At 37.1% G+C, this 253,103-nt stretch overlaps 2 protein-coding genes and 1 long non-coding RNA gene across 5 annotated transcripts; all 3 read right to left on the reverse strand.

Moving 5' to 3' along the window:
- Positions 1-9,917: 9,917 nt before the first annotated feature.
- Positions 9,918-229,606, reverse strand: LOC134795648 (uncharacterized). Of its 3 annotated transcripts, none has more exons than XM_063767555.1 (3): positions 20,037-20,188; positions 15,183-19,533; positions 9,918-11,404 (listed from the first exon to the last, which is right to left on the reverse strand). In XM_063767555.1, exons 1-3 carry the CDS (start codon positions 20,097-20,099, stop codon positions 11,394-11,396), a joined length of 4,425 nt encoding a protein of 1,474 aa, XP_063623625.1. In that variant the 5' UTR covers positions 20,100-20,188; the 3' UTR covers positions 9,918-11,393. The 3 variants fall into 3 exon arrangements, with proteins under 3 accessions (XP_063623625.1, XP_063623624.1, XP_063623623.1); XM_063767554.1 differs by lacking the exons at positions 9,918-11,404; positions 20,037-20,188 and adding exons at positions 13,317-13,963; positions 229,312-229,606; XM_063767553.1 differs by lacking the exon at positions 9,918-11,404 and adding an exon at positions 13,317-13,963.
- On the reverse strand, positions 62,525-64,791 carry LOC134795872 (zinc finger BED domain-containing protein 4-like). Its single transcript, XM_063767803.1, has one exon. It carries the CDS (start codon positions 64,457-64,459, stop codon positions 62,525-62,527), a length of 1,935 nt encoding a protein of 644 aa, XP_063623873.1. The 5' UTR covers positions 64,460-64,791.
- Positions 84,007-191,377, reverse strand: LOC134795747 (uncharacterized). Its single transcript, XR_010144847.1, has 2 exons — positions 191,279-191,377; positions 84,007-84,213 (listed from the first exon to the last, which is right to left on the reverse strand). It is a non-coding gene; the product is annotated as an uncharacterized LOC134795747 (long non-coding RNA).
- Positions 229,607-253,103: the final 23,497 nt, after the last annotated feature.

The following is a 253,103-nucleotide window of genomic DNA, read 5'->3' on the forward strand; positions in this document are numbered from 1 at the left end:
ATAAATTGTAGAACTGACCCCTAAATAAATTAGAAGATATTTCATTTCAAGTTTCACTATTCAATATGCAGTAACAATAATATAAAGTAGTTCTAAGTGCCGGAGTGAAGTCAACAATATATCACTTTTGGCTGAATTAATCATTCAGCCAAAAGTGATATATTGTTGAAAAAAAAAACCATAATCCATAAACTTGTCAAACGTACAAATAATTCCTAGAATTCAACCAATCAAAATCATTTCCCTCCGACACTGAGACCAGTCATTTAGCAATCTCGTGTAAAAAAAAACGGAATTCCGTGGAAAAAGTAGTATTTTTCATGAAAATTGTCAAAGAACTCTTCACTTCACAGTAACCTAGTATTACCTATGGGTTTTGTGACAATATACAATGTCTTTTTAATTACACGTCGATGGCAAACAGGAGTACAGTCCGCCCAAAGGTAAACACCTATTGTAGAGCATAGACGCCTGGCAACGTCAACAAGAACGACATCTCTTGTCCGCTCCTCTGGATTATGACCAATGCTATTGGTTCATTCCTCTCAACTCCGCTCGTCTCCAAAAAGTCAATAAAAAGGCTGCCTTACAGTGGTGTTGACAATTGTCGCGCATGCCAGCGTGGTGAAACCAGGGCCAATCCGATCCAACCGAACTTCCGTAAAATTTAGAGCATAATTACAAACTGGAGGCGAAACCATAATGGTATAGACTAATTCTAGCGGTTCGTTAGCCAATTATCACGTGTCTCAAGACCGACGTTTAGAAACTGGTAAACAACGGAAAAGGCAATTATTGCCCAGCGAACAAGTATGAGTACACGGTCTGTTGGCTATTGCGAACGTTGCACTGACCGAAGCTAAGAACCATCGAACACGGCTGTGCAGTCGTGTAACAGTAGCGATGCACTCGAATAGATGTTATACAAATCTTGATGGCTAAGCATATTCTGAGGGGTGAATATGTAAGTCCTACTGTACAACTTTTACTGTGGAACCAACCACTACATCGCGAAAAAAGTCTGCTGTTCCATAGAAAACATAGACATATTACTTATTCGCCGAATGTATGAGACAGCAGATTTTATATTCCCGATGTCGGAGTTGGTTCCATAGTAAAATTTGTTCAGTATGACCTACATATTCACCACCCCTCAAACTATGGTCAGACATAATAAAATCACCCAGTAGGTACATGAAAAAAAGATGGCCCTCAATGGCCGGGGTAGGGATCAACATCTGCAGTCGCAGCAGACGCCAATAGAATATCAAAGACAGTTGTTCCCTAGTTGCGCCTGTCGTCGCGGACTGAGCATCGTCCACGATACGAACAAGATTTTTTAGATCCACCCTGATCATAGCGATTTGGATACAAGACCATGCGGAATTCATCTTTTCTTTATCCATTGTCACCCGGTAGTCGATCCGTCTGGAGTCTGGACCACCTGACGAAATATTTATCATCATGATCATATCAGCCTTTTATCGCCCACTGCTAAGCATAGGCCTCTCTTCGAGTACGCCACTTATTCCGGTCCCGAGCCAATTTCATCCAGAAGTGACCCGCAATCTTCCGAATGTCGTCCACCCAACCAGCCAACGGACGCTAGGCACTCCTTTCGTCTGTAAGCTGTATTTATACATATATGAAATTTTTCTGCCAATGATTTCATATTTGTGTCAAATGAGCAAAAGTAGCGATCGAAATGCACCACTAGCGTACGAAACGCTTATGAACGTGGCTGTGTGCGGTTGCTTACGTATATAGCTATAATCTGTAACATCAGTAACATGGCTGTCTCAATCATTAGGGGAATGTTACGGTGTTCGGTTTTATTATAGACAGCTGGTTGTAAACAAATTAAGCACCTGACTGGAGGGTGATTTCTCTTAAGCAATAGAGTTCAAAATCGATCAAAAAGTGCGAGTTCTCAACAAATGGGCCAATCGGTCTGGATTGGCTTGCGGTTTTGGAAGCTTCTGGAATGAAAAGCTGCTTTCGATGAAGACATGCGTCGCAAATAAACAGATGTATGTTAACCGACTTTAAAAAGAAGGGGGTTATAAATTCATCAGATTCATCCCCAAGTAATTCGTAAAAAATATTACTGAATTAGCCTTGTTATTCTCGTGTTGTATTTATTGAGTGAACTCAATGCTTCCTTTTTTCAGACGCCTCTAGACTCCAAAGCAATGCTTATTATTCAAATGATGAGCTATCTAGATAGCTCGTTCGCTAGATAGATGTCGCTAGTGACATGTTGATCGTACGATAACACAAACCAAAATGGAACGTATTAATATTTTGCACGCCGCTCTGTGTACGTTAGATTAGAAGTTTAGAACGCTTTCGTATATGAAGCGAAACTCTAGACCACTCTCTGTGTGAGCGGGCAATGCAAAAACGACATCCCAGTCATGTTATAAAAAACCAAACCACTTAAATAGAGGTTTATCAGTTTTCTAAAAATCGAAATAACGCTAATTTCCACGGAACGTTCGCTTATCAGTAACCCCGTTTCTACTTATGTAGGTATCCATTTGCGATGATTGACATTATCTGCGGGCAATATAGTGTTTGGCGATAAAACTTTGGTTAACAATATTTTTAGCCGGCCATCCAAAGGAGGATGCATGATGTAAGGTTTCGGGAGTGTCTAGATGTTTTAATTTTTTTTAGTATTTAGCTATATCATGAGGCATGGATGTTTAAAGGGGCCCACAGATTACCAGTTCGCCGGACGATATAGCCTGTCAGTTAAACGCAAAATTTGACAGCTCCGAACAACTGACAGGCTGATATCGGCCGGCGAACTGGTAATCTGTGGGCCCCTTTAAACATTTTAACAGCATGGTCAGTGGCCTGACAGACCAGAGTATTTGCAATGACAAAGTGTGGAAATGTCATCAAAAATGTCAAATTTCTATGAAAATGTGACGTAGACAATGACACTCCCTCACTGTTCAAGCCGTTCAAATGTAGCTTAAACGGACTCTCCTTTTTCCGATAACAATCTTCTTGAAATTCAATACTTTTCTTGAAATAAAAATAAAATCAATAGGTGGACGTGTATAAATACATTTGGAGACATTGCAACTAAACTTGATTTTGTACATATTGGAAACGACGACATTGGAACGCAAGACAGCGACATTGCTCAGCCGGCGTATTATGGATAGCTTTATCCATCTTTATCCACGTGATAAAATAACTGTCACTTTTTGACACCGTGGGATAGAAAGTGACGGACACCGTTTTATTACGCTGTCACGTATAAACCGGTCATATCCGTACAGAACTGAATCATCGCCAACTATGTTGAGCCAAAGTAATATGATGCAAATATTATTTTTACATAAGCTGATATGAAAAAACCTATTTACTCAACAGACCGGAATAGAAGGCGAAAATCAAAGGAAACAACGTAAGAAAAAACTAAAAGAAATCGATAATTTGACACCGGAAAGCATTGTTTCTGTATCGTGAACAGCGGCATATAATTTTAGCGTTACCGGTTTACTTTCCAAATACCTTTGTAAGATATTTAAAAGTAAAATATTGTTTCTTTTATACATAAATATGAGGAACGTACAACGTAATAAAAGATTTAAGATTGCCTGTAGAAAATAAATTTTCTTTTAAACTTTTAATTTACATTAAGCAATAAAAGAGGTGCACAAGCTGCAAGTAACGGTATTATTGCACGTGACCTTGCACTTTTGTCGCAAGATGCCGCTTTAGCACGAAGGTTTCTTGGTTTATACAGGAATTCAGTTGATTAAGATAGATCGATAAGAGAGTCGACTTAGATATGGAAATACAGTGGAACCTCGATAAGGCGAAATCCTCGTTAACACGAAATAAAATGCCATTCCCTTCCCTTCAAAGCCTAAAACAACCAAACCAACGATTCCCTTCACGGTTATACAGTACAATGTTTACCTCTATAACTCGAAAAATGAAATTTGACCTCTACAACTCTAAAAAATAGGCGTACTATTTTATCACATTTTTTATCTCGAAGTTATTTACTAACTACACTCTGTAACTCGAAAAAGACAATAACTGTACTTTATGCGTTTGTATAAATTACCTCTCTCACAAATTTTAATGCGTTTTGCCTCAAAATTTCAGGCCCTTTGTAAACAAACCGCCATGATGCATCAATGTCATATTATCTGCGACAACTTGTCAAAAAAATACTGTTTAAGGCACAATATGTTTAAGTTACTCTATGATTTACGATAGGTACTATTGCTGCACTAGTGCTGCACTCTGGCGGCAGAACATTGCAGTAATACCCCCTATTACATTCGTGGAAAACTGGCAGGTAAAAAAATAACCCAAATAAACAAAAGCGCGTGCCCAAACGAGGAAAAACCCAATGAAAAATAAATAGAGGATAGATTAAATGACAACATTAGGGACTGGGACTGCAAAAACACGTAAGTAGGTTCAGTCGCCATCAGATAGATAGATATACCGGAGCGGCCGAGGTGCTCAAAAATATCTGAACACGCACTCTAACGTCTTGGTAATAGAGGCGTGTTCAGACATTTGTGAACGCCTTACCCGCTACGATATATCTGAAGTTGATTGTACTTTAATTTTAAATCCAGCCAAATTGCTTTGCTCACCTTTAGAATGAAACGTAAACAATCGAAGAACAAATTAGGTTTTTTTTAAAGTAAGTACATTTATTTTGTATGTAATCTTATGACGGTTTATTGGATCCAAAGATAAAGAGATAAAAATTATAATCATAATCCTATGATGAGTAAAGTAGGTTGTTTTATATAATACGTTGTGTAGATACAAACGGCAGCATTCGTAATTGTACATCGGTGGACCTTATTAACAAAGGCATAGGTCCACCGATTACAGTTAACAGTGTGTGCGATGGTACAGAAATCTTCCCTGTAACTTTTTTTATCTAAGTATTGTATTGTACGCATATAGCAATTGCGATGCATGAACCAGTAGGTATGTTAGACAAGCCGGAATTCCTCCTTCAAGCCTAAGCCTTTAAGAAAAACCGGAGGGAATCGCGTTCTATCGCCCTGCCGCTGGTGCATAGGTTATTAGGTACTTTTATAACCCTATCAGCTTCTCAGACCATTCGATCTATTAATGAACCGGTTTCTACTGAACTGAGACGGACTGTGATATGATTTGACCTTGACATTTGAAACAACAATATGTAATTTGAGAGCAGTAATGGTCAAATGGATAAAGCCCAGGGGATCAGTATCAGAGAAGAAGAATATCCAAATAATTGTATGACGGGGTTTTAATGAACACCCGTCTTAGTAAAAAGTATTAACTTTTGATAAATAGAGGAGAGGAGGGGGTAGAGGTAGAAGGACACGATATAGGGGGAGGTTTGTTCGTCTTAGGCCCACTTGCACCATTCCACTAACCCGGGGTTAACCGGTTAAACCTGGAGTTCCCATGGTTACCAGTACAAGTTGACACTAGGTTAACGGATTAACCGCTTAACCCCGGGTTAGTGGGTTGGTGCAAGTGGGCCTTAAAGAGGTACTTAAAAATAATGAAAAATCGTATTAGAGTGTGTGTAAATTTCGTGTTAACGATTTCTCCTTATCGTGATCCGAGTTATCGTGGTTCCACTGTATTAATTACTTTTATCTCTATTTTTCGATGACTTTCTCTTCTATTTCAGGCAAGTCACAAGTGCCCTACCTAAAATTTTATCGCTATCGTCGGATTAGCTTATCGTATATCGCTGTACAACGTAACTGCATAGTGCATGAAAGTGTAGGTAACGAGGTCTAAAGGTCAAGACTTTAGCGGGCCAAGGTCGATTGTAGAGGAAGTTTGGTTGGTAATAATGGACCTAATGTTGCGTATGACTTGATTTTATTCAAGAAACAGTTGGTCGTCCCTGACGAAAATAATGTAGTGGTCCCTTGTCACTGAAAGGTTAAGAACCACTGGCTTATATCAACTCTAGTAAATACCTTTTAGGAAGTCTTAACAATACCTATCCTAAAACCGTCTAATGTCCTAAAGTGTAATAACAAAACAACTGCAGTCTATATCAATCAATCAATCAATCAAGGTTGATTATGATTACTTACCTCACTCAAAAGTATTTATAGGTATTGAATAAAGATAAGTATATGACATAGTCAATGTCATATCATGAGTATTCATGAGTCATGAGTAGATTCGGACTTGAAGTAAAATAAAAATAACAACATCTACACTGACACTGGCTATCCAACAAGCACGAAGGATTCCGTACCATTATGCAAAAAACGGCAAAAAAATCACGTTTCTTGTATGGGAGCCCCAGTCAAATATTTATTTTATTCTGTTTTTAGTATTTGTTGATAGCAGCAATACATCATCTGTAAAAATTTCAACTGCTATCACGGTTCATGAGATACAGCCTGGTGACAGACAGACGGACAGATAGACAGACAGACAGACAAGTCTTAGTAATAGGGTTTTTACCCTTTGGGTACGGAATCCTAATTAGCCTTTATCTTATCAGCTGTACTAGTCACAAAATTAGTAAATAACCTATCTCACTCAAATACATGTTACAACATGAAATAAGTCTGACATCACTGTTATGTCTTGGAAAAATACTTTAAGGGGGGCGTGAAGCCAGGAAATTAGAAGGGAACAAAAGATACAGCGTGCCGCGCGAGACTTGCGACGGAAGATATGGCTATTCCGCGGGTTTTGACAACCTCAATAACTCTGAAAATATACTTCTGTTTAAAATTTCGCTCGTCAGATCCCTCAGCTATATCACTAGCTATTTTATACTAAAGTTATACCGCTGTAGTATGCATGGTAATAATATATGTGCAATAGAAATTGCATGAATATCAGACATATTTTCTCTCGAGCCAACTTTAACCTAGTAAGGTTTTTTGATGGAGTTTGCCCTTGCAAATATAATCTATTGTCCGTGTGAATTTTTTCATGGCATTTGCCTTTATTTTGTTTTTAGTATTTGTTGTTATAGCAGCAACAGACATACATCACCTGTGAAAATTTCAACTACATAAACATGTAACAATTCAATATAAAAACTACAATTTTGTGTTAGCCCACACAAAACAACAAAACAAAACACAATTTACAAAACTCTAGCCCCCTGAGGGTTTTAAAAAGGTTTCCCGTTCCTTTGTATTTTGACTCTTTATTTTGATAAATCAAAATTGCATTTGTCTTACCATGTTTTGATTTGTAGAATAAAGATAAAAAAAAAACCCACAAACAAACTTAAGAAGGATGTAAACAGAAAACATAAATTGACCGCTGACTTCCAAATTGATGCATATGATTTACCGGTCCGTCACATTCAAATCAAACAATTACCGAGTGACAGTCCAGGAAGACATATGAGTTATATATAGAAGGGGTCAGAGGATAGAGGAAGCGGTCAAGATTCATTTCCTTGGTCTGTGTCCATGACCTAAAAGAGTTGTTTTGTACTTTTTGTAGCAAATGTCGGCTTGTCTACTCGTTTACTATCACATAAAAAGAATTAGAAATTTTTTAGTGTGGATCAATGAAGGAGTATAGGCAAAGGCAGAAATGGATAAGCAGGCCAAGTTTTTATAATTATTACTCCTCTCTTGTGCTCTTTAAGTATTTTCTTTACCCTCATAGCAACTTTTGCTGCTGACTATTACAGTTTTTTGTATGACATATGGGGCAAACGAGGAGACAAATCGCCTGAAAGTAAGATTACATTAAAAGGAGTTAAAAAAATATCTTGTTACAGTTGTTTTTAGGGTTTCGTACCCAAAGGGTAAAAACGGGACCCTATTAGAAGACTCCACTGTCCGTCTGTCTGTCACCAGGCTGTATCTCATGAACCGTGATATCTAGACAGTTGAAATTTTCACAGATGCTGTATTTCTGTTACCGCTATAACAACAAATACTAAAAAGTACAGAACCCTCGGTGGGCGAGTCCTACTCGCACTTGTCCGATTTTTTTATATTAAGCACAACAGTCATGCAAGTTAGTAGCCACTAAACATTTTCAAGACAAACAGAATTTTTTTTTTTTAATATACCTACTAATCTCGTTAGAGTTTATTTTATGGTTATATGAGTTTAATATATCATTAACTTTCCATGTTTATTATACATTGCAAATCCATTGTTGTTTTGAAGCATTAGAAGATCAGTAAACATCAAGGAATCATTGAAAATGCATCTATTCAATAGTCCAGTTTATCAACCGGCGAACAAAAATATATTTCACAGGAAGATGAGTCAGTAATGGACAAAACTGATAAAGATTCAGTATCACACAGTCAACAGATTTATCTCGTGAAATTGATACGAAAATGGTACATACAGCGATTCTAGTAAAGCACGCACTACGAGATAAGCTTGCTTAGTAAAGCGCCCATCATAATTATATTCTAGAATTTTTATTGCAAATCATAAATAAATAAACCGTTACCTTTTTAAAATCACGGTCGAAGCAGGTCAACTCGAACAAAGTAGGCTGATGTTTTAAATGCTATGCAACAAACGCACGCTGATACAATAGAGTAACATTGGTAAAAACACTAAACACTAAAAATCCCACAACAACGAGGTATCACAAGCCCAAAAATATGAACTAATTCAAAAATAATCAACAATTCGTTTGCAAAATATTCACAACACGCTCGATTCTTACAAATCTTACTATATGACAGTTATTTTGGTGTTGCCATACCTGCAAAGAGGCAGGTTTGTGTTGCTATAAAAATAAATATTTGAATAAATTAATTTGCGGAACATTTATATATTAAATTACTGAGTTGTAACACTTAAAAAGGTTAATTTATCTATTGAATTTATAATTTATTGATTAATTTTATTATTAATTATCATAACAAGCATGGTTTTCGACATTTTATATGCATTTTATTGATTCATACCGTTAGCGCCATCTATTGGATTCTAAGAGGTTTAATTGGCAACCATATAAACATCAAAGATTGTGCTTTTTACAACAATGAAACTAATATCGGCGGCAATTAATAGGTGGCGCGCAAGCCAAAATTTTCATGTGATACTATCAATAGCTCCTAGATGGCGTGCTTATCATCTTGTAATTTCTTTAGGACCTAATTTGTTACTTTTTCTTATAACTTTTATTGTATATCTATCATGAACTATTGAATACTGCCAAATTAATACACATTCTTTAAATGTTTATTTTTCGTAAAGGACTTGTTGTTGTTGCTGTTCGTCCTAGAGCACCCCGGAGGTGCATAACTGCATACACAAGATCCTTCCGAGCCTTTCTACCTTGAACAACGTAAGGGTAGTATTCCAACTGTCCAATTTCTTTGTCCAATGTCAGTGCGTCTCACTCTCTCATTAAAGCAAAATTTGAGATGCAATACACATTGGACAAACAAATTGGACAGGTGGAATACCACCCAAACGGACTTGTTTCTTTTTATTATAAGTGTAGGTATTATTAAATTTATGATCCCTAGTTATGTAATGTGTTCCCTAATAAATATGTATAACATGAAAATTATCAATTCACTTATACCTATCTATAATTAGAAGAATAAAACGACGTTGGTTTGTGAAAATATATCAATCCATTATTACGATATGAGATTACTGAGTTAAGTAATATAATTATAGTTCTTGTGTCAGTACTCAGTATCTTATTGTTTATGAGTACGGTGAATACCTACTACTAACTAATTTCTAGAGATAGAGATTAACCTCCCGAGTCCCAGAGGCCCTTAAAAAGGCTTTATTCCAAAATGATTATTATTAACTTATATTAGTATTTAATATAAGTTAAAAATAATCATAATCATTTATAAGACTAAGTTCCAAATTCAAAAACAAAACTTAAGCTTCTGGGACTTAGGAGGATTGGAAAATCGGAATAAAACAACTCAATAATAAAACTGAAACTTTTATTCAACTTATAACTCTCTCATATAAATAACGCTCTTCTTAAAAATAACTGGAAGCCTCTACATACAAAGATAGATTAAAATGTCACTTAATAGGATAGATTACAGAAATAATTACAAAACATCGACATTATGGTATGTATTTAAAGAGACAAATATATAATAAATACTGTCAATGTCCATACTCCATACTAGTAGTATGTTACTCTTAATCCCATAGATGGCGTTGCTCAACCAGTCCAAGGTCTCAGAACGTTTTGATCCTCTATTAAATTGACTGAGTGCGTAAATTATTTAAATAAATGGCGTAATCGAAAATCAAAGTATGTAGGTACAATATAATAATAGTTATTTGTTTTACAAGGGGGCAAAGTTGTTGTTTAACCGCTCGTTCTAATATTGATACCCGAGCAAGCGAAAGATTCCAAAATTAAACTCGCTACGCTCGTGGTTCGAAAATGGAATCTTGAGCGTTGCGATGGTTTCAAAGCATGAGGGTTAAATAAAATTTCCCCCGAATGAAACACAAAATCTTTCACCACGCCAACCCGAAGAAAATATTAACTGTAAGATATCAAACAAAACAAACCAAATCAAATCCAAATTAATGTTATTAAATATTTATCATTCAAAATCATCATTTAAAAGTCAATTCAATCAGCAAACATAAGAAAACAACTCAAAATTTGCATATGATTACCTTGCCTCACATGTGAATAACATGCAACTTTGCTATCGGTTTTTGAACAATCAGGATAGCCTTTACCAGTAGGTGTGGTGAAATATATTGTATTAGACTAACACATCGTTAATGTGATAGTATTTTTTACGGAGACTAGAAGTATTTATTATTTATTTACCTCTAGTTATAATCATAACTGTTATACCGAAGTTCTAGTCGGACTGGTGGCGAGATCTCCGTACCTATTTATCACGAGAAATTTATGCAGTAACATTTAAACTAGAATAATTTAATTAATAATAAAATGTGGGGAAATCGTTTAAAAATGGCAGGTAAGTAGGTACCAATGCTTAGGGCATAAAGTCATAGTTACTTACGTAGGAATCAGTAGGTTACAGGTACATCTTCCATTTGAAAGGGACAATTCTCAAATAATTTTACGTTAGGTCAAAAAGGGTAGGTACAATAAATACAATAAAAAAAATCATTTCAAAATTAAGTGTATAACTTTAGCATCTTCAGACTGTCAAGTTACATCAAATACATCCATATAATACACATTTTTTCTTCTTTGCAATATAAGCAGCGATATCTCTTAATAGGTATTCGTAAATCTGTACAACATAAGCTTCAATACAATACAAAATGTTAAGGTAACAAACGATTAAAATTAAACTTTACATTTTGGTACGGAATCTCGTGTGTCTTACAAACTATATGTGCCAAAGGAGTCTATATTATCTTATACGTAAGCAGTTGGCAGAGTTCTCGCAGGCATCAGTTTTCACCTAGAAATAGACCATAAAGTTATAGAAAACTCGCTACTTTTAACGTCAACACTTACATCCCAGTTCGGATTATATCGTAGGCAAGCAGGTACCGTAAAACCAAGTAAAACACACACATTGGCCTTTGTACATAACTTTGCCCACCGCGTCAGAGTTCAGTACAAGCGAAATATCTTAAAAGTAGTGACAGATACACTTTCTGACGTATCTGTAAAAACTTTAAATTTATTTCGCTTTTACTGAATTGTGACGCGGTGGGCAAAGTTATGTTGAAAGGGCAATATTATAGTGTTTTACGGTATACAAAGTAACTATAATAAATACGACTGTTAATCTCCTGCCTCATCATTGATCTGGCTCTAAAGCTCTGAGGGCCTTCCGCGAAAATCGATAAATTTTGTTATCTGCCTCTCTTGCTCTTGCGTATTCGAGCGATACAGAGGCAGGGAATTTCGATTTACGTTTTTAGCGGTAGGGCCTCTGACATTCCTAAGTCGCGCTATCAATGACAATGAAGACATATTTACTCCTCTCCATATATGGGGAAATACCAGCCAGTCTTCATAGTTACTTGTCTCTGTCGTAGCCAACATTTTGAAATGGGAACCATTAGTTGTACGTTGTACTACGTTGTGATTGTGCACAAAATAAGTAGGTACCTTAATTTTATTGTGTTGTATCAGTTTAGACTGGGATTGAAGTTCTATTTTTCTTGACACCAGAAGTAAAGATTTAGGTACAGTCAGCTCAAAAATATCTGTACAAACTTCTTTCATTATGTAAATCAGATTTATCGTTGAACAGGTTGATACATCGTAAAAAAAATTCCTAAACGAAAGTGGCCAAGAGTCCCATCTTTTTGAATGTTATTATGTTATTTTTAGTGACGTGCGCTGATTATAGGAAAGTTAACCCTTTGAACGGCACGCCTATCGTCATAGTCACAGCGCGTCATCGTGAACCTCGTCAGAAATAGGGTTACCTACCAGACGTCAGGAATTTTCCGGACATGTTAGGAATTTTGGCCGTTTGTCATCAGGAATGCGGCCGGAATACAAAAATGTAATTTTAGTGAATTAACAGACTTTTTCTATTATGTAGGTACTTAATAAGGTACATTATTCAAATTTAGTTACATAAATCCAAAACAAATCAAATTTAAACAATGTATAAAGCATACATAGATATTGCTTACGGCAATATCACCCCGGCCCCCTCCCGTCGCCGATATGATCGTTAAAAAAATCGCAAATCTGGAATTTTGTCCGGAAATTCCAAATTTGGATGTCGGAATGCACGAAGGTCGGCGCGCGTCAGTTGACATTATTTGCGGTCAAAGGGTTAAGGGGCCCACTGATTAACAGTCCGCCGGACGGTATCGGCCTGTCAGTTAGAACAAAGTTTAGAAAGTTCCGAACAACTGACAGGCCGATACCGTCCGGCGGACTGTTAATCAGTGGGCCTCTTTAAACTAGAATTGCTTTTATTCTCCGTTTGCTGAACTCTTGACCACTGTCGATCAATTTAAATAATTACATAAATTACATTTACCTCAAAAATCCATGCAAAATACATGCTCTAAAACACTAAAAGCCAAAATCGATATTAAAACTAACCTAGTTTTGATTAAGGATTTATCTTGATATTAGGCAGTTAAGTAAAACTATAATTAACACATAGAATTCACTGATACATTCATTAATAATAAGTAAAAGACATCACAGCTAAAATACTAAGTAGCTATAGCTAGAAGAAATAACATAGGTGAACTGAACCAAATAATATATTATGTTATGTTTGATGAATAAATAATGTTTAAAAATTAAAAAGAAAATCACGCAATTCGATTCTTGATTCTATTTGATTTTGTAATTAAAATGATTATAGTATCATCATTTTTTTTGTTACTTATATGTAAATTGATGTATTAAATGAATAAAATATTTTGCTTAGCGTTATATTATATTTTAAAGCATTGGTTGGTTAAATGCGTCTAATGATTTTCTATAATATTTGCGTGATGTTCGTATTCATAATTATTGTGTTGTTTTTTGATTACAGCTCTATATCTTAATCTAAAGCATTTCATAACTGTTAGATATATGTTTCGGGGATATTGCAAAATAGCTTTTAAAGTAGCCAACGTATATTTTTTTACAAACATTTCTGACCGCAGCTGCACTACTGGTATACTGAACGCGTCGGTGTTATTGTCAATTTCCATAGCAAAATGAACAGTTGTGCAGCTATCGTTGGAAATTGAATGTCACCTTTATCGTGAACCTTATCGGTTGATATTAGTATGTAGCCGCGCGCGTCAATTGACGTCTTTGGCGGTCAAAAGGTTAAAATGTCTTAAAAGGCCTGGTTAAAAGGGTTAAAAGGTTTACAGTATCCCCCAACACTAAATAATTAGCATAGCGATGATAGTGACGACGGCGAGCAGCAAGCCCAGCAGCGTCAGCCAGTCCAGCTCGGCCAGGTGCTGGGATATCATCAGCGTGTAGGTACAAGCTAACATCAAAGTGCCATCGTGCCAATCGCGCTTCTGCGCGTCGCCTGCCAAAACAGAGGGGCTTAGAAAAATCAAAATTGGTGCGGGATAGGGCTTAACACCCCACACTAGCGTCTTTTAGCGTCGGCGTCTATGGAAAATGGCGTCGCTGGGCAGTTGCGCCAACGTTGCGAAAAGGCTCTAGAGCAGCAGCCATAGAGTTAACTAGGGGCATATTTTCACTTAAAAGTGTAGGTATTTATCATTTACTTTTTTTCAAAAATCCATCAACTTTTGGGTTATTTCTACTCAGAATCAAAAGGACTATCGATTTAAAAGTAAAAAATGTGTCCCAAAAAAATTACAGTTTTGTAAGGCATTTTCAAATAAGTACATTTTGTATGGACCGTTACAAAACTGACACCCAAAATTTGTATGAAAAACTGAGGACACTTTTTTTCTTGGTCTCATTCAATGGTACTCGTGAATTCAATGGTACTCGTGATTCTGAGTCTTAATAACCCAAAAGTTGATGGTTTTTCGAAAAAAAGTAAATGGTACCATTTTTTCTGAAAACCCCCGTAGACGTCGGCGCTTGGGAGACGCTAGTGTGGGGTCTCTCTTTGTATATAGGTACAGCGCGTTTTGTTAACGCGACTCGACGCACGGTTCATCCTCAACTGCGCATCATACGGCGTATCGATACAAATGCGCGTCGACGGTGCGTTAAAAAAACGCGGTGTGCATTCACGTATAGGACCATACTTTTGCAAGAACCAATACTTTTGACTTTGACTTTAAGCAAACCCAATGTTTTAGGTGTTGGGATACTTTTTGATACTTATAGATAAATGTATGTCACACTCGATGAACCGTAAAACACTCAATTACTTAATTAGGTATATTATAGTCCAAAAACTCTCAACTATGGTGCAAAATTAATTTGAGAAACTTTAGTTTTAGTTTAGGTGGGACTATTATTTGAATGTAGTTCTATGGCTAAATATTTGTTTAAATGGAATAAAAACCCAGACAAAACCGAATAGAGCATTGGTACCTAATCATACTTAATTACGACTTGAACTTCCGTTATTTCATTGTAGTGGTTGGTTTAGTTTAGTGTGACCTACACGCTTATCATCAAAATATCATGCCTAATTTATTTAGCGGTTTTGTTATTCCGCTGGTATGATTGGTGCTTGCGAAAGTTACATCTAATGTGAGACACAAAAAGCGATGGTTAAAATGAAAACCAAACACCATGCATGATAATGGGCCACATACCTCGTGATTCGCTTTGTGAATTGTTTTGCCTCTTTGCTCGCCACGGTACTACGTTAGTTGGCAGGTCTTGGCTTGCTGGCTCGTCTATCCGATCTACGGACAACCGCCCTAGTTGCTGATTCATAGTCTGAACTAGTTTTGGTGAGCTTAGCTCATCTCTCACTTTCTCAGGTTCTTTCTGGTCAACACTATGCAGTTTTAGATTGCCATCTAAATTGAATATTGTCGCCAACTCTTCGGATGAATTGTATTCAGCAGAATCGGCGGCATCTTTCTTTACTTCTAAATCGTCTTCGTAAATTGATAAATTAACAGATGCTCTATTAGGTATTGGTTTTGGCACTTCTTGAGTCACTTGGCTCAATTGCTTACTAGCCTCAGTTATACCCGTTACTTTAGGTTTATTGCTATCGTCATCTTTTGGTAATTTAGGAACAAATAACTTGTCATTAACTTGCGATATTCCAGCAATCAAATCAGAAATGCCGTCTTTCAATTCCTTGAAGGCATTTATTTCATTTATTTCTTGTAATTTTTCATCTGAATTCAAGAAAGGATTGGTCGATCTCATTTTATGTGGAGATAATTTTCGCTCATTATTATAATCAAAATCGTTCTGATTCTTTAATTCAACTTTAATAGAGTCATTCTGCACTGTTAATGGAAACACATCTGGTACCAGCTTTTTCTCTGGAGTCATAACTGTGGTTTCTTGGGCTTTTATTGGCTCTTCGGTTTTATCGATATAACTCGAAAGTCTTAAACTTTCGTCATCAAAATTCAACTCTTTCTCATGGCTATGCTTAAGCTGATCTTCTACTCTGTGTAACTGATCTGATATTGCAAGAAGGCTGTCTTCAGTTTTTTGGCCTTTAGTTTGGTCGGTATCAGACTTCACAAGCCTGTTAGTGGGTTCACTCACAACCTCAGAGTGTACGTTGACTAATTTTATTTCTGGTTGAGAATTATCATAAGAGTCACTGGTTAGGCCGTTCAAGAAATGTGACCTACTGTCTGATATCCTGGTATTTATATCTGGCCTTTTCTCCGTGTTATTATTTCTATTTTTATCTAGTTCAGCTAAAGCTACACCTAACTTATTACTAGTGTCCATTGCTTCTTGAGCGAGCATAGTGAGGACCTGCTGAAATTCGTCTTTAGACGACCGCTTAGAAGCTTGTGGTGATCGATTTGATGGGGATGAACTTTTGGACTTATCACAAGATGCAGGTTTGGGAAGGTATTTATCGTCACTATGAATGCATGAATCGTCTTTTGCGAAATGATGATTTTGCGAGTGCGAGTTATTGACGAAGAGACCAACAGTATTATGCCTTTGCTTTACCTTATTTCGAGGATAGTGCTCTGGCTCGTTGTCGTTGTTTTCGAAAGTGTCCCGCAAGCGCCTCATGACATCACTGTTGCTATGAGTTTTTTGCAACGTTGCCACTTTGCTCATATTAAGAGCGTCGTCGATTTCTTTTTGAATCATAGTAAAAATGTTAGCTGAAAGAGACCTAACTGCTCGTTTCTTTTTAAGATTAGCTGCAGATTCTTTAGTGTAAGGATACTCGTTGTAACTGTGATTGTTATTTATGTGACCATAATCCTCTCCGTTAAACAACGATGAATGTCTAGCATCTTTCCTTAAACTTCTGTATGCTAAATCATCTGACACAAGATCCGGTGATCTCCTAGGAATAAATCGCGAGCGTCCCTTACTTTCAGGTGTCGCGTGTAGATAGTCACTTTGAGGAGCAGGAGACACTGGTCCTAGAGGAATACCAAAAGGTGGTTGGGGTTCAAGGGTTTTCAAACGGTTGTTAGTTTGTTTTATATTTCTGTAAACAACATCGTCATGGACAATATCTGGTTCGTCCCGCCCCGAATATCTTTCGTCATCTGAAGCATAAGGTACGTACACCGGTGAAGCAAGCATGTAACTGATCTGTGCTTGTGCATCCTTCAAATTTGGTTTTTCTTTTGAGAAAGAATTCATTCTACGGAATGCCATATCGTCTTGTAATTTATCGGGCAGTGTTGATCTCCTTGATATCCGCCGAAGCGGCGTTGATGGTTGACTTCTCAACTGAACCTCGTCATCGTTTCCATTCCAATCATTGAAGTGATCATTGTATTTCGGAGTCATTGACTCTCGTCTTTCAGCCCTGTCTAGCAGGTCTTCGTCTCCTAATCCTAAGCTATTGTAAATTGCCTCAAGTTCGTTGAGAGCGTCATCGAGGTTCGTTGATTTGCGACGTTCTGAGCTCTTATCCTCGTCTGAAGGTATTTGATAGCTGTTAGTCACAAAGGTGTCCGATTTATGACGAACGTGTGTTTTAGAGGTCGGGGAAGTGACCGCTTTAGGCGGTTCAACGGTGACCGACCTCTTATACTCGGTCGTTGCTTTCCACATTTTGGAACCATCTATAACATCTCGTGACTGATCAACGCTTGTTGCCCTATTCTTATTTTGCATGTCAATATTCTCTGTACGACTCGGTATACTATTACTTCCCTCTGAATAATGGTGCATTCTAGGTGTATTCCTGACATGCTCACTGTTGCTTCTAGAGTTGGCATAGATGTTCTGTTGTTTTTTCTGCCTTTCGGCATCGTCTAATTTCTTCCAAAATTCAGAAGCGTTTCTCGGTCTACGATAAACACTCTCAGCGACATTAACTGATGTTTGTGAATCACTAAGGTATTGATTTTCGTAGCCGTTTTGACTAGTTTTTATGCTTATAGGTCTACGAGATCTGGGACTGTGGTCAGCATAGTAGAGGAAATCATTTCTGGATTGGACTGGTTCGGGTTTAATTACATTGGGTTGTTCGATTTTATTTCTCCATGGTGGTGTAAAGGCGTAAATTCCATAGTGATTAGGTTCCGCGGAAACTGATGCTGGCCTTCTGGGCTGCTCAGTTTTCTGATACAGATGTTGTAAGTATTCGTTGTTTTGTATAGCAAGGTGATCTTCAGAGTTCGATATCGGTCGACGTAGTCCATTAGGCCCATGATTAATTGTCCTCTCTTGACTCCGTCTCATTACTCGTTCGAAGTCGTTGTTAGGTACGCCGTGCGTAATGTTTTGGTTGCTGCCCATCCTATCGGATACTACTGAATTGTTTTCATAGTACATCGATATAGGGGTTGCGACTTTTCTATGCATATCTCGAGGAGGTGGCACTGGTGGGGCTCGTTCCTCTCTTTTAATATTTGTAACATTTCCTAGAGGAAACTTGACGTACAAGACTTTATCTGCTTTTTCATCAGGGCGTGGCACAGATTTTTCCTTGTTATTGTTAGCGTAAAGCGGTTCTTTGACAAAGTTACCTTGAAACGGTATGGAATAGTTAATATGTTCGTTGTTAATTTTGGCATTAAAATTAATAGATGAAGGGTAACTTTGAGTTGATGGAAATGAAGATATCGACTCGGATTTGATTGGTCGGCGGGTTAAATCGTTGCCAAGTTCAGGTTTTTGTTGATTCTGTTCTCGTTTGCAAGTGCCGTAGCCACTGCTTTGGCTTGTGGGGGTTCGTGTAAGCATTTCCACTTCAGCTTTAGTATATCCCTGCTGCAGTAGTTCAGCTTCCTTGTTGAGCTGGTTCTCTTCGTCTCTCGAGAGTCTTTTGATGTAGCGTTCGTTTCGAGCGCTTCGTGACCTCTTACTCAGCGAACTGTCACGAGAACGCATCAATGAGTCGTCGCTCCTGAATCGGACCATTGAAGATGAATTCGACGACTTCAAGGATTCTTCGTCGCTGCTCGATTCCCCTCTCATGCTGTTCCGCAACGCTTCAACTCGGGCTTTTAGACGGCCTTTCCTCGTCTTTCTCATCGTAGGTTCTAGACTGACTCTTCCGGACCTGGTAGAAACGTCATCCCTTAAGCTCAGCGACTCCTTTGACGCTTGAACTTCTCTGGTTTTAGGCCTGTAGTTTATAAAGCCAGCGGATGGGTCGGAAAGCACTCCATCGTCAGTGAAATCACGACCGCTAGGTTTAGCTAAGCTCTGGGCCCGCCTGGTTTCCCTTATAACTATATGGTCGAAGTTGTTGACTGCAGGTGTCCTTTTCTTCTTTTTATTAGATTTCTTCTTAGACGTGGAGCGTAAACTGCCGCCCTCTTCGCTTTCTGATGAAGATCCGCTTTCCTCATCCTTCTTTTTTCGCCTAAAGAGCTTCCCGATGGACCACTTCTTGTCTTTCTTGCGTTCTGGGTCAGGCGGTTGCGGAGCTCTGATGACTTGGTTCTGTGGGGCGCCATGGTCGCCGTTGTAGGGGCGGTAGGCCGCCGTGGAAGCCCCCGAGATGTCTCGGTGCGGCACCGGAGGTGAGTTGACTGCCTAAAAACAAAAAGCAAACGATAAATAAAATGGAATAAAATGAAATAGGTATCTAAAAAGTTAGGTTAAATAAATGTTCAACAAATTCATGGCGATAAAATTGTCTTATGGAAATAACACATAATTTACATAACCAACGACAGTTGTTACGAACTACGAACGAAAAACTCGCCTTGCTGTCTAGAAGATAAATTAGTCAAGGGCAATGTGTTGGCTGCTATTCAATTTTAAGAATTTTATGAATAGTTTCTTTGTTTCTGACGCGGCGTAAATGGAATTTAATAATTATGATTTATGCATACTTCCTAAAATGCGATATCATTAGTGTATCGGTAGATATCTGAGGTTAAAAGTTCAAAGTCAGATTCAGATCCATTTGTTTACGTCTCTTTGGCAGCCAACTAATAAAATGGGCACGGTGACTGACCAGTTAACATAAATCAAGATTTTTGTTTAGTTTTAGGTACATGTAGTTAGACTTATAATGTTACCAAAGAACTCACAGGCAGGAATGATCTGAAAAAGTTGTTATTCGGTCGTTCTGCTACTTCAATCATGGCCACCATAATTCGCACATAACACTGTATTCAAAATTAATGCATTCCCAACCCCCACATTAAAAAACTTTAAATCAAGAATCAAAATCACGTTTAATACACAATTTTATTTTACCATTATCTTAAATCAAATTGGCGACACATAGGTATCAATCCGCTGTTAAATTTAACACTATCACGTCACATTTAACACACTGATTAACCTCAGTAGGTTCGATAACTAGTCCCTATTCCAAAATACTACACTCTATTTGTTAGAAAAACAAACGCGTAAGTATTTTTAGACATTTTCCGCGCGCCGCGTGCGCGTGCGTCTCGGTCCGCTCGGCCCGTCGACTCGTGAAATCTCGACATTATTTCAGTCTCACATTCTGTACACAACTTATACCAGAATAAAACAACCTTTATATCTATGGAATAGGGGTTATAATGCGTAAATCGGTGGATTAAGGTGCGTGAAATCCATGTTATCCTATATTCCGTAGCTATAATAACACAGACGGCTCCATTGGGCATCGGCTCCACAATCTTAATTATTTATAAACTCACGAGCGGTTATTTATTTTTATTTTGTATGCAATTCTCAGTTGGGAACGCATGGAATCCACAGCTGAACTAATTTATAGATGTTGGTAATGTTTGGTGAAATAAGAGGGTGATTTATTCAGTGTGTTTAGTTTTTAATAGATAAGTAAATCGTAAACGAGGTTTTATGTGCATTGACAGATGAATGAAGAGTAAGTAGCTGTTTGTCCATTGGTGACAGGACTTGGCAGCTTGACTTGAGTCAGTAATTAGGGAACATTGACATTTTATTATTACTTTGTTATTTATATCCCGTTTATTTTTGTTTCGACAGTAACAAATTCAATATAAAGATAACTAAGTAGAGTCTGTTCGGAAAGAGAAGAGTCGTGGAATGTATTGGGCCCCATACATTCCACGACTCTTCTCTTTCCGCACAGACTGTACATTATGAGCAGTGATCGTACATTTTCCAGCATTTTTGGTGCAGCAGAGTGGTGTTAACGGAATTGGTATAGATAATTTCAACTGAAATGGTAAATTAAGGTTAATATTAACTTAGTTAACGCTAATTAATCATTAGGGTTGAAATGATTTATACCAATTCCGTTAACACCACTCCGCTGCACCAAATCGATACGCGTGGTGTTAACGGAATTGGTATAGATAATTTCAACTGAAATGGTAAATTAAGGGTAATATCAACGTAATAAACGCTAATTAATCATTAGGGTTGAAATTATTTATACCAATTCCGTTAACAACACTTCGTGCACCAAAAACGCTGGAAAATGTACGATCACTGATTATGAGACATTCCAAATTTTAGGAACAACGTTAACCTGTGCATTTAATTAATTATCTATAGAATCTGCGACATGGTTTTCGGCGGATTATGTTCACAACTGTAGATCTTATTTACCTATAGGTACAAACGGATCAAAACAGGACGTTCCAACTGCAAGTTTTTAACCCATCCATGCTGGATTGCAGTCTATCTTATTTAGGACTTAATAACGTTTCATTTTTTTTTCTCTAGGACGGTGGTGAACAAGCATACAGCTCATCTGATAGCAGTTCCAGTTACTGTAGCCTATAGATTTAAAACTCCAGGGGTTTTAATGCGCGTTTTCACCCTATACATACTCGTAAAACTTCTAAGCTCCATTCTTCAGCCCCATCTTTAAATCAATGTATTGTCGTAAAATAAATGTATTTTCTTCCCCACTCTAATCTCCTAATGAATCGTTAGTATCTCCCTCTAACTATAACAGCTAATGTGCCACTTCGGGTAATGGCGATGCACGTTAATGCGAGAAAGCTTTTACAGGAGCACTGCATTTGCCGGCTGTATCGGACAGATCACTCGCGCTAGATGGCAAATATACAAATAAATAAATATATATTATGGGACAATCTTACACAAATCGATAGGTCACCCACACCCACCCACAGTAGGTACAGTCAGCAGCAGAAGTTGCTACGCGGGCGAGGTGTTCAAAATGATCTTGACGCGACTTTATTGTTAAGAGAATAAGAGCGTATCAAGGTAATTTTGAACACCTCGCCCGTTTAGCAACTTCTGCTGCTGACTGTACCTAAGCTCAATAAGGTTTATGCTGTGTACTTAATACATAGAAAAGATCCATAACATAACTCATAAATAGAAAATAGGTAAATTAATCCTCCTATAAAAATAGATAGTTATTATAATATTTTCCAAACACGATGGGTGTCATCTCCGTACAATTTATAACCTTTAAAACGCCAAATCTCGCAAAATTGTACTGGGATCTGTCTTGTACCCTTCCTGTTTGTAAAATACTATAATTTAGCATAGGTATTCATTTCTCCACTGTCTAAAGGTTGTCTGGAAGAGATCGCTCTTTGGCGGTTGTTCCTTTATTTATATAATTCATATTTAGGTTGTGCAATAAAGAAATAAGTAGTATTGTAGGTAGGTTGTCGGTTTTTAACAAGAAAATCGGTTTTAGGATATTCATCAAAATTTATTCATTTACTACTTAAGTTCAGTTATTTTTTGAAGTACTCAATCCTATGAAGCGGGTCTGTAGGTAGTCTATGATCGAAGGTCAATCTTCCCTTGACGTATCAAGGAAATGCTCTAGACATTTTCTAAGCCAATCTAAGAATTCTCGTATAAAGTGCATTTCGAATTTCGTTTCCATCTTAGAAAATTCAGATCGAAAACACGATTCCTGGTTTCGAGTACGCATTGCATCACGTCACGTTCAATATCGCTATTTATTTGATAGTGAATTGGACAAAAAAGCTTACGGACCACCTGATGGTAAGCGGTTATCATAGCTAATGGACACTGGTGTTAAATGCGCGTTGCAGATTGTGGTTGTATAAAATATATAGACTCCTTTTTTTTGCTTGTTTCCGTATAATATTAATAAATACATACCATAAACAAGCGTTACTTATAAGAAAGTTTTTGCTTCAATAAAATACTAAACCAAAATACATACCTCCAGTTTTCATAAGACACGAACAAGTTGGGGAACGATTCAAAAGTTTCAGGCTTTAAACTAGTGCTTTTCAGCTGCTTTCCCGCTGTTAGGAAACCCTGCCAGTACCTAAAGGCATAATGGCGCAAAACTGCATTCATAAAAGTGAAACAAGAGTAAATTCCGGGAGTAGCGACGTGACGAAATCGCGGAGTTAGCCACGCCTGCTGCTGTTGACATCCGAACGTCACCTTTATGAAGCTCTCATCGTACCACCAATATTAATAGATAATCATATCAATCGAATGAAACCATTAGCTTCTCCAACACACTGTAGCCCTTAAGCTAAGTACATTAGATGTCCGTCCCTACAGACTCGAGAAAACGGAGTATCAAAGGCTATTCCGAATATAACTCGAGATGAGTCAAGTGCACGTGTCGATTTTGAAACTATTTTAGGGTTCCTTTGTACAGGCGAACCTATTTGTAAGTCTACTGAAATAAATACCGATAAATTAGTCCGAGAGATGTCTAGTTATTATTAGGCGTGTGTAGGTGAAGTAACAATGTAGTTTTGCCATTAATAATAGAATTTATATACTTAGTTATGACAGCTATACTTTTACAGCTGAAAAAAAAATCGGCTACTATAATACCAACAATTGACGCATTGCCTGATACACGACTTTTAGTGGTAAGGGGTCATCCATTAATTACGTCACACGAATTTCTAGGTTTTTTGACCCCTCCCCCCCCCCCCTTGTCACATTTGGTCACATTTGGCAAACCCCTCCCCCCTAGTGTGACGTCACATTTTTTCTACGAAATCGCCAAATCGAATTAAGTAAGTACCTAAGTATTATTAATATTTTATCAAAATATTTTTGACGATATAAATATTAGTAATTTTATAACCCAAAACTGCTTAGGAAAGAAAATTATAAGAATAAAAACGATTATCGTTTTAAAAACTTGTTATTTAAATGTACAGCGAATGAAATAATTAAAAAAAAAAACTCGGTTACTGATGAAGTTAAAGTGACGTCACAAAGTTTGTGTCTCCCCCCTCCCCCATGTCACAATATGTCACATTTTCTTGACCCCCTCCCACCCCCTAAACGTGTGACGTAATTAATGGATGACCCCTAACTGCACTCCAAAATCCAGATAAATAAATTAAACACTGGGACTAAATGATTTTTTCACTTTGAGTGCAAAATTTAGGTACTTTGCTCTTTAGCTAAGATTGTGGTATTTAGGTATTTAGCCATTAGGTTAAATTCTAACTAAAATTAAAGTGGTAAAAGGATAATATTATATTAATAAATGTGTACCTACCTACCAAAAGCGCGCGCCTAGAATAGATTCATTTTTAACATCAACAACGTCATTTTAGTCACCCAAATTAAAACTTAAATACCAAAATAACAGTCACCAATATTTACAGTTTTAAATCGAGTATTCCGTGCCAGATAATAGTTAGTCAGATTTTCTTGAACCGCGAGGACTCTTGGCGTGGGGCCAATTCAGCTATTAGTAATGTGTCGACGCAATACAGTAAGTAATTACTGGGTTTTAGTGTAATCTTTCCTTGTTAAAGTGGAAACACTGATGGATAACTTCTTATAATGTTACGAACCAGAGAGAAAAGTATATTTTTAAACTTTACATTGTATAATAAAATTAATAAATCTTAGCAAGCAAGGTGTAAAGTGTCATTCTATGGAACTTGCTAACTATGTAAACAAAAGTCACTAGTAATTTGACATTCAGAGACAATTTTAATATGGCGGTTTGTTTACATAGTTAGCAAGTTCCATAGAATGACACTTTACACTAAGATTTATACCAAATTACTATAACATATTTTTAGATTTGATGTTGCTGAAATGACAGTAACTCGTAAAAAAATAGCGCTACGCTCGTAGCGCTACACCTTGTAGCCACAATGTATCAGCGTCATCCGTAGAGGATTGTAAACAAAATCATTTATACAAAAAAAAAACTAAATCTAAAAAATAAAAAACTTAAATGTAATCATGGTATAACTAGTTCTGGATGCGTATTCTGATTGTAATTACAGGGTATGAATTTGATCTGGGTTTGATATGGATATGATCTGTGAATAGTGAGATTGCGTCAACCAGAAACGTCACTATTGACACTGGCAGATCATATTCATAGCAAATCCAGATCAAATTCATAACCCGCTATTAAAATCAGAATACGCCTCGTGATCTCCATTTTGTGGTCACTTGTTATCGTCCCGTGCGGATATGATATATGATGGTCGTTCTTGTCTACGTGACAGCGTGATAAAACGGTGTCCGTCACTTTCTATCCCACGGTGTTAAAAAGTGACAGTTATTTAATGTGGATAAAGATGGATAAAGCTATCCATAATACGCCGGCAGGATAGTCAGTTTGCCCGTTTTGAATAAAACAGGCGGCGATTGGCCCGTCGATTTTCCTGATCGCCTCATATAACATATTCAATTCCCCGTCGCTAACTGTAAAAATGACCCGTATATTGCTCTCAACGATTATACGGAACCTAGTCCACTTTTTAACCTTCTGTGCCACTTAAAAGTTGGTACTAACGACGGGAGATACGGCCGAGTGGCAGGGTTCACGACTAATATACTCGGCTCGTTTTTCATCTATTTTCATCCGTGATTGAACGCCGTACCAGAGCAAATGTAAAAAGAGTAGTTAATCTTCTAACAAAGCTTCGTGTGCGCAGGTGTAAAAAGCAAGTGACGATCATCACGAGGCAGCTGTCCGAATCGCGGCGAAAAACAAAAAGCAATAAACGAATAAATAGTCGAGATGTGCGGTAAGAGAAGAGTCGTAGAATATATGGGGCTCAATATAAGGACGACTCTTCTCTTTCCGAAAAGACTCTACAAGATAGTTTTCTTTGTGGGTAAAATGTTCTCACCGGCAATCAACGGGCCGTCAGTCGGACATCTGCCCTTGTTAGAAACGAGCAGACGATGCGAGATAGATTACTAGCTCACATTTATAGACGGGTCTATCGCGAATTTAATTTATTACCTTCATTTACCGACGTTTCGACACAGGCTTCACTCGGTGGAGTTAGCCGCAGCGCGAAAGTTTTTACAGTAGATTACTGACATTTCCCCTACACTCTGCCAGTATTCTTTAATGAGATGTGGATGCTGTGGTGTGATTTATATTTATGTGCCGTGATAGCGTTGTTTATTGGGTGAAGGGAGTTCAGGTTAACTGCTTATGAATATGATTTAAGGACTTGAGAACAATGATTGGCTATTAACAGGTGCAGACTATTATGCTAGACCGGGCCGTGCCCGGGCCGACGCATCCCACATGTCATCATTCTATGACGGCTGATCGGTGATCACGTGGTGCATTCCATAGAAAACGAAGCTCCAGAAGCTCCGGCTCGGCCCCGGGCCGGTCTAGCGTGAGTCAACTTTTACTTATAAGGGCCCAACACCAACTTTTGAGCGTCGGTGTTTAGTCAGGGCTATGGAAAATGGCGTCGTTGTGCAGTTGCGCCATTGACTGAGCGCCGACGCTCGGGAGACGCTATAGTGGGGTGGGGATCCCTTTGTTTCCCATAAACTTATTGTTTCGAATTTCGATAGTCAGAAATTGATATCCATATAATTTATGGACATATACATCAATAGTCATAATTTTTGTTAAGTATAACGTTTCATAGTTCTAATGTTAAACATCTATAATAGTAAACGCTATAATCACAAAAGTTATAAAATTGTTGAGTATAACATTCAAAGGTATATCAATAATTTATATTCAGAAATATTTTAAGGCATATTTTTTATCGGACTAATGGTCGTTAATCGTATCGTTTTAATGTCATCTCTTTGTTTCCCATAAACTTACTGTTTCGAATTTCGATAGTCATAAAATGATATCCTCTAATATTCTAATATTTAGGATATTAGAGGATATAATATTAAACATTATGACTTTCAATAATTATGTCAAACAAAGGGCCATTTTTAATGACATCCTTCATATAAAGAAAAATGAAAGCTGTTTCCTCAGGTAGGTTCGTTAGTTACCTTGTGTCCCTCAGAGCGGAAATAGGAGCCCCGCGAAGCGGGGCTCCGTCGACTCATTGGCGGGACGAAATGACTTAATAAGCTACATGAAAAATAAGAAATGGCGGGAAATCAGTAAACCAAACAATAAAACATCGGATTCCTCAGGTAGGTTCGTTAGTTACCTTGTGTCCCTCAGAGCGGAAATAGGAGCCCCGCGAAGCGGGGCTCCGTCGACTCGTTGGCGGGATGAAATGGCTTAATAAACTACATGAAAAATAAGAAATGGAGGGGAAATCAGTAAGCCAAATTTAAAAAAATCCCCAGGTACGTAGACAAGCATGCAATTTGTTTTGTTTAATTTTATAACTATTGACAATATGACTAATAAAAATTGTGATGGAAAACGTTATGGTCTAAAAAAAATCGGAACTTAAAATTTAGAGAATGCAATAGAGCCCCTACTTATCATTATAACCTGCAATAAAAGACCTTATAACGATTATTGTAACCAAGTTTATTGCCTTCAATATTATGTAATGGTATACCTTCTGGACTTTGAATATTATGAGTAACAAATTTTATGACTAACAATAATAGTGACCTGCAAAAATCGGAACTGCAATTTATATTGTTAAAATTTATGACTATTGACAATATGACTAATAAAAATTATGATGGAAAACGTTATGGATTGAATAAATCGGAACAAAAAAATTATGGGAACCAATAGAGACCCAGTGGGGTGGCCCTTAAGGTACATTTCATCTCCGATTCTGGGACCTAAAAGAGATCAAGATGAAAGTTGGAGGCGTAGGAGATGGACTGCGATCGAGTTTACGCAATCGCTAACGTAAACGTAAAGTGTCAACTCATGGTATGGCCACTGAAGTAAGATTTCAAATGTGCCAGCCGAAATTAAATTTCATTCCGTCGACTTTATTACCCAACTCCTGATACTTCGCGACATCCGCGAAACGTACTTCATCATAATGGCCGATAAAATACTTAAACGGTTATTTCATTCACGAGCTAACTTCTAAAGTACCTAAATTACTGTTATGAGTAAATATATTTTCGTTTTATTGCGAGCGAGCTCGAATATAATTAAAGCCTGATGACCAGGAATATATGATCGCGCGCCATGTTGCGGAATTTCACTTGAACTAATTTTTCCATACTATACTGAACTGCCACGCTATACATGAGAATAACAGCGCCCTCTTGACAATGATCATACTGATCATTACTGTTCAGGCTTTAAAAAAATCAGCCAAGTGCGAGTTGGACTCGCGCACGAAGGGTTCCATCCCATTACGTAAATAACTGCAAAAAAATTACGTTTGTTGTAGCGCCAACAGAAATACATCATCTGTGAAAATTTCAACTGCCTAGCATCACGGTTCATGAGGTACAGCCTGGTGACAAACAGACAGACTGACAGCGGAATCTTAGTAATAGGCTCCCGTTTTTACAATTAAAAAAAAAAATTAGATGCGTAAAATAGGGCGATACAGAATCATTTAAACTAACGTCCGAAAACGGGAGTCTTCCATTTTAATGTTAAAAAAAAATAGTTGATAAGTTAATCGCATAAATATATAGTTTGATAAGGCCTTCGTGCCTATCTCTTTAATACACATAATGAACTACTTTGTGATTTGAGCAAAATTAAGAATTGTTGATGCTCCCTCTAATAGCAAGACTTAATTTTTTTTATGTATTATTTATTTATTCATACATTATTGCACAATTAGGGAATTATTATAAATCTAATCCTAAATTAGCCTGGGGCATTGTTCCCAGGACTTAAGAATTGTTGTACCTGTTTACAGTAAACAACGACCCGAAGTGACCTTAATTATGTCTAACTAATTATCATCATCATCATCATCATCATCATCATATAAGCCAGAGGACGTCCACTGCTGGACATAGGCCTCCCCCAAAGAGTGCCACAATGACCGGTCTTACGCCTCAAACTTTAACTGCTGTGTTTGTGTAGTAAACATCAGTAACTATTATGAAAACGAAATTCCTACCACACACACACACACACACACACAGATACTTTTCATTCCCGGAAGCTTTTTACTCATTAATGTCTATTTAAATAACAATTAATCTTGTAAACCACGGAATTCCAAGTAAAGCCGATTAACCAACTTATACAATATTCACGTATATTCTTTTGACAGATAACGAATGAGGTTACGTCAGGGCACACTTAAACTATTTAATTAAAGCTGAAAAATGGTGGGGTTCCGTCATGATATACATATTATCAACAGTATTGAGACTAAATTCCGTAGTTGTGCAGAAAACGGCCAACTAAATTTTTTTATCAATGCAGATGCAGAAAGCGACCAAAGCTACTGAGTTAGGGTGTAAGTCACTTTGACAAAAATAAAAAGTTGGTCGCTTTCTATAGAACTACGGTAAGCATTGCGTGTGTATTCTGTGTACCTATAGAATTCGAGCTTAGGTATGTTCATTTTCTACGACACGAGAGTAAAACACGAAAGCCAGATCGAATGATACCTGTAATATTTACTTGATAATAAACGATAACGAAGTAAATTAACGCGCTACAAAGTAGACTAAACAAAAAAGAAATATAAATTAGGTCTATTATTAGTTTTTGAATGTTGTTAAATATTAATGCTCAAGTATTACTTTTTTTATACCACGTCGGTGGCTAACAAGCATACGCCCCGCCGCAGTCACAGTAGCCTATGGACGCCTGCAACTCCAGACTAAACTATGAATAATATAAACTATGATTTTCCTTTGTTTACAATGTCTTCCGTCCAATCAACATAGTTATCTTGCAATAGAGAGACTATTAAAATTAGGTACATTTAAACAAGATTATTTTCATAGTTGATTAATTATTACATTATTTTAATTGTGTACGGGTACATCAAATAGTTTACAGTTCAGATTCAGATGTTTATTACTTCTATCGAGTTAGAATACTGCCGATCATTTTATGATCGTGGTTACATTGAACGTTTGGGGTAAAAATAGCACATCCGTTTTACTTCGGCGGGGTAATTCGGGCGGGGTGACCATTCGTCAAGGAGTAATTGGGATATCCGGTAGACTAGACGCACCCATTTTTGGAAATATAGGTTAAACCGGGTGGGTGTAATAAGCAGACGTTAGTCGTAAATATTTATACAAAGCAGGCTTCTTTAGCTTAAAGCATAAGTATACATATACACTTACACAGTTTAAAAAACCGGGCAAGTGCGAGTCGGACTCGCGCACGAAGGGTTCCGTACCATAATGCAAAAAAAAACAAAAAAAAGCAAAAAAAAAACGGTCACCCATCCAAATACTGACCACTCCCGACGTTGCTTAACTTTGGTCAAAAATCACGTTTGTTGTATGGGAGCCCCATTTAAATCTTTATTTTATTCTGTTTTTAGTATTTGTTGTTATAGCGGCAACAGAAATACATCATCTGTGAAAATTCCAACTGTCTAGCTATCACGGTTCGTGAGATACAGCCTGGTGACAGACGGACGGACGGACGGACGGACGGACGGACGGACGGACGGACGGACGGACGGACAGCGAAGTCTTAGTAATAGGGTCCCGTTTTACCCTTTGGGTACGGAACCCTAAAAAATACATGTATACTAGAAACTTTCTGCATATTATAGTTATAGACAGTATAATTATGTACGAGTATACACTAATGAACTGCAAGCCAACAACAGATTTTTTTAAAACCTTACGTTACGAGTTATAGAGAAAAAAATGCTAGCTAGCTAATAAATACAGAACTTGTTTTTTCTCTTAAAAAATGAACTTTTTTGACTTTTTTGTCATAAAATATGTGCCAAAACCAAGTAGGTGCAACAAGCAATAAGTATTACGTTTTATCTATAATACCTAACCTAACTAAACGGCCAACGCATCTGGCTCGCCATGACGCCCGTGACGTGAGTCTGCGGCTGGATGCAGTGACGGCAGAAATAGACCGCCAGAGCGTGCACTAGACTAAATGGTCGAATAATCGTGGCTGGGTTACTGATCTAATTACTGTACTGTTTAGTGAAGCCTGACCAATAATATATGATCATTGTCAAGAGGGCGCAGTTATTCTCATGTAAAGGGTGACAGTAGTAGTAGTAGTAGTAATCACTTTATTGTACACAACACAGGTTTACAAAAATAAATTACAGTAATGGAAGTACAAAGGCGAGGCGACAGTTCAGTATAGTATGAAAAAAATCGTTCCAGTGAAATTCCGCAACATGGCGCGTGATCATATATTCCTGGTCATCACGCTTTACTTTCATATTGTATGGTTATTTTATGTCTATTTGTATTTTTCTTACATTTTTATGTTTATCTACTTTAATTGTGTGAAGGAAAACATAGCCTGACAAAAAACTTTGTCAGTAGAAAAAAAAGCAAAATTCAAATTTTATATGGGACCATAACTCTTCGCACCAATTCTTTTAAAATTGCCTCTTTTCTACTGACGGAAATAGCTTGACAGACTATAGAACCTATATACAACTCGCCATATTACTCAATGTTACAATTTAATTCAATCTTGAAACACTATCCCACGAGCAACATTCAAAATATGATGTTTCCGGCGCACATGTACAATATCCTTGCATTAGACATTAGACACTAAAACATGCATACATTATTGTTTAAACATGTGCACAACTTCCTGCAATTAGGGATGAATGTTGTGTATCAATAAAGCTAAACGGCGGGAAATGGTCTTTGCCTAGTGGTGAGGCTTTCTCAGGCCATTAAAAATATGGTTAAATAAGTTTTCATTATTTATTTTCTACATCCATTTGTACCTAGTTGCAATTATAATAGCCAGGTGAATCAAAATCAACACCAATAAGGTAAACGTACTAGTGCTCGACATGCTAATGCCCAATAGATGACTCCTTGCTGTCACCTCTATTGACAATGACTTAAGTCTCAAGATGACATGTACTAGGACCGCGTCGGCACCAGTACGTTTACCTTATAAAAACCACAACCAAACCAAACCAGAAACCACAAAGGCAAACGCTATTGCTTAAAATGATAAAATGACACCTAGAATAATAACTAAAATGGGCTTAAATACATGCAGAAATATAAAAACTGCACGACTGATAAAAACATAATCAGAACTATTCCCGTACTCGGATAAAAGTACATACAATACACAGAGAATTGCAACTAAATCGAAACACAAATTAAACACATCGAGAAAAACGAAAGCAAATTGACAAATTCAAACAATACACGGCAAATTGATTTTAGTGCGGAATACGAAACAAGCGAACATCGGGCCGTATAACGAATTGCAGCTTCAAAAGAACCAAACTGAATTTTGCTACGAGCATGGTATAATAATATACTCCGCCTGGTACTCCATTCCGAGATTCGCGTATGACCTAACTGACACGCGCCTACGTCATCATGCTGTTTACAGGTTCTCAAACTTTGAAATGTGGGAGAATTTTAACCAACGGTGAAAATTATTTTAACGGCATTAATTTTAAGTTATTCATGTAGAAACATAGTAAAATAAAACAAATCTAATGTATTAAATTAAACTTTATTTATCTATACAAGACAAACGTTTAGAAAACTAATTCACAGTTACACATTAATTACCAAGCTTACGACGTGAAAAGTTTGGAAAACACTGCGACTGCTGACACTGAGCGAGAAGGAAATAACAATTAACACGCGTTCGACAAGGATGACGGTCAGGGCATGAAGGTATCTAGATCCGAATTGTCAAATGTCCACAGCGCTATCCTGTGTTGCCAGTAGTATAAACAGAATTACCCGAAAGTCTGAAATTTCTTTCGTGAATCGGAAGATATTGCTAACGAGTAATTAAAAATGACGTGTTATTGTAAAATTTAAGCTAAAATACATATAAATGAAAATTATAAAGAAATATTTTAACTTATTAACCATAGGTATAATGTACCCATGTAACATGTTATGTTGAAATAAAGTGGCAATGTTATTGTGACGTAATCGCGTGTCACTCTGGGAATGGAAGACCATGTTTTATTAGACCATGGCTACGAGTGGTGTCGGTAATGGAAATGGAAATGTGGAAATAAACGTTTACTTTATTACCTCGTGTTTTTATACTCGTCTATTGTTGTTTTTGTTGGTATGTACATGAGGTCTCTGCGATAGGCATGCGTTTTACTGTCTTTCTTTTTCTTTCTATTTTAAGTCACAAATACATATATCATTTTTTAATTTTGTTAAAAGTATGGTTACATCGACAAATGATTTTAGGAAAAGTTACGTATATGTATAATAGAATTTCCGATTTCCTATATTAAAAATAAAAAATAATTTTGTATATAAACATATTTAAAAGCGCTCAAATATGTTGATATCATAAATGTCATAACTGACTAGGAAACCAGTTATTTTAACGTAATGCTTTTTTAACATTTTGCGACGAACATTGGTATCGGTAGTGACGCAGGGCCGTCACAGTCGCAGCGTGCACTGATGGGGCTGACACCGGATCCGTCAATGTGACGGACCGAACCGTGCATCTACGGTGACAGCTCTATGGCTACCGTATATTTCTCTCTCACTTGACATAACAAGATCAATTGGCACAAATATATTGATCTTATTAACTGATTTGGAAAAACTTCATTTCCCAAAAGCTTTACATTTTTCAATTAACATTGGTATCGGTAGTGACGCAGGGCCGTCACAGTCGCAGCGTACGGCACTCCGCCAATGTGACGTATTGGACGGTGCATCTATGATGACAGTATATTTCTCTCTCACTTGATATATAACAAGATTGCATTGGATTGGACATAAATTCTCGATTCTTACAATCGAAATTGAAGGAATTCTAACTTTGAAATGTAATATTGATTTCCTCATCGTATGTTGGTAAATTTAGATATATATAATTAGGTATATATTTCGCCGTCTAGAGAGTGGCCACGCACACAACAATATGTCGTGTATATTCAGTTAGTGTCATTTTAGAATTCTCATCAATCTCATTTCCGTACTTTTTACGTACTTTTATTTAGCCTCGTATATTTGTATAAATATATAGGTATAGCACATACCTAATCTTGTAACTTAACATTTAACCACTTTATTCCGTGTCTGATTGAGTTCTCACTGAGCATAAACGTGAGCGAGATGCATGTGCGTGCTCGGGACCGCGAGTAGAGTATAATTTATTTGAATCTTAATTTGTTATAAGTAGTTATAGATAATTTGTACCATTTGTACTTATAATTTTATGTGCAATAAAGTTTTAAATAAATAAATAACCTTTCTTGTACTTATTCCTCTGAGCTGCGGTGACTTAAAGCACTGATTTCAATAATAAAAGAATCTACCAAGACCGTTGAAAAAATTTACGTCTCTATGATTATTACGATATATTAGAAGAAAGAAGAAGAAAATAAATTTATTCAGGACGCTTACAGTATTGCTTAAAATTAATACGACACTTTTATAAGTAAAAACATAAACGTCACTGAATAGGTCTCCCCTCAGCTTCAGGTATCTTGACGCTGGTCTTCCGTGGAGACCTGTCCAAGCGATCGCGTCAGCACGTAAACTTAACTAATATTGGTTAAACTAAATTGAGATCAGAACAAAAATCACAAATAATATTAGCACTATAAAGCTTCATTGTCTCCCGACTAAGAATGTTGTCAACATTGTCGCACTAATGTAAGTACGTCATCCGGTGCATTACGACACATTGTCGTACTAGGACTGCAAAGAGCGTCGTGGGAACTTTGCTGGGATGGAACTAACAGACGGTATCTAAGGTATACTCTTTGCTTGCACTACTTGTAATATACCGGGTGTTTCCTGTAACACGAGCAAATAATTAAAACATATATTGTACTCCTCAAACGATATAACTTTAGATTAACAACATGATTAAATTATGAAATCTTTTGATTTTCTCTTTTTCATACAAATTAATAAATTAAATATTATTTTCAATGTACGCTGTAATCAGTATCTTTGACGTTGCCTGTCACCCTTGAAACATAACAAAATTTGCAAAACATTGCGTCTTAGAATAAACTTTAAAGTGTAATAAAAATCAAAACACAAGTTATTTATAAAAGTCGCTGAAAAAATGCTAGTCAGTTTGAGGAGTACAGCCTACAGCCAATACTTTAATTTATTGCTCCTGTTATATGCAACACCCTGTATAAGGGAATGTTAGGACCATCTCATTCATAAGTATTAATAATTAAAATACTTTGTAAATTATTAGCCAGTACAATGGTCCATAACTTTCAAAGACATAATTATTCGCCGATGGTCAATCACGAATGTTATTCTTAGTTCAGTGAATAAGTAAATACTTGAACGTCCACAGGAAATCAAAGAACCATTCTCCAGCGACGACATTCCCTTATGAATTATCCTTTTTATTTTACTACATTTCTCACAACATGGGAACCAGGAAGCCAGGACCATTAACAGTGACGTCACAATCATGGCGGCTTCATTCGTCACCTCCGTTGTGAGATTCCTTTTCCGTTTAGACGTATTCATTGCTTTTTATTACGTCATCCAAACGTTTTTAGCAGTGGCGTGCAATCTATCCGTGGGCGAAAACCACATCTTCGAGGCCCTGTTCAAAGTGTTTCACGAGGTAATAAAAAGGTTGCCTTTGTGAGGCCGTGGGCGAAGGCCCCATTCGCCCACGCCTAGCTACGCCACTGGTTTTTAGCCCCGAAGGAACAGATACGGTATAGAGAAAGCCCGGAAGACTTGCCCATGGGAGACTTGAACCAAGGTGCAAGGTTGCAAGTTCCGGACTCAGAACCTGGGCGGCGGCGCGGCATTTTGCTCCCGGCCGGCCGCAGAGTACCCCAGGACGCAGAGGCCTCCGTCCACTCCAGCCCCAGCGGGTCACGGCACCTTCCCACTGTTCCCCATCAACCCGGAGCGGTCCAGCGACGCGACCAGCTAGCGCGACAGGGGAGTACCGTCCATGCCACGGAACCAGACGGCCATATTTTTTTTTTTTTTTTTTTTTTAAATCGTAACGGACCTTACCACGGCCCTCGCTCGGCAAAGTTGGATAGTTTTTTTAATAATAAAGTATTTATTTGTAAGCAACTGGGTGTTTTCCTTGATCACCCAGCCCTAACCGCTTCAGGTGGTTCAAATCCTACCTTACAAATCGTGAACAATATGTACACATAGACTACTATAATCACGAAGCCCGAGAAGTGACTGAAGTTGCCTCACAAAAACGCCGTACCACTTGTTCTTTGCCACAGGGAAGTATTTTAGCATGTACCCTATTTCTGACATATATAAACGATCTGCCGAAAATCCTAGATCCCAATGTGACCTGTGTAATGTTTGCCGACGACGTCTCCCTTTTATTCAGCGCTACAAATACCACAGAATGTAACTCCCAACTTATTTCTATCTTCAACACAGTTAGAACATGGTTAGAATGCCACAACCTTGAAGTAAACATAAAGAAAACGAAAATTATACAATTTAAACCCAAGCAGAAAAAACCTTTAGAGATGAACCTGCACATAAATAGCGCCCAGATAGAGGAAGTCACAGAATTTAAACTACTAGGAGTTTTCATTGATTCCGGAGTAGACTGGAAGGCCCACGTACAAGGCGCGAAGACAAAACTAACAAAGTTTATCTACGCGCTTAACGTGATAAAGTTAAATGCAGATTTTGAGTCTGCACTATCCGTCTACTACGCGTACATATATTCTAGTCTCCGATATGGTGTGGTCTTAGTGGGAGCCAGCACTGACGCTCACGAACTCTTTGTCCTGCAGAAAAAATGTGTACGAATCCTGGCAAATATACGGATCCCAAACAGTTGCCGTCCTTTTTTCAAACAATATGAGCTACTTACACTTCCGGGAATATACATAATGGAGGCCGCTATCTTTGCTAGGAAAAACCCCGATCTATTTGAAGCTAAATTGGATACATACAAAACTAGAAGCCAGTATAGAAACAAATTAAAAACACCAAGCTCTAAATTAGCCATCTATAGAAACGGGCCCCATTTCGTATGTATCCAAGTAGTAAACAAAATACCCGATGAGATCAAATTGGAACCAAATGACAAACTGTTTCACAAAAAACTAAAAACCTTCCTAATACAAAAATGCTATTACTCAGTGGATAACTTTTTAAATGATGAAAGCTAGCCGCACTACTTATACCAAAAATTGTAATCAAACTATCATTGACATTCAACTTAATACGAAATTCGCTCTGACTAATTATTAATTATACATTAATTCAAAATATTAGACATAATAATAGCATGCATGGCCTGTAATGTACTTTAGTATTAAGCTAGATATAAGAAAATTTGTGTGCCCTGACAGGGTGTCATGGAAGCTTCCTGTATAACTGTAATAACATCCCATGTACATGACTATACAAATAAACATCTTATCTTATCTTATCTTATCTTATCTTATCTTATCTTATCTTATCTTATCTTACCATTTTATAAAAGATCTGAAGGAGTGGAAGTCTAGGGGAGCCTTTGCCCAGTAGCGGGACAGTTAACACAAAAAAGTTAAGGTAATGAGTTCATGGCTCTTTGTCGATGACGCTCAATAGTTCTAATGATTCTGAAAAAATACAATACTGCCTGGGTTTAGATACAGGTTCTGCATGTCCTTATATAGGTACTTACACTGCCAAAATATGTGTTAAAATTTATGTTTTTTAAAAAGTGATAATATAATGAACAGATCGTTGCTTGTTGATTTGCCCTTTTTAGGTTTGTTAATCTAAAAATGTAAAAACTTCAGACAAACAACAACAACCTATATCGTTAAAATGTAAAAAAAGGCATGGAAAAGTAGGACACGTAGAGAACAAAGGACAGGAACGAGTTTTGTTTCGTGTGCACATAAGAGATGAGAATTGGTTTCCGTTCATTACATGAGTTCAAATAAAGTAATGGAAATTGACAATTACTGCACTAAGAGACACCTTTTTAGAGACACTTAAGCGTAAGAGCCCTTCAACATGCACACTAGCGCCACTGCCAAATAATCGTGATTATTTAAATTTAACGATAGGTATTTAAAAAAGGAGGCCGTATATTTTGTATTTAAGTACCTACCTTTTGAATACATCAAACTACTTTTTATGTTGCTGGATTCGTCGATCTATGAACTCAAAACAAAAACGGCCGTTTTAACTTTGGACGCATAGATTGACGAATCCAACAACATACACGTTGATGGGCTCTTAGAATCCAAGATCCAAGGACTAAAGATTTGATTGAAAGAGATCCCTTATAGGGTAACGGTATGGAGGCGTATACTGATTGTATTTTGGATATTAAATGTGAAATTGACGAATTGGGAAACTGACCGGCGGTACGCTAATTTGACAATTAGGTACACATAGAACAACCTAGACCCACAGTTAAGCTAAATAAGGCTTGTGTTGTGTACATACGTATATACATACGGTTTTCCAGGGTGGAGACTTATTTAACAAAATAAACAAAAACTCCCCTATCGGATTGTGTAATATTATTCAATTGAACATTGTTAAATGAACAAGCAAAGTCAAGTTCGATATACCTTATTGCCTTTTCATAAAATATTCATTCCTCATTCCTTTCATTTCATAAACACACCAAAAAAAAAAGTTTTTTGGCAACGCTAAACGCTATCGTTCTGTAACGGGAAATCTAAAAATACATTAATTGAAGTTATTTAAAATAGAACTGTCGTCGTTCTTTGTCTACTGATTTAAAAACAAAGAACGTGACGTACTAACAGCTTCACTTTTAATTAGCCTTTTATGGACCTTATGACTTTGAAATAAGGTACACAAATTATCAGTTAAGAGTGTGAATAATATGGAAACAAAGAAAATTACAAAAGGGACAGCCGGGAATCGAACCTGGATTCCTGGAAGACGGCGACATTGACGCGCTTGGCACTTGGCAGTTGGCACTCGGTCTGTTACCGCAAGGGAACAAAGTTATTGCACTCTGATGCACACTAAGTGCTGTTCAGTGCTTTTTTCACGTTGAATTACTACTTTGCAGAGATTTAGTGTTACCTAACTCATTTTTTTTTATTGTAATTTTTTTTCAAATTCAAGGAAATAAGAAGTTTAAAAACATGTTCACAAGCAGGCTAAAAAGGGACAGGTACAGGTTTTTTTTAATGTCATTTTATTGTATTTGTAAAGTGTATCATTCTCTCAGCATAAAGGATGACTCACTTAGACCGGGCCGTGTCCGGGCCGGAGCCAGCGCTCAGTTTTCTATGACATGTCAGGTGATCACGTGATGCTTTCCATAGAAAACGATGCGCCGGAAACTCCGGCCCGGACACGGCCCGGTCTAACGTGAGTCATCCTTAAGGCGATATGATTCGACTCATCAACGAATCTGAGGGGGTGAGGTGCGCGGCGAACCGTGAAGCCCCGCCCGCGCGTCCCGCGACCCGCTCGCCGAGATCGTGAGCGCGCGCCGCGCACGGTAAACATAGCAGACGGGTCACAGTATAATGATCTTATGATGGCAGTATTTTAACTAGACCGGGAAATGGTCACGTTTTAGAGTTTTTATTGTACATGTACGTATGTATTTTTTGCATTACGTATTTCTGATCATTTCATGTAGAATTATTATTTTTATATAGACATGTGTACTTATTATTGATCAGTAAAGAACGTTTTAATGTCATGGCAGCGTGTTCGAGTTAAAGTACCTAAAGGAAAGTAACAATTTTAAAGGAGACGGTCAATTAAGGGTTCTATTTATAAAGGTTATTAACCTTAATCAATAATTTTACTTTACAGATTCCTTTAACTCAATAACGCTGCCGTGAAATTAAAACGTTGTTACTGATCAGTAGTACTTATTTATAAGCTCTAGAAACAAAAAAAAACAGTTTCAAAGTAAATTTCTGATAACTTTTTGTCAGTGCAAGCCTTATGGTTACTTCTTGGCAACATTTTACATGAAAATGTTTTTGGTGGGTCTCATTATCACAATTTCCAATACTTTTGTTGCCTAACTTAATAAATTATTGTTTACAATACCTATAGACTTTATACCTACTTTAATGATCACACAATTTTAACGAAACAATGTTTTCAAGAAAATAATTCAATTAAGTGCGAGTCAAACTCGCGCACCGATGGTACCTACATTTTATTAAGTACATTATATATATATTTTTTTAATTAAGTTGTAACTGACTCATCATCATCATCTCAGCCATAAGACGTCCACTGCTGAACATAGGCCTTCCCCTTGGACCTCCATTCCGGTCGGAAGCGACCCGCATCCAGCGTCTTCCGACGGCCTTAACAAGGTCGTCTGTCCATCTTGTGGGTGGACGTCCTACGCTGCGCTTGCTAGTCCGTGGTCTCCACTCGACCACTTTTCGACACCATCGGCCATCTTCTCTGCGCGCAATGTGGCCTGCCCATATATATATATATATATATATATATATATATATAACATTTTTACTGTTGTAACTATTAACCTAACCCACTTTTCTGGTAGCAGTCCGTTTCTGTAGGGTTCGCAGTTCTAACCTAACCTAACCCACTTTTCTGGTAGCAGTCCGTTCCTGTGAGGGTCGCAGTTCTAACCTATCCTAACCCACTTTTCTGGTAGCAGTCCGTTTCTGTGAGGGTCGCATTTCTAACCTAACCTAACCCACTTTTCTGGTAGCAGTCTGTTCCTGTGAGGCTCGCAGTTCTAACCTAACCTAACCCACATTGTTGGTAGCAGTCCATTCCTGCTGTTGTTATTGTTGTGTAGTAGTTTGTTTTCCAAAGGGAGAAATAAATAAAGTTGTACTTTTGATAGAAAGAAAAGATCCGCATGCGAGAACTTCATTCCCGCAGCTCGGCCTTCGGCCTCGCGTGCTTGGGAAATCGTAACTTTTCCTATTGGGTCGTGTTTCAGCTCCAACTTCCTCCTCACGTGTGACGCTTCGGGCCTTCGGCCCAACGCGGAGCTCGGCCTTCGGCCTTCGCGAGCCTTGACGCTTCGCCGTCGGGCCTTCGGCCCGCCGGCTCCGCTTATCAAGAAAGTTGACTTTGTAGGACGTTTGGAGGAACTGCATTCACGCAGCTCGGCCTTCGGCCTCGCGTTTTGGGAGTCGGGGTGGAGGCTCCGGGCCTTCGGCTATCCACTGGAGTCGACCTTTGGCCTCCCTGCCTGAAGCTCGCCCTTCGGGCTCGCTTAACACAGTTTTTGTATAGGATTTTGCTTTGTTCGTCATTCCCGCAGCTCGGCCTTCGGCCTCGCCCAAAATTACTGGGGGGGAGGATGCTTGGACATTCGAGATAAAGCTCCGGGCCTAACGGCCCTCCGCGGGGTCGGCCTTCGGCCTCCCAGCCTGAAGCTCGCCCTTCGGGCTCGCCTAACCTACTTGGAAATTTGAATTTGGCCCGTGTCCGCCGCCATTTTGGATTTTTCCAAAAAATTTTTTCACATGGTAATTTTGGGCCCCCAAGCTCGCCGCATGTCAAATCTCAGCGCGCTCGGACCAACTTGAAAAAAATTAAAAAAAAAGTCGGCCTGTTTGAAAATTTTTAAATGCAGTTTGTTTTGTCTTGGAGCCCTCTATGACATTTGGTCGAGCACCCCCCACCCATCTCGCACCGTTTAAAAGTTGCCATACAAAATTAATGACCATTATTTCCGCCATCTTAGATTTTTTCCAAAAATTTTTTTTTTCATAGGAATCTAGAGGCCTCTATCTTTCGCCATGCCAAATCTCAGCGCGCTCGGAGCAACTTGAAAAAAATAAAAAATAAAGTCGGCCATTTTGAAAATTTTTAAATGCAGTTTGTTTTGTCTTGGGGCCCTCTATGACATTTGGTCGAGCACCCCCCACCCATCTCGCACCGTAATATGAATACTTTTTGAGATATTGGGGAAATTAAAGATCTCTACTTTTCCCCCCTTTTTTTGCTTATAACTTTTGATATTTTGTGTGTGCTACTACACGCTTCGAATGCATTTTTCTAGGCATTATGACGAATCTAATGAGGTATCACACGTATTTTTAGGAGTATTTTCTCTATTTTTCACCGTGTTCAGTTTCTCGAACAAGACTAATACAACCAAGCGCAAGATGAACTGCCTGTAGGCACCTTGAACTCTCAATTATATTTAATTCATGTCGACCGTGGTCAAATATTAAAATTAGTGATATGTATTTAGTTCTTAAATAATTGTATTGCGATATGCCTATTAGGGTAATTTTTTCAATTATTTCAATTTGACATTTTATATTTATTTAAATTTATGATTATGATGATAAATTTGCACGCTTGACGGGCGTGGCGCGTTGCATGCGATCCAAAGCCGGGCGCCTTCGGCACCCTCATACTAAAAGCGTAACACTATACATATATTGTAACATCCCCATACTGTATCAATCCAAATAAATAATTTCTGATTTTCAAAGGAGTCAAAGAGCACGAAGGAATATAATCATTTTGCAGATCGGACGTAGGTGTATCAGTAAAGGTGAAATACTGTAAATATATCATACTTACATACTCACAATTATATTATCTAGGAATATAATATTATTTACCTACATTGAAATTGGTTGCTGACCTAGTGAAAATACTGAAATATTTTAACTGTTGATGTAGGAAAGCTAGGCGCACAGAACACCGCCTCTAGAAACCTAATATTGGCCATTTTGTTCCCGACGCAAATCACCAAACTGTGAGGTGCGGGAGGGGTGCTCACGGCGTTGCGATTGGTCGTTTCAAACATGGCGCGCTGACACGTGCAAGCGTAGGGATGGGACATGTTCATTACAGGTAGTGGGTACTGCTACCAGTGATACCGAAATTTATTGTGGTAAAATTGTTACCAATTTAGTATACTTAGAGTAAACTTACTTAATAATTATATATTTCATTAAGTAATTTAACAATGTACCTGAAATTTTTACTTAACATATTAGGGCATTTCTGCTTAAAGTACCTAGAACATGAATTTTAAAGTTTAGAATTTTTATATTATTTCCACTCAGAATCGCAATCTCTTTTGATACGAGAAAAAAGTGTCGCCGAAATCTCATACAATTATTTTCTTTTGTCCGTTTTATTAAGGTCATAGAAGGTTGTATTGAAAACATATTCAAATGGACCAATAACATATGCCTATTACAAATCAACTCCGAGTTCTCTCGCACTTATTTGAAGTTAGTTAGTCCATCTCGAGACATGAGACCTAACTGCTCACCTACAGGATTCTAAAAAACCCATACAACATATGTCTATCACAAACCAACACCGAGTTCCCTTGCACTTCTTTGAAGTTAATCATCAGGTCCATCTCGTGATATGAGACCTAACTGCTCACCTAGAGGATTCTAAAAAACTCATACAACATATGTCTATCACAAACCAACACCGAGTTCCCTCGCACTTCTTTGGAGTTCATCATCAGGTCCATCTCGTGACATGAGAGCTAACTGCTCACCTAGAGGATTCTAAAAAACCCATACAACATATGTCTATCACAAACCAACACCGAGTGCCCTCGCACTTCTTTGAAGTTCATCATCAGGTCCATCTCGTGACATGCGGCCTAACTGCTCCGCTGGCCTAGAGGATTCTAAAAAACTTACACAACATATTACCTATATATTATGTCTAAAATGGTACAATACGGTATGACGAAGCTCGAAGTTTCCGCAACTGAAAAACCATCATCGTCACATCACTAGTCGAAAGGGAAAGGGATAGCGCATTGCATTTTCAAGTTGACGAAAAGGGACGGACATACTTGGCCTCTGCTTACTGACCAGTATAAAATGAACCCCGCGGACAAGAAACATTATTCAATGAAATAATGAATTTGACTTTCCTGTGGGATGTTATTCCATCTGTTTCGTAAGTAGATGCCTTAGATGACTTGCCACACCATTTTACGCTGCAATATCCCATGATTTCCCAATGAATTCAATAGTTCACGATTTATTTTCTTAGACTCGTGCACACTGCTAACAGGTCGTTACGTTGGGCGCAACTGATCGGAGCGGCGCGCGAACAATCTTATATTTGACCTATACACCATACGGGCGGTGACCGCGAGTCGTCCTATAAGCTCGGTCTATATGGGTTGGTCTGTGGCTAGGCGCTTTCAAGCACCTCGTAAAGTATTAGATGCTTCTGTTATCAGAAAGTGTGTTTTTATAGCACTTAGTGACTTTTTCTTACGTTTCATATGCCTTGTTTCCCATTGTTTGTAAATGATAAAATCACGTGACCGCGCGGAACATACTGACGCAGGTCCGTCCTCTACAAGCGCTGCCGCGCGACTGAAGAGGGCGTAAGTGCGTTCGCGAGTGATGGCGGTTGCGGATTTAGTAGGTATTGAAACAGAAATTATTTTAATGATGTTACCGAGACAAAGTGATCCAAATCATCTAGATTATCTTATTACCTATACATTTATGTAAAAAACAAGTCAAAAAAGTTTGTATTGTAGCTCTGAGATTGATTTATTGTTAAAAAAAGGCGTAACTTTGGAATTTTTTTCTATCGAGCAAAGTTTATCTAATCATGTTTTTGAGATCCAAAACATATCTGCCAGATCCTTAAGTATAAGATATATTTTTTTCACAATTTTAAAACATTGTTTCTTATATTTCCGATGGATTCAAAAAACTGGTTCGCTTAGCTCGTACGGGAAAAGCACGCCTTAACAGATAAATTTTACGGGTTTTTAAGATTAATTCACTTGAATATTATATCAGTTGCAAAATATCAATAGGCTTAACATTTCCAATTCACAGTACAGTGCCCTGCTACCTAAAAATAATTAAAGATACTATTCCAAAACGATTTATTGTACCAACGCTAATATTTACTCTCAGTCCACAACTTCTGTCACTAAAAAGTCTTTCTCACCCTACAATTCATAGGTTTATACTACATTTATGGACCGAGGATCTAGTATCACACAATTTAATTTCTTGAAATCGATAAACACCAACGGGAAAGGTCGCCCCGATCCGTTGCGCCCACACCGAGCCCGGTTAATTCCGGAGAGTGGACCCAACTTAAACATACAATATAATTGAGTAGGCACACTTTATAACAAAATGTTTCAGGGCTCGCTTTGATTTTCCGCTGTAGGATAATCGGACGTAGTTTGGGAAAGAGATATGAATCCGCAAAAATCTGACAGTAAACTAACATTTTCTGTCATAAAGATTAATTTAAGGGTCAAAAATGTTCCGGGAAACCGGCGTCTCATCTTAACGGCGGACATAAAAAAAGTTAACGATTTGGATAGATTTTTCGAATTTTTTCATTAAGTAAGTATTTATATAACTTAAGTAGAAGGGTATGCCTATTAGGATAAAGTAAGAGAATTAGGCTTCAAAGTCCGTTAATTAATGAAAAAAGTTTTTGACCCTCCACTTCCCTCCCTTCCCTTCCGTCCCTTTTGATCCTATACAATTCCGATATCAACATCATATCAGCTCAAAGGTAGGTACTTAAATGTCAATTTTTTGAGGACGAATCCTTTTAGCTAAAATACGTCGTTGTACGAGGCGTGAAACCAAGTACAATCTAGCGGCTCGATTCGGAAAATGAATTAGACTTCAACTAGTTACGATACGGATAATTTAAAGATATTTGTAAGATAGATATGTCAAATTTGGTCCTCTTGAACGATTTCGACAAGTTATGACTTAGATATCCAAGTCACATCTAGTCGATATCTACTGTAGATCTAGTTGATCTCTAAATCGTCTCAAGATCTTGTGATTATCTCGAAATCGGAATAGGCCTGTAGGTCTCTCGTCCTTTTATTACTACATACAAAATAAAGAATACACGCTAGCAGAAATAAGGTACTTTAACCTGTATTATACTTAGGCCTTTCTATGTTATCTCGGTAATAGTGCGGAGCATTCCTGGGCCAAATAGATCCCAGGTCCCATTTCGAGGATAGCGGGAATAGCCGGGATTTTTGTTTACGCATTCCCGGCGCGCGGCAGAAATAAAGGTGGGATGATTATTTTCAACTCGATGACGGCTTGCGACAGTTTAGTGATGACACCAGTGTCGATAATTTACGGGTTACATTTAGAGTCAATTTGCAACGATTTGGACAAACTGAGGGTCATTATAAACGTCATTTTCTCATAGAAATGTGACATTGCCGTACTTTGACATTGCGAAGTTGCAAAACCACGCAGAGTTAGCTTGGTCCGACTATACCCACTTCTGTAGATTTGTAGAACTTCCGTGTGGCGCTTACAATACATTTACAATGTAGTTTAATGTTTCTTACAATTTTTATACAATATTTAAGCACAACTTCAGTACTGACTTTTTTTTTCTTAAAATTTTATTTAAACCTAAGGGTAACCTAATGCTTGGGTATAGATTAAATTGTTAACATCATTTATTATGCTTAGCGCCACTTGCACCATCCCACCAACCCGGGGTTAACCGGTTAAACCTGGAGTTACCATGGTTAACGGTTTAACGCCCTAAGGCCGGGATAGTGGGATCGTGCAAGTGGCGCTTAGACTCATATACAGACAGTGGCGGATTTGCCGTAAGGGCCTACTGGCCCGGACCCGGGACCTAGGACGGCAAAAAATTAGGGGCGGCAAATTGTGACAAAAAGTTTCGCTGATGATAACAAGACATAACTTAAAATGTAGTCAGTATGATGGGTGCTGCGAAAGGGGCGGCTATATGGGCTGGGGCCCAGGGCGGCAAAGACTGCAAATCCGCCACTGTATAGAGATAACATGGTTTACGCTCAAGTGTAACTTTCGTAATATCAACTGTGGGCGTGTGGTCACTAATAAAGCAATAAAACAAAGCCAGGCACGTTCCTATGAAAGTTCCTGCTTCCACCTACATTTTAAATCTATTTCGGTCTCGTGTCTTGGACGTGGGTATGCGTCGTGACCCACTGCACTACGGAGCGCATACTTGAGCTCGCCTAACGAAAGGAAAACTCCATTTATTATTTAGCCAGGCATTCCTAGAAGTAGGTTAACCTAATTTGCTAGCAAAAGGTAGGTCTCGGGAATTGAATGCGTGGGGAGAACCTAATTGGTTGTTTTACTGTTGACCGTCGGCAAGTTATGTGTAAAAGGTTGGCTTTCAGTGTTTCATTATAAGACAACTAATGAACGGCCGGTACATGTGTTGTATAATGATGAGGTTAAGCAAACGTAATAATATACAAGTACGTAATGAATGAAATATATTTGAATTTTTCTTTTCAATTTAAAATGTACCTAAGTAATTGTTTTGAATTCTTTTTATTGTAGACCTCAAAAATTGACAGTTTCATAAAAAAAAAACAATGAACAATTTACTTAATAGGTAGTCAAAACATAATCCTTACATCATTCTTGTCTTTACCTCTTTGTAAAAACAACACTTGAATTACATATTTTAGCTATTAGTGGCACTTAGTCCAAGAAGCGCTGGCTGGACGTCGTGACAGCCGACATGGAAGAGAACAATCTCTCACCTGGAGATGCCGAAGACCGCGCAAAGTGGAGAAGATTGAGCAGGAAAGCGGACCCTGGCGCTAGGCCGGGAAAACGCTAGGTTGAAGAAGAAGAAAACAGGATATTTTGTAACCTATAGTACCTAAACAAACAAAGTATAACTCTACTCTTCTATCCTAGGACACATGTTGCGACAAATGCCGCGGAGTTGAAGAAGCTAGGTTAATTGAAGAAGAAAAAGAAGAAGAATAGTGGCACTTGTAAATTTTATCGATAATTCCATAAATGTTTTCCCATCACTACCATGATGGATGGAACCCCGTCACTAATGAGTATTACTCGCGTGTCACGTGCCCGGGGCTCCATAACATGTAGAAAAATATCAAAGAAAATGATGCAAAGGAAAACGGAAGAGTATTTCGACGCGCCCGTAATTGTCCCTAAAGGATGACTCACGCTAGACCGGGCCGGGGCCGGGAAATTTCTATGGAAAGCACCACGTGATCACCGATCAGCCGTCAGAAAATGATATGTCGGACGCCTCGCCCCGGGCCCGGCCCGGTCTAGCGTGAGTCAGCCTTAATGAGAAGATAAAGGTTTCTTGTTTACGGATCGTATGCGGGAAAGAAAGAAAATTATAACAAGATTTAATCGGATATTTAGTAAAAAAAAGCTTCTGCAGTAATGAACATGCCAAATTATATTGGCATAGTTCCAAGTCTTTTTAAGCAGGTATTGTTATGACGAGTATAAATGCCAAATTTGCTTGTAAACGTAAAATCACCTTTTTCTTTTGGTCGAGTGAATAGGCTACTTCAGTCAACCTCAGTATTTTTTGTACCGAGATTAACTGAAATAGCAAGACACGTTCGTACGTTTCCGTAAAAATACGATGGAAAATAATTACGCACTACTTACTACATACCTACATTTGTTATCTTAAAGTCAATACCTCAATCTCTCCAGTTATCCACTAAGGGGCTGTCCATAAATTACGTCATCGATTTTTGACGATTTTTGACCTCCCCCCCCACCCCCTAAAATCATCCAGAAATCATGCTTCGAATGACCCCGTTCCCTCCTACGACATGCTACCATCATCCGATGTCCAGACCCCCCCCCCCCCTAATTTGAAAGACGTAATTTATGAATAGCCCCTAAGTCCAGTAGTTATAGTGAATAATATTTACTAGGATTATTCGTACAGTAACAAACTGTATATCCCAACCTAAAATACGAAAGTTTTTATGAATAGAGGGATTATTCCCAAAAACGCCTAAATAACCCACGCATGGACTGTACAATAAAAGTATTAAAACTTTATAAAGTTAAAAAACATAAGAACGCCTCTGGTTCATGTGACTTTTTGAAATAGGAACGTTGGAATAAAACGGCCGTTGTCCCACAAACCGTACGTTTAACGTTCTACGTTTAAATTTTGATCGCCCACGCCCGACCTAGAACGTCGATATTCGACGTGTGACAGGAATAAACAAAGAGGGCAATGCCTTGGTATTAATATCGTTTTTATGGGTGCTTTCTCCCATTCAGTTGTAGGTGAAATTGAAATGCTGAAGAAAATATACAATAGATTTAGGTAGATGTTCTAGCCGAGAGGTCGCCAAACTACGGGTCTCAAGAGTAAACTTAAGCCCCAATTCGACCGAGAGCTTCGCAAGGTTCGAAATACTGTTCCAAAACTAGGACTATTAGATATGGATTTAAATATATATATATGCATGCATAATACCTAAATACCTAAGAACCAAACAAGAATATTACCCGATTTGAATTATTGTAAATTAAATTAAAATATGTATGACATTGCAATGCCCTGCCAGGGCCCATATGACTCTGAATGTACCTAGTTTTTAAAGATCTGTATAGTTAAAATTTTTTGAACTGATCTTGTTCACTTAACTGTACTAACAATGGCATTGTTCTATTACAATCCTATTATCTGCTTTTGTTCTTGTAGGCGCCAACCAATTTACTTACAAAATAAGTTAGAAGTACAATGCATGTATATTGAATTCTAAACCTTATTTCTTGTTGAATGGGGTTAAAATGGTCTAAAAAGATAATATCATATTCAATCTTTTGGAAAGTCACATGCACCTTAGCCACGACAGGGACGTATTCGGTGTTAAATAAAATACGTAGAAAGATAAAAATGTTTATTTATTATACATATTAGTTAACAAAAATAATCACATTTAATCAAAATCAACAAGTTCTTATACAAATATATATCAATCTTCAATCTGCAAAATATTTTACATACTACTAGAGCCAAAAAAAGATACATAAGTGTATATATAAAAAAATAATCCCATGTATCCAAAACCAACAGATTCTTATATAAAAACATGCCTATAATCTTAAAACTATAAAATATTTTACATACGTGATATACATATTAAATAAAATATGCAGAAAGATAAAAAAAGTATAATTATTATACATATTAGTTAACAAAAATAATCAAATATAAGCAAAATCAACAAATTCTTATACAAATATATGTAAATCTACAATCTGCAAAATGTTTTACATACTACTATAGCCAAAAAAAGTTACATAAGTGTATATATAAAAAATAATCTCATGTATCCAAAATCAACAGATTCTTATACAAAAATATGCCTATAATCTTAATAAGTACTACAAAATATTTAACATGCGACTAGAACCACAAAATAGTATAAATAATGAGATGTTATGTGTATGTGTACCTATAAAAAAATCACATGCAAAATCTACATATTCTTATAAAAATAATATATAATCTCTAATATATAATCTAAATATCTGTTTATCATTCGGATTCGGTTCCATCAGACTCTTCAGTCACGTTTATAATTAATGGAGGGTGACTATAATTGCGTTTCATTTTTTTTTCTAAATTGACAACATGCCTACAACAATTCCTCCAATGGGAGTTTGTCGCGTTTATCACATTTCGGATAAGATTTAATACCCCTTCACTAAATTTTATTTAATATGTATATCACGTATGTAAAATATTTTATAGTTTTAAGATTATAGGCATGTTTTTATATAAGAATCTGTTGGTTTTGGATACATGGGATTATTTTTTTATATATACACTTATGTATCTTTTTTTGGCTCTAGTAGTATGTAAAATATTTTGCAGATTGAAGATTGATATATATTTGTATAAGAACTTGTTGATTTTGATTAAATGTGATTATTTTTGTTAACTAATATGTATAATAAATAAACATTTTTATCTTTCTACGTATTTTATTTAACACCGAATACGTCCCTGTCGTGGCTAAGGTGCATGTGACTTTCCAAAAGATTGAATATGATATTATCTTTTTAGACCATTTTAACCCCATTCAACAAGAAATAAGGTTTAGAATTCAATATACATGCATTGTACTTCTAACTTATTTTGTAAGTAAATTGGTTGGCGCCTACAAGAACAAAAGCAGATAATAGGATTGTAATAGAACAATGCCATTGTTAGTACAGGTAAGTGAACAAGATCAGTTCAAAAAATTTTAACTATACTACACTATGGTTGCAATAAATAAATGACTAAATGACTAAACTATCTACATACATACAGTATTTACCTATATGGCAACCTATATAAGTTATTTGTATGTCTTTCCCATCACGGAACAATGGTGTTCCGGACCTTTGGGAGGCGTGCGCGGAGCCGAAGCCAACACGTAGAGGCCCTTTTGACACTTTAATGAAATGTAAGGGGTACACCGAGCGGATGCTGCCCTTACCCGTGTCATGGGACGCACGCAGAGGCAGCACCCGCCAGGGTGTAAGGGCTATTGAGAGTTGATGGAATCTAAAATGAACTAGGTTATTGGGTGAAAGCGATGGACTAAGTACTGAGCTATGGGGTAAAAAACCGGACGCCTGCCTAATAAAACGGTATGCAATTTTATTTCCGGCAGACGGTGACTCGCCCTCACAAGATGGGCCCCCACAAAAAGCGACATCTAGGATGGCTCAAGGGCAACACCGGTGTGAGCGGCTCAGGGGTGTCGAGAGGTGTGCGCCGCTTTCTACCCAGTGGCTGTTAACAGCCACTGTGCCAACTCGCGTCTTATGCATATTTCACTTCCACCCCTGGAGCTTATAACTCTAACGACTCCACTCTGGCCGGCCGGCTAAGGCAAGCCAGAGGCAGAGAATCCTGTCCCACCCACCCTCCTTGCGGGTAACAGAACTCCCCAGGAGCACTCGGGTACGTGAGGTCGCTAATCCCCAACAGCTCGCCACAAACTGCCCTGCGTTGACTGATTGCACTGGTAAAACCAGCGGGCGATGGGGTCGTCTAAGTTATTTTATTATTAGTTACTAAGGTACTACTTAATCTTCGTATCTCTCTCATTTCAACCACGTACGTAAACGGATCATTAGCTAATCCCTATAGATAGCGAATCCAAGATACGGAACTAACTACCGAACGGATTTAGACAACTAAATTACTTCCAAACCAAAACGACAAATATGAACTAATAAATAAACCACTTACGACGTTTAGAATTAGCCGATTGAAGTTCGGACTTTCACTGATCAGCTTTGATTAAAGCTTCAAAGAAATAGGGTCATTGCGCTAGTTTTCGTCCACTTGACGAAATTTGAATATAAACCTTCATTGCTGCACTTTGGACTTATTGCAATCCTTAATGTCTAAACAATACCTACATCTACATCTATCTACATAAAAATGGTATTTCGCAAGTAAAAAATTAAAAATGAAATATATTATTTGCTAATCCGTCAAGTGGACGAAAACTAGCGCAATGACCCTATAGGATAAGTTTCAATGTGTGTACGTTACTAAATATCTCGATATTTAGTTAAAGAACGTAACGATTGAGATGGTGGATTGTGATGAATTGGTGGAGTAACCAATTTAGAGACTACTAGTGAAATATGATATTATGAATTATGATGGATCGTTTAAGTGATCGGTTTTAATTACTGGATAGTATTTGGAAATGGTAAGCAATTAATGTACCTATGCATAGTTTCATACATACCGAAGATTAGTTTATGAGTAAATTGGGTTTAGAACGTAATCATTGCACTAAGTGTGGTTTTCCTGAACTATATCCGTATTTTTGTGAGAGTTACTTGTACTTTATTAAATTTAAGCGCATTGCGTATGTTACTTGTACTATGGACTATATAGTGAAAATTATGCACAATTCAATGTTTATTGTTTTTCTTTTACATTCATGAGAGGTCTCTTTAACTAGTGGACAAAACGAAGGATACCTAATATTTGTAAATCAGTTCACGAAAACAGCTAAAACTATTTTTACAGTACATATGGTCCATTTTCCCGCACCAGTGCGTAAAATAGCACTTTTCGTGCGTATGTCAAAAGTTTAAAGGGCCATATATAACTGTAAAACGTTGTACGATACACGTGCGAATAGGTAATTCGCAACTCGTGTCGATTTAAAACATTCCCTTCGGTCGTGTTTTCGCCACTCGTTTCGAATTTCCTCTTTTCCGCACTTGTATCGTAAATAACTATTACAGTATACATATGGTGCTACTTTACCGCCCTAGTGCTGTAACTACCACTATACGTGCGTATGTCGAAAAATTTAAGGGCCATATATTATGTAGGTACCTAGACCTACTGTAAAATGTTGTACAATACACGTGCGAAAAGGTAATTCTTACTTTTCGCACTTGTATCGTAATGTAATAATTAAATAAGGCTTTTAAAACCGTTTATTTAAATACAAAATTATACCACTCGGGAAAAAGTCTTCATTTGCTCTGCAGTTAGCTCGTTAAGTGTTTTCATGCACGATGTCTCTATTCCCCTAATGATTCCGGAACATCAAAGCGGCCCGTATATTACGCGTAATTGACTAACAGTGCATAAACGTGATGCTTTTTACAAGAAACGTCACTTTAAGGGGATGCATGGCAGCTTTAACGTAATTATGGAGTCATTTTATTACTCAGGTTTACGCATACCTCGTATGTTTAACGAAAAAATGTTTTTGTTTTGTACAAAATAAAATATTGGCACATGATGAGGTATGCCAAAATGCCAAAATGGCATACCTCATCATATAGGTAGATAATTTATTCAGAGTTGATTCAGAGACCATAATTTTATATCCGCAACGCAGGCTTCGTCAGGTAAATACAAACTCACGATCAGGTACTGGGGGCCGAAATACGAAATGCGTAAATTGCGGGGGATCTTTCTCTTTAACTCCAATGAGGGCGTAATTAGCGTAACAGAGAACAATTTGCGAACTTCGATTTTCGATTCGATTTCGATCTTCGATTTTTATAGCCCATCAGGCTTCGTCACAAAACAATACAGCGGTAGACATTACACAAAACACACAAAAAGTATACATTAAAAATAAAATAATTATTTTTATAGTAATAAACTGAAAAAGATGTCATATACTAAAGAAAAAGTGACCTATCCCTGCAATGGCGGAGGCCGACCAACCAGTCTTCAGTTTACACGGCTAACGCCCAGAACCTATAGGTTTAAAAATAAAGAATTGGCGAACTTTAGCTATATCAACATTATCATTATCAACTTAAGGTAAATCTGTTAACAAAAAGTCACTTGAAGCCAGTGGTCAATTCTAAACCGCAAGAAAAATTACTATAATTGAAGCGACTTTCATTTTCCACAAAACACTCGAATGGAAATCTCGTCGCGTGTCCGCTCTCATCCAGAGATAACCTTCGCAACATTCAAAATGGCGTATGTGTCCTTACAAATGTAGAAAACACACAGCAATTTAAATCTTATGCACTGGGCATACGTTCTAAATTTTACTGATTAGATTTGCTGTGTTTAAGTTTGAATGACGTTTTCGATTGGACTGTCCCATTATGCGGCGACAGCTGCTAATATAATGTGGCTAAAACACGAAACACTCTTGACATAAATTACTATGATTACGGTAGAGACTAATAAAAATAATGAGTACAAAGTCAACTCATAATGTCGGTGAATAGCGTCAGATATTAAGTCATCTCCCGCTTGGCGGGGAACAGAACCCTATGGAGGAACCTGGTCTTCAACAGAAGGATATGATGTCACGATACTCAGTATTGAGGGGCCGACTGAAAAAGAATATTAAGTCCTCAGTTACATTAGAGTCAAACCAATCTGCCTCAAATAGAGTTTTTTTTTTTATGAAAGGTTACGTGGACGTTTCTCTTCATAAGGCGATGTCAATCCACGAGACGAGGACCAATCTATTTTTCGGGATATAAAACCCAGAGGCAATTTATTTTGAAATTAGAAGTTACTAGGGAATGCAATCTCGATCTCGCAATTTCGAGAATCGCGAGATCCCGCACGAATTTTCGAGATTCAATCTCGTTGACAGGAAATCTCGATTTTTGTAATCTTGGTCGAGATCTCGATTAATATTTTCGAGATCTCGAACGAGATTGAAAGGTTGATTCGTATGAATTACTTTGTTTTAAGTAATCTTTTTGACGTTAGATTCATGTTGTTACGGCAGTGCTATTATGTACGGCCGGCTTTAGCTGACGATAAAAGCACTGTGGCGCGTTCTGTGCGGAATGTCAAATTAAAGCTATATATTTCATGTTTTTTTTTTATAAAAGTTTATTTTTTATTCAATGCTGATTTAATTTGTTCTTTTTATTTTCAAAATATAACATGACGTACCCTAAATCGAGTGGAGACCACGGACTAGCAAGCGCAGCGTAGGACGTCCACTCACAAGATGGACGTCACGAGTGTCACGACATTGTTAAGGTCGCCGGAGCACGCTGGATGCGGGTCGCTTCCAACCGGTACGAATAGAGGTCCAAGGGGGAGGCCTATGTTCAGCAGTGGACGTCTTATAGCTGAGATGATGATGATGATGATGATGATGTACCCGTACGTAGTATGTACAGAATCCGTAGAGATTTTTGATCAAAATAACACATTTTTAGTTACGAACTGACGTATTTCATTTTTCTGGAAGTGAATTTGTAAAAGGTTACATTGTTTGTGTTGTGTTATTCTTATATTCTTAGCTTAGTTATAGTACTTGTAGTATATACCTAATAATAGCCTGCCTACACTATCGCATTGTGAAACTGTTATGATAGCTGTAAGATTTATTAATTAAATAAATTAAAAAATTAAATTAAATTAAAAAAAAATTGTCAAATCTCGATCTCGTCGAGATTAATCTTGATCTCGAAAGTCTGACGGTCGAGATCTCGAAACACCCAATCTTGATTCAGAATTTATATACGTGCGAGATCTCGAATCGCCAATCTTGGTGCGAGATTGCATTCCCTAGAATTTACCTATCAGTTCTTTACCAGCATCAATAGTCAGTCACTAACGTAGTAATGTCAAAAAGTAAAATCTATGTTTCACAATACACGATTAATGTCAAATATGGAGCTTTCATTCTATAGTACCTAAACTGTCAATATTTTGTACAAGCATATTGTAATGAATGAATTCGGTGCACCCGGCCCGAAGACAGATTGTAGGCGCAAAAGTAGAATCACAAACGAACCTTTACCCATCTCCCGAGCTACCTTTATCAGGTTGAAATTTTAATTTGGCGAAGAAAACAAATTCAAATCAGCGCAGTGAGCAGACAAAGGGCCCATTCCCGGCGCCATCTCATTACTAACTCATTGCCGGCCGGCGATGATGCGAGTACGAGTATTTTACTTTAGGGATACGCACTTGGTGTCTAAGTTGCCGTAAAAAATAGCAGTTATACTTTTTTATGTAATTTTTGGTCCCTATTTAAAATATATTTCGAACTCCTTGACCTGATTTAGGGATCGTAATCGTAGGGGAAGTATCGGATACCTAATGAGATCAAAATCATAATATTCATAATTATTTTTATATGCTTTGAAAAACGGTACCTAATGATTTACCTAATAGTTATGTTCTTTTTCTGAGCTTTCTAGACTATGTTTCAACATTCTGCTCGTATATAATGTTCTAAATCTTCTTTTTCTTCTTCCTAGCCTTATCCCATTTACTTGGGATCGACTCTCCTTATATGGCGTCGCCAGGAGCGTCTGTCCTGGGTCGTCTCTGGTGGTATTCTGTTTTTCTTTGAGGTTCTTTTATACAAGACCTAGCCATTTTTTCTTGGGTCTCCCGCGACCCCTAGGCTTGTCACTTATCTCTAGCACCTTTCTCGTCATGTGGTCTGGTCTGGTGGGCGCCTCATGACGTGACCATACCATCAGAGTCGAATTCAGTGAGTTTTTCTTCGATTGGCCTTACTCTGAAATTGCCTCTAACGTGGATATTTATATTGTTTTCTTAATGAGAGCAATATTCGTACAGTCAAAAATCCTTGTTTTGTATTGCGATTTCTTTTATAAGGCACCTTAACACCTAATCCTAATCTGTATTACACAGTGTAAACGCAATTAATGTGCATAATAAAGCGTAAACGGACGCTAATTAATCTATGCTTTCTAATTAACAATAAACCCGTCACCTCAATCTAACACGCATGACTAGTTCGAGTACTTAGTTCGAGCAGCGAAAGTTTGGGCGCAAAACCTGCTCGCTCAACAAATATCGTTTCATTTTGTAGAGAGAATAAAAACAAGACAGATACTACAATTTAGAGAGAAGAGAACTTTATACATAGAAACAACAATGAAAAAACAAAAATCATAAATTTACAGAGTACAAAAAAACCATTGGAGAGTTCAAAAGGTTAAATAAAATTGCACGATAAATTTTTAAACAGAGTAGTGAATGAGCTCCATTATCCATTACTTCTGCGGTCGGCAACCTGCGGCCCGCAGGCCGCATGCGGCTCGCGAATCTGTCACTTGCGGCCCGAGAGGTTCCTTGGCTATTTTGTATGTAATAGTGACAAACGACAATGTCTCATAAAGTCATAAATATTAACAAAGTACGGCCCACGTCACCTCCGTTAACTACTATGTGGCCCTTGGCTGCTAAAAGGTTGCCGACCGCTGCATTACTTAATGAAATGAAGTCTGTAGCCATTTCCTAATTTCCCAATGAAGACTTTAATTGAAAATAATAATAAAAACGGGTCAATTTTTGAAGAGGCTGTTTTTTCGACATTTGTATGGCAATTTTTTATTTTTGGAAAATCTGATTTATAATCATCGTTTTAGAAAGAGTTTTTAACACCAAAAAATATACTGTACGAGGCACCACTCTACTTTTTATAGTTAGCTAGATATGGACGTTTAAATATCGACATTTGTATGGCACTATTTAGCCATTTGTAAGGCGCTTTTGACATGTATATGTTTGTATGGCAGTATCAACATTTTTATGGTACTATTTATTGTTTTTGTGGCATTTGTAAGACCCTGACAACATTTGTATGGCACATTTTCGACATTTGTATGGCAGTACATATATCGACATTTGTATACCACAATCGACATTTATACGGTCAAAATAGCCGTACAAATGTTTTCATACAAATGTTGCCAATAATATTTTTTTGCGAAATTTCCTACACAATATAACCGAACCGGAATTAAAGGTAAAAACAATGAAATTATATCGCGGTAGACCCGTTTGTGTAATTAAATATGTGTACAAAACGCGAGAGTTTAAAGTGTTATACAATATAACCGATTCACTTATTTATTTTACGATATATTTTAACACTGTATTTGTAACTATTATTGTAAACTACACATTTTTATTTCGACTGTATACCAACATATTAAGCGTCCATACAAATGTCGTTGTAGTTGTACCAAAATATATCGAAAGAGATTCTTGACCGTTTTTATATAAATAAATCTGCTTCCACGTCCACATTCGATGTTGATCGATGCCCAACTAACCGCACTACTGCGTCATAAATTTAATTTAACTTATTCTGCCGAACTTATTTAGAAAGTTGTAAAGAACAGGTGCTTGTCAAAGTGGATATAAAGAATGCATTTAATTCAGTAAACCGCAACGCCTTACTGACTGAAATACAGAAGAATATCCCTGGGCTCTACCCTTATCTTTGGCAATGCTACAGACATCCTTCCAACCTCATGTACACACACCACCAAATCCCCTCCTCGGTCGGCTGTCAACAAGGTGATCCACTCGGGCCAGCCATCTTTAGCTTAGCAATACACCCAATTATTTCGGCTCTAAATTCTAAATTCAACATCTGGTATCTCGATGACGGTACCATAGGCGGTGATGCGAACTCTGTCCTCGCTGATCTTCGCTTTTTAGTTACCAAATTCAGCGAAATCGGCCTGGAGCTCAATATGAGCAAATGTGAACTTTTTGTAAGCCCAGATGTCCAAAATGATACACAAATTATAAACGACTTTAGAAATAACTGCCCTGGCATAAAATTACTCACCAAAAGCTCGCTTCATCTCCTTGGAGCCCCAGTGTTTGAAGAATCAATTCCAGAATACATTGATACCCAAATTCATCGTTTTTCTGAAATTTCGGACCGCCTTCTACAAATTAATTCACACATGGCTTTTTTTATAATTCGGTTTTGTCTTTTCGTTCCTAAATTTACGTACGTAATGCGATGCAGCCCTCTTTTCAAATATCCACAATTATGTCAAAAGGTCGATGAAATTATACACATCGAAATACAAAAAATCATCAATATTAATATTGACAATAGGCAATTTATCCACGCCACATTGCCTATACGGTTTGGTGGCCTAGGTATAAGGCAGATATCTAGTGTCGCACTGCCCGCTTTTCTGTCTTCCGTGCATGGTACACTATCCCTCGTAGGTAAAATACTCACACCGTCACTGCGTGACTTCGAGGTAGTGTACCTGTCGGAAGCAGAAAATGCGTGGCGTCTAGCTTGCCCGAACAAAGACATGCCGGCCGAAAAATCAACCCAACGATTTTGGGACGAACCGCTCTGCCATCAAGTACAAAACTGGCTGCTAAATTCAGCACAATCCAACACAGAAAAAGCCCGCCTTCTTGCCTCATCCCAACATGAATCCGGCTTTTGGCTACACGCCTTCCCCTCCATTAATTGCGCAACTTTACTGGACAACAATTCTTTCAGACTGGCTGTCGGCCTCCGCCTAGGCGCCGAAATAGTTGTCCCCCACAGCTGTCCCTGCGGAACAGAAGTTGACAGTCTGGGCTCCCACGGCCTCTCCTGCCGAAGGAGTGCCGGCCGCCTGTCCCGCCACGCCAGCCTCAACGATGTCATCCGTCGGGCCTTTGTCAGCGTGGGCGTGCCGGCCGCGTTGGAACCAGCCGGTCTGGCGCGCGACGATGGCAAGAGGCCCGATGGAATAACCCTCATCCCCTGGCAGATGGGACGGCCGCTCATCTGGGATGCCACATGTGTAGACACCCTAGCGCCGTCCCATCTAGTCGCCACGTCTCAGAGAGCTGGCGACGCGGCGGCAGCGGCTGAAACCCTAAAACGCCGCAAATATGCTGGTCTTACAAACAACCACATATTTGCGGCGTTCGCGGTAGAGACCCTGGGGCCGTGGTGTCGTGACGCTCACAATCTTTTTAAGGGCCTAAAAAAAAGACTATTGGAAACCACGGGTGACCCTAGGGCTGGCTCATTCCTAGGCCAAAGAATAGGCATAGCTATTCAGCGTGGGAATGTAGCCAGCCTTATGGGCACCCTTCCGCAGGGGACAGATCTGGGGGACCTAAGGTAGGTGGGTAAGTTTTATTTATTTATTTTATTAGTTTTATATAGTTTTAATTTATTTAGTTTATACATAATTTTAATAATAGTTTGTATAAGTTTTGTTATTGAATAAATTTAACTATTATTCAATAGACAAAGAAAATTTTGGGGGGTATCTTTAAGTCATAACAAAACAAGTGCCGCGCGGGACAACGATAAAAAGGCTTCCCTTGTTTCATTAAATAACGCATTAAATTATCTTAATTATTAAATCCATTCTCTAGAAAATGCTCTTTATAAAAATATAAAGTTATTCATAATACGTTGCCTACATCCAAAGTTATGATTTTTTTATTGGCTGTGTGCCGCCACTGGGACACGCAAAAAACGGCAAATTTTGCCGTTTTTGGAACTTCAAATGCGATTTTGTCAGAAACAAATAATATTTAAGGTACAGTTGTACATTATATTTAAAGTTTACAATACATTGGATGAAAATATATACATACCCAGTCTTTTAGTCCTATGGACTTCGAGTTATAGCCGTGGGACAGCAAAAAATGCCTATTTGAAAATTGACCCAAGCATATATTATTCTATATTCCAACTAAATACTTAACGGCGCGATTCGGGAATTCACTAGATATGTGTGCTTTCATCTTTACTACATGTCACAAATATGCGCCTCATGCGCACTCTCGTTTTCTCCATATTTCTCTATGCAGCGGAAACTTGGACCCTAAAAGCTCGCACAAGGGCAAGAATAGACGCGTTCGAAATGTGATGCTGGCGCAAAATGTTGGGCATCTCATGGACAGCGCATCGCACCAACGTGTCTATTCTGAACGAGCTCAACATAAAAACCCGTCTATCTACTATCTGTCTCAGGAGAATCCTCGGGTTCTTTGGGCACTTGGCCCGGCGGGAACCCGACAGTCTAGAGAAGTTGATGATCGGTGGCCAGGTTGAGGGCAGAAGAGGCAGAGGCAGAATACCCACACGCTGGTTTGATGCCATTGAGGCAGTCACACGCGTCAAGTTCCAGGGCTCTATGCGGAAGGCAGAAGATCGGCCAGGTTGGAGAGCAATCCAAGAAAACGCAACTTATGGCGGTCACGACCCTCAGTCATGAGGTTACGACGAAGAAGAACATGTCACATACAGCCTGTAACTATCGGCGCGATTCGGGAAATGAATTAGAGATTCACTAGATATGAAATAGTAAAGATATGTGACGTTCAACGGCAAAAGGTACCTTTGGCGGCCTCTATAAAATAGGAGCGGCGTTAATAATAGCGTAAGCGCCAACCGCCATAAGGTACCTTTTGCCGTGGAACGTCACATATCTTTAAAGATGAAAGCACACAGTAACGGCAGTATTTATATTCACTCCACCTAGTATTTAATACCTGTTCCTGCCAAAATAAGATTCGGCGTTATCTCCTTAAATTAAATTACCCTCAAGATTTACAGCAGGCGTTAAATATAATTAGGTAACAAATTTTAGGGAATAGAGTGGTAACATTGCTATGCTTTTATCTTTTTCACTTTCCTTTTGTAAAGTAGGTACCTAAGTTGTACCAACATGTTGACGTGTAGGCCATGTTATATACATTTCTTTTTAACAAACTAACTTTTATCAAAATATAATATTCCCTACATTTCAGGGGCTAAAAATACATATCTACTATTTTTTTACCTATTTTTCTTGTATTCTCGCAGGATATTCAGTAATGTTACTTACCTGTAACAAAAAGATGATAGTTAGCATAATGTATGCAAAATATGAATAACGCAAATAAATAAAGTAACAGGGGTATTGTTGACGAAATATGCACCAATAAGTAAGGTCCGACCGAGAACACTTTTTTTGTCTCGGCCGAGACCGAGACCGAGACCGAGACAAAATGAAATTCTCGGCCGAGACCGAGACCGAGACCGAGAATTTGAGAAAAGAAAGAAAAAATACGTATTTTGCAAAAAAAAACTGTATTTTCATTAATACTGACTAAAAACATACAAAACTCTTCTCGGGCCCACTTGCGCTAACCAGGGTTAAAAAATTAAACAGCTAACTTAGGATTCATCACGCCATGTACGAAACTGAAAAGTAAATGCGAGGTTTACCATTTATTTTTTTTACTCTGGTTGGTGCAAGTGGGTCTGATAAAAGACGACGAAAAGACATTAATAATCAAAATTAAATAGTTCTATATTATAGCACAAAAACAATAACTTTTCAGCGTTGTGGCCAGTTAAATTGTGACGCCGCTCGTCGTACAATTGACCAGCCCTGCTAAAAAGCTGTTCGCTAGCCACACTTGTTGGTGGAGCCGACAAAAATTTTTTTGCTGCAGGGCGCAGGAGTTGGTAAGGCGATGAATGCCAGTATTCGTAGATATTTGCATTCCTATGCAGCCTTGGCTCTCTCAGATAATTGTCAAGTGACGATTCAAGTGAGTTGTCCGTCATTGGGTCGTCATCAGACTCGATGGAGTCGTGAGCTGCCCACAAACTTGTCTCATTGACGGATCTAACTGAAGTTGACGCTCCACCCTGACGCTCTCCAAGTCCTGCCGGTGTACCTAATTGTAAAACTTCAAAAATTTTAGTCTTGGCTCCGTTTACCTCGTTTTCGGTCAAATATTTTGTTTTGAATCGGGGATCCAACAATGTTGCACAAATTAAGGGGCTCGATGTTCGTATGAATGAAAAGCGATGATTGAGTGAGCACAACAACTTGCTTTTCATCTCAGCAGCAGCACAATTTTGAAGAGCATCACTTTCATTGTTTTCTATATCTGCTGACATTGCAGTATCTGCCGACGCTACAAACTGACTTTGCCCGCTAGTTGACGCAAGTTTTCCACTTAACATGGCTACTAAAGGTATCACCAAGGAGACACATGATGCATCTGACGACATGTCTAATGTGGCCTCATAAAAACATTCCAATACACTGACAGCATCTTGCATCGTCGTCCATTCTTCGTTATTAATTTCATTGATTGAGCCCCTTTCGACACGGTATAGATTAATCGCATTTTTTTGCTCAATCAACCGTGACAACATTAAGTACGTGCTGTTCCAACGTGTTTCCACGTCTTGGAATAGGGTGTGTTCTGGTAAATTTAAAGTTTTTTGGAAAGTATTTAAATACCTCCGTGCCTGCTCACTTCTATGAAAGTGTCCGACTACTTTACGACACTTTTTTAGTATTGTTATTATGTTTGGCACCGATAAAATTGCGTCATGAATCACCAGTTGTAGTGTATGAGACACACAGCCCAACGAATCGTACTCCGCAACCCTTGTAGCACGGGCCATGTTCCCAGCATTATCGCGAAGAGCAAGGTGGATTTTAGAGCCTATATTATAATCTTCGACTACTTCTTTCAGTTTCTCGGAGATATAGTCGCCCGTGTGGTCATTTTCTAAAACTGATGCACCCAAGATTACTTTTGGTCGTTGTTCATTGTGCACAAAATGGGCCGTAAAACTCAGAAGTGAACAAGTTTTAGTAGGATTTGACCAAATGTCTGTAGTAAAACTTATCCACTCGGCCTCACATAGCAAATTGACTACTTTAGTTTTAACTTTTTCAAAAGTTTCCGGCATTAGTTGGGTGCGAAAAAATTTTTCAGATTTCAATTTATATTTTTTTGGTCCTGCAGGGTCCGCAAAATTTAAGCGCTTAAATCCTTTTCCTGACACAGTGTTATAAGGCTGCATGTCAACTAATATATAATCCATGATAGCCTTATCTATGCGTTTTGTTATGTCATGGTCATGGGGCCATTGGGCTTTTGGCGGATTCGCCAGCAATTGCTGCATCGTAGGTTGAGTCTTCTTGTCTGTTTCAAGAAGTACAGGGCCCGCTGATTTTAAATTATTTTGCTTTTCAGCTGCTTGGTTTTTCAGGTCATCTATTTGTATTAAAAAATGTTCGTTTTCTGTCAAATGATATTTCGATAAATGTAGTTTTAACCCTTTAATAGTTTGAAGCTTAGGTTGCAAACTTCCCAGAGACACTGTTTTCCTGCAGAGCTTGCATTCTGCCTTAGATGGTTGTGAATTTTTTTTTTCAAAATACTCCCAAATAGGGTTTATTACTTTAGGCATTGCAAATGCAAAATGTACCTGTAACAAGGTAGTAGGTATCTTTTGAAAAATAAAATTTTCATTTTAAATATCAAACATTAAACAAAAGGAAATCAAATCAAATCAACGAAGTAAAAAGTAAGTCAACTAAGTAATTTTCTGATGTTCTTGCCTTTTTAACAATTCATATCAAATAAAATAACAACAATTTCTAGATCCAAAGCAACACGAACTTTGTTGAACGAACACGAACCCACGAAAACAGTATTTAGTTTTCATATTTAAATTAATTTCCAAATAGTCTCCACCATTACTACTATTACTAATATCGCTACTGCCATTTGAATATGATTTTTAACTAGTAGGCATAAAGTTCAAATATATCATTTACTTTCATTCATTTAATATTAGTACCCAACCCACCTATCGTTAAATAAAAAGCTTTAAAAGTCGTCGCAAAATCTATCGTAATAACCTAAAACACAAAATAATGTTTAGTTTACGTACTTACCTACGGTTTAAAGTTCACTCGTACACAACACAACACACAACAATGTTAGCAAATAACTCTTAATTTTTTAAGCACTGTGCCTAATGTGCCTTTATGTATCTCATTTAATGTTATTCTTTTAGTAGTACACCAAAACATAAACAAACACAACAGTGGTTACTTGATAATCCTGCAATACCGCCAATGGCGCCAATTCACCTACTTAATTGGTTTAGATGTTAAATTAAACACCAATAGAAATCAAGTGAACTGACACGAAGTGTCGCAGAAACCCACCAGGCAGCCAATGAGATCGTACGACAAGCTCGCCACCCGCGCGCGAAAGTTTAAATTCGCAAATCGGAACGGTTTCACAGTCTCGGCCGTGGCCGAGAATCTCGGCCTTATTTGGCCGAGAACCGAGACCGAGATCTCGGCCCGAACTTCGGCTGAGACTGCCGAGACCGAGACCGAGACCGAGATCTCGGTCGGACCTTACCAATAAGACATTTTTTTTTTTTTTTTTAATAAAATAAAATAAATAAAATAAAATTCATTTATTTCGAGTAACGAGGACTCATAATCACAATAATATACAATTACATTAAAATTACATTAAACAAAATAAATAACATTAACATACACTATATATTCTAAATACTACTCACAGCACAACAAAAATTATTTTAAAACTTTGTTAGGAAAACTTACAGCAGCTTTATTACCTAACTTGTTACTCTAGCTGCTAGAGTAACAAGTTAGGTAATAACATAGAAACAGTAAGCTAATTACAAGTTTCCACAGGTAGACTTTTCTTTGTCATCAGAGATAATCAGTCAAATGTTCAAAATTTAATCCGCTAAATAATCTATCTCTAGAATTGATTTTGAATTGATTTGACCCAGTCCAAAACATTTTCTAGAAATAAATAGTCGTTTATTAATTACCACATTTTACTAACTCAAACAAGCCTGGACATCATAATATTCATAATAAGAGAAGTGACAGCTTGTTTGTCAGTTCCCGGCCTGAATTGAAACGTTGCAACCAATTTAGTTGCCGTAACGCAATCCAATGCAAATTGGGAACAATCTGCGCGGACGCCTCGTGTGATTAAAGAGGTCAATGCCCTTTGAAGAACTGAATCTTTGATTGATATCTTGATATGTTTTATGTTGTTATTCGCAGCGCTTCAGAGCCTTCACATTTTCGAATGGCAGATGCATGTCACTGTCAATTTCTTTGAAAATAGGGAATATTACGCAAAACTCTGCGTTAGAGGCGCTACTACCACTATCCATCACAATCTGGGGGTCTTCGTTATCTAACCTCTTTATCACTCTTGCATATTCGAGCGATAAAGAGACAGATAACTAAATTTCGATTTTCGCGTTTCCCGGTAGGCCCTTGGTAACAGTGTAACAAACCGCCTTGATGCGTCAATGTCATATTTTATTGTCTGTGAAAACTTCTCAAAAATCAGTTTAAGGCACAGTATGTATAAGTTACTCCATGCCTTACTAGCTAGCTTTGTGCTGCACTCTGGCGGCAGAACATTGCAGTAATACCCCCTATTGCGTTTATGTTATTACCGCATTACGTTTAATTTTATCTTAATAGGTACGACCTTAAGGGCTGATTTAGACGGCGCGCGTACTCGCACGCGATTTTAGTTACATTGCGGACTGTTGGTTACGTCCAATTCAACCGAACGATCAAAACCCGCAATGGTATGAAACTCGCATGCGAGTTCTCGCATCGTCTAAATCAGCCCTATGTCTCTCGCCCAAGTATCTCACAGGCAAGTAAAGTCAAAATTAGATGATTTTGGCATCTATTTTAAGTTCGTATCAGCCCTCCATAGTACCTAGGTACTGGAATAGTTAGATTATGGTTATTGGTGTCATGTAGCGATAAGGGAACGACTATGAAAGCACGCAGTTAACGTAAAGCGGTGAGACACCCTTAAGTTGGCTGCGTATAGTATGGGTATGATATGACGGAGTAATAGTACTTACACCACTTACGTACCTACTTACGTAAAATGTGCTTAACTTTGTCAGATAGTTATCTGAGATAAGTTCGTTTGTATCCAACTATCTATTAAAACGACCCAGATTGAAAAAAGCATAATTTTTTTAGTTACTATTATTAGATTATAGCGTTGTATTTTTCAGTACTGTACAGTCTGTCTGTGTGTTCGTGTGTTTGTTCGCGATAAACTCAAAAACTACTGAACGGATTTTCATGCGGTTTCCACCTATCAATATATAGAGTGATTCTTAAGAAAGGTTTAGGTGTATAATTTGTTAACCCGTGCGAAGTAGGGGCGGGTCGCTAGTATATTATATTCATGTAGCCGATGACACGTTGAGCGTGTAATATGTACTTACCTACAATGCGTAGATAAGGCTACGCCAGCGACGGAAGGTATCGTCCGGCGGCTGACGGCCACTGCTATGAATAGTGCTTTCAATAGCGGCTTAAATATTTATAGAAAACATGGGTAGAATATGTTTAATACCCACGTAAAGTATGTTAGCATCTTTAGAGTTCCTTTTTCAGTTCAAACGGTGCTCAAAGTGAAATGGAACAAGTTTTGCGGAGTTTCCCGGCGGCGATCAAAGTATAAATGACACTGACACTGTAGGTGCTTTTCTATGACATGACAGGCGATCACTTGATGCTTTCCATAGCAAACGATGCGCCGAAAGCTCCGGCCTGGACACGGCCCGGTCTAACGAGCCGCGCTCTATTTTTTACCGCTACTATTTATTATTTGTGAATTAGTAGCTTTTCTGAATATTACGTGTAGGTACCACGTAACACTAACATACCATTGTAAGTGTTTAACCAACTAATTATCTAATACAATAGTTATCTTACGTAACAACGTAAGTTACAATACTTGCTTAATCCAAAGCGAGCGTGAGAAAAACAAGTCACCAGTATCATTCCCAACTCTTACCTACTTACTTCAGGCGAGTCGATCGAACATGCATCCCTACTTACCCCCTTATTCATAAACGCGCTACAAACCTCAATTAGCTAATAATCGTTTGTCTTTATCTGTCATTTTGACTTATGTATTTGTAAGAAACGGATAAAACATAAGTAATTTAACTAAATCAGAACCGGCATCATGGTCGCATTTTTATCACGTGTCATGCCATGCGTCACTTTCGCACTGACAGGCATGGTGACAAATCATAAAGAGCCGACCATCATAGCCCTGCAGGCCCGTAAAGTTTTATGAATAAGGGGGTTAGGCATTTTATAATCATGCATCATTCGTTATTATCTTAAGCTGAGGGCCTACGAAGAAAATTGAAATGAAATAACGAAAATACCTCTCTATCGTTCGTATGTGCATATCAGAACTTCTATTTTAGATGTTCGCGGTAGGGCGGGACATAACTGACATAAGCCCCTACGACCAAAGTGGCTATTGACAAAGCTTTGCCATTACGCTACAAGCACAAACTTCATACCTGTTAAGAATGCAGGGATCAAAATTAAATAGTCACGGCTTTGTAACTTTGTTGTGAATAGACACGACAGGAAAGTCCCGCTCGAGTTTCTATCACAAAGTTGCGAGACCCGGCTGTTGTTACAAAACAAGACGCAACTTTATGCGGAAACATACATATTTAAAACTGCACGTGAGAACACGAGGAGATAAGGAGGAATACAGGAGGTGGTGTGTAATTTCCGTGGAGTATGGCGTCAAATCCGGGGGTAAGTTGGTGGAGCCTTGCGCAGCATGGTTCCATTTTTATCGCCTGTCACTATGCCCGTCATTTTCGTACCTATACATACTTGTTAGAATGTGACAGCCATGGTGACAAGCGATAAAAATGCGACCCTGTTGGCTTATGTTTTCTCTTATGTACGTGCAATGTTGCTCCGGCTGCAACATGTTATATCAACTAATGGCAACTATTTATTAGACTTAAAGAACGTAGCATACATTTATAAATGATTAATTTAGATGTCTAGTACAGCGAGCTGCAAATGTGCATAGAGTTAGGCCAAGATAAGTCTGCAACGATTTTGATAGCACACGCAGTGCAAGTGTTATTTTAAACGTCAAACTTCTATGAAATTATGTCGTATAAATAATAGTTGCACTGCGTATGCTATCAAAATTATTGCAGACTTTTCTTGGTCTAACTCTATCCATTTTATGAATGGAATTCATTTATAAAGTGAGTAAGCACTATTGCTGACGCACTAGGTACACGACGACAGCACAGTTTCCATACAAATTGCAACCGTCTCGACGGTGATTAACATTAATAATCACAACCTCACATAAAAACTAACAGGCCTATTCGGATTTCGAGATAATCACAAGATCTTGAGACGATTTAGAGATCAACTAGATCTACATTAGATATCGACTAGATGTGACTTGGATATCTAAGTCGTAACTTGTCGAAATCGTTCAAGAGGACCTCCAGAATCGCGGAAACGTCAAATTTGACATATCTATCTTACAAATATCTTTAAATTATCCGTATCGTAACTTGTTGAAGTCTAGTAGAAATCTAATTCATTTTCCGAATCGAGCCGTAAGCCGATAGGTAAATGCCCCTATATGGCAGCGAAACATGTGATCGCCAATTACAGATTATAAAAATATGTAAGTATGTAAAAAATGATCGTGACTCCATAACGCACGATCTTACCTTATACGGTTCAATCGAACATGTTCATACAATCAATACGCATGTGTGGTAATGAATGCGCGACGTATGTATAATTCAGCGCACGCTTGATAGAGAATCGTATTGGAACTATCACAATCTCAACTTTATGTTATACCTTTAAACGAGCAATTCTTGTTCAATTATTTATTTATATACATATATATATTTCGGGGATCTCGAAACTCGGCTCTAACGATTTCGATGCAATTTGCTATTTGGAGGTTTTCGGGGGCAAAAACTCGAACTAGCTAGGTCTTATCTCTGGGAAAACGCGCATTTTTCAGTTTTTATATGTTTCCCAAATATTTTGATATTAATATGACACACTCGTTCGTTTTTATGGTATTAGTGCGCGCGAGTCGCTGCGAGTAATGTCAACATTAATATTTAATCAAGTTGAGATTTTAAAATTTCGAACGCGGTTCAAGACGCGTGCGGGTACGCAATGCGTTTATATGGGCACGTTATGAGCGTGAGTCGGGGTCCCTTTGTTTGACATAAAGTTTTAAGTCATAATGTATTGTTTGTGATATCATCATTAGTTCTAAAACTGAAACCGTTAACTTTTCAGGATTTTTTTAAGTTTATCCTATAGATAGGTTAGGTTAGCTTTGTTTTATGGAAATCCTGAAAAGTTACGAGTTTCTGATCCAAACAAATTATGACTAACGAAAATACGGACAAACAATACATTATGACTTAAAACTTTTTGGGAAACAATAGAGACCCGCGTGAGTCATTTATAAAGAAATCACAATATTAAATATCTATAAACGCTTCTATTCTTTCGACTACAAAGTGTTTGGTCTTCATTACTGGGTGTATTTGTACCTTCACCTTTCAAGAGTGCTATTTATAATTATTTTTTTCATATGGTGGAAAAAATTGCTGGCTATGGATGAGGTCTTGGTGGCTCAGATGACAGAACGCTGGAGTATTGATCTAGAGGCCGTGAGTTCAAGTCTTTAGCAGACGTTTCTGCTTGTTAAAAATTACATTATTCTTATTAATGTTAAATGCTAAAAAGCCCCGCTTCTTTGCGTTTAATAATACCAGCCTTCAAATATACCTATTCCACAATCATAACACTAAGTAGTATTCGTTCAATATAAAATAATCATTGAAAAAAAAATCTTCGTTTTAACAATCGTCACAACTCGAAACACTAGGGATTCGATCCACATCAGGTTCCATTGTTCACATAAAGAATGGCTCGAATACGAACTGGAAATTTAATTAGTACTGGCTTTCAAATAAAATCCTAAAAACCTAGTCTAGAAATATAGGACAGAAGCTTTGAAGATAATACAGAAGTTAATTTAGCATTCAGTTTCATATAACCAAAGAGAATTTGGAATAGAGTAATATTGTCAAAGTGAATTATGTAGTCAGTACGTTTACTACCATCTTTCGACACACATGGAACGAATAAGGATCAAAGTCAAATGGCGTGCTAAAAGCGTTAATAATCATCCGTAATCATGATTTTTCTTATAATTTATCATTTAATTCTTTGCTATTCTTATTCAAAAAACCGAACATGAAGAATAATTTCATTTTGTCTGTCCTAAAATTATGAGACGTATTTTTAAGTCAGTACAATTAAGAAAAAAAAGATAAATAATAACAGAGATAAACACTCAAAAAGTGTTAACGACAGTGTCGTGATCAATTTACGAAGCCTTTCAGAATCACGACAACGTTTCGTGATTAGGACTGAATGAGCAATTTATTTCGTCGTAAAAAATAAACTAAAGAAAATATACTATATACCTACGCCTTAGTTAATTATTCTGTAGGTCTGCCTTGAAACAATATCACTTAATCCCAGGGTAGTTTTACGAGTACATAATGGCATCTTAAACGTAAGCGGCCGTAACTTTCTGGTCACTCCTTAATAAACTCCGAGGACTGTGCCTTAATCTTGGTGCGGAAAAAGGATGACAAGCGTGAAGCCATACATTTGAGTCTAGTGAAAACATTTACCCAGTATTTTAAGTTAAAATAACGCGCATTTTCCCAATCATAGTTATCTAGATGAATCGTATTCGCTCCTTGCATGACTGTGGCGCCGGCGCCGCCCTACTGGGTGTGAGACATATTACATATTTGACAGCTGGCAGCTGTCAAATAGTAAGTATGAAGATGTCGTCCCACGAAAGTTCATATTTTATTTTTATTTTATTTTAAATAATAAAGCTAAACTAAAAAAAAAACTTAACATCAATTTAACAACTGACTTGGGCTACAGACGCGTTTTAACATACTTTCAACCGTTGATAATATTCTAAATTTAATCAAAATGCCTCGTTCAAGCCACGTTTAAACTTAGGAGTAGGTACCTATTGAGTCAAGCAACTGTATTAACCTAACCGCGACAAAAACACACACTACCTCTAAACCCTACTCACATATTCCCTTCTAAAAGATTTTATGTAGCCTTCAGTTGTAAAACATATAAGCTTTTATATATTAAACTAGGCAACATTACCACGCTGAAAAAGTCGTATGTTTATACAAATCTCAAAGTGACTTAAAACCTTTTGGGTAAGAATGACAGTATAATAGGGCTCGGAAAAACGCCACCGGCTCTATCACAATTTCCCGCTAATCCAATTACGACATCGGCCCACATGTGAGACAATAGCACGTGGTGTAACATAGTTGGTGCATTTACCCATAGAAAAATAGAATAGAAACATTTTCATTTTCATTTATTTCATAGAGGCTATTAAGAATCATAAGATTAAGCTTTCTTAAACTTTAAGTCATGTCATAACTAGAGATGCACCGGATATTAGGCTACTATCCGGTATCCGGCCTATCCGGCCATTATTTTAATATCCGGCCGCATACCGGATAGTGACCTACTATCCGGCCGGATAGTAATATTGCTTGATTTCGGAGTAAACAATTTGGATTTAAGAAACAGTCACGGTCATAATCGTACTCGTTTATTATTTAAAAACAATTTAAACTTTCAACTGACTTGCACGCGCACTCATTTCGAACCTAGAAATGAGTCCGCGCGAACGTTCACTAGGAAACAGATCAAACCTGCACAATGCGCACCTGAAAAACCGAAATGAAGGTATAGTTGCGCCGGCGAATATTCAGCGGCCGGATACCGGATATTCGGCCGATGGTCAAACAACTATCCGCTGCATCTCTAGTCATAACTATGATAATACATATATATGTAGTAATAAACATTAACATGTGCTTAATAAATTTAAATAAATGTATTTCTGTTGCCGCTATAACAACAAATACTAATCACAAAATAAAATATATATTTAAGTGGGGCTCCCATACAACAAACGTGATTATTTTGGCATTTTTTGCGTAATGGTACCTTCGTGCGCGAGTCCGTCTCGCACTTGGCCGGTTTTTATTATTAAAATTAATTTTAATTTTATTATAAATCTTGATCTCATTGTCAAAATATTGTGTTAATGATTAATTTTAATGTACTTACTAACATCTAGCTGTAATGTATTATGGTACTAACAATATTGTATGGAATTTTTATATTCTGAAATAAAGATTTTTATTTTTTATTTTTTTTTATTTAATATTAAACGTCACCTTTCATATTGAACACACTGGTCGCCCACATACCCTATGCCCTATTGGCACGTACAGTGTACACATAAAGTATTGCACGTCACCGTGACTCACATGACTCACATCTGTCGCACTTTGGGATGCCATTGTATGCAAATGGCCGCGAATTCAAATTCAGGCTGACAAAACTATAATGAGATTTTAATTGAGCTACACAATGTGTGTCCTAATAAAATATAGTTGGCTGTTAACTATTTCATATTCATTGTAGCAATCGAATTATAGTCGTCTGGTACCGAACTTATTGATTTTACTATGGGACTAGGTTGATTTGTCAAAGATTAACTATCAATAATTTATTTATCGCTATAGGAAGTAGCGGGTGCCTATTGACAATTAACCTAAAATCTGTCTAGTTTTTAGTTCAGTTATCAAAGGGAATATGAAAACTTTATCTAGTTTTCACATTTTATACGTGGGCCGTACTGAAAGTTTCTGGATTCTGATAAATGAGACGACTTATTTTTTCTAAGTGGCCAGTTCCAGGAATTTTCAGCATGCCCTAAGTATTAAAATCAAAATTTAGTTCTACAGACTAAGTTGGTGACGGGGACGCCTTATCAATACCTAAGTTATGTAACGTTGACACACTTGTACAAGTTTATGTTTTATTGAGTATTTCTACTAAATTAAAAACTGGCCCCGTCCCATCTTCATGGCACCTCCGTCTCACCGGGTGCAGCTGCGGATGCGGCTGAGCGAAGAAAAAGAGCTAAGTACAGCCGCATCGGCCAAGAATATAGCTTTACCCCTTTTGGTGTGGAAACACTCGGCCTATGGAGTCCCAGTGCCCTGAAATTTTTCGGAGCGATATCAAAGAGGCTGGTGGATGTGACTGGGGACCGTAGGGCTGGCAGCTTCCTCGCACAGCGCATAAGCATTGCAATTCAGCGTGGTAATGCTGCCAGCGTCTACGGGACCTTGCCGAGGGGTGATTTTTTATTGTAGTTTAGGTTTAGGGATGTTTTATTTTTATTAATTTAGAATAGTTAGATACTTTTAGTTTATAAGTTTTTATACAATATTTATATTTATTTGTTTAATGGTTCAATATCTAATAAATTATAGTTACCGTAGAGTTTCCTATCTTCACCTGGATTTTGACACTTTTCCCAAAAAATCTCTCAAATTTGAAAGCATTTTAATCCGTTAAGACGAAAAACTGTTTTTTAGTACTCCCAACTATCAGTATATACCACTAAAACTTAGAATTTCATTGGTTAAGTTGGTAATAAATGGCCCCAAAGGCAATAGGCGATGTTTGGGTATTTTCCCCAATCTTCGCCTATGGCATGCCTTGCCGCTAATACTTACTTTTCTGTGACGTACACATGTTAAGTCGTATCTCCTTGGAATGTGCTAATATACTATGAACCTTAACTCCACCAGACTAGGCATATTTTAAAAAAACGGGGTAGTAGGCGAAGTTTGGTAACAGTCTGAAGTTGTTTTCATACATTTTCTATAATGAAGCTAGGGCTGCCAAAAATTAACCAACATGCCAAATAAAGGGGAGTAATGGTTTATAAGTAAAAATATATATATTTTTAATAAAATTGTGTAATTGTTGCAAAATTGTTGTTATTGTCGTAATTGACAGCAAATCAACCTTATTTACTCAAAGTGAGACATAAAAATACCTATTTGGTACCTACTCAACATCGGTAAGAGTAGAAATAAACATTTGCATATAGCGTAAACTAAAATAACCAAACATAAGATAATATTTAAATTTGGAAACAAGTAATGTCATCCACCAATGAATGTGGTACAAAAAAATTGTCAACCCTAGGGATAGGCGAAATTTGGCAACAAGATGGACGCAAAGTACCCTCACCAATGTTCTATCCAATTGTGACTTCTAAACGTAAGCTAGCCATTAAATAATAGTTTCATATGAAAAAGAAATAGTTATAGGATATAATCATGTAAAAAGGTTATCATTACCGGGTCCAAATCACCGTTTAAAACTGAAGTTAAAACACTGGTTCAAAAAAACGTGTGCTCGGTGTCACGAAAAAACCTCACTAATGGTCAACTGTGTGAAGTTAGCCGCAGATTGTTCGAAGAATGTTGACACCCGTAAAAAATACTTTATATTTAGCAGTTTTATATAAGGCTTACATTAGAAACATTTTGTTAATGGCAACTTATGTCAAACTAGGCGAAAATAGGTAGCGCAGGCAAAGATACGAAACTACGGTACTTAAAAAAAAAAAAAAACTAGACATTGAATAAGGCATATGATGTTTATACACCTAGGATTACATTTTAATATTTACAAAATAGGTACGTGTTAAATTAAAATTGTACAGTTGACTCCATGACGACAATTCTGACATAGTAACGTGAACAAATGTTCTTGTTTATATGTCTGGACTTCCAAGTGGGCGTGAAGGTCAACAGTTTCTTAGAATTTTAATTAGTGTTTCCCACGTGGATCTTAAACAATCGGTTTAGGTAGTGACGAGGATGGGAACTGCAAACAGAGGAACCCAACTAAATCCTCCTGAACTGCCTGATCTACGCTTTGACAAACAAACAAACAAACAAACAAAATTTACTTTATTCATGTAGGCCTAGCAACAAGCTCTTATGAATCGTAATTAATCTTAATCTAATTATCAGAGCAATTTATTGATGTTAATATTATTCCATAATAAAATTGGATTATTATACATATCAAATTTAACACTAAAAATTTCACAAAAGGATCGTCAAACATTAAAAAGATTGTATAAAAAAATACTAGTCTAGAATTTCTAGAATAAAATCTAAATGTCAAAAAAAAAAGCATAAGTGACAAAAGAAGTAGATAGTATTACATCGGAATATCCATTTCCTCATCAATAATCAAATATACCTAATAAATAAATCATCATTTCGAATAACAATTAATCCCACGTTGTAATATCATTCATGTAGTCTTGTGTGGTATAATAAGCTTTAGAAATAAGTTTACGCTTTACATAATTCTTAAATTTATTAATAGATAATTCAGTAATATGGTTTGGAAGTTTATTATAAAATCTTACACAATTACCCATGAATGATTTTTTAATTTTATGGAGCCGAGTGAAGGGCACTGCGAGCTTATGTTTATTTCTAGTATTAATATTATGAATTTCACAATTTTTCCTAAAATTTACAATATTTTTATGTACATACAGAATATTCTCATAAATGTATTGACAGTGCACTGTCATTATGTCAATTTCCTTAAATTTATCTCTAAGTGAGTCTCTATGGTTCATTTTGTATATTGCTCGAATAGCCCTCTTCTGCAGAACAAAAATGGTATTTATCTCTGAAGCACCGCCCCACAGTAAAATACCATATGCCATAATGGAAGTAACTAAAATATACTAATCGAGCTGTTTTCACATCAGTTAACTGACGGATTTTGCTCACTGCAAAAGCTGCAGAGCTCAATCTATTCGAAAGAGTAGCAATATGGGGACCCCACTGGAGTTTAGAATCTAAAGTTATACCAAGAAAAACTGTACTATCAACTAATTCCAATTCCTCATCCTTCACAATGACACTTGTTTGCACATGCCTTACGTTACTACTAGTGACAAACTTAATACATTTAGTCTTTTTCTCATTTAACAGTAAATTATTAACATTGAACCAATTTACTACTTTTGAAATAGCATTGTTTACATCATTGTAAGCTTGTTGCTGTCGTTTGACTTTGAAAATAAGTGAGGTGTCGTCTGCAAACAATACTATATCATGGTGGGTCTTAATAAGGAATGGCAAGTCATTTATGTAGATAAGGAACAGGAAAGGCCCCAATATTGACCCCTGTGGAACACCCATAGAGACCAATGACCCAGGTGATCGCTGTCCATTCACATCGACCCTTTGTATTCTACCATTTAAGTAGGACTTAAGTAAATTCAGTGCCGATCCTCTAACTCCGTAATAATGAAGTTTCCTGATTAATGTTTCATGACAAACACAGTCGAAGGCCTTAGATAAATCACAGAAGACACCTAAAGCATCTCGTGACTCCTCCCAGGCATCGAAAATATGCTTAATTAGCTCAACACCAGCATCGGTTGTTGAGCGACCCCGTGTAAAACCAAACTGCTTATTATGCATCAAATTATTAACGTTAAAATGTCGTACTAATTGAGAAAGAACTAATTTTTCAAAAATCTTGCTAAATGTTGGTAGCACAGATATCGGTCTAAAGTTAGTGGGGTCAGAGCTGCTACCAGATTTAAATAAAGGAATTACTTTACTATGTTTCATTAGATCAGGAAACTCGCCGCAATCAACACTGTTGTTAAATATAACTACCAAGTCAGGCGCTACAATTTCTACTAAGGATTTGACAGCATGGACAGAGACTCCCCAGAGGTCATTAGTTTTTTTGACATTAATTGATTTAAACGCCTTTATTACATCTGAGGTACAAACATGTTCAAAATGAAGGTCTCCACAACACTCTGGAGCGTTATGTTTTAATAATGTAACAGCAGATGAGGGTGATGAATTTAAATCCTTAGTTGTGGATACTGGTACCTCGGTGAAAAATTTTTCAAATTCTGTAGCTACTTCTAAATTGGAATCTATAATTTTGTTATCAATGTTTAGTTTAAGTTCTTTAATTGTATGTGTCGAGCGACCAGTCTCCACATTTATAACTTTCCAGGTTGCTTTAACAATGTCGGAACTACTTTTTATTTTCTGACTTAGATAATTTCGCTTAGCTATATGACAATCTACTTTAAACTTCTTCGAATACTCCTTCACATGTTCTTTAAATTCATCACTCTGATTAAACCGCCGTTCCTCATATAAGGCATACAGTTCACGTCTTCTTTGATGTAAGTCCGCAGTAGCCCACTCACTAAAAACTGATGCACCACTAACTACGACCGATTTTGAGGTGAATATCGCATTATAATGATATTTGCTGATTTAATGAGATATTTCTCATTTCATTCTGGTTTTTTCGTACCTAAGGTACTGTACATATCAATATTTTATTTGTCTGTCAGTTCAGAATGAAGAATTGAGACATAACAGTTTTGAATGATTCACGGTTAGTTACTAGACTAAAGGATGACTCACGTTACACCGGGCCGTGTCCGGGCCGGAGCTTCCGGCGCTTACTTTTCGACTTTACAAGTGATCACGTGATGCTTTCCATAGAAAACGATGTGCCGGAAGCTCCGGCCCGGACACGGCCCGGTCTAACGTAAGTCATCCCATATCCGTGATTACCTTGTTCACGGGTAACGTTACCCGTGAACAAGATGCATGGAACTGCGTCGGAATATCGGGAGCTCGAAAACAATACAAAAGGTAATCACGGTTCATATTCCGGTCGATATAAGTCTAAAGAATTGAGAAAATTTCATAATAATATTACAAGTCACAAGCCAATCTTCCAACAAAAAACCGAAATACCAATTTATGTCAGTAGTACACCAAGTATTGTGAAAATGAACCTTACATATGTTACAGGTAAATATTTAAAATTTTCAGTCGAAAATGTGAGTTTTTAATAAATTTAATTGAATGTGCTTAGAATAGGTACTAACTAGGTGTTTCTAATTATTTTTAAATTAACCGTTTTTTTTAAAACCGGTGCCCGATAAGTGAAAACCAATTCTACGCAACTGTTCGTCTGTAATGCGTTTTAAATGGTTTTGCGAGGGCCGAATAAGTTTGTTATAATGTCAAAAATATTTGGGTTTGGAAAAATATTAGGGTAACTAGGTCACTAGAGATATATACCCCATTGGGAGACTTAGAAAGACACCCACAAATGTTAATGGATATTTATTAGTTCTCAATCTTAGTAGGATTCTAGGGTGTAATTAGGTACCTTACGAACTCAAGCGCATGGGAAACAGGTCAGTGTGGTGTGTAGCTGTATGGAAATTACCTAACATTTATTGAATTCAGGCTTATTAATGGACTTATACACGGTGAAATTTATTCGGTGGCCACGAACCCATTTTTCTAATTCAGTAATCCATCACATCACATTTATGTAGATTATAACAATAACACAACTAACTTATTCTTTATAATACCCAATTTTTAGTGTTCTGTGCAAAACTTTGTTCACGGAACACTTATGGGATCACTTCGGTCTTGCAAATCAGTAAAAAGCGTTTTTTTAAATTTATTGTCACCAAGGGTTTAAAACCTCTTTCCAAAGTAACAGTTATAAAAAACTAAAGACTTGTTAAATTCATAATTATTTACATAAGCGATGGCACTTGACGTAGATACACCTATAAACCTTCAATAAACGTAGGGTGTCCATATGTCCATGTTATAAATTTTAACGATATCATATCATTAACTGTTAAAAATAAAAATAAGATAGAAAAAGGATATTGCATAAGATTTCGCCTATTTGAATTCCGTATGTTGCTCTTAGTACCTAAGGTCCGTTACATGATAAAATGAAGCTACTTTTTACTACAAAAGCGCCTGTGCCTCGCTTCCCAAACTGTACCATAACGCACGTAGCAGGGATCACTTATGAAATTCCTCCCAGATTGCCTGCTGCGAACCGAGCTGGAAAAGTTAAACGCTGGATAAATCGCCTATTGGGCTGGAAATACTTGAACAGTTTGTTATTAGGCGTTTTAAAACGTAATTTTGGATGTTTGCGGAACTTATCGGACTCAGATGACAGCTATGTGTAGATATTGTAGATGCACTTCGAAGACATTCGTTCGTAGCTGACATACCTGTAACAAAAAACATAAATATTTAATAACATGTACGTTTTGTAAAGTAGAATAATTACATTACGGAATGCATTGTTTTAAGTAGCGAGCGAATTAAAACTACCTATGAACATTTAACAATAACTCAGGCAGTTATAGCAGTCAACTAAGGTAAACGTACTGGTGCTCGAGGCGGTCCCGCGGTAAGCAAGGTGTCATCGATTGGGCATTAGCATGTCGAGCACTAGTACGTTTACCTTATGTACTAATAGAATAATAATAATAGAAGAGGTTTTTATTAATAATAATATATAAAATATATTTTTGCAGCTGATTTGTAAACAAACGCGAAATTCCTCTGAATCTAAAAGGAAACAAACCGCCAAGTTGTATGACCGTAAAGAACCGCTGAGTTAGGTTACAAGGACAAACGCAACTTCTCTCAAGACAAAAAGTCATAAGTGCCAAAGAAACCCATACGTATATACGACCCTCTGACTTAAACAGGTAAAAGCTGTTCCAAGCCAAATCGTCGTAAGTCACAAAGAAAAACATGGAGAAAAGGCGTTTTGGAATATGGTGGTAGCAGATGTGCTTTACTATTGCTTTATTGCCCACTGCATACACTTTGAGATTTATTGGAACATACCTACCTACTGCCATTTCGTTCGATATGAAATAATGTTTAATCCCCTAGGGATCGGTTCTGTGACCTATTTATTTTTCAAACATTTATTGACTATACCGGGTTCCTTTATTTTCATCCAATGTTATTATGTTTTCCAATATTCTATTGGCTAATTTAGTTTTTCATTTTAATGTTATGATCGGACGTAATCGGTGCATCAGGGTAACTTCGAAACGGGGTAGTTTAAAAAAAACAAATATCTCTTAATTTAGAAGCACTTCATATACTGGCAACACTTTTGCTAATGTAATGCTTGCCAATGCCAAGACATCTCGTTTACTATTGTTAAAACAGAAATGGCTCCTAAGTAGTTTAGAAGCGTTTCTAAATAATCCCGCGTTCAAAGTTACCCCAATCCACCTTACGATCTCAAGTAGGTTTGTATTTGTAGCTACAAAATGATTTTACATTCCTTTGTCTTGTGTAATAAGCATAATATGTGACGTTCCACGGAAAAAGGTACCTTATGGCAGTCGGCGCTTACGTCACGTAGCACGGCATTAGTATTAGAGCGTCATTAATAATAGCGTAAGTGCCAAAACCGCCATAAGGTACCTTTACCCGTGGAACGTCACATATACGAAAATCATTAACCTTAATTGACCAAATAAATAACCTTCATTCATTTCTGAAAGACGCAATACCGTATACAACGTACTCGATAATAGGGAGACCGAGGGGTTTTGAAACAGGAGGTGAGTTGAAACAACGTTAATTTCGCGGAAGCTCAACAGCGCTGTTTATCGGCGTTCCGCCGCCCGCGACCCCTCAGTGTGCCAGCTCGACAACCGCGGTTATAGATTCCGCGAAATTAACGTTGTTTCAACTCACCTCCTGTTTCAAAACCCCTCGGTCTCCCTAAAAAAGTCGGAAAACATGTAAAAGCAAAATAGGAAGGCGTAAAATTTTATACCCTTGTATCGAGACGTCTCAAATGCGCTCGTTGTATGACTACGGCAGGGTTGCCACCTGCGGACAAACCCTGCCGACATGTGATACCGGCGAAATAAGATGCCAGTTTACGGTTTTCCGGTTGTTTTCTTGGGAACTTAGTTGTGCATATGTTGAATGGTGGTTAAAATACGAAGCACACTACCTATCCTTTAATTTAGCTATTTCATTGTTGTACTCAAATCACCAAAATGAATGGTGGAATCAGTTGGGGATCAATCACAAAAATACCTAATGACGATTAGTGTTGAGAAACATATACAGATATAGGTATTTCAATTAATTATATGCGTATACAGAATGGGCCCAAATCCGATTAACCAATTAACTTTAACCATTGATTTTCATGCCTCAATGAGCTAAATAATATTTATTGTTATGTAGGCTGCTAAAAATAAAGGATTCACAAAGTATCGCCAGGATAGCATTATAGTAATAAAATCTTTATGGCTCTTTCATTTTAATCTTACGCTCATCAGTCCATTGCGTGAAGTCAAGAATGAATAAAATGTAATAACAAAACTTCAGTGAGACACAGACATATTAAATATATTAAGAACAAAGAAGAATAAAGTTATATCTTATTCATGGTCTTGAATCCCAGTGGCCGGGTGCCAACCCTAAGTACTATGGCATTTGGAAGGAATTCCCTTTTTATACCAGAACAATTTGTAAGTTCGGGACGTGTTTCACGTTTATTAGCCTCTCTCGTCCTTCTTTATTTTATTATCAGGTTTTGCTAAATTATTATGAATACGGAGTTTCCATTTACTTACAAGATTTCGTTTCTACTCTATTTGTAAATTTTGTGGGAAAGTTTGATTATTTTCTGATATAACTCTCGAAGTTCTAGTTCTAATGGTCTTCGTGTTACGCAAAAAACGTCCGAGCAGAAAATTATACATTATGTCTTATAATGGCGTATGTAGTAGTTGCTTATTTTTAACAAGAAAAATATAAAATAATAAATATTAAAAAATACCTACATTAGGTAAGTACTTGCATGTAATTTATAATGGGAACATACAACCCAGCTGCGTCCGACCCGTATTCCCTCCAGTTTAGCTCAGGGCTCATTATGCTTAATTCCGCTTTAAAAAACGTCATTAGCGCGTCTGTCCCATAAATTTGCAAGAGCCGGGTAATTAAGTTACAGTGCGTCGTGCAAAACAACTGGATTAAGATTATTAAGAAAACTGCCTGAGGCCCTGAAGTTAACCAGGATTTTGTTGTTATTTTGAAAGAATAATTTTATAATAAGGATCATGTTTCTTAATGAGTTTTTTCTAGTACTTAATGTAAATAGACATTAGGAAAAATGTGTCTTTTAATTGAAAAACATGTTTTAAAAATAAGTCACGGCTAATATGTAACAATTATGAATATACTAATACGATCATTAATATTCTTCTGCTTTCATAAGTAATAGTTACTGATTTTTGAAAAGCATTTTTCAATTAAAAATGTCATGTCAAGATCGCTTAACTTCTTTCTAATCCTAAAAAAACGAACTATAAAAAATGTCTCATAACATAATTTCATTATTAAATTATGTAAATTATGATTAATGTAATGAACAGTTATTGTACGTCCTTACATAGATTAGATTACATTAGCTTAGATTCATTTATTTCTTATTGAAAATGTACATTAAATTTTACATGTCAAAATAAAATGCATTCACAAAAAGATCGTCACAACACAATATCAATAATAATAATTAATAGAAGAAACATACGTAATTATAAAAATGTTTCTATAGGTAGTTTTATAAATGTGTCACGAAAAAGTTTCTAAGTAGGTACATGTGACCCATATATGTTTATGCCATCGGGGCAGAAATAAATCCAACAAACAAAAAACTCATTTAAATCAGTCCAGCCATTTTTGAGTAATAAATGTTATAAGTAACTTTGTATTATATATTTTGCATACCTATGCACATATGCATGTTTGTAAAACAAACATAAAAAAAACCGGTCAAGTGCGAGTCGGATTCGCGTTCCAAGGGTTCCGTACATTACTCAATTTTTAACAATGTATTTATTATATGTGAAACGCGAGTGAATTGCCTTTAAAAAACCCGTAGGGGTCGGATCATAAACTAAGTAATTAGTCCGACTCACGCTTGACTACATATTTCTAATAGGTTTTTCTGTGATTTATAGGTAAAGACCTATTTTATGTATTATTTTCAAAATTTTAGACCCAGTAGTTTTAGAGATAAAGGGGGGGAATCGTCATTTTTTGCCTATTTTCTTGAATTACTTCTAAACTGTTTATTCTAAATTTATAAAAATAATATTTGAAATTCTCTTATTGAGCTCTTTTATTTGATATGTAACACGATATAGTTTGAAAAACTTTATTTTTTAATTTTCTCATTTACCCCCCAAAAGTGGTCCCCATGTTTAAAATTCATTTGTTTACGTTACATGTCCGTCTTTGGGTCACAAACTTACATATGTGTACCAAATTTCAACTTAATTGGTCCAGTAGTTTCGGAGAAAATAGGCTGTGACAGACGGACAGACAGACAGACGCACGAGTGATCCTATAAGGGTTCCGTTTTTTCCTTTTGAGGTACGGAACCCTAAAAACTAACCGATAATGCTCACTTGGTCAGTGGACACTTAGCAAAGTCACAGACAGAGGGACATGGGAAAACTAGGGCTATGTTGAGTACGGAACCTTAAAAACGGGTAGGTTTCATAAACTTTAGTGCGAGTTTGGCTGCCGGCATAGCCGGTATTAACTTGTAAAGTCGAGTTCAACAGTAATTAGCAAACTATCCAGAGTTCTTTGAAATGAAAAACAGGAAGCAGAGTTAAAGTTCAGTTAGCTAGATTTATAAAGTTTGGAATATTCGTAGGGACTTTCTTAGTACTGTCGAATAGTTAGTTCTTTTTTAACCCAGAATAGCGCTATAAATTTTCTTTTATTTATCACAAACTATATACCATACCTTATGACTTATTGACTTTGGTTGGTTTTAGACTTTTTCGTCTAACCTCACCTGATGAAATAGGCTACTGGCCTAAAATGAAGGTTACTAATGCAGTAATAATATTAGCCTATTTACTCTATTTAAAAAAATGTCTTAATATCTCTTATTAAGTTATTAGTTACCAAAGCGGAGATAATTTTCGGTACAAAAGTATCCCAATACTCAAATAAGGTATAAATTATGTGTTAAAACTGAAGTATTTCCGAAATATACCTTATCCCTTGAGGTGGCAGTAACCGGCTCCCGGACAATTTATGTCATTTAAATTTGAAATTTCATTAAATTACAATTGAAATTCCAACATAAATTCCAAAACTCTTTAATAACATTCGAATAGAAGACCTTAATATTCTTACTATGTGTACTTCATTTTATTAGCGAGAGCAATATATCAATTATGACACAGACAGAAATCATGCTTTAGATAAATCCTGATTTGCCCACCTAGTAAAGTAATGATGTATTTCCATTATCTGTTCAATTTCTGCTATAAAATTATACAACAAAACCACGTATCCCATATCAGATCGTAACCTACTCGTATTTGTCTATAACTTCTCTCATCAAGACATAAAACTTCATCGATAATTTCAATACAGTAAGCAAGTCGTTAAAGTATTGCTCTTTACAATTTCCAAGTTAGCGAAGTTAGACAAAGCTTCTCGAAATCTGAAGAAGTTAATTAAGCCATAATTAATTAGTACAGCCTTCTCTTGTTAAATTTTTGGAAATAAAATCCAATTTATGTCAGAATACACTTAGTGCTTTGTAAAAAATAAATAATGGCTACCATATTTTTTGTTGACACATAAAAGAAGTGGGAGTTATGATTAAGTGTTTATTATTGTTTTTTTCAAAGCTTTGTGAATTAATCATTTGTTGGTAAGTATAGCGATTTCTAAGATCAAGTTTGCCATACATTTACTAAGGCGTACTTAAATGTAAAAACGGACAGACTATAACTAGTTTAGGTTTAGACGACGGATCACTTAAAACTTACGTTATTTTGATATTCGAAATATTGAAATCACAAATCGATTGGCTAATTTAGTCTCAAAATTATCTTGGTTTTGTACTAAAACTACAGATCGGGCGGAAGAATGTTGGCAATAGTGAGAACTGTCCCTTATGTTTCTGAATGTAAAAACAAGGATTATTTTTTTCAACACATATATGTCATCTATTTAGTTCCCTTTGAGACAAGATTATTAGGGTCGGCTTGATGTGATCGTCGCACATATTGAAGAAGATTAACTTTAAATTGTGCCAAGTATCCTATTCATAAGCACAAGGGGCTCCCATACAGAAAACGTGTTTTTTTTGCCGTTCTTTGCGTAATGGTACGAAACCCTTCGCGCGTGAGTCCGACACACAAACCTATACGCTCACACACGTTGCACGGGCCCATAAAAACAACGGCTCGATAATGCAGCCGCATTAGCACTAATGGGCTTATGCTGTCCCTTCCTTCCGTCCCTGTTCATGAGGCTCATGACATGAGCCGGACATTCGCCTCACCGACTACTTCATAACTACCTACACTACGGTTACCATCAGTTTGTCACTGACATAAACGCCGTCGAGAACGTAATTTACTTTCTATACGTCCCGTTTGCACTAATATGCGAGTGCGAGCGAGATGTATAGAAAGTAAATTACGTTCTCGACGGCGTTTATGTCAGTGAAAAACTGATGGTAACCGTACTGGCGGCCATCGAATCGCTTTGTGTCAATTGTGTCTCTCTATCAGTCTTTGGAGCGGGGCCACACTGGCGATTTGCGAGCAAGTTGAAAGCGAGGCGAGCGCGTAGCGAGTTCGCCGCGAGCACGCAACGAGTTCGCCGCGAGCACGAAACGAGTTCGCCGCGAGCGCGCAACGATTTCGTTCGCTATGGAGCGTTAGCGATTGGCATGTTATCTACGGGGCCTGGGGGCCTAACCAAAATGGCAATGGTAGAAAACGCCAATCGAAACTTAAATAATGTATGGAAATAGCGACACTAGTACTAATATACGAGTAGGTATTAGGTAAAGGTAAGTAACGCGCTCGAAACAGGTCAAACAGGTAAAGACAATGCAATCCACTGAAGTAATGGTTCCATTAGCACTATCTGTTCTGTACATCTATCTCAACCAGGAAATGAACTGTAGGAACTAGAGATGGGTCGCGGGTATTTACCCAATTTACCCACCCAGGTAAATACCCATCTACCCGGTATTTACCCGTATCTACCCATATGGACGGGTAGATTCATTTCTTGTTGCACATGTCGATTTGTGTTAAAGTGGAGATATAAACCGAGTTAATGGCTGTAATTATTGTGTGTCATTTAAAATGAAATGGTTTAGTTGCAGTTGCAGTTGTAACTAAGGAATTTTTAGTACAATTTTGATAAATATTAAAAAAAGGCCGTCATAAGAGTATTTTTTTTAGACTTGAGTAAATTATTGTACTTATACGTTGATAATACACATTCCAACTTCGGTCGGCGGGGGGTGTGGTTGGGGGGAGGGGGGCAAAAGTGAACTTTTTCATATTTCTTGGAATCTGTCATTAATATCGAAGTGTTGTATGTACAAACTAAAGTAGACATAATTTTCTACAAAAAAGGTTATATACATTTTTGTCCTAAAACTAACTGTGTTTGACTTATAAGCTTCACAAGTTGGGATACTGCACAATTTTTTTTTATTATCATTCATAAGTATTCTTTATTTTCATCTTTCTAATGTATATTAAAAGCATTTTAAAACATTTCCGGAAACCAGGGAATGATTTTACACGATTTTCATAATTGGACTGATATGTTAAAATCGAACTTCACCTCATAGCAACCTTTTCGTAATTAGTTTGAACATACATTTTATGTCACATTATAAAAAAATACTTAAATTAATATTATTTATACTCAGTACTCACATACCATTAAACACATCAAATTTAGAAGAAAAACGAAAATACCCGCGTATTTACCCGCGGGTAGGTAAATATCGGGTATTTACCGGGTAAATACCCGCTCTCGGGTATTTTCTTGGGTAGTTACCCATCTCTAGTAGGAACACTCACGTACTGTCTAATGTACTTTACACACCTTTTCCTTACAAACATTCTTTATGTTTTGTTTTTGAATTGTCTTCTAGCCTAGTCGGTAGTGACTTTGTGCCTACGGCGCAGGAGGACCCGGGTTCGAATGCACCAATAGGACATTTATTTGTGTGTTTATAACAGATCCTATCTATATCTATCCAATATCTCTATCCAATCGATATTTAAATTTTAAACTTAATCGAGTTTAATCAAAATGCTCCAATCACAAACATTCTCGCTACTCCACTTAACCCACTCCCACTATTAATTTGCCTCTAATATTTTATCACTCTTATGACGTCAGCTAATAGCACTCCTATTAAATTTAATATACTTCCCTTGTCCCAAGTTTACCATATTAAAGAATAACAACAACCTTTACATTAAAGAAATAAGATTCATTTTCGCGTGATATTTACCTATATGTACGAGTAGAAACAAAAGGTCGTGAAATCCATAATCAGTGACTGCAAAATCCAACTTAATGACAATAGAGTTAAGGTTGAAATTGCTTTGTTTGACTTGACCTAAATACCATTTAGTGTCAAAGGTCGACGCTTGACCAGGTGCGTTCTTCCAGTCGCGTACCGAACGTAGGCGACGGTAACTTAATATATTTAATGTCTTCATTAATGTCAAAATTCTATGAAAATATGACGTTTATAATGAGTATAATGACACTCCTTCACTTTGTTTTACCTTTACTTGTTCAAGTCGGTGTAGTTAGCTTAGGGGCCTATTTCACCACGGTGACATGTGCGACAATTGTCGACATCACTGTTACTGACGTCACAGGCCTTCATAGACTACGGTAACGGCTTACCATCGGACGGGCGGTGTGCTTTTTGCCACCAACATTTTAATAAAAAAAAAACTCCATTATATCGCCAATAAATAAGTACTTATTTTGCGAAGCTAATGACAATTGTCACAAGAAACACGACAATTGTCACGAAATTCAGACACAGAACTCATTTCCTATCAAGAATTACCGAAAGTTCTTTTAAATCTTGTGACAATTGTCATCATCGTCATCATAAACTTCGCAAGAGAAATACCTGTTTTTTGCCGATATAATAATAGTTATTTGTACAACAAGAGATCAAAGTTTGATATTTCTTCGAGTGCTTATTTTGAGTCCCGTGCAAGCGAAAGATTCTATAATAGATCTAATTTAGAATCTTGAGCGTAGTAAGGGACTCAAAAGCGCACGAGATGTAAATAACTTTGATCTCGTGTAGTACAAAAAATTTTTCATCTGAGCGGTGAGATCATACCTATTAGACAACTTGAAAATTGTAATCCTTCTTCATCACTTAATACCTGCACTCATGTTTTCTTAATATATACAAACAATTAAGTTTAATTACCGCAATAGAACACAAAAACAAAACGTAAAAATAAATTTCAGTAAAATAATATGGAAATAACGAACATCAACTGACCCTTCAATCGACAACTTTTTTTTTTGTAAAAAAAAAAACTTTGTAAGATACGGTCCTAATTGCGGATACGTATTATTTGTCAACTATGGTAGAAATTCTTAAAAGTAAAATAATTAATTTTGCGTGATAATCTGTGTATTTTATGAGTTCATTATTTTAATTATACAATAAAATACCTAAAATATAGTATTTTTACCAAATCTTAAACTTTATTTTAATTAAATAATTATTAAGAATTCATACTCGTAATACGGAGCTCGTACATGGTTTGGAACGATGCGTTCTGAAGTTTTTCGGGGGTCTATTATAAACAGTCAATATACCGTTGAATGTCGTTTGAACTTTTTTCGTCTGTTTCTTTTTGCTAACAGTGTAAAAGGGACAGAGATAATAGAACCCAAGTATTTCGAACTTGTATTAGACCCCGCATGTTGAAATGACATTTGACTATAAACTCACTCTTCACTTGAATGTCATTTTGTCTCACTCAGTGAGCAAAATCGCATTTTGCTCACTATTTTTAAGAAGCAAAAACTCGTGTTCGAGCTGCTGAGGTGAAAAGTTTTTTTAAATAATACAATGATGCTGACAAACAGGAATACGGCCCGCCTGATGGTAAGCGGTAACCGTAGCCCATGGATGCCTGTGACGTCAGCAACAGTGACATTTGTCGAATTGCCGCACCTGTCACCGTGGTGAAATAGGGGCCAGGTCAGTGCGTGAGGTCACGCCCTCGCAGGGCTTCGTTATCTAATACTGCACTTCGATTCTGCTGGTCGTCTGTAACTACCTTAAGGCGCACCCTCTGCGTCATTTGACGAATTAAATCCAGCCTTCAAAGAAAATCATTATTAAATGGTATAGAGTTGCATTTGTTTTGTTCCGATTAATTAAAAAAACCGGCCAAGTGCGAGTTGGAGTCGCCCACCGAGCGTTACGTACTTTTTAGTATTTGTTGTTATAGCGGTAACAGAAAATACATCATCTGTGAAAATTTCAAGTGTCTACCACGGTTCATGAGATACAGCCTGGTGACAGACAGACGGACAGACAGACGGACGGACAGCGGAGTCTTAGTAATAGGGTCCCGTTTTTACCCTTTGGGTACGGAACCCTAAAAATCATCTCCATTTTCCAATATGGTGATGGGCCGCTAGAGATTAAATTATTGTAACCACACTCACCATATGAAATAAAGAAATCTAAATATATCATAAAATCTAAATTCATATGAACGTAAGTATGGGGTCATCCATTAATTACGTCACACGTTTAGGGGGAGGGAGGGGGTCAAGAAAATGTGACATATTGTGACATGGGGGAGGGGGGAGACACAAACTTTGTGACGTCACTTTAACTTCATCAGTAACCGAAATATTTTTTTTATTATTTTATTCGCTGTACATTTAAATAACAAGTTTTTAAAACGATAATCGTTTTATTCTTTTAATTTTCTTTCCTAAGCAGTTTTGGGTTATAAAATTACTAATATTTATATCGTCAAAAATATTTTGATAAAATATTAATAATACTTAGGTACTTACTTAATTCGATTTGGCGATTTCGTAGAAAAAATGTGACGTCACACTAGGGGGGGAGGGGTTTGCCAAATGTGACCAAATGTGACAAGAGGGGGGGAGGGGTCAAAAAACCTAGAAATTCGTGTGACGTAATTAATGGATGACCCCTATGTACAGTTCTGTAAACGTAAATAAAATCTAAATTCAAATGAACGTAAGTAATATGTACATAGTTCTGTAAACTACATTGCTATTCGACCTTAGAAACAATATAATACATAAATTACATTTACTGTGAATATCTATTTTCTCACAACGCAATACGAATATGAAATTTAATTTAGGATTGCATTGCAAAATATATCCAATCCAATAGGTGAATAGAGGGAAATTATGTGCTTATATGTTAGAATATTCGTCTGCTTATACCATGCTTTCATTCTCTTTAAGTACAAAATAATTTAAGTGTATAGAGATGTAAAGGCATAACTATTCAGATTTATTAAATATACATACCTATGGATTCTAATCGAATTTAAACTGTTGTGAGACATACTAACATTGAATAATTTTACGGTTTAGACTCACTTGTTTTTAGTCACTCGCGCGACATGTTTCGGAGAGCCTAGGTCTCCTTTTTCAAGCACTAACAGGGCGAGCAGCGTTCACGACGGCCGTGTATCGCGTGCTGCTCGCCCTGTTAGTGCTTGAGAAAGGAGACCTAGGCTCTCCGAAACATGTCGCGCGAGTGACTAAAAACAAGTGAGTCTAAACCGTAAAATTATTCTATGCATTCTATATCAAATGTATAGTTTATATTAATAGCCTATCCCTTTAGCAGCAACGATTTGTAAAGGTACCTACTTATGATTTTGTTTCTAAGTAATTCCATAAATGTTTAACAATTATTATCACGGGAAATTTCATATATTCTTATTCAGATTACACTGTAACATGGTAAAGCTCCACAGCTTCAAGAATATTATAAGTAGGTATACATAATTACATGATAAATGATGTTCACTCAAAGTCAGAGTGCAAAGCAACACCAATCTATCCGCGAATCTGACGGGCAGGGCGAATTAGCACATCTTCAAGTGAGTTATTCACAGGATTAAGGGATTATCCCAATTCACCCCGCTTTCAGGGGCAATGGCTTGAAAAGGCAACAAAGTGTTTTATCGCTTACCTCATTCTAGAGATGTTTAATGTACTGTCTGCAAACCTATTAGATTTACCCTCTTGCATACCAGTACTGTAAGAGCTTTACACCCATTTATACTGATAACCGATAATGAGACTTTCGAGAGTGCAGCCCTACGATCGGTATTGGATATTGGTCAATCCATTGACGTATATCTCAGGACGGGCCTTACGGGCACTAAAAATGGTACTACCCAACTAGCAAATCTATGTGCTATAAAAGTTGAGAGCACGTTTTTATTTTCGCTTTTTGGTGCTATAAAAGGTGTAAAAACAGTCGAATAAAAGTCCTGTAAGCGTTTACTCAACGCGAAAAAGGCGCACTTATACAGACTAAAAGTGTTATAAAAATCGAGTAAGCGCTGTATAAGAAGCAAATGGATGCTGCAAGAGTTGAGTAAAAGTGGATAAAAGCGCTTCTAGTGTTTAAATAGCAACGATAGTGCTTTTATTCGACTATTTGTTCTATAAACATTAGCAATTTACTATTACTCAGTGAAAGTGTTCTATAAAAGCAGCCGCACTGCTTTTTCTCAGCAAAAATGTTTCGTAAAAGTAGCCGAATTGCTTTTACTCGGCATTTTAAATGTGTAAGAGTGCAGTAAATGCTTTTATTCGACTAATATGTGCTAAAAACGATCTCAGGTAAGCGATTATATTTCAATTATTTTATTAAGTTTGAGGCCTAATCGTCTTCACGTGTCTAATAGAACAAAAAGGTACTTAAGTATTTTTTTACTGCTGTCATCCATGACATTTATTTTTACCGTGATTGTGTACATAAGTTTTTACTGTCTGTAAGTACACGTAATACAGTAAAACCTAGCGCGAAAAATACTTTATTGATAAAACCAGAGGCACTGGTCCATATATATTCAAGGGCCGCCTATTTTCTTAAATTTCAATAAAAAAATATTAATTAAAATAAGTAAAAATTTGCTTACACGATCTAGTTTCTGTTATATGTCATTAATTCGGCTATAAGTCGAGTAACTGCGTTTACAGCTACACTTATAGCACATGATGTCGCCATGTTTATGGATTTATAGTCCGGTGGCCGACTGCATGAAACCCTACCTGATAAAAAAATAGAAAAATCCTACTCTAGGGGTAGCTGACTTTTAGCAGCTCCAACTGCTCTTGGTCGGCCGTGGCTTAACTTGGCAAATTTTGCGCAAGTGACAAAAAAGTGGTACAAATATTCATCAAAAAAACAAAAGTGGTCAGCTACATCCTGTGTTGGCTGATTCCTGTGTCCGACCGAATTTGTGGTACCACGTGAGCTACAATTTACCTCATCGAAAAATAGAATGTCACTTGTATGGTAGTTAGTTAGTAGTAGTAGTACATACTTCATTTTATTTTTCGGTGAGGTAAATTGTATCTGTCACGTGGTACCACAAATTCGGTAGGACACAGGAACCTGCCAACACAGGACGTAGCTGACCACTTTTGTTTTGCTGTCCTCAATCCTATTATACGATGGAGTTTTTTTTTGATGAATTTTTGTGCCACTATTTTGCCATTTGCGCAAAATTTGCCAAATTAAGCCGCGGCCGACCAAGAGCAGTTGATGCTACTAAAAGTCAGCTACCCCTACAGAGTAGGATTTTTCTATTTTTTTATCAGATAGGGTTTCATGCAGTTGGCCACCGGACTATATTGAAACGACAACATGGCTGACTTGTGCTGTTAATGTAGTTCAAAACTCTTTAAAAGTACTCTAAGCTGAATACATTTTGAATAAAACCTGTAAATACACTTCAGCTCCTATAACAGCGGTTTGAACCCCATTACCCGAATTATGATATAAGCGCGCTGTTACAGCAGCATTGTTGCCAAATGGTTATTGGATTGCTTTTAATAAGCTTTTATAGCAACAGAGAAGAGAATCGAGTAACAGTTGTATTAAAGCGCCTTATACAGACAATTAGCTATTCTATAGCTGTTATATGATTTTAATAGAACAATTATGCTGAATAAAAGTGATTTAGTAGCGCTAACTCAGCATTTATTAAAAGGTGGAATAAAAGTGCTAAAAGATAGTGCTATAAACGTTTATACGACATGATTATAGCACTAATTAGCGAAAATTGCTAAATAGTCGAGTTAACCGCTATTATACGATATATTGGTGTTTCAACAACCGTATCTCGGCTGTTATACGATTACAGGCGAGTGTATAGATCTTTTCCCCAAAATCGTTAATTCCGCGTAGCAAATTTTCCATTCGCATTTTTTCCCACCCGAATTTCTACCCATACCCTTTTTTGTCATTCGCTTATATCTCTACAGTTTTATTTCTTAGGTTACATTTTTCTCATAATTAATACTTTCCAAGTCGTTTTATTCGCATTATTTTTATTTCTTAAGGCGATAATATTACCATGGTCCCACCGCACTGTTTCTTTTTAAAAAACATTTAGATTACAACTTAGCTAGACGGAGCCCCGCTTCGCGGGGCTCCTATTTCTGGGCGGTTTGCCCTTCGGGCATCTGAAGCTACCTAACGAACCTAACCTACCTACACTTTTTTCCCCAAAGTGTGATGTTTTCATGGACGTCACACTAAATTAATAGGTTAGGTAGGTTAGGTTCGTTAGGTAGCTTCAGATGCCCGTAGGGCAAACCGCCTAGATATAGGAGCCCCGCGGTCTAGCTAAGTTGTGAACTAAATGTTTTTTTGAAAAGAAACATTGCGGTGGGACCACATGGTAATAATATCGCCTAAGAAATAAAAATAATGCGAAAAAAACGACTTGAAAAGTATTAATTATAAGAAAATCATAGCGTAAGAAATAAAAATGTTGCGATAGTTTGAGAATAGAGAAACAAGCGAATGACAAAAAAACGGTTTGGGTAGAAATTCGGGTGGGAAAAAATGCGAATGGAAAATTTGCTACGCGGAATTAACGATTTCGGGGAAAAGATCTATACACTCCGAGCCAATCGTGCAGTCTAACGCAACTAGTTGCGAACTCATCAACCAATCGCGTTGTAGCGGTGTCACACCGCTGTACTGGCCCCATTCATACCCCATTCTAATTGCCCGTAAGGCCAGTCCTGAGACATACGTCAATGGTCACATCACTATAGCGCGGCAAGGACTGACAGAAGAGCATCTTCACAATGGCGATGGCGGCGTCGTAGTGGAGTTTTCCAAGTTATGTTTGTTTTCCGTGTTTTACTGTATTAAACACTTTTATTTGACGATGATTGGTGTAGTTTAACAATACAAATATGTACACTGTACAGTCAGCATTAAAAGTAACGGGTCAGCAGGTCAGTAACTCGTCGAAAGTAGTCTCTGCTCTGATACCTCAACAAAAATCTATCTGCCACAAGTCTTCTTCTTCTACCTAGCGTTATCCCGGCCTTTGCCAGGGTTCGCTTTCCTACTTGCTTTCCTCCACTTTGCGCGATCCTGGGCGTCGTCTAGTGTGAGCCCGTTCACGCTCATATCTGCTTTCACAACATCAAGCCATCGCTTTTTTGATCTGCCACAAGTCTTTCAAACAAACCAATCAGTAAAGTACCTAACAACACTACATACATTTTATCCCAATCACAGCTTAAACGATCGAGTAAAACTGCGCTAATTGATATACGACTAAGCCCGACCTTCTTGTGCCACTAAATTGATGTAAATGGTCGGCGGCAGTGATTTCCTGACCGTAGTTAACCCCTGATTGAAACAAATTCTCTGGACGACTTCGCTATTTACAACGCTTGTAAGGACGACGGCCTGTGTTACGCCATTGGTCTATAAATATACTGAGTGGAGTCTTCTAATTAAACAAATTAAAGACTAACAAGACACTTCTTATATAAATTAGTAAGTAAAGAGGATTATAAAGTAAAGCTTGTGCAAGTAAATTTAAATTCATAATAATTACTTATGGGTAAAAGCAATTTTATAAATATGGCGGTGGCGAGAAAAGCTGTAAGGTAACTTAATTGTGTATGATCTAATTCAAATCGGTGACAGCCCGTTTGTCACCTCAATTGCTTACAATCAAGTGGCAACTATTGGTACAGTGTCTAGCACTGGCACATTTACGCTATTGGTTAAAAATATGATACTCAGTGATTTTTAGAGAACAATGTAAAAGAATCAGTTTGTCTATAGAAATTTCCTTTAAAAGTAATCTTTGAGTGTAGGTACAAATAAAATAACAGTCCTGGAGCGAGCTTTCTGATATTGATATTGAAATACATTTATTAAAAACCTATTGGTATATAAATAGAGGATTGCACTCGAACGTTATTGATTTCAGCAGTTTTAAAGATGACTCACGCTAGACCGGGCCGGGGCCGGGCCGGAGCTTCCAGCGCGTCGTTTTCTATGGAAAGCACCACGTGATCACCGATCAGCCGTCATAGAAAATTACATGTCGAACCTCTCGGCCCGGGCCCGGCCTGGTCTAGCGTGAGTCATCCTTTATCGTAAATTAGCACACTGGAATTGGATATTGATTTATTGCGGTTTACTAGACTTTATATAACAAAAAGTATTTCACCAAATCATTATTGAATACGTTCAATCGAGCGTGTAAAAAGCGAGTTAAGCGAGTCACAAAATAGAAAGGAATAACTTCCAATATTGGCCGATTTGTAAATTTAAATTACATTGTAGTGTTTTGTTTACACTAAATAGTTTTTTCACGCCACTGTTCGGAAATGTGGCAATAGATGGTCAAAAACCAAGCTGGAAAGTGGGCAATAGCTATAGCACCTGAACCACCACTACTACAATGTTTCATTGTTATCATCATCTGTCATTTGGTGACGGTTCGCTACAGAAATGAGCATAATTTAAAACATAAAAATCAATAAAAGGTCTTTTTTGGCGCAACTATTTCCTTCAATAATAAAATTAGGTTATTTATAGGACCAATTTCTTATTTAAAAATAAAGAAATGTCAGAACCATTCAGTTCATTTTTTTTAACAATTATCCATTCAGTTCACGCTTAAGACGTTTTTTACTTTTGTAGCTGTTTGTGTTTTTTTTTAGCAAAAACGCTTCTAAGTTTAGAGTCGGTTTGAAGCAAATAACAGAAAAACGCCTCTTAAAAGTAATAAAAAAAGTAAAAAAGGCGGGATCTGAAAATACTTACTGAATTGGATAGTGTAAATTTTGTGTTGACTAAAAATACAAGAAACACGTATCTACGCTCGCTATAAAAATGAGTTCTTCTAGTGAAGAAAATGATATTCTTACGCTGTCGCCTACCGAAATTCAAGAGACAGTACAGGCAGTGGCTAGTAATTTGCTAGGTACCATAGAATACGCGGGCTAGTACTTATAATTATGCAAATGTTTTCTTATTTCCTCGCAGTAGTCGTGAAAAGCACTATGTAATGCCTCGGCCGGAAACGCTAAAGATGGACTCGTATTATTTGAGGGCCTCCACTAACGTGTCGGCCCTCAAACGACTCGTCCATCTTTTAGCGGTTTTCCGTCCTCTCCTACAATGTACTATAGCGTTTGCTTCGCAGCAATTGGTGGTTCGTTTTTTTATCAATAGAAAAAAGGTAAACAATCTTGACGTGTCATTTTATTGAAAAACACTTTTGAAAAATAAGTCACGGCAATTATATAACAATTATGAATCATATACGATTATTTACATTCTTTTGCTTTCATAATAGTTACTGATTTTTAAAAAGCGTTTTTAAATTAAAAGACACGTCAAGATCGCGTTGTCTTTTTATAATGCTAAAAAAAACGAACTATATGATGGAAGTGATTACGTTATTCGGGTATGATTTCTTGATGATGATTGCATAGCCGCTACATAATGTAAATATAGTTATGGTTATAATAAATATAATACATAATTATTATACATGCCGTTGTTTAAACATCCTATACTCTAACCCCGCTAACTTTGCACAAACGGCAGTAAGAATAAGAACGCATACATTACATATCCTTTTAAATTACATACATACTTGACGTACCACTTTTTATCCTTAACTTTCACTTTGACGTTTGTGTTTTTTTTATAGACATTGACTATGAAAGGTAGAGGTAAGGAATACAATCTCCATGTATCAAAAAGTGTCCGTCAAAATGTCAAAAACCTTAAATAGGTGGCGCCACAATACCTAGAATATTTGATAAAAAAAATCAAATCATTGACAGGACACTTCACTCCGTCAAGAACGCCTACGTTCTTAGCTACTCTGGAGAGATTTGGAACTATTAGGTATTTATGGTCATAAGAGATCGTCGTCCTTCCTCTACCGTCCATAATATTAACGATTGTTAAGTTTTATGAATCAAAGATAATGCCGCCTTTGCAGTAACCACGATCCTGTCACACCTTTTCGGTTCATTCACTTCCCGTTCTCCACAAAGGTTCTTCAGTTAAGAGTGCTCTTGACCTGACCTGTCTTTACACTTTCCGCGGTTTAACTCGAAAATGTTGACTGAGTTCTAATAATAATTATAATACGTTCTAATACATTCAACAGACACGTTTAACCAGCAAATTAGGCATAACACCAGTGTCGAAACTTGCCAAAATAAAAAGACGATAACTGAGCTTTAATTCAAAACGATTAAGCGTAATTTTCAAATAACAGTAACGTTTCACAGAATACTTATAACGTTATAACTTTAATGGTAAACAATAGTTTTTGTGTTAGTTTAGGTCGTGACCCGCGACTAACGAGTAACCGCTACCACAGTACACAAAACTTTGTTTATCAGACCATGGTCCCATAGTCATATCGTTTTGTTACATTCGTGGGGCACTTTCTACTAACACACTAAGATTTGGCTGGTCCATTTTTTATGGGAGGGTAAATGTTTTTTTCGCTGGTGGAATAATAAATAGGTAGGTAACTAAGAAAAGTTTCTAAGTAATCACATGTCTTTATGAGTTGGCAATAATCCTAGCATGTCTTCCTAACTAGTAACCCATAGTAAGTATATCGTCTTCCCTAAAATGGCAGATACAAGAAAATGTATATTCTTGGAAGTACGAGTATCAACCGTGGATCAAGTTGCGAAATTGTTTACGTTTACGTCGCGATATTTAGCACCGGCGGGTCTTGTTTGCATTCCTGGTGCATGTGCAAGCGCGCCTTGCGCTGGGTGCAATATCATATTGACTGACGAAACGCAACATGGACTCTCCGAAATACCAGCAGAGACATGTAGGTGGTAAAGATTGGCAATTACTACACTAAAACGCGTTCCTCGCTAGTTTTGTAGATGGCTCCACCAGTGCCAGCACGCGCCAGCGCCCCTTAGCTCGTTTTTTTTAGCATTAGAAAAAAGGTAAGCGATCTTGACATGTCTTTTAATTGAAAAACGCTTTTTGAAAATCAGTAACTATTACTTATGAACGCAGAAGAATATAAATGATCGTATTAGATTCAAAATTGTTACATATTTGCCGTGACTTATTTTTAAAACGTGTTTTTCAATAAAAAGACACATCAAGATTGTTTACCTTATTTCTAATGCTAAAAAAAACGAACTATAGCACCACTCAAATATTTTGTCGTCATTTTCTTCATTCGGCCTATTAACGAAACCGTATAGAGCCTAGCATACCCATTTTACTTAAAGTTGTAAACTACACTAATTTTTATATTTGTAAATTTTCATGTTATTTTTAGTCAGAATCACGCTCTTTCAATGCTAATAGGAGAAAAAATGGGTCCCAAGATTTACATAATTCATAGACTTTGTATGATGAGGATGTTCTTGTGATGTTGCTTATGTCCATGGGCAACGATGACCGCTTCCCATCAAGCGGCTCGTTTGCTGACTATCACATTAAAAAAAATGATGGTAACGGAATGGAAGGAATTAAGAATGTTTTAAAACTTTGGATCTTTTTTCTCCTAACACAGTCCTAACAGGATCCAAAGAGCTCATGATTCTGAGTAGAAATACCACATAAAATCCCAAATATTTATGATAAAATGTGTAGTGTACAACTTTAAAATAAAATGGCACATACATAATTATATGACCAGTTGCACCGAAGTGTCCGCAATCGTAATAAAATGTAACCTAGCATATTATTGAAGGGAAAATACACGCAAAATACCATCAAGCAGCGTCGATTGTGGTTTCTCTTTATCATTATCTTGTCTCTCCTTTCGCCAGCACTCTCGGCGCCGACTCGCCGACTGACCGACCCTGTTACTCAGTAAGTTTAACCATTTCCAACTCCAAACTGAACCACTTAGCAACTTCTATCAGGAACGTGGCGGAGTGGGAACGGTATGAATTTGTAATATTGTTATTACCGTTACTTTTCAGCTTCTGACTTTGAACTGGAAGAATGTTAAATCCCTTTCATCCATAAATTCTAAAATGTTAAAGTTTTAGAATTTATGTCTGAGGAACAGGGTTTAATATTTAATACTTTTTTGTTTAGATGGCTTTTGCTTCTCGTTAACACGTTAAGTTGCAGTGGGTTCAGCCAGCAGTCTTTAAAAAAGCGGGGCGCTTTTTGAGATCATAACAAAACAACAAAACAAAACTTCTTTTTTAATAACAAAACTTCCGTGAGACACAAACATATTAAATATATTAAAACGGATCACTCACGTATTTTCGATCATCTAAGTACCTACCTACTAAAGATGAATGTTTCATTATACCTACAACTCGGCACGATATATTATTTCAAATTATATTCCTATTACATTATTTATTTGCTTTAGACTATTCAATTTGTACCTACATACTACACTTTACATTTAATTAATAAGCGAGAATTACATTAATGTCAATTTCACTTAAGAACTAAGAAATAAACTATCAATAAACTCTAAAACTATAAATTACAACTAAACCCAAACTAACCTATAAAAACTAATCAAATAACCCACCCCGCATCGCCCCCGGCGCAAAGGTGCCCATCACACTTGCTGCGTTACCGCGTTGAACCGCGATGGACAACCTCTGCGCTAGGAACGATCCGGAGCGGGGGTCGAGACCCCTCTGCTGCAGGCGACGCCCCAGCTCCCCGAGAAAAGTTTTCGCCTCCGCGCACCAACACCCAGATGTCTCCACAGCCAAGGGGACGAACAAGTAGTTCGTTAGCCCCGAGTACTTGTCCCTTTTTAGGGACGCCGCCTGCTCAGCGGCTGCACCTGCCGACCGCACAGTGCGGCCAAGGTGCGTGGCGGCAAATGTGCTGACGCAGGTGGCGTCCCACAAAAGGCACTTTCCTTTCTCCCACGGCACCAGAGTCAAACCGTCCGGCCTTTTGCCATCTGACCGACTAAGGCCCGGCGGCTCCAGCACACACGGGACGTTGGCTGACACCAGCGCCCTTCGAACAATGTCGTTCAACGCGTGGTGGCGTGGAAACCTTCCCGCGCATCGGCAACAGCTCAAAGCGTGGTGCCCGTTGCTCTCCACCATGGACCCGCAGATGCATAGATGTGGTTGACAAACATCGCAGCCCAGACGAAGAGCAACGGCCACCCGCAACGAGTCACACCTACAACTTAGAAAACGATGAAATATTATCAATATTTATAGTCTCACACTTCACACGTACTTTAAAAAAAACTGCAAACCGCAAGGAAATTTTGGCATTTTTTTAAATATTTATTAGGATTTTTTTTAGATAGGGTAATTCGCCAGTAACTGGCCACCTGTTAATAACTGGCCACCCTAAACTAAAAATGAATACTATTCACCTATAAAGAGAATTCATTTGAGTATAAGGTGGCTAGTTATTGAAGGCTGGCCAGTTATTGAAACCTTATACTTAGGGATTGCAATCCGGTCCGGCGGATCCGGTAATCCGGCCGGATCCGGCACTTTATAGGAGCTACCGGATCCGGTTGAAATCACCGGATCCGGACCAGATCCGGGAAAATAGAAAAAAAGACCGCACGCAGCACCCACTGCGCGTTTTAAGTGAGAAAAAGGCAACGGATAGAAGAAAGAAGTTAAACAGAATAAAGAACGAATGAAAAAATCCAAATTTAGTAAAATAAGAAGATATTTAATATGACGATGATTGAGAACAGAAGAGGATTTCCTCTTCTTTCATGTTAGTGGCACGAATCGGCACGATACGACGATTACTTAAATAATTAGAAGTAAACATTATTAAAGGATGGAGATGCCATGGAAGGCATTTGTAACGACCGGTCTGGCCTAGTGAGTAGTGACCATTCAGTGACCCTGCCTATGAACTATGAAGCCAATGGTCCTGGGTTTGAATACCGGTAAGGGCATTTATTTGTGTGATGAACACAGATATTTGTTCCTGAGTTATGAGTGTTTTCCACGTATATAAGCATGTATTTATCAATATACTATACGTATATACGTCGCCAAGTAGTACTACCTAGAGCTAGCTAGTACCCATATTACAAGCTTTGCTTGGTTTGGGGCTACGAGTAGGTCGATCTGTATAAAATTGTCCCCAAATATTTATTCATGAATTATTTATTTATTTGTGATTTAGGCTATAAAACTATTTTCACGGATAAAAATGAAAGCAAGATAATATTGGAACGCATTTCATACAATTTTGGTTAAAAGTAAAATATCTTGTTACTAGAATGGATGTCGGCGTTACAAATAATTCCATCAAAGAACAGTTAAGTACAAAAACTTGTCGTTTCAAGGAGTTCCATCCCATAATTATCCCATTAACAGGCTTTGGAATGTAATCAAATTTATATTTTTATTGTAAACGTATAAATTTGAGCAGAATGTGAATGATTAAATATAATAAAATTAATAAATGACTTAGATTTCATATTTTATTTTTAAATTGAGATTGACTATGTGACATTTTTTAATACTTAGTTTTATTTTATTGTTAAAACGTTATTTCTTATTAACTTCAAATTGTTGTTTTATGAATACATTTGTTGTAAAAATACCCTTTGTGTCTCATATAACGCATAAAACTTGAAAAATATGCCATTTAATTAACTTTAATATCCTTATACCTAACCGGATCCGGTCCGGCCGGATCCGGCCGGATTGAGGCCAAAATCCGGCCGGATCCGGCCGGATTGAAAATCAATCCGGTTTGCAATCCCTACTTATACTAAAATGAATTCTGTTTATACGTGATTAGAATTCATTTTTAGCTTTGGGTGGCCAGTTATTGGCGGTGGCCAGTTACTGGCGAATTACCCTACTAGTATAATAACGTTTAAAAACCTTTGGAAAGGGATATTCCAGTTATAGCATCATGTGAATTGAAACGCAAATGGTCATAGCAGCAACACGTTACTTTTCTATAACGAGATTTTACGGAAATACCGTTTTCAACTAGATTCAAGGGAAATACCTATCCGATCTTTCATCACGAGTTGTCACGTATGGCCTGTTGCGTTTTTATTAACCCGACACTCCACATCCCTTTTAAATGCGGATTTACCAGGTTCGAAATAAGTAAGTGAGGATTTCGCCTTTGACGTTCAAGTTATCGAGGTTCTACTGTATAGGTATAAAACCCTCAAAGGTTGGAACCTTCCAGGGATATGACGTACATCATCCGATGGTTGATTTTCGTCAACTGTTGATCAGCTGTACTTAATGTTAAAAGTTGAAATAAGTAACACCCGATAGTAAGTAATTTCCAAAAAACGTAAAACCTATTAAAACCAAAGGCTTTAGATAGGCTCAAGCATGAGGGAGTTTACAAGAAACTACAGTTTACTTAAAAGTTTTAAAAGAAAGTTCCCGTGTAGGCCTAAGGTTAGATTGGGCCTCTGATCACGCCGCGTCGGGAAGAATACTAATCAATGTTTAAAAAAACGTTTAGGTACACAAAGATGACAAACTTAATTAAAACTCAGTCTTCAGTTATTATTTAATAAGTCAAATAACTGTGAGCACACTCAAAATTTATTAACAGACCCTACCGCGAAAAACGAACATTGAATTTTCTTTATCTGCCTCTCTATCGCTCGAATATGTCAGAACGATAGAGAAGAAGATAAAATAATTTCGGTCGTCCTTTTTCGCCGACGACCCACACAATCATGTCCAAACGGTCCTGGAAAATCATCAAGCAAATGTTGATAGGAGTCATAAACTCTCATTTACAAGACAAAATTGATATCAATTGATTAAATATCAGCAATTGTAGCAGTGACACAGATGACTTTATTAAGATCGCATGTTATAGAATAGAGACCAATAAGATTGTTGCGTTTGAAAGTCGCTAGAATGCAGGAATGCCACAGATGAGCGGCGAGATGATCGTTCAATCGTTTCTTTTAATGAATTCGTTCATTATACTCATGGATTCTATCGAATTAAAAAAAAGTATTTGAAAAATCATGCAATAAATTTATGTTAACTAGCAGTAGCATTGTAAGTAAGTGATATCACATTTGCTCTCTTTATTTCTTAGAAAAATGTATTACTCTTGTGACAAATAGTGAAGTCATATTTAGTTCTCTACAATCAATCAATCAATCAATCAAATAATTTATTTGCCAGAATACAGTTTTTGATTCGTTGGTAATACAGTTTTTTTTTTTGCTCAGTGTATTCGGCCCACATACAGGCATGCAAATATTAAATTATATAAATACCTAACACATAATTTAGGACATTTTTAAATCAATATAATCAAAATGTAATGTATTAGATAAGCATAAAATAATATCAGAAAAATAAATAATAACAATAATTAACATTAAACAATACAGATTATATAACAGTCCCATTACATTCAATAAATTCCTTAACGTACATAAACGTTTCAATTATAATTTATTGTATTTTTAGGGTTATTCATTGGGATAGAAATTGCATCACCTTTGGCAATTGCTTAGTCAACCGAAAAAACTATGAGCGTCGGGACATTTCATTTAAGAATGTTACTCATTGTAGTGTAGTCATATTTATATGTAGGTAGGTATTGCCGTGAAAACCGCAGTCGAATATTCTCAACCATCTCCTTTATTGCTTCTCTTCCTTCTCCTATCATTACACTTGCCGCAGTCACAACGGAGGATATACGTAAAATAATTAGCTCTAGCTTTTAGGTATTGTTCCTAAAATAAAACAAACAAAACATAATAATTCCCATTTGACTAGGGCTTGCAATATCGGATGGTTTCCAATTCCGGAACTGATTTTCGATATTGGATTCCAATTCCGGAATTCCGGAACTGGTTCCGGAATTAGGGTTTATCATAATTTTATGAGAGTTTTATGTAAAAAACAACAAAAAATGTGAAATTCGGATACTTTATGTTTATTAAATCTAATTTGAAGTACGTTTTTTTTCACCTCTTATTTTACCACCTTATTAAAATGGTTATTTTATTCACTTCTATGATACGGGGTATTAACTTGGGGAAACCATAGTTGCTAGCAAACCATTCGATGCATAATTTTATACAATAGTTAAATTTAACAGCTTCCTAGTCTTCCTAACCTAGTAGGTAGTGGTGTTTTTTAAGAAGTTGAAGGTCTAAGTTGGCTTTTTTCTTCCTAGTTCCTAATTATGATTCAGAATAACATATATTATGTGGTTCTACAGGATCCGAAATCGTTGATAGAGAAAACCTCTTTCTTTCTGAATCGAAGATAAAAAGTCCAAATATTATTAAATTTCAATTCTAAAAATTCGCTTATGTTGGATTTAGACTATTCTGATTATTCTAAGCAAGTAAATCGCTTTGCTTTATTATTATTATGAGCCCATATTGTCCCACTGCAAATAGACAAATAAAATATATAAGTACTATATAGTTCATTAAATGACTAAGAGGCACGTCATAACGAGAAAAAACATCAGTATAGTGTAGTTTCTTAACAATTTTCAATAATAAACGTATTAAAACCTAAAAAAAGTACTTAAATCCAATTCCGGAATTTTCGATATTCAGTGGTATCAATTCCGGAATTGTAATATCGGAAAATTTGTCCAAGATTCCGGAATTTCGAAATTCCGGAATTCCGGAATGCAAGCCCTACATTTGACCACATCTCTTCTTAAATGAACCCATTTAACATTTTCAAACACTTTTGTTATAACCTAAATGGGAACGTAGAAATAAACTATTCATGAGAGACTTATTTTCATTATGTGTAATTATGTAAATGTTAGTATCTAGATTTCAATGTATCACTCCATTATTTTTCAAACAATTCAAGTGTAACATGCAAATGTGGTCAGTTTTTATTATGCAAGTTATGGGAACCTAGGGCTAGCCATTACCATGAATATTTATTTGATCATTCATAAACCTTATTGCAACGAGATAAAGCCTAACAATAATGAGGGTGCGTAGCCAACATGCCAATCGTTTACGATTCGTAATAGCGAACGAAACGCAACTGTCACTGTCGCTCAATATGGAAGGGAAGAGTGATAGAGAGACACAAAATGCTTCGTTGTCGTAGCGCAAGCGATTGTCACCTTGGCTAGGTACCCAGGTCAGTAGTAGTAGACTGTCGCTATTAGTACCTTTACTTCGCATATATATCTAACATAAACACAGAAAATACTTTAGGGAATGTTTCTGTGGGTTTCTTCTTTCGTTCGTATAATATTTCTTTCACTAGATTTATATCGACCGCGCGGGATATGGACCGTGATTACCTTTTGTTTTGTATTGTTTTTTGTAGGTAATCACGGTCCATATCCCGGTCGATATAAGTCTAGTGAAACTAACCGTGAATCATTCAAAACTTACTATCTGCAGTGTCATTGTGAACTGTAGTAAATAATAATATCAAGCACAATTGATTGAATCTGGTGTTTTAAAATTTAAAATCCAAATGTTTAGAAGAAAAGCAAGGATTTGTCTGTAATATAATTTGGAATGTATTTTAATCCATTGGTAGAGACCATGCCTTGATCTGGTTTCATGTTAAACTAAAATTGGTCTACTTGTTAGGTACTTAACTTTCGAACAGGTTAATTAAGCGCCGGAGGTGGCTGGAAAGCGTGCGCAGACGCACGCTAGACGGTAATTAGATCCGGAGGCGTATTCAACCGATTAAGGTAAAACTCAGATATGTGCACTAGGATAGGTGCCACACTTAAAAAAAAACCTGAATTTGTAACAAAGAAACCACTTTTTAATATGCATCTATTACACGTTATTTTTGATAGACGATGCACGAATGTCATATCACCAATCAACAAAACTTGATAAATGGCAAATTTTATCTCAAAAACAAATAACAACACGGTCAGCCGGCGTATTATGGATGGTTTTATCCACGTGATAAAATAACTGTCACTGTTTAACACTGCGGGATAGAAACCGTTTTATCACGCTGTCACGTAGACAAGAACGACTATCATATCCGTACAGAAGTTATCATAAAGATACGCCTCATACACCAAGTTCATTGCACAGACTCATAACATCAGGTAATTGTTTTAAATCTGTCGGGAAAGACTGTACTTAGGTATGTTATCTGCGTGTATGTCTGGTTGCAAAGCTATAATTTAGTATTGTCTTACCATATTATCCCGTCAACGTAAAAGTGAAAACGAATTGTCGTACCATTATCTTTCTTACTACTAGTCTTTTGAGCCAGCTGTGTAATGAATAATAATGATGGAATCTTGATAGTATAGGTACCTACTTAAATTGTCAATTGGCTCAAGCACGCACCTCTAAATTAGAAGGATCTAATAAAGGCGGAATTCCACCAGTGTGCGCCACAAGCACAAAGTGTACAAAAATGTTTGTGCCGCACATTGTTGGAATCCCGCCTTAACAATTCACCTGCTTTCTTTTCCAGTCCATCCACCTTTTCCTTGATTTTTCTTTTCTCTTACAACCCTCCACATTCATTCCTAATTTAAAAAATCGCGTGATGACTTTCATCTCTTTCTTGATTACAGATGTAGTGCATAATTGTTTTCCATCGTAATTTTTCGGAAACGTTCGTACTTATTTGTCATGCTACTCCACCTCAGTACTTTTTGTACCGAGACTGTCTGAAATAGAAAGAAACGTTCGTATGTTTCCGTGAAAATACAACTGAAAATAGTTATGCATTATAACATTTATAACTGTAAAAGTAGGAAACGAGCTTGCGACAGTTTATTCCTCACCAAGTTAATATCTTGGTTTAACGTGAGATCGCCAGACAGCTATACTGTATCTAGTCCAAGGTGAAATATAATTTAGTGGTTCCCGTAATAGCAGGTGTTGCGTGCCAATTAGTATCTATCTCGATTTGGTAATTCGTTCAGGCCAGCGCATTAGCACCCGTGAATTGATTTAGCTGTTATCTATCATAAAATTCATAAAGCTGAATCATAGAGAAAAGAATCTAATGCTCAACAACATAATTAAGACTTTCCGGTCGGTGCTACATCTATTGTCACTTGACAGTACTACTACTGCTACTTAGCAGTGCTGATAATTCCGCTACTCGATGCTAGATGTCGACTATGAAAATATTAGTCTTTTTGGCACTCTTGTCTTACTATATTTCTCTATGGCTGAATAATTTCTACGCTATGAAGTCTGTAGGTACGGTTATTTAAACTATACAATTAGAACTTTACCAATCCTAAATGAAGTACCTACCAAAGTAAATTTGAAAGTAAAAATTACCACAAGAGTTTTTACATTACCAATGTTATTTTTGATAAGCCACAGGTCCGAAAGAAAGATAATGGTACGACAATTCGTTTTCACTTTTACGTTGACGGGATAATATGGTAAGACAATACTAAATTATAGCTTTGCAACCAGACATACACGCAGATAACATACCTAAGTACAGTCTTTCCCGACAGATTTAAAACAATTACCTGATGTTATGAGTCTGTGCAATGAACTTGGTGTATGAGGCGTATCTTTATGATAACTTCTGTACGGATATGATGGTCGTTCTTGTCTACGTGACAGCGTGATAAAACGGTTTCTATCCCGCAGTGTTAAACAGTGACAGTTATTTTATCACGTGGATAAAACCATCCATAATACGCCGGCTGACCGTGTTGTTATTTGTTTTTGAGATAAAATTTGCCATTTATCAAGTTTTGTTGATTGGTGATATGACATTCGTGCATCGTCTATCAAAAATAACGTGTAATAGATGCATATTAAAAAGTGGTTTCTTTGTTACAAATTCAGGTTTTTTTTTAAGTGTGGCACCTATCCTAGTGCACATATCTGAGTTTTACCTTACATCGGTAATTGTATAATAATAAGAGTCCTGTGTCCAGGCGGCTTAGCACGGTCGCGTTTTTATCCCTTGTCACCATGCCTGTCACGTTCTAACAAGTATGTAAGTGCGAAAGGAACGCGCATAGTGATAGTCGATAAAAATGGAACCGTGCTGAGCCCGCAGCAGTGGGTCGTATTTATAGGCTGGTGATAAGTGACTAATTAGACAATGCAACGGAAGTGTATCGGCACCGGCGCCGGCGGTGAGTAAACTGGATTAAGTTTAGACACCGTATTTATATCAGAAATGTGTCATTTTGCGGCTTAGGTCTATAATATTGCTTGGCATTTATAAGTGTTTAGTCGACGTTTACTAATTTACATGAGTTGATAGTACTAGTAGTAGTAGTAGTAGTTGGTAGTAGTAGTAGTTGAAGCTACTTAGTAGTTAAGTTGAATTGAAACGTTCTCGGACTCAATTTTTGACCCTGAGCATAAATTTGATTCAGTTTTTCTTAATCTTCTGTTCAAAAATTACCAGTGTCCATGTCCATACCTGTAACAAAAATAAACAATATTACAAAATCGTTATATTAACCTAAGTACCTATATTGTATTAGCATGCCCTATTTTTAAGATACGATTAACATATTGATTTGAGTATTTATAAGTAAATACATTTAGAATCAAAATTTAAAAAATTACATCTTGACATAAATGTGGTGACCCGATCGCGTCAGCGAGATAAATCCATCACTCCTTTAATAAAATCTTCACGCCAACCGCTACCTACTAAATAACTTACACTACACGAAACCTAAATAATAAATAACCAAGCTATTTTAGTTTCGACGAGGGTACATATAAACGGTTAAAGACAACTAATGTAAAGTGTCATTTTACGGCGCTACTCAATCGTTGCAGCAATCAATTTATGTTGGACAAATTAAATGTTGAATACTTAACAGTGACGTGTTTGACTGTTGATTTCATTGGTTGGTGGCGCATTTCATTTCATTGAGAAATTCTAATAAAAATGATTACACGATACTACGCTTAAGGGTGCCAGAAAAATAATTGTTGGATGATAGGTACATGGTTAATAGGCCGTGGACTGGAGGCACGTGGCATTAAGTAGGGGAGGAAAACATGTAAGCATTGTTTTTTACATAAATAGGTGAAAAGATAGGATTTGATCACCCTATACTGCACGATAGTCTGACAACTACCTTTAAGATAGAACGACTATACTATGAAACATTTTCAGTGAATTACTTTCTTTTAATTAATTATTTTCATGTATACTTAGTATTTACAAGGCACACATTTTTGGATACACTTTTCCATTTGTTGTATATGTCGGAGAATGGCTGAAATGTGCCATCTATCGCCTTCAAGAGGCATTTTATCATGCAAACCTTGACAAATAGAGCAAACTAGGATGTTACGTAAACCTGAGTGGCGTTCGACGCAGTTCCGCCAAGACGTCATAGAGTGCGCTGTTAAAACAATTGAAGTCCAGAACACTTCAATTGTTCTGAATTATTTTTGAACACAAGTTCTATTTGACTAGTGGCTCTGTGAGCTGTAGACCTCGCGAGCAGAGCTTAAAACTGAATAAATGTATGGTTCCGTTGTTTAGAAGAATTTAGAGAATCTAATTTGACCATAAAAACTTAACTATCAATTGCTTACAAAATTCGGGAATTTGTTTAGATATGCGACCTGTAGAGTAGAACATATGGACATACGAAACAATTTTTGGCTAACAGGCCAATTCAAACTTACACTGATATCAGAAAGACATCTAACTGATGTCATTTAGTTATCGTGCATTTCACTCGTTCTTGTCCGTATATGTATTGGCGCAAGCGAGACGCACGATGACTACTAAATAACATGATAAAAATATCATCCCGATGTCAGTGTACGGTCGATGCCCCTTAAGTATCCACGTCGCCATACTAATTGTATAGAAAAGTGGATAGAGTTAGACCAAGAAAAGTCTGCAGAGATTTTGACAGCACACGCAGTGCCAATGTTATTTGTGCCAGTGTCAAAATCTCTGCAGACTTTTCTCGGTCGAGTGTGGCCCATAATTTCCGAAAATCATTTTTTCTTCGAGGCAATTACTCCGTTCTCATATTTTGCGTTGCCCATAATTTCCCGAAATCATTCATTCTCGGTAGCAATTTTATTACTCCGTTCCCATATTTTCCCAATGGTTTTCTTCCGCAATCGCCTATTTTTAATATTTTTAAATTAATCTTTTCCGTATAGTTTTCGTTCTTTTAAATATCAAGGATAATATTTTCTTGTTACTGTATGTTAATAGTGTAGTAATTATATTTGTTTCTTGTAGGTATTTCACATACCAGAAATATCAAAAACACTAAAATTAAAACATATTCTAAAAAACTACAAGTAAAAAACCAAACGCTGTCAGCCAATAACTCTAACCTACCTATATCTGGGAGCAGATTCGTTTTTAGGGTCATCAAAAAAAAATAACCCTAACCTACCTATCTCTGGGAGCACTTTCGTTTTTAGGGTCATCAAAAAAAATAACCCTAACCTACCTATCTCTGGGAGCAGTTTCGTTTTTAGGGTCATTAAAAAAAAATAACCCTAACCTACCTATTTGAAAAAAACCTGGTTATTTTTTTTTAAATAAAATAAAATAAAAATATTAAAAAAAGAGAAAATATGGAGATAGAGAATATTTAGTTAGTGAAAAAAAAAGCCTACTGGTTATTTTAACTACTGGGATCAAAAAGAAAAGGGAATAAATTGAGAAAGGGAAAATTTAGTATATGAAAAAATGTCCACGAAAAATTAAATAAAGCGAAGAAATTCCACTGGGAAAAAATGAGAACGGAGTAATTGCCTCGAAGAAAAAATGATTTGCGGAAATTATGGGCCATTTTAGCGAGGCGATCCAAATTAAAAGGCTCTAGGATAATGTTAGTTAGACTTTGAGCCCGGGAAAGCGCAACGTACGAGCAACCTACAGCTAGTTCCCTGATCCCAAGGTCGACCACTACCCTAGGCAATGGTAACCCCTGCGATTTATGGATGGTGACCGCCCATTCTAAGGGGCTGTCCATAAATTACGTCATCTATTTTTGACGATTTAAGACCCCCCCCCCTAAAATCATCCAAAAATCATGCTTCATGTGACCCTGTTTCCTCCTACGTCATGCTACCATCATCCGATGTCCAGACCCCCGCCCCCTAATTTGAAATGACGTAATTTATGAATAGCCCCTAACGTAAGTGGAAATTGACTCCTGGAACAGCCATGCCCTTGAACTTAAACCGCTAAAAAAATGTTCAAACAAAAACTCAAACGAATACGCTTACCTCGCGCTTCGCGCTCGCTTGATCAATCAGCAATACGATGTTTAAGTGCAAAAAATAAATAAAAAAAGTTGCATTTACTGGGGATCGAACCGGGTACCTATCCCATATCCTTGTTTGTAAGCGTCTTTCCAACTGCGCTATGATAGCATTTAGATGAGCTGACGAAATTTGGTTACTTATTCTCGAGTAAGAATTTAAATATCTAATCTAAAGAGAATAAAGTACATAGGGGACGTGCATGAACTATAGGGGGCAGCACAGGAGCCGTCAGATCTTTGGCGCGAAGCGTAGATGTGTAGTTTATGATTCCGATGTAGCCCACGAGATGGCAGAACCTACTATGCACAAGGAAACGTACTTACGAGAACGGTAGATGGTAGCACTTGCTTTGGCAATGTACATGTGCACATATGTTTCCGATTCAGGCCACAAGATGGCAGACCCTCCAACGCGCACGGTCCCTATAGTGGGCGTGCGTGAACTATAGAGGGTAGCATAGGAGCCGTCAGATTTTTGGCGTGAGGCGTAAATGTGACGTTTATGCTTCCGATGTAGCCCACAAGATGACAGACCCTACTATGCATAAGGAAACGTACCTACAAGAACGGTAGATGGTAGAACTTGTTTTGGCAATGTACATTATGTTTCCGATTCAGGCCACAAGATGGCAGACCCTCCAACGCGCACGGTCCCTATATGTAGTAGAGGGTTATTGTCATACTAAATTTTGTAGTCACAGTAAATTTACTGCCATCTTTCGATACAGGATTAAAATGAAAATGAAAAAAAAATATCAAAAAAATGTATATATGTATGGATAAATGATTTTTTTAATTTTTAGAACGCCATATGATTTTGACCCATGTTCTTTTACTGATATGAGTAAAAATTGTTAAATTTAAAATGGTGTCGCCATCTAGACGAGCATAGGCCAAAGGTATGGCGCCGTATATTTAAGAATCAAATTTTCTTTAAAGCGCAAAAAGCCATCATCTCTTGCAAAAAATAAACGAATACGCTTAGCCCGCGCTTGATTTAAATACGATTTTTTCATTTTTTTCAAAATAAAAAAAATAAATAAAAAACAACAATTGATACGAAATTTAAGTATAAAAAAATACAAAAAGTTATGTAGCAGCATACAATTACTGGGGATGGAACCAGGGACCTCCCGAAGCAAACAAAAAAGCGAACGTTTGCAAAATGCGCCATGATAGTTCTTACGAAATTTAGCTACTCATTCTCAAGTAAAAACTAAATATCAAAATACCGCCGAAACCAGCGATACAAATTTTCTGAATTTTTGGCCATTTAATCTATAATCATATATCAAAAAGAAAAAACTCTTATGATATCGATACGACTATTTGTTTAGGCGACAGGTATCACGACTCCGCCATTTTAAAAAAATTCCAAAAACCGGATTGACAAAAAAATTTTATTTAGTCATAGAATCTGGTCAAAAAATTTCATGAGAATCGGTTAAGAATTGCGACCTGTAGAGGAGAACATCCGGAAATACAAAACTAAATATCTAAATACCGCCTAAACCAGCGATAATCTTTTTCTGCATTTTTTGCTATTAACTCTGTAAACATGTCTCAAAAAGAAAAAAACTCTTATGATATCGATACGACTATTTGTTTAGGAGCCAGGTATCACGACTCCGCCATTTTTATAAATTTCCAGAAACCGGATTGACAAAAAAATTTTATTTAGTCATAAAATTCGGTCACAAAATTTCACGAGAATCGGTTAAGAATTGCGACCTGTAGAGGAGAACATCCGGACATACGAAAGCAAAATGCCCGAGTCAAAGCGTAGACCTTCGCTTCGCTTCGGTCAATAAATCGGATAGAAGTATAAAAAGTAGGTGAGTTGACCGTGACGTCACGATTTAATGTTTCATATAAATTCCATATTAGCAAATCGTTTTGACAGTTCTAAAAGAGTAACTGATTTGACTAGTAGGAAAATACCCTATTAAAATTTTACAGGCCTAATTTTTGACGTCTCCCGCGGTCCCGCGTTACTTCGCGGAACTAAGCGGTACATAATTATCAGAAAATCATCAGTAAATACACAAACTTAATTACAACCGAATCAGAACACAAACAAACTCCGAACGTGCTACAAACTGCCCAATAACCGGCAGCCGAACAATCCCAAATTAATTAAATTACATCGAAATAAATGTCCCGCCTTAATTAAACATTATGGCGATTATTACTGCGCGCGAGAATGGCTTTCGATTTGTTCCGATTCTAATTCGATTCCGAGCGGGTAATCGATTTATATAGCGGATGTTAATTGAAATTAACAAATTTAAAGTACCATTAAGTGAGTAAGCAGAAGTGGAAATACAATTGTATAATTTTGATTATATCTAGATATATTTGCACAATTTTTATTTTTGACATTTTTATTTATTTATGTTAATCCGTATAAATATGAGTACAATTAATCGGATCTATATCTGAATCCCTAAAGTCTTTTCTCCTATCTTTGCATTCCCTAATATTGTTTGTCATAATGATCAGTTGCCCTAACAGTAAAAACTCTAATTTCGGTTTCCCTATTATTGATTACTTATCCTAATGTTATGAAGCATATTTTCTTTTTTGCGAGGGTCACAGTTCTAACCCTAACCTAACCCACTTTTGTGGCAGCAAGTTCTAAAACCTAACCATTTTTCAGAACTTTACATTATGGAAAATAATCGTTATGACAATTGATCGTTAGGGCATGTGCCCATTAGGACAAACCAGCTAGGGCAAGTGACTTTAGGACAAACGTTGTTAGGGATTCAGAATGACACCCCAATTAATCATAATATGATAATATACAGACATTACAGACTATAACGCCACATATGAGTAAAAGTAAATATGTAAATAGTTGATCGTTCAGTAGGTACCAATCTTATTTTAGTTTAATGCGTCGTGTAATCGTGTAATGTAATTACCATTTCAGAACTATTAAATTAGAACATTTAAAAGCCACAGCTAAAAGTTAATCGATTATATTACAAAGTTCGCTCAAAATAAAATCGAATCGAAAATACTACAAAGCGTCGGTGGTAAGTATTCCCGCTTCTCAGAAAATGATCTTGAATCTGTTTTCTCGTATAGTATGAGTGAATATGACTTAGCTTTAACAAACCTTATTACACATTATAATGTAATAACGCAGTTTTCTTTCATCCTATATCAACTGTGATCCGTCTTAATTCTTCATAGAAGCATTAGATGGTGTTGCATTGCCATCAGCATCACTTGATGAAAAAATAGGCGAGCTTCTGCCACCAGCTTAAGTTGTATTGGGCTAAAAGGGCTTTTTACCTAAACTCCAAAACGTAATTCAAGACCAAAAAAGTAAGAAAATGTTGCCACTTTTTACTAGCGCGTCTTGTATTTAAGTAAAATTAAGTAAATAAAAGTACTTTTTTAAATAGTAGGAGTAAAATTACTAATAAATAAATTATCTTAGCGTGATTATTTATCAAACGGAATTTACTATTTTACAAACAAATTATTGCAGTGGCAACATTTTCTTACTTTTTTGGTCTTGAATTACGTTTTGGAGTATAGTCACCAAATCAGTAACTCCGGTGCTAAATTGGCAACTTTTAAAGACGATTAGCACCAAAAATTAGCCATATTGGCAAATTTTGTCTTTTTAAAAAACATGTCTAAAGAAAATTGTCAAAGTTTGCACCGAGTTAACGGTAACAACACATGCATATACCATAGGAGCATCAGCACTTGGCATGGTCAAACTCTAGCAAATATTTGTGCCATTTTCAACCAAAAGGGTCTTATTGTCGGTTGTCAATTCTTATTCATATTTTCCATAAAGATTCCATTTGAAATCAACCTTGTCGACAACCAATGAATGAATGAATGTGGTAGGTACCTTTTAGTACGTCCAGACCGACGACAAGAAAAGTGCACCGATTTTGATAGCCCACGCAGCGCAAGTGTTATTTTAAACGTCAAACTTCTATGAAATTATGACTATGGCGTATTGACGACCGGTTTGGCCTAGTTGGTAGTGACCCTGCCTGTGAAGCCGATGGTCCTGGGTTCGAATCCCGGTAAGGGCATTTATTTTTGTGATGAACACAAATATTTGTTCCTGAGTCATGGGTGTTTTCTATGTATATAAGTACCTATGTATGTATCTATATAAGTATGTATATCGTCGCCTAGCACCCATATTACAAGCTTTGCTTAGTTTGGGGCTAGGTTGATCTGTGTAAGATGTCCCCTGATATTTATAAATAACACTTGCACTGCGTGGGCTGATAGCCCTGTCGCTGTTCGAATCGCTGCAGACTTTTCTTGGTATAACTCTAATTTGTTGCTAAATTGACATCACTCCTGTTATAAATGTCAAGGTCTTACGTATCCTGGCTAGGCTGAAGACATGGGAATAGCATTGTTGGCAATAATGGGGAATCCACGTTGCTGGCGGCTCACACGTTTTTCTGCCACACAATAATGCCACGGTACAATGGATTAGGGCGATAGAAAAGGAAAGTGTGATAAGTAGGGTTCCGTTAAATAAATGTTTTATGGCACAGAATAACAGGGCCAAGAACTTTTATTCTTCTCTTTAATTCATAAGTTGAGGGTTTAACGTCTTTTCTGTTGAGATCATAAAATAAATGTGCTTTCAAAGCCTTATTTTCTTGTTGGACCCTTATATAATAGGACTGTTCAAACCTTCTACTTCTTAAAAGTTGTAAGCCTTGAAAAATTTAGCCAATTGTTAATTTTTCTAATGTCTACAGGAAACATTTTACGCCCGTTTTCCCGTGCCGTTCTCCCAGATATTATCAATTCTATATAACTCAATTTTACTTTTTAATTTTAATCTATTACGCATATATTTTAATAAAAAATTTTATGTGCGGTAATAAAATGTAACATTTTAAACGTTCATTACTTTCGGTTCAAAGCGTCATAATTACAACGCGAGGCCCGCGATGGTTTCAGGTTGAGCGGCGTTCATTGAACAAGATAAATAAATTCACTAACACCGCATTTTTAACGATTCTGCAAACGACACGGAAACATATGTGACGTTCCACGGGAAAAGGTACCTTATGAGGGTTTCTAGTTTCGGAGATATTAAATGTTTTGTAAAGAGGTGAAAAAATGCTCAATTTTTTTTTATTGTGTGATCTGAAACCTTAATGCGTAACGTTTGTTTACCTGTTTTTATTTTTGTTATAAGTTAGTTATAAGCCTAGTAATGTCGTCTCAGAGTTTAGTAGAAAAGGTACCTTATGGAAAAAAGATTGAAAATTCCCAAAAAAACTAGTCAATACGGGAAAAGAAGTTTGGTAGAGAACTGTATTAGCATTCTGGAAAACTAATTTGATAATTTCAGTTCTGGTTGGGGCGCCTCGCAAATATTATAACCGTACATAGACCGACATCACAAATCCAAGTAGACTGCTATTATACCAAAGTTACTCTCGTCAAGTCTTTCTTAACTAGAATAATCTTCATTTGGTTTGGTCGCATGCAGTAAATCAGCCATTGGTTTGCTGAAAAATGCCAATACCCGACGCATTACCTTATGGAATATCTGAGGTCATTGAACCTCAATGCCGCTTATCTTCAATAGCAACCGAAATATATTATTGATAAGAAATAGACGATTTATACCATCTTAACCCCAAAATATTATTAGTTTATCCTAACTGTTCCATCATCATCATGCCTCATCATGTAACTTGACCACAAGGTACCTTTTCATTACATACAAATTATTGGTCTTTTTTAAGATTATTATGACGAAGAACTAATTAAATTGGGGGCAGTTTAATGTAAATTAATATTTTCTATTCATAAAAGATAAACTATAATATGATTGATATTTTGTAGTGATGTATTATTAGATTTATTTCCATAAGGTACCTTTTCGTAAATGTATGGAGCAAATACTGTTATTGTTATGTAAGTTTAAAGTGGCATAAGGGGTTAAATATAGTATTTAGTTGGGGTTTTAGGATTTATTTCATTTGAATGACAGAATTTCTTTCATATGTGCTCAGAAAAATTGATTGTGTGTCACATTAAAAGTAAAAATATTCAATTTTGTGATTTTATATGAAAAAGTCAGAAAATACATTTTCACCTCTAAATCGGTATTGTTTTTTGCTTAAACTGTCTGTCAGTGTCGTTTTCTAATAGATAAAATTTAAATCTTGAGAGCTCATTGCAATCAATCGTGAAAATGAAATAAAACTTTATTTTCAAGAGATTGGTTAGTATACACATAAATCAGTCGATATCAAAAGTTTCTATTTGCATTACAGAACAAGTCGCAATATTTTTTTAATCTCAGATATATAAGGCATTATTATTTGTAGTCAACTATGTAACTTACTTCAGGAACATAGTTTTTTAGGCGGCTAAACTTAAAACTTCTCTATCGTAAAGTTGCTCATTTCACAACATTATTTTCAAAAAATCATATCTCTGTAACTACGCAACCTAGAAGGTTGATCTTTTGTGTTATCGATAGCTTATTTATTGTAGATTACTGGGGTATGCATAACTCCATACCCGCCATAAGGTACCTTTGACCGTGGGACGTCACATATATGTAAATGAATTAAACTCGTTGTAAAAAGTGTTTTTAAGGTTTTTACTGGGGTACAGAGTTTACACGGGTTAAAAAGCGATTGAGTACGTGCGTGTGTATGTTAGCGAATAGGTATTAATGTTTTATTAGAACATTCTGAATCCCTAAAGCTTAAACGCGGTTTCATCTTAGTTTCCAAAGTATTTATAATGCATACAGATTTTAATTTGAAATATTGAATAATTAACACAAAATTGCTATTACGACCATCTTGCCATTAACACGAGGAAAATGTAATGAACATATGAAGGGAACCCTAAAATAAGGATTTTATCTATATAATTAGGCCCACCTGCCTGTCACAGTACGGATTACAATTATATTTCGCAAAAGTGTAGAGAGAATGAGGTGTTATTAAGTATTAACTGAAATAAGGATTTTTCTTATTTTGTAAGATTGCTGAAAGTAACATTTATTTATTGAAAGAGATTTAGAAGTTTAGGATTCTATGCATGGTTTTTAAAACTATTCATCCTTGTATTTGATGATCAGATTATCTATATGCGATTATAACATTTCTGTGAAACATATTTTACCTTCTTAACATGCGATTAAATTAGTATTTAATAAAGTCTGAGATTTTACTACACTAACATTTTACATAAGTAATTTAATCTTAATATTTAATCTTTCTACCGATAGCCGAAAATAATCGTGGACGTGAGTAGGGTTGCCAGATGGTCGGGATTTGGCGGGATTCTCCCGATTTTTAGCATGTGTTCCCGATTCCCGACAAAGTGAAAATTGTCCCGAAAAACAGCTTCACGTTATAAAACAATAATTTCAAGTTCTGAACTGTCGTCGAGCTAGCGAGCGACCCGCGTCGAGCCGCTCGACGCCGCGAATTTTGTTTGTTTGTTCAAGATCTCAAAGAATTTATACTATTTTTATATAAAAACGTGGTTTATATAAAAATGGGCAGAGTAGCTGACGTAGTGCCAATAATGCAAAATATCGTTGTTTTTAATACAATTACTTTAATTGGAATGTTTTTATTTTTCCCGACTTAAGTCCCAAAATCCCGAAAATTTATATTTTTTCCCGATAATAGCGCCCTTCGATCTGGCAACCCTCGTGAGCGACGCGAGATAATCAAATATCAAAACAACAACATTCAAAACACAAGAAATAATAACGAAATTTTTTAAATATAATTCTTTCAATAACCGGTAAATATACAGCTGTACAATAAATATCCGACTCAGTAAAGTACTTAATTATGAACACATGTGATTCAAACACCGCCAAATATGGAGGCATGAGTGCTCAAGGGCATGGCACTCCCGCAAAAACTGTTTTGATGGACCATTAATTTTGTTTTTTGCACAACGCGTCACTTACAGGTGAATATTTAACGAATTAATTGTATACGTTAGTTTTATTTATGACTGTAAGGCTAGGTTCACACGGCGTTAATTTGTAAGGAAACGTTCAAAGTCGTTCACACGGCGTCTATGCGGGAAAGCCGTCTAGCCGTCTGAACGTTTTGAACGTCTCTATACAAATTTTGCTGTCACTACGGTATTCGATAAAATCCCGTATACGGTATACGGGAAAAAATTACGCCGTGTAAACCTAGCCTAAAATGATATAGTATCGTAGGAGTGTCGGTGATGTGACAGTAGAAAGTTCTATATTTTATTTTTATGATGGACAAATCGATAATACCTAAATCATTTTGAATTCTAATTAAGTATACGTACGTTTACTTACACACTAAATTTTAATCAGGATAACGTATCATAGTTATTTTAGACACGTAAGGCATGGAGTAGGGTAATGTTTTTGAAATGTAGGCATATTTATATTAAGCATTTATTATTTACTTATCTATTATCTTTGGTACGATCTTCAACAGCTCAAAGAGTTTTTATTCGTTTTCTATGGAAAGCACCACGTGATCACCGATCAGCCGTCATAGAAAATGACATGCGAGTCATGTAACAATGACAGCGGGCTCGGCCCGGTCTAACGTGAGTATTCCTAAAATTCGTTTTTTAAACACTCAGTAGGTACTAATACTTGTAGTGTTCTAAAAAACACTTAGGTATTTAACTGTTGTTTAAAACATATTTTAACCTAACCTCAAACAAACATAGCTAAAAATATTTCCCAGTGAGATTTATAAACAAACATTTTTGTCTATATTCTTCTTCTTCAGTCGGTCCCTCAATACTGAGGTTCGTGACATCATATCCTTCTGTTCTGTGTGTGTTGTGTGTGTTTTCTTCTGTTGATATTCTACAGAGCAGGTAAATCGAAAGTACTTTAATATTCAATATATACGTTATCTAGACGAGAGTGATATAGTCATAGCTCACTGGCGGCGATAATAAGCAATAAGCGAGGCCTTCCCCACAATATCTGTTATTTATTGGGTGACAATATTGTCTAATATTCTGTCACTCCTGTCACTTTTCAACTGCTAATTATTTCGCTATTGTTTATGTAACTGTCAATTCTTTTTTAGCACGCTAATTAATTAGAATTGTAGATAATTATGGTACTCATACCTATATGCATATATGAGTAACGAGTTTCTAGTTTATTATCATCATCATCATCATCTCAGCCATAAGACGTCCACTGCCTCCCCCATGGACCTCCACACGTACCGGTTGGAAGCGACCCGCATCCAGCGTTTTCCGGCGACCTAGTTTCCTGTTTATTAAGTAGACCAGTTTTTAGATTTAGTTAAGTGTTCCAAATGTCTCAGTAATTAGGTACAGATTACATAATTGTTTCCCATCGTATTTTCCCAGAAACGTTCGTATTTGTCATGCTACTTCAGTCAACCTCAGTACTTTTTATACCGAGCCAGACTGTGATAGCAAGGCACGTTCGTACGTTTCCGTGAAAATACGGTGGAAAATAATTATGCACAACATCTTACATAAGTAAGTAGGACCTTTAAATATTTTTAAAAGTAAGTATTTAAAGGAGCACGATTATTTTGATTTTTGGTACCTAACCAAAAAGCACCTTGTCTCGTCTTTGATGTTGATCTAATAAAAAACCCTCACGCGTTGCGTGTCCGATTCTAATCATTCTAGAACCTTATCACTTTCACGATTTATAGTACGCTCTGACTCCCCACAGTATCTTTATTACTATGACAAAGGGGTACTTTGACGAGCGAGTAACATTGACTGGGTATATCATATACCATAGTCCATATACCACAGACTTAAATATACCATAGATGAATCAAATATTACTATTTGTATTGAAACCAAGCGTGCCGACTTTTTACCACCTACTGTGACGTCACAGCCGCAATTTAGTGATGGGAAATCCTAACCGATTCAAAGACACCGATGCCCCTCTGCCCCGCTACGATTCAACTGTCTTGCTCATACTCATAGATTTTATATCTGCGGTCTCGCTCGCTCACACCCCGTTCCCCGCGAACTACGCCAAAAATCACAAATCGATTGTGGGTCGTTCTCTCATTTCGTGCAAATCGGTGATATTCTCTCGATTTGTAAATTTTCTTTTAAATGGTAAATTTTTGGGTTTTCATGCATTGTGGATTCATTTATTGACACTTTTATGCTAAAGGCACCTTCGTAACCTTATTCCTTTTCATTTAATAAGACTGGTGGTAATGAACTACGCGCTGGTAATGAAATGGGCATGGATGGTAATTTTATCAGTGGAGGGTAATGAAACAAACTTATGAAATCGCAATAAAAAAAACTTTAGTTAACGAAAATGAACACCATTAATATAATGAACAACATTAAAATCACGTGTCTTAAGCGCTGTGCAGACGATCAAGCCGACTTAACAAATACTCCGGCTTGACAATCGCGACTTATGATTTACCACCTAGCTTGTAGCGATTGTCAAGCACAATTTACGTGATTGAAGACGTATTTCGTATTGTTTATTTATTACTATTACACAGCACTACATCAGTCTTGTCACCAACACACTGAGAAACTACATACTTTAATTTAAAATTAACATCCAAAGCAGTTTAATACACTCTACTGCCAATCCATCCACCGTAGTAGCTCTATAAACTCGCAAAATCTCAAGCACTCATGAGTCAACAGGAGATGCACCAGGAGAAGCCTAAGGGTTATATTTCTAATGTCCGATACAAAAAGTCTTACAAGCCTCTCTAATAGTTCAAGGCAGCCAGAGTCTCCACGAAAAGCCCAACAAGCTAAAAGTAGTAGGCTTAATTTGTGCCTCACCTCCAAAGAAATGAAGCCCAGGGTTCCTAAAATAAATTTTGGTAATAAATCCTAAGGAAATTCTTTTGGACCTTTTCCAATAGTAGAATGTACGTTGACTCGTAAGGGATCCAGGCTAATGCTGACGCCTCCAACTTGCTTCTGACCAGAACATTGTAAAAAAACTCCTATGGGGCAAGGGTCATGAAATTCTCTGACGTAGCGAGTGACAAAGCCTAATCTACTGAAGCTACAGTACCAAGTGCTTTGATATGGTCGTGAAATGTTAGCCGCGTATCGAATATGACCGCAAGATCCTTTACTGAGACGACTCTTGTTATTACAAGAGTCTATTGATCTAAGAGTCTATTGGCTCAGGTCCAAGAAAAAATTGAGCATGTGTAGGAAATAGGGCTTGATTAAAACTACACACTTGACACTTAGCCGCATTGAAAGTCAGTTTGTTATCCCGACTCCATTGGAACAGAGATGAAACATCCTCCAGCAACTTACAATCCTCCTCCTTCTCAACTCAATATACCAATTTAAGATCGTCGACGTAGAGTAGACAACGAGCGTTGTGGATAACCGAGGGCAGGTCATTGACCATTATTCCAAATAAGAAAGGCCCCAAGATTGAATCTTGGCTGTCACTAGAACGAGTATGGTACGGATCTGGTACGAAGTGGCCATGCTGGTCGTTGCATACTGCGGTTGATCACGCAGATAACTGGCAAAAATGTTAAGCAAATGTGGATTGAACCCAATAGAGTCTAGTTTGTGTAGGAATAGATCGTTACCCACACGATTGAAGGCTTTTCGGAAATAATAATATGTTACAGGACGTCTATCAGGATACCCATATCCAGATGCTCTGAGATGGTGTCAACCAAGGTCAGGTTAGATTTCACAGGCCGTTTCGCTCTGAAACCATGCTGAGTGTTGCACAGGAATAATGGTTTCACTTGTTTCGACAACGTGCCATGGAGTATGGACTCAAACAGCTTTGCTAAAGCTGAAAGAAAAGAATACCTTGACTCTGGGATCGGTCTTACCCGTAAAATGTTCCAATGGTGAGGATATGTACTTGTGGAGAGTAGGTACCAGATTAAGCATTGAGTGTATTGGACCATTCAAATGCTCTAAACACCCCTTTCTTAATATATGCAGGTACCTAAGTAGTCTGGACCAACAGCATAGAAGCCCGAAAAACTTACTTTGGTGTTAAGACCCCTTATGCAGGTACCTAAGTAGTCTAGACCAACAGCATAGAAGCCCGAAAAACTTACTTTGGTGTTAAGACCCCTTATATTTTGGTAAATTAGATCCAGTGAAGGTTTCAAATCAGGATTCCGAACTAAGTATTACTGGTTGGTTTTTGTCTGACTCCCATTGACGTTGGATTTACGAAATGACCACGATTATCGGGCTACATAGTTGGAAATAAACGGGATTCATACATTGTCGAGGGTACTCCTATTTTGAAAGTCTTGGAGTCCCCTTTGAGTTTAAGTTCATCGACAGTGCACCATGAATAACAGCAGATATGCCCGTATGTCCTCCGATCCTCAAGCTATATTCCACAGATGGATGAACTTGCGATGGTCCACCGCCCTGAGAGGGATTTTACACCGCTTTTTACTGCTGGTATCAGTTTTCTGAGATTTATTACGCACGGATTGGGAATTGTCGCTTTTGACGGCAGAGGCACTATTATTGCTTATCGGCCTGTGTTTATGTTTCTGTAGTTTCTGCCCTTTATTCCAAACATTTGCCCCGTTCTCTACCTTATCGTCGACAGGTATCAGATGATTCCAACTCACTTAGTCTCTTAGTAACGTGTCAAATTTCTCAGCACAGTCCTTGAGTGCGGTCTGGTATTATATGTAGAGCGGCAGATTATGTTAATCTACTGCGCTCTAGTTAAATCCAAAAAATCACCAGTTGGGCTCCCCTATATATTATTACATACAGTTTTAAATGCTTATACCAACATTCTATTTATAATAACTTAACCCTCTTTCCATTAAATGCACTGCCTCAAATACATTATCATTACCTTCTAAATTCGTTCATTACCTTCCCTGGCAAAATTGGAAGGAAAATAAATGAATGAAACAGATATGAATGAAGTTTTGGAAGTTTTCGTCGCCTAGGTCGGTTGATATCAGACCTTGATTTCGCAGAATAAGCCACACGAAAGGCAACCCTAAAACACATCAATTAGGTATAATTTTAATAATGTACAATTGGTACTTACTATATAAATCACTAGATGGCGATGAAGATTTATCTGAACCACACTCCTTCCCGACACGAGAGATCGTAGGTATTTTCGTCAAAAGCAACATACGGACGACCGCTGTGGTAGCACGCGGCCAACTGACTGACGAACAATGTGTTGTATCCGCGGGAGTGCTATATACCCTTGCTATATAGCAAAATTTAGCTAATCCATTTCTCGCGTCGGTAATGAAGAAATTGCTTGGACCATCACTTATAAGGCTGTATAGTTTTATTGTTAATTTCTTAGCGTATAATATTATGGGATATAAAACATAACTAAATTACTTGTTTACTGAACCAACAACAAGTTTTCTATTTTTAGTATCTTAAGGTTCAAATGGAGGTCAAAGTTTAACTTCACGCGTTACATGCAGAGAGGAATGAAAATAGTGGGGGTTAATTGTAAATATAAAGAAAATAACCACCTTTTTAGAATTGTTCATGGCGGGCCAATATACTTTAGGTCCTATGTTACAACCTTGCATTAACAGATATTCGAAAACACCATCACATTTTTGGTAAATTGCAAATAATACCGATTCGCACGAAATGCGAGAATGACCCTTGTCATGAATGACATCGATTTTTCTGACAGACGAATGATCTTCTTCCCAACTTTTCCCTTCAATGAAACTGGTATTTACAAAATCTATGACTGGATCATGTATGTGGAAAATTAAAATAATGACAGATTTTTTAACACAATAGAAATTTATAACCCTACTAAACGTTTAGGCAGACATATAATCGTATGTGGTTAAATTACCCTTCCTTTTAAAGGTGTCGTGTAAAATTAGGACATGTTTTTTTTATCAATAACTACTAATAGTTTTTTTTAATAGTTAATATTATTCATCAGTCCGATATCGATTAAAATCGATTATTAGAAGCGATCGGTAGAACGAACAACACTAGTCGCTAAATTTGACAGACGAATGATAAACGGCCTGTACCACGAAGTCGAAGCGATACGCGACAGTATCGCTAGTTCCGATATTCATCGTATCTTAACTCACAACGTCAAATCAAACGCTCAAAGCAAACGCGCAATGTAATGTAAATATAGTTTTGTAACGTTAATCTATAGTTACTTAGGTATATTATTGGAATCACAACTTGGAATACTTAAAAAATTGTTTTAAAATGAATTTATGCATAATATCTTTTTAAAAATATTTACCTGTGATAGGAAATATGTATGTCCTTGCCATTGGGTGCTTGCAATTTTTGGGCTGTTGCAGTTAATTATCACGCAACAAGGCATTTTTTAATTTTTTACGGACTACCGGCTGCAACAACTGGCGCGCGTGGAATGTCAATAGCGACGGCCAACCTCGACGCTTGGTCGGGGTTCGGACACGCGAAGTAGATGCATTTGCGTCATCTATGGTATATTTAAGTCTGTGCCATATACCAACATACGTAACAGCCATTGAAAAACCAGTTTGAATTTGGAATTGGTTTCGTTTGGTCCTAACGTTCTAAAGGCGGCAATCATGGCGGCTACGGCCGTGAACGAAATTGACAGTGACAGCGCTCGCGCCAACTCCGCAGCATAACCTCCTAACTAGTCCAAACAAAGTTATGGAGTCAAAAATTGTGTTCCTAGCATTTCCCTCTATACCTTCTTATTGCTTGACCTATAGGAACAGTAACGCAGCTACAGTCGCATCCCAAATGTCACGTTTATGCGTGATGGGGCATTATAGTAGGCCGACCAGTAATAGACCCCAAGGGCACTGTTAACAAGGTACGTCCGATATTAATACCATTCAAATTGCTGAATGGCCGTGTCACTACTATTACGGCCTCCAATTTTTATGAACTCACGGTCCGATTATTTTAATTGAATATTTTTTATTCGTAATGGTCTTTTGTCAGTTGAGATTTCAAAGAGCCGAATCGATGTCTCATCAAATTATTGGTACCTATTTCGAATAAGTCCCATGATTGTGTTGAAAATTAATATTATTAATAGGTGAAAATATTATTATTATTTTCTACAAGATTTCTCTTTCTCAGCCTAAGCTGGTAATTAATATTATCTACGGGCCGGAGCCAAGTAGATGATATGTGCAATCAGGTTAGATTATTTTTATCCTCTTGCAGAAACTTCCGTACGTTTCTGCAAGTATTAAGTATATCTGCTTTCTGTAACTGTATATTATTATTATTATTTCGTTTTAGACAGGCAACTGATGCTGGTGCGTCTAAATCATAGTTCACTTAGCACGATTTCACTGTTTAGATAGTTTATCCAGTCTATTTTTAAATTGATTCACGCTTGTAGAGTTCACAACTTCAGAGGGTAATTTGTTCCAAGCATTTACTATTCGGTTTGCAAATATTAAAATGTAATTTGCTTTTCAATTTGGTACAGTATATAAACATTAAATAAAGTAGACTAAAAGAGTTAGTAACCTATTGGAAATCACATAGGTGTGAAAAGGATTTCACGTAAGGTTTACTATTAAATGCTATTTTATGCTAGTTTAAGGCATCTATCTAAAACATAAAGATTAAGGAATTTTTCATTAAATATCGCATCAATAAATCGCATTATATATGACTAGGTAATTCTAAAAACGACGGAAGAAGTAACAATTTTACAAACCATAACAATAAATAACAGTTTATGTAAATGTGACCTTTATTTTTCCACTAACCATGGCATTGAAAACCTAGTCTGACCGGTAACACATGACATAATTTTTCCACCAAGAAAACAAATACATTATTGTTACGGTCTTATATTCTCGTATAGAGTGTGGTAAATAGCAAAATTTCAATTTTAGATGTTCACTGGTGTTTGAAGATGAACCATCGTTGACGATGACGCAGTTAGGAGTTAGTTTTTACTATGCTCAGTAGACTTTTAAGATTTTAAGGGCTCATTTAGACGATGCGAGAACTCGTATGCTAGTTTCATTACATTGGGGTTTTTGATCGGTTGATTGAATTGGACGTAACCAATGTAACTAAAATCGCATGCGAGTTCGCGCGCCGTCTAAATCAGCCCTTGTTAGAGTCTGCCCTCGTAAATATTGTCTAGTTTGCGTGTGAATTTTTCATGACATTGCACTTGACTAAACCGTGTATAAATTCATACTACAATTTTGTGTTACCAGAGACCCCCCCGTAACTGATCATTTGTAAGCCCTATTGCAACGAAATAAGGTCTGCCAAAGATCCATTGACCAAGTTTTGACGGATTCGTGTTGTTGACGATCGAAACATCTAGGTGAAGGTTAATGTAGACGCCTACGAAGTTAGTCTGAATTATTTAATGGCAGTTTGTAGCAGGTTGTTCAGCTATTGATTCACTGTCTACCATCAGTCAGCAGCGGAAATGGCTAAGAGGTACCCCAAGCATAGAGAACTAGAGAGTAAGACAAGAGTGCTCACTCCATACATCAGTTTTGGTACCAAAAAGACTATTATTTTAATAGTCGATATCTAGCATCGAGTAGCGGAATTATCACTACTGCTACTTAACAATAGATGTAGCACCGACCGGAAAGTCTAATGTTGTTGAGCATTAGACTGAGCAATCCATTGGAGTTGGTTGCAATGGAGTGAGCAATCTATGTATTTTTTCTATGTAATCTATGTAAGTATTAGGTGTTTTCACATTGTCCGATCCGATATCAAATGTCGGATAAGACCCAGGAAGAAGTAAAAGTAAAAAGTGCCTTTTTATATGTATTGATTTATTATTTAAATTATGTTGTAGAAAAGAAGATTTTCACCCAAAAAAAGAACTTGATGCCATATGGCATCGGCACTCCTTACAAAAAGTTATGTTTACATTAACACCTCAGCCGGTTAGTTACTGCAGCTTTTAGACACACACATACCTACTATGAATACAAGGAATGACGTCACAATTCCCTACTGTTTGCTCAGTACCAAATTAACCTTGACATTAGAGACCCCGCCCAAGGACCCCTAGGCATTCCGCATAGCAAAGCGTACAGCAAAAATTAATATGATGAAGCCTGGGCCAGCAAAAACCGAACGAGACGTGATCCAGCCGATATTGCGTTTCATACTGCTTTTATTGCGCTCTGTAATAGAGAAAAAAATACATAGAGTGCTCACTCCGTACATCAGTTATTAGTACCAAAACGACTATTATTTTCGTAGTCGACATCTAGCATCGAGTAGCGGAATTAACTATCAGTACTACTACTTGACAATAGATGTTTCGACGACCAAAAAGTTTAACCCTCAACAATTTTCAGCTAATATTATAACCGGATTAACCGGAACTCTATTTTCAACTCCTTTTAATATTAGTTGTAAATTGTTGTTCAACACTAGAGAATTCTAGTATCAAGTAGCGGTACTGATTCCACTACTCGATGCTAGATGTCGACTGCGAAAATAATAGTCGTTTTGGTACCAAAACTGATGTCTGGAGTGAGCACTCTATTCTTACTATATTTCTCTATGGCTCTGTTGGTTAGTATTCTGTATTGCAGATATTATTATAGCGTGGCATTCAGAATCAATAGAGTGAGACTTGTGTTTTTACTTATTTCTACAGTACAAATAGGCGACTATTACTTGTATATTATACAATGAAAACTGGATCTCATTTCGATGCAAAGAATCACGATGTGTTCTTGCCGAAGAGCAAATTCATGAGAATGCAAAGGAGGTTTGATCGGAGCTAACATAATATAAAATTAAATCTAAAGTTGATCTTGAAATTTAAATATTTCAAGAGCTGATATTTTTTCTATATTCTCTGTATATAAACAGATATGTAGCTAAGATAAAAAAAACAGATCAACAGTTTTTTTTACAATCATGTCATTGACCACTAACATAGATAACAGTCCTCAACTGAGCTTTTCTCCAGAAACTTCCTGGCTCGCACAACTAAACTGTAGAATGAACGGTCGCTTGCGGTATTACCGGACCGATACGACATTCAAACCTTAAAAAAAAGAGCGTACTCCCATCTTAAATCCGGCAATGCACTTACAACCGCTCTGGTGTTGCAGGTGTCCATGAGCGACGGTAATCGCTTACCATCAGGTGATTCACCTGCTCGTTTGCCTCCTATTACCTATATCATAAAAAACATTGAACTTTTTCTTGTGGCACAAGTTGCGAATGAGTTTCGTGCCTCGCTCGACGCAACTCATCCATGTAATTGTAAACAAAAACACAACTTTCTAGGGCAGTTGGTTAAAAACATTCGTACAATGACATTGACACTTAACAGTGTTCCGATTACAATGACGCGCACGTACATTCGTACAAAGCCCCAACGTGAGTGGATTCTCCCTTCGACGTTCGTGACGGCACTCTCACGGTCCTTCAAATTATTCTCGCAAATATGGCACATGAGGACATAAGGGACATATGGTTTGTCAAGAATGTTACTTATATGAAATGCCAAACTTATACTTATTGGAAATCAAACAGCAACGTTTCATTAAAACACTGGAGAAGTACAATGGTAGAGGGAGATAAGACCCTTGAAAAATTTACTTTATCACTAATACACCTTATAAAACAAAGTTCCCCGCCGCATATAGATAGACCCATGTACCAAACATATGTAGAGCGTACCTTCATGTCACGAGGACTTTCCACGTAGGAATCTTGCATCCCTAGAAGAAATAGGTACCCTTTTTACGTGTAGCAGTGCGTTATTGAATATTTAGTAGCGTGTTTCGCATTCAGCGCTCCCCTGACGCATCTGTCACTTCTCATTTACAGCTGTCGCTGTTGGAATAGAAAAGTGTTCACTATAGTACAGGCAACAGCAGACGTAGCTGAGTGGGCGTAAATTTTATTGTCAAGGAATACACACGAACTCGGGCGCAAGAACCGGGTGACGGTGGGGCAGGAGTGGGAGAAGGTAGTCATTTTAGTACTTTTTATTCTATTTTCTAGCTTTAAACTAATGAGCAATGCCTGATACATGGAGAGTGAACTACAGAGTGACAATAAATCTTGAGGATGTAACGTCGTAGTATACTTAAATTGCATATGCTTTTGCATAAATAAGTGATTGAGACTCATACCCAAGTTACGTTATATTTTGTAAACGGAAATCTCGCAGTTCTATGATCATTTCCAAAATAAAATGAGGACTCTCCCAAGTTCAAACTCCTCGAGTAAGTACTGTAAGTAGGCTGTAACCGGGTGCCCTAATGTTGTTACACGCACTTGGCCATACGTGCCCCGGTTGCCAATGTCTGACCGATTCGCGATTGTTTGTTTCACTAACTTAGGTACTTTGTTCTTTAACTTGAGAATCTTACCTTAACCTCGGTTGCACTAAAGTGTATTACACATAATACACATAATTGTATATGTCTACAATCTATATCTACGTGCATCTTGCTCACACAAATTGGTGCAAGCGAGATGCATAGTTATTCATCTTCTTAGAATTCTTCTTAGGTCTTTTTTATTTAGGATGAGTTGAGGTAATGTGTCTTTCCTGTGGACATTATAAAATAACTAAACGGACACTAAAGCCTAATTTTCCAATTCTATCTTTTATACGGATGTTAAAACCGTCTACTTCTTGAAATTTGTATAATAAAAATCTTCGATCAATGCACTTAAATCTTTAACTTACGGTAATGTTTATCCTTTATTAATCTATAGCATCATATTTTGGGGTAACTCAGTGCTTCTAATGTGCACATAAATGACGCCGGTTCCCCTCAATGTTTTGACCCATTTACTATTAGATGCTATATAAATAAGTTACGTCCTTCTACCAAATTTCTGAAGTTATTTGCTAAAGGCGTTAGTGGTTTAAGAAGATTCGCGTTTGAAGCTTTTGAGTTCAAAGGTTGAGGAAGTTTTGGGTAAGGTTGTTAACCTGATTAGCTTTGTTTTTTGACTTGTATGAATATTTTAGGGGTTGGGGGATTTGATGGATAAAGTTAAGCTTTTCCACTTACGACGTTTGGTGAGATAGTTGCGCAGTAGTTTTGTTTTTTTATGTCTACTTAGTCTACTTAAATCAGGTGGTTTGTAAAGCAGTACTTTACTAGTGAAATATAACTTCTAGAGTTAGACCGAGAAAAGTCTGCAGCGGATTTGATAGCCCACGCAGTGCAAGTGTCATTTATACGTCATAATTTCATAGAAGTTTGACGTTTAAAATAACACGTGTACTGCGTGGGCTATCAAATCCGCTGCAGACTTTTCATGGACTGACTCTAATTTTACTTCATCGATATCATTCGCAGTTCGCACGTGCTACGGAGCCAAGGAGGTATATTCTAATTGTAATAACAGATTATAAGCTTCATCTGGATTTGTTATGGAATCTGTCAGTGTCAAAAGTGAGGATTCTGGTTGAAAAAATGTCACTTTTGATCATATCCGTAAGAAAACCGCATCAAATTCATAACCTGTTATTAACAATCAGTATATGCCTCAAAAAAATGCCACAGCGCAATCAACTATAACAACTCTTCTTCTCACCAACATCATTAGCACGAAAACTACATCATATTTAACAAATAAAAACACAAGAACAAACAAATTACTCCGTTACAATTTGCACTTGCCGCTGCAATCTCAATGCAATAAAGAAAATGCTTTAATTAAGTCTTCTTCCTAGTTGAGACGCTCCTTACAGCTGCAGTTTTTACTTTAAACTTCTTTCCAAGATAATCCTTGGCATACTTCACAGAAGTTTCTGGAACAATGAACCAACATACATCGAGGACGCCCTTTACGCGCTGACATTTCCAAATGGCGGTATAAGGCAGACGTGATAAGATTTGGAACTAGCGCGGATTCCTAGGGTGTGGGTTCGGTGCTTGCTGAAGCGGGACGCGTAGCGTTTTTGTTTCGCTTAACTAATAACGGTTCTAATAAAGAGATTAATATTGTACTCGAACAACATATGATATGTGTCTCGATCATAGCAGAAGCACTTCTGACTTCACTCGCAGTAGGTACCAATACCTCGGCTGCCCTAAGCAGAAAACAAGTAACTCGAAAATTTTCAAAAACGGTTTTTTTGGATTTTCGGAATCTACAATTTCAGGCGCATCTTTCACCAAAAAAATAATTGTAAAATAATGTGTAGTTTTCAAAATATTCATGTTTTTAAAATCCGAGTATCTTTTTTTGACCCTGAATTCTACGCTAAATTCAAGTATATGTCCCATTTCTACGCTAAAGACAAGTAACTAAACAGAGATACTTGTAATTCATATAGATGACCGAGATACTTGAGTTTAGCGTAGATGTTCGTAAGTGCGATTTAGTTTATTACAATGGTAAAACAAGTATCTCCCAACACAATCTGCGATTTAGGTTAGAAATTAGTTACATACTTATACAAAAGGTACCTTGTTTAAAAACATACATAGAAAACAAATTTTCTTAGCAATATTCCTGTCAAAGGTGAAAAGTCTGTGAAATTTAAGTTTAAAGAAAAAGTTTTGTTAAAACAATTAAAATTATCTGTATTGTCTACACTGCAGACTCTACAGTAATGAAAACAGAACACTAGAATACGCCAAAGAAAGAGAAAATCATAATTATGCCGTATCCGTGCCAAAGGTTTTGGAAAAAATTAGAAACAAACAACAACTGACTGTATTCAATTGACCAAAAGGGAAATATTTAATCCAGGCTAATGCCAAAATTTGAATTTTTATAAAGACACTTATTATGTGGTAAAGTGAATCATCTGAGGTCAATCTCGAGAAGTCTATTAGTAGAGTTCGACCAAGAAAAGTCTGCAGAGATGTTGAAAGCACACCAGTGCCAATGTTATTTATATGTCATAATTTCATAGAAGTTTGACGTTTAAAATAACACCTGCACTGGTGTGCTCTCAACATCTACTCGTATGCAGACTTTTCTTGGTCTAACTCTACTAATAGACTTCTCGAGATTGAGCTTGTGCTCTAGCCACTAAAGCGATCCACCAATTACATATACTTACCATATTAATAAGGTGTATATCAGCAAAATTTCAGATCGATATGGTTTTATAAGAAATAGGTAAAACTGACTTGAAGGATTTAATTCGATTTTTACTTTGTTACAAGTAAAGTTAAATAGTAAATAAAGTAACTATGTACCTAAGTATGTATTTATCTATACACATATGTATATATCGTCGCCTAGTACTCATAGTACAAACTTTGCTTAATTTGGGGCTAGGTCAACCAGTGTAAGATTGTCCCCAAATATAGATTTTTATGAACTCACCAGCTCTCACCATTCCATGCACCTGCCTCATTCCTATCAAACACGTCTGTCAAATAGGACTATAAAAAAATGCAAGTCGGACTCGCCCACCGAGCGTTCCTTACAAATTTAGTTATTGATTTTATTTATTTTTTACAAATTTATAGTTTTCAGATTATTTCCTGTACTTATAATGTAATACAATATTACTTGCCAAATTTCATAGTTCTAGGGCAACGGGACTTCTCGTTGACCTAGCTACCTACTACCCACCTACTTAGGTACCCTTTAAATTTTGAATCCCTTGAGAATGTCGAAATATACTTACGTATTTTGGCATAAACCACCGTATCTTTTTTTTTACGTTAATGTAGATGTTTGATTTTTTCTACATCTTTAAGGGAATGTAGACCTGAGTATATGGTTTTAATTTCAACTCGATACCTCCACGCGTTTCCGAGATAAAGGATCTTGACAGACAAATGGACGGAGGACGGACGGACAACAAAGTGATCCTATAAGGGTTCCGTTTTTTCCTTATGAGGTATGGAACCCTAAAAAAGAAAAGTTCGGAAGCAGGATCCTGTAGGTATCACCCATCCACGAAGACAGAGGGTTTGTTGAAGGAATGGGTCATCGTATCACAAAATAATCTTTGAAAATAAATAAAATCGATGAAATAAGTACCAATAACCATGTGTCAGAAGGTACGAGGATGGCATCATCAATCACTAATTAAAAATAAGTCTATTTTCCAATAGAAAAGAACTTTAAAATATATAGAAAAATATATTTTTTTTTCAAGCGTTTTATTATCTAACAGGGATTTTGAAGTCGATAAACCTGAAAGAAATAAAAATCAGTTTTCGGTAGCCTATGTTATTAGCTTTCATTTGGTATCATTTCCTTCAGAATTGCATGAAAATTGGAAAAGTTATTGAGCGGAGAGCCAAATATGTTTAATATTTAAGAAGCTAAAGTGCTTGCTATTTCCAAGCTAAACACGAGATACTTGAATTTGTGTAGAATGGTTCTGAGATTTTCGGGCAGTAAACTACACAGAAAACATTTTATGCCCGTACAAAGTTTAATATACAAGAATAACAAAAAATAAAGTCTGTATAAGCTTAATTTTATCGCCTTTAACATAATGGTATAAACAGATGTTACATTTTAGACCAAATACCTAACAAAACTGACAAATTACGTTTTTTTGCTCTCCTCAAAAATTTGTCAAAACTGGGTTACTTGTTTTCTGCTTAGGGCAGCCGACCTTACCTTCCGTGATTCTTCTCACTTGATGGTCTCATCGGAAGATCAGCGCTGGAAGCCACCAGCAACATGCTGAGATAGGGCCATATCGTTTATTATGTGTTTGCTTTTATATTATGTATTGTCTCGTTTGTTTGTGCTTACATCCTATGCTATTCTGTACCTATTGTACTTGTATTGGAGTGGCGTGTCACATTACTCGCATTGTTATTTTAAATTCTTGTTTTTTATCTCCCTTTTTATCTAAGCGTTTATTCCTTTACTCCTCAGTTACTGATTTGAGGTTTGACGTGGTTTCTAGCCGCAAGCCATTCCCCGGTTAAAATAATCAGACAAAATGATAGTCTCACAATTTATTATGCATGGTTGAGCATTATTAAAACCATGAGAAATAAAACACTCTCACTTCATCGCATGATATCGATGCACGCTCAATGAAACACTGACATACTGAGTTTTTTATTAGAGAGCATACTTAGAGTGAGTAGCGGTAGCGATTTTTAAACTGGATGTAACAATAACAACACTTTTTTTACGGGTTTGTGGTATGAATGTAACTTACTTGACTCACGCTCAATGATTCCATAAAATAACGAATTGTTTTTTCTCCAGTAACGATTTTTAGGGTTCCGTACCCAAAGGGTAAAACGGGACCCTATTACTAAGACTTCGCTGTCCGTCCGTCCGTCCGTCAGTCCGTCCGTCCGTCCGTCCGTCTGTCTGTCACCAGGCTGTATCTCACGAACCGTGATAGATAGATGATGTATTTCTGTTGCCGCTATAACACCAAATATTAAAAACAGAATAAAATAAAGATTTAAATGGGGCTCCCATACAACAAACGTGATTTTTGACCAAAGTTAAGCATTGGTCAGTACTTGGATGGGTGACCGGTTTTTTTTTTTGCTTTTTTTTTTTCGTTTTTTTTTTGCATTATGGTACGGAACCCTTCGTGCGCGAGTACGACTCGCACTTGCCCGGTTTTTTTTACGTGTAAAGTGATATCTATGAACCAAATTCAACTTGAGTTAATAATGCCTTCAAATGTTTGTGAATAGGTAACAGAAAATTAGATTTGCTGTCACAATTTTCCCATGCCACTTTTCACCTACAAAAAACAATATTAATATTTCACAAAAGATAAGAGATCACGTTTATTTCTACAAATCTCAGCAAGTCTGAACCTTAAGACGAAACAGGAGCTGAGTTTTAAATATTTTAGGTAAATATACCCCTCTCGCTAACGGAAGCGGCACCTAAAAGTAGTGCGATAAGGACAAGGCGAAAAATCCTGCGTAAAAATCTCAAAAATCGAGGTTTTGTACTTCTCTGTTTCCTCCACCAAAACTTAACCAATTGTAACCAAATTTGGAAATCTAAATGATTATGAAATTATTTGTGTCGGACCGTTTTGCTTTTTTGGCTAATCGATATCAGTTTTGAATGCCACGCGGCATAGTCAATTAGGCCATTTTGGCCATTTTTGAAGGGCTCTAACGCCTTAAAAAACAAAAATATCAAAAAAAGCAAAACGGTCCGACACAGATATTGACAATATTAATCTGTGTTGAAAAAATCATTGCTCTAGCTTCAAAAACCACGGAGGTAAACGAGGAGTACGTTTGTATGGAGAAATTACCACTCCTGTTGGCTCTTAAGTCAATCATATTTTATTATTAATAAGGTTCCCTACACGACTATCATTTTCCCTATTACCTATAGCGCATTGCGGGGCAATCATATTTTTATTATGATGAGTTTTATGATGACTACAGCATCGCACCTGCTTTCCACGACCAAGTGATTTCGCGTGTTTTGGGGAAAAATGTTAACACGAGCATGAGGCAATTCGAACGTACACTGATATTCATTATTCAATCATTTATTTGCAAATATCAAAATATATTTACCTATATCCTTTAGGTTCGCTACTTTTGATACTTTTGATTGATGCTGACTGTACCTACTTCAAGAGATGTTCAACTGTCCAGTAGTCTTCGAATAAAAAACCGAATCAACGTCACGAATAAGGTCTAGGAAGATCCTTATCCACTATTCAGTGTGTGTTTCAGCTTCAGGACCTTCTGAATAAACTATGCAAACTGATGCTAAGGTGAAAATTGGATCACATAAGATACATTAGGGTTGGAGCGTGTGACATTCCAATCCCTCCCTTCACAAGACAGATATACTATAAGTAGGTAGGCTTTAAGATCACATATATGCATACTGGTTACGGAGAGCTGTGCTCGTAGTTTCTCTGAAGAAAATAGAGAAATGAGAGAGTTAAGCTCGTTGACAACTTGAAACTTCTCAGAGATATCAAACTAAATAAACATACGTCGCATACCTACTGATAGTTAGGCATATTGCTCGTGGAATCGACGGGCAGAAGATTTTTTTTAGTGACAACTGCGAATCGGAGGAAGATCCAGATGCCCCCAACACTAACAACCGAAAGTCCGGATAATCTCGCATGGAATGAGGGCAGAGCCACCTGTCGTAGTAGAGATCTTAGGGTTATGTCCAGCAGTGGAAGTTTTTAGTGTGCAAGATGAGAGGACGCTTAAGGTGCATGCGGTATTCATAGCAAACAAATGCAAAAGTATGCGAGCGGTTTCACTTAGAACTTTTTGTCGCTTGACGCCACGCTGCCCGCCACGCCGAACGCTCCGCTAGACGCATGATGACAGTGTACAGAAGTAGTATATAATAACTTTCCATCGTTTTTCACGGAAACGTACCTACGAACGTGTCTTGCTATTTCAGTCAGTCTTGGTAGTTGGTACAAAAAGCACTGAGGTTGACTGAAGTATAGGGATTGCAAACCGGATTGATTTTCAATCCGGCCGGATCCGGCCGGATTTTGGCCTCAATCCGGCCGGATCCGGCCGGACCGGATCCGGTTAGGTATAAGGATATTAAAATTAATTAAATGACATATTTTTCAAGTTTTATGCGTTATATGAGAAACAAAGGGTATTTTTACAAATGTATTCATAAAACAACATTTTGAAGTTAATAAGAAATAACTTTTTAACAATAAAATAAAACGAAGTATTAAAAAGTGTCACATAGTCGAAGTCAATCTCAATTTAAAAATAAAATTTGAAATCTAAGTCATTTATTAATTTTATTATATTTAATCATTCACATTCTGCTCAAATTTATACGTTTACAATAAAAATATAAATTTGATTAGATTCCAAAGCCTGTTAATGGAATAATTATGGGATGGGAAATGGAACTCCTTGAAAGGACAAGTTTTCGTAACTGTTCTTTGATGGAATTATTTGTAACGCTGACATTCATTCTAGTAACAAGATATTTTACTTTTAACCAAAATTGTACGAAATGCGCTCCATTATTATCTTGCTTTCATTTTTTATCGGTGAAAATAGTTTTATAGCCTAAATCACAAATAAATAAATAATTCATGAATAAATATTTGGGGACAATTTTATACAGATCGACCTACTCGTAGCCCCAAACCAAGCAAAGCTTGTAATATGGGTACTAGCTAGCTCTAGGTAGAATTACTAGGCGACGATATATATACGTATAGTGTATTGATAAATACATGCTTATACCGGGTGTGGCCTGTAACATAAGCAAATAATTAAAACATAGATTGCACTCCTCAAACGGTGACACTTTTGTTCAACAACTTTTAAAAATTATGAAGTATTTAGACTCCCTATTTTTCATACAAAATAAATATTATCTTCAATGGACGCCATCGCCACGCCATATCATTGTGATTGACGTTGCTTGTCACGCCTTAAACATAACAAAATTCGCAATACATTGCGTCTAAGAATAAACTTTAAAGTGTATTAAAAATCAAACCCCAAGTTATTTTAAAAGTCGCTGATCAAATGTTGGTCAGTATGAGGAGTACAGCATACTGTTCAATTTTTTGCTCATATTACAAGCCACACCCGGTATACGTAGAAAACACCCATAACTCAGGAACAAATATCTGTGTTCCTCACACAAATAAATGCCCTTACCGGTATTCAAACCCAGGACCATCGGCTTCATAGGCAGGGTCACTGAATGGTCACTACTCACTAGGCCAGACCGGTCGTTACAAATGCCTTCCATGGCATCTCCATCCTTTAAATTTTACTTCTAATTATTTAAGTAATCATCGTATCGTGCCGATTCGTGCCACCAACATGAAAGAAGAGGAAATCCTCTTCTGTTCTCAATAATATCTTCTTATTTTACTAAATATGGATTTTTTCATTCGTTCTTTATTCTGTTTAACTTCCTTCTTCTATCCGTCGCCTTTTTCTCACCTAAAACGCGCAGTGGGTGCTGCGTGCGGTCTTTTTTTCTATTTTCCCGGATCCGGTCCGGATCCGGTGATTTCAACCGGATCCGGTAGCTCCTAAAAAGTGCCGGATCCGGCCGGATTACCGGATCCGCCGGACCGGATTGCAATCCCTACTGAAGTAGCATGATAAATACGAACGTTTCCGAGAAAATACGATGGAAAACAATTATGCACTACATGATGGATCATTTTACACTGGCATTTGAAGACTGGACTCCCTTGCTGTCGCAGAAAATGAATGTAGGTACATACCCGGTTGGTTGTAAGTCGTACCCTTGCCGTGGAGGGTCAAAAAAGGCGTTTCAATGGCCTGAATGAAGATATAGGGGTTTATTCAGACAAATAAAAGACATTACTTTATGTAACTAGTATATTTATTACGGACTCAAAGGTTTTCTTGGAATATAACAACGTAATTGGAGTTGAAATATTTGAAGCAGAAAATGTGATAAATTTCGATATTTTTTGTCAACGATAATTTAAATGAATGTAAGCTATTTTATCGAAAATAATGAGCGTGATTTTAGTTAGGTATTTTACTTTTTTGCACGATATTATTATCAAAAACAATTTAAAAGAAGTAAAAATGGTCAATAGATTTTTATTTCTACGTACAGAGATTGTACGTGTAGTTTCACCGTTAATTTAATTTGCCACTTTAGTTTTGGTTTTACAAACTTGGTCACTTTTCCCAGTTTTCCCAACGGTCAACCTAAGGACATTACTAAAGAGGAAAACCATGTATTGCGTCGTTGTTTCCGTCGTGTCCAAGAAAATTGACATTGGTAATTTTCTCACAGGAAAAACACGTCCGGTAACAAGTACCGTAATTACTGTAGTAAATGCAATAGTTGGTCATAATACCATCTTCTTCACACTTACTGCGACCTGCTACAGTGAAAAAGAGGCAGCATTATAACCTCAGTTGTCAGTTGCTATTGAGGCTAGTATAAAACAGTAAGTACATTAGTATGTTTGTAGTGGTCTTGGCCTACTATTTAGCAGATCATTATAGTATTTATCAAATAGCTTGGATACGATGACATATCTTCGCTAGCAGCTCACTAAATATAAATAATAGTATAGGTACTCAGTCGTCTCGTATACAGTAAATTGTACGAAATGGAACAAGTGGCGTATCATATCACAAATCTATTTTTATATGTCGCTGCATATAAATTTAAAAGTCGTAAAACAAACACAATGGTCATAAAACGAATTGTTCAACGAAACGAAAGTAACAACACTCCATTATTGCTGTGTTTCTTGTTAGCCTTTAGCTATGATATTATAAGGGTCATAATTGCTTGCAATAAAGTCTAGACGTAGCTAAAAGGCGAGACCAATTAATTCGAAAACGATCATAAAGCTAAAGGGATAAACAAAAGAGTAACGCTTTATGTCGAACTCATTTCGTTGCGATAGTTGCATCTCTTTCGTCAATATGTAAAACGAAAGTGACAACAGCGATATCAAAATAAGCTTGAAAAACATAATGGCTGGTCACGGCTAATAGAAATGAAATGAGCTACAGTATTCGACAACCTTTACGAGCAAGGGGAGACAGTAGCTTTTGTTTTACTCATTATTTCGTTACGGTAATAATCTAGTACGAAACCTAGATTTTTCGAGATTTTTACCCTGGATTTTTTGCATAAGCTGCAAGTTGTCCTTATCGCACTAATTTTAGAAGCCATCCCCGTCAGCGCGGCGGAGATATTTACCCACAAATCTGAGAAGAGGCAGGGGCAAAGCGCACGGGCGACTGTCATCATTTAGTAACATTTTGATGTCACAATGTAAGTTTGAATTGTCCTCCTGGAGCCGCATGTCTGCGTCGCACCAGTGGGGAAACACTCCTGACTTCGGTCGAACTCGGCTCAGTTCGGCTCAGCATTTCTCACAGATAAGAAAATCACTTGAATTTTGACAACCCTAAATAGCCGAAAGGGATAGTGCCATATATTAAAAAGGGACAGCATGATTCGACCCTGAACCGCTGTCAAACTTCGGGTTTGTAGGAAGTGTCCTTTCTGTACGGTAGTATTATTATTTCTTCTTTGGTCCGACGGCGAGATCAGACGCAGTGAGGCAGTGCGCCAATACGCAAACCGATAGTCGCAAGCGCAGTGAAAGTGCAACCGTTGCAAGCTCGTTTATTACGTTCCATAACTTTTATACTGTCGTGCATCGCGATGGTGCAACTAGCGAGCATGGACTGACTAAAGGTTCCATCACACAGGCGCGTTTTCCGGGCGGAGCGTGAGCGTTTTATATGTAAAGGTGACAGTCCATTTCCAACCGCAGCTGCAATACTGTCAATTTTACTATGGAAATTGACAGTAACAGCGACGCGTTCAGTACTAGTAGTGCAGCTGCGGTCAGAAATGGAATGTTACCCTAAAAGCGGCGCGCCCCGCTCACGCCCCGCCCGGAAAACGCGCCTGTGTGACGAAGCCTTAATTCAAGGGCCTCGTATCGTAGCCTAGTCATTTATTTGTGTGTTTATTACAAATATTTCTTCTGAGTTATGGATGTTGTCTATGTATTTAAGTTTACAATATATTTATCTACATAATTATGTATATAATATCGTCTCTTGTTACCTAGTACCCCAAGTACCTACAAGCTTTGCTTAGTTTTGGGCTAGGTCGATCTGTGTATGATTTTCCCCTTTATTTAATTATTAGACAAAGGGAGAACTTCAGAAGTAAGTAAGTTACACTTAAGTACCTAAAGAATCTAATGAACTGAACTCGTAGGTATAAGTATTGTATGAATTATACCGGGTGTGGCCTGTAACACGAGCAAAGAATTAAAACATAGATTGTACTCCTCAAACGGTGACACTTTTGTTCAATAACTTTTAAAAATTATGAAGTATTTAGACTCCCTATTTTTCATACAAAATAAATATTATCTTCAATGGACGCCATCGCCACGCCATATCATTGTGATTGACGTTGCTTGTCACGCCTTAAACATAACAAATTCGCAATATATTGCGTCTTAGAATAAACTTTAAAGTGTAATAAAAATCAAACAACAAATTATTTTTAAAAGTCGCTGAACAAATGTTGGTCAGTATGAGGAGTACAGCCTACAGTTTAATTTTTTGCTCATGTTACAGGCCACACCCGGTATATTTTATGTTATTTTGCGAAAAAACAAAAGACTTTCAACTCTAATCACAATTCATTAGTTCAGATTCTAATGAAACAAGATACCTTTGTGCATACTAATTACTTAGTATCATGTTATCAGTCATTATGGACCAATGCACGATAAATTAATCTACAAGGACATACACTGTATACAATGATTTAGTATTGTAAATTACTACATGTGGTTGATGTGGTATACTTAACGTCACTTGCACCATCCCACTAACCCGGGGTTAACCGGTTAAACCGTTAACCCAGTGTCAAATTGTACTGATAACCATGGTAACTCCAGGTTTAACCGGTTAACCCCAGGTTCGTGGGATGGTGCAAGTGGCGCTTAGAGTATTTTGCGTTTAACCTAGCTTTAGGTGCATTTATAAAAAAGTTTGCACTAAATTTACTTGCCATTAAGGGGAAGATAATCTAAACAAGAACTCAAATTTAAAAGGAAACTGAAAGTCGTTCTGTCTTAACTTCTCTACAGTTTCCTACACATCTATGATCTCAGTTAAGCTTACAACATAAGACGTAGATAAAACTCAACCAACACACGTATCCAGCAAAAAACTCCAAGTACCTAAGTACCGAGCCAAGCGGGTTAGGCGGCCGTTCACCTCGCCACCTAGGGGCTATAATATTATATACAAATACGTAATATACTCGGTAGATATACGAGTACAGCGATAACAATTGGGCGAGGTGATTACTCCCGCACGCTTTACTTTTGAATATGAACTTGGAATGTTTGGATGTGGTAGATTTGAGCGGTCAACCGAAAATTCTGGAACACTTTTGATCTTGTCCCTACGATGATGATGGACATAGGGCTCAGGGACATAGGGCTCTTAGAAGGGATTTCCATTTTTCGCGGTCCAGTAATCTCCTCCAGCTCCGCCCAGCCGAGGCCAACTGGTGCAGCCTCTGCTTCCACTGTGCGCCTCCAGATTGTACGTGGGCGACCTTGCCCTCTTTTTTCGGGAATTTTCCAAGTCAGCCCTTGCTTGGATAGGTGGTTGTTTGGCCTTCGTAAAACATGTCTTATCCAACGCCATTTCCGCAGAAGTATCTCCTTAGTTAAAGGGTTTTGTCCGGTCAATTCCCATAATTTGGAGATGGTCCGTGGCCAGTTAATAAACCGGGGCTTGTCCTTGGGTGCACTACTATTGTCTACTATAGCGCATACAGGGATAATCGTCAGTTAGTGTCACATCACATTTAGAGTAAATTGTCAATTTACAAGGAGCCTCTACGTGTTGGCTTCGGCCCCACGCACGCCTACCAAAAGTCCGGGACCCCATGGTCCCGAGATTATGTAAATGACCCACATAATAATAATAATTGTTACTTGTCCCAATGCTAATAATTGTTACTGTGACTGTGAAAAGATACCTAGCCACTGGACCAATCAATTTGATTTGGTTCAGTCGGGATTCCGCCAGTGCGGCACAAGCATTTTTGTACTAAAACATTTTTGTACTTGTGCCGCACACTGGTGGGATCTCGCCTTTAGAATTGTTTGAATTTAGAACAAACTGCCGCCTCCAAGGCGTACCTTGTTCGCGGGCAGACATCTGGCCCGTGGCATTGAAACACCGTGACGGATGTAATAATCACATCCAGCCAGCTTCATTGTAATCATTATTTGGAAGTAATTTTGTCTTAAAAAACTTTTGGTTTCAACGATAATAAAATGATTAGGTATATTTTACCTTTACTTAGATCTTGCTAAGCGGTCGAGATATTTAAAATGAACTGAAACTTTATTGTGTAAGAACATAAAAGTGTGTGCATGTGACTATAGGAATTTGGATAAAAGAGACGTATGTGATACCGCATAAATATATAAATAAATAAATGCTTACTTAAAGTTAGTATTTGTTTAGTTAGTATATGTATATTATCATGTTATTTTCTCGAACTCCCCATCGGCACACAAACCTCCTCAAGGTTTTGCCCACGATGGGTCTTGTAATAATAATAACGTACTTTGTTGTTAGAGTCTATTGTTGCACCTATGAACGGGTTCCAGCAGGCGTTCTACATGACATTAAAGCTCTCCAAGGGGCCTCTACGTGTTGGATCTATATCCCCACGCAAACCTATCAAAAGACCGGGATTTATAGGCCCGTGAAATCCAAAATAACGTACTTTAATTTGCTTATTGTTCAATAAATTAACAAATTAAAAAAAAAAAGTGCAGAAAAGTAAAAACCCCATTATTTTACTATTGAGCGTTATAAATCGACTCCATGAAACGAGATAACGCTAACGGGCCAACTTACACAGGCATTTGTTTTCGCCGATAAAATAATACTGATAAAGGATATTTAATTTATATCTATTGAACCACATCGTTGAACCTTTGGCTGGCATTTTAGATGCTATGCCACAACCTTCACCTATGCTTCTATAAGCATTGAGTAGTAGTATAAATCATCAATAAGTCCTTATGTGAAGGTCTAACTATTTCATCATCATTTGTAAATCCACAAGCCAAGCAAGCAAAATGATAGTACTTATACAGTTTATATAACATACCAGTAAACTGAACTGTCTATACATGATACACGAGAACATACCTGCAAGAAAAACAGAAGTTAAGTATTAATAAAATGTGTAAAGTTAAACCCCTTTATTCATAAACGCGCTACAAGCCTCAATCAGCTAATAATCATTTGTCTTTATCTGTCCTTTTGACTTATGCATTTATAAGAAAGGGATAAAACATAACTAAATCAGGCCCATAAAGTTCTATGTACAAGGGAGAAAGTAGATAGACACTTGATGTAATAAACAAAAAATTATCCTTACTGAGACGTCATACCTACCGTACCGTACCGTACAGTTTCTATGCAAGATGGGTCAGAGGGTCTACCGCGAAAATTGAAAAACGAAATTTCGTTTTTCGTTATCTATGTCTCGAATATGCAAAAGTGATAGGCAGATGACATAATTTAGATTTTCGCGGTAGGCCCTCAGGTACCTATCTGTGTAGCTTGTCTGTACCTTCAACACATTTAAGCTTAAACCGATGATCGATGATATTCAATTTATTCAATCATTTGGCTGACTATCAAACTGCCGCTTCATTTGATTGGTTTGACGTCAGTAGGACAAAAACGATGAGTTATTGAATAACTTATCTAACAACTGTAAGTACTCACAACTACTTAATTAAATATTAAAATGTGGGTGTCAATACAAAGAACGCACACCTAATGAATGTGACACATCGATTGCGTTAGTAGAATTGGCACAGAACAATCCTGTTATTCGCATTGAGATAGCTAAAATGCTATAGTCTTGTTTATAAAATGCTAAATTCATTTATTTGTTCCACAATCGGACCCCTAAGGCACAATTACTTGACAAGTTTGAATGTAGCCTACAAGCGCATCGCGAAAAAGGTGCATCCATGGGCCCATTTCTCGAACGATATTAGTCTAATATTATTAGTGTGTTGTCATGGCAACCCATGCGATTTGACAGTTCGTGGACTAATAATATTAGTCTAATATCGTTCGAGAAATGGGCCCCATACCGCAATTAACTTTAGTGGAGAGAGAGTGGAGCAACAGTAAGTAACTAGGTAAGTAACCTACCTATTTAATGTTACCGTGTTGCACCGTTTTGCTCCACAAAAGTTAACTGCGACTGCTAACTACTATCCTTAAACGAATAGTATATTCATAGACGTAAACTTTACTACTAGTTAAATTAGATATTTTTCTCTGTACGAGTAGAACTCAATTTATCCCTTTAGTTTAGAGCAGCGGTCGGCAACCTTTTAGCAGCCAAGGGCCAATAGTAGTTAACGGAGGTGACGCGGGCCGTACTTTGTTAATATTTATGACTTTATGAGACATTGTCGTTTGTCACTATTACCAAAAAGAATAGATAGTATAGAGGGGTCCTGTCATTGTAAATTTTGTAGTCACTGTAAATTTACTGCCATCTATCGACACACGACTAAAACTCAAAATGAAAACGTATAAAGTTATCAAAAAATGTATATATATGGATAAATTATTTTATTATTTTTATATCATTTTGATCCATGTTCATTCACTGATATCTATGTGTTAAAATTGTTAAATATGAAATGGTGTCGTCACGCCATCTAGCCGAGGATAGGCTAAAGGTGTGTGCGGCATCTATTCGAGAATGACTTTTACTTGAATTCCTAGGCACGTTTTTTCCTTAGACTTTATTCGTCTTATACGAAGTTACATATGTCTTTGCTATTACATACAAAATAGCCAAGGCGCCTCTCGGGCCGCAAGTGACAGTTTCGCGAGCCGCATGCGGCCCGCGGGCCGCAGGTTGCCGCCCGCAGGTTTAGAGGTTAAATCTTCAGAAGCGATAAAACAAGAGCCAAAGGGTTCTTTTGTTAAACTTACACAGGATTTATTTCAATTGCGCGCAGATTACGTGAGTTGAAGTCTAACAATTCTAACTTGAAATAACGTATTTTTCTACGACTTTATTTAGGTATTTATTTTATTTACAGCCTGGTGACAGACAGACGGACAGCGGAGTCTTAGTAATAGGGTCCGTTTTTTCCCTTTGGGTACGGAACCCTAAAAAGATAGGAATAGAAAAATTCGCACGCTTCTGGTAAGCTTCGGTAGCTCAGTTGGTTAAGAGCGATCGGACCGGTGTTTCGAAAGGTCGCAAGTTCTAGTCTTGCCCGAAGCGATGAATTTTTCCACTTTTCTTTTAATATAAAACCGGACAAGTGCGAGTCGGAGTCGCCGGCGTAATAGCGGAATAGCGGCAACAGAAATACATCATCTGTGAAAATTTCAACTGTCTAGCTATCACGGTTCATGAGATACAGCCTGGTGACAGACATACAGACAGACGGATAGCGGAGTCTTAGTAATAGGGTCCCGTTTTTACCCTTTGGGTACGGAACCCTAAAAACGTGTAGGTACTTTTGTCATTACCATTGAGTTAAACGTAGGTATTTCTGACTAGTTACAAAGACATGCGTCCTTCTGTTATTTGTGTCCGATCGGGTATCGTAAGCCACGGGTGTCGTATATTTAGGTCTTTAGCCTTGACCCAACTTTTGTTCCAATGCGGTGATGACTCAACTCTCCTTTAAAGTGTCGACTGACTTTGTTACAGGATTTTGAATGTATGGTTATACGTTAGAGTTAGACATGAGACATATACTTCCTATTGTATTAGGATTGCCCTCTTAAGCTAAAAAGCCGTATTTGCATTCAGTTTTCATACAAATTGACTGCAAATACGGTTTTTTAGCTTAGGAGGGCGTTTTAACTTTGACATGTTATGTAGACATAGATGTACCTCATGTCATTATGTGCAAAGTTTCATTACCATCCAACACGTAGTTTTAAAATGAGAACGAAACTCCGTTTGTATGGGAAGGTGAAATTCGGCCGAGCTAGCTGCGGACTCTTAAATGATACGATAAAAATGAAATAACTGATTTGTAAGACCGAAGTGATCCCATAAGTGTTCCGTGAACAAAGTTTTGCACGGAACACTAAAAATAAAACCTATTAAAAAGGATATTAGGATTGCCTACATAGGCAGTGACATATAAGGGAGTGCCACTCAGCGTGTTCGTACCTACTATATACCTACTTAATAAGACAATTTATGCACACAATATAATGTATCATATGGCAAACCCACTTGCCAAAGCAAAGTGATATTAAAAGTACAAGTTCATTACCCTCTTTCACTCCACTACTCAGACGAGGTGTGTCCATCCATGTATCTAGTAATAGTAACGTACGATGCCTTTTATTTCCAATATTTACTGAGAAAAACCAGTAAAACTGTGACCATTAGACCCGTAAGAACTATATGTAACTGTAGACTATATTTTATACTGGTTATAACAGGCAGTGAGGCTATTACGTTTCAAGTTATGGAAATAACCAGCCTTTTACTTAGTAAAAAACCCAATCGATTCGAAAACCGTTTTTTTGCAGCTTTAATAAAATTGTTATTGGCTCTGTAGTTATTGATACCGCAATTAGCTTAATGATGGCAAATTACAGGCGATATGGAGCAATTTCCGAATCAGATTTGGTTATTTACGACTTTTTTTAAACACTTTGCCTTTGAGAGTGGTTATTTATCGCTCGAATGATCAATTTTGGAAATCGTATGAATTAAATGAATTGAATAAGTAACCATTTAGTGCTTTTTACACAATTCAGCCGTAGCGGCAGGAGAACCTAGCAATGCACGCACGAGAACTTTCCAAAGTTGCGAAACTTTCCACATGAGAATTTCTCGGTAACTTCTGAGAATGTTCTTGAGAACGAGAATTTATTTATTTATCGTAGTATATACCATGAATATTCACGATAGTTTAGGTGTAGTATCCTTACCCCCAGAAAATTTCGACTTTTGGTCTACCGCTTCCGGTCAGAAAAATGTATGACGGCCCGGCCAAACGGTCAGACCTAGGTGGGGGGTGCTCGACCAAATGTCATAGAGGGACCCTGGCAGTTTTTGACGCGGCCATGTTTTTTTTAATATGGCCGACTTTTTTATTTATTTTTTTCAAATTTGTCCTAGCGCGCTGAAATTTTGGTCACGGAATCTCGGGGTCCCCTAGATACCTATGCAAAATTTTTTTTTGGAAAAATGCTACAATTGCGGGAAAACTGGCCACTTCTATTTTGTATGGCAAGTTTTAAACGGTACGTGATAGGTGGGGGGTGCTCGACCAAATGTCATAGAGGGCCCCTAGACAAAACAAACTGCATTAAAAAAAATCAAAATAGCCGACTTTTTTTTTATTTTTTCAAGTTGGTCCGAGCGCGCTGATTTGGCATGGCGGGAGATAGAGGCCTCTAGATTCCTATGACAAAAAATTTTTTTTGGAAAAATCCAAGATGGCGGAACAATAAATTGCCATGTTGCAGAATGTTCTGAGAACATTCTCGAGAACGTTTCCGCTTTTTGGGAATATTCTGCAATTTTTACATTGCTAGGAGAACCCCTGTTTTAGACACTGAAATGATTTAGTAGATATTGCCAATTTTCAATCGTGCGAGTTATTACTTAAAGATTTTTCTCAAGACATCTTTGTACGAAAGATTCGGTTAAGTTTACAGCACCATATTACTCGTAAAATGCATAATCCGTCATAAAATGCAGCCACGAGTAGTAATAGTAAGTTATGGAGTACCTAGAGAACTACTCATGTCATGTTGCATATAAGCGGCCGCCGCCGTCCAAAATAATTCACTACACTGATACGAATCTCATACTTGTATAACAGCTATCAAAGCTATATCAAAACTTAATTTCAAGCACACGTTCGCAGTCGAGATTAAATTCCTACCTCGAGATACCACACGAACATGGCAGCTACCTCGAACGCATTTGACGTATCAAATGGTATCGAAAATGTATTGATTGAGTGTGCGCACTCTCTTGATTTTGGAGCTGAATGTGTGGGAGCGTGATGAACCGATATTTTTTTAAATTGATATTAAATGATCGCTTCTAAATACGGTCCGGTTCAGAAAATTAACCCACACGTATGATGAGTCCTGCGTGCTGCAAGCGAATTCCACTTATTTCGACAACAACTTGTGACATGCCGAAATTGTGCATAAGTAGTAATAGCTATTCTAGCGGGGCGACCAACCAAGTGGCCATTCTTGTGAAAAGTGAGGAATGTGTTCGAGTTTGATATTTCTCAGCTAGTGACAAAGTAAATATAATGACCTGAACGCAGTTATCAAATTTTAGGTGCTATTTTTCACACACATGTCGCCGCCCGCCGGCCATTAGCATTTTTACATCTATGTCATAAGTTGTCATTATAAAATGTCGAATTTATCTTCAATAAACTACTGCGGCGAGAGTTGGACATAACTGGACCATCACGATCATAACTATAATTACAGAACAGCAAATTAAAAATATAAATCAGTTACTGACCATGATTGATAATTGCTTAGTCATCAAGACTTCACATCAAGTTTGATGGGGCTACCACTAAAAGTGGATGATGTTAAACAGAATTGTGACAAACTAATTAAAAAGCATTTTTTTTAACGGATAGAATGTTTTGTTTAAATACAGCGACTGCTTCGTCTTCGCTTCCGGTGCTGCACTACCGGTACTGTACGCGGCGCTGTCATTGTCAATTTCCATAGTAAAATTGACAGTAATGCAGCTGCGGTTAGAAATGGAATGTTACCATCATCTATGTGAAAAGGCCATGGCAAGGTAGAAGAAGTAAATTGTATAATTTAAAAATGAATGCACAAGAAAATCTAGTTACATTTATGCAATAGTCAATGAAGAAGAGATCGCAGTGGTAACAATAAAATATGTAATTTTATATATAGAACTAATGTTTTATTTTTAACGTTGCTAACACTATGTGTATTCAAAGAGTTATCTTGTATTGATTTGTCCAAGTAGTAGTGTCATAATTACTAAGGGATTTAAGGGATAGTTGTCCAAAGAGGACGAGCTTCGTGTCACAAGGGTGAACATAAACCGATTAAAGGTGACATTTGGATGAGGACTGTTGACGCGGGCGATGTCACTGCAGCTGTAATGTCGTAACAGTAAGGGTAACAATCCATTTCTAACCGCAGCTGCATTACTGTCAATATTACTATGGAAATTGACAATGACAGCGACGCGTTCAGTACCGGTAGTGCAGCTGCGGTTAGAAATGGAATGTTACCATAATGCTACAGTTGTCGTTCGAATGTCACTTTAAGAGAAGTTTAAAGTTAACGTCTTAATAGAATTACTCGCAAAAGCAAAAGTAAGAGACACAGTGTTAGGGGGAAGCAGAATCTGAAGATGAAGTCGGGTTAAACTGTACCTAACATGAAAGAGAGAGCTAAGGGTATAATTCGCTTTTACTGGTTTGCCTGTACCAAGTAATCGATAGGCCACTTGAATGACAGTCCTGGAAGCAAAAACTGTCAGATTAATGTGGGAAAGTGACCCCTGTCCCTTTCTGAACCTTGGAAGACCAAACCGGTCACACCACACACCATACTCGGATGATCCCACAGACCCTCCTACTACTTAATTTGCTGTAGATTTATTCAAGTTGGTATCTTGTCTTGACAATGATAAGGTCTAATTTTGAATAACTAAAACTAAGGGAAAAGAAATTGATAAAATAAATTGTCAGTCGAACGAAAGCGCGAGGACCCGCAATAACAGCTCTTTAAATGCTATCTCGTGTCATTAAATTCGATATTAAAAAGCCACATCCGCAGTTTCCGCAATTAGAAATGTGCAAATATTGGTCATAATCATAACTGTTTTATGCATTAATGCAGAGAAACTCGAACTGCTGGTTTTATAGTCTGATTTTGGTTATTTCGCCAATTTAACTTTACTAAATAAACCTTCGTTTTCTATAAGCATTATACGAGTAGGAATATTAAAATTTACTATTCCAAAGTTGATTACTTATTTCTCGTTTTTTATCATTCACAATTCTGCGAAGCGGATAGCACCAAATTAAATTAATACATATAAACTATCCTTTCGCTTCGATGGTTCATACGCCTGGGGCGTTCTCAACGAAAAGTTTGGCTTATGGTTAATTGCGTTTCTATCATAAATTTTTAATTAAAGACTCGATCCAATTTAGGAGTTAGGAATGGCTAAAACGGAACAACTTTGAGTGGGAAATGCAGTTCTACTTTAGGCAGCAAGATACTTACTAATAATTGGAATCTTAAAAGTTATTCCCTTTCAGTTTCTTAATCAACAGTCTTTTACCAAATGTAGTAACAAAGATGCATTATTATACATTGGAAATATTGGGATACATTAAGAAAATCGCCGGATTCCTATAAAAGTACAAAAATTTCAACAAACACTTCTAAACCTACATATTATTCCAATTCAAACAAAAACCGAAACAAATACCTAAAACCTACGGAATATATTCAAGCATTAAACCCACCTTTTTACGAAAAATACGAGTACATGCACGTCCAACATTTTTAACAGGATAAAACAAATCTCCCCGACAACCTGTTTACAAGTACATATTAGGTACTTAATAACCTCCACGCTGAACTAACATTACCAATCAGCATTTCAAAAATCGGATCCCATCAATCGAAAGTGCAGAAGCAGGTTTCCGCATTCGATTTAAAAATCCTTTTCGAAATCGATTCGCTGTCGAACGTTTTTGGTCACGTGCGACTGAAATTATCGAGAGGAATTTTCGCCCGGGGTCCACGCGCTTGGAAATAGAGATGAGGACAACTCAAGTCTTATGAGTTTAAAACAGAACTCAAATAAAATGCTTCACAGATTTTGGAGTGCGGACTTAAATATTTTTAAGAGAGATTCATCTCTTAAATTAAAGACTCCGACGTCAATTTTGAAGAAATCTGTTGTTTGCAGAAATCGCGAAGCGTCTGGCTGACGTAACTGGTGACCGAAGAGCTGGCCGGCTTCGTCGCACAACGTATCAGCATTGCAACAATACAACGAGGAAATGTCGCCGGCATCCTTGGTACAATGCGTCATTTAAATTTAAGCTAGTTATTAATTAAGCTACGGCACCTTGCCGACGGGTGATTATTTATTGTAGTTTAGTTTAAGTTATTATACAACTAGCTGTGCCCGCGGCTCCGCCCGCGTGGAATTTGGTCTGTGTCAGTGAGCGGCTAATTTCTAATCCTAATTTCTCCCCCTCTCCCCTGGAGGCGGAACTTGAAGTAAAGTTGACAGATGGATATGCTAGAGGACTGCAGTCCAGATAAAATATTTTACAATTAGGTACCACTAAATAAAACTACACTCCAAAATCAATAGTTTTGTTCGCCCTTATTCAAATTTTACACGTGATTTAAACGACAGAGTAGTAGATGTATATCGGACGATACAGCAGGGGCGTATTTTGAAATTTGGCGGTCAATACGTTTCGCCGCCCCAGAAGTAAAGGAAGAAAAACAAAATGCAATCCGCCAGGGGCGGCATATGCCGCCCCTGGGGGTTGGCATATGCCGCCCCAGGAGGTTGGCGCCCCGGGCCATGGCCCGGATGGCCCTAGGGTAAATACGCCCCTGCCGATACAGTAAGGTATACGCGCGCGAGCGAAAGCGAAGCGGCCTGCCTGGCTAGAGCGCCACTCAACGTGATCTTCTTCACACTCCTGAGGAAGACCACGTGCCCCTTGTAACCTCAATGCGTTGCGAGACTTTCGCGAATGATTGGATTTTTTTCTGGAAGGCATGGTAATGCATGTTAAATGCGAGTCCCAAATCGTTTGACTCCGCAAACGACCAGTGCCGGGTTAAGATATTTTGATGCCCTAAGCATTTCTAGACCATGGTGCCCACTCTCCCTAGGGTCATCGAGATTACATTGAATTTTTTTGGTAAGTTGAGTGACGTTCATTGTCGCATTACAGCTGAGAATGGAAATTAGTTTATTACGAAAATTTACAGTGCTGCAGCAGTAACGTTGCAATAGAGTAATGCTGCTGCAGTCGCCATATCTTAGAAAGTAATTGAAAACGCGAGCGCAGCGAGCGCGAAATTTTTTCGATATAAAAACGCAATTTGATAGATAGTTGTACATTTTTACTTTTAGTTTGGAAATCAGTCACATCATTTTATCACGAAAATTGACAGTGCTGCAGCAGTAACGTTGCAACAGAGTAATGTTGCTGCAGTCGCCACCCGAATGTCACCTTTATCATATCTTAGAATGTAAATTTTTTCGATATAAAAACGCAATTTGATAGATAGTTGTACATTTTTACTTTTAGTATGGAAATCAGTCACATCATTTTATCACGAAAATTGACAGTGCTGCAGCAGTAACGTTGCAACAGAGTACCTAATGCTGCTGCAGTCGCCACCCGAATGTCACCTTTATCATATCTTAGAAAGCTATTGAAAACGCGAGCGAAGCGAGCGCGACAATTTTTCGATAATTTTTGGTGCCCCCTAGACATGGTGCACTAAGCAAGTGCTTATTTTGCTTAAAAGGGTTAATCCGGCACTGCAAATGACAGAGGTCAATGTTTTTTTTTCAAAGTACCCACCTTCGTGGCCACTATTAAGTGCTTAAGGAGGCGATACGTATGAATATGGATTTGATATGGATGCGATATAATTACGATTAGGTATAATTCACCACGGAGAAAATAAATAATTTTATGCAATTATACGCGTGTTGATATGTGTGTTTTTTTTACCAGTTCGTAACTGTGTAAACCCATTTTTAGTTTTCTTGGTTACTTAATGTTTACTCAGCTCCCCAAAAGATGGCACTGTGCATTTGTGCAATGAGGGGCAATTAATTTACTGTCGTTTAATTTTGTTGTATTATTAAATCAACACAATTATTCTATTAAATTTGTTGATATCCGTACGATTGATTGAAATTTTAGAAAAGGGGTCTTCTAAACTTAGAGTTAATTTGGCAAAATCCTTCCTCGGTGACTTATTTATGTCACATCGTATTAAATTCAGCGCCATCTGTTAGTTTACCAGGGTGCACATTTTTGAAAAAAGTTTGCCTCTCCTTCCTAAGTAGCGCCATACGATTCAGGGGCAAACTTAAGTCAATCGAGTGTTGTGGCTACCCCCCCTTTTAGGGGTTGAATTTTTATAGCCTATAACCTGGCCGGGGATTTTCTCGACAGGTTAGTAAAGTTTTCATCAAAATCCGTTTAGCCGTTTTCACGTGATGCGCGTTCAAATAAACAGACAAACAGATAAACAGATAAACAGACAAACAGACAAAAATTCTAAAAACTTTTGGAACGTGTTCTGTTATCGATTCTAAGTATCCCCAGCCAACTTTTTTTCAAATATCTTCCATGTACAGACTTTCGACCGTCTTCAGCTTTATTATATGTATAGATAGTTATTAATTTAGTTTAGTAGTACCACTGTATATAATTATGTTTGATGTAAATAAATGCCACATATTTTTAAAATAAGTTTCTAATTAAGAGTAATTAAAGTGGTTGCTATTGAAATAAGTACTTTAACTATCTAAACTGTGAATTGTAATGGTATGTGAAGACAAAAAATATTAAGTCTTCTTTAGAAAGAATCACAGAACATAATGACTAGAGTCTAAAATCCCAGTCGAGTCTAAAGATCAACCCCCTTATTCATAAAACTTTACGGGCCTGATTTAAGTAGTTAAATTATGTTTTATCCATTTCTTACAAATACATAAGTCAAAATGACAGATAAAGACAAACGATTATTAGCTAATTGAGGTTTGTAGCACGTTTATGAATAAGGGGGTAAGACTCCAAAGACTCGAGTCTTTACCAACACTGCTTGGAAATGTAATTTTAATTTATTGGGATGCAAATTCCGGTTCCCCTTAGGCCGTGAATTCGCCAAGATTGGTTTTCGCCCCTTAAGATTTTGGTCACGCCATTATGAAGTTTGTATGGAAGTGTACGTATACATATAAGTTAGTTACAGTTTCAAAGACAGTGGAACTTATTGGAGCAAAGGTCTCCGTTTCAGGTTAGACAAAAATGCTTTCGTATGTCCGAATCCGAACAGGCGATCACGTGATGCCTTCCATAGAAAACGATGCGCCGGAAGCTCCGGCCCGGACACAGTTCGGTCTAACGTGAGCCATCCTTTAACCTTTTAAGGTTTTTGTTGATGTCTGCCCTTGCAAATAAGTATACCTAGATTAGTTTCCGTGTAGGTAATTTTTCAAGGCATTATCCCGTTTAAAACGTGTGAAAATTCAATACAAAAACTACAATTTTACGTTCGCTCCCTCATAATATGACCTACATCGCATTATAACCTACTCAAACTTGAATAAGGTACTAGTGCTCGACATGCTAATGCCCAATAGATGACACCGTGCTGTCACATCTTTCGACAATGACTTAAGTTTCAAGATGACATGTACTGGGACCGCGTCGAGCACCATCAATACGTTTACCTTATTATAGTTATTATATATACGCTTTGATCCACGGGTATAATCAGATTTCAATTAAAATGGTGTGTTCGGGGAATATTGGCGGAATTAATTACCGCTGATCAAACGAATCTCTGCGTGTGTCTGCAATTCCCGGATTGTTGTGCATATTGATCACGATCACCCTTTGTTCGGGTTAACTAAGTTTAGATTGTATTACCTACCAATTATTTGAGCCGACAATGCGGTAATAAAGGGAATGGGTTTCCAGGTACATTTCAAAACAAGTAGGTAACCTCTTGCCGAATTTTTAGTCATCCATTTGCATTTTTTTCGAGAATTATTTTTGTCTGTTAAATTCGTACAACCGAAGTTTGAAAATACGATTTTTGACCACCACACATATGAGGCTTTTTCCAAAATAACCTTTTCTTTTTTAACATCGGTTAAAATTTTTACCCATGTCAAATTTAACCTATGCTATAATAATAAAATAATAAAAATAAACGAAACGTTTAGTATCTGGGCAAGAATATAGGTGCGTTATATTTAATAAACAGTAACTTGGCAGACTATTATAGATCTAGACCTAGACGATTTCGTTATAGGTAATGACGAAATTACCTAGCACTTACGCCGCCGCTAAGACGTTCCTGTACTGACTTGTGCGATATCCGCATCCGCATTAAGCTCCGCATCGATTTTATGCGGATGCAGATGCGGGTTTTGAACATAATGCGGAAGTTCCGCGGTTGCGGATGCAAATATTCGCAACATCCCTGGTGGACATATATGGCACTCTAATAATTAACAATATAAAACATGGAAGATATATTGATTGGTTTTATTAGATTCTACTACGACCTTAATCGTAGCAAAGCCCCTATTCACAAGTGTAACATGACATTAAAACCGCCAAGTGTTTCTATGAGAAATGTCCCATATTTCGCACAACTATGCCTTATATCATATTACTCTTACATAACTTACTTCATACCAATTCACATGAAAAATCCAGGAGCTACCTAATGACACAAATCCATTGCGGTTTTCTACTTGGTTATATGCTACACTTTCAAAAACTAAGCACGCAACTCACTCTGAACAATAGTATTGTGTGTATTTCTACGCGCCAAATGAGTGGAAGTGACAGTATCGTGTTACATGCAGGCAAAGTCCGCGACGGCATACAATGCTTCCAATAACATACCGCGGCCAACACCTTGTTACTAAAGAGTTATGAGCTCAAATATATAGCTACTAGAAATAGGAAATAGCAAAATTTTTCTAGGCAGTTTATTTCAAACAACACGGTATCTATTTACGTGTGTTTAAATATGTTTTTCTGAGTTTCATAGTGTAGGTAAATATCAATATCATGCTATTTTTTAAGTCTGTAATGCCCGGAATCAGGTTATTCAATGACTAGTAATTGAATTGAACACTAGTAGGTATATAGTAACAATTATTACATACTACAGAACTGAATCGATTAATAAAAGAAAGTTTCGTTCTTTTTTTATGCTTTAGTTTAAACAAAGGACAAGACAAATATTTGTGACTTTCGAGAATAAGTTTAAAGGGGGTTTTAGGAACGTCTATACGTTAGGTACGTGTAAATATTGTATAGGTCCTATAGGTACTTCCTACACATAAAACTTACGATGCGGCTCCAACCATATAACATTGTGACGTTTATATGACTTCCCGAGTCCAAAAAATATTCCTTCCATTTAAAGTAAGTACGTGAATAATTGAATTACCTGTAATACGAGTAATACTACTCTTAGTAGGTTCATGCGACTTAGCATATATTTGCATTAATGCCAGCTTGTCTAATTCTGGGTAAGCGCTAGATTACACCTAGATCAGTTGTAACACTAACTGTGCATTTAGGACACCTAGAGTAAGATACGTCAAAATGGTAATACAGACATCAATACTTAACATTGACATCAATATGATAACAATGAATCAAAGACATCTTAGACATCATTACTTAAATTATGTACGTAATGTCTAAAATAATTGCCAGAGCCAATAATGGGAGCCAAATATAAAATGGCCAAATGCTCAAGTACTTTGAACTGTATCCAATCTAACCTACAATTAATGAGTTGCACTGGCTCCTTGGTGCCGATAAATCGCGATAACGACGCCGCTGGCTCCAGAACACTCTAATAATACACCAGGAGAGTACATGAATCAGACCACGAACTAGTATTCGCTGTACTGTGGGAACTTACGATGCAATACTAACTACAATCACATTTCAACACCAGCCTGCCTTCCCACCGCTGGCCGTAGGTTTCCACTTATTGGGCAAAAAGTTTGGGCTGGTATTAGGCTCATTATTTATTTATTTAAACTTTATTGCACAAAAGAAAAGAAAACAGGCGGACTTGATGCCAAAAAGCTTTCTCTACCAGTCAACCTTAAGGCAAAGCAGAGATAAAGGCTCATTATAGGACCAAAGCGGATTAAAAAGTTTACACAACCTATGAATTTCTTCTCAGATATTTATGCAGACGATGTTTTTCATCGTCGAGAAGCAATCGGTGAATTTCAAAAGGAATTTCAAGAGAGAAATTCATTGGTACAGTAAATTCAAGATATATTTTTCGCCTCTTATAGAAGAAGAATCTTAAAGAATAAATAATAATCTAAAGAATCTTAAAGAAGTAAGGTGCAAAAGTGTAGAAATATCTTTGACGTGGACTGTACGATCTACTATCTTACAACGCCAGTGTAGTTAATGAACCGGATCGACCCTTCCAAGGTCGCCCTAACATCTATTATAAAACTAAGTCCACCTAACTCCATTAAGCCTAACTCCATTATGTAACATTTAAAACTTTAATTCTCCAGTGAACACGGTATGTGGGGCGGGTACGCAGTCACATGACACCGTGACGTATACACGTGCATAGTGTGAAAGTAACGCGTGAATTCCTGGGCCAACCCTAGAATAATCTCGTTCGAATTCTTTGGGACATAGCACAAGAATTCACATACAGTATACAGTCGGCATTTGTGTAGCATTTTCTTGGTGAATTATAAAGTAAAGATTTAAATTGATTAAAACGGGTTTGGTCACTAAAGTTTTTTATGTCAATTATTGTTAGATTATATTTCGCTCTAATCTAAATGAGTAAGAAAAACATCTTTATCCAGGTTGTTATATTTAGTACCTATGCATATAATAACATAATAAGTTTGGTTTTTTTTTAATTGTCGGTATTGTTCGATGCGACATAATCATTGGGAAGGGGTGCTATTGATGTGAAAGTAAATATAAGATAAATTCTATAAAGATAAAATGAATAACACATTATCTAACATGCTTCTGAAATTTATGTACAGTGAATTTTGAACTTCCTTATAAATATTATTAGCATAGCGAGTGCTTTACCCATACAACCATTTCCAGTCGCCGTTACGACGCGGTGTTGACACATCTTGTGTCGACACCGTCTGTTTCGGTCACAATTCCAGTCGCAGAGTCGTCGCCGTGTCGACACAGTTACCAGAAATGGGGAAGGGTCGACACATGACACAAAGTGACATAAAGTGTGGTCGCCGTGTGCACACATTGTTTCGGGTTTGCGACTACTTTATGCCAAAATCATTCGTTCATTCGTTCATTTTGTTCCTGTCAAATGGAAACTGTCAGATGGAAAAATAGTTAAATAAAAATAAGTGACATTAATACGCCATCTCTAAAACGGATTACAAGACGTAATTATATATTGTTTGCATTTATATTACAATATGACTTAAATTATTATGGGGAATTAAACTGCTCGAGTGATTTGATAAAGTAAGTGTAATATAATCAACGCGCCACCACATTGTTTTAGTTTAGCCGGAAATGAAATTGTTTACTTCTCAGTGCCTGTGTTCATAACTATATTATTTGAAGCATTTTTAGTACTTCGATGCGTATACTATACTTAAATAACAGAAATAACGCTTTACATACTACGAAACTTGTTAATTATGATGTATAAATATGGTTTAAGGCTGAGAAATATTGCAGTCACAAAGTAGGTGCAATGTTTCGACTTTGTGTCGACTCTGTGTTGACACATGACACGCGCTGTCAAAAGTAATAACAAAGTTACTGGATTTGCAAAATGGCTCCTTGTGTTGATCTGTTTTCAGATATTCTCAAAGTGTAAAAATGCCGTGGTCAGAGATGGGCATTAATCGATTAACTGTTTATTCGACTAATTAATGGAATAAAAAAAAGTTAATTCTCAAATTTTAATCGCGATTAGTTTAGTCGACCTAACATAGATTGAAATTGAATTAATCTGAATATTAATCGAATAAATTATCGATTAAATCTCGATTGAAAGTTGACAGGGGGCCATTTTTGTACGTAAAAATAATAGAAATGTCTTGCATGCAGATGGTAGCAAAACACTTTGTCATAAAAGTCGAGATGGGTGTCGATATATAGGTTTTAGGGAGTGCCGATTTCGAAAATAATGACCATTTTGGAATCCGAAATGGCGGCCATGCACTGTGTCATAAAAGTCGTCATGGATGTCGTTTTATACGTTTTAGGGGGCCCCAATTTTGAAAATGATAACCATTTTGGAATCCAAAATGGCGGCCATGCACTATGCCATAAAAGTCGTCATGGGTGTCGTTTTATAGGTTTTAGGGGGCGCAGATTTCGAAAATGATGACCATTTTGGATTCCAAGATGGCGGCCATGCACTATGTCATAAAAGTCGTCATGGATGTCGTTTTATAGGTTTTAGGGGGCCCCGATTTAGAAAATGATGACCATTTTGAAATCCAAAATGGCGGCCATGCACTATGTCATAAAAGTCGTCATGGGTGTCGTTTTATAGGTTTTGGGGGGCGCAGATTTAGAAAATGATAACCATTTTGGATTCCAAAATGGCGGCCATGCACTATGTCATAAAAGTCGTCATGGGTGTCGTTTTATAGGTTTTAGGGGGCGCAGATTTCGAAAATGATGACCATTTTGGATTCCAAGATGGCGGCCATGCACTATGTCATAAAAGTCGTCATGTATGTCGTTTTATAGGTTTTAGGGGGCCCCGCTTTCGAAAATGATGACCATTTTGGAATCCAAAATGGCGGCCATGCACTATGTCATAAAAGTCGTCATGGGTGTCGTTTTATAGGTTTTGGGGGGCGCAGATTTCGAAAATGATAACATTTTCAATTTAAAAATGGCGGCAATGCACTATGTCATAAAAGTCGTCATGGATATCGTTTTATAGGTTTTAGGGGGCGCAGATTTCGAAAATGATGACTATTTTGGATTCCAAGATGGCGGCCATGCACTATGTCATAAAAGTCGTCGTGGATGTCGTTTTATAGGTTTTAGGGGGCGCAGATTTCGAAAATGATAACATTTTCAATTTCATAATGGCGGCAATGCACTATGTCATAAAAGTCGTCATGGATATCGTTTTATAGGTTTTAGGGGGCGCAGATTTCGAAAATGATGACTATTTTGGATTCCACTTTTATGACAAAATACGTAGCCGCCATCTTGGATTATAAAATGATCATCGTTTTCGAATTCTGCACTCCCTAAAACCTATAAATCGACATCCGTGACGACGCAAGTTATCTTTATTTTCAGATCTAACAAATTGCTACAGAATACAAAGGACAAAAAAGAAGCGAGGAGGTAATGAAACAAGGAAAAATACAGATGATTCCTCGACGCAATTGGGTGATTCTTAAATTGTGTCCAGATTTTTTTTGTCATAAAAGTTTTATTTTTCACATATTACTCTCACAAGTTCCGTGACATTTCGACCTTGTAATTTTTTAAGTAAATGTTTTTGTTTATCTATGAGGATCTCACTAGAATAGTATAATCAAGGTATGTTTATATTTGATGAATGAAATAGTAACGCAAAAAAAAATATATTTGTGTCTTATATTCCTGCCGAAGACTTTTATTTTACCTTTTCCTTCTACACAAGTTTGGCCAAGTAATAAGAATTTAGGGCTCTCAATTTTATTTTGACTTCTACAACAGTAAAGCTACGAGGCCATGTTTGGTATCGTTTTCGTATAAATTCGCAGTACCAAATTTAGTTAAGGTATCACATTGACACCATTCCGAAGTAAAAACATATAAACCTATTAAAATGCTTTCTTTTAAACTCCTCTTCACGCTTAAACTGCTGAACAGTTTTAATTTAAATTTGGTACACATATATTTTGAGTCCCGAGTCAGGATATAATAAGTTATCTCAAAAATCATCCTTTAAAGGTGTGAAATGAGGTGTAGGGGGGAATTCAGAATTGACTTCTTGAAGTTAATACTGTTTAAGTTTAGGTTTGAAGTCATGTTTTTTCATCATTTTTAACTAAATCAAAGATGTAGACCATCCCAAATTTCATATAAATCGGTTCAGCGGTTATTGATTTCCCGTACAAATTTCCACGCCACTTTTCACACCTTCAAAAGATGATTTTGGTTATAAGATCTATCCTATGTCCTGTTCCGGGACGCAAACTATTTCTATACCAAATTTCAACGAAATCGGTTCAGCGGTTAAGCGTCAAGAAGAGTTTCAAAAAAACCGGCCAAGTGCGAGTCGGACTCGCGTATTAAGGGTTCCGTACATTAAGTCCGACTCGCGCTTGACTGCACATTTCTAATAGGTTTTCCTGTCATCTATAGGTAAAGAACTATTTTGTGTATTCAGACGGACATACATACACAGACGCACGTGTGATCCTATAAGGGTTCCGTTTTTTCCTTTTGAGGTACGGAACCCTAAAAAGATTTATTTTTATTTTGTGGAATGGTGTCAATGTGATATCTTAAATGGATTCAGCACCCCAGATTTATACGAAAACGATACCAAACACGGCCTAGCACCTTCACTGATATAGATATATCAAGATAAAATTGAGAGCCCTAAATAAACTTTTAAGAGCGGGTATCTCAAAAACTATTCAACATATCGAAAAAATTGATTGAATAAACTTGTAACAAATTAAATTAACTTTCATTTTGTATAAGTGGCCATGTCGCTGAGATGCATAGTTTCCGAGATATAATCGAAAAACGGGAAAATGGGACCTTCAAAGCCCCCTCTCTCCCCCCCGCTCAAGGGCTACGGCCGGGGACTTTTGATATGTTCACCTCCTAACTTGTCAAACCGAGTTACGGAGTCAAAAATTGTGTTCCGAGCATTTCCCTCTACAACTTTTGGAGCATTCGTTGCCTGACCTAAGTAGCTTATTGAATTTCTTTAAAAACTTTTCTGTAAAAGGTTGACGGGTGTTGGGTGTTTATATGGTTTCGGTCGATTATTATCATTTGCATTGCCCATGATGACTTACTAGAATTACGAGCACACGAGACACTAATAGTAGTTTGACAAACCTTGGTTTTCAAGAAGTATTTTATATTGACATTTGCTGTCACAAATTTGCTGTCAGATTTAGTCGCAAACCGCACGCAAAGTGCACACAAATGTGTCGACACCTTGTTACGGAAAAGTGTAGACACGGCGACGACACTTTGTTTCGAAACAATTCTAGACACATTGTGTGGACTCTGTTACGACACATCTGACATTTAGTTACCACTTTGTGATTCTGCGACTGGAATGGTTATATGGGTAGTTTTAAAGAAAAAGCAAGTGATTAAACTTATGCAAATTAAAACGTTTTTTCTTGAGAAGTGAGCGCGCTTTAATATTAAAAGTTACTGAATAAATAACTAAACCTACAGAACAAGAAAAGTTAGTAGAATCAAGGCCAAGAAAATTATCTTCGGTTAACTAGATAGGAACTAAAAAACCGGCCAAGTGCAAGTCGGACTCGCGCACAAAGGGTTCCGTATCATTAGGCAAAAAACGGCAAAATCACGTTTGTTGTATGGGAGCCCCACTTAAATATTTATTATATTCCGTTTTTAGTAGGTATTTGTTGTTATAGCGGCAACAGAAATACATCATCTGTGAAAATTTCAACTGCCTCTTGTTCTTGAGATACAGTCTGGTGACAGACAGACAGACGGACAGCGGAGTCTTAGTAATTAATATTACTATTTAGGGTTATTACCCTTTGGGTACGAAACCCTAAAAAGAAACTTGCCTTCGTGTAATAACCCACTAATTTTCATAATCCTTTACGGTACCTACAGTTCGTTTTTTTTTAAATTAAAATTAAATGACACATCAAGATTGTTTACTTTATTTCTAATGCTAAAAAAAAAACGAACTAGAAGCGTAGCAAGTTAACGTAAAATGTTACTTTGGAAAACGTACAATGCAATTGTTGCAAGATATGTGCACGAAAACAAAGCCTGCATTTCTACTAAACATGATAAATGTGTTTTCATAAGACGAGTGAAAATACGTTCAATAAATCACACAACTTTCCTTAAACACGAAACATCCGCAATCTCTAGCAATATGGCGGACTAGAGTTAAAAACTTTAAACAAATAAAACGTTACTTCGGAAGTTAAAAGTTTTTTGTTTATTTCGGTTCACAATTTACAACGACGGTACTTAAACATGTTGCAACTGAGATCTGACTCACTCCATATTTATTCTCCGTATTTTTGAAAAATATTACCCTCCCAGTCGGGTTAAAGTTACCTACTCAGCTTACAACAACACACCAGAAATATAATCATAAACAAACGCACACATACACAAGTTGTAAACAAAACAAGGGAGTGGAGTAAAATAGTAGAAACAAAGTATACTTGTCGTTAACGTAAAGTCTTTAAAGCGCGGTAAAATGGGTCATTTTCCGTCGTTTTACATCTCAGTAGGATCCTAGGTACGTATAAACAGGGTGATATAGTACGACAGGGCCATAAAGTACGCCTGGGAGCCGGGGTTCATTCATAAAGCTGTAACCATGAATGAGTTAGCAGTTGAGAAGTTACGGGCCCGCTTAAATTATAAGCGATGCAAATCAATGTTTACTTTATTTGGGCGGGGTGGGCACATTTTGTTTTATATTTATGAAGATTGTTCGGTAATTGGGTTATTTTATTAACATTCCGATTATTTTCGTCACGTCTGCGTTGCTTTTTGCACAATTTTGGCGTTTTTGAGCGATCATTACAATTAGGTAAGTGGTATTATGTCTGACAATGTTATCATTGCTTTTCAAAAAATATGACAATAGTTACGAATAACGAACTTAAAACATAGGTACAGTCAGCTGCAGAGAGAGGTGACCCCCTCTGCATATACTGATTGTACGTAGGGGAGGAGGATGACATGTTAGGGCCACCCCAACTAGCGTCTTTCTAGTGTCGGCGTCTAGTCAGCGCTATGGAAAATGGCGTCGCTGCGCTGTTCCGCCAACGCTGCGTCGAGCAGCAGCCGTAGAGTTGACTAAACGCCGACGCTCGGGAGACGCTAGTGTGGGATGGGTGCGTCCCACGAGATATAACTACATAATATATAATTTCATATTAATAACGTTCACAAGATATAATGAGCGTTTGCTATAACATCAAAATCAATATTTTTATTAGGAATAACGGTCATTTAACATAATACTCATTTTGTATAATGATTTTTTATATAACACTCAAATACTATACATTCAGTTTATATAACATACATAACGTATATCGATCATAGTATATACTATCTTTTAGTATAATGATTATAAAATATAATAGCGTATGATATACTAAATAGGTTATAACTGCTACCCCTATACAAAACAAGCTGTTGCCAGAAAAGTAAGTTAGGTTAGGTTAGAACTGCGACCCCTACAGAAAACAAACTGCTGCTAGAAAAGTAGGTTAGGTTAGAACTGCGACCCCTACAGAAAACAAACTGCTGCCAGAAAAGTAGGTTAGGTTAGGTTAGAACTGCGACCCCTACAGAAAACAAACTGCTGCCAGAAAAGTAGGTTAGGTTAGGTTACAACTGCGACCCCTACAGAAAACAAACTGTTGCCAGAAAAGTAGGTTAGGTTAGGTTAGAACTGCGACCCCTACAGAAAACAAACTGCTGCCAGAAAAGTAGGTTAGGTTAGGATAGAACTGTGACCCCTACAGAAAACAAACTGCTGCCAGAAAAGTAGGTTAGGTTAGGTTATTCTATACGAGCATTATGCATTTTGGTGTTAGATGTATTGAGTAATATACATTATAAATCTGAGATATCATGAACTTTATACATAATGATCGTCATATACAATGATATTATATTTAAATAACGTTAGGGGTCATCCATTAATTACGTCACACGTTTAGGGGGAGGGAGGGGGTCAAGAAAATGTGACATATTGTGACATGGGGGAGGGGGGAGACACAAACTTTGTGATGTCACTTTAACTTCATCAGTAACCGAATTTTTTTTTTTAATTATTTTATTCGCTGTACATTTAAATAACAAGTTTTTAAAACGATAATCGTTTTTATTCTTTTAATTTTCTTTCCTAAGCAGTTTTGGGTTATAAAATTACTAATATTTATATCGTCAAAAATATTTTGATAAAATATTAATAATACTTAGGTACTTACTTAATTCGATTTGGCGATTTCGTAGAAAAAATGTGACGTCACACTAGGGGGGAGGGGTTTGCCAAATGTGACCAAATGTGACAAGGGGGGGGGGAGGGGTCAAAAAACCTAGAAATTCGTGTGACGTAATTAATGGATGACCCCTTATACTTAACAAAAATAGATATTTTGATGTTATATCTAACGTTCGTTATATACCTTGAACGGTATACAAAACAAACTTATACAATATGAGCGTATATAATATGAATAATATAGTATAAGTTCTTATGTCTTATATTACTTACCCGTGTGGGATGGCCCTTAGGCGGTGAAATGGTTAATGACATACTAACCTAACCTAACCAAAGATGCGTTGGTATGACGACATCAAAAGAACAGCTGGATCAAAATGGGTACAAAGGGCACAAAACAGATTAGAATGGCAAAAATTGAAGGAGGCCTACATCTCAAAGATTGAAAAGGGCTAAAAAGAAGAGAGGAGAACCTAACCTAACAAGCGACTACTGACCATACGAATCTCTAGATCGCGCTACACTGGTTTTTTCAATGTAGTTGTAGTGTAGCAAGTAGCAACGCGGCCTGATTCAAGCCAGTAATCTATATCGCATCAAAGTTAATTATCTGTAGTTACCAGCGAGTAGCCTTAATGATCTTGCTGAACACGTGCTAAAGGTCAGCGTAGCTTTCAAAGCAATCTGTGTATCGATATCTGTAACACTTATCACTTGAGTACTAGGTGTGTAGAAGGTAAAAGGTTTTATGTGTATCGATATCACTTGAGTACTAGGCTCGTAGAAGGTATACAGGTACTTATACATATATATATGTTGAGCATTTTTACTACCGAAGCTTTTACTAAAGAGGTGAGTTGAGTTTCCTTGCATTCTCCGCGTAAATCAGACCATTAACAATACAATGTTTTATTGCCGACGCAAACGACCCGTAATAGCTAATGTATACCTATGTTAGATCTGGGCGTAAAAGGAAACTATGAGAAGATTGAGAAGTTCATACGAAGATATATATTGTCTAGAGAACAAGCACTGATACAAATTCTATTGAGCAGCAAGGTCGAAAGAATGTGACGGCATCACGCACGCGAACAAAAGCTGTATATTATTTTAAGTGCGTTTATACAGTTACCTATAAAACAAGATTCTTTCAGTTTACGAAGACACTTTTTAACAACCTATTGGTGGTATTAGTCAAGCTAACTATAGTAACATAATGGCCTTTGTATGTACCCTTTAGCATACACACCATAATAAGGTTTATAATATAGTATACATGGTTAAAAACACCTTAAATTACCGTCGGATGTTTTGTTGGCAAAATACCATACCTGAAACAAAATAAACATTAATTAAATTTCACATTCATTAACATTCTAATATGAAATAGAACAATTAAATGTTTAATGATAAACTAATTAATATTGTACTTTCTTTAGGATTATTTAAATAAGCTTATGTTGGGCATCACAAAACATAATAGCCGGAGAGCTAGCCACGTCAAGAGGTATGCAATTTATAGAGCCACGAAATCCCTCTAGTTAGGGTGCCATACTATCATTATTAATTAATCCGGGCGCCTGGCAGCTGTTCAGCGGTGGGTGCGGGAGTGGATGGGCAACAAAGTGGTTGTAAAATCAATTGACGGTGTGCAATTTATATAGCTCTGAGTTTGATGTGGTATAATAGCTAATTATGTATTTAATTCGAATATAACAATGCCAGGCGTTTTATTTGTGGGAAAAGTAGTGCCAGGTGATGAAAATACACAATCACTTGTGCGCCTGCAGGAAGATCACGAGCAAATTGCACTGTCTGTATGTCTTCTACTTTTTCCTAACACTTACCTAGGCGTGATCTTCCTGCAGGCGCACAAGTGATTGTGTATTTTTATCACCTGGCACTACTTTTCCACCAAATAAAACGCCTGGCATTGTTATATTTGAATTAAATACATAATTAGCTATTTTATCACACCAAACTCAGAGCTCTATAAATTGCATACCTTCAATTGATTTTACAACTCCTTTGTTGCCCATCCACTCCCACACCCACCGCTGAACAGCTGCCAGGCGCCCGGATTAATTAATAATGATAGTATGGCACACTAACTAGAGGGATTTCGTGGCTCTATAAATTGCATACCTATTGACGTGGCTAGCTCTCCGGCTATAACAATAAATAAGAAATTACCTATGCAAAAACTATAAATAAATTTACATATCTATTTTGCTTTTTATAATATAGAAGGTAGGAAATCCTCCTTTTTGCGTAGCCCAACAAGCTAAAGATCGCTTTTTAGGGTTGCGTACCCAATGGGTAAAAACGGGACCCTATTACTAAGACTCCGCTGTCCGTCTGTCTGTCTGTCTCCCCAGGCTGTATCTCATGAACCGTGATAGCTGGGCAGTTGAAATTTTCACAGATTATGTATTTCTGTTGCCGCTATAACAACAAATACTATAATACCAGGGGTGCGAAACTCCTGACTTCGGTCAAACTCGGCTCCGCTCGGCTCAGCATTGCTCCGAGCAATTATTAGGGTTGGTACCACTTGACTTCCTTTTGCGTGCACGACCACAGATAAGATAATCACTTGATTTTTGACAACCCTAAATAGCCGAAAGGGATATATTAGGAAGGGACAGCATGATTCGACCCTGAACCGCTGTCAAACTTCGTTTTTGTAGGAAGTTTCCTTTCTGTACGCTAGTACTATTAATTATTCTGTGATAATACTAAATTTGTGTTTTGTACAATAAAGAGTTTATACATACATACTAAAAACAGAATAAAATAAATATTTAAGTGGGGCTCCCATACAACAAACGTGATTTTTTTGCGTAATGGTACGGAACCCTTCGTACGCGAGTCATACTCTCACTTGCCCGATTTTTATTTTTATTTTTTAAGCAATGTGTGTACTCCGGTGAGCATCTCAGCCCACTGATCCGGTATTAAAGGCCGATCGTTACTCCCAACTTTAAGAACTCTTTGATCATGATCATATCACATTTGAGCAGGCGGGGATATAGAATGTCTTCTTTAGTAAGTAATGTTACCGGTAATGCAAATAATTAGGGCCGATTATATAATCTAGATAACTTTTAAAAGTAAAAAAACTGTATTCTTAAAATCATACAATTGACATTACGATAAAATTAACCACGCATTTACCACATTGATTTTTCGGAAATAAATAAAACTCCTCTTTGATAAACCACGATAAACCTACAAGACCATCCATCCATCACGGTTATCACGAATCTCCCATCATTTGACGATTAATCAAACGTCAAAATGAACGAGACGACAAATTTTCATAGACAATAACAGACAAATTAACGGTGGCCTGCCCACATCGCTTAAGTCGCTATTACTTAACTTTTATACTTACACTTACCTATAGGTAGGTAATACATTTTAAGGTTTAAAAAGGTAACAATTTCATCGGACCTATAGTTAAACTGCTGGTGATTATAGGTAATTATGGAAATGGTAAAGGTAAACAGTCTATGTAACCATATATTATTAGCAAAATTTAAGGTGGTTCGCTTTCCATACAAAAAACAAATTCGTTATATTAAGTAATTACACACTTTTACTACATAAATATGTGCGCATCTGTCTACTTTCAGATGTTTATATGCGCTAAATTGATAGTAAAACTTTGTTTTATACAGAAATCACGCAAAAAACGTTATTTTTGTATTGCATTGATAAAAAATAAATGTTTTTTTACGCCTATATTATACAGTCATGTCAATTCGTTGTATCGACATAACTAAATATAATAATATGCCTTGCATATATATAGGTTATATATATTTGGTTGTATATGCCTTGGTGAGATGACCTGAAATCATGCCCGAAAATTGTATTTGTTATGTTACAATTAAAAAAAGTATATTGAAATCTTCAATAAATACTGTCTAAAATACAATATCCAATAACACACATTGAATATGCCAACACAATTTTGTTACTTAATTGGAAAAAATGAGAGCTAAAGTATTTTCCGAATTTACGTAAATAATAAATATACAAGATTCCCGATATTCTAAAAGCCGCCAAAACTGAGCAAATATTGGCGCCCGGAAATTATCCCTAGCTTGCTCAGACGGGCTACAGGGTGAGCGTTTTAAAAGTGACAGTGAGGGGAACCCGAAACTGAGAGAGTGGAGATTGGAAACCTGAAACTTACGTCAATCAAGAAAATTCCGATTTTCGTATGGACGAACAACCTGTATGACGAATTGGTGCAAATTATTTCGTCAACTATAAATTTTATTTTTGCAAAAGGATCTTTTCATACCTATCTACTGGGAATTGGGATCCACGAGTTATTAACGATATTTTTTAACTTTGTTTGTTGTTCGACGCCTATATTAAAACATTCGCATACTAACAAATTCGCGCTCACAGCCGATCTGACAGTTGGAAGCGACGTGACTAGTGATGTAACACGGAATCATTCCAGCCAATCCAGTCTGTGTTGCAGCCTTTAACTTAATCTTCGTAATTGCACACCCTGTATTTACTCACATTACCTCCTTCTAGGTCCTTTTGAGGGCTGACATCGTGGTTGCTGGCTGATTGACACGGGTCTCCAATCTCAAGGCTTGTGTGGGTTCCATTCGAGACCAAAATCGACTTAAACATGTCACGTTAAATACAGGGTGGGCCCGGAGGGCCCGACCTACTTTTAACCACACAACCCTGGCGGTATCATGAAATTGATGATTATATTATATATATATCATTGTATATAACGTCCAATTTTTCAATGTTACTTTTGGGAATGAAATAAATCAGTACAATGTTCAGTAAAAACGCCTCGCCTTTTAGATTTCAGATGATAATATTGATAATATTCATATTTCGCCTATACTATAGGTATCCGTTTTAAATATAAGTAGGCTGACAATGTCATAGAAGCACTTGGAACAATAATCTCCCCAGCGAGGGTCATACTCCTTCGTTATCCTTTGACATCCTAAAAACAAATCAGACAACGTGCGATTTGTTCCTTACTAGCTACCTATACGTATCATTATGTATAAGTACATAGGTACTACATAGGTACAAAGTTCACATCAAAAGATTTCAGATTTCAGATTATTTATTCGTAAATGTACATCTCATTTATACGTCAAGCAAAAAAAATTCAAAATATTCAAAATAAAAAATTACATTATTAAGTTATTAAGAGCGCTATTACATTTCGGCGTTGAGCGAGTTTAGGTATTTTACGCGCTGCGGCAGGCCGTGCGAGCTCTGTATTACGATCCCTTCTGCCACACTCGCACTACAATGATAGATTAAACATTCTTGATCCTTCGCGAAGCATATTGAAATCAACCATAACAACACTAACTGTACTTAACTTTTAAAGTCCTAAAACTGTTATTTGGTAGGTACGAAAATACTAAATGCAGTGCAAATGTACATAGGGGGCTGTCCATAAATTACGTCATCGATTTTTGACGATTTTTGACCCCCCCCCCCCCCCCCCCCCCCTATAATCATCCAAAAATCATGCTTCAAATGGCCCCATTTCCTCCTACTTCATGCTACCGTCACCCGATGTCCAGACCCCCCCCCCCCCTAATTTGAAATGACGTAATTTATGAATAGCCCCATACTCGTACTTATGAAGGTATATTACTCGAAAGAAATTATAGGTACTCGCTTATTTACATGTTTCGTCATTGCATTTGGTACCTATAGGTTGTAAAGTTTGTATCAACGAGGGTTTAAAAACGAACTGGTACTGAGGATCTGATGATAATGATGATGATTAAGGTGGTCACGGATACCAATCAACCATGTAGTAACATGATTAGGCTCGTTTGATTCGTCTCAACAAGATCTTTGACACTGAAGATACACAGGGTCTGATGATGGAGCTGGAAGGTGGCCACGGGTACCAGTCTATCATGTAACTAAACCACTTCGTGTTTGGGCTCGGTTGATTCTTCTCAACAAGATCTTTGACACTGGAGATACACAGGGTCTGATGATGGAGCTGGAAGGTGGCCACGGGTACCAGTCTATCATGTAACTAAACCACTTCGTGTTTGGGCTCGTTTGATTCGTCTCAACAAGATCTTTGACACAAGACAGTACTCAGGGTCTGATGATGGAGCTGGAAGGTGGTCACCATTACCAATCAACCATGCAACTAAACCACATCGTGTTTAGGCTCGTTTGATTCGTCTCAACAAGATCTTTGACACTAGGTGATACTCAGAGTCTGATGATGGAGCTGGAAGGTGGCCACGGGTACCAGTCTAACATGTAACTAAACCACTTCGTGTTTGGGCTCGTTTGATTCGTCTCAACAAGATCTTTGACACAAGACAGTACTCAGGGTCTGATGATGGAGCTGGAAGGTGGTCACCATTACCAATCAACCATCTATACCAATATACTATCTTGTGTCAAAGATCTTGTTGAGATGAATAAAACGTGCCTAAACACGAAGTGGTATAGTTGCATGGTTGATTGATACCGGTGACCACCTTCCGGCTCTATCTTCAGACCTTGAGTACTATCTTGTGTCAAAGATCTTGTTGAGACGAATCAAACGAGCCCAAACACGAAGTGGTTTAGTTGCATGGTTGATTGGTACCGGTGACCACCTTCCGGCTCCATCATCAGACCTTGAGTACTATCTTGTGTCAAAGATCTTGTTGAGACGAATCAAACGAGCCCAAACACGAAGTTGTTTAGTTGCATGGTTGATTGGTACCGGTGACCACCTTCCGGCTCCATCATCAGACCTTGAGTACTATCTTGTGTCAAAGATCTTGTTGAGACGAATCAAACGAGCCCAAACACGAAGTTGTTTAGTTGCATGGTTGATTGGTACCGGTGACCACCTTCCGGCTCCATCATCAGACCTTGAGTACTATCTTGTGTCAAAGATCTTGTTGAGACGAATCAAACGAGCCCAATCACGAAGTGGTTTAGTTGCATGGTTGATTGGTACCAGTGACCACCTTCCGGCTCCATGATCAGACCCTGAGTACTATCTTGTGTCAAAGATCTTGTTGAGACGAATCAAACGAGCCCAAACACGAAGTGGTTTAGTTGCATGGTTGATTGGTACCGGTGACCACCTTCCGGCTCCATCATCAGACCTTGAGTACTATCTTGTGTCAAAGATCTTGTTGAGACGAATCAAACGAGCCCAAACACGAAGTTGTTTAGTTGCATGGTTGATTGGTACCGGTGACCACCTTCCGGCTCCATCATCAGACCTTGAGTACTATCTTGTGTCAAAGATCTTGTTGAGACGAATCAAACGAGCCCAAACACGAAGTGGTTTAGTTGCATGGTTGATTGGTACCAGTGACCACCTTCCGGCTCCATGATCAGACCCTGAGTACTATCTTGTGTCAAAGATCTTGTTGAGACGAATCAAACGAGCCTAAACACGAAGTGGTTTAGTTGCATGGTTGATTGGTACTGGTGACCACCTTCCGGCTCCATCATCAGACCCTGAGTACTATCTTGTGTCAAAGATCTTGTTGAGACGAATCAAACGAGCCCAAACACGAAGTGGTTTAGTTGCATGGTTGAATGGTACCGGTGACCACATTCCGGCTCCATCATCAGACCCTGAGTACTACCTTGTGTCAAAGATCTTGTTGAGATGAATAAAACGTGCCTAAACACGAAGTGGTATAGTTACATGGTTGATTGGTACCGGTGACCACCTTCCGGCTCCATCATCAGACCTTGAGTACTATCTTGTGTCAAAGATCTTGTTGAGACGAATAAAACGAGCCCAAACACGAAGTGGTTTAGTTGCATGGTTGATTGGTACCGGTGATCACCTTCCGGCTCCATCATCAGACCCTGAGTACTATCTTGTGTCAAAGATCTTGTTGAGACGAATCAAACGGGCCCAAACACGAAGTGGTTTAGTTGCATGGTTGATTGGTACCGGTGACCACCTTCCGGCTCCATCATCAGACCCTGAGTACTATCTTGTGTCAAAGATCTTGTTGAGATGAATAAAACGAGCCTAAACACGAAGTGGTTTAGTTGCATGGTTGATTGGTACCGGTGACCACCTTCCAGCTCCGTCATCAGACCCTGAGTACTATCTTGAGTCAAATAAATACATAAAGAATGTCAGGTCGTTTCAAATATTTTTAATCCTCTCCGGTAGTTTATTAAACTGTACCATTATAAATTATAATACTATAAAAACAGTGCTAGGATCAAAGTATCTCGTTGCGGTTTACACGCACACAGTATAGCGTTTTACACGGCGCCCGCCGCACACAATGATAAAAAACCTCGTCGTCGCCGTTGAAAATGTGCGGAGCCGACCGACACACGTCCTGCGTCTACAAGCTCTGCCGCGGCACTGAGCTGGCGCAGCGCGCGTCATCGGTAATATAGAGTAGTTTTCAAAAAATTGCCAAAAAATTATAGTAGAATTTCATAAACACTAATGTATACCAACAGTATAAGCAAACGTTGCAGATTGCTTGAGTATGAAAATTAGTGTCCGACCGAAGGTTCGGTTTCGGTTTCGGTTTCGGCCAGTTTCGGCCAAAAAATCATGTTTCGGCTGTAGTTTCGGTTTCGGCCAAAAAACGGCCGAACCTTTCGGCCGGGCCGAAACTTGCGAAATGGTACTTCGGACAAAGACCAAAAGTTGGGGAATAAGTAGGACAACAATATTAATACCTGCATATACTGATTCATGTACAGAAATTAATTGGTTTATTATAAAACACAATTCCACTAATGAGGGCGCCGTTGGACGGTCGACGCAGTTTTAAGAGGCTGTCAACACCTATAACGCGCACGCTGTCTAATTGTATCGGAGTGAATGAGATAGCACTGTCGCACGCAGCAGTTGTCCGAGTATCAGCGCGGCCCGAGTCGAACGATGTCTTTTTCGCTCTTATTCACTCACTTATTCAGTCATTTTCCTATCTACCTCTAATGGCAAATTTTAAGCTACGCTCAACTAGTGCCGCAAAGTTGATTTTCTCAATAGTTAATATTTTGCGAGGCTGAACAGCTGACTATTGATTAAAACGAAGAAAAAACCCTTAAAAGTGTCCCCAGTACAGTTTTTCATACGAATGCTCGACCTTAGCCTCACTTTTTACCTCAAATTACCATTGGTTTGTGTTCCACATGTCCTCTACTTCAGCTTAGCCTTTGGCCTCGCTGCGCCATGCTCGGCCTGCGGTCTCGCGTTTTAATACAATGTACAATGGTTGAAGTCTGTGCTCAACTACTTATCCTGAAACCTGAAGCACGGTTTTGACTTCGCATGAAAGTTCGCCTCACTGGGGCACTTCGGACTTTTAGGCCCAGGTGAAGATCGGTACCCGGCCTTGCGATATTGTTAACAAAAAATTTCGCGCTCGCTGCGCTCGCGTTTTTTGGTTGGTTTTTTGGTTGACCCTGTATCTACATGTTAGCTTCACTGGTGAATGAATAGGATTAGACCAAGAAAATTCTTTAATGATTTTGATAGCATACGCAGTGCAACTAGTGCAAATGTTACTTATACGTCATAATTTCATAGAAGTTTCACACTTGCACTGCGTGTGTTATCAAAATCTTTGTAGAATTATTTTGGTTTAACTCTAGTAATTTTCTTAAAAAACTGCTTAAGTAACATACATTTTAAGGACCTTTTGGGTGTTGACAGCGCCATAATATGTGTGTAAAAGCGGTTTTATGTCATTTTTTCAACGATTTTAACAAGTCTACAAAAGTTTCGGTTTCGGTTTCGGTTTCGGCCGAAACTAGAGCCAGAGCCGAACCTTCGGTTTCGGTTTCGGTTTCGGCAAAAAAACATGTTTCGCTCGGACACTAATGAAAATGACTTCGATATTAAGTAGATTTTCGTAGGAATTGACACTTGTTTCGGAGAGAAAATTGAGTTCGTTTTACTTTGATTTTCTCTTTCTCAAAGGTATGTAGGAAAAATATCGTTTGATATGCCTAAAGTACAGGGTATTAGTAATACAAAATAGCCAGGTTTAGCAGAGTAAACTTCTCAACATTTCCAAATCAGAGCTCGCCATTCAGTGCTTCACGGGGTTTTTCGGAAACGACCATCAGAAAAAAAATCATTACTAATTTAATAAGTCCTTTTTCTAATATTTACAACGATATTTAAAAAGATAAGAAGACGCTTTTACTGGAACAAGTACTCATTGTTTCTAATAATGAGCACAAAGTCCTGAATTTCGTCGACTAGTATCATCAATTTTGCATTATTTCGACTTTTCTTGTAAGAGCGCTCTTAACACATTAGGTACATGAGGTTGCATAGGTACATATTCTTGTATTATTTTTATTTACTGGGTGTTAGGATCAATGATCATTTTCCAGAAACTCGTTTACATTATAGCACGCAAGGTCAATAAGGAATGATTTTAGTTTTTTTGTGAATAAGGCATTACTATCCTGTTTTTTTATGTGTTCAGGAACACAGTTTACACATGGATTCCCGCGACGCTGAGAGCCGCGCGAGCCTTGGCTAGACGTGTGCGCGGGGGCATCAACAGGTGCCGACTGCGTGTAGGTCTTTGGGTAGATTGCCCGTATGTTTTATAGTTATGTAGGTTGCTACGAATGTATGTACAAGCAGTCAGTATGTAAACACTTGGTAAGGTAAGGATGTTATGACGTCTGAATATGTCTTTAGCGGGATGGTCTAACGGTTTTCGGTCTATGACGCGCAAGGCTCGCTTTTGAATCTTGAAAACCCTGTCACGATTTGCAGACGTTGCCCATAAATCGACCCCTTGAATTAAAATTGAGTGAAAGTAACCGAAGTATGCTTTCCTCAAGTTGCTGGGAGATAAAGAAAAGTAAAGTAACATCTTCCATTCCGTGTATATTATAATCCTCACATAACCGTAACGCGCCTTCTAAAACCGCAATTCTAATTTAAGCCAACTCAGCAGTCAGCAACAACCATTCGCAAGCATTTGCCTGTCCGCAGTATCGCGAATTCGCGACCAACTTTTTGATTTATTTACCAAGCAAAACTCCCGCAAAATAGCCTTAACAAACGCTAGTTACGCAAGTGTGTATACCTTTACAACTGCTAAAAAGATATAAAAGTATTGTAAAGCATAATCTACATAAGCTGTTTCAAAGCGTCGTTTTGTGCGTTTTACACTCGCTGGCGTTGTAACCGCAGTAACTTTGGCTCTTTTTCCTGAAAAAATAACACGTAATTTTAAACCCTATCAACTAAGCATTTAAACTGCTTTTTGCGTGTCTTTATTCTCGTAAATTGATCTTGGTTAGCTCACTGTCCTACTGTTTCAATTGACGGTTATAGTAAAACTCTTCAGAGGTCAGCCTTTCATGATCCCTCGCAAATTGTATGGCAACGAATGTCGCTAAAGTGCGCAAAGTCGAAGATATAGGGGAACCATTCCTCGTATTGGACCCTGCTGGTAAGAAATTGCCAAATTACGCGACTGTAATTTTTTTGCGTCTCGTCCCGATACAATTTAACGTTTTTGTCCGTGGTGTCTATTTTAACATTTTGTATGTACAGAAAATAAATTCAGAAAGTTATGATTTATGATAAATCACTAAACGATAGCGATGACTTTAGAAAGTTAAAAGCTTTAGTTTTTAAGAGAAATCTATATTTATCGTTAATTATATTTGTTCGTTTTTGAGTAGAAGAAAAAGATTAGGGCAGTGTTAAACTTGGTCCTATTTAAAATATTGTTTAAAATACCCATATAACCATTCCAGTCGCTGAATCACAAAGTGGTAACTAAATGTCAGATGTGTCGTAACAGAGTCCACACAATGTGTCTAGAATTGTTTCGAAACAAAGTGTCGTCGCCGTGTCTACACTTTTCCGTAACAAGGTGTCGACACATTTGTGTGCACTTTGCGTGCGGTTTGCGACTAAATCTGACAGCAAATTTGTGACAGCAAATGTCAATATAAAATACCTCTTGAAAACCAAGGTTTGTCAAACTACTATTAGTGTCTCGTGTGCTCGTAATTCTAGTAAGTCATCATGGGCAATGCAAATGATAATAATCGACCGAAACCATATAAACACCCAACACCCGTCAACCTTTTACAGAAAAGTTTTTAAAGAAATTCAATAAGCTACTTAGGTCAGGCAACGAATGCTCCAAAAGTTGTAGAGGGAAATGCTCGGAACACAATTTTTGACTCCGTAACTCGGTTTGACAAGTTAGGAGGTGAACATATCAAAAGTCCCCGGCCGTAGCCCTTGAGCGGGGGGGGGAGAGAGGGGGCTTTGAAGGTCCCATTTTCCCGTTTTTCGATTATATCTCGGAAACTATGCATCTCAGCGACATGGCCACTTATACAAAATGAAAGTTAATTTAATTTGTTACAAGTTTATTCCGTCAATTTTTTCGATATGTTGAATAGTTTTTGAGATATCCGCTCTTGAAAGTTTATTTAGGGCTCTCAATTTTATCTTGATATATCTATATCAGTGAAGGTGCTAGGCCGTGTTTGGTATCGTTTTCGTATAAATCTGGGGTGCTGAATCCATTTAAGATATCACATTGACACCATTCCACAAAATAAAAATAAATCTTTTTAGGGTTCCGTACCTCAAAAGGAAAAAACGGAACCCTTATAGGATCACTCGTGCGTCTGTATGTATGTCCGTCTGAATACACAAAATAGGTAGTTCTTTACCTATAGATGACAGGAAAACCTATTAGAAATGTGCAGTCAAGCGCGAGTCGGACTTAATGTACGGAACCCTTAATACGCGAGTCCGACTCGCACTTGGCCGGTTTTTTTGAAACTCTTCTTGACGCTTAACCGCTGAACCGATTTCGTTGAAATTTGGTATAGAAATAGTTTGCGTCCCGGAACAGGACATAGGATAGATCTTATAACCAAAATCATCTTTTGAAGGTGTGAAAAGTGGCGTGGAAATTTGTACGGGAAATCAATAACCGCTGAACCGATTTATATGAAATTTGGGATGGTCTACATCTTTGATTTAGTTAAAAATGATGAAAAAACATGACTTCAAACCTAAACTTAAACAGTATTAACTTGAACTTGAAGTCAATTCTGAATTCCCCCCTACACCTCATTTCACACCTTTAAAGGATGATTTTTGAGATAACTTATTATATCCTGTCTCGGGACTCAAAATATATGTGTACCAAATTTAAATTAAAACTGTTCAGCAGTTTAAGCGTGAAGAGGAGTTTAAAAGAAAGTATTTTAATAAGTTTATATGTTTTTACTTCGGAATGGTGTCAATGTGATACCTTAACTAAATTTGGTACTGCGAATTTATACGAAAACGATACCAAACATGGCCTCGTAGCTTTACTGTTGTAGAAGTCAAAATAAAATTGAGAGCCCTAAATTCTTATTACTTGGCCAAACTTGTGTAGAAGGAAAAGGTAAAATAAAAGTCTTCGGCAGGAATATAAGACACAAATATATATTTTTTTGCGTTACTATTTCATTCATCAAATATAAACATACCTTGATTATACTATTCTAGTGAGATCCTCATAGATAAACAAAAACATTTACTTAAAAAATTACAAGGTCGAAATGTCACGGAACTTGTGAGAGTAATATGTGAAAAATATAAACTTTTATGACAAAAAAAATCTGGACACAATTTAAGAATCACCCAATTGCGTCGAGGAATCATCTGTATTTTTGCTTGTTTCATTACCTCCTCGCTTCTTTTTTGTCCTTTGTATTCTGTAGCAATTTGTTAGATCTGAAAATAAAGATAACTTGCGTCGTCACGGATGTCGATTTATAGGTTTTAGGGAGTGCAGAATTCGAAAACGATGATCATTTTATAATCCAAGATGGCGGCTACGTATTTTGTCATAAAAGTGGAATCCAAAATAGTCATCATTTTCGAAATCTGCGCCCCCTAAAACCTATAAAACGACACCCATGACGACTTTTATGGCATAGTGCATGGCCGCCATTTTGGATTCCAAAATGGTCATCATTTTCAAAATTGGGGCCCCCTAAAACGTATAAAACGACATCCATGACGACTTTTATGACACAGTGCATGGCCGCCATTTCGGATTCCAAAATGGTCATTATTTTCGAAATCGGCACTCCCTAAAACCTATATATCGACACCCATCTCGACTTTTATGACAAAGTGTTTTGCTACCATCTGCATGCAAGACATTTCTATTATTTTTACGTACAAAAATGGCCCCCTGGTAACTTTCAATCGAGATTTAATCGATAATTTATTCGATTAATATTCAGATTAATTCAATTTCAATCTATGTTAGGTCGACTAAACTAATCGCGATTAAAATTTGAGAATTAACTTTTTTTATTCCATTAATTAGTCGAATAAACAGTTAATCGATTAATGCCCATCTCTGACCACGGCATTTTTACACTTTGAGAATATCTGAAAACAAATCAACACAAGGAGCCATTTTGCACATCCAGTAACATACCAGTAACTTTGTTATTACTTTTGACAGAGCGTGTCATGTGTCAACACAGAGTCGACACAAAGTCGAAACATTGCAACTACTTTGTGACTGCAATATTTCTCAGCCTTAAACCATATTTATACATCATAATTAACAAGTTTCGTAGTATGTAAAGCGTTATTTCTGTTATTTAAGTATAGTATACGCATCGAAGTACTAAAAATGCTTCAAATAATATAGTTATGAACACAGGCACTGAGAAGTAAACAATTTCATTTCCGGCTAAACTAAAACAATGTGGTGGCGCGTTGATTATATTACACTTAGTTTATCAAATCACTCGAGCAGTTTAATTCCCCATAATAATTTAAGTCATATTGTAATATAAATGCAAACAATATATAATTACGTCTTGTAATCCGTTTTAGAGATGGCGTATTAATGTCACTTATTTTTATTTAAGTATTTTTCCATCTGACAGTTTCTATTTGACAGGAACAAAATGAACGAATGAACGAATGATTTTGGCATAAAGTAGTCGCAAACCCGAAACAATGTGTGCACACGGCGACCACACTTTATGTCACTTTGTGTCATGTGTCGACCCTTCCCCATTTCTGGTAACTGTGTCGACACGGCGACGACTCTGCGACTGGAATTGTGACCGAAACAGACGGTGTCGACACAAGATGTGTCAACACCGCGTCGTAACGGCGACTGGAAATGGTTGTATGGGTAAACAATGCGTATGATCAGTTTAATGTTTCAGAAACCATTTTAATCGAAACAATTAAATTGTTTGCTTTTCATAACAGAAAAACATTAAAGTTACGGCTTATTGGTACACAACACATGATGAAACAAAATAAATATAACAACATTTGCGTAATCAACAGGACATACGATTGTAATTTAATTATTTTGAATGAAATTTTGATTTTCAGCGTTATTTTTCATACTCCATTATTCATAATGTAAAAAAACGGACAATCACAATATAAATTCCTAAAAATTTACCATGTGTAATTTTAAGTGACATTGTATATTGTGAGATAAATAAATCATGTCAATCATATCATATCATATCATATCATATCATATCATATCATATCATATCATATCATATCATATCATATCATATCATATCATATCATATCATATCATATCATATCATATCATATCATATCATATCATAATTATCAAATATTCATGATGTCGTAATTTGAAAAAATATGGTAATATCTCCTTTATGCATTTTTCTCCAGCCCCATCTTTTCAGTGTGAATTCTGTCACCTTATAATGGAAAACCATGCTACTTTAGTCAGCCTCAGTACTTTTTGTACTGAAGCTGACTGAAATAGCATGACACGTTCGAACGTTTCCGAAGAAAAGCATACGATGGGAAAGGATAATTCATATAAATTCCTAAAAATTTACCATGTGTAATTTTAAGTGACATTGTATATTGTGAGATAAATAAATCATGTCAATCATATCATATCATATCATATCATATCATATCATATCATATCATATCATATCATATCATATCATATCATATCATATCATATCATATCATATCATATCATATCATATCATATCATATCATATCATATCATATCATATCATAATTATCAAATATTCATGATGTCGTAATTTGAAAAAATATGGTAATATCTCCTTTATGCATTTTTCTCCAGCCCCATCTTTTCAGTGTGAATTCTGTCACCTTATAATGGAAAACCATGCTACTTTAGTCAGCCTCAGTACTTTTTGTACTGAAGCTGACTGAAATAGCATGACACGTTCGAACGTTTCCGAAGAAAAGCATACGATGGGAAAGGATAATTCATTACATATGTAACCTTGAAATAATGTTTATTTATGGCCGGCCAGCTCACATTTTAAGGGACCCACTGATTAACAGTCCGCCGGACGGTATCGGCCTGTCAGTTAGAACAAAACTTTGACAGTTCCGAACAACTGACAGGCCGATACCGTCCGGCGGACTGTTAATCAGTGGGCCCCTTAAGGCTTTTACAGACTTCGCAACAAAATGACACATGATTTTAGATAATTGTTGGCTAAGAACTAAGAAAGAGCAACGAAATTGCCGCAATGTATTGAAATCGCATGCGAGTGTCAATGGCATTTCGATAGGCCATTACTCTAAGATGAATAGCGAAAGTCACGGCAAATTAGCGAATCCCACCGAACCGGTGTTTCGCAAGAAATCGGAACTTCATAAATATTGATACAAGTGCCGACCTTTGCTCGGAGCGTGACACATTTTAAACTTGTTTTAACTACGAGTAGGTATTTTTTATTTTGCGACCGCATTACTTACTTATACTTGAGGTGAAAATTAAATTTAATACAGGATGGACCGAAATAACCCGATAACCTTTAACCACCTGACGGTATTAGGTATGAGTAATAGGTCAAATTACAATATATTTGTAGTTAGGAAATTACAATGAATTTATAGGGAAAGACGTTAAAATTAAAAAAATTACATCGGTATAATATAATATAGTTGTCAATCGCTCTCGCAGACTTCCAAGATACAGGCTCAGCCTAGTTTGGAGTCTGATAGATATTTTTCTGCACATGTATACAACTCTTTTTATGATAATAAATTATTTGTATTTGTATTTGTATAATAAGACGCTTAATATAGTGCTCGACCAAAACAACAAAAAATATCACGGAAAACTAGTTAAAGAAAGCTTTTTCTTTCGAATAAAGTCAAGAAAACATCCCAAAAACTAAACTCTCCCTTTGTTTCTCCTTACGTTTTAACGATAACACTTTAATGCCCTTCACAGACCACACAGTATCTCTTCATCTACACTATTGAATTTTTAAAGATAATCTAGTTAAGGTGCCTCCCTATCACAACGACCTTGATATACATTTAGGCCGCAATGCGTCTTTCTGATATCGCCCTCACCTACCTAATTTACATTATGATATTAGAAAAAAATTAGGTTTCTAAACGCGAGCACCTTGTTTTACTAAACATTTATAGCTTCGTGTTAAGAGGCGCGTCATCACCGCAATATATGTGCATCAATGATTATATTGATTATATGTACAATATAAAATTAAGCTAGTTCTTTAAAAAGACTAATTCGTATTACTATTACAAGCAAAACAACTGAGCATCAGTAGACCTTATGTGTTTAAAATAAGGTTTAAAAATGATCAGTTAACTGTGTGGACGATGATACAAAATAAGTCAAAAGTACGCAAGCAATAATAGCGTGCTGCAAAACTTCCCTGTGTACAACTACTAAAGCTGAAGTGCGAACCCTGAATAAGTAAAGCAAGAGCCATCGTTAGGGACGCCGCTTAAAATGGAAATCGCGGGTCAGGCGCAAAATACTCAAATTCAATTGTAAATATACATTAAAATGCGTTGCAGCTTAAAAGCAAGCTTTAGCAAAACTGAATTTCGTTTTTACTTTCCTAAATATAGGAAGGCCTTGCTGCTTATTATGTACACACCCTCGGTCGTAACTGTAACATGCTACCAACCCTATTTTTATTCTGATCCTAAACCAAACAGTTGTTGAAGTAAACCAGTATTAGAGTGACCTCCGATGGTGCATGGTTTTTACCTATGTCAAAGTAATAATCAGACTGGAGCGCCTTAAGTGATGTAAGCGATGTGAATGAGCTTAGTAGATACAGGAAAGGAATTCCTAAACAAATTGTACAAAGAAAACAACATAAGCCAAGCCGGTCGCGGGTTCTGCCACAGACTAGAAAAATACAAAGGACCTATATGTACTCGTATTGTTTAACTGACTAATAAAACCCAAGTGATTATCAAATAATTTTTTATAGTTTACAATGTAAACTATATGTAAATTTTACATAAACGAGGTGGGGCGATTATGATCAAGAACATCAGAAGACGATGCACAGTTACATGTTATTACAGTTGAATTTTTTAAAGCTGAGCTTTTTTTTATTTTATGGGAGCTCATAGTTCTACACGGTCAGCTTAACAAAACTATGCTATGCAACAATATCTACTATTTATAAACAAAGTGAACAGAAGAATCAGCCAAATCTACATAGTAACCCTTACAGAAACGTTCTGTAATGCAAAGTTTCTGTGCCAAGCCCTGCTCCGGAGGCGCGGGTAGTATTTTATTCAGGTTGCACCGTTAATGAAATATTCAGGCACAACCCTAATAACGCCCTGGCGGGAGCATACTATTCGACACTATGTTTACAGGAGTACTACTTAGGATTGTTTGCAATGAAAGTACAGATGTGCCGACGGAAAGTTTCCGGAAATGCGGCACTTTTCATATCTTTGTTTCTAGTAAAATTTTCCTGAAGTTTTCGAGAACTTTTCTAACTTTTTGAAAACTTTCCGCAACTTAAATAAAAGTGTTAAGTATATGTATTATGTATCTTTAAATTGATTTGGAAAAATGAGACTTACTCGAAATTACTTCATAAAATTCTGGTTTTGAGTTTAAGTTACTTCCTACTAATTAATAAACGGAAATTTGTTGGTATCCCCGAAGACATTTGAAAAATGAAACTTTAAAGAAGAGTTGTTTGTACAAAATCATTAAATAAGTACATTATATTTTGAAATTTATATGTAATTAAGAGAAAGCATGTTCTTCTGAACAACTGTCAGTCCTAATGAACGAAAGGGCCAAAATCCGCATTCCGACATTTTAAACTTGCCCTTATCGGGACGTTGATTGATCTTCAATCACCAGCATAACCTGGTCTTCATTGCTCTACTCTAACTACTCTTAACTTTCCAAGTTCCACGCGCAGAGATTCTGCACAGGCTAAATGTAGCATTTTTTTTTGCGGACGCATTTTTGTATGACAAAGGTTTGCACGGGTGTTAGATGTCTTTTAAACTTGCTAAATTTAGCACCTATGTATCTAAAATGATAGTAGATGTATGCAGAAGATTTGTATGAAAAGAAGTTGCCATTTGGGTGCTGTACCTTTATAACAAATGCTCAAATTAGCATTTTAATTTCTAAAGTATTTGGGGTCCCATCACATTGCATGTCAAAAAAAAATTGCTCCTTGGTTACTATTATGTGGCTTTAAAACTCACTAAATTTAACACCTAAAATGCTTGGCGACACTTTGGATACGAAAAAAAGTTGCCGCTTGAGTTGTTTGGCGTCTTCAAAACATGCTGAATTTAGCAATTAAGATGTAGCAAGATGTAGAATGTAGAAGTCCGCGCGAATGGTAGCTGACACTTTCTCGAGGGTCAGGATACGATAGTCACGGTATATCGGTCAATAGGGGCAGAAAGGGCCACATTAAATTGTGATTGATTGTTGTGGGCGCCTCGGGGCCCCTTTCGATTGGGGCTTGATAAAAGTGCATTAGTTATATTAGGGAAAATCGGGCCAAGCGTGAACTGTTTATCTAAATTAAACGGTGGAAGTAATTGAGCATATTGATGAAAATGCCACCTTTGTAAAGGATTTAAAATTTTAAGTTTTGGTTTAAATATTGCTATCGATTTATTTAAAGAATAAGCGGTAGGAATTTAGCTCTTATAATAACAAATTTCCGTGTGATACAGCCATTAAAAATATCGACGATTGCTCGACGTGTTTCGCTCCAATCAGGAGCATTCAGCATTTCAGTATATACAGATGTAGTGCATATTTAATTGTTTTCTATCGTATTTTCTCGAAAACGTTCGTATTTGTTATTTCTACTTCAGTCAACCTCAGTACTTTTTGTACCGAGACTGACTGAAATAGCGAGACACGTTCGTACGTTTCCGCGCGTGAAAATACGATGGAAAATAATTATGCACTACATCTGTATTTTCAACAACAACTTTCAACCGAGTTTTGATTGGAGCATAGACATGCTCTTAGAAGGTCGGAGTTACCATAAAACAAATCGTCATATGCTGACCACAGGACGGCGTGTACAAAATTATTAAAACACGAGAATTTCAAAAACAATATACATACCTAATCGTACCTACATTATATACAATGTATGTATAACCCTTATTATATTAATTTAATATTGAAAATGCCTCGTCATGTTTAGTTTGTATCGTCTATTTTTTAGCAAGTTTTTGTGTTATTATTGGACATTTTGGACAAGTTTATTCTACGGCCTAATGAGTAAATAGAAAAGTACCCATAAAACATTTGCGGCAAGGAATGAAAAGGGTACTTTAGTACCATCAAGTTGGAATCAAATATTCAGTACAAATTGCACAGACAGCAAATATTCGCGTTACGATGGCACTCGAGGGAATTATATTTGGTTAAAAGGACACCCCTAATGAGGGTCCAGAACTCTTAATATCACCACTTACCAAATGTTTTTCTAATGTGACCAGTATACGCATGAACTTCGATTACGAATGATGGCTACTAATCTTGGGGACATAGTTATAATGGTTTAGTTAGGTGAGTGGTTGGTAAGTGTTAGGCCAGGGCCCAAAGGAACCATTTCACGGCCCACCGCCCTTATGGAGTGCGTTAAAATTTAATTCGTTCCGAAGATGTCGACGTCCAGCGTTCTGTGAGTGCTTATTAAGTTTTTATTTAAGACTACGTACGACTGATCGTACAAGGAAGAGTGGAGGGAACCAGATCGCGCGGCAGATCACCTATGGCTGGACTGACCAAATAAAATCAGCAGTGGGTGGCGTATCTGACTGTGCCAGACAGTCTGCCAACAGGGAGAGATGGCGGGAGATCGTGCGAAGAGCTGTGTCCGCCTACCGGTATTACGGACGCCTCTACGTGACCACGACCGCTCTGTCAAGAGCGATACGACAGAGAAGAAGAATAAGGCATATGTAGTTACCTAATCATACTTTAAGGTGTTCTCATATCTAGCGAATTGTTGTTTGCTTCAGATTGTGCATTTGGCTCAACTCATTCCAGGTGCAATCTACAACAAACCAATGTGCGAACTCGCGGCATATTTGCCAGATTTGGATTTTTGCTCCCTTTACTGTCATTGTTGACTATGGCTCCTAAAACTTGGCCGCAATGGCTTTACTTCTTGCACCCCATTTCGGTGACGTTTTCGTATATGATTATCAACAATGTAAACACTGTAGAAGAGATAGTAATTTACATGTCTCTTTCCACTATAGCCTCCTAAGGCCCAGCCATACAAATGAAAAATCCAATATTTGCCACTGAAATTTGAACCTATAGTGTAGGAAATACAGTTGATTTTGCGTTGTTGGAAAATTGAACGAAACAAAGGAAAGGCGACTCTGTTCCAATTGAATTGGATTTAAATTTCATCGGACTGAAGAGATACTATTAAGTAGGACCTTGGGGCTTAGGAGGATAGGTAGATGGTTTGCTTGGAGAACAAAGTCCAATAAGAAGCCTTATTAGCCTTCTGCGGATCTCTCATTTTTTTCCTTTTCGTACAAGTTTCAGTCAGACAAAGAAGTCAACGGTGAAATAATGCCTCAGACATTTTACAAGTGCTTGTACATATTGGACTATCGCCAGTTTATCGTCGTGTGTGATATGATATGGACTTTATCTGACATTATCGATATGAATGAAGGCGTCTGCCTGATTAGACCGTTCAAATAGTTATTGAATGTTTTAAGTACTTGAGTTTATAAGAATTTCTGAAGAGATGTTATACATAATATTTAATAGAAGAACAAAAGACTTACTTGAGTCAGTTGAGTCATAAATAAATAAAAAACCGGACAAGTGCGAGTCGGACTCGCAACCAGGGTTCCGTACTTTTTAGTATTTGTTGTTATAACGGCAACAGATATACATCATCCATATATCATCTGTGAAAATTTCAACTGTTTAGCTATCACGGTTCAAGAGGACAACAAAAATTGTCCTCTTTTATAAAACAATGTCACGGAGAAGGTGCTAAAGTTGTATATACCCATGTAATCATATTTTTTTATTTATAATTTGGTTAAAAATTATCGTATCTGTCAACATTGAAAATACAAACTTAAAAACTTCCCCTTCTTGTTGCTATTGTTAACCATGTTCGGTTAATTTTGATCACGTCTCAAATGACATCCTGTATACGTAGGTACATTAAATAATTCGTTTACGATATTCTTGTTACGTGTGCCAATACATTCCAATGTATATTTTCTGGATTCCATCCATCGTCTTGATCTTTGATCGATTTAATGGATCAATAAAAAGTTTCACAGCTTGGAAAAACTAGCCTGCTCGGGATGTAAATCAGGATTTCCTGTTCATTTGCGGAGTTGCAGTAATGAGCCCGTGAAATATATTATATTTTTTAGTTTATATGTGTGCAATGTATGCATTTAGAAAGAAGCCTGTTGCTTATTTGAGGTATAGCGTCAAAAGGTGGCCTTAAGGATGACTCACGCTAGACCGGTCCAGGGCCGGGCCGGAGCTTCGTTTACTATGAAAAGCACCACGTGATCACCGATCAGCCGTCATAGATAATGACATGTCGGACGCCTCGGCCCGGGCACGGGCACTTGAAAGAAATAAATGCTGAAAAAAAAAAAAAAAAAACATTTAAGTACAAAAATGTTATATCTATATCTTATATCTTCAATATCTTTATAGAGTAATTTTACGGTTTAGACTCACTTGTATTAGTCACTCACGCGACATGTTTCGGAGACCCTTGGTCTCCTTGGACAATGTTTAAGAGCCAAAGGGAGTGGTCATTTCTCCATACAAACGTACTCCTCGTTTTCCTCCGTGGTTTTTGAAGCTAGAGCAATGATTTTTTCAACACAGTTTAATATTGTCAATATCTGTGTCGGACCGTTTTGCTTTTTTTGATATTTTTGTTTTTTAAGGCGCTAGAGCCCTTCAAAAATGGCCAAAATGGCCTAATTGACTATGCCGCAATGAGAGGCGTGGCATTCAAAACTGATATCAATTAGTCAAAAAAGCAAAACGGTCCGACACAGATAATTTCATAATCATTTAGATTTCTAAATTTGGTTACGATTGGTTTAGTTTTGGAGGAAACAGAGGAGTACGAAACCTCGATTTTTGAGATTTTTACGCAGGATTTTTCGCCTTGTCCTTATCGCACTACTTTTAGGTGCCGCTTCCGTTAGCGAGACAGGTATATTTACCTAAAATATTTAAAACTCAGCTCCTGTTTCGTCTTAATAGTATGTCTCACAACTGTTTAAATTCGATTATCTTTATAGAGCTCTTAATTCCCTGTTTGTAGTGTAGACATACCGCATACATACATACATACATAAGTAGAAGGTTCTTTAACTCATCATTCAAATTTAATGGCGCCTAAACATTATCTGGCACTTAAATAAAGACCGTCGCACACATTTGCATAATCTTAGAAGTGTTTTCTGAAGAAAAGTTCCCGTTAAGCCTCCTGAGTCCCGCACGACATTATTGCAGTTTTGAATTTGGAACCATCTAAATCTTGTATTCCATTTTAATTCAAAATGCGATTTGGATTAAATCCCTTATAAAGGTCTCAGGGACTCAGGAGGATAGATCGACAAATGGAGCATTCCATTAAATTATTAAATTGTCTACCGTTTGCCGGTATAAGAGTTTCCTTTCCTATGACAAATGGACAAAAATATGCACAGAAAAATAATGGCCTGCTTTAAATGCCGTAAAAAAAGTCGCAACACAGGAAATAAAATGCGTTTGTACGGGACAGCCCGTGGAATGCTCCAAATAATTTTTGAGATAATCCTGTAGGTAGGTATTAATATTTTTTTGGTATGGAACACTTCAAATCTCAGCTTTTTCTTCATACTCCAAATACTTAATAAGATTATCTGCACTTATAACTTTCTGAATCATCCTTATTTATATCCACAGCGGGCTAAGCACGTACTTGATGGCCAACGTTTAGATACGAAGGTCCGATAGGGATCATTAACCCTCCCATGTCCATGGAGGAAGGGTTAAATTTGTTATTAGAGTTTAATGACTCGATGAAATCAGTAGCTTTGGTAGTTTGTAGTGAGATTTAGATAAAGATCGACAAAGTAGGGGAGATTGACTACATCCAGGCAAATGTTATTATTATATGAACCTGTTCAGATCAATCAAAATTAAACTTTCGTGAGACATATTTTAAATTATTTAGATCACAACGGTTACACACACATGTATTTTTTTGTATTTTTTATTGAGATCATTATAAAACAAGCTTGTTAGGTCAATTTTGTTAATTTGTTCAGAATGGATATTCGGTGTCGCTGACATCAGCGAGCAGTGTCAACGATTTCCTAATACATACATATATACATTCATACTAAATTATTACACATTTAACTATACTTTTTTCATACAGCCTTAGCCGTTGACATAATTCAGCTAATACCATCTTGCTTTTTTGCTGACTCTCAGGTCTCACGCTCCTCACGCTTAGGGTTGCCATACGTCCGGATTTGTCCGGACATGTCCGGATTTTTGACGCTTTGTCCGGATTGCGGCCGGACTTGGCATGTGTCCGGATTTTTAGGAATGACCTTATAAAAATAAAATGCGCGCCCGGGGAGGGGGCTACGGGATCGGGCGAAGGGAAAGGGAAAAGTAGATCCACGATACAGTACACCGCAGAGAGCAGCGCGCCGCCGGGGCGTCGTTCAAGTTACGCCAAATCTCTGCTACAAGAAATGTCCGGATTTTTAGGGTCATGTCCGGATTTTTATCAGGACTTTTAATTCTTCCATATGGCAACCCTACTCACTCTAGGCAAACGCGGTGCTAAAAGTACGGACGGAAACGGGTCAAGCATGCCTTTACTTTGCGACCCTCGGGATAGGGATGATACACAGGTAAGGGTTAGCTTTAAGGTGGTGTTACACTTACCCGACAATGAACGCGCGACAACTATGTACAGTCGTCGTTAAAGATATGTTTACATTTTTCGCCTAATTACAATAAGGCATAAGGTGTAAAAGTGTAAACATATCTTTGACGTCGACTGTACATAAATGCAGAGCAATAGGTGGCACAGATCAGGCGCGGAGTTGATGTCTACGTTAACCTTTAAGCCATTCGGTTTTAACTTTTAAATCGCTACTGGATAAAAAAATATTCAGAAATAGCGCTAGCTTACTTTCGAGTAGCGATGCATTTTCATAAATGTTTACATACCTGAAACAGAAAGAAAAATTATAAAAAATTAGGCTCTTAGATATCAAGTTTCTTATTAAGTAAGTTTATTATTTGTGCGTGTTTGATATACTCGTTTTATGCGATGTGTTTACAAAAGCACCGTTTTGTGTACAACTTGTAGTTTAATTAAGACGAAGACATGTGGCGTTACATCATACATGCCTAAAGGGCCCTTATGTTCCACATGCATAAGGACCATTCTCTGATAGAAAGCCACATACGCGAACACGTTGCTAATATCAATAGTATTTCTATTACACGTAGAACTTGACTCTCACGTTCTTGTAAACGATGCCCACAATATTGTGTAAAAAGTCGTAGGTACGTGTTTAATACTCATGTTGATACGGTTTTTGGACGTATACGGATAGGATCGTATAGGCATAGGATGTAGCAATAGTGTACGAAAGTGATATATTACTCTAACACCATCTTCACTTTTAAAAGGAAAGTTATGTCTGGAAGCTAAGTAAATATTTTCTTACTATGCATATATTACCTAAGATCTTACATAATTATGTATATCCTTTCTAGTTTTTTTTTCCCTGTAACAAATTTATTACTTATTGCTTAGACATCGGGCTGAATGCATCGAACCAGAAAAAACTTTCATTCCCTTTAACTGCTTATTACTGATAAAAGTACTTCGAACAAAGCAGTATTTTTATGCTCAGTGTGCTGTTAAATTGTACCTACACAGATAAAACTCATACAATAACCGTATTTGTGCATTGTTTTCTTTTTTATAAGAGTTAGTTGTACGACATTACGTGCGTATGCAGTAAAGTGAGACATTAGTGACATTACATTCGATTTCGAGGTTGCATTCATGATAATTTCCCTGTCTGAAGCTGTAATTTTACATGTTCCTATCTAATTAAGGACTGTGTGATGCATGCTTGCTAATACCTGAAATGATTACCACAAGATCACTTTGTGGAGAGTGAAACGACAAAATTCATGTTCATAAAATGTGAATGTACGTAAAAAGAGTTTCATAAATTATTGTAGGAAATAGTCGAAAGCATAACCCGAAATCTAAATTTTTGTATAAACATTAGGCGGCCTAGCCAACCATCTTTGACCGAGATACCTGAGGGCGTGAGGGCATAGTCAAGAAGACAATCGTTGGTAGAAAACGCCAATCGAAACTTGAATAATGTATAGAAATAATCACGTGATTTTTCGTGTCATCTGTCATCCCGATACATTGTTTCTTTTTGTTTGGCGTTTGCCAATGTACCATTGTCATCTTGGTTAAGCCCCCAGGGGGGCAAGGCAAGCCTATAGTGACGTTCGAGCAACACCGGAAAGAGATACGGCATTCGTACTATTTCCTCTCTGCTGAAGTATAGGTACAACTGTACCTATGGCGATGCGTGACTCATCCGTACACAAAAAGAGATTGAGGTTTGCAAGATTTGTCTTTGACGTGTGTCATTTTCTATGTATTTGTGGCGTCATTACAGATTGGATTTTGTGTGTAGCGAGTGAAAAGTGCGACTGTGTGCACGTTTCCCCCCGCAAAAAATGGCAGAATGATTTGTACGGTAAGATATCGCTTGGGCTCCTCCCTTCCGACGGGTCGGAAGCACGCGTGTTGCTCGAAGCTACTGACGCTCGATTACAGAAAACGCCAAAAGAAACTTAAATAGTGTATGGAAATGGTCACTTTTCGTTGCATCGGTCATCCCACACATTCTTAATGTCACATTTTTAATTTTCGAATGGCGATTGTCAATATACGATTGTATCTTGACTACAGCCCTACACACTTCCCTAAATCTAATATAAATTTACGAGCGTAGTTTAGTGACATTCCGGTCAGCCAGCGAGCCGGCTAACCTACATGCGACCAGTTTCGGCGCACTGACCTATGCCATGGATCATAAGTAGCGGAGTAGGTGAGCGTTAACCATTAAAACTGTGGAAATTATTGACGCGTTTCCGGTTGTATTTAGTTTGTAGGTTATTAGAATAACCATTAGTTCTGTAAGTATTTGCCTCTTTTTTATCAGATGGGCGAAGACACATATCATATTGCAAGAAATAATTTGCAAAAGTAGTCCTATCACTAATAAAATCCTGTACGGTATAATTGTTTTTAATGTAAAATGTAAATTACTAATAATTTCAATTAAATTTTTATCTTTATGTAGATTATTTATAGATTTAAAAGTAGTCATCAATATCATCATCAACAAATAAAAAACAACACACCTCACATCATTATACATATGTACATAAACATATATGCCTAATGTAGCGAGTAATTAGTGGTTTATCTAACTACTCAAAATACTAGCACACTTCCTCGCATTGTCTAGGTTCGTTATCGCCCGCGACTTACTATACAGGGTGACATGTGTTAACAAAACTGCTGGTTTAACTAGAGAAAATAATAGACTAAATTTAAAACAACACTTTCACAAACAAAGGCTTCAAACTAGTTACATATTTCAATAACAAATAATTTGGATCCTTTTGCTTTAACCAACTTAATAATAATAACAAAGCATTAGGTATAGACGAGAATATACATATTTTGCACGTCACTTCACATGCCTAATGTATGATGTAGCTTTCCTTACAGACAGTATATATTTGAAGACATAAAGTGAGCAAGGTTTTTGGATTTTTTCAACTAGGTATATTTCTAAAAACCTAGCTGCTGCATTTACATCGATGACGAAACCGATGTGGCCATGTTTCGAGGATGTCTGAGAGTCGGGTAGAGAAGCGCATTTTCTACTCTTAGCTGCAGGACGGCAAGCGGAAACCAGGCGGCCAATTCCTCCGTTATAAGAAAGGAACCATTTCACGGCCCACCGCCCTTATGGAGTGCGTTAAAATTTAATTCGTTCCGAAGATGTCGACGTCCAGCGTTCTGTGAGTGCTTATTAAGTTTTTATTTAAGACTACGTACGACTGATCGTACAAGGAAGAGTGGAGGGAACCAGATCGCGCGGCAGATCACCTATGGCTGGACTGACCAAATAAAATCAGCAGTGGGTGGCGTATCTGACTGTGCCAGACAGTCTGCCAACAGGGAGAGATGGCGGGAGCGTCGATCGTGCGAAGAGCTGTGTCCGCCTACCGGTATTACGGACGCCTCTACGTGACCACGACCGCTCTGTCAAGAGCGATACGACAGAGAAGAAGAATAAGGCATATGTAGTTACCTAATCATACTTTAAGGTGTTCTCATATCTAGCGAATTGTTGTTTGCTTCAGATTGTGCATTTGGCTCAACTCATTCCAGGTGCAATCTACAACAAACCAATGTGCGAACTCGCGGCATATTTGCCAGATTTGGATTTTTGCTCCCTTTACTGTCATTGTTGACTATGGCTCCTAAAACTTGGCCGCAATGGCTTTACTTCTTGCACCCCATTTCGGTGACGTTTTCGTATATGATTATCAACAATGTAAACACTGTAGAAGAGATAGTAATTTACATGTCTCTTTCCACTATAGCCTCCTAAGGCCCAGCCATACAAATGAAAAATCCAATATTTGCCACTGAAATTTGAACCTATAGTGTAGGAAATACAGTTGATTTTACGTTGTTGGAAAATTGAACGAAGCAAAGGAAAGGCGACTCTGTTCCAATTGAATTGGATTTAAATTTCATCGGACTGAAGAGATACTATTAAGTAGGACCTTGGGGCTTAGGAGGATAGGTAGATGGTTTGCTTGGAGAACAAAGTCCAATAAGAAGCCTTATTAGCCTTCTGCGGATCTCTCATTTTTTTCCTTTTCGTACAAGTTTCAGTCAGACAAAGAAGTCAACGGTGAAATAATGCCTCAGACATTTTACAAGTGCTTGTACATATTGGACTATCGCCAGTTTATCGTCGTGTGTGATATGATATGGACTTTATCTGACATTATCGATATGAATGAAGGCGTCTGCCTGATTAGACCGTTCAAATAGTTATTGAATGTTTTAAGTACTTGAGTTTATAAGAATTTCTGAAGAGATGTTATACATAATATTTAATAGAAGAACAAAAGACTTACTTGAGTCAGTTGAGTCATAAATAAATAAAAAACCGGACAAGTGCGAGTCGGACTCGCAACCAGGGTTCCGTACTTTTTAGTATTTGTTGTTATAACGGCAACAGATATACATCATCCATATATCATCTGTGAAAATTTCAACTGTTTAGCTATCACGGTTCAAGAGGACAACAAAAATTGTCCTCTTTTATAAAACAATGTCACGGAGAAGGTGCTAAAGTTGTATATACCCATGTAATCATATTTTTTTATTTATAATTTGGTTAAAAATTATCGTATCTGTCAACATTGAAAATACAAACTTAAAAACTTCCCCTTCTTGTTGCTATTGTTAACCATGTTCGGTTAATTTTGATCACGTCTCAAATGACATCCTGTATACGTAGGTACATTAAATAATTCGTTTACGATATTCTTGTTACGTGTGCCAATACATTCCAATGTATATTTTCTGGATTCCATCCATCGTCTTGATCTTTGATCGATTTAATGGATCAATAAAAAGTTTCACAGCTTGGAAAAACTAGCCTGCTCGGGATGTAAATCAGGATTTCCTGTTCATTTGCGGAGTTGCAGTAATGAGCCCGTGAAATATATTATATTTTTTAGTTTATATGTGTGCAATGTATGCATTTAGAAAGAAGCCTGTTGCTTATTTGAGGTATAGCGTCAAAAGGTGGCCTTAAGGATGACTCACGCTAGACCGGTCCAGGGCCGGGCCGGAGCTTCGTTTACTATGAAAAGCACCACGTGATCACCGATCAGCCGTCATAGATAATGACATGTCGGACGCCTCGGCCCGGGCACGGGCACTTGAAAGAAATAAATGCTGAAAAAAAAAAAAAAAAAACATTTAAGTACAAAAATGTTATATCTATATCTTATATCTTCAATATCTTTATAGAGTAATTTTACGGTTTAGACTCACTTGTATTAGTCACTCACGCGACATGTTTCGGAGACCCTTGGTCTCCTTGGACAATGTTTAAGAGCCAAAGGGAGTGGTCATTTCTCCATACAAACGTACTCCTCGTTTTCCTCCGTGGTTTTTGAAGCTAGAGCAATGATTTTTTCAACACAGTTTAATATTGTCAATATCTGTGTCGGACCGTTTTGCTTTTTTTGATATTTTTGTTTTTTAAGGCGCTAGAGCCCTTCAAAAATGGCCAAAATGGCCTAATTGACTATGCCGCAATGAGAGGCGTGGCATTCAAAACTGATATCAATTAGTCAAAAAAGCAAAACGGTCCGACACAGATAATTTCATAATCATTTAGATTTCTAAATTTGGTTACGATTGGTTTAGTTTTGGAGGAAACAGAGGAGTACGAAACCTCGATTTTTGAGATTTTTACGCAGGATTTTTCGCCTTGTCCTTATCGCACTACTTTTAGGTGCCGCTTCCGTTAGCGAGACAGGTATATTTACCTAAAATATTTAAAACTCAGCTCCTGTTTCGTCTTAATAGTATGTCTCACAACTGTTTAAATTCGATTATCTTTATAGAGCTCTTAATTCCCTGTTTGTAGTGTAGACATACCGCATACATACATACATACATAAGTAGAAGGTTCTTTAACTCATCATTCAAATTTAATGGCGCCTAAACATTATCTGGCACTTAAATAAAGACCGTCGCACACATTTGCATAATCTTAGAAGTGTTTTCTGAAGAAAAGTTCCCGTTAAGCCTCCTGAGTCCCGCACGACATTATTGCAGTTTTGAATTTGGAACCATCTAAATCTTGTATTCCATTTTAATTCAAAATGCGATTTGGATTAAATCCCTTATAAAGGTCTCAGGGACTCAGGAGGATAGATCGACAAATGGAGCATTCCATTAAATTATTAAATTGTCTACCGTTTGCCGGTATAAGAGTTTCCTTTCCTATGACAAATGGACAAAAATATGCACAGAAAAATAATGGCCTGCTTTAAATGCCGTAAAAAAAGTCGCAACACAGGAAATAAAATGCGTTTGTACGGGACAGCCCGTGGAATGCTCCAAATAATTTTTGAGATAATCCTGTAGGTAGGTATTAATATTTTTTTGGTATGGAACACTTCAAATCTCAGCTTTTTCTTCATACTCCAAATACTTAATAAGATTATCTGCACTTATAACTTTCTGAATCATCCTTATTTATATCCACAGCGGGCTAAGCACGTACTTGATGGCCAACGTTTAGATACGAAGGTCCGATAGGGATCATTAACCCTCCCATGTCCATGGAGGAAGGGTTAAATTTGTTATTAGAGTTTAATGACTCGATGAAATCAGTAGCTTTGGTAGTTTGTAGTGAGATTTAGATAAAGATCGACAAAGTAGGGGAGATTGACTACATCCAGGCAAATGTTATTATTATATGAACCTGTTCAGATCAATCAAAATTAAACTTTCGTGAGACATATTTTAAATTATTTAGATCACAACGGTTACACACACATGTATTTTTTTGTATTTTTTATTGAGATCATTATAAAACAAGCTTGTTAGGTCAATTTTGTTAATTTGTTCAGAATGGATATTCGGTGTCGCTGACATCAGCGAGCAGTGTCAACGATTTCCTAATACATACATATATACATTCATACTAAATTATTACACATTTAACTATACTTTTTTCATACAGCCTTAGCCGTTGACATAATTCAGCTAATACCATCTTGCTTTTTTGCTGACTCTCAGGTCTCACGCTCCTCACGCTTAGGGTTGCCATACGTCCGGATTTGTCCGGACATGTCCGGATTTTTGACGCTTTGTCCGGATTGCGGCCGGACTTGGCATGTGTCCGGATTTTTAGGAATGACCTTATAAAAATAAAATGCGCGCCCGGGGAGGGGGCTACGGGATCGGGCGAAGGGAAAGGGAAAAGTAGATCCACGATACAGTACACCGCAGAGAGCAGCGCGCCGCCGGGGCGTCGTTCAAGTTACGCCAAATCTCTGCTACAAGAAATGTCCGGATTTTTAGGGTCATGTCCGGATTTTTATCAGGACTTTTAATTCTTCCATATGGCAACCCTACTCACTCTAGGCAAACGCGGTGCTAAAGGTACGGACGGAAACGGGTCAAGCATGCCTTTACTTTGCGACCCTCGGGATAGGGATGATACACAGGTAAGGGTTAGCTTTAAGGTGGTGTTACACTTACCCGACAATGAACGCGCGACAACTATGTACAGTCGTCGTTAAAGATATGTTTACATTTTTCGCCTAATTACAATAAGGCATAAGGTGTAAAAGTGTAAACATATCTTTGACGTCGACTGTACATAAATGCAGAGCAATAGGTGGCACAGATCAGGCGCGGAGTTGATGTCTACGTTAACCTTTAAGCCATTCGGTTTTAACTTTTAAATCGCTACTGGATAAAAAAATATTCAGAAATAGCGCTAGCTTACTTTCGAGTAGCGATGCATTTTCATAAATGTTTACATACCTGAAACAGAAAGAAAAATTATAAAAAATTAGGCTCTTAGATATCAAGTTTCTTATTAAGTAAGTTTATTATTTGTGCGTGTTTGATATACTCGTTTTATGCGATGTGTTTACAAAAGCACCGTTTTGTGTACAACTTGTAGTTTAATTAAGACGAAGACATGTGGCGTTACATCATACATGCCTAAAGGGCCCTTATGTTCCACATGCATAAGGACCATTCTCTGATAGAAAGCCACATACGCGAACACGTTGCTAATATCAATAGTATTTCTATTACACGTAGAACTTGACTCTCACGTTCTTGTAAACGATGCCCACAATATTGTGTAAAAAGTCGTAGGTACGTGTTTAATACTCATGTTGATACGGTTTTTGGACGTATACGGATAGGATCGTATAGGCATAGGATGTAGCAATAGTGTACGAAAGTGATATATTACTCTAACACCATCTTCACTTTTAAAAGGAAAGTTATGTCTGGAAGCTAAGTAAATATTTTCTTACTATGCATATATTACCTAAGATCTTACATAATTATGTATATCCTTTCTAGTTTTTTTTTCCCTGTAACAAATTTATTACTTATTGCTTAGACATCGGGCTGAATGCATCGAACCAGAAAAAACTTTCATTCCCTTTAACTGCTTATTACTGATAAAAGTACTTCGAACAAAGCAGTATTTTTATGCTCAGTGTGCTGTTAAATTGTACCTACACAGATAAAACTCATACAATAACCGTATTTGTGCATTGTTTTCTTTTTTATAAGAGTTAGTTGTACGACATTACGTGCGTATGCAGTAAAGTGAGACATTAGTGACATTACATTCGATTTCGAGGTTGCATTCATGATAATTTCCCTGTCTGAAGCTGTAATTTTACATGTTCCTATCTAATTAAGGACTGTGTGATGCATGCTTGCTAATACCTGAAATGATTACCACAAGATCACTTTGTGGAGAGTGAAACGACAAAATTCATGTTCATAAAATGTGAATGTACGTAAAAAGAGTTTCATAAATTATTGTAGGAAATAGTCGAAAGCATAACCCGAAATCTAAATTTTTGTATAAACATTAGGCGGCCTAGCCAACCATCTTTGACCGAGATACCTGAGGGCGTGAGGGCATAGTCAAGAAGACAATCGTTGGTAGAAAACGCCAATCGAAACTTGAATAATGTATAGAAATAATCACGTGATTTTTCGTGTCATCTGTCATCCCGATACATTGTTTCTTTTTGTTTGGCGTTTGCCAATGTACCATTGTCATCTTGGTTAAGCCCCCAGGGGGGCAAGGCAAGCCTATAGTGACGTTCGAGCAACACCGGAAAGAGATACGGCATTCGTACTATTTCCTCTCTGCTGAAGTATAGGTACAACTGTACCTATGGCGATGCGTGACTCATCCGTACACAAAAAGAGATTGAGGTTTGCAAGATTTGTCTTTGACGTGTGTCATTTTCTATGTATTTGTGGCGTCATTACAGATTGGATTTTGTGTGTAGCGAGTGAAAAGTGCGACTGTGTGCACGTTTCCCCCCGCAAAAAATGGCAGAATGATTTGTACGGTAAGATATCGCTTGGGCTCCTCCCTTCCGACGGGTCGGAAGCACGCGTGTTGCTCGAAGCTACTGACGCTCGATTACAGAAAACGCCAAAAGAAACTTAAATAGTGTATGGAAATGGTCACTTTTCGTTGCATCGGTCATCCCACACATTCTTAATGTCACATTTTTAATTTTCGAATGGCGATTGTCAATATACGATTGTATCTTGACTACAGCCCTACACACTTCCCTAAATCTAATATAAATTTACGAGCGTAGTTTAGTGACATTCCGGTCAGCCAGCGAGCCGGCTAACCTACATGCGACCAGTTTCGGCGCACTGACCTATGCCATGGATCATAAGTAGCGGAGTAGGTGAGCGTTAACCATTAAAACTGTGGAAATTATTGACGCGTTTCCGGTTGTATTTAGTTTGTAGGTTATTAGAATAACCATTAGTTCTGTAAGTATTTGCCTCTTTTTTATCAGATGGGCGAAGACACATATCATATTGCAAGAAATAATTTGCAAAAGTAGTCCTATCACTAATAAAATCCTGTACGGTATAATTGTTTTTAATGTAAAATGTAAATTACTAATAATTTCAATTAAATTTTTATCTTTATGTAGATTATTTATAGATTTAAAAGTAGTCATCAATATCATCATCAACAAATAAAAAACAACACACCTCACATCATTATACATATGTACATAAACATATATGCCTAATGTAGCGAGTAATTAGTGGTTTATCTAACTACTCAAAATACTAGCACACTTCCTCGCATTGTCTAGGTTCGTTATCGCCCGCGACTTACTATACAGGGTGACATGTGTTAACAAAACTGCTGGTTTAACTAGAGAAAATAATAGACTAAATTTAAAACAACACTTTCACAAACAAAGGCTTCAAACTAGTTACATATTTCAATAACAAATAATTTGGATCCTTTTGCTTTAACCAACTTAATAATAATAACAAAGCATTAGGTATAGACGAGAATATACATATTTTGCACGTCACTTCACATGCCTAATGTATGATGTAGCTTTCCTTACAGACAGTATATATTTGAAGACATAAAGTGAGCAAGGTTTTTGGATTTTTTCAACTAGGTATATTTCTAAAAACCTAGCTGCTGCATTTACATCGATGACGAAACCGATGTGGCCATGTTTCGAGGATGTCTGAGAGTCGGGTAGAGAAGCGCATTTTCTACTCTTAGCTGCAGGACGGCAAGCGGAAACCAGGCGGCCAATTCCTCCGTTATAAGGATGTTCAGAAGAGGCACATGAGGCGATGTAATATTGACCCCTCTGAGTGGGAAGCGCAAGCGGCGAAGCGTCCGGAGTGGAGACGGTTGGTGCATCTAAAGGTTGATGATTTTGAAGAGCGGAGGAGGGTAGGCCTTTGCTAATAAACGGGATGCTCTAAAGGCCCGACCACCTACAGCCTTCACCTATCACTACGTTGACGGAGTCCTGACATGCCCTCGGTGTGGACGAGCACTGCAGACGAAGATTGGATACTGCAGTCACATGAGAGCGCACGAGCGAGCGGACCAGCTCAGTTCCTGCTCCTAGGCATAATATAATGCAGTCGCTGTGGCCGAAATCGGCCGGGAAGAAGAGAGAGAGAGATGACGAAACCTAATCAGAAAAAGCCTTTTCTGAAGATGTCACCGAAGTCACCCTGTATTCGTACCTGTAATGAATACCTATGTACATAGTATGTATACTTATAGTACATAGGTATTCCATACCGAATGATAACGTATTGGGGACGCGAACACCGAACATCCTCCGTCTTATACGTCCGCAAAGCGCTATATATGTTCATGGCCTATTTGGAGAGTGATTAATATTCGCATTCCTGACACTAATTAAGAATAATAAACTACGAATAGGTATGTGCCGGTCGTAGTTAGTAATGAAAAAATACATGTCGGAGTCAATTTTAAATAAAACATTATTGTATTAATTAACTGTGCGTATATCCATACATACATACATACCTACCGGTAGTAGGTATTGCAAATACACATTTGAAACGAAATGTAAGGGCTAGTTTACTTTGTTTGCTTGAAGTCTATGTTTCGGTCACAGAGTTGTAGTGCATTTTTATTTTGCATCGTATTTTCACGGAAACTTACGAACGTCTCTTGCTATTTCAGCCAGTCTCGGTACTAAAAGTACTGAGGTTGACTAAAGTGGCATGAAAAATACGAACGTTTCCGAGAAAATACGATGGAAAACAATTGTGCACTACATCTATGACCGAAACATAGGCTTCAAGTAAACAAAGTAAACTAGCCCTTACATTTCGTTTCAAACGTGTATTTGCAATAAGTACAATCGCCAGGAATGTAAGGCAAATTTTTCTTAACTGGAACACCGCGAGCGCAGGCGATTGTACGTACTATCGGTCAGTCGGTCATATTATCTGTGACCACATTTATTAGGTTAACTATGTTTACTTGATCGCCGCAAGCGACGAACTTTGTAGGAATATCGTCGACATTAGTGCCTGTCTGTTAAAAGGGCTGTTTTAGACGTTCAATATCTATTCAAATACTGGTCCCGTATTACTAACTGTAGGTATCCAATTTCTACGTCGTTCAAGAGGCAATCAAATTGATCATTGTTAACAGGGCAGTCGAATCGAGACGTACAGTCACCTGCAATAATAATGTTACTCTTCGAAGGCCGCAAAAATATGTGCCACGCGCGCTCTTATAGCTCTACGAATAAAATCGTGTCAGATATTTTTGCGGCCTTCATTGTGTAAATTGCAGGTGACTGTACCTACGACTTGTCTTTCTGAATATGTTTCGGGGCACAATAGCGGAGATGACTCTTGAAGCATTTCATGGTTATGTTGCAAAACCATGTTTCTATATTGCAATTAATTGTTTCGATAGGGCGTCCATTAATTACGTGAGCGGTTTTTGAGGATTTTTATTTCGCCTCCGCGTACTTCCTGACCAAACTGCATTGTATGAGTGCTCCGTCTAGTAGATAGGATACCGTAAAAATATATAACTTTGCCCTTCAACATAACTTTGCCCACCGCGTCACAGTGCAGTAAAAGCGAAATAACTTAAAAGTAGTTACAGATGGGTGGATTTCAGCACAAAAAATTTCACCATACAAAAAATTTTTTTTTTTTAATGTTTAATTTAACACGATTCTAGCTGGGTAAAGTAATTGGGGGCTGTATATTGAGGATATGTATGCTATTTATACAATCATTTGTGGCTTATATTTAAAGTTATCGCTTTCGGAAAATAAAAACGCAAGATGGTGATGACAACCATGGTATGGTAATGACTCTTTTATAGACGGTAATGACACTGCATGTACGGTAATGACGATTTGGGAACTAATTTACATATGTATTAAACACGTATTAAAAAAACAAAAACTTTTTTTAATTGTAAGACTTTAGAACTTTAATAAACATTACAAATAACATGTTTTTGAACATAAGACTAGCTACATAAATTATTTTTAGAAAATTATAAAAAATACATTTTATTCATATAAATAAATATATAACAAGTATTTTTATTGTATAATTTTAAATAATTTATGTTCCGAAATAGGCAATTTATGTATTCATTTATTTTTTTGGGTCTTTTCAATGTTAAATCAAATTAACAATATTGTACTCTTATTATCAGTTTAAATCCGCATCTTCTTTTATCTTCTGCATAACTTGGTATTTATGTCATATTATAAAATTACTGGCTTACCAATGAGCTTAATTTTTATGATATATTACTTTTTTTTGATAGTTTGATTCATTGCACAAGTTTGTATTTTTGTTGTTTTATTAATTAACTTTAAAAATAGCTATAATGATTTAAATCCATATATATGTTGTTTAATAGCTAAACATTAATATATAATCAGTGTTTTATAAGTTGCAAGACCCCTACTTGTAATGCATGTCATAAGTTACAAAATGTTAGGTATTGGGTCCGGTGACTACCCAATGGTATAATTATTAATTGCTGTAATTATATACATCAATTAATATAATATTATCAAAAAACATAAAGCCATCACGATAGTGAGCCAGTACCGTAGCCTATGGTCGCTTAAAACTTAATATATGTTGCTTGTTTAAATACTTTGTTGTAACACGACTAACATGCAATTACAGACTCTAAGTTGCACGATTTACATTATTAGATTATAAAAAAAAAACATTTGTATGTTCTAAGTTCTAAATGACCTAAATTTTGCCTACTTCAGTCAAAATGTTAATTAAAAACTAAGCATCCTCTAGTGTGAAAGAAATAGTTATATCTTCTTCTACATTTATAAGGTAGACATTATATAGTGTTAGAAGACATAGAGAACGTTTTTCAAACATACAGCTTAATTTCATAATGAATTATAGCAAAATAACTAGAAAAGTTTCTGAGAACCGTCATCACCATACACATGAAATCATCACCGGTCGTCATTTTTTCCCGGTGATGATGGGTATGGTGTTGACGATTTGAGAGTTTCTTGTTTTTATTTCTAGAATACGAATAATAGTAGTTAATGTCTATGCTACACAAAAAACTTCATGTAGTTTGCCATTCATTTCAGTAATTATTTCTAATATATCATTTGTAACTTTTTTAAACCAAAGCATAACGGTGATGATGCTCTGTTGTGACAAACTACGTTTTACAAATTTGTTCGTAATATTTCTCACGATTCAGTGATGTGACTTTATAGTGAAATCATTTTTGGCATTCTATACTAAAGTGAAAAATAGGGCAAGGACCTTTAGCGGTATTTCGTTGTTCATACACCGAGATAAGCTCACATTGACATTACCATGACGGTGTTGACGAATATTCGTGACAAAATTTTAAATATTTTTAAATGTACTTTCTCGGTGAAGGAATTATTGCATATTTTTTCATGTGTTAAACAACAACATGGAAACGATATAAGTAAAAGAAAAATCGCAATCGTACGATAGGTATGCTATAATTTTCACTGCAAACAAAAAGTTTCAGATTTTTCCGGTCGACGGTGATGATTTTAGACACATAAAACATTTTATATAAAAAAAACTATTAAGTTATTGGAGATGGTAATTGAAGGAACATGAAGATAATAGTTCTTAAAAACATATAAAAAAGTTGCAACTCGCACAACCTACTAGTTTTTTTTATAAAGACCGAACCATAAGTTTTCGCAGGATTTTGAAATCCACCCAGATACACTTTCTTCACTTTCTTGTGTATCTGTAACTACCTACTTTTCAATTATTTTTCTTTTACCGAAATGTGACGCGGTGGGCAAAGTTATGTTAAAGGGCAAAGTTTTATACTTTTACGATAAGTAATCTGTGAACCCCAGAATAACCGTTCCCACATCTCATCACGTATGGCTAAGTGCACTGCACTGTGCAAACTCCCTTATCTCTGTTTGATAATTATGCAAGCGCTTTGCTTGTAACCTACTTAGGGCCATATTTAACGAGACGTGTTTACCTTATTTGGAAATTTCTTGAAGCTGGTTTGACATGGTCCCAGATAGGGCTCTCGTATGCAAAGCATACTTATTGGTAGGTACCTAAATCAATTTTAAATAATTCACCGTAATTTACAGGACGACTTAAGTTACCTATATACTTAGTTATAATAGTGGGGAGACACTCCTGACTTCAGGCAAACTCGGCTCCGTTCGGCTCAGCATTGCTCCGAACAATTATAAGGGTTGACACAACTTGACGTCCCTTTGCGTGCACGACCACAGATAAGATAATTACTTGAATTTTGACAACCCTAAATAGTCGAAAGGGATACTGCCATAAGTTAGTAAGGGATATCATGATTCGACCCTGAATCGCTGTATTTAAAAAAACCATCTAGAACTGTAGAACTATTAGGGATGCTACTAGAACTCTCATAAAAGATTGAGATGCTAGCATTTGATATGCTAGGTTCACACACACGTCAAACTTCGGTTTTGTAGGAAGTGTCCTTTCTGTACCTACGGTAGTAGGTACTATTACTTATTCAGTGGTTATAGTTGGGATAGAAAGTGAGTAAGTAGTTTTAACAATTGTTTTTATTACATTTTGAACACCCCTGCAAAACTATGTTTTTGTTATCGACTATAAACACGGTTTTTAACACTTATACGGTAGCAAACAGGCGTGCGGCCCGACTGATTGTAGCCGCGGCCACCGCGGTGTTGTACTTCCAAATAATTGACATGTCAAACATCGTAATATTGAGTAGGTATTTAGGTCTATTGATGAAAGACATACATGAAAGATCTTGGAAAGACGTAGCTGCATAAACAAGACATAAGCAGACATCGTAAATTTTATAGAATTTTCGGTGCAGCGGAGTGGTGTTAACTGGTTTAAACAATTTCAAACCTAATGATTAATTAGCGTTAATTACGTTAATACCTAACCTTAATTTACCATTCCAGTTGGAATTGTCTATAAGTACCAATTCCGTTAACACCACTCCGCTGCACGAAAAATGCTATAAAATTTACGATGTCTGGACATAAGTGTGCCACTGATCTTACAGCGCAAATTGAAATCAAAAATTTTATATGTAACATCAAAAGTATCCGCACCTGCATTTTACAAATAGTACAAAATTTGATAAAAACACAACAATACGGTTACCATCAGTTTGTCACTGACATAAACGCCGTCGAGAACGTAATTTACTTTCTATACATCTCGCTCGCACTCGCATATTAGTGTAAACGGGATGTATAGAAAGTAAATTACGTTCTCGACGGCGTTTATGTCAGTGACAAACTGATGGTAACCGTACAGGTGTATAATAAGAAGTCGTACAACTCGTCAGTCGTGACCCAGCGATAAGATGCTCGCGGTATTCGTGTCAATGCGAGCGTCGCTCGGAAACATGATCTAACATTTGAATCACATTCCATTATGTTTATTCCTTATAAGACATTAAATACTTGAAGAGCAAGAAAGCAAAGAAGCATAAACCATTGTGGCAGACAACAATAATTATTCTGTAATACACTACAGTGTCCATAAAATATACCTATACCAATGACCATTGATGCAGGTAAATGTAAATATATCCGATATTTATATTTATGTTGAAGAGACATTTTAAGATATTCTCTGGCAATTTGCAACTCGACCATTGTTTCGCGGAACCAAGAAGTGGCAATTAAATTGCCAAAGATGCTAAAAAAAAATGCTAAAGAGCCCATCACAATTTCAGAACTATCAATTTATATAATTCTTGATCATACCATGAGCATTGACCTAGTCAAGGCACAGCTGTATCATTTTCAAGTAACTTTTATTACCACTCATTATCGGTCTCATAAAGATGCAAGTGCACCAAAAAAAAAGGAAAAATTGCTTCTTTGACAAGTATAGGTGTAAACACGTGGCAATCAAAGACGTTCTGCTCGTACCTAGTTATTCCGTGTTATCCAATTTTTTAGGAGCCATAACGATATATCTTAAATAAGGGGTTCTAACCCTTCCCAAAAGCATCTGGGTCCCAGGAGTTAAAGCCCCTCTTAAATCAAAAATCCTGAATCCACCACAGATTTCAACCACTATTATAACATATCAGGTCAAGACACAGTAGCATTCTCAAGACACGCTTACCGCACATTATCATTATGATTGCATTGTTCTCCTGACGGTGCAAGTGCAAGACTGCAACCACTTTCGCTCGTAATGACTCCATTCATGCGGCGCCATCAGATCTAACTTCGGACTTAAGTGTATAATTATGTGTGACGTGTGTAAGTCTAGAAATAAATTACTTATGAGTTATGAGATTGCTTCTTTGGCAGCTCTATGTCTAACTATGGACCATTATGAAAATCATTAGATACAATCAACATCTATACTATTAGCGGATGAAAGAACGCGCTAAAATTATCTGCCTCCATGTAATATTTTCCAGATAGAGAGATATGTCTCGACAGTTCGCGCTTGAAAGTATCTGCATCAGTTTAATTGTTCTACATATAGAGACAATACAATAAGATTATTGTTAAGCTATCAGAGAATGGTATATACTTTTGGCGCATAGTGTGATACGCTACTTTTGATGCTGAATGTACAATAAATCTTATGATAAAAAAGTAGGTAAGCGGGTTAAAGTATTCAAAATAATACAGGCGACTTTATTAATAAAAAGAGTGTAATGCGCCTTTAGGAATAATTAAAGAAACGCTTCACAACACAGCACAAACATTTTTTAAAACGTCCTCATGATCCTACTTTAAGTTTGCACCGGGTGTCAGTGAGCGCTATACTTGACGTACAAATTGAGACTTTATTAATAACTCTAATTAATCATTTCAACTGATAACTTGGATGCATTGATTACCTAGGTACTAATGAAGTCGGTTTTCTCAGCTGATCCAAGTGCATCTAACTGCAAACTACTTTCACTCGCGTGTAATGGCTCCATTCAAGCAGCACCGTCAGTACTGGGCTTGAACCGTGTAATTAATTATTTGGAGAGCATTCCATATTAATGAGGGTTTTTGTGAGACACGTGATGTTAAATGTTTAAAAGTGTATGTGATTAATGTTGGAGAATAAGTTTATCATACTCGTTACACATTGTAACTTTTTGTTCTTCAATCAATTTGTGTATTAATTAATAACTTTAACTTTTTGACCGCTAAAGACGTCGACTGACGCGCGCCGCTACAGCCCAATATCAACCTTCGTGCATTCTGACAAGGTTCAATATGACTCGCCGCGCACGATATGCGTGTTGTTCAAAGGGTAATAAAGTAATAAATAAGTAATCCTTTAATAATTTCGCTTTTGTGAGTAACGTGAAAATATCCACTATTTGTTTATGTTTTTTATACGAAACTTTCGGTAGGTGCACTACCACTTACACTAAATAATTCTTACAATTTCTTACTCGTCATCATTCTCTGGCCCTTGTCCCATTCACTTGGGGTCGGCGCAGCATGTCTTTAGGACTTCCACACTCTGTCGCCCGTCATTTCATCATTCTCTTACAATAGCTTACTATAAAAGAGTCGAATTCTGTCGAAGGTTGAAGAGCGGTGAAACCGAGCGTTCGTGAAATGATGCATTCAGGATGCACCACAGACATGTATTTTAATAGACTACCTACCCAAATGAGTATGATTTACATTGACATTTAGAAGTTGGATATTGTTTTAGCATTTAATCCGAATCGTACCTACACTATATTGAACTTAAAATTTAAACAAATCGAAGGAGATGGATGGGTATCACTCGCCGTTTGTAGATTTTCATCAAAATAATCTTTTCTAATAATTTTTTGCCCACTTTTTGCCATATGATAAAAATCGATATCGCCTATCGAAGGTATATGTCTATTTAAATATATATCTGTGGCATGCCCGCTTCGTGCGGTGCATGGAAGCATGCATACGAAATGCATGCAGGTGTACTGTACCTATGCGTCGCATTTCTGAAGCGTGCTACGATATATTGGCTTTTAAATCTTTACAAAGGAAATTTCGATACAATGCTTTTAGGTTTGGCATCTTCTAGAAATCTAGATAAGCATTTAAAAAGTACCGCGTTTTCTTAAATGACCCCACAGTAATCGTATACATATTATAAATAAGTTAGGATGTTATTTACTAAAATATAGACCTTCGGTGGCCGAGACGGGATTAATGGTTTTTCTATTTTATTAAGTCAAATTATTTTAATAAAATAATTACCATTTAGCTAACTAAGGAATATGAAGTTTGGTTTAGTCTCAAAATCAATTTGTAGGCGGAAATCTTGAATGTTTCTAAGAAAACTAACAGGAAACATTATGAATGTTAGTTTTATGTTTAAAACCTTGGACACGGACAACTGTATGCCGACGCCGACGGTAAGTTGCGTTAGCACTCTTATATTTGTATATCCCGAAATATATCGTAAAACTTAATTATACGGTAATAAAGATTTTGGTGAGATACATCACAAGTACCTAATGATCGTGTTCTATCATGGTGGAATACCTAAAATCCACACCTATTTTCTAAAAGGTCAATAAAATTAGCAGCCCTAATAATTACACTGCGAAGTCTGTCTGCGCGTTAGTCTGAGGCCGATAATTGAATTGGCACCCGCGGCGAAGTACAAGGGTGCAGCACTGTCTGTGTTCCGACCGTTGCACTACTTAGCGCCACTTGCACCATCTAAGGCATGCAGTACCGGTCCCGGTACCAAGAATTTCATTTCCCGGTTCTGGGCATGGCCGGAACCGGGATTCCCGGTTCTTCCCGGTTCTCAAGGCATATTTTGATTACTTTTAAGAATTTGTTTGTGTTAGCGTACAATCTTTATGAATGGACTATTTTCATATAAATAATTGCATAAGAATGAATAAATGACTTATTTTATTGTAAACAAACACTTAATTGGCGTTCCAACCTATTTTACCAAATTAACCGGCACACTGCCTCCGCCTGGGCCGAGCCACACGGCCCGGTCGTAGCGTAGTCGATGCACTCAGCACTAGGACGGCACGGCCTGCCTGCACGAATGTCTACTTTACTAGGTTAGTTTTTCGGGTTATTTGAGTCCCCCGTTTCATAGCACCATTCTTAAATGTTATATATAATGTCCCGACCTAAAGTACTAAAACATTACTACTATTGAAATGGGAATAAATAGTCATATGATGAGAACCGGGAAGTACCGGTACCGGGTCTTCAGTACCGGTTCTTTTGACACTATAAAATTCCCGGGAATTCCCGGGAATATGAGAACCGGGAAATCCCGGGAGCATGCCCTAGCACCATCCCACTAACCCGGGGTTAACCGGTTAAACCGTTAACCCAGTGTCAAATTGTACTGGTAACCATGGTAACTCCAGGTCTAACCGGTTAACCCCGGGTTAGTGAATGGTGCAAGTGGCCCTTATAGGTATAAATAACGGACCAAGTTATAATTATGTTAATGTAACTCTGTGGCGCCGCTATTTTACGCAGAAACTACTTTTCTGTGGCCACTGACAGGGCGCCGGTCATATTATCCCCACACACAAACAGACATAATCGTCCGATGAGTCGTACCGGGTGAGCAAAACTGTCAACGTATAGCGATGAAGACACACACTGAATGAAATCGCCATGAAACGTAGCAGTTTTGCGAGAACATAAATGTTTAGTAAGTAGTAAATTTGAATATACATATAAATAAATTAAAAAAAAAATATTTGCATACCTTTGGGACTCGGATTGGGTCGGTTTGTAACAACAACAACAAAATCGATTTTAGGATATTGATAAAAAAATATTTCGTTATTACTTAAGTTCAATTACTTTTTCAATTTCTCAATGAGTTCCGCTTTTTTTTCAGTCAGGTTTGCCAGATATTAGTCCACTGTACAGTCTCGTTCGGACCATTTTTCGTAGCTCACGTTAGAATCGGAAACCATGTCTCACCCAGCCGTTAATCCCAAACAAACTGTTTACGCAGTCCACCGTCGTCTGTCTGTGTGTGTGTTCCCATTACTTACAACCGAGGGTCCGATATAGTCCGGTACTTTAAGTGGAAGAGCCCTTGAGGCCTACTTACAGAATAGATTTTTGAATTTTGGATTAAAAGTCGTCGTTATTCTTTGTGGGCTTGTTATTGTGCCCAGTAGCCAGGAGACAACAAAATGTATAAGTAAATTATAGTAATCATGTAGCTGAATTATGGTGAGTAACAGATTTTTTTTTATAACTTTTAAATCCTATAAAATAATTAAGTGTCGCACCACAGACATACAAGAAAAAGTTACAGCTTTGTAATTGAAAACAGTCAAAAATTAAACCTAGAAATCGTAGGCTTTTTAGAGACGTATTATTTTTCGTAAGCGATCGGAATGGAATAGCACCCCTGACGTGACGCGTTAATTTTAGCCTCGCACGCGCATCCGTTCGCTTCACACGTCGATGTTTTGGGAGATAACTGTGGCAGGAAGCGAGAATTACCATTTTTTATACAAGCATGTATGAAAGAGGTTTGTCAACTGTGCTTGTAACACACTTTGACGTTATGGTGTCAATCACTGACAATCTATAAGTCTGCGAAGTATAATTCCAAAACCTCCCGGGCAACGGGAATGCAGTTAATTTTTAGCCATCCTGTATATGACAATAATTAGACAGTTACATGTATTTTCGAACCCTAACTGTATAGAGTAGAGATATATCTCTATTGGAAATGTATTCCACTAAATCTATAGTAAGAGTATCTGACTTCATTCATCCGCTAAATCAGGAAACACTATGCGTCTGCACGGATTTGAACCTCAAAAACAATGTTTTTCGTACCAAGTTAGAAAAAATTAACCTACTCGTCGTAAAGCTTGCTTTTACAATACATTCACCTCCAGTTTTTCTTTGATTCCAGATTTGATTTCTTTGTTTTCTTTGATAGTAAGCTATTGGACGACGAAGACACGTTTGTTGTTTCCTCAGGTTAATTCATCGATGACCAGGCACTTCTGGCTGCAATGTTAATCGGGCCAGCGTATAAATAGATGCGCCAGATTACATATAACTCATTGTGATGAAAGAGTCAACTCAGGGCACAACAACGCTATTTACTGATGTAAGGTACATTCTAATTAGTACCAAACAACCTAATTCCTCTAGCTTGCTTGCCGCTTTTCAAGAAAAAGGGGGGAATACACTTACACAAGTACTTACCATAATTCTTCTAGCATTCTTGGTTGCCGCCTTTCAAGACAATGGGGGGAATACACAAGTACCATAATTCTTCTAGCATTCTTGGTTGCCGCCTTTCAAGAAAATGGGGGGAATACACAAGTACCATAATTCTTCTAGCATTCTTGGTTGCCGCCTTTCAAGAAAATGGGGGGAATACACAAGTACCATAATTCTTCTAGCATTCTTGGTTGCCGCCTTTCAAGAAAATGGGGGGAATACACAAGCACCATAATTCTTCTAGCATTCTTGGTTACGGCCTTTCAAGAAAATTGGAGAATACACAAGTAATAAATACCGAGCAGAAGCGTCATCGTAATCTTGCCAATGCTCAACCCTCTTCGTTATATCTCATTTCCAAAATTAGGGTTATTTACAAAATTGAGGCTTGAGGCTGTAACCGTTCCAGAGCGTGTCACTCCTCGTTTTGTGCCCTTTGGTATGCCGGCTGGTCAGAGCAGGCTTGCCCCTGATTGTGTGTGGTGCCAATGCATGTTTTAATACATGTCTAGTCCTCGATAACAGCTAAGAAGTCCATCCTGATTATCCTGATAGCTGTCTTTAATTTTTTATACATAATACACATTAGATAAGGTGAATAGGTAAAAGGATAGGTAGGTACCTACTCACAAACCTAACGCCTGTCATTTCGTCTTATAAGGATGACTCACGTTAGACCGGGCCGTGTCCGGGCCGGAGCTTACGGCGCTTACTTTTTATTTTCTATGACATGACAGGTTGACAGGCGATCACGTGATGCTTTCCATAGAAAACGATGCGCCGGAGGCTCCGGTCCGGACACGGCCCAGTCTTACATGAGTCATCCTTATAAGATGAAATGACAGGCGTTAGGTTTGCCTCTTCTGCTGTCGTGGACTATAAAATAGATTAATTTTACGTTTTAAAATTTCGTTTTTAATATAAACGTCTAAGGAAGAATTCGTTTTTATATTCAGTTTTTATATACGTAAACAAACGGCACCCGGTTCTTGAAACTTTTAAAGGACCCATTTAATTTTAAATTATAGAAATTCCGATCGAATAGGTACCTACCCAAGTAACAATTTATGGTTCTATAGTAGTCGATAGAACGTTTCCCAAATACCACCTAAGGTCCTATAAAAGACCAACGAAGATTGTATAAAGCCGAAATGGCGCATCTTATGTGCCATTCAGTGATATAGTAGACCTGTAGCAGTGTCAGTCGTGACGTTTTAGGTCTATAAAAGTTATGTGATGATCACTTTTGTGCTAATTTGTTGTCAGTAACGCCATTATAGTGTTAATTTATACTATAGTGGCATTTGAGATTCCATTATAGTGCTTGTTTTATACTATAGTAGTATTTGAAATTGTATTATAGTGCTTTTTTATACTATTGTAGAATTCATAGTTCCTTTACTACGAAATTTGCTATCAAGTTTTCCATCAACTGTTGTGAGTGGTTTTGTTGTGTGTTTACTTCACAAAAACGGTACTAAGTAAAATGGTGATAAGTACCTAAAGACTTTATATTAATATGCGCCATTTAGATGTCGAATAATTCGGTCCTTAGTGCAAAAAGTATATGGGACGGAAGTTTTACCGTTAGAATAGTATTAGTTTAATGAGGAATTTTAAATGCCCCCTCGATTTATTTATGTTTTTAATAAAATAATTTAATAAAATATTATGATATTCACCATAGTTACTACTATACAGCCAAGAAGTCAATCCGACGCTTTTATAGGCTAACTATAGAACTTACGACGAAATATTCACCGCCATCATGATTAAAATTAGGGTTCCAAAAGAATTTTGCTGTGACCCAGTTACACCTACAAACTCTTTAGAAAGATATAGGATTTTTTTTTAATTTAGATGTAGTTATTACTGTTGTTTCCTTTTTCAGTGTGATTGGTAAAAAAAATGTGCTAATAATGGATGTCGATAAATATCTAAACCGTCACGATTTTATGCTTGTATTAAATCATTGATGATAAATATCACCTACAGTCACTAATATCACTGGGGTCTTTTTTATCAATTCATTAAAATATAAAAATATTTTGTACGGGACCACATTATGTGGCTTAGGCCTGAACTTATATAAGCAAGATATAAGTAGCCATTACAGATCAAATTTATCATTTACAAGTAGTCGTTTTCTACCTTTATGTATCTAACTCGGTTTATAAAAGACATAAAAACTCAACTATAACGCTGTTGTCTTTTAAAAGAAAAAACAAAACCACTATACAACAGTTTTGTGATATAAAAGAGCCATTGTGACGTTTACAGCGATGAGATATAATAGGGATTTAAAAACTACTAAAGCGCTTTTTAACGCTATAAATATGTCCCAAAAACGCTACTATAGAGCAAAACAGTTCTATAATAGTGTTCATATGACTACTAAAGTATTATGTACTATAGCAGTGATCTCTAAAGACACTATATCCTGAAATCGTTGTATAGCTGGGTTTTTGTCACTGTTAGAACACAAAACTATAGCGGCTAGCAGGGAACCTTAATAGCGCAAACTACTAAAGTATTATGTACTATAGCAGTGATCTCTAAAGCCACTATATCCTAAAATCGTTGTATAGTTGGGTTTATGTCACTGTTAAAACACAAAACTATAGCGGCTTGGCAGGGAACCTTAATAGCGCAAATTAGTTGCATAAAAGTGATTCCAAATACTATTATACAGTAAGGTTGCTCTATAGTGGTTATATTTGAACCTGTTATAGTACACGCCTATAACGGCTCTATAAAATGATGAAATAAACCTTTACATCAATTGCTTATAGAATATATTAGCTGTATAAGCCTATAGAGCAAATAGGTGCTGCCAAGCGCTTTTATACGACAGGTGGTCACCTCTGAAACCTTAATACGACGTCTATACAAGCTTTTAGCGATAAAAACTAAAATTATAGGACTAAAATGTTACTTGGGTACTCTGCGCAAAGGTCACGAAATATACTTAGGTACATAAAATGATTATAGGTATTTCCTTTAGACAATACCGAGACATGTCAATTTCAAGAAAAAAATTACAATCTATGTAATTTGTATTTAGAGTTAGACCAAGATAAGTCTGCTACGATTTTGATAACACACGCAGTGCAAGTGTTATTTATACGTCATAATTTCATAGAAGTTTGACGTTTAAAATACTTAACACTTACACTGTGTATGCTCAAATCGTTGCAGACTTCTCTTGGTCTAACTCTAACTCGCTGGTTGGAAACATTTAACATAAAAAAGTCATATCCAAATATATTTGCTTTAGACAAGACTGTCAGATATCGGATAAGTATCGATAAATATTAGGCGGCGTCAAGGACGCGTCAACACAGAATGATTACTGTTTCTTATCAACTTCGTATCGATAAAGAAATTATAGGTAAACAGTAAACTGAGGCAATGCGTTATCAAGTGCATTCACTTTAAGGATAATGGGTTAATAATGTTTCATTTTATATCTTAAGCAAACAGAGTGTTGAAAGCAATTTCTTACTGATATTTAGTACAGTCAAGTATAAAAATATGGATGCACTCATCAACTACTTAAAAATATGTCCCATAGCCCTTATGTCAACGAATTAAGAACCATTGGGACGTATTTTTGAGTAAGTTGTGTGCACCCATATTTTTACACTTGACACCACATACTTAATATAAAACTGTCTTTCTATCTAGAGCAGGAATATTCCCTAAATTCCCGAATATTTGCGTGAATGGTACCTTTATCAACAATCTTACATATTTCAAGAAAATACGAGTAATTAAGACAAAAATAATGTTTCATTTTATATCTTAAGCAAACAGAGTGTTGAAAGCAATTTCTTACTGATATTTAGTACAGTCAAGTATAAAAATATGGATGCACTCATCAACTACTTAAAAATATGTCCCATAGCCCTTATGTCAACGAATTAAGAACCATTGGGACGTATTTTTGAGTAAGTTGTGTGCACCCATATTTTTACACTTGACACCACATACTTAATATAAAACTGTCTTTCTATCTAGAGCAGGAATATTCCCTAAATTCCCGAATATTTGCGTGAATGGTACCTTTATCAACAATCTTACATATTTCAAGAAAATACGAGTAATTAAGACAAAAGCCAAACCTATATATGTATACGCATTTTGGCACGTTATTCACTTCGATCCAAACAAAGGTAGATCCTTACAAACAGCACATTCCATTGTATGGATCGGATTCCGAACCGTCACACGAGACAGCCTTGGTGAGACAAAGTCGTAAGCACCGATACTCTCTACTCAGTTGGGACTTTGTTGTCCCTAAGGATAGTATTGTCATCGGAGCTCTTGATAAGGCCCTGGTGTACCCTGTTTACTTGTTTAGATAAGTTTGAAGATAAACTGCCTCGCTCAACAAAAGGTACGAGAAAGGTACAGTCAGATAACAAGGCATTCAAGACCAAAATGCCAATTAGGCTCAGTTATTCGGTGAGTAATTAGTGCTATTTGCAAAAGGACGAAGAAATTTTAGGCCTATAGTTCTCTGTAAGTAAGAAAAATCTGTGGAGAAAGTGAGCTTTATTTTTTACCATTCCTACTTAAAGCTGTAATCGTACTCTAATTACTTAGATTCCTACGTCCTACTACGTCATCTTATAATTTCTCATTGTCTTCTCAATTTTGATCTGAATAGAATAAAATATGATGACTGAACGAGTTGCCTCCAGTACGGATAATGGATATGATGGCCGTTCTTGTCTACGTGACAGCGTGATAAAACGGCGTCCGTCACTTTCTACCCCGCGGAGTTAAAAAGTGACAGTTATTTTATCACGAGGATAAAACCATCTATGATACGCTTGCAGATCGTGTAAAGCCATTCGTTTCAAATTTCACAGATGTAATTCAATACGTTTAGCGATTGGTGAATACCGCACAACGCACATTTATACATATACCTAAGTAATGCAAGATATTCAAAAAGTTTCTAAATAATTTACTGTATTAACATAACTTTTGAATCCCTTCTTAAGTTAGCCTATTTATTATAATAATTTCCGACAATACTAAAGTTCTCCGACTAAAGTCTCGAATGCTAAGTAAGGCTGAAATATGGATAGATTTCCATGTATATAAATGGCAGGTGATTTCGTTGATTCATGATATTGCCCCTCCTCCATATTTCAGACTTAGTTCTATTGGGTAAGGACCACTTTATATTCATTCCAATCATTTTACTTTCATCAAATATTTATAGGTGAAAACAGAGGAATAGGTTCCGTATTGTAACAGGTAATACATTTGTTGCTGCAGATTATTCCGTCTTTCCAGAGTAAGATTTCTCGTTATACATATATAAATATGTCATCTCCCTGCCCTTGTCCCAGTCCCACGTTATGTGGGGTCGCCACAACATGTTTTTCTCTTCCATTCTCCTCTGTCTTTCGTCACCTCAGCACTCACTTTCTCCCTCATATCCTCTTTCACACAATCCATCCATCGTTTTTTGGTTCGTTATATATAAATACATATGGACAGTAAAGTGTAAAAAGGATCCAATATATGCGTTTTATTTTTGTGAATATTATGATTGAGTATAATAACGGTCTTAACAGCTGCCAGGCCGCTGTTTCACTACTGTGACAATTGTCACCTGACAAAGATAATTCGCGTATGTTGCTGGTCCTATAGGCCCCGTGCATGCACTAAGTAAAGATAAAGATAAAGAGATGTCGTTTATGCTTCCGATGTAGCCCACAAGATGGCAGAACCTACTATGCACAAGGAAACGTACCGACGAGAACGGTAGATGGTAGCACTTGCTTTGGTAATGTACCTACATGTGCACATATGTTTCCGATTCAGGCCACAAGTTGGCAGACCCTCCAACGAAAATAGACAGAAAATTGTCAGATCAATATGTATATCAAATATCAGAGTGGTATAAAGGTGCCGATCCAATTAACGTGAATTGACAAAAACAGCAGAATCATTGTGTATTTATGAGACAATTTAATCTCAATATTCTTCGCATGTTAAATAATAGCTCCCGATACACGCATATCGTATTTCAATATGACTGTAAACCGAATTGCTTATCGATTACCACAAATGTGCGAGTATGACCAATCGCTGGCCCTGGCAGCGATTTACTTTACTTGTAACGGAATCGTTAACGCCGTCCGTAAAAGGAATAACACGGCATATCTTTGTATCCTCGTAAAGAAATTTCTACAAGCTACAAGGTCACATTAACCGATTTATCGGACGAGCAAGTTTCGTTGTTTTATTATAGAATTTACAATATTTTTCTATGAATCTATAGAATTTTCGGCGAACCGCGAGTTCGCAGTTCGGGACGAACTATTAGTATGAGTACTATGAGTAGTATTTCTATTTATAGTGGAGCCTAAGTTTCATTTTGTCATTGCTAATACTGAGACCAATCTATGACACGCAGCTCACGCCCGTCATATCCAAGTGGTTTGGGCTCTAGGGCGTGCCAAACCAAAACAATACTAACTTACAAGCATTATACAAATGCAAATGGGTAAAAATGTAACTTGTCTATAGCTACACGAAGACACACTCTACTCGTCCCAAACGTAGGTACATGTCAAAGTTAGTAAACTGGGCAGTTAATATTCTTGTCCGAGGGGAGAACCTTGTGCGCTACTTACATATTGCATATTTTTGGTTCCCTCGTATTATTAAAGAACCTTTACAAAAGATCGCTCTTCTTCCCATTTTTTTTGACACATTTTTTTGATAAATAACGAGTGTTAGCGAAGTATTGCATACAGGGTTTCGGTTAACCTAGATATTGCATTTTTTTTATAGTTGATTGACATTATTTTATGAAGGTCTATGTATACATTTGTTATATAAAACGTTCATAAGTGCTTGTTACTAGGCCTACATGAATAAAGTATATTTGACTTTGACTTTGAGTTGGTCTGTAGAAACACTCGGTAATCTAACGTTGTACGCCTCAACCTTTTACAAATTCCAATTCATATCAATTGACTTGATTTTTGTCAGTGTTTTAAGAAACGACAGCAAATTGGGGACGTACAATAACACAAGATAATTACTTATTAATTTTATTATAATATAAGCTACCTGCAAAAAAAACCCTTCCGTTAATCCGACTTCCCTAAAATAGTCGCAATCTTATTGACGATTGAATAATGTAATACATGAAATAAAGGTACATTAGTTATAATCAGTGATCGTTAATTTTCCAGCAATTTTGGTGCAGCATAGTAAAAATGAAGGATTTTCTTTTTTTTTTCTAGGGAGAGGATTGGTTAAGGTTAATATTACAGTTATTAACCCTAATTATCTATTCCACCTAGAGTAGGGCATACAGATGCTTTTAACCAACAATGCTGCACCAAAATTGCTAGAAAATTAACGATTATTGGTTATAATATAAAATTTTGACAATTCAATACTAGGTACCGGCCAGAGATCATGTTTCCCGGAAAAATCTTAACACCGCGAACTAGGATTTTGCATGCCCCGTAAAGCGACATATAGTGGCTAATTCGAAAACTGAAATTAAAACCAGGAAATACAGAATAATACAGATACACACAGAAGTTAGACACCGACTCTATCTTAACGTTGTTTTTACTCTCGCAGCATCATAAGGTAAGATTAAGATATCAATTTCATTTTCTGGATGCGCGTTATTACCGGGAATACCGGTGCTTAAGGCTGAATTATAAATAGGTACATTTGCGCTCCGTTATGCGGGTTCGATTCCCTTATGAGTGTGTTTTATAATCCGATTGGTTCTGGTGTATTTACATTGGTTGCGCAAACGCAGTCGGGTCGAGTTCTTAGTTGTCAGACGGCCTATCGCAAACCACGGGTTGCCTCTCTGTCGCACTTGTAAATCGTACGTAAGTGTGACAGGGAGCGAACACTTCGAACGTGGTTCGCGGTAGGCCCTCAGATACCAGTGTAACGTGACTTTTAAGTCAAAAATTTGACGTAATCAGAGAGCGCACATTGGTGTCATTGGTATGAAGTGCGTGGTGACGCAAGTAATAACTGCATATAAATTTTAAATTTAAATACTTGCAATGTAATAAAGCGGATTAACCTATTTTGATAAATAAAGCACTAGAAAACCTGCTTTAAAAATAAAAAAAACCGCATCCATATCGGTTCACCACTTTAAGAGCTATCTTTTATCTATACTTTTTTTCTTTTTGCGTCGAGGTTTAAAAATGATGATGGTTTTTAACGGGGTAAAAATATGAACTTCAAAGGGCTAAAACATCATTATAATAATCACGTCGTAAATGATTTCGTCTAAGCTTTCTACTCATACTTGCTCTTGCGCTCTGGGCGAGTAACCTTAAGTTTAGACCAACACTTTTCACGCCTCTGGCGATACCAAAAATTTCTCTGGAGTTACCAAGAATTTACGTTTCCAATATAATACTTGTGTCGGTCTATAAGTTGATCCGCCTCTCTATAAGTTTGTAATGACATCCAAGGTATTGGTAAAGCTTACCGAGAGCATGTCAGGCGAACCAGCTTGACACTGCATAGTTCTATACAAGACCCTTTACTGACCATATATAGACTTTATACCATTGCAATAAGGTAGATAATTGTGTAATCACTGGTACGTAGTTCGAGCTCATTTAATACTAAGTTTACAGCCGAATGTTTTGTGAATTAGATAAGCACTTCAAGTTTGTGTTCGCTTCATTAGGTATGATAACGTTGGTGAATAAACGTAGTTAGAAACCGTTTAAGGCAAATACTTGCAGGAATACAGACTGAATCTTACAGATTGGATGCTTATCAGCATCAGTTACTATAGTATTAGTAGAAGAAAACTGTGCTACGTGTTAGTATAGTTGATATCAAAGATACCATATTGAGTACATTATAGGCCTAGTTGTGAGTACCTACTGTATTACCGAGTACTGAGTTACTTATGTAGCAAAAGTTCTTTAATATTACTTTAGTTTAACCACGTTTAACGAGGACTACCTAGCTAAACGACTTACACAATTTCGACTTTTGTATTTATACCTACGCAAAGAAGGTTCAGGAATTATATGGAAACCTAAATGCAGGTTACCTGTAACAAAACGTTTCTATGGATAAGATTACACCGAAAAAAACATAAGTTTTATTGAAAATTCCGAATTCCGAATAGAAGCAAATACGATAGGAATGTCAATAAAAAGTTACGCCAACAAAAAATCTCGATCGTCAGTCCTACGCCGCGGGCCTTGAGTCTTGAGACGTTACGATGGACAAAAAACTATTGTTAGGTCTGCTTTGAACTCATTACTTTAATAGAGTGAGGCCCTGACACGTATTATTTATTTGAAACTTTAAATATATTGTGATATGTGTCATATTTGCTTGTAATTTTATCGTAACAATCTAAGGTGTACAGAACAGGGTGTACTTTGACCATACGTGTTTTATAATAATTATAATATGTAGTTGTAACGCAAGTTTTAACTGTTTGAAGTATGATTCTCCAAAATAATAAAATTTGTTTATTATGGGTGTAATGAGAGATATTAAAGGAAGTTAAAATAATTTTCCGTGTTTTTCCAATACATTGACCAAAGAAATACACAACTAAAACGTATTTAATTTTGTAGTAAGTATTGGTGTAGAAGTATAGCTAGTATGTAACTAATGAAAACGTATAGGTACTTATTTCTTTAAGTATCGCTAAGTTAAGTTTATCACGTAAACATTAATTAATACCTTAGTAACACGCACATTTCAGTACGTAGGCATTAGGAAGGAATTAAAGTTTGAACGTAAGAAAGTTGATTAACTTTTTACGTAGGTACTGTATTGTATATGGAACTACAACAGTGTTTTCAGTGTCTATGTAATAGAGTAGTTCTTGATAAGATTTTTTTTCGACCGTTTAAATAAACTAACATACGAGTAAGAGTGTGTGTGAGCGAGACCATTTCTATACACTGAGAAAAAAAATCGTTTAAAACAATTGAAATTGCATTAACGTTGAATGCTTTAAACAGTTCCACATGAGCCTATCGAACCAAGCAGTAAAGTTTACTGTCCGTACGTTACGTACGAACGTACGTACATTAGTTGATATTGTAATAGCAGTTAATCTTAATGAAATCACTTTAATGTGTGCTCGATAGATCATATTTTTTTCAATGTAGTTACGTAGGTATGTTTTGTTTTAACATAAGTATGTATAATAAATACCTATGTGGGTATGTATGATACAATGCAACACAATGAATCCATTGAGCAGACGAGACATCGTAAAACTGATAGTTATGGTATGTCATCATTTTCAAACGTCAATAAAAATATACTTACTTAAGGAATGTGTATCAGATGTATGGCTTGAAGAATAAGTCAGACTAATAGGATAAGTAGCTAAGCCATTGTGATCTTAAAAAAATATAGTTACAGATCCCATTAAAGTTTCTAAAATTATAGCAGATTAAACGCTGATTGGAATTTCTCGACTATTTTAAAAGTAACCCGTGGTGAGTTATATGCCTACTTATGTACTTCGTTGTAAATACGTACTTTATTTTAAGTATTTTAAGTACATAAGGTTTCGGGCTCAGTTAATTGCCATTCAAAGGGAAACGGGTTAGGTAGGTACGTGGCGATCGCGAGTTCATCTCGTTCTAGGCAGTTTTATTTTCATTATTTATAAATTCGTTGGCAAACGGCACTGTCCAAAACAAAACTAATCTCCATTTGTTTTATAGCCAGATGTTTTTATGAGAATGAAACGGCAGACGTAATGGGTACTTAGTCGTCACAGCATGGGAACGGCCTTGCACCTGAATGGTGTTAATTCTAACGATTACACACTCGTTACGGAGTTACGGGGCCAGATGTCCGTGGGATGTGTTATAGGTATAACTATTCGCAAACTACTAGATGCTACTAGGAAGTACAAAGTTATTTGTTTACTTATAGGTACCTATTTCTAGTTTTATTTAAAAATACGGACTCCTAAAAAGTTATTGGTGTGATTTTACTCATTGGGTTACTTAACGTACCTACTTTTGATATCAGTTTAGTACATTATTTACAGACTAATCGTCTGGGTAGTGGGTACACTTAACGATTACACCCTGTTAAGGTACTATTTGTAATCCACAAAGTTTAAGTAATTGCTGAGTTACTAATTGAATAGGTTACTCTTGAACTAAAACGACATTCCTCTTTTATGTTATGTAACTATAGGTAGGGTTCAGGTACTACATATTTAGTAATCCACGAAGTTTAAGTGCTGAGTTACTAATTGAATAGGTTACTCTTGAACTAAAACGACATTCCTCTTTTATGTTATGTAACTATAGGTAGGGTTCAGGTACTACATATTTAGTAATCCACGAAGTTTAAGTGCTGAGTTACTAATTGAATAGGTTACTCTTGAACTAAAACGACATTCCTCTTTTATGTTATGTAACTATAGGTAGGGTTCAGGTACTACATATTTAGTAATCCTCGAAGTTTACTAATTGAATAGGTTACTCTTGAACTAAAACGACATTCCTCTTTTATGTTATGTAACTATAGGTAGGGTTCAGGTACTACATATTTAGTAATCCACGAAGTTTACTAATTGAATAGGTTACTCTTGAACTAAAACGACATTCCTCTTTTATGTTATGTAACTATAGGTAGGGTTCAGGTACTACATATTTAGTAATCCACGAAGTTTAAGTGCTGAGTTACTAATTGAATAGGTTACTCTTGAACTAAAACGACATTCCTCTTTTATGTTATGTAACTATAGGTAGGGTTCAGGTACTACATATTTAGTAATCCACGTTGTTTAAGTGCTGAGTTACTAATTGAATAGGTTACTCTTGAACTAAAACGACATTCCTCTTTTATGTTATGTAACTATAGGTAGGGTTCAGGTACTACATATTTAGTAATCCACGAAGTTTAAGTGCTGAGTTACTAATTGAATAGGTTACTCTTGAACTAAAACGACATTCCTCTTTTATGTTATGTAACTATAGGTAGGGTTCAGGTACTACATATTTAGTAATCCACGAAGTTTAAGTGCTGAGTTACTAATTGAATAGGTTACTCTTGAACTAAAACGACATTCCTCTTTTATGTTATGTAACTATAGGTAGGGTTCAGGTACTACATATTTAGTAATCCACGAAGTTTAAGTGCTGAGTTACTAATTGAATAGGTTACTCTTGAACTAAAACGACATTCCTCTTTTATGTTATGTAACTATAGGTAGGGTTCAGGTACTACATATTTAGTAATCCACGAAGTTTAAGTGCTGAGTTACTAATTGAATAGGTTACTCTTGAACTAAAACGACATTCCTCTTTTATGTTATGTAACTATAGGTAGGGTTCAGGTACTACATATTTAGTAATCCACGAAGTTTAAGTGCTGAGTTACTAATTGAATAGGTTACTCTTGAACTAAAACGACATTCCTCTTTTATGTTATGTAACTATAGGTAGGGTTCAGGTACTACATATTTAGTAATCCTCGAAGTTTACTAATTGAATAGGTTACTCTTGAACTAAAACGACATTCCTCTTTTATGTTATGTAACTATAGGCAGGGTTCAGGTACTACATATTTAGTAATCCACGAAGTTTAAGTGCTGAGTTACTAATTGAATAGGTTACTCTTGAACTAAAACGACATTCCTCTTTTATGTTATGTAACTATAGGTAGGGTTCAGGTACTACATATTTAGTAATCCTCGAAGTTTACTAATTGAATAGGTTACTCTTGAACTAAAACGACATTCCTCTTTTATGTTATGTAACTATAGGCAGGGTTCAGGTACTACATATTTAGTAATCCACGAAGTTTAAGTGCTGAGTTACTAATTGAATAGGTTACTCTTGAACTAAAACGACATTCCTCTTTTATGTTATGTAACTATAGGTAGGGTTCAGGTACTACATATTTAGTAATCCTCGAAGTTTACTAATTGAATAGGTTACTCTTGAACTAAAACGACATTCTATGCATAGAAAATTAGGTTCCTAGGTAAATTTATCGCAATTAACAAGTGATAAAATTCAGCTGTGTGGAATTCATAGGTACCTGCCTACTCGTATTGTGCAGAATCGCGAATAGTAAGAAACAATAATGGCATAAACATCGAATATCCAATCCTCCAATTCCCACCCTTGTTTTGGGACTCCTACCATCATACGCAGTAGCGTATTTCACATAGGTATAATTAAGTAGGTAATACTAATAACTACCTACATAACTAATACAGGCTTCTACAGTGAATAATCTGAGACGATGGTAGAAGTAGTTTACCACTTTCAAGTGTTGTTCCAAGTTATTGCCTGTTATTATGCACGTACGTTCGTAATATGTGCCTCGCCTCTCGCCTATGCAATTTAGTGCATTAAGCACCTGTATTATTAAACAAGTTTTCATATTTCTAAAGCTAGAATAGGTAGGTAGGTATAGGTGTCTAGAAAGTTGGCGAATCCGGTTAAATAAGGAACCTAGGTATGTATTAAGGAAGACTTGAGTGCCTACCTACCTTCCTACTTTAGACACATTATTATAATATAGGTATGTATTATCTTAATTCCTATTATGTATTTTATAGGTAGGTAGGTTACCTGGCCTACCTACACAAACACAGAAAAATGTACAAATGGCGGACTTAATGCCAAAAGGCATTCTCTACCAGTCAACCAACAAATCCATCCAAGTAAATTAACATTCATCTGCAGTCAGTTAAAAAACTAGAATGCATATCAGATAATTTACATACGGTAATTTACCTAGCCTGGTGCTTAAGAAAACAGTAATTACCTACTGCAATTTTATTAGACATGCATTTTAAAAGTAACCTACTTCATACTTTGTTTACTTATTCTGCTATTGATAACTATTGTTGTGGGAAGAGATCCCTTATAGGGATAAGTTCGCCTTTGTACTTCCATTACTGTAATTTATTTTTGTAAACCTGTGTTGTGTACAATAAAGTGATTACTACTACTACTACTAGTACTACTACTACTAGTACTATTTACTACTATTGTTTTAGCCACATACCATCATCATAGACGTATGCATCGTATCTCAGCACCGCAGCATCCTCGGGAACAACCCAACACCTCCGGCGGCTTACATCACTCACCAATCAACACAAGGTTGCACCACACACAAATTAAAACAATAAACGAACCAAAACAAACGAGAAAACTTATAGAAACAAATCACGAACGTTTCCACATTTATGCGTTCCACACGTGTTTGAATATTCGCGTTCCGTTATCAAAACATGTACGATAAAGTTTGTCAATATACGTTCCTTTGAAAAGTCGTCAACACGTCCGTACGCCGCTGCGATACTACACTAACTGAGGTATTACGATACGCACACCGCACAGTGCGTCGAGCAGAAACAAACCAGTACGATAAAAAGAGACGGTTATATAAAAACTTGATCCGTCTGCGGGGCTGCATTCATTGCACTTGGAAATTAATACGACAGGGTTCTAAGTAAACTTAGAACTACCAGTTAGTAGAGTTAACGTTGTGGTTGCGACCCTGTCTCTTTACGGTCGGGTGTATTTTGGGAGATTACCGGCTATCAAGCCGGCCGGTTATTTTGAAAGATCCGCGTGCCTCAATTAATTATAAACGGGATTTATTGTTTATAAAGTGAGGTAGCTCGCGGTTTGTGGCGTTGGTTAGGTCCAGGCCAGAGGTGTTACTGGTACAAAGTGCTAGAAATAGGCAAAAAGCGTATACGGGTAATTTCCAAACTTTCAGAATATCAAGTAAATCCAAAATAGATTTAAGTATGGAATTATGGGTTATTATTATTTTGTACCACTCGCCTTTGAGATAACGGGGTGTTGGGGGTGTTGGGGGTCTGACGCCATAGCTTTTATAAGGGAGGTGGGACGTAGAACTAGGGAGAGGACCTCTGATGCTCGCGCGGGTTCGTACCTGGTGCAAAGGCTGGCCATCGCTATCCAACGTGGTAACGCGGCAAGTGTGATGGGCACCTTTGCACCCGGTACAACTCGCGGAGGTCTTTTAGATTAAAATATTTTAATATTTAGATATATTTAAGTTATTTTTGTAAGATTTTTTATACACCTATCAAATGTAAATTGAAGTAATACTTAAAAACAATAAAATATTTAGTTTAATTATGGGTACTTTTCAGAATTTTGAAGTACCTAGTTGGAATTGCCCGAATACACCTTAGGTAAAAAAGTTAATAATATAAGTACCTATGTATTATGTAAGCTTGTCTTGTACGTACTTATGAGAGAGGTGTTTAGAACTTAGAAACACACAGGACTAACTTTTTATTTAACTAATAACCCTAATAAATGTTCGTAAACCTTATTGCAAGGGGCATAAGGTCCACCGATGGACAGTTAAGATAAGAGTGTCGCAACAGAAGCAGAGGGCCTACCGCGAACCACGTCCGACGTGTTGGCTCTCTGTTGCACTTGTAAATTTTTACGTAAGTGTAACAGGGAGGCAACTGATGGGCAGGATTTATTTCTGACTTTGACGTAAAGCTCAGAATCAAGATACCCATACTATTATAATGACAAAGCATTCATAGAGCATAACCTGCAGCGGTATCATGGTTGCTTTTTTATCACCTGTCATGTCATGCGTCACTTTCGCACTTAGATACTTGTTAGAACGAACGTGACAAGCATGGAGATAAATGATAAAGAGCCGGCCATCTTAGCCCTTCTGCATAACCGATACCTACTTCTTTATTGTACGCGTCTACAACTTAACACCTTTTATAATTATATAATTATAATAAATGGCGCAGACGTCTTTTGAAAAATACGGCTATTCTTCTATTCATTAAATGCAAATAGGCAATGTATCTAGCCAACCCTTTTAATGCTCAGCTGCTCAATCTCAATCCGGTTAGATGGACCAGAATAATTTGTATAAAATATTCTTACCTATTACAGAATTGAATTTACAGTAGCGACCAAAAGTATTTTGACAATGATAATAACTTTGGTATTGTATGAAACATATTACTTTTTTCAAATGAATTTATGATAGTTTAATCAATGGCTTAAAAGCTCCTTGAAACACGTAAAAAGCTTAGTTTCATCGAATGAAAATATAAACTTGGCAACAAAAAATGACAATTTACTGGTTCAAAAGTATTTTGACACGGTTCTTTTTTACAATTTTTTTGAGAACAGAGCTGCAGAATTTAAATATTTTGGAAGTAATTACATCTGAATACTTACCTCTCTTAATATGCCAAACTTAAAGCATATTCGAACGATTTCAAGCAAGCTGGTGCGGCTGCACTTTAGAAAGATAAGTAGCAAGCTGAGGTTTCACGGACTTTTGGTGTATCACTGCATCTGATTTCTGTATTCGATTGCTAATATTGCTATGGAATAAGCAGTTCAAGGCTCGAAACTGCATCACAAATAAGCCTAGAAGCGGTTGTCCTCGAGAAACGACTTCTACAACTGATCGTGTAATAAAAAAGATTTCAGTTGAACACCCATGGAAGCGTACCGTAACAATTAAAAATTAACTAAAAAAAAACTATAACGTAAAGGTTGTTGTTTTTACTATTAAACTACTCTTAATAGAGCATGGATTACATGGTCGACGCCAATTAAAAAAATATACATATTTCAGCAAAGAATAAGGTATCCCAATTAGCATTCGCGATTCGTGACAAGTTGTGGACAGGTTCCGATTGTTCAAAAACTTCATGGAGTGACGAAAACAAGTTTAATTTAATGTCGTCGGATGGTATCAAGTATGTGCGTCGTCCAAATAACAAAAGACACGTTGTGCGATACCAGGTACCCACCCAGTCTAGCCTGGTGGCATTGGTGGCCCTAACGTAATGACTTGGCGATATTTTTCTCGCCATGGAGTCGGGCCTCTCGTACGAATTGATGGGATACTGGATCGATATGTATATGAAAATTTACTCTACACACAAATGATACCATATACAAAAGAAAATATGCCACTTCGCTGGGTTTTTCAGCATGATAACGACCTCAAACACAAATCCGGTCATGTAAAGGCTTCTTTAATGCAAACAAATCTCGGTTTTTGAGTGGCCTATAGTCAAGGTACTGAACTTAATGCTATAGAGCTTATTATAGAAAGCGTGGGATCGTCCAGTGTGAGGTGCAGGAATAATTCAAACAATGGGGTTTTTTCCAAGGTCTTCAGTCAGAATGGGCGAACATACTATTTGATCATATACAGAAGTTAGGGGACTCTATGCCGTCTCGATTTACTGCTGTGAGGAAGGCCAGAGGATATGCCATTAAATATTAATGAAATGTTTTTTTTTAACCGTCTTGCCAGTTCAGCAAAAGCATTTCATTAAAGTGTCAAAATACTTTTGATCTGTAGCGCAAATTATCACTTTTTATTCTAAGTCTGTTGTTTAGTTTTAGTAATCTAAGTAGAAACGTAACAAATGAAGGGTGAATAAGATATAATCGTAACGTAATGTTTAAATATATACCCTATTCATAAACATATTGAAAGAAGTTTTGATCGCTACTGTAATATAAACTTGGAAGGCACGAGAAACACAAATTTAATATTAGAAGAAACTGTCGTGACTTACAGTGGATATTAACATAACGTTTCATTTATGTACGTGTACGTTATTAACGAAAATGTTATAATTATAGGTACCTAATCGATTGTACTTATATCACATAAAATAACTTACTTCAATAGATACATATTTGTTGTAATAAGTGTTGCCCATCTGTAAATATAAAAAATTTCCAGATATCCTGGACCTCTCAAAAATAATACCAAATTTCTTTCACCTGTAAAATAATTGGCCCAAAATTGCACGAAATAACCGAGGCCACATCAGCCATGCTTACCCAACCAACTGTTACTCGTCTTTATTATTTTAAAACATATACCTTTTCCTCAAAGTAGTTAGGTTGATTTTCCACTGGCTTTATTTTTCAAGATACGAGGTTTGGAAATAAAAGCCAAAATCCCTAGCCCACCGATTTGTTCCACTTTGCCACGCGACACAAAGCATTTATTTTCTCCACGTAATTTAACACATAACCTTACATCCTGTGTGCTTTTCTTCTTATGTAAGCGCAAAACCTACACAAAAGGTATGGTGAATCTTTACTTTTGTTGGTTACATACCTACATGCATATTTTGGTGAGACTCAGAGAGGTAATTGAGGCGAAATGAACGCGTGAATGGCAGCTAACTGATCATCTTCCTCGCTATCCCGGCATTTTGCCACGGCTCATGGGAGCCTGGGGTCCGCTTGGCAACTAATCCCGAGGATAGGCGTAGGCACGAGTTTTTACGAAAGTGACTGATGCCATCTGACCTTCCAACCCAGAGGGTAAACTAGGCCTTATTGGGATTAGTCCGGTTTCCTCATGATGTTTTCCTTCGCCGAAAAGCGACTAGTAAATATCAAATGATATTTCGTACATAAGTTCCGAAAAACTCATTGGTACCTACGAGTCGAGGTCTCGGGGTTCGAACCCGCAACCTCCGGATTGAAAGTCGCACGACATCTACCGCTAGGCCACCAGCGCTTCTGGCTGAATGGCTGCTAACTGATATGATTCCAATATAATTCAAATATCGGTTTGATGTCGGTGGCAGCATGGTTGCATTTTTATCGCCTGTCTAGGCATATCACTTTCGCACTTACATCCTTGTTAGAACGTGACAGGCGTGATGGTGATAGGCGATAAAAATGCGACCGTGCTACCGCCAGTATGTCGAGTTAAAGGCTAACTCATACAAAGTCGGTGTCAAAACAAACTAAAATCCACTCTCATCTTCAAAGGTATTGGATACAAAAAGATACCAGATACCGGCGCAAGTGGGCCGAAACAAAAGCCGAGCGGCGCGGGCAAACCCGACGCACTAAAATAACCGCGTTTCGTAACGAAACGTAAATATTTTAACTTTTTCACGGCCGACCCGTAATGAGCCCGAGCCGGGTCTGAGCCGTATTTACACTTCAGTGCTGATGGCAGAACTGAAGTTTTTTAAGGCTTAATGTCTGCTAATCGATGTCTTAATTTATCCCGTTAAGGCCCACTTGCAGCATCCTACTGACCCGGGTTTAAGCCGTTAAACTGTTAACCAAGTGTCAAATTGTACTGGTAACCATGGTAACTCCAGGTTTAACCGGTTAACCCCGGATGAGTGGAATGGTGCAAGTGGCTCTAAGAGTTTCAGGAACTTATATGTAGTATTTTTCAAACGGGGTTCGAGTACCGTTATGTTAGCTGGACTGTTATTCAGGCTTGCCTTTTCTTTAAAAATTACAAGATGAAGTGGTCAGTGACTGGTGACAAGACCAAACCTAATTTTTTTTACCCACGCCCAAAGGAAAACGCAATTTTACATGTAATAAGCATATAGAATAAATTATACTAAGCCACAGACTAAAGGACACAGCGACGCTACGACTCAAATTAAAAAATCATTTATTTACATACAATCACAGAACACCGCCTCTAGAAACCTAATATTGGCCATTTTGTTCCCGACGCAAATCACCAAACTGTGAGGTGCGGGAGGGGTGCTCACGGCGTTGCGATTGGTCGTTTTAAACATGGCGGCCTGACACGTGTAAATGTAGGGATGGGACATGTTCATTACAGGTAGTGGGTACTGCTACCAGTGACATCGAATTTATTGTGGTAAAATTGTTACCAATTTAGTATACTTAGAGTAAACTTACTTAATAATTATACTTATTGATTAATTTAATATTTCATTAAGTAATTTAACAATGTACCTGAAATTTTACTTAACATATTAGGGCATTTCTGTTTAAAGTACCCAGAACTTGAATTTTAAAGTTTAGAATTTTTATATTATTTCCACTCAGAATCGCAATCTCTTTCGATACGAGAAAAAAGTGTCGCCAAAATCTCATACAATTATTTTCTTTTGTCCGTTTTATTAAGGTCATAGGTCCCTCGCACTTCTTTGGAGTTCATCATCAGGTCCATCTCGTGACATGAGACCTAACTGCTCACCTAGAGGATTCTAAAAAACCCATACAACATATGTCTATCACAAACCAACACCGAGTTCCCTTGCACTTCTTTGAAGTTCATCATCAGGTCCATCTCGTGACATGAGACCTAACTGCTCACCTAGAGGATTCTAAAAAACCCATACAACATATGTCTATCACAAACCAACACCGAGTTCCCTCGCACTTCTTTGAAGTTCATCATCAAGTCCATCTCGTGACATGAGACCTAACTGCTTACCTAGAGGATTCTAAAAAACCCATACAACATATGTCTATCACAAACCAACACCGAGTTCCCTCGCACTTCTTTGGAGTTCATCATCAGGTCCATCTCGTGACATGAGACCTAACTGCTCACCTAGAGGATTCGAAATAACCCATACAACATATGTCTATCACAAACCAACACCGACTTCCCTCGCACTTCTTTGAAGTTCATCATCAGGTCCATCTCGTGACATGAGACCTAACTGCTCACCTAGAGGATTCTAAATAACCCATACAACATATGTCTATCACAAACCAACACCGAATTCCCTCGCACTTCTTTGAAGTTCATCATCAGGTCCATCTCGTGACATGAGACCTAACTGCTCACCTAGAGGATTCTAAAAAACCCATACAACATATGTCTATCACAAACCAACACCGAGTTCCCTCGAACTTCGTTGAAGTTCATCATCAGGTCCATCTCGTGACATGAGACCTAACTGCTCACCTAGAGGATTCTAAATAACCCATACAACATATTTCTATCACAAACCAACACCGAGTTCCCTCGCACTTCTTTGAAGTTCATCATCAGGTCCATCTCGTGACATGCGGCCTAACTGCTCCGCTGGCCTAGAGGATTCTAAAAACACTTACACAACATGTTACCTATATATTATGTCTAAAATGGTACAATACGGTATGACGAAGCACGAAGTTTCCGCAACTGAAAAACCATCATCGTCACATCACTAGTCGAAAGGGAAAGGGATAGCGCATTGCATTTTCAAGTTGACGAAAAGGGACGGACATACTTCGCCTCTGCTTACTGACCAGTATAAAATGAACCCCGCGGACAAGAAACATTATTCAATGAAATAATGAATTTCGCTTTCCTGTGGGATGTTATTTCATCTGTTTTGTAAGTAGAAGTCTTAGATGACTTGCCACACCATTTTACGCTGCAATATCCCATGATTTCCCAATGAATTCAATAGTTTACGATATATTTTCTTAGACTCGTGCACACTGCTAACAGGTCGTAACCTTGGGCGCAACTGATCGGAGCGGCGCGCGAACAATCTTATATTTGACCTATACACCATACGGGCGGTGACCGCGAGTCGTCCTATAAGCTCGGTCTATAGGGGTTGGTCTGTGCATACAATATATATACAGTGGTACTACTAAACGAAATTAATAACTAGCTTAAATCTAAATAAAATAGGCCCTTGAGGCATTGTACCAAGGATGCTGGCGGCATTTCCTCGCTGTATCGCAATGCTGATAGGTACGTTGTGCGAGGTAGCCGCCAGCTCTTCGGCCACCAAATTAGATCTGTATTTTCTAATAAAAGCTTTCAGTAAAAGCCAGACAAACGGCTCGATTCGGGAAATGAATTAGAGATTCACTAGATATGAAATAGTAAAGATATGTTTCGTTCCACGGCAAAAGGTACCTTATGGCGGCTGGCGCCGCGATTCAGGAAATGAATTAGAGATTCACTAGAAGATATGAAATAGTAAAGTTATGTGACGTTCCAGGGCAAAAGGTACCTAATGGCGGCTGGCGCTTACGTCGCATAGCGCTGCAATAATATTGGAGCGGCGTTAATAATAGCGTAAGCGCCAACCGCCATAAGGTACCTTTACCCATGGGACGTCACATATCTTTACTACATCGTATCTAGTTAATCTCTAATTCATTTCCCGAATCGCGCCGAAAGACTGTACCGTGTAGGTATCGACTATTCGACTCTTTGTCGATCGGCAGTGTTCTAAACTCGCAGATTCCCAATACTCCCGCAAAAACAAAAGACTTGATAAAGTAACACACGCAGCATAAAATTTGGGTAAACGTACCGACGCGGGGAAATTGAATCACCCAAGTAGCGTATTTAGAGTTGTACAATATGATTGCAATTTGATTTTGAGGCCAACCCACCGTGAATATAAGCAATCTTCTTAGTACCTACTAACTGCTATAAGTCTAACCTGAGGGAACCTGAGTGTCAAGACGGGACAATTTGTCGCACAATCTGATGAAATTTAAATTGTCAGTTTAATTAGACTGAGCGTGACGCTCTGGTATTGAAGTCAAATTGGGATGATATTGTAACAATCTGATGGATTCGCATCCATAGCCAAACGTGGCTCGTTTAAATTCCGAAGACGACGGTTAGTTATGACACCTTCGCAGCTAGTAGCATATCAAACGCGTATATCTGGGAGAAAGAGATACGAAATGTATGGACACGGTTAATGTTAGAAAGTGAGAAAAACAATATGAAATCAAGTTTTGAACAAGCGTAGAACTGCGTTCTTCTTAACCTAGCTTGAAAGTTCAAGTGGATAACTTGGTAACAATTTTTGTGTCCCCCGCAGTCAAAAAACTGCATCATTAGCAGTTTTTTGGCAACTTTGTTACACTCCTTGCTAACATATTAACCATCCGAACCCCACTGTCAACGTTCAACAGTGACACATGGGGTGTTGTTTATCTCAGTTTAAATGTCCCACAGATGGGTCCATGTGGCTAATTTAACACAATGCCCTTCCGTCGTTACGTATGATGTCAACTCAGTAGAGACACTAGGGACTGAATTGGCATTATGCTCCCGAAATTTGAACTAAATAAAAATAAAAGTGACATTATAATGAGTGTTGGTTTTGGTGTGAGTATATTTTGAGGGCCTTTCCGGTTATTTGATAGAAGTACCTACCAAGTCCATAAGTAAGTCGCATCGTTGGAGGAGACCTCCCAGTTCTCCCAGAGAGTTAACAATGCATAGGTATTTTTCTTTATTATTCGGCATAGACGGCGGCATCGTATCCGCTGGGATCAGAAATATACCCTGAATCTAGCTTGTAAGCCGTGCAAATATTTATACAAGAATTTATTGGTTCACTTTCTCATATGTCATGTGGGTTGGCAATCTAATAAAACGTATTTTTATTTACTTTATGAATAAGTGCAATGCATATTGGATAAACGATAAATAAAATATAGTCTATCAAGCCATTTCCACCAATAGAAAAAGCTGCAGATTTAAAAAATGTAGGTGCGAGCGAAGGGTAATCGCCGTCGCATAGAAAATTTGAATTTCGCGCCTTTTTCTACTGACAAAGTTTTTTGACCGGCTATAAACATCAAATTAAATTACTGGCATTTTACACAAGCGGTAATCGACTTTTTTGTTGAAATATTCATGCATGTAATTGTAATCGTAAAATTTTCATGGTTTGTATCACTGATATGGATGGTCTGTATCATGATGGCAGAGAAAGTGTTGTAGATACTTAAAAGCGAAAGCAAATGCTTGTAACATCGCCATTTTCACAAGCTTTGCCTTTATAAGCGGAATTTAATGTTTAATGTTTACGCGTGTCACGCAATTTCGATTAATTCATGTTATCTTATTTTTTTATATTTCAATTTGACCAGCAATTGACCCCAAGTGACGACAGATACAAAGCTCTAGGGCACTATTTACTTTGTCTTAAAGAAACCTAGATCTAGAAATCTAGATAAATCCCCAGCTTCACTAGTTCGATCGCCCCGGTTGTGCCGAAACTTGAGTTTTCTTCGGATTTATTAGATCCTCGGGACGCATAGCCCATAGCCCCGCTGAATTATGTGATGTAACTGAGCTAGGTAAGTGGCAGCTTGGTTTTGTGTCTTAGATACTTCAACGAAAACTGTGCTGGGAAATTTTGCCCTCGTCGACAATTTAGCTAAAAGTATCCTTACATGAATTGAGGTTTTGCCACTGACTAAAGCCAGTTTTTTTAGGTAAAATGCTTATTTTTGAATACCTACCTGTATTTTTCACTGCAGTGAAAATAAGGAGCCGGACAGGAACACAATATTGACAGCGGGAAAGATAACTGGATCAATTGACAATGGAAAACAAGCGGGTAGAGAGACAGACAATCCGAAAACCGGCTGGGTAGTTGACGATTACCTAATATACACAGCCAAATTACACAGCCTGTAAGGCAAGCAAACGAGAAGCCAGGAAGGCAAACGACTCTGTAAAGAATACTCTCAATATTTTGGCTATTTGCTATTTGAGCTGGCTTTGCTATGAGTTTTTTGCGATCCACGCGGGATATTTGTAACTTGGAAGTCGAAATATGTACTTAATCTGAATATTTTTCACAATTTATCTTAATGTTTTCGATAGTAAAAAATATGTGATCTCACATCATTTAGTTCTCGATATTCCAAATGGCTTCAAGAGTCTCCGACTGCCTTACGGTTGTTAGTCGGTTCCCTAACATAAGTATCCACTTTTCTATACAATTCCCAAGTAGCATGGAAGTGTCGGCAACATCAATATAGCAGCCAATTAAGAACTTAGAGTGATTTAAGGGACGTATAAGAGTGTCAGAAAAGATTTAAGCTGTATAAAAGGTACTTTACAGACATTATACAGCTCAAGCTGTATAAAATCATTATAAAGGATTCTGCGGAAGCATGGGGTGCTTTATCAGAATATAAAAAATCTACTATAAAACTAAAAGTGTTGTGAGAGACTACAAGCTAATTCTATCGTAAAAGCTGTATACAGGCTGTATTGTAGTAACACTTGGCACTTTTAGCTGTACAAAAGTATCTGTCAACTCCGTTTTAAAACATTAAGTGTTATGAAACACTACAAGCTAATTTTATCGTAAAAGCTGTATACAGGCTGTATTGTAGTATCACTTGGCACTTGTAGCTGTACAAATGTATCTGTCAACCCCGTTTTAAAGCTATTTCTTATGGCGTAATCTTACTCTCCTATAAGAATAGTAGTTGTATAACTTCTGTCTGTAAGGGTATTATAAAACCAAATGAATAAATGGCAGCTATAGTACAGCTTTTTTCTGTATTACTGATAGAGTCGCTTATAACAATCTTTTGGCGTAATTTTACACTCGTATAAGTATAGTAGTGTAATGATTTCTGAAAATAAGTGTATTATAAAACTAAAGGAATATATGACAGTTACAGTCTTCTTCTTCCTCGCGTTATCCCGGCATTTCGCCACGGCTCATTAGAGCCTGGAGTCCACTTGACAACTAATCCCATGATTTGACGTAGGCACTAGTTTTAGTTTTTTAGTTTTTACGAATGTTTTTAATGAATGACAGTTACAGTACAGGTTTTTTATTTGTTATACGGATCTCTAAAGAGAATTATAACTTATGTACGGAGAACCGAAATACAGCCAAACGAATACAAATATTCTATTATAAAGCTGTTTTAATTACAAAAGCTGTAAAAGACACTCTATTTATTACACAGCACAGCTACTAAGATTACAATGCTCTCCAACTATCCTGTAGGCTGTTTAAAAATTGTCGCCATTTTACAAGAAATAAAAAAACGTATTTGTAAATATAATTAAAGAAATACTTGCAAATATTTAGCAGACTAACGCCGTGTTATGATTACCAGCTAAAATAAATTGTTTAGCTTTAGAATTAATATTTATAAATATTTTTGATACTCTAACCTTAAAAACAAACAGTAACTTTACCGATTTTTGATATTTTCCTTATGGTTTCTCTTTGTTATTTTGCAGGCGCGTAAATATTTTGCCAGAAAAGATACACAGGTTCACAATAAATAATAATCCGCACTTACCAATAATGTAAAATTCCATTCAAGTCCTGTATAATATTTACTTTTACTTTTACCATCCACTATAACACTTTATTGTCGCCATTACTATATTACGAATGAACAAGATTAAGACATTTTAGTTTCTTAAATGATTATTATTCTCTTGTAATTCTTTCTTATAACTCATTTAAAACTTATATTCTTATATCGTACTTATAAGAGATTATCTGTAGTGTTAAGGTTTCCCGTTACACCGAAATATAGCTGTAATGCAGCTATTATGCAGCTTATGTATTGCTTATACAGCTACTCTACAGCTCTAATAACGCCAAAGGCTGTATAATTTGGGCCCTTTTTTTACTTATAAGGGCTGTATAAGCGCTTATACAGCCTTTGTACAGCCTAACTGTACAGCCTAACTGTACAGCTTATAGTATACAAATAAACTTTAATACAGCTTATATACAGCTTGCAATGCTACTTGGGTTAGTATGGCAACTTGGGTACTTAAGTTGGGGCACCGACCGTACCTTCATCTTCAAATGTTCGTACAATGTGTCTCGATCAAAAAGGCTTGTAGTTATATGCCTTGTATTAAGAACAAATATTCGAATATTGTTTGCTCTCCACAAAATGGTAGGCAATCAGTTACGTTTAGCGCTGCCGTAGCGGCTAAGAGCTTCCTAGGGACCTGGCTGTTTATTAAACAGATACTTTATTTACCTGAAAAAAATCCTTTGGTACGACAAAGACCTATCTGGTACAGCCAGCAGATAAAGATAAGCCTTTGTGTGAGGAAAAGTAAAAAGTGCCTGGGTTTTTGTGTAAGTTGTAGCGGCAAACGAGAAATGTAGCGAACGTTTATTTTTTTGTACTTCATTTTGTGGTCTTAAGAGAATAAAGGATGTATAGGATTAATACAAGACAACACACAAGCTCTAAATAAACCAAGGCGCAAAAGTAATTAGAAATTTCAGAGACTGGATTGAGATAGTTTAAATAAATATTAGAAAATACTAATATGGTATTTGACTCTATTTAAAATAAATGATTTTACACCATGTATGAAATAAAACAGAAGATTAATAGGAAATGTAGACAGCAGTTATTTTTAGCAAATTTATATTTTTAAACCCGTATAAAACTATAAAGAGTAAACTCTTACGTCGTCTTATAGTAAGTTTTACTTGTCCTCGCACTTTAAAACGACAAAACTAAATCGCACCCGTCAAACCGGGGTATTTTGATAAGGGCTACAAATATAATGACCACCAAAAAATACTTTGGTACCCTAAATAAAAAAATCATGCTTACCAAAAAAAATTACTGAACACCAAAAAAATAAGGCCTAAAAATACAAAGTACCACCGTTTTAATTACGACTGCCCTTCAAATTTTTTTTCAAATACCAAATATATTGAATGACCACCAAAAATCATTAATGATCACCAAATCTTGAAGACCAAATTAATGCGATATTTTCACCTAAATAAACCACTATGATTACCAAAAAATGTATACATATTATCAAATAAAGTAAACTGATGCCAAAATTACTAGCCCCTCCCGCTCAACCCCCCGTACCCCGCACCGCATACCTACCTAACCTAAGTTAAACTGCTATCAGTTAAGTGGGTTAGGTTAGGTTAACACTGTTACGATCCATACAGAAAATAAATGCCACTAGAAAAGTAGGTTAGGTTTGGTTTAAACTGCGACCCTTACAGAAAAGAAATGCTATCAGAAAAGTGAGTTAGGTTAGGTTTGAATTGCGACCCTTACAGAAACCAAATACTACTAGAAAAATGGGTTAGGTTAGGTTTGAACTGCGACCCTTACAGAAAAGAAATGCTACTGGGAAAGTGGGTTAGGTTAGGTTTGAACTGCGACCCTTACAGAAAAGATATGCTACTAGAAAAGTGGGTTAGGTTAGGTTTGAACTCGACCCATACAGAAAATAAATGCTACTAGAAAAGTGGGTTAGGTTAGGTTTGAACTGCGACCCTTGCAGAAAGAAATGCTACTAGAAAAGTGGGTTAGATTAGGTTTGAACTGCGACCCTTACAGAAACGAAATGCTACTAGAAAAGTGGGTTAGGTTAGGTTAGAACTGCGACTGTTACAGAAATAAAATGCTACTAGAAAAAGGTGACGAAGTGGATTAATTAATTTCATAGTATTGTATTAAATATTTGCACATTTTTAATAAAAATGTGGTTACAATTTTGGTGGTCCTTTACTATTTTTGGGTTTACAATGATTATTTTGGAGTAATTTGCTTTAATAGGATAGCAAGATGTAAAAATTTGGTTATCATTTCACATTAAAATGGGGTTTGAAATTTGGTAATCATTTACAATTTTTGGGTTAATAATGATTAGTTTGGTGTCATTTCCTTTAAAAGGATAGTAAAATGTAATAAAATTGGTAATCATTTCACATTAAAATGGTGTTATAATTTTGGTGATCATTCATTATTTTAGGGTGGTAAAATATATTTTTTGGTATTAAATTTTACTAAATCTGGTGATCAGTTAAATAGCAGCCTTTGATAAGTACGGATGGTAAAGGTAAGGAAAACAATCTTCATGTATCAAAAAGTTTCCGTCAAAAAACCATAAATAGGTGGGGCTAAATACAATACCTAGAATACTTGATAAAAGAATTCAAATCATTGACAGCGCACTTCACTCCGTCAATCTACTCGTAATAGCTACTCTAGCGCTACTCTGGAAAAATTTGGAACTATTATTTACAGGCTGACTGCTGGACACTTTTACAACTGTTCTACCATAAGATATTTCGCTCATTTTACTCTATCCACCATGTTGATAAGGCTTGTCAAAAGCCATGGATACATAATTGATGTATGAAGTATGCAAATCCGAGCTATTTTTCAGTCTACGTGAAGCACTGAACTTCCGTCGTTCAATGTAAACTTTGCTCGTAAAATTTCGCGGTCCCGAACATGGAAGATTTACTTATTTCTTTTACGTTTTGGCTAAAATGTGGCTGGTGGTATAACAGAGCGTGCGACTTGCAATCCGGAGGTCGCGGGTTCAAACCCCGGCTCGTACCAATGAGTTTTTCGGAACTTATGTACGAAATATCATTTGATATTTACCAGTCGCTTTTCGGTGAAGGAAAACATCGTGAGGAAACCGGACTGATCCCAATAAGGCCTAGTTTACCTTCTGGGTTGAAAGGTCAGATGGCAGTCGCTTTCGTAAAAACTAGTGCATATATGCCAACTCTTGGGATTATTTGCCAAGCAGACACCAGGCTCCCATGAGCCTGAGCGTGCGTAGAGTGGCGTGGCGTGGTGGCGAGTCAATATTCGAGCCAACAAACTCTAGTTTGAAAATTGCAAACCTTAATATCTCTATAGAAATATGAGAAAATATTGAATGTAATATTTTGTTCAATTTTGCAAAGATTGCTATTTATTTACTTGTACGATCATAATATACTAGCGGACATTGGATTGTTTCAATAAAATTGAACAATTCGATATCGCTACCAAGTTGGAACGGTACAAGAGATCGTAAAATAAGATTAAAAAGCGGAGTTTGGAACATATTGCAACGTCTTACGTCACAACAAGGATAGGTACAGTCACCATCAGATATATCGGAGCGGCCAATGTGCTCACAAATATCTGTACACGCCTCTATTGTCAAGCAAGGCGTTAGAGTGCGTGTTCAGATATTAATTTTGCCGCGAGGTCTATAGCTCGGAGATCCTTAGTTATTAATCATCTTCCTCGCATTGGAGCCATGGGGTCCGCTTGGCAACTAATCCTAAGAATTGGCGTAGGCACTAGTTTTTACGAAAGTGACTGCAAAGACGAAAGGGAAAACTAGGCCTTAGATGGGATTAGGATTCCTCACGATGTTTTCCTTCACCGAAAAGCGACTGGTAAATATCAAATTATCAAATATACTCTCATAAACCATGGATCGGATACCGGTATTTTTTGTATGGGATCGAAAATGGTATTTTTTCGTTTTTTGTTAATTATTTCATTTCTAATTGGGCAATCTAATAATACGAAGTCGTTACCTAAATACACAACTGATTCCTACGTTTCGAGTATAAAATAATTAGAAAATATGGTTATTTCGAAGTACCTATTTGCAAAAAAACCGCGGTTCCGATCCCTGTCATAAACTTTCACGTTCATATTTATGTTGAATATCCACACGGGAGATAGGACTCGAAATAGTCATCTCCCAGACTCCACAAAACGCAATGCATTGTTCTCCACAAAATGCAAAACTGCATTAACAATGGCACGTCCTTGGGGATTAGCCAACAAGTGCAGAGTAAATTAACCCTCGCCAGCCGATGAATGGATCTGAACACATGCGAGTTTTTTGTACCCAGCCGGCGGCGCAGGGGTTAAGTCTGATCAAATAACAAATAAGTAATCATATACAGAAAGTCCATTTGGTGCAACATGCGTTTTTTTAATTAAAGCTGATAGTTTTTTTTTTAATCCTGAATGAGTCTTCGAATAATTAGGTAGGTACTAAACCCAAGTTGCAATGACAGCCTGAAACAAATATTGTTCACCACACCAAGGCGATTAAAATACCGTAAAACCTTACAAATCAAATCCAAATGAGATGCTCGCGCGGGTTCGTACCTGGTGCAAAGGCTGGCCATCGCTATCCAACGAGGTAACGCGGCAAGTGTGATGGGCACCTTTGCACCCGGTACAACTCGCGGAGGTCTTTTAGATTAAAATATTTTAATATTTAGATATATGTATTTAAGTTATTTTGTATGATTTTTATATACCATTAACCTTTTGTATAAATAAAGTATTATAATATTAAAAAAAAAACATTTGTAAATAAATAAATAAACAAGAAAAAGAAATCCAAATGAACGTTATTAAGTGTTTAACATTCAAAATCATCACATACAGGATGGCTAAAAAATAAGTGCATTCCCGTTGCCAGGGAGGTTTTGGGATTATACCGAGCAACTTTTACTAAGGGACCAGCCAATTTTCTTTCGCGATCTCGAGGTTGGTCCCATAGTAAAAGTTGGTCAGTATAATCCCAAACCAGTAGGTATAATGGCAACGGGAATGCACTTATTTTTTAGCCAGCCTGTATACAGTATAAATCAAATCCACCAACATTAGGAAACAATTTAAAATTTGCATTAATAGTACATTATTGTCGAGGCTCGGAAGTAGCTACTTGCAGGCTGAGGATTCGTATTAAACGGACGACCTTGGGAGTCCGTTTAAATGAATCCGAAGCCAGCAAGTAGCCTTCCAGCCGAGTCATATATGCTTTTCTCAAAAATGGTGCAAGAAATATACATATAATAGAAATATTTCACAGAAGCAACGTTCTCACGTATATATTTTCACAGAAAAAAGTAGAATCAATTGAAATAATTAGCTTTGCCGCCTTTTATTTTTTTAATTAAAAAATAAAAGTATTTTTCTGCCGAAAATACGCCAACCTATTTGAGACAGCTAAATAGTCGCGGTACCAACATTATAATTATAAGTACTAATCATCTGTTTGGCTGTTTAATGGGCCTGTGCCTTCATTTGATATGGCCATTTTAACTTTTAAAAGGTTTGGAACACGACAAATAATGGAATTTGTAGCAAACATTGCAGTCCCAAAATCGAGACTGCAATGTTTTTAACTTTTTAATTTTCGACTGACCATAAACTCCGCGCTTCGCGACCAATTTTTTAAACGGCAAAGTCGACTTTGCCGTCCATTTTTGAGAAAATTACTTTACCACTCTATGACCCTTATATATGAGAATATCGCATATTGATAATGAGTCTCTTTTCGAACGCAACGGACTCTCTGTACGTATGTACATAACATGTTTTACCGAAGTCGGTAACTAAAGCCAAAAGACCAATACACTCATATAGACCCTAAATGGAATTACATCATTTTTGCTCAGCAGGCCATTCTGGGGTCCATACAATGGTTCCCACAATAATTTCTGAGCGTATTATTTAACACCCTCCAGCGACCGATTTACGTTTTCTTTTGTTTCGTAAATCTCACTCGATTATGTAACTTATTACTTAGTGATAAGGTATATACTTGAATGAGATTTTAAAGGTAGATACGTCGGATATGCTTAGGGTTGAAGCCTGGGGCTTAAGAACATTGTTGTGGCATTATTTGTTTCTAATAAAAATGTCGTTTAATCGTACGTAATGTTTATTAGGGTTATTTGTGTTCGTTTTATTAATAAAAATCATTTGTTAGCTTTCCAAGTTAATGTAAGTAAGTCTATATAGTACCTACATAAAATATAAACGCTCAATCTTATTGCAAGTCTCAATATACAAATTTTAATATACTAAGTAAAACCTTAATATGACATTAACTAATAAGCGTTTTTTTTATTTTTTGACATTTTTATATATTGTGACCTTTTTTGCCACTATTGTGTTATTTCTACTCAGAATCACGAGCTCTTTCGATCCTAATGAGATAAAAAATTGTCCCATAGTTTTTTTTCCTATTGTGTTACCATTTCCCCATATATACTTTGTATGGCAGTAACAAAAATAAAAATTTGAAAAATGTATGGAAATTTTTGTAGGTCACTTTTTTTCTCCTATAAGGATGAAAAGGGCTCGCGATCCTGACTAGAAATAACACAATAGTGGCAAAAAAGGTCACAATATATAAAAATGAAAAAAACTAAAAGAAACGCTCAACTAGCACAGACCCACAATACCCACATGTTACTTGCTGAATTTAGACTTTAGAACAGTCACCGTCAAAAGGAGTAAAGTGTACAACTTATGACATTTTACAGTAAATATTTCCAATTCGCGAGAAAGTCTTGGAAAATTCGCCCGCACGAAATATTCCCGCATTCCTAGAAATATTTTAACGAAATATTTCCTGAGACGAGCGGAGTAGACTGACACTGTTATTTCAGTAGCTTTGCGAGCAATCGCCTTCGCTGAACCAATATGATTGTAATTCCTGATTATTATACCGTTTTTCGAGTTTTCTTCTTCATTAAAATACTTTTGATGGCGAGATCTATTTATAACCGTTTCAAAATTACAGAGGCCCATAAAGCATTGAAATAAGGTTGCAATTTTAATGATCCTTTACTTGTTTTGTACGTACAAAAATTTAAGACTCCCACCACTCCCGTTTTCTTACAAAACAAAAGTGACCCAGGAGATGTAACTATGGCAACGTGTGACAAGACAAAGATCCTTTAGGATCCTAAAGTATCTCTATAACCCAAGTATACTTAGAAGGTGGATTTATAGAATTTATTGATCTACAAGTTTTTATACCTGAGACGAGTGCTCGGTAAGCGATACGAATGAAGCCTGGAAAATGTGATGTTTCACGAAGGTTCAAGGAAACCAGCTCGGTGAACCCGAGTTTAAGGAAACGTTGCACATTTCCGTCCGTATGAGTAAATGCTGCTTCCGAAATTGTAGTTTTATTTTTGAAAATTTGTTCTCTTCCAAAAAAATAAAATAGTTTAGACACGAGCTACGAGTGTAGTTGTAATTGATCTTGTATTACTAATCTTGCACAAGATGCCTGTATCACACACACATAATAAAATTATGTACACGGGTACACGGGTACAAGATTATGACGGACGGACGACGGAATAAGAGTACGTACGTAGGTACGTACCTGTCGTACCTACAACCGTAGGTACATGGGGCAATGGTATCCTAGAGGCCTAGCACAGACGACAATCGTGGGAAAGAGCTTTGCTCGGTGATAAGGGTCAATTTAGTTAGCAATAAAAGTGACGCTCGCTAGCAAATATGTAAAGTTGTGCATTGGGACAGCTTCGAAATTGAAATACCTAAATTTGAAAATCACTAATATCTACTAAGCCAGAAGCACTTCATACTTTGGCAAAATGTACGCTACTGCAACGCTTCCCCCATCTTGCTTACTGTACTGAGTGTACTGTTGCTATTGCTACCGCGGAAAATGGTTCTAGTTTAGTACATTGTATATTTGTTATTTTCAAAATTATCGCGTTCCTTTTCGAAGTTACCCCAACACCTTATCCTATCAGTGGGGCGAAATTGATCCTTTATCGGGCATTCTCGGCTCCGTTCGGCTGCTCATTGCTACGAGAAACTATTATTAGGGTTGACACAACTTGACGTCCCTTTGCGTGCACAACCACAGATAAGATAATGGCTTGAATTTGACAACCCTAAAGAGCCGAAAGGGATAGTGCCATAATACATTAGAAAGGGACAACATGACGTGGGTAGTAAATAGGTACTACTTATTACTTATTCTGTGGTCTCTTATTATATACAGACGTGAGCGTACGTCGGCGTCGCTCGGATCAAACATCAAACACCTGATTTCCTGAGGGCCTACCGTGAACCACGTTCGACGTGTTGCCTCTCTGTCGCACTTGTAAATTCGTACGTAAGTGTGACAGGGAGGCAAGAGGTCGAACGTGGTTCGCGGTAGGCCCTCTGATTTCAATGCATGGGAGCTCTCACAAGATTTCCGGGATTTATTCAACTTTGTCCTTTGAACGGAATCCCTTTAGGTACGAGATATTTACGCCATACACATACCTAGGAGCTCAAAATATTACTGACTTACTGTAGTTGAATGATTTTTTTATACAATTGTCTTTTATTTCTGTACCACACATAGTTGTGCCATTCCACGGGCAAAGGTACCTTATAGCCGTTGGCGCTTACGTCGCATAGCACCGCATTCGTATTCGAGTAGGTACAGTCGACGTCAAAGATATGTTTACACTTTTGCACCTTACTCCGTAATAAGACGAAAAGTGTAAACATATCTTTGACGTCAACTGTACTTAATAATGGCGTAAGCGCCGACGGCCATAAGGTACCTTTTCCGTGGAACGTCACATTTAATGGCATACTTAATGACTGGTTCTATTTTGTTTATAAGTGACTAAGTTATTGTACTTTTATGTTACTCGTAGGTCGTGTGTTTGTTGTAAAAGGGCAGGCCTTCATTTGCCCCTTAACCTGTTACCACAGTGAACATTTGCATTCTTAATATTCTTATAAACGGCGGGCCTTATAAAATCCAATTTCAATAAGAATTTTTTTTTAAACAGAGTAGACTGACGCTTAATGCCATCTAGCGACGAATTTTGGGATTAATACGTACTGTCGCGCACAACATTTGCAAGCTCTTCTCCCAGGCTGGCTCTCTCGAGTCTCTTATACTTACAAATGTAGGAACTGTTTCATAGATGGCGCCAGAAACTGATGTCAGTAAGAGTAAAATAATATGGCTGCTATTTAACTGATCACCAGATTTAATAAAATTTAATACCAAAAAAATCTATTTTACCACCCTAAAATCACGAATGATCACCAAATTTATAACACCATTTTAATGTGAAATGATTACCAATTTTATTACATTTTACTATCCTTTTAAAGGAAATGACACCAAAATAATCATTATTAACCCAAAAATAGTCAATGATTACCAAATTTCAATCCCCATTTTAATGTGAAATGATAACCAAATTTTTACATCTTGCTATCCTATTAAAGAAAATGACACCAAAATAATCATTGTAAACCCAAAAATAGTAAATGACCACCAAAATTAGAACTCCATTTTAATGTAAAATGATAACCAAATTTTTAAATCTTGCTATCCTATTAAAGCAAATGGCTCCAAAATAATCATTGTAAACGCAAAAATAGTAAATGATCACAAAATTGTAACCACATTTTAATTAAAAATGTGCTATCATTTAATATATCGTTATCCTATTAAATTAATTAATCCACTTCGTCACCTTTTTCTAGTAGCATTTTATTTCTGTAACAGTCGCAGTTCTAACCTAACCTAACCCACTTTTCTAGTAGCATTTTGTTTCTGTAAGGGTCGCAGTTCAAACCTAACCTAACCCACTTTTCTAGTAGCATTTCTTTTCTGCAAGGGTCGCAGTTCAAACCTAACCTAACCCACTTTTCTAGTAGCATTTCGTTTCTGTATGGGTCGCAGTTCAAACCTAACCTAACCCACTTTTCTAGTAGCATTTCTTTTCTGTAAGGGTCGCAGTTCAAACCTAACCTAACCCACTTTTCTAGTAGCGTTTCGTATCTGTATGGGTAGCAGTTGAAACTTAACCTAACCTACTTTTCTAGTACCATTTCGTTTCTGTAAGGGTCGCAGTGCTAACCTAACCTAACCCACTTAACTGATAGCAGTTTAACTTACTTTTCTAGTAGCATAACGAAATGCTACTAGAAAAGTAGATTAGGTTAGGTAGGTATGCGGTGCGGGCTACGGGGGGTTGAGCGGGAGGGGCTAGTAATTTTGGCATCAGTTTACTTTATTTGGTAATATGTATAAATTTTTTGGTAATCATAGTGGTTTATTTAGGTGAAAATATCGCATTAATTTGGTCTTCAAGATTTGGTGATCATTAATGATTTTTGGTGATCATTCAATATATTTGGTATTTGAATACAATTTGAAGTGCAGTCGTAATTAAAGTGGTGGTACTTTTGTATTTTAAGGCCTTATTTTTTTGGTGTTCAGTAATTTTTTTTGGTAAGCATGATTTTTTTATTTAGGGTACCAAAGTATTTTTTGGTGGTCATTATATTTGTAGCCAAATAATATTCTCAGGGTGACTTTCAGACATTCGATGTTATGTTATGTACTGATAGTAAAACCAATGGATAGTTTATTATCTTATTGTTATTATAACATGGTATTATGCACTCAATTTTTATTCGTTAGGTTAGTAATTGATTGCGGAAAGTTCAACAGGAAAATGTACCTAATTAATTTATTGATTAGAAATGCATCCGCATTGAAGAAAATAGAGCTAAAGGGGTAGTTATAATTATTATTTTATGACACAAAATATAATAATGCACAAATGGCGGCCTTAACGCAAGTGAGAGTCTGTGCCAGTCAACCATAGGACAAACAACGACATGATAAAAATGCTAAAATGGTGCAAAGTGAAAATTTGAGCAGATCAATAAAAACATTAAACAGTCGAGTTAACATCACAAATGATTACTTAATACTTACACGAAGACATTAAATGTTCTGAGGCAAAATAATCGATTTAGAAAGTGAAGGATACCAGGGGGCCGATTTTTGAAATTCGACCGCTCGATTTCGTGTATTTTGTTCAATAATATCTCCCATACTAGGCATTTAAATTCTACTAATAGAATTGAAAACGAGTGGTCAATACCACTAGATTCCCAATTTCTATCGCTCGTATTTCAAAAATTAGCATTTCGCCGTTTTCCACCGATTTTCGAGTGACGAAATCGAACGATTGAAATTCATAAATCGGCCCCCAGAGTCTGACTATCAAAATCGTTGTCATAGGTAATAACTTCCACTCGCATATCAGTAAATACGACCTTGAAATAAAAACGAAGTCAAATACAGTAATTTATTGCTAACGAATTAATTGAACAAACACATTATGTCAACGCGTAATGAAATTTAAACTGTCGGTAAGTACAATGTTAAGGCTCTGTCGTTTCCGGTCACGAAGTAAATACTTCCTCTTCAAACGTACTTCCCGTTCCCCATAACTATCTGAAACCTGATATATGATGTATTATCTATAATAACTACAATATAATAATTATTGCACACCTCTATATGATGTCAAAAGCACTTCCTCCTATGAACGTTTCGATTGTAGAACGAGTTCTCTGACGAAGTTTTAAAAAACTACTACAGTTAGGTTTTCATTTCACGTTTTTAAGAAACCGGCCAATTGCGAGTCGGGCTCACCTAGGGTTGCCAGATGGTCGGGATTTGGCGGGATTCTTCCGATTTTTAGCATGTGTTCCCGATTCCCGACAAAGTGAAAATTGTCCCGAAAAACAGCTTCACGTTATAAAACAATAATTTCAAGTTCCGAACTGTCGTCCAGAGAGCGAGCGACCCGCGTTGATAATATAGGTAGATAATGAGAA

Source organism: Cydia splendana, chromosome 12 (assembly GCF_910591565.1).
Source record: "Cydia splendana chromosome 12, ilCydSple1.2, whole genome shotgun sequence".
NCBI lineage: Eukaryota > Metazoa > Arthropoda > Insecta > Lepidoptera > Tortricidae > Cydia > Cydia splendana.

What these genes read in the sequence shown, in the direction of transcription:
- LOC134795648 (XM_063767553.1), bottom strand. Translation starts at nt 20,099, where the DNA reads ATGGTGGCCATGATTGAAGTAGCAGAACGACCGAATAACAACTTTTTC. An exon ending in TTTTCAGATCATTCCTGCCT is followed by an intron (nt 19,534 to 20,036) that starts GTGAGTTCTTTG and finishes TTTTGTTTTTAG; the next exon opens with GCAGTCAACTCACCTCCGGT. An exon ending in TTCACAAAGCGAATCACGAG is followed by an intron (nt 13,964 to 15,182) that starts GTATGTGGCCCA and finishes CTGTTTTGGCAG; the next exon opens with GCGACGCGCAGAAGCGCGAT.
- LOC134795872 (XM_063767803.1), bottom strand. Translation starts at nt 64,459, where the DNA reads ATGCCTAAAGTAATAAACCCTATTTGGGAGTATTTTGAAAAAAAAAAT.